Below are 288,358 nucleotides of genomic sequence, written 5' to 3' on the forward strand. Positions count from 1 at the left end.
CTCACACTTAACCATTTCTCCTTCACATTTGCATCACACTCCACCTTACATTACTCACTTAATCACCCATCACACACAGGAGCAAGCTGTCTACAATCACCTGCCGCATTAATGCAGTACCATCCCTGCTAACTTGATTAGCCCTATCATAACTCCGCACAAGTGGATGAACAGAACCATGCAGTACTGAACTCAACTGATCAATCCTGGGCTCTTGCTTGCTGGATGAAACACACTCCCAAAATGTATCCACATCTACCCACCTAGACTCACACTGATGATTAGGACTCAGCTACATCCAGCCTGCAGGCATCAACACCACAAGATATCTGCCTTTTTCTCTTTCCCAATAACAGCCCTTCCTCATCCCTTTTTATGCAAAACCAAACACTGCAGACTGCTAAATGGTAGAAATGTGCTATAAAAAATACATTTTAAAATACATAACATTATTTGTAATGAAGCTTTGGGCTGCATCCAGCATGACAAATGACAGAATATAATATCGCCACACTGGGAGGTGAACATAAATTGGCCTTATTTGCATTATGATTGTGTACCTCACTAGGGAGTAAGAGCTGCAGATAATACCTTAGCATGAGTTTAACTGATTTAAATTGTATTCATTTCCAGTAGGCCCTAACAAGCTTTGGCTGACTTCTGCAACCACTCCTTTGCCACTGAAGTCTTCCCATCCCCCCTGAAGCACTCCCTTGTGCACCCTCTTCTTAAGAACCCCTCTGCTGATCCCTCCTGTCCGGATAACTATCACCTAATCTCCATCACTCCCTTCCTTGGCAAGCTCCTGGAGAAACTGGCCATCTCCCAGCTTAATCTTCACACTGAATCTGTCTGTTGTCTTCATGACCATGAGTCTAGCTTCAGAGCTGCCAGAAGCACGGCAACTGCTCTCCTGAACATCCGTGAAGACCTGCTCTCCAACCTTGACTCCAACACCCCCTGTGACCTCATCTTGCTTGATCTCTCTTCTGCCTTTGACAGTGTCAACCATGCCATCCTGCTAAAGTGTCACTGTGATAACCTAGGTATCACCAGTCAGGCATGGCGTAGCTGACTTCCTTCCTCTCTGACCGACCCTCCCAGGTCCAACTTGGGTCCTTCCTCTCTGCTATCTTTTTCTCTACCTGTGGTGTCCCCCAGGGGTCTAACCTCTCACCCTGGCTGTTCAACCAATACCTGTCTCTCCTTGCCCACTGCATCGCCACTCTCTGCCCCAACTTTCAGTGCTAGGCGGATGACACTCAGCTCATTTTCAGGCTACCTTCAGCCACCTCTTCCCCCTCCCTCATCTCTGACTGTCTGTCTGCTATCCAGGCACGGTGTGCATTCAATGACCTCTGCCTTAATGCCAGTAAGACTGAGATTCTCCTCATCAACACACCCACTCCCTCCTTTCCGGTAGCTCTCTGGCCGGTCTCTCTTGGCCCTCTTCCTGCTCCCACCTGCAATGCTAAAAATCTGGAGGTCATCTTCGACTCCACACTCTCCTTCTCCCCTCACATCTCTGACATGTCTAAGAAGTCACACTATCAGCTGCACCCCCTCAGAGGTATTCTTCCTTTCCTCTCCTTCCCCCAGAAGCTCACTGTCTCCAGATCTCTGGTTCTCTCTAGGCTGGACTATTGCAACAGCCTCTTTCTAAATCTGCCTGCTTCTACACTACACCCTCTGCAACTCATCCAGAACAGGACTGCAAGACTTGTCCTTGGCCTCAAGCCCAGGGATCGTATCTCTCCAGGACTAAAATCTCTGCACTGGCTCCCTGTGGCTGCGAGGATTAAGTTCAAAACCCTCTGCATCGTCCACAAGGCCTTCTGGGGCCTGGGGCCTAAATACCTTCAAATAAATTCCCTCTCGAGCTCTTCGCTCATCTGCATCCCACTCCCCCAGGGTCATTCGCTTCTACAAGCAATAAGTTGGTGGTAGATCTCTCTCTTCGGCTGGGGCCTCCCTCTGGAACAGCCTCCCCACCCCCTTGAAACTTGAGGAGAACCATCTTCGGTTCCGGAGGCACCTAAAAACCTTCCTCTTTTCTTCTGATTTCTCTCCCCTTCTCCCCTGCTGAAGTCCTGGCCGACAATGAGACTGCACGGGTTACCTGGCCACCCATCTGAACTCAGGCCCTAGTCCTGCCAGTTGCATGCTTGCGCTGCCTCCCTGGCAACCCCTCCACCTGGGGACTGTTTCTGTATCCCTCAGTCCCCTAACCAGCACTTATGCCTGCACTTGCCACCAGCTGGTTGTTCTTATTTATTTTATGTGATTATTTATTATCCCATGTACTGCACTTCCCCCCGCACTTTTCTTTTCCCCCTTCCCTTGCACTTGCGTGATCTGAATGACACCTGGCCTAGTAGGATCGCTGTCTGCCTTCCCTCTGTTCCCACTCCCTTGCCTTGTCGTGCCTAGAAACACTTGTGTATAGGTGCATTATAAATGTCATATCATATCATATCATGTTATATCATTAGCACCCTGCTTTGGGGATCCAGCCAATTAGGTGACTAGGAACGCGGCTGAAACCGGCGATCTCAGCCCACGTTCCAAGACGCCTAATGGGCGGTTCTTTTAACTGGCTGCCATCTTAACTCCCACACTACGTTCCCTTTTTTAAAAAATTTAAATAAATCCATTCTCCCCACTTACATCTTCGCGGTGGAGGCTACTGCCGTAGCTGCTGCCGCCACAGCTGCTGCTGCTCCTTTCACACTGCCCGTGACCGCCTCCATTGAAAGGTAAAAGGAGCTCCATACAGAGCCCAGACATCCCATTACATGGCGGTTATCTTGAAACAGTCTTTTCTTTCCATGAATGGAACGCCACAAGGCAACCCATTCACTGGAAGAAAATACTTTTAATTAAACCCGTTGCAGGCCATGGGACTGGTGCTAGTGGCGTTAAGCACCCGTTCCAATGGCTGAAACGGGTGCTACTGTTCCGGGGCCCTTGTCAAAAGCCTTTGGTTCGCTTGGGCCCTTAACCTAGGCCACTGGGCTGCTACCACCCGTTCCAGCCTTTGGAACGGTTGCTCAACGCCACATCATATAAAAGATAGATTAGTTGAAATCTGGTCTAGTAGTCATTACACACATTAATAATTTGATTTCTTGTCTAATGATTTCACACAGTCAATTGTTTTGAATATTTTGTCGCTGATGAAAATTTCCTTGGGGATGGAGTCACAATTCAGAAATAGGGATTTCATGCATGTGGTAGGTAGGTATGTAGAATCCTTGTAAAGCGCAATAAATCACCTCAGACGAGGCATCAATGAGCTGGAACCAGATATCAGTTGTGGGCCACCAATTAAAAGTCAAACACTGGGGAACAGCAGGGTACATAGTGAATCCCTTGCACTTTCAATGATTCACATCATTCTGCAGAATGAGCCTGCAGGTGTTATCAGTGCCAATCACTGCAGTTGAACAATACACATATGCTGCCCACCTGTCCCATTTCCAGGGGTACTAGTGTATGGCATTTAGGGATTTCCAATTCTGACATCTCTGGAATGTCTCCTATCTGAGGGTACCCTGCATAAAGATACTGACACTCCCTTGGTCCATATAGCATGTACTATAAATAGACTATTAATAATAAGAGCTTGGAAGGCACCAGAATCATTACCAATGGACCCATGCTTCCAAGAGCTGTTTTCATAGGAAAGACTGTGCGGGGTCAAACTCTGCTTAGTGTGACCAGATGGTTAGATATGAAAATGTACTGCTATAAGGCAGCAGCTGAGTCTTGAAAATTAGGGGGTGCATTTTGGACCTTGAATCATTTATTACTGTTATTAATTTCATTTATTTCATAATTTTAAATCACCAACTACAAGCAATGTTCTGCAGGACATCCTTCGTTTCCAAGCCTTACCGGTTTTACTCCCCTCTAAACAGCAACAAACCTTACATAATCACAAGACAAATAAATAATGCTACTGGTCCTTATCTTGTATTTTTTTTATTTAGCCCTGTACAAAGATCATTGTGATCTGAAGACAACAACTCACATTTCCATATTTAATGGACTTTCATCATTGCATTACATTTTCCTGTAAAATAACAGATGAGTGGGCCTTCGTACATAACAATCACATGGAGAACAAAAAGGTATTGTAGTCATACTTTGGCCATGTTGGTTTCAGCATTTTAGCGTACTCGCTCCGAATTCCATTCCATTGGCTCATTTGGTAGTTACATTAATCGAGCTGAAAATGGATCCCTCTGTACATGTGGCCTATGGCACGCGTCAACCTGGTAACACCTTTTGAAATCCAATCAATGTGTTTGTCAAGCATGGCTTCAAATGTTTTTTCAAAGACTTGGAAGAAATGTGCATGAGTTGCAGGTATGAGTTCAGTGGTACCCAAGCATAGAATAAGTATGGAAACTGATTGCTACAGGCAAAACAAAATAACTTGTTTTGGTCTAATACAGAAGTTATAACTGATGTCTTTGGTATACAATGTTACTGTACAATGCTTAAAAATATTTTTACACAAGGACAATGACATTTAGGTTCACTTGAACGATGGAAGCTGAAAGTCACATAATTTACAATAGATTTTAAATAAAGTACATTAAAGATTATGAAGATTTACAAACATTTATTTGAGGGAATTGTTCCAATTTCTAGAGATGGTCGTATGTCCCTGAACTAAATTCCACTAACTTGAAGACATGCTACAGAAAACACATATATTTGGCTTCTTCATTCTGGATATATATTACACGAAAATGAAACCAATGAATAATAAATTAGCATCATATTTCTCTACAGTTCAAACTATGATATACAATAAAAAATAAACTATTCCATAAACGGCAATCCTTACGAAAAATGAAGGGATTTTATACAGTTTCTACAAATGATTGTACAGCCAAATAATGTATAAGTGAAATTTATTTTTCTGATTTTAGAGTCTCACGACATAATTAAGTAGTAGTAAAAAAAAGTTACCAATCAGAAAAAAAGGGAAATTAAGGAAATCATTGCTTTGCAATTTCTATTGTCACAGTTCTTTCCCACAGGATGCAATGAATGTAAACACTATGATATATCTGAATTTAAAGTAATAACACTTTATTTAAAAAAGAAAAATACTAATCCGCCCTTGCACAGTTAACATTCTGAAGAATATGGTAAGGTGAGACTTCCATAACTGTGGCATGAAATGTTTTAATACTGATACCCTTGTGTTCTCATAGAGATGTCCCTGCTTCAATATTTGTTCTGCCACAGTCTTTACTCTACATTGTCTTGACAGCAGCACCTCTCGTCTTTCCTTCTTTCATTTAAAAAAAAAACTGATTAGCATTCTGCTGATTGACAGTCATGGCATGCACATCTCTGTTTTCCATCTGTGCACAATTTTCACGATATCCATTATTTCAATTTAGAGGGATTTGTAGGGGTATTTGCCTACTCGCCCCACTAATCTTGCTTGGTCGGCATAGTTCGGCAACTTATCGAAAATCCAGTAGGAATGTTATAGCTTTAATGTTTGGATAACCTAGAAAGCTATATCGTGGCTGGTTGTGTGAGGGGCAGTGAGGGTGGTGGGTCTCTTGCAGAGTTTTGATATAGAATTCTGCATACATATTTAAGCAGCTTCCGTGGGAAGCAACTGGGATGCAGGATGCTTTGTTAAATTGTTGCTTTTTTGTACTCAAAGAATTGGTAGCAATCTTTAGTTCAATGCTGTGAAAATTATACTGAATTTTCGTTCGTTTCTTACTGTTTTTTAGCAAAGATGTCAACTTGATGACATTTGTTTAATAAATTCTAAAGAGCAATATGGAGGACATTCTGTATTTTAAATGTCCATTGTGAAGTTCTCTGTTTTATTGTTATCAATACCAGCTATTTGACTATCAAAACTAGCATAATATAGTGGAATAGATTTGCTTTTAGGAGCACTCCACTTCTTTGAAAGAGAAAAATGTGGTCTTATAATCGAATGTCCTTACATGTGTACTCATTTTGACTGTCGAAGCCATGATATTGATGCCAAATAAGAGACACACAATTAATATTTTGAGAAGGACACAGCGACAAGCAACGTTTATGTCAAACACAAGGAGCCTTTATACATAGGTATGCTACGTTGTTATGCATAGGTATGCTACATTGTTATGCATAAAGGTTATTCCCAATGCATACATCACTTTTGAATACAAATATTTGCAACCTATTCATGCTCAATTTAAATCTAATGAAAATAATCTTTAGTTGTAATTTCCATGACTATATGGCTGGTGCAAGAGTCACATTAGAATACAATGGTTTCTGTGGATCCTGAGAGGAGGTCTGTGATAAGGATCATACTCTTCAAATTGTACACAATAATGATAATGTCAGGCCATGAACGTAACCAAAATTACCAAAAGCAACATAAAGGCATTTCATCGGTTACAACACCGATGGGCGCGCATGAGACAAAGACTTACAAAACAATGTAGGATTTTAAATTGTGAACGGGAACACATTGTGGCCGACTCCAAGCAACCGCTAGACATCCCTGAAAAAAGTACCACACCAGCCAGTAGAGTATTTTCTGTGTTGTTGGAAGGATATCACAGGCAATGATGGCAGTGTGGTTGTGTCCACGTTGTGTTGCTGTGCAGAGGAGGATTATTTTAGTGCACTCGCGTATTCTCCGTGCGATTCGCTTTACAGCACTCATTGGCTCATTGTTTCATTCCTTCCTAGTGGCGGTTCCACCACTTCCTATATGAGAACCCTTCCATTCTCTGACACGTCCAGGCAGTATCCAACCAAAAACTAAGTTCATTCTAGTCAAAAGTCCCAGACACAATCCTTTGGGGCCATGCAGCACTTACTTCACAGTTTGTTGTACAAATACCCTGATATGTCACTTATTTGCTATTAAGGATTTGAATACCATACCATTTGCCGTGTCTTACAACCAGTTTGCCTTTAGTGACGGCTTTGCTCAAATCAGTCCAGAGTATTTTTCTCGAGAAAGCACCGGCTCTAGCTAAGCTCGCTTGGCGTGGAGCATTTCGATGAGGAGATTGTTGCACGGCACATCTCCGTTCAGGTGCTTGTAGTAGAGGTACTCTTCGGCTTGCATGCTGATGCCCCGAATCTCCGGTAGCCGGAGGAGAAGCTGCCCAAACTTGTCTGTCTGCTGTGGATAGTGGCACAGGGTAAAGTCCAGCAAAGCAGAGTTCACTTGTTCATGGACGCCTTCCACCAGCTGGAAGTTCTCCAGGTTTTTGACATCTGCATGGGAAGAAACAAGAAGGAAAACAGTTCAATTGCATTTTAATTGCTGTTTACTGAAGCAGTCTGTCGCAACAGGGATGTCTTCCTCTCCAGACAAAAGGGTACTTAGCATGCTGCTGAATATGCAGTACCCGCATCGCCAGGTTTCATGGGAACATCATCACGTAAGGGCTTAGGCGCTCAGCGTATCGCAGACATTTTTGCATACACCTCAGGTCAATTACACACCAATGCATTTCGAGCAAGGTCAACTCTCTTCGTATTGTGGAAAGGGGCAGGAAGTCGTGTCCTCAAAGAAAGGCCTGCAATACAGCAAATGAGTCCCTTGGGGCAGACCTCTCTTTAACCCGTATATTACACAATTCATATCACTCTGTATTCATTTTTGTGACCCAAGGTGAAACCTGTGTCCAGGGTATGATGTAGTTAATTCTAATAAAAAGTGACAGGTTTCTTGTTTCTGTTTGACATTTTCTAAATGATTCGGGGAGCCCTTGACCAGTCCGCCCCATGCTAATGAGCCATCTGTTACACTCTAGTGACTGCCAAAATAATCTTCTCAACTAGAAATGGTGGCAAATATATATTTCACTAACTAATGATCTCCATCTAATAAAGGCCATGTCCTGTGGATAGATGGCAATGTAGGAGATGTCAGGTGCCCTTTAACCTGCATCTGATTTCTGAATATTTCATTACATCGCCTTCAGAGTAAAATTGTTAGGGCGACGGAGTGTACATAATATCCTGCGTTTTTTTTCTTCATGCTCGTTCTTATATCATCGACACTGGTACAACTGTTCAATAACACATGGCATTAGAATATGTCTTCATAATACAAAATACAAGAAAACATGTTTATGATTAAATACACATTTTTGAAAAACGTTTATTCATTTTAAAAACGGAATTTACCAAGGGCCACATTACAAAAACTTTGCCTCTGTGCTAGAGCAATTTTGCATGAGGTTAGCATTAAGCCGAAAGTTGCCCCGGTGCAAAACACAGTGGGCCTGATTTACGAACATGTTTTAGCATGGGAACGTCCCATTGAAAACTGTTCTGTATATCAGGCCCTTTGTATCTGCGAAATTTCAATTTCTTTCACTAAACCAGGGAACATTGTTCACTTGTCCTAGTCCCACTCCTTTGCCTTAATACAAAGATGCATTGAAAAAAATATGGTTTTGCAATAGTGCTAATTGCCCTTGTATTGAGGTGTATGTAACGTGGCATTAAGCTTTTTGCACTAGACCATGGTTTGCCCTAGTAATAAATGCATGTGCATGGCTGTAACGCTTCTGTAATATCACCCACGGTGTCTATGCATTTTGGACCGAAGCAAAAGTCCTTATTAGCACTAGGGCAAAGTTTCCCCGGATGCAAAAATGCATGGGAAGCATGTAGCATATATGTTTTGCCATACTACTATCACCATGCACGATTGCACTCGTTGGAATTTCTGTGCGGCATTGTTCTGGGTCTGCTGAACATAATGACATTTAAGAGGATGTTTGATGTGAAAACCTTCATTGGTTCCATGGAACTCTCCCATTGGTGTTTCAACCTGCCCGCTTAAGTGTTTCCATGCCAATTTCCATATTGCCATTTTGATACTGCCCCAGTTAATTACATATTGCCATGGCGGTAGAGACAGTGGCAAAACATGCAGTGCCACTTTCAAATTGCGGCAAACACATGTGCATGCCTCAAAAGCGTCATCCAGTAGGCCTGCGGGCTCTGGCGCGCTAGAAATAAACAAATAAAAAGAAGCAACTGTCATGATCGTTTCTAGGTGGCATTCTGAAATGATGCTATTTTGTAAAGTGCCGTGCCAGTCTTATCCCATGCCAGATTCACATCACCTTCAGAAAATTGCTACTTCAATTTCAACAGTGTCATGTCGTGTTCGTGCCATTTAAGCATACGGTTAGGCGATATTTAGCATTGCCTTGAAAAGTACTATGATAGTTTTACATTGCCTCCATAAAACTGTCATGTCAGTTTCAAATGTATCATGCCAGTGTTGAACTAGTTAATTTCATTGGAATGACAATTTTTAAACTGACCCAAGGTGATGCTCATGCCCCCATTGCAGAGGTCATTTCTACAGTAAACCACCAGTAGTGTACCAGGCAAGCTCAAGCAGAAGGGATGTGACCTAGCAGTTCGTGCTGGATTGCTCCTTTTGGGGGGTTGGGGGGTGGGGGTGGGAAGCCTGGTTTGCATATAGTCTTTCCCCTTCTGTAATGGCTTGGTAGTAGGCTGAAGAATGATGGTTTCGGGGTTGCCCAGAGCAATGCCAGATTTTAGGATTAATTCCAAACCTTCAGGCCATCCCCTCTTTTTTTGCACAGGTAAGCTCATGGTCATGTACGTGTTCACATCGGTTCCAGAAAATGAACACACCAGTTTTAGGTCAGTTACTGCACTGACATACTGGTGTGGTCCCAATTAAGCATAGTTTTCACATTACTCCAGTACGTGACTGGGGCTTTAGAACATTGCATGCTAGTGTTTCCCGTTAGCATATGTTCATGCCACCTTTTACAAGACCCACAACATTTCTTTATGTGTTTCTCATGATTCTAAGGAAAGGACTATGCCACTTCCTGATTGGCGCCAGAAAATTGCCCCCACCGACTTTGACTTGTTCCCACTTTCCTGTTGCCTTTAACATTACCCCATGCCACGTCACGTTTCTCTGGGAACATTGTCAGATTGCACTTAATCATTTCCCCTCGAATTGCCCTGTCCTGCTTTCACATTGCTCTCGGGAAATTGCCACATGCCACTTTGCAGTGACCCCAACAGAACTGCCCCAGACTTTCACATTGCTTTCAGAATAACTGCGTGATACTTTCAGGGTGCCTTCAGCATTGACCCGCCATCCCTTTTGCATTGTACCCGAATTGCCCTAAGCTACAGAGAAAGCACTAAATTAGGATTGTTTTTTTTTACATCAACTTCGTATGCTATGCGACCTGGTTAAGTGATCCCCTGTTTAAGGTGGTGTCGTAACTGTGAGGGACGGAGGTCAAGACCCCACCTCCAAATTGTAGACAGTATTGTTGTCCTCAAATTAAATTGTGCCACAGCCAAGATGTGTGAAAAAGACACAAAGTGTTTAATTATATAATTCTCATGTATTAGATCTCTCAAGCAAGGTGCCCTTAGGTTACACGTGTTTCGGCAACATGAGTGCCTTTCTCAAATCTGGGCATTCCGTAAAACAAACACTTCAATTTCGTATTGACTTGTAGTCAGTCCCCTTGTGTGGTTTAGTATGGAAATAATAATTGGGTTGAATCCCATCTATTCTATAGTTTTCACGATCATCGCTCGAAGTTGGCTCTCCGAATTGTACAATTCGGAGAGCCAACGCTGCGCGATACTAAACCACACAAGGGGACGGACTACAAGTCAATACGAAATTGAAGTTTTGGTTTTATGGAATGCCCTGATTTGTGACAGGCGCACGTGTTGCCGAATCATGTGTAATATAAGGGCACCTTGCTTGATCTAAGGGCACCTTGCTTGAGAGATCTAATACATGAGAATTATATAATTAAAAACGTTGTGTCTTTTTCACACATCTTGGCTGTGGCGCAATGTAATGTGAGGACAACAATGCTGTTTTCATAGAAAGCAGAATTGCATAACGTCTATCTGCATAATGCGCATCGTGAATTCTGGATGCAGAGATATATAACAGGCTAATGACACGGAATGAATGTGCATGCCCATGGCTCCCCGGATTTTACAGAAGAGCAACAACTCAGTGACAAAGCACACTGGTCCATAAACGCACATTATTACCATACTTACACATCTGGGGCCAAGGTAAAAACGCCCTGTGCTTCTGAGCCTCCATCTGTAGCGAGTGGGAGAGCGCGCAAACAGGCTCAGACCAGTAACACGAACACAACTGGGAATGTGTTGGTATCCCCGACTGACAGTTTTCTGAGTTTCAACACAATGGCCTCACTATAAGGTTGGCGGAACGGGTTTACCGGCACCGGTAAAGGTGCCAGTAAACCCGTTCCGCCCTATTACGAGGTCTCCTCGCGGGACCCGCAATAGGCGCCTGCAAAAACCAGGCGTCCTTACCGGGTCCCGCGAGGGGACCAGGGAGCTAACAACGGGCCCATCATTAACGGGCCCGTTGTTAGCTCCATCCCCATTCCCATTGAGCCCTATGGGGGCTCCAATGGGAATGGGGATGGACCGGGTCCGGGTTCCTCGGACGGGGAATTACCCGGTCCACCAAGGTTGCGATGGCCCGGTAATTCCTCATTCGAGGAACCCGGGCCCGGATTGCGGTATGGAGGCAGCCATGGCGCTGATAACACCATGGCTACCTCCATACTCGTAATGAGGCCCAATGTTTCTAATTTTCAGTATCACTCACTTGAGTGCCAGGGGAGAGGCGGCAGGTTCGGAATTGGTGTGCTTTCCTAAAATGTTACCTCTTGTGCAAAGAACTCATTTTATTGGTGGTTCATTGCGTTATTGAAACCATAAACGGCAGCTAACGGTTAATGGGTTCAGCTCTCTACACAAACGAGAGACACTTAGCCCGCGGGGGGCGCGTGGCAGAAAAAGCAGGAGCCAGACCCCCCACCGTAATTTCTAACTGCGCCAGAAAGAATAACACGTGAGTGCCAGCCTCTTATCAGCTATTCAACGTCAGCCACTCGGGGACTAATTAACAACTTTTTACATGAAACAACCTCTCCATGAGATCAGAGTGGGACGCGTACATTTCTCTAGCCTCATTGATGAGGAGACCCCGAGGTCTTTTTGAATATATTATTTTCTTCATGAGACGCGGCAATATCTTTGCTGTCATACGCCGGAGTTCTTGCTCTCTCTGCGTAACCTCTGAAGATGAAGGCGGGAAGACTCGATTCACTAATGAGCGCTTGAGCACCGTCTGCAGGCGACGTGGCTCTGATTGCACAGCTTTAAAAAATGAAGGTGCCTGGAAAACTGGCTGTCCATGAGAAAGCTCTAGTTTGGGGTTTCCCACTCAAAAGTATGTTTGTAAATCCGGCCCTCACGGGCCCGACTCATGGAATATTTGCCCGGTTCAAAGTGAGGTTGCACTGCTGAAAAGTGGCTTTGCACTGCCGACACAAACCCTGATTTAACGGGAACCTTCAAAGTGTATTTCTGTCGTGCAAAGTCCGGGCAAAGTCATTTTGTACTGCAAAAATAATTATGCGCTGACTTTGCCTGGACTTTGCACTGCAAACAAAAAAACACTTTGCACAGTTCCATGAATCAGGGTTTGTGTCGGCAGTGCAAAGACGCTTTTCAGCAGTCCAAAGTCACTTTGAACTGGGCAAATATTCCATGAATCGGGCCGACTTTGCCCAGACTTTGCACTGCAAAAAAACACTTTGCACAGTTCCATGAATCAGGGTTTGTGTCGGCAGTGCAAAGACGCTTTTCAGCAGTCCAAAGTCACTTTGAACTGGGCAAATATTCCATGAATCGGGCCGACTTTGCCCAGACTTTGCACTGCAAAAATACACTTTGCACAATTCCATGAATCAGGGTTTTTGTCGACAGTGCATAGTCACTTTTCAGGAGTGCAAAGTCACTTTGAACCGGGCAAATATTCCATGAATCGGGCCGACTTTGCCCGGACTTTGAACTGCAAAAATATACTTTGCACAGTTCCATGAATCAGGGTTTGTGTCGGCAGTGCAAAGTCACTTTTCAGCAGTGGAAAGTAATTTTGAACCAGGCAAATATTCCATGAATCGTGTCCTAAATGTCTTCGATGCCCAGAACTCATGTCCGGGCAGTACTGATGGGGTTGGGCTAAGTGTCACGAATGCTCTGTCTAGCCCACCTGCAGAACGTGCTACCAGATAGAATACACTGTGACACATGCTGCCAATGAATGACCTGCACGTCTGTCATTTAGATTTCAAAATCGACTCATTTCAAGTTACTGACTTACTTGGGGGCTATTTTAAAATGGAGTTGGCACTCCTGAGCAATCTGGGATGTGTAGCAGTGTTGACCCTGCGCGCTTTCGGCGTGAATTCCTAAGTGTCATAACATTTCCTGTAGTGTCCTCACTGCAACCAAACAGGATATATCAGAATGTGCTGCACTGGTACCCAAGAATAACACGAAAAATGTGTTCTTTTGTATTAGGTTATCCTGCTCACTTCCAGAGAATGCATTCAGCTTTACAAGTATTGCGTTAGAGGAGGTTAAGTGTAAACTGACAAAATGGCGTTAGTGGTGTATTGGCAACCGCACACACTTTACTGTTTGAAAGTCAGTGGTAAAAAGAAATTAACACATTTCTATTCGACTATATAATGACCGTGTGTATTTCTAAAAGGATAGGCATGGCAGTGGGGTGATCTCATATGCATCTTTTAAAGGCATCGTAACAGATCACGTGTGCAGTGGTAGAGGGTTTGGAGGGTGGTCCAAATCCTGCAAATGTTAAGTTGTTCCTCTGGGATTCATTGCCTATGAGATGAAGTGGGGGGAAATTGAAGACACATAATGATCAGGAGACTGGGATCTGATTTTCGAGAATCCATTAGTCAAATATTATCCTACTCCCTGGTGAAATTAGGATGAAGAACAAACAAAACAATGGGTAGTGTCTTGGCCTATACCTGATGTACAGGCCAAAGTAAGGCCTGGTGATGTTTGGATGTTTTTAGAAATATCTATAGGTATCCTACCACTGGAAACCTGGGTCTTCAAACAGAGATCTGCAACCAGATGTTTTGGACTACAACTCCCATGATCCTTCACTGTTGACTATGTTGGCTAGTGCTGATAGGAGTTGCAGCCTTAAACGTCTGGAGGGCCAAATGCCACAGAACTATGACCTAAATGAATGTGGGTATGACAATGATGTCTCTTTTCATAATAATACCAACACAAATTGTTATTGAAAGCCCAGAGTTGGCCTCAGTACATGTATCTCAATTTCTGCTTCACTGGAAATAGAAACATACTTTGTGAGCCTCCCTTATTTCTTGGCAATAACCATAAACAGTAGGGTGCTAACTCTAATGTGTGAAACCTGGCCCTTGGAACACAATGGGCCTCATTAGGACCCAGGCGGTAAGGGGTTTACGGCGGCGTAAACATCGCCGACCCTTACCGCCTGATTCCGAGGTCCCTTAAGCCATGGCGGATTTAGCACCTGCTTTTAGCAGGTGTTAAAATCCATGGCGCTAAGGGACCATGTTGTTAATTACGCCACCGTAATTTACGGTGGCGTAATTAACGCCTTCCGCACTCCCATTATGCCCTATGGGGCAAAAATGGGAATGGGGAAGGGTAAATGGGGATTGGGGACTTACCGCCCCGCCAACCTCGGAATGGGGCGGTAAGTCCGCCAACCACCATGGCGTAAACGTAGTTTTACGCCATGGTGGTAAAGGTACGACCCAGGCGGTAACTTACCGCCTGGGTCGTAATGAGGCCCAATGTATGCTGCAGATTTCATATGTGGGTTGTTATTGGGTTTGGAACAATCTAGAACGTATTATTGAGAACTGTAGAATATGTGTTGCACTAACTAAAATTGTGTAGGAGATGGAGTGGGATTTTGATGTAAAAGTGATATGATTTGAAATAAAACAGATTAGAAATTATGAGTACAATATAGGGGATATGTGAGGCATAGAAATCAGGGCCTTAGAATAAACATGATTGTACCCTAGTGAGTCGTTTGCAACCTTGGGCTCTCAAGATGTTCTTTGACTCTAACTCCGATTATCCGCAGAAAGCAATGATAAGGGATCATGGGACTTGTAGTTCAAAATATCTTGGAAGTTGTAGGCCACCTTAGAAGATATGATGAAATGCCTTCTTAAATGCCATGGAAGTTAAAGAGCAGAGAGCGATCATCCGACAAGACCCGTTTTCAGGATGAAATGCATTTTGGATTATGTGTTTTGTAGATTTTAACTATGTTAATGTCTGCTCTTATTCTGGGGTTGTTCGCAGATAAAACGTGAGGCTTTTGTGTTTTCATTTCTCTTAAAGCTACATTTAGACAGAAGATACATCTGGGGGAGTTACACACTTGCAAGGAGAGATCATTGGGATTGAATGAAATGAAAGGACTATTAGTCGCTTGGATGATGCATTTAGGAGATTAGACTCGTTCATGAATTTTATTTCTTATAAGGATGAATATGTATATCAAATAGTATCCCAAAGCCCCAAAATATTCTAAATTCAGCAATCTATGGAGCAAGTAATACAACAAATGGGGCATCAGAGATGTGAGGAGAAAAGCAAAGTGTGGAGTCGAAGATGACCCTGACATTCTTGGCCTCACAGGTGGGAGCAGGAAGAGGGCCAAGGGAGACCCACAAGAGAGTGACAGGAAAGGAGGGTGCAGGTGTGCCAATGAGGAGTATCTCTGTTACTGGCATTAAGGCAGAGATCGTTGGTGGCACAGCACTCCTGGATAGCAGACAGACAGTCAGAGATGAGAGAAGGAGAAGAGGGGGCAGAGGTGAGCGTGAAAATTAGCTGAGTGTCATACACATAGCACTGAAAGTTGGAGCAGAGAGCGGCAATGCGGTGGGCAAGAGGTGCCAGGCATTGGTTGAACACCCAGGGAGAGAGGTTAGACCCCTAGGAAACACCACAGGTCGAGAGTGAAATAGAGGAAAGGAAGGATCCAAGTTGGACCTGGGAGGGTCGATCAGAGAGGAACGAGGTCAGCCAGGCCAGGGCCTGATCGGTGACACCCAGGTCATCACGGAGACGATTGAGCAGGATGGCATATACAACTACATCGAAATGTTTTTGCATTACAAATAAGGGAAGTAATCCTCACAATTCTCCTGTTCTTTGCAGTACGCAATCTGGAGCACATGAAAAGCATTTTCAAAGATTACTTAAGCAATAAACCCTGACGGGCAGGGTATTTACCGGGCCAGAATGCCCGGACCAGTTAGAAAACCAAGCAAAGCAACAGCTTTATCCTTAGACTGGGCATCACCTGCCTGGTAAAGCACCCCACCCCAAAGGGTTTATTGCTTTTAATATCCTGACATGTTTACTGGGATGCTAAAAGGTGTTGTTTTTTTACTTGATTAATGGCACGGATGGATTAGGAAGGGAACTACGCATAGACCCTTCTCCCTTTCCATGGTGCAATTGCAGCACTGTAGAAGAGCTGGGAACACTGAGTGTTCCCAGTGCTGACCAACGACAAGGGAGTGGGGGTGAGGTGGGGATGGGGGTGTGTGAGGGATGTGTAAATTATGGTTGGCAGTGGGGGGCAGAGGGGAAAGGGAGAGTGGGGGCATGGGTGCACTTGCTTTAATTTCTGGCGGGGAAGATGGCGGACTCCCTCTTCTGAGGAGTCTCGAAGAAGCTGTTTTACCATGAGGTAAAGACTCTGTTCCATGCCTCCTGATTGGCTGGGAGGCTGTCTTCTCCCCTGCCTGCCCCGCAGGGCGCTAACTCATTGAAATTGACATACAACCTATTCTTCATTCGCACAACCATTGCCTATGGAAGTGGAAAGCTTGGTATAGGTGTTGAATCGGGGGAGATGTCAGATGGCAGAGCGGGTCAGAACATGAGGCTGGGCCAAGCTTCACGGCTCTTTTAGCCTATAGCTTTGTGTCATAATGTCAGAAGCCATTTAGGAAGAGGTGCACAGCCATGGTGGGAAACCTTCCAGTAGTCGCTTTGCCAGCCGTGCATGGAAAAAGGACTCTTCCTGCAGGGGAGGAATTGGGCCCCAACCTTTGTCCTGTCCAGTTCCCCATTAGAAATTCGGTCCGTTGGGTTCAATGGGGGTGTTTATCAGAGGATCTGTAGCATGCTAGCCTAGTGGATTTTTCTTGTGCTCAAAGAGGGGATGCTTTAGGAAACTCACACGTTATATGTCCTGCCCACAATTAGAGCAGCCCAGGCCCCACATGTGGCAAGCCTGCCATACTATCCAAATGAGTATATATGCCTTGTGATATGCAGACATGTTGCTGTTAGGGTGAGTGTTGTGACAACTGAAATGCGCAGAGAGCCCAGCCTGCATTATGCACACAAAAGAATGTCATTCTTGAATCAGTGTCACAGACATACTTCAACTATGCAATTCTGAGGGTATTTGTTATGTTCCCAAAATACTCCTTGCTTTTATGTAAATTGTCAAGATTTCTGATGGGGCTACCCAGCTGCGCATGATCAGGGTCCTCAGCTTGGCGCCTCCATGTCCTGCTCCACCCCATAACCCCCACGAAAGGAGGGGGGGGTGCCATAGTAAACTGTCCATTTCCAGCATTTGCGACACGCATAAATCATACTTTCACATACAGTGTGGGAGATATCTGAATATTATAATGGGAAGATAACAGGTGGGTATATGGAATTTGAGCAAAAGTGAACTACGGAAGTATACTTGTAGGTGCCGCCAATTTCCTAGACTCCCACGTCCCAAAAAAATCTCTTTCTTCACAATTTACCCAGAGCAAATGCTAAAAGCACACCACTTTCATCAAGGGAAAGAAGGGAAGGTATCAAACATCCGGTACGTGCATTTCGTTCTATGATGAATAACAGTTTGGCTTCCGCCTGGAACTTGTATGGGTTTTGCAGCGTTTCGATCTGTGTAAAACTCTGACATGAAGCCGTGCGGTAAGGTAACAAGCCTACACTATGAATAAACCAGCATTGTCGTATGAAAGAGAATTAAACGAGATCCAAGGGGGATATATTAGGCCAAATGCGAGCCCCAGAATCTGAGTTTAGCCCGCGCAAGGCGTCTACTTTGCCCCAGGATAAATTCAGCTTTCCAGCTAATCGAGTGAAGAAAAGCGCCCGAGGTATGATCAAATTTACACGAGAACTCAGTCGAACAGTTCTTGTTTTAAATATTAGCTCTGAGGCATTTGGGTGGTCTTTCTTCGCAGGCAAGTATATATGCATTTAATTATTTGAAAACGCTATTTAAATATTGGTTAAGTCAATTAAAGTATTCTGCTTCAAGTTTAACTACAAAAACAAAAGTGCCATTAGTCAATAGTGCCTGGGAACGTTATATATCATGCTGCTTATACCTAGCTGCACACGACCAATATGCAATAATAAGGCACCCAGGGAGTGTAGGCTTTTTCTCATTAATACACAGAGGTCGTCGCGCTTTAGAAGGCACCCAGGGAGTGTAGGCTTTATCTCATTAATGCACAGTGGTCGTTGTGCTTTAGAAGGTGCCCACGGAGTGTAGGCTTTATCTCATTAATACATAGAGGGTGTCGTGCTTTAGAAGGCATCCGGGAAGTGTAGGCTTTATCTCATTAATCCACAGAGTTCGTCGTGCTTTAGAAGACGCCCAGGGAGTGTAGGCTTTATCTCATTAATCCACAGAGTTTGTTGTGCTTTAGAAGGTGCCCAGGAAGTGTAGGCTTTATCTCATTAATGCACAGTGGTCGTCATGCTTTAGAAGGTGCCCACGGAGTGTAGGCTTTATCTCAATAATACACAGAGGTCGTCGTGCTTTAGAAGGCACCCAGGGAGTGTAGGCTTTATCTCATTAATTCACAGAGTTTGTTGTGCTTTAGAAGGCGCCCAGGAAGTGTAGGCTTTATCTCATTAATGCACAGTGGTCGTCATGCTTTAGAAGGCACCCAGGGAGTGTAGGCTTTATCTCATTAATGCACAGTGGTCGTCGTGCTTTAGAAGGTGCCCACGGAGTGTAGGCTTTATCTCATTAATGCACAGTGGTCGTCGTGCTTTAGAAGTCACCCAGGGAGTGTAGGCTTTATCTCATTAATTCACAGAGTTTGTTGTGCTTTAGAAGGCACCCAGGAAGTGTAGGCTTTATCTCATTAATGCACAGTGGTCTTCATGCTTTAGAAGGCACCCAGGGAGTGTAGGCTTTATCTCATTAATCCACAGTGGTCGTCGTGCTTTAGAAGGTGCCCACGGAGTGTAGGCTTTATCTCATTAATGCACAGTGTTCGTCATGCTTTAGAAGGTGCCCAAGGAGTGTAGGCTTTATCTCATTAATACATATAGGTTGTCGTGCTTTAGAAGGCACCAGGGAATTGTAGGCTTTATCTCATTAATACACAGAGGTCGTCGTGTTTTAGAAGGCATCCAGGAAGTGTAGGTTTTATCTCATTAATGCACAGTGGTCGTCATGCTTTAGAAGGTGCCCACGGAGTGTAGGCCTTATCTCATTAATGCACAGAGGTTGTTGTGTGTGTTTAATCTTAATTTAGCTTCCATTCATAGCATGCCGACCTTATCAATAATTTAAGGTCATGGGCCATGAAAACGTTATCTGGAAATAAGTCAACACACTGCCCCATCTTCGTGGAATTAGCCTTTCATTCCGAAAAGGTGACCCACCAGGGTGTTCGATATATGTTACCAGCTTCCTTGTGTTCCCATTTTAATCTAGCGGGATATTAAAGTCGAAAGCACCAATAACCACTGGAAATAGTCAGCGGTCACTCTTTGTAAAACAAAATGTACCCCTGACAACAGTGCGATATGATCTGTTCTCTCCATGGATGTCTCATAGGTGGTGAGAGCGCCCTGTGAAGTTCAGCTGGAGCTCTGATCTGTGTTCATCCAGGAGGGCAGGCGTTACAGGTTCGAAATCTGACTGGGCTGACTCAGCCTTTCATCATTTCGAGGTGTGCTGAAAAGGTTTTACTGTAAAATACCTATACATATTTTAGGGAATGTTTGTCAAAGAAGAGAGGTGCCCAGCATTAACGATTGGGCAGTAAAGACCAAAATCAGCTAACACCGCTATTTCCACAATCCAGCTGTCAATAACGAGAAATTCCCCAGCTATTACTCTACAGCCACACCTACTTTTTACGAAAGAACACAGAAGAGTGGGACGTATTTAGAAAAGAGAGCTAACCAATTACATAGGCATACCCTCCACAATATTGCCCAGCCTCTCTGTTGAGGCATATTCTAATTATATTGCGGGATGGGAGCGGGTGTGGCAAAATGTGATGGGAGGTTTGTGAGTGTTGTGCATACTAATGTCAAAACAGGTGTATGCCACCAAATGGGTAGTAGGTTGAAACCACTAAACTCATGTCAGCCGTCTTTCACTGTGTTTGTTACCCCACCGCATCTAGGTCATCTTCAAATATGCTGCACACAACAAGGCTGTACACAAAAATACTCCCTGCCCCCCCCATCTACTTGGCAGGGGTGATTATCATCTATGATGGCCAGTGGAGCAGCCAAAGCCAAAACAGAGCCAGACTCCAAACTAAGAACTTCAAAAGGCAAGCAGACATAGTCAGGCCTTCCACAACTACTTTGGAAAAACCTCTCTCCAGGCAAATTAAATGAAAGTTAGGCTAAAGATTACCACCCCCTCCACCAATGAGCGTCGACCAGGGGTGTTGTTAGGTCTGGAAAAGATCTGGGGCTATGCTAATGTCGGGATTGTCAGGACTCGGGGATAGCTAGCATTTTGGTTGTAGCTCCTGAGATTCTGTTTGGGGCTACAACCAAAAGACATGGGGCTATGGCCCCCTAGAATTCCCCCAGCAACGCCTCTGGCGTCGACCCAGCACTCCCTCCCACCCTCTCCAAAACAAGTTTCATAGTTCCAGTCGCTGCATCCTATTGTACAATGCACCATATACAAATACCAAAAAAGAGAAGAAAACACTCCGACCAATCAAAAGCAGGGCTCGGGATTCAAACCTCTGTAAGGAGTGTGAAAAGACACACACAAAATATAAAGCCAGCTTATGCTCAGCCAGTGAAAATCTCTTAGCTTTTCTATAGAAAGGATGGCGAGTAGCATCCAAAATTAGATTGGGCCGTGGAAGCCTATGTTTTCATTTTGCAAAATAAGTTTTTCGTATAGAATTCGAGTTCTAAAGGTATGCTCTTTGTTGAGCCAAATGGGAAGGACACTACATCCTTGAAAGCTTCTGCAGCTAAGCACAAACATGGGGTTCTGTAATTATCAAACTATTTCATTGATGCATTTCATTAAGCCAATGTTTGAACTGGAAAGTCAGGGTGATCTTATGGGCCTAATTCACAGAATGTTTAGTGCACAGAAAAGTGACATTGCATTGCAAAAGTACACTTTGCACCGGGCCTAATTCACAGAGCGGAGGAAAGTGACTTGGCACTACAAAAATACACTTTGCACCGGGCCTAATTCACAGAGCGGAGGAAAGTGACTTTGCACTACAAAAGTACTCTTTGCACCAGGCCAAGTGGCCCAATTCACCAAAAATGCATCATGTCACTTTGCTCTGCGCTAAACGTTCTGTGTATTAGACCCCGTGAATTGCTTTGGCGGAATGTCCTGCAGTTCCTGCAACTTTGGGTTGGCTAGGCAAATATGTTTCGAAAGAGCCAATGGGCCTGAGTCACAAAGCGTTTTTCAACAATGTTTTCCCATTGAAAAACACTTTGTTGTGAATCTGGTCCAACATGATTAGTCTTCTCCAGAAGGAGGCATGGTTTCAGACCGAACTAGCAGAACACAACCCACGCCTTCCTCAGCTACATAGTTACATCATTAATGCTTCCGGGAGGACAGATAGGCATTTAAGTGCTGGCCTCAGACGTGCAATCCCGGCCGGGCTGAATCGGCCCTTCATCCTTGCACTTTTAAGCGCTGCGGTAACATGAACAACTGGACTGCAGTGCTCAAAAGTCGGAGGAATTCAGTTGGAAGTGCTAGGTAAAAAGAAAACATGTTAAATTAATGGACCTCAGGAAAGGTGATAGTCAACTTCATTTCTGCCACATTGGGTGTTGAAAAGAGGTTTTGGTGAGATTTTATGATGACCACTTTGCATTTTTTAATTATGTGTAGTTGACCTTTCACACACAATTATCTCTTAAAAAGACATAGGCCCTCATTACGACCTTGGCGGAGGACCATGGCGCTATTAGCACCATGGTCCATGGCGCTAAATTGCCAACTCCGCCATGGTGGTTGGCGGACTTACCGCCCCATTCCGACCTTGGCGGGGCGGTAAGTCCCCAATCCCCATTTACCCTTCCCCATTCCCATTTTTGCCCCATAGGGCATAATGGGAGTGGGGAAGGCGTTAATTACGCCACCGTAAATTACGGTGGCGTAATTAACAACAAGGTCCCTTAGCTCCATGGATTTTAACACCTGCTTAAAGCAGGTGTTAAATCCGCCATGGCGCTAAGGGAACTCGTACTCAGGCGGTAAGGGTCGGCGATGTTTACGCCGGCGTAAACCCCTTACCGCCTGGGTCGTAATGAGGGCCATAGGCTGTTTTGAAACATCACATGTAATCAGTGCAGAAGGTTCACAATTGATGAAATAGAAGGACTGCACCCAGGAGCAAATCGATTTCCTTTCCACGTCCACTAAAGTGAGGAATATTGTTATTTTTCTAACCCAAGACTAAGATGGTTCGTACCGTAAGAACACATTGTAAATACTATTGAAATTGAGCCTTCACTGTGAGAGGAATGGCCACTATATCATTCAGGAAAAGGACAGTGGTACCACATTCTATAAGTTCAGAAGGCACTGCCCTCTGGAGCAGCTTACCAATTTACTTAATGTATGAAGAAAACCATCCGAAAATCAGAAACATGCTTAAAACCCAGTCCAGTGGACTTTCTCTTCGGACTCTGGAAGTGCAGACCTCAGGCCTTCAGTGTTCTGTAGTGCTCTGCCGATCTTAGTCACTTTCCCCCTTGGACACCCTTGGCTTGCTTGCACAGGCTTTAGACCTATTCTCTGTTCACGGGTCTATTGTCACAAGCTGGTGTAATGCTGCACTTGCCTGCTACTGCTGGCACTTAGACATGTTCTCTATGCTCTTCAACCCTTCTTCCTGGGCCATACACTTCTTTGGTTTTAATACCCCAATGGCTGTGAATGTCCTGTTTTATGTTGCTGCTTGCCCTTGTCTTTGTTTCCCCTCCCTTATCCACTCTGGGTGCTAGAAAGCAGTCTGTGTAATGTGGCTGACATCATATCAATCTACAATAAATGAAAACATAAATACAATATAGAGGATGGCTGAACTAAGGTAGTCAACAAGTATGTTAACTTGTACGTACTATGCCTTGGCAAAGGGTGGAACTTCTAGATTTGAAAAAAAAAACATATGTTAGTGCATAACTGAAATTATGGTTATGTAGGCTCTAAATCCCCCACCCCCACAAGAAATCACCTGTTGTTGGTCGAGTGCTCTTGATGGTCAAGAGACCTAAATTGTATCCCTGACTTTCTCTTTGGTAACTCATGTCAAGCTCCAGGCTCATTCATTAAAGATGTGAAAGGTACAGTAGGGTACAAACAGACAAACACCATTCAGAACAACAAGAGATGTTTTCTCACACATTAACTGCCTCACACTGTTTGTTAAGTCTTTTTCAAAGAAATTGTATTGAAATAAATTGTTTTCAAAAGAAAAAATGTTGTGGTGCCCTGTAGTTTACACGTGTTTCAGCTTCACATGAGCCTTTTTCCAAATAAAATATGTTCAAGTCACATATTCTGGTCACTAATCCTGGTAACTTAATTTCTTGTGGAGAAATGATTTCCCCATTTTCTTGATGAAAAATCATGGGTTAAATCCCACCTGACAAGAGCTATAGTTTGGATCTCCGCGCGTTGGCTGTGCAATTTCGGACAGTATATTACATACCGGAAATGACCACACCAAGTTAAAATAACAATGTAAGCTTTTTTTAAAATAATTTTTATACCAAATGGATCAAGCCAACTTAAATGTTTAAAAAGGAAGCCCAAAAACACATATTTTAAATGTTTTTAACAAAAACCTGATGGGATCTCCAATGTTATCCAATGAAAAATGTGAAAACATGAGAAAAAATGACCTCCTTCTCCTGATCTTGTTCTAAGACAAAACAAATAATAATAATAAGTGACTCGTGAGAACCCATGGTTGGACAAGCACCAACTTTTTCATGTTGGAAAATGTTACCCTCTGACCTGGTCATTTTTATGGAGCACAAGCTTCATGGGTGGTCTCTGCAAGCTCCCAGGGCTCCACAGCCCCGCATAGACCTCTGACATATCTCACAGTCAGCACTTCTCATTGCCACCACAAAATCTCCAAACGGCCAACATCTGTTTCCAGACATTGGTAGAGATACACCGTTCTGAGGCATGCTGGGAAACCTGAGGTTGGTCCTCTGCATGTTCCTTTGCAAATGTTTCACACCTGACAATCGTAAAGTCAACCATTAGAGTTGTGCTTTGCTCACAGAGGGCACTTACACGCTCTGATTCAGGATTTAGATCTTCCAGGCGACCTCTTACTGGGCCTGGATCTCTCTGTCACATGAAACCTCCAGATCCATTAGATTCAGGTCTTGGCGAAACAGTTCCACAGACAAATCTGATAGCCATGACCTATCCCACTGTTTTCAGGTATAAGTTGGGTCATTGAATTCTTCAACTCCGGTAACCACTCCAGTGTGCCATTCTGATGCCAGTAACAGTCGTTATAAGGATCAGCAGATTCCAGTCAAATCTCTTTAAAAACATAAACGTTTTTCTTCTGGGTAAGCTGACGCAGGCCAGGGTTTTCATGCAGTCCAGAATCCAGGAATTGTCACAGTTAAGGCAAGCCCAGAACAGGTGTTGTACCATTGTTGCACACCTCCTAAGGCAAGAGACACTGACAACTCCTGACTAACCATGGATGCATTTCTACCCCCTCTTCTCTCAACAGTGACCTACTTTCCAATAGTTGCAAGTCAAAGTTTTGTGCCCACCCCTAAACCAAAATGGAGGAGGCATTCCGTCTGTAAAAATCCCATTGCACCAAACTTTCTAAGGGGGGAGATATCTGTCACTGGTTCTGTTTGCCGCCATGCAGTGAAGCTTTGGATGGACCATATTAACCTTCGCAGGTCCATCTCCTCTTTCGCAAGGGCAATTTCTCAGCAATTTATCATGAAAGGTGTGAAACTGCTGTCATTTCCGTTCCCCCAGAACCAATGGTCTTATGCAATTTTACAATCCAAATCGCATAAGCCTTATGACAACTCAATGTATGCCATGAGGAATTCTTATTTGAATGGTTTAAGTCCAATTGCTAACTTTGGGTCTATAGATATTAAGGTCCCAGAGACTTTTCGTGTGTGGTTTATAAAGAATACCTGTCAGAGACATTGAGCCAGAAATACGTGATCCATTCCTACATGACAATTGGCATATAGGTCCCTACTTGTCAAGCCCGGAAATGTCCCATTAAAGGTTCCATGGCTTAAACTCGCTGAAATCAATGCTCTGCATTTATCGCACAGGCTTTAATCATGCTTGCTTTTCCTCCGCTGTGCTCCCTTACCTGTTTGTATCCCTCCCGTCTGCCTCTCGGCACCCGCTTTTAAAGGGGGGATGCCCCCCAGCGGGGCCCTTCCCCTCCTCCCCCCAGTTTGACTTACTTGAATGCTGTTCGGATGTTCTCAGGCCGTCTTCTGCTCCCTGTGCCTTACGTCCCCACCGCTGCCTGTCCATCCCCTGTCCCTTTCCAGCACTCTTCCCACCACCTTCCTGACCAATGTGTCCCGCAACATTATTCACGGCACAGTCACAAACTTGAATGGCAATGCTGCATAGGTAAAACGCCTGCACTGTAAATGACAGGGCAGCTAAAACATGCCACTCCTTTAAATAACTGAGACTTAAGGTACACATTAAAGAGGGACCTTGCAGTCAGGACCCAACAGTAGATGGGATTGGTGTGATTGAAGCAAGGATGGTCAGTTTAGCAAAACAGAGGGAACTGATTCCAGCCTTTTCTAGGCATCAGACTCCCAGTTAAATTCAAAATGAGTGCAGTGATCAGCTATGAGAAAGTGAAAAGCACTGGTAAACACACAATTAAGGAGATATACCCTCTCACACCATTGCCTTGCATTCATGAGACACTTGCTCTTGTGAAAGCCATCAATGATAACGTCGTGTCTGTCATTACACCAGACGCCCGCATTTGTTATGCTATTATGACAAGAGATGGGCAAAAAGGCTGTGGTGGAAGTGGATAAGGTAGACTTCAACTTTAAGAAACAAGCATTGACAATGCCAACAGTTTAAGGGAAGGTGTTTGAACTGCAACATGTGATACAAGTGCCATGGGCAAACCTATACTTTCGAAGAGGCGTCCAAATATGTACGAGACAGAACACCTTACGATATATTTCAATTGTTAATTTAATAAAGAAATGACACAAAATCCCATGACTGAGTGACATGACAAAAATCATTCAGGTGCCTAAGTGGACCCACCTTTCAAAAACAAAACACAGATGGCCCAAGGAGAAAACAAATGTGCACTGATTTTCGCAGGAGGCCATTATATCCAAGTCCTTATCAATGCCTCTTTGACATAAATCTAATGAATTATTCATCCAGTGGCCCTGGGAGGTACATTTTGAATGAAAATAACAGTAAATCCATCGGAGGAATTTGTCTTTCACGCGCCAGTTAGCATAGAGAATCCCAGCGCACGCAGCTGAGTGGCTGAATTATACCTTACCTGCATAATTTTTAAAACACATGGCCTGATTTCCAAAAGTGTTTTAAAATAGGAAAATCCTGTTGAAAAATGTTTGGTAAATCAGACCGATACTGTCACACATTACTATGCAATTATGTTGTGAAGTATTCAATCAATTTAATGGAAACCATCTTCACACATTCTTTTTTCAGGAGTCTTTGTTTAGGATACTTAAGAAGTGTTTTTAGATTCCAGGCAAAGCAAGCGATGGCATTACAGTACAAGCGAGCAAACACAATGTTACTAGTCATTAGGAAACCATCTACTACACAAAATACACAAATCCCCAAAAAATATATGTAGAGCCACTTCAGCACATGAACAGGGTATTTCACCATAAAAGCAGGGCGTGGATTGAGCCATGTTTCTTGGGCAGGAGCCATTTTTCAGGGGTGGATGCCAAGAGAATTTTTAAAACTGCAACATTAATTTATTTTTAAAAATGTCATGCAATATTGTCACCTAAAATATCCGTCAATACGTCCTAGGGCCTGATTCATAGAAGTGTTTTATAACGGCGCAATCCCATTAGAAAACGTTTTGTGAATCAGACCTGTTGGGCCCGATTCACGGAATATTTCCCCGGTTCAAAGTGACTTTGCACTGCTGAAAAGTGTATTTTTGCAGTGCAAAGCTTGGGCTAAGTCAGCGCATAGTCATGTTTGCAGTACAAAATGCTTTGCACGGACTTTGCACTGCAAAAATACACTTTGCACAGTTCCATGAATCAGGATTTGCGTCGGCAGTGCAAAGTCACTTTTCAGCAGAGCAAATTCACTTTGAACCGGGAAAATATTCCATGAATCGGGCCCTTTATATCATCAGAAAAATAGAAACAACCCAAAAAAAGAGGAAAATATGATCATTTATTTAACAAAATGGTTCATGCCCCTGGACTTAGCAATCACATTTAAAAGGTGTCTGCAAGAGAGTGCTTGAGGTGATGTGCACAGCTTCTCCTTAGATATTGTGCCTTCATCTGACTTTCACATGGACCGGCTCCACAGTGGTTGCTGCTGTAGAATCATAACGCATGAATGTCCTTTCCGCAAAAGGTTTAATCAATGGTGGTTGATGCAGCAAATTCAGAAAGCGCGTGGTGTTCTACAGTGCAGGATCGAGCTCAAAATAGATCACACACAAAAACTGTTACATGTTGCCACATGGTCATGACATTCGTGATTCCATGGACACGTCATGTTCTTAATTACTATAACATTCATCCATCCATCCATCCATCCATCCATGATTTTCCCAACCAACTATCTAGAGTAGGGGTCAAAGACCCTGGCCTCCCTAGCAAGCATAGTGTGAGGAAGGAGAGTGTGATTGAGAATGTGCATGGGCAAAGCTAGATCTTTGGTGCATGGACGAATGAAGATTGACCCCTAGCCCATAATCCATCAAGGGGGCATCAGTGCTGTTCATTACACCATCCTTCACATCCTGTGATTATGATTCCCGCCTGTGCCTACTTTCTTGCAGCTCCCCATCCTCAGCACCTTCCTCTCGTCCTTCCACTCCTCTCAGTTTAAGAGAGAAAGCATCAGCAGCTTTCTGAGAGGTACATCCTGTCAGGGCGAAGGGGCAGTGTGGCTCCCCCTCTTCATCCACTGCTCATGACCATTGAGTGGAATACGCTGATGCTCGGCTGGTCTGCACCATCAAAACCTGTAGTCAAGGCTAGACACTTCCTGTTTAGGGTTGCTTCACTGCATGTGATCGTTACCAGTCTCCCGTCCCCATCTTCCCATGGGGTGTCTTGATACAATCATGCATTATTAGCATACTTGAAGTAACCTGATACTTTCTGTAGCACCAGCCACTAAAGCCATCATTGCAAACAAATGGCTGGTTGCTAGTCCCTCATATCGACATAGCCCATGTTCTCTTGCAGAACGATAGTCCACTGAGTACGGTGCTTCCTGCTAAAATGTGTTTCTACACTCCTGGTGAAATGTTAAAATCCAGGAGAGTCCTTCCAGTTATGCATGGTGGGTGATAAATTGGGTACCAATGAAATACCTAACATCAGCAACAGTAATCTTTACATTTACATAGCCCATGCTCCCTGTCTATGTACATAGTCTGACTCAGGAAGAAGTGTTGGAGAGACAATATCAAACCATGACCTAGTGGCAGAACCATTATATTATTATTTGAATTGTTCTTTTATAATGTGCTTAATACCAACAAGTGGTTTCTAGTCACGGGGTTGGGATTCAAACTTGTGTTGTGCTACATTGTCTTGCTTCCAAAACAAACTTGTTACCCCAGAGCTATTCTTCCTCCCCATTTCATCAGTGGGTGTTCAAGTATTATGTTCCTGGGGCAATGCTTCTGAGCAACGAGGTGTTCAGTCTGGTGTGGGAGAAGGGGTGAAATGCTCTCCTGACAGAGCTCCCAGCTGTTCACTTGACTCCCCTAAAAGCAATCCACCACACTGCAGCATGCCTTATTACAGGAGCAAGGAAATATGACCAAATTACCCCCATCCATCGCAAACTACATCGGCTTCCACTCCAAGTCAGGATACTGTTCAAGACTGCATGTATCATTTACAAAGTAGTCACGAGTAGCACACCAGCGTACCTGGTGGCTATGCTCCACATATCTGGTGGCACACACTCCGCTCACAGCAAATCAACCAACCAACTTGTCCGCAAAGAGAGGACCCGCAAACAATCCTTCTCTTGTCATGCACCCACCCTCTGGAACTCGATCCCGCTGTCGGATCGGAATGCCCACACAATTCTCCAGTTTCACAAATCTCTCAAAAATGGCTCTTTCAACAACACCTGACCAAGGATTAATTCCAATGGACGCACATACCGACGCACAAACCGCACAGTACTGCACTACTGTTAAAAGATGTCAGCCCAAATGCCGGCTACATACATTCTGTACAACGCTCTACTGCTTACAAACTAGGTCTGCACTTTAAAAAATAAATGAATACGTTAAGAAATAGGGTTTGAAAAGTGGGTTGCAGTCTCCTACTGCACGATCTTCCGGTGGCATACAAGTCCTCTCTGTGTTCGTTGGTGCACCTGTAGAATGTTCATGCAGGCTATAAGATCTACCCAGGAGCTCAAGAGCTCTCCCTGCTTGTCCCCCTCCATGACAGCGCTTTCCAGGCAGATTCTACAGACCACATGCTCTTACTCTGACTACCTCCCCAGGACACGCTCCAGGAAGCTGAAAGTCTGCACTGCGCGCCATAAACTCCCCAAAGCGATAGGGGCTCCAGGAGACAGACCACTCCTGCATGCAATCAATATATATATATACAACAAAAAATGAAACATACGTTTTCAAAGCACAAGCAAGACTGCTATTTTAGATTTGAAAGAGCCAACAGCTCCCTGCATAATTAATGCTTTGAGGACGAAACGCTCATTTCAAGGACACCATTTCAACGAAAAATATAAATCAGAAATGATATAAATTCTCACTTGTGTATCCATTTTCCTGGTTGTGACAGTTCACATCTGACATGCGCAGGCGACATCCATTACTGGAGGACGTAAGCTCAGACGTCATGCCTCTGTGAATCAGGGGTGCTCTCACAATAGTATGTGGCATGCCCCTGCTTGCGCCCGTTCTGTGGCAAACTGAATCCAGACAACATGGCAGCCACAGCATAATTTGTGCTGCCACCACGCACACCATGCATGTGAATTGTTTTTATGGAATCACTCCAGGTGCGCTGCCTCTGCTTTCGCAACTGTGTGCTCACTCTGCCCATACCAGTTCTATAACACTTTTACTGAGTTGACTATTTATTTATTTATTTTGTTTATTATATAACGCATCTAACCCCAAGGCATCTGGGCACATGGGATCAACCGGCCTGTTTTTGCACACATACTTTGTTTTTACTGTAAATCATTGTTTAATAGAATCTGTCGAATCTGGGGAATTACGTTATCACTTGTAACGCAGACAACATCTTCATTGCCACTGCGGACCAGCCATTGCGCCTGACTCACAATTGATTTTTAGCAAGGTGCAATCCCATTGGAAAACGCTTTGCACATCAGGCCTATTGCATCAAGTCAGTGAATCTTAGCAGTGGTACTCCAGAATTGCTTTTAGTTATGATCACTGGAAAGTAATTGGTTCTTAAAAATATGTTCCATCGACTGAATATTATCAGAAAAATCAGGTGACACGACCCTCAAGCCAAGATCTAGCAATACAACAAATTCTACTCTTGCCCTCCCCTCTGGAAAATATTTGCCAGGGTCCAAGCCTAATAACCTTGCCTTAAAGAGAGAGATTTTCAGAAATCAGAAAAGGTTTCCACAACCCCCTATAATTATTGGAATGACGATTTAACTGTGACCATTACTAAAAAGGCAAGACACCAGCTGAGACGGGATCCCAGAAAATCCATTATCTAGCGCTGAAACAGGACATCCTGCTTAGCTATGTCAGAAATCCTGGAAAAACAATCCTACAGATGCAGACATCTTTCACTCAAACTGGGAAAACAGCCGTCGGTTGTGCGCCGTGCGGGCCCTCGCTAGTTAAGAGCTTGGTGATATCGTGAAACGGCGCGGCTCTTTACTTCCCGTGCCCAGTAATGAAAGTTCTCTATTGATTTTCTTGTGGCTGCTTGTAACTGTTATAGTTGATGCATCAATAGAAAAGCAAAGCACAATGTTTCATGGGCGGCAGGAAGGCACGCAGCACGCACGGCCCCGACAGTAAATCATAGCATAATCTCAGAAATTGATAGATGGATCCTGCTAACTTGAAACCCATGGCTTCCTCTGGAAGGACTACCCTATAATTGTCCAATACATTTTCACAGACTGACTGCCTGTGATAGTGCAAAAGGATACAGTACAAATGCTTCCGCGTTTAACAAATGCTCTTTTCCCTGCACCGACCGCTTGGTGAGCAGAAGCTACTGCTAGTGCTCTGGGCCTCCTGCCTTTCCAATAAGGACAGGTGGGTTGAAAAGTAGGGCAACCAATGCTAAAATATGGTCACCGCTGACATGAACGTTACAATCTCTTGCACATTACCACTAAAATATATATAATGATTCGAAATTGACTAGAAGAGGGACAGGGAGCCTGGTTAAGTTCAAAGTCCCCGTTCTAGGTGAAGAGCATTCGAAATCAAATGTATCAGCCAATAATAAACTATAAACAAAAAAATCAGAAGTTGATAAGGGTAAGGTCGCTCAGGACTCAATCTTGTCTCAGTAGCAGAAATTTCCCATTATGGTGGTGTGACAGATGCATTTAGTTGAAGAAATGCAGGACAAATCACAGTTTACATGTTTGCATATGAATTGTGATCTCTCAAAAGAAATGGTATGTGGTCATCATAAAGCGGTCCATTGAAAACAGAAAGTAAAAAAACAAAAAAGAAATAGTAACCCCACATGTTTTCTTTCCTCAGCGCACCACAAATCCATGAGCAGGCCCTTTGTGAGACTTGCGCGTTTGGCTGCCCCGGGACACAAGAACACTGTGCATATCTTGCAATTGAGAGACTTGTACTGCGGTCTTTCAGAATCAGGCCCAGAATCTTTGACATTGCTGCTTCAATAAAAAAGATAGACCGGGCCGAGATCTGCCCATAAGATTTAAACAAAGACTGAAATCTTGTGGAGAAATTATTTTCTTTCCTACTTTTAGACGAAACAAGGGTGGCCCTCATTAGGGGTAGGCAAAATCTAAGGCAAAGAGGAAGGTGGGGATGCTTTCCCTTCCAGATCTGCTCACCACTTCAAAGATTGTAAATCTTCCTAAAGAAATCCTCCTGAGAGGTTCATGAACATTTATGGCCAATCAAGAATCCGGGCTGTTCAGTATGTTGGGATTGGCTGGGATTTCTGGCATAATTGTGTGATGGGCCTACCTCTGACTTCTCTGAATGGATGGATTTTGTACAACCAGAAAAGAGATGAGATCATCTGTTGTGAATGCTGTACAGCTGAAATAAATTGTGAACAGTCCGGCCAGACTGCCATTTGCTTCTGTGGGAGACTTGGTAGGCTTTTCAACCATGCCTGCATTCATTTAGGTAATAATATAAGGCACCACCCAGCCAGCAAGCAGAATCTGTGTATTAGACTAAGCACCATTTGCTATCTTTTGTGACTTTTCCATGTCACCAAAGCCTATCTACAGTGTATGGCAATACATTCCCAGCTCAGGAACCGCATGTACCATGAGGTGTTCGTCCAGCCAAAATCACCGATTTGCGTCAGGTAATTCAAAATCACTCATTTAGGCCACTGTGAGTGTACAAAAGACTGACTTTCTTGTTGGAGTCCAACAGGTCTCCAATAAATGGGCATCTCTCATCCATTAATCCTTTTCTGCTTTATTCAACCAAAAAATAACTCTTGTACATGGTTCTTCCTTACCACATTTGCTGGTAACCCGGACTCAGATTGGCAAAGTCTCCCTTCTGGCTATTTTGCCTGGCTTTTTAGAGAGGAAGACACTTTTGTGCGTGGTTTGCAAACCATGGAATCTATTGCACATTGGCTTCTGCCAGACTCCCAACAACCATTTGCTTTCAGAGAAATCTAAAACAGTTCATCTCCTAGACCCTTCTTTTCTGACCTTGAATTCTTAACACTCTTCATATCTCCATCGTCAAGCTGCCCAATAGAAATGTGGGTCTAAACCAGGCTTTTCTTGACTTTATGATTTTAAGATTCGATTGGAACATGGCGTAAAAGAGTCTACGGGTGCGATTCATGGATTGTTTTTGCACGGTTTAAATTGACTTTGCACGGCAGAAAAGTGGCTTTGCACTGCTGACACACACTCTGATTCACGGAACTGTGCAAAGTGTATTTTAGCAGTGCAAAGGCAGTAAAAACTCATGTGTGCAGTACAAAATGACTTTGCACTGCAAAAATACACGTTGCACAGTTGCATGAATAAGGGCTTGTGCCGGCAGTGCAAAGTCACTGAACAGTGGAAAGAATTCCATGATTCGGGCAATATGTATGGTTTGTCCCAAGTCATACAGTGATGCGCAAACATCAGCAATCAATGCTATTCACATTCACATACTTCAGTACATCTTTCAAATGGCAACACACATTACCTGATGAAACTGACAGATTTATTTTTAAGAGATTAAGCACATTAGTTTACCAGAACTGGGCAAGATTAGGTGTGATCTGCTCTGTGATTCATATTCTAATAATTTCCTTCTCGAATACGTTCCATCTAATTTGCTGATTCCACCCAAATTCTCGCAAGAATACAGATTTGATCTCCTTTTGAAGAATATTGAACTAAGCCATGTTAATTATTTTAAATGACTAAGTGGGAGTATGCAAAGGGCTATCATCCCCCTTGTCAGAGGGTGGACATGGCCGATAGCGACCCACAGTCATCGCTGAGGTCTAGGCTCGGGCTAACGGGCCATTACCGGCCATGTCCGCCCCCCAGTGGTGGGTGATTGTCATATTCTCCTGAGTAGCTGTCCATCCACATAACCTCTGATCAGTTTATCACTGGTGTTCTGAAACCCATAGCATATATATGAGAAGTTGGTTTCAGAGACCTGAACCTTCAGACTAGTCTCTGAAGTAGAAATTGGAGAGCAGAACACTTGTCTTACTGTAAGGTAGTCCGGCAAATGGTGAAACGGGGCAATGTGCCATCTCTTAAATACTACAGCCGAGTTGGAGCCAGAAACCTTATGTTCAAGATCTCTGCAAATATGTCTACCGATGGAACTCGGGAACCTCCTTTCGACACAATTGCAGACTTCATTGAGCTGGAAGTACCGTGTCTTCCCGTACATTCATTACAATTGTCAAGGAACCTGCAAGCGCTGGCTTAACTAACGCTGATTCCAACCATTCATCCCAGTGCCCTGACTATCATGCGGTAGATACCACTGACTTTGGTCAAATCACAGTCGAGTTAACCAAATAATCGCAACAATATCACAACAACTTATCTTTACACTAGGCAGAAAGGGTTGCAAAAGAATGAATGCTGTTTTCTTAATTGAACATGCAGTGGCAATATTCGTGAATAAACGACCTTCGTTCACTTTGACGTGGATGTCTGAGTATTTTTACTTTATGATGCTCTAAATATCAGTTTGTTAAAATTGGGTAGCTAAAATGCCGGCCTACCTGTGCAGGTTGTGGGTAGATTTCTGTGGTGGACACATTCCTCAACTATGCTGTCACGACGTGATAGACTGAGAGACACACGACACAATTAGAAGGGAGGAGGAACTTGTGACACAACTGACATGATAGAGTCACAGAGCTTTCCTCAGCTGGGCCTTGGATTAAACCCACTTTAAGTCTAATATGAACAAATGCATCGCCTTTGCAGGAACACGAAATGAGGAGATGCCAACCTCGCTATACATAGGGCCACCATAACTACCCAGGGGGCAAGCCATTTGTGGGTACACTTAAAGTAAAGCCGCATGATGATTAGGGTGCAGTACTGCATCTGTTCGTTTGAGGGGTCACACTGGGTGCAGACTACTTTGCAGTTCAGCACTGCATGTGTGTTTTTATATGTTGCGTTGTGGAGCCGACATCTTTAACAAAAGCAACACATGATGACATATGACAGAGCAGCTACAAGTACGTGGTGGCATTGAACCATTATGAATATACAAAAGCTCCAATGACTGTGTCCGTGCGAAAGATTGAAAGATTAGCAACTGCCGCGTAACCCATCGTCTGACATCATTCATTGCAGATGTTGCCGACGACTCGTCCACAGCTTGATGTGTGAACACCATGATTGGGATATCAATGCAAGAAGGCATTTGGCAAACCCAGCGTGAAAGGAACAGACTAGAACTTAACACTTCTTCCAATGCTAGCCTGCAGTCTGTGTCCCTCAATAACCCAATACAAAATGTCCGGCGTGTCAGATTGTTAGATCTTGAGATGTTGATAGGTATGACAACATGTCTATTACCTCATGGCCGTAGGCTGGGAGTCAGATCCAGTAACTCACTCTGGGCTAGTAATATAATGCCCTGATAAAAGTACAGCCATAGAAACTAGGGTCACCGGAGTGCGTTTATCCTTTTTGGCATAGACAATTGAGTATTATATTTTAATAAACCTAGCACCTGGTAAAACATTTCTCCAGCAATAAGCCTTTCAAGGTTTTCTTTTCTTGGTTCACAAAAATAGAACTAGACATACAACCCTATAATCCTGACCTGAAGAGAAGGGCTGGGTAGGATTTTGAACTCTGATCCAGCTGGGAGGTGATCATAATATTATTAACATCCGAAATGTTCACCAACATTTCTGCAAAATGGCTTAACTTTTTAGAGTCGGCGAAGAGAACAGACCCGTTTTTTTCTTTTATCGCTGTAGCTATCAGATGAAACAAAGGAGGGAAGAGGCAGCCATCTCCTTCTGCTATGCTTGCTAATTTACCAGCACCTCTGCAGCACCAAGCTCTGTCTCTACCTCATTTTCTGTTCACGGGCCTACGAACTAAGCGACACAAACTGCTGCAACATTTGTTGTTGTGTTTATGTCTCAAAGGAACTGTGTTTCACCAAGACGCGCTGTGGAAAGGGCATAGTGGAGTGGGGTGCACCCCCATCACAGGGTGGTCCAAATCCCCATGATCCAGTAGTTCATACATTAAGCAAGATAGTGGTGAAGGTACGAGAAACAGTACAAGTGGAAAGAACAACACGTACATTCATTGTCATTAATTACACTATTTACGTCTTTATAGAGAAATAAAAACCAGAGATGGAGCTGGGTGAGACTCATGGGGGTGGAGACAGCAATGTGAGATTTTGGAAGTCCATCCCTCAGAGAAAAGGTGGTTCTTAAGATTGTTCCTGAATCCAACCACAGGTGAAATGCCCTTAATTTCTCTGGGAAGACAATGCAAGTGATAGGGCACCATGAGGGTGAAGGTACAAAGGCGAGAGGAAGCAGCGCATGGTGGATGCGGGGCGTTTAGGTTGAGGGGAGCTTGGGAGTGCAGAGTGCAAGGAATGAGTGGCAAGTTCTATATTCAGCCTGGGGAGGGGATGGCCATTAATAGGTCTCTACATAGGAAGAGGAGATTGATGGGGGGCAGGTTATCATTGATAGGCAGTGCATGTGAAGGTGATGCACAGGGGCAGTGCAGGATCATGGAAGGTTGCAGAGGGAATTGCTAGAAAATATCAATGCCCTGCTGAAAAGAGCAAGTTCATCAAGATGGGGGTCTAATCAGGATGCTGAAGCAGTAATCCAGAAGTAATCCAGCCTGCTGAAGACCAGGGAAGCTCTGAGTAGAGTGGAAGGTGGGATGGGGTTGAGTTTCATGTTACCGTAGTCCAGCCTCTGTATCTTCTCCGGCGCCTCCAGGTTCTTCAGAATTGAGCCGCTCATCTTGTTACTTCTACTCTGCGTTGTGCCCACATCTCCCCTGTTCTCCATCTCCTTCATTGGTTGCCGGTTAAAACACACGTTTTGCTTAAGGCTGCTTGCCTTGCTCAACGGGCTTTCTTCGGTGTGCGGGCTGAGTACCTGCAGGCTAAATTTCAACCACATGTCCCGGGTTGTGCCTTGAATGCAGGTCCCCAGGGTTATGCTTTGTCGGACTAGGGATCATGCTTTTCCGGTGGCAGCTGTTATTCTTTGGAATGCGGTTCCTTGTGCCATACGCTCTTTACCTATCCATCTGACATTTCGCTGTGCCCTTAAATTGTACCTATTCTAATTTCCATGTTCCTGGCCTTGTTGTCTGGTAGCGCCATGGTACCCCTGTGGTGAACGTGCGCTTTATAAATTAAAATAACATAACATAACGTGTTCAGGAGATTCCCGGTGGCAGCTCTAGCAGCGGAGGTGACGAAGTACTGAACTTTTAAATACATGCTAAAAAGAACTCTACAATTACAAACCTCTGTGCTTGGGGTAAAGCAACAAGGTGGAAGGATTTAAGAAAGAGGAGAATGGGTGTGAATTTAGAGTGCGGGGGTGCATGTACGTTTTAGGAGAACAGAGCGTCAGGCAATGCAATGCCTTCCAGCGATGGATAGCAGATTCCCAATTTGTATTGTGAGAGGTTTGCTCAGCACATGGGCATTGCTAACACCACCACTAGCTCGGAAATAGTGGCAGCCTTTTCTCTGTGTATCGAGAACCCTCTGGAATTCCCACTCTCTGCCACACATGTGCATCCACACAAGTCAATCCCCAGGAGGCCACACTTTCAAGAAGCCAGGTCCGAGTGGCTGCTGCTATGAACCCAGGCTTTACATCTGCTGTCTGTGTCACTGTGAGGGGGATCTGGCTGTACAGGAAATGCGACTGATGGAGGCAAGTTCTCCAGCAGAATGTTCTGGGTTGTCCTTGGCAGCCCATTATTTATATTAGATGGGTGCTCCAGTTTCCAGTCTGGCTGTGGTGTGGTGTTACAGATACACAAGGAAACACTGCCTCCAACGGTCTATAATGTTAAGCTAAAATGTGTCCGTTTCAAAGGTTTGCCTTCATTAATTCCGATTTTCACTTGGACTCTCCTTTTCAAGTAGACCACAAACTGGTTGCAGAGGCTAATTCATCAGTTCAGGAAATTGAAGCATGGGTTAACCTAATGATTTCAGTGTTGGTGGATCTGTATACGAGTCTCTGGTACAAATTCCACTCTGACAAAGGTGTTGTCTATTGGCCTTTTCGGTAGAAGATGTTATTACCCAAACCAATGGTAACATTTTGTCAACTTCAGGTGTCTAAAAGGCAGAACTGACCAAGCCTGGATTCAAATGTGTTACTTACACGACAGACACACATTTCTGTAACAGACAATTTAGCCCACTAGGCCATCTGAGCAAGGAAAAAGACAACATACAAGTAAGAGACAGCAACATCAAGAAGATACACAATGGCCACGTTTATAGCACACACACGAACCTGAATTGTGGCATTGCACGTTCACTATTAGAAGTGATTATTATCCAAATCATTGGTACCCATTTTATTGATTTCCCAAACAATAAAAGCGGGAGATGTTGCTGTCTGCTTTTTGCACCCCTGTTCTGAAAGCTACCAGGCAGAGCTCTTTAAACATGTACATTAAATATTCGATCTATCTTCCAAAGCAAATGCCAGCTGGCCAAAAAATATAACAACAAGACGCTAGATACAATTACCATTTAGGCAACTCCCACGAGAGACTATATGGTGTATGGCTTATGGGAACCTCACATAATTAATATTGTCATCAACCAACTCAAGAATACTGTTTTTATGAACTTTGAAAATATGAAATACAGAGTTATACTGCCTGAATTTGAACCTTTAACATTTAGGGCATGCACAAGCCAGAGTAGCAAGTTTATCAGAAACGTAGCCCAACGACACTAACTTAAAGAGGGTGCACTGAAATGACTATTCTACTGTACTGACAATTTATATAGAGCACAATACAAGCTGAACTCTCATAAGTACTTTTAAAATTATGTTTATAATAACTCAGCTTAATGGTATTTATTTTAACCACCTCAGGAGAATGAAATGCTGAATTGTTCCCAAAAGGACTGAACATGAGAGCTGCAGGTTGCGGGTAGATGCACTTAGCAGTTCCACTAATGAAAATCATAAACCCCAAAACAGTAGGTTTTGTTGGGAAAGAGTTCACATAACTTTTGCATTTATTTTACAACCAAGTCCAACGATCTTAAAAGCAGCCATAACAGTGAGCCACCAATCCCAAATCTTGTAATACTTCTAAATGCATTAAAAACATTAAAACCCATATTTACCTTCTTTCTTTATTAGCTGTAGATAGCATAACAATTTGTTAAACTCATGTTATATGATGTGCTTTATCCAACAAGGCTACAAAGGCTAGTTCTCCACCCACACCACTGTGATTAAAAGTAACACCTATTGAATGCCCATACGATTGAAAACCATAAATAGGTAATTTGTTAGATTCCTCAAGTATAAAATTAAAAGGCCACATTCATTCTGGTACAAAATGGCTGTATCTTGAAAAGATGCAACACTGAAAGATACCAAGATTAGCCATCAACTCTAGGGTGTAGCCAAGAGGTGGGGGGTCCCAATTTACACAATGTAAAGGACTACCCAGCAGTTGCAAATGAGAACTTCAATCCAACAATGTTTCTACTACACTTTTAGTAACTAATCATCTTTCCAAATCTCAAAAGTGCAGGATTTCCCAGCTCTTTAAGCATGCAGATGCGCCTAAACGACATGGCAAGAGAGACGGTAGTCAACAACTGGGTAACTGTGTTTCTTGTAAATTACATGCAAATAATAACCCACACTGACATGTTCTCAAAACATATTTTGTAATTGACTTATAGACATTAAACATAAATGCTAAATTTGGTTTCACTTTTCGAAAAAGATGTGCTTCTAGCGTGTTAGTTTCTGTAACCGCACCAGTGAAGAAACAGCAGGATGACTGCCCATTTGCAATTTCTGACCCTGCTCTACGCAGTGTCTGTGCTTTCAAAATAAATGTAACATCACTCAAATCAAGCACCATCACTGCAGATTTTTTTTTTCTGTCACAGAGAGTCCATTTCATTTTCTGACAGAAAACGGGTTAGAGATTTTTGGTCTTTATAAAAAAGACATCCAACAGTATTTGTCTGGTAATACCTGGCAGTTCAATCGTGTAAGCCCTCTTTCCTTCAACATCAAGCACATTTTAATAAAGTAAACATATATACCAACGATGCTAAAAGATGTTTTTAATTATGATTAATTAAAAATCTTTTGAACAATTCTACAACATAAATAACATTATTCATGTTTATACATACTTAATTATATCAAAATGATGTATAAACATATTATACACTGTTCTCCAACCAATCGGAAAAATAAGAAAAATGTTCCAAAATAAGTTATTCAAATCTTATATGCGGCTCATTGTCTATGCAACTAGAACTTGATTTCCTTTGCGCAGCACGTTTCAGATATAATATCATTCTACATGGGTAAGTCTACATTGCTTTCATAAAATTAAATCCATAAATGTTGTTTCAGCATATTAAAACTAGAATCAAGTAGTTAAAAGACATCAAAAATATACTAACACCTAAGCACATACACAATTTAAAATAATTTTTGATGTGGCCTGACTGCATCTAATCCTTTCCCAAAAACCCATAAGTAAATCATTTAATTATAATACATCTTGCCAAATATGAATTGTTTGATGTAATGTCCCAACAGCTAGCAATAGTGTCAACTATCCTCCTTACCTAACAGTGCTCAGGAACTAATGTTAGAGTTGGAGTTAGGCATTGCACTCTTCCCTCAACAACACCCTGATAAGGTGTTTGGTTGAATACCCGCATGCACTGGCAGGAAATTTAAAAAATGCAACTTATTACAAGTACAATTATCTCCCTATTATTATTGAATGAAACAGATCATTCACCAGTACTTCACTCGTGCATCTCAGTTGCACGAGTCCAAGCTCCACCCTTCTGCTTTTGTCAAGGAAGCAAACTGCTGAATCAGCATTTCACACAGTTCCCCCAATACCAACTTTTCAAAGATGCACGATGCAGCTCATTAGGTGCATGTATCTCATAGTAGGAATGGGCATCAGGGAGGAGATTCAGAATGGGTGTGGGCATTGATGGGTTTTAAGTTGTAGGTGGCCCTCATAGCAGGGTTGCGCCTCATAGCAGTGTAGGACATTGGAGTGTTGATTCACTTGGGAGCAGAGATGGGCCTTTAAAGTGTGGGCTGGTCTTGGGGCTGTATTAAAGGTGGTAATTCAGCACCAGATAGGGGGGCACACCTATCACCTTCAAGAATAAGCAAGGGGGCCCAGGGAACCCACAAGGGAGCCCGGGGAACCCACAAGGGGGGAAACCATGGGTACACAAACAAACTGCAGTCAGACCATGAAAGAAGCCCTCGCAGGGAAATACGGGGGTAGGGATGCCTTATGTGCATTATAAGCCCAGGGAACCTTTGTACACCAAAACAAAATATAGAAAAAATCCTAGATATACAAATTTAGCAGGGATGCCCCCAGGTTGGGCCTTGCATGGAAAGCCTGCTCTGAACACATGATCAACACCCCATGGGCAAGGGAGGAGGGAGCCGTCACAGGCAGACTGAAGCAGCTAAGATAACACTAGGTGATGTAATGCCACGGCGGCAAGCCAATCCTGCAGGCACTCAGGGTAGAGGGGAAGTGGACTTGAGCCAGAGAACCGTTCACATGGCTATGAGTGCCCATCAGCAGGTGGCTATGGGAAGGGGAAGCTGGGAAGAGTGGCACTCCTGGTAGAACCAATCAAACAGTACGTTTCTGTGTTCCTGGGAGATGGCCAGCCTTCTGAGTATCCACTAGAAGGTTTGCAAAGGCCAATATCCAACAGGTGCCGTGTGAATATCTCCCTTCCCACCAGAAGCAGGGTGTCTCATGTTCTTTTCGCAATAGTGCTGACCAATGGCAGTATAATAAAGTTCCAGCGGTCAGCACACATGTTAATTTACTCATTGCAAACTGTTCCTGGGACGGATGAAAATCCATGTGGAGCCACATGGGGAGGCAATGAGTTGGGATGCTGTTGATCTCTTAGCTCCAATCATGCTCTACTAACATTACATTAGCTCTAAGGATATGCCATAGTCTAGTCAATGAACTTCTTTGGAACCAGTGAAAAATTAGGAGAGTTTGAGCTGCAACTGTTTCTATTTCCTTGACTATTGTATTCATAGTATAAAACTAATATTGGCTGTATGCCCAGATGTCAGCTCTAATCAATAAGTTCCAGTCCACGGGTTCTGTTTGATTTGTGCTCGCCCCACTGTAGCATTGCGTCTTGCACGGTGTGCGTTTCTTCTTGATTACGAGTTTTATAGGGTGGGATTGGAGCACCCCTGAATACAGGGTACGGATGGATCTTAAGGTAAGGATGGGGGAACAACCTCAGATCAGGTACTGGGTGCAGGGATGCTGTTGGTACTCTTGTTCAGAGGAGAATTGCCTAGCATTTCGGTGCTGGACTGCCCCAGGGCAGGACAAAGACTGATATGTTTAGGATATTTCTTCTTTGTGAAAGATAGTGAGCTAAAGACTCTGGGTAAGTCTCTCGCAACCAGGACTAATGTCTGCCAGAGGGACTCCCCGGACCCCCCTTGTTAATTTGCATATGCAAGTAACTTTGGGTCTCACCCTAAGTTACTAGGGGAACCAAGACGTGGACCCCTTGCTCACTATTCTTAGAGAGGCACAGCTCCTCCCTACTGATGAGGTCCATCTAGACCGAAACACGTGTCTGGGGATGCTGTTGGTACTCTTGTTCAGAGGAGAATTGCCTAGCATTTTGGTGCTGGACTGCCCCATGGAAGGACAAAGACTGATATGTTTAGGATATTTCTTCTCTGTGAAAGATAGTGAGCTAAAGACTCTGGGTAAGTCTCTCACAACCAGGACTAATGTCTGGCAGATGGACTCCCAGGACCCCCCCTTGTTAATTTGCATATGCAAGTAACTTTGGGTCTCACCCTAAGTTACTAGGGGAATCCAGACGTGGACCCCTTGCTCACTATTCTTAGAGAGGCACAGCTCCTCCCTACTGATGAGGTCCAACCAGACCGAAACACGTGTCTGGGGATGCTGTTGGTACTCTTGTTCAGAGGAGAATTGCCTAGCATTTCGGTGCTGGACTGCCCCAGGGCAGGACAAAGACTGATATGTTTGGGATATTTCTTCTTTGTGAAAGATAGTGAGCTAAAGACTCTGGGTAAGTGTAGAGCGGAGTGCCATGTTGGGGCTCCGGGGAGCTCCGCTAAATAAAGACTTATATATACTTACCGTGTCGGAGGCATCCTTCATATGGCGACGAGGAGCGGAGCTCGCCACGGAGCCGCCAGAGTGGTCCAGTGACACACAAAACGGTGTCGGGACCTCCACAGTGGCAATTCGAACGGCTACGGGAGATCGTGTAGCAGGGAGAGAGGTGTGGGGGGCCGCAAAGGAGCAGTCTCAACAGCAGAGACTTGGCGCTGCAGGGAGACGGTCCCCGCGGCGGCTGCAGAGGGACTGTCTCGGCAGCGACTTTTTGGAGCTGCAGGGAGACGGTCTCCGCGGCGGAGGAGGAGTGGAGCTCTTCATCCTCCCCACTGCACCAGGAGAAGCTGGTTGGTGCTGCGGTTCCCAGTCCCCTGAAGATGAAGAGGTGAGGAGGAAGGACGGAGGGGGAGAGGGGGCTGGGGACAACAGGAGGAAGAGGAGGCACATATAAATACAGTGCCACCTAGTGGAACCATTGGGAACAGGAGGAAGAGGAGGCACATATAAATACAGTGCCACCTAGTGGAACCATTGGGAAAGTGTCAACTGGAAGAAGCATCGAAAAAGGGAACAGATTCAAGGGAAAGCATTTTCTGAGGAAAGCAGTGATATTTACAGGATCTTTGTCATTATCAGAAAAGTGAAGTGCCACCCTTAGATGGAAGCTGCAGAAGGGTTGGTGTCAAGCTAATGACTGTTGGGTCTACAGAGAGCACTTTTGAAGATTTGGACAGTGTAAAGAGAGGAGCTACAGAACCAGTAGACAGAAATACGAGTAGAGACTATAAGTAGTCTGATGAGAATAAATAAGGTGGGGCAAGAGGATACAGCCAGTGTGCAACGGAGTATATAGAGCCCAGTGTTTAATAAATTGACCTATAGAACACAATTATGGCTGCAGCGAGTATGTCACCGCCACCCCCATTCCTGTCAGAACCCGGCACTCCACCAATAAGATGGGACAGGTGGAAAAAGTTGTTTGACACTTACCTGATTGCAATAGGGGGTGATAAGTTTGTGGCGGTGAGAAAAGAAGCTATCCTGCTTCATAATTTAGGAACTGAAGGCAGAAGTGTTTATGATGGATTGCCTGATCTCGTGCAGCAAGGCCAAGGTGAAATCGACCAATATTCAATGGCAGAACAAAAATTGGAGCTCCATTTTGAAGCCAAGAAGAACATAACGTTCAAAAGGCATAGGTTCTTCCAAAGGATACAAGATCCACAGGAACCAGTGGAGAACTTTATTGCGGCACTAAGGTCATTGAGCCATACTTGTGAATTCGGCCTAGTCACAGACTCCCTTATAAGCAATCAATTGGTCAGATGCACGAATAATGTAAAAATACAGGAAAGACTATTATCAAAGGATGCATCACTGGAATCAGCCATTGATACAGCAAGGAGTATGGAACAAACCCATAAGTATATGTCGACCATGAAGGGAGATAAGCGAGAGGGAGAAGTGGCTGCAGTGAAGGGTCTCCGTAAGATTGTTACAAACAAGGAAATAAGATGTTACAAGTGTGGAAGTAACCGTCACATTTCCACAAGTATGTTTTGTCCCGCCAGGAATATCTCGTGTTTGAAGTGCAAGAAGAAGGGCCACTTCGCGAGAGTGTGTCGGGAATCAGGCGTGGTGCAGAACATTGAAGTAGGAGGAAAGGTACCAGAGCAAATAGAAGAACAAGAATTGGAACTGTGCAGCCGGACAAAGCATGTGCTAGAGATTTCTGAGGTGTCAAGCAAAGGAGGTGCACCCACAGATGTATTCATGGTCAATGGGAGAGTGGTGACCATGAAGGTGGACAGTTGCTCACCGTGGACATTAATGTCAAGGGCAACATTTCTAAGTTGCATGCAGGGAGACGTGAAATTGTTGAAAGAACACAACATTGAACCGTATGCATATGGAAACGTGAAGATTGATGTGGTAGGGATGTTCCAGGCCTCCATAAAATATAAGGGAAGGAGCTGTGATGCAGAAGTATATGTGACTCAAGAAGGGTCATCACTCCTGGGGTGGGGTGAGCAATGGAAATAAGGGATCAGAATCCAAGCGAATGCAGAGAGACCTATTGATGTGGCCGAAGTAAAGGACAAGTGGGAGAAGGAGTATCCCATGGTATTTAACGATGAGTTGGGTATGTTGAAAGGATTTGAGCACCAAATTCGGCTGAAGGCAGGCGCAAGCCCAAGGGTGCATAAGTTGAGGCCAGTACCTCATGAGTTGAGTGAGAAACTGAAGGTGGAGGTGGAGTCATTGCTTCAAAGAGGAATAATATAAAGAAGTGAAAGCTCGGAATGGTTGTCGCCGGTGGTGGTGGCTGCAAAGGCGAGTGGAGACATTAGACTTTGTGTAGACCTGAGGGATCTTAACAGAAGCATCCTAGTGGATAGACATCCCCTACCAATAATTGGTGATAAATTGTCTGTATTAAACAACGCCAAAGTATTTTCAGTCATTGACCTTTCTCAGGCGTATCATCAAATTCCATTGAAGGAAGAGTGTCAACATTTAACAGCATTTATAACAATATTTGGAACATATAAGTACTGTAGGATGCCATTTGGACTCGCTTCGGCGGCTGCGGTATTTCAAAGGGTGATGGAGACAGTACTGGATGGTGTAAAAAACATTATTGTGTTCCAAGATGATGTTTTGATATATGCTAGTTCGACTAAGGAACATGATGAAGTGTTGAAACAGGTGTTGATTAGATTGGGTGAGGCAGGGCTAACGGTGAAAAGGAGCAAATGTAAGATTTCAGTGAGTAGCGTGGAGTATCTGGGACATGAAATTGATGAGCAGGGAGTGAGGCCGAAGAAGAATCTAGTGGAAGCATTGAGGGATGCACCGGTGCCAAAGGATAAAGAACAGGTCAAATCATTTTTAGGGTTGGCCGAGTATTATCACAGATTTGTGAAGGATTTTGCCAAAGCATCAACTCCTCTTAGAGGGTTACTTAAGAGAGGTGTGAGATTTGAATGGTCAACAGAATGTGAGGTGGCTTTTGAGTGCATTAAAAAAGCAGTGAGTGAAGCACCATCCATAGGAAGATTTGACCCTAAGGATAGAAGTGTGTTGGTGGTGGATGCGAGTATGTTGGGCTTGGGGGCAACGTTGGTGCAGTATGACAAAGACAATACAGAGAGAGTTACTGCATTTGCATCTAGGGCGCTAAGAGGGGCAGAATGTAAATATTCCGTCATTGAAAGGGAAACATTGGCAATGTTCTGGGCGGTAAATCATTTTAAGTATTTCTTGTGGGGGAGAAGATTCGTGGTCAGGTCAGACCACAAACCCATGGTACAGCTCTTTGAAAGTGGAAGGTGGGCGTTGGGTTCTCCAAGAATAAGCAGGAGGGGTTTAGGACTTCAAAATTTTAACTTTGATGTGAGCTACTTGCCGGGGAAGAGAAATGTGGTGGCGGACTGCCTGTCCAGACTACCAATGGAAAGTAACGGGGCAGAAGGAAAAGAGGTAGAAGAGGAGTCAGTGGTGGCGGAAATACAATTCGCAGTCAGTAGAGAAGAGTGGACACTAGAAGAAGAGTCAGATGAAGACCTCAAACTTATAAAGGAATGGACAGTGAAAGGGTGGCCAGATAAAAAAGTGTTGGATAATAAATTCAATACATGGTGGGAGATAAGAAATGAATTGAATTTGTGTGAAGGCAGATTGAGGAGGGGTAAGTGTCTGGTTCCCCCTCAACCCATTAGATTGGTATTGGTGAGATTGGCACATCAAGGACATCCAGGGGAAGCTGCCATGAAAAGGAAGTTGAGGCAGAATTATTGGTGGCCGGGGATTGACAAAAGTGCTGAAAAGTATGTTAAGGATTGCTGGAGTTGTCAAACAAGTGACAAGTGCAGAGTGGTAAGAGAAGCCCCATTGATACCTAATGTGGTACCAGATCAACCTTGGAGCAAATTAGCAGTGGACATTATGGGTCCAGTGACTGGCTTGGAAGAAGGATATACATTTATATTGGTGGTAGTAGACTTTCATTCTAAATGGTTTGAATGGGAAGCGGTGAAGGAAGTGACGACTAAGGAGTTGATTGGGTTCTTGGAAAAAGTTTTCCTTAAAGAAGGGGTGCCAGAGGAAATCGTGTCTGATAATGGAGTACAATTTGTGTCTGTGGCAATGAGGAGTTTTCTGGCGGGCTACAGCATAAAACACACAAGAACTGCACTGTATAATCCCAAGGCGAACGGTCTAGTGGAGAGAATCAACAGGTATCTAAAAGGGGGCCTACAATTGGCAATGAAGTCAAGACAACCATGGAGGGAGGTGTTGAAGATGTTAACATGGAGTTACGTCACTACGCCACACTCGGTAACTGGTGTATCTCCATTTGTGTCAATGAAAGGTAGGGAACCTGGTACAAGGCTTTGTCCAGGATGGCTGGGGATGGCCAAGGTGGTCAAGGTGGATCGTGATCAGATAATGAGATTAATTAAATTGAATCAGGAAAGAAACAAGGAACTGTTTGATGACAGGATGAGGGTAAAAGAACAAGAGTGGAAGGTTGGGGAGATGGTGTATGTTAAAAATCCCAGGTTGGTGAATAAATGTGTGGAGATAAGTTTTTAGGTCCAAAAAGGATATGTGCGGTTAAAAGCAATGTTGTTGTCTTGGAGGGAGGGGAAGTTTGGTTAAAAGGAAGGTTGGCAAGAGCAAGAATGGAGAAAGAAGTTACAGTGAAGGAAAGAAGAGAGAATGTGGAAAAAGATAAGAAAGAGGAAGAAGAGGTGAAAGAAAGAGTTGGTGAAGAGGAAGGGAAAGGGGGAATGGTGGATAGGGAAGTGGAAAAGAAGGATACAGATGTAAGAGTGAATGAAGAAGGTTTACATAGGCATAGGTCAAAGCCTGTGTGGATGAGAGATTATGAAACGGAAACTTGACAATCTTATTGAAAGAAATTCGATATTTAAATGTTCTAGTTAAGATGTAAATAATTGTATGCATAGCATATCTCTATTTTAGGACTGTTTTGGTTAAGTGAAAAGTAATAGAATCTACTTCAAGTTTTAGTAGAATCAGTTCTCATTATTTATATTTGCATAAGGGGAAAGATGTGTAGAGCTTTGGTTTAGAACGTTGCTCTCGAGCTGGTCTCGCGGACTCTCTATTGTGTCTGGGGGAGCCGCGTGACCAGCGAGAGACGGTTGGAACTAGGAGAGCGGAGTGCCGTGTTGGGGCTCCGGGGAGCTCCGCTAAATAAAGACTTATATATACTTACTGTGTCGGAGGCATCCTTCAGTAAGTCACTCGCAACCAGGACTAATGTCTGGCAGAGGGACTCCCAGGACCCCCCTTGTTAACTGGGTGCAGGGAGGGCATGAACCTCTGAACGGGATGGGTCTTTAGTCAGTATGGACTTCAGAATGGGAATGAGCAGTGGGAGGGGATGGCTCTGTGATAAGGAAGCATAGTTGATTCTTAGTGGGGTGCAGGAACAGGCCTAAAAAGAGTAATTGATAAGCATGACTTTGGCAGTGGAGAGCAGTGAAACAGTTTCTCGCAAGTACAATGTGATAATTGTATTGTAAAACATGGCAGCCCACTATATCCATATAAAGGGATGTAGATAATATCCTTAAACTAAATGGCAGCCTGCAAGGCCATTACAAAAGTTATTCTTGCAGATTAGTTGTGATATCACTACTAATCTGTAATGAGTTGCTAATCTTCAATTGTGACGTCACAATGCCTGCTGCTTCAGCCAACTCAGAGCAGAATTCCAGCTGTCACTGGATCACTACATTAAAGTTGTAATTCGCTTTTACGATTCCTTTCTTCTGAAATATAATTCACTGACACTTTACAGGCATTAAACGTTGAGGACGTGTTTGCAGATATATGTATATTGTTTTCACTGCTACAGTGTAACACATGAGATTGAGTTTCTATCTGCATGCTATTGGTTCTCTTAACATATTTTTAAATGCCGTATATTAAACTGCTTAAAACAGGTTTTACAACACATTGCAGGCTGCATATGTTTTAGCCATGCATATCCTACCTGTGTTCAACACGACAATCTCTGACATTAGAGAAAGCAAGAGAACAACTGCTAGACTCTACGCAAAAAGGATGAACATACTCTTCCTTGGCACTTAAGGGGTTAAATGGGATGATGGCATGGCCACACATTATATAGGAATACAGTACCACATACTGTTTGTTAAATGTAAATTACAACCCACATTGAGTTCCCTGGCCTTTGGTCTTGTTACTCTACTTTGGTCATCAAATTTCTTGGTGTCTTGCACCATCCTATAACATATGGCAGGGGGTACTTTATCACATATATAACGGAGCAGTTGGGATGTCATGACTAGCTGAATATAAGATTGTTCTGAACAGTGCAATGATATTTCCATTGTGCAACGGATGGTATTATATCTCAATTATTCCTTATCAATAATAAGTGTGCTGTGGAGGACCTAGTATTATATTACCAATAAACACAACTCTATGTGATGAGCTGACGAAGAGTGTCGGAGATCAAATAGAATTTGTCTGAGAGTGCGTCACAATCTTTTCAAATCAATGCTGTGGTCGGAATACTAAATACTGTCTACGAAAACACATTTTCCCTTCATCAGTTATAAATTGCTATTGATTCAGTTTAAACCCACACATTAATGGATGTTATATGAAGACAGTGTGAAGTGGTTCCCTCGCTCTGATAGCGACCTCTGCTTGTTTCCGTTCAATTGTTACGCACATCCACTGCATGCGCTAATATGTGCTCCAACCGCGTCGTTTCAGCGTTAACATTGCCCGATACCATGATATGAATGCTTATCAATCCTCTGCCAGCTCCGGAAATGTCATAAACACGGGTACATGCTGTCTGTATTTATTGTGCCAGGAATGCCCAATTGTTCTGCCAATTTACACGGCGCGGAAAGCAGAAAGATTTTGGGTCTGATTCTTAGAGTTATTTTTCCCTATGCTCACAGGAATTTCGTACTAACAGACACACACATTCAGAAGCCATTAAGCACTTGTGCAAAGCTGGATGTGTTTGGTGGGGGGTAGAAAACGGACACGTGTCCTGCATTTTACGCAAAGCTGGTCATGTGTTTGTTTGTAGGGTGTGTAGATGGCGAACACGTGTCCAAATGCATCTCTTATCTACAAACAGGATGTCCAGTCAGGGTTGTCCACCTCCAGCCCTCGAGGGCCGAAACCATGTCGGATTTTCAAGATACTCCTCATTAATATTCATGAGGTACATTTGCATACAATGATTCTAAATGTATTCACATTTTTGCTCATGAATATTAATGAGGGATATCCTGAAAACATGTCAGGATTCCGGCCCTTGAGGCCTGGTGTTGGACTATTCTGCACCTCACTAATGGAAACGGATGCAGGGAAAGGTTTGCGCAACACACTGAAGGATCACCCCGGACATTCCTGAGCATGACTTTGACTCAGACCAGCAGAGGCATGAGTTGCTAAATTCTTAAATATGTATAACCCTTTTCACATTTAGTTTTTCAAATTCTTCAAAAGGAGCAAGTTGAGTCCCCAAGGCGCATCATGCTGATTGGCGCTCCAAGCAGGATAGGGATGAGACGTAGTGACGTCAGTAAGCCACACTCTTCATGCCAATGAAAATCTGTGAGCTATTCATTTTGGCCCAGTGCATCGTGGCTCTGCGAACCTGGCCCTACCAGAACGCACAGGTCGCATCTGTAAATAACACGATCTGGCCATATCTAAGGAGTATAGCGCTTGCTCCTGATGGTGTATCCACGTCTGCCCCTTGCCTGATGCCGGCTGGCGCCAGGTGCCTTGTGACCTTGGCGCGATGGGCAGGAAGTCCTGCAGGCCGGAGCCTGGAATGCAGTCTTCAGGGTTTCAATGCGGTTGGTAACATTTGTTTCAACACCTTTGGAGGAGGTCAAAATAAATATGGTTGCGCTTCAGACATGTGATGCCTCTGCACTGCTCCGCCATTGGACATCACTCCACAAAGATGTCGACATTCGTTGTGAAATCTGCGGCCAGATGTGTCAAACTTGACATGACAAAAGTACAATCCAATTGTTGGGGGTGCCGAAAAACCTCAGCAGCCCCCTTACATTGCAACCTCTCATTCCAAACCTGTTAGCCACCAGGCTAACGTGCTGCAAACATGCCAAACACTCGTGCTGATGCACAAACGTGGAACACGGCACGCTTATGAGTACATTTCTTTACATGTACAGTGTACCCATATATCATTGTGTCTCCTTAGACAGCATATTGTGGTACGTGTTCACTTGTGTGAGTGCAAGTTTAATGCAAGCTATAACCAGTGATACATATCATTTTGATAAATATAGCATCAACACTTTATTGTATAGCTAAAACACTGGCTTCATTCAAATATACATTATGGCACACCTTCCAACATGGGTCTTATTGAACACACAATTCACAAACCTTGAGGCTAGACACCCAAGTCCAGTCCTAGCTGTCAAAGAAATGAGGCATCCTTCGTGCACCACACACCAGCCGAGCAGGCCAAACCACAGCTGTCTCCAGCGGTGACTTTGTGGTCTATGTGAAAGTGAGTCCTTTCTCCGGTTTGTTTAAGTAAGAGCCCATTGTTTGGCATACATAATGAATAAATGTTTACCAGCACTGCAGCTCCATGTTGTCTCGCGTTAAGTGATTTGTTGAATCAATAAAGGCTCGGCAATTATTTGCCCATTGATAAAGCCTTCAATTTTGAAATGAAGTACATTCATCGACATCCTGACATTGATAAGGGAATAGTACCAGTCACTCTCCGCCTGCTCCGCCATTGTTTCTCCACAAACAGACAAGCCACAGAACACGGGGTCAAATGATAGCTAAGTCTTCCCGTCAGCACTGCATTTAACAAGCCGGCCCTGATGGGCCCGTGATCCATCATCCGGGCTGAGCTCTAACGGCAGGGCCTAGAGAGCGGAGGAGTGCACTGCCGAGGCTACGGCTACTTCCGTATTACACGCAAATCTGACGTAACGTGGAAAACTGGGAACGCTCACAGGGCTTCTGCGGCCATGCAGAGAGATGTGTAAAGGGCGTTAAGTGTGAATTATAGAGCGTGTGGTTGAGGGGGAGGGGCCAACTGCGTGTCCAGGAACCTGGGGCCTATTCACAGAGAAAGCAGTATGCCCGTCCTACTGAGAGTATGCACGTAGGATCACCATTTACAACAGAAGCATATGCACTTTGGCCTAAGCCAGAGTGTCGAGGATGTGTGAACTGGTTGAACATGTTTCTGGGATTGCATTTTTGAAGCACTTCTTTCTACACATATCCGGAAGAAAAAAAATGCTTGTTGATTTTTACGGTAGACGATTGGTCTGAGATTTAAAAATGAGAATGCTTTGAGTGGAAATGATAACTCCTATACTTGTGTGAAAAAAGGCAATTGTACAGCCTTGTATCAAATGCTTGAAAATTTAAGACTAGTATTCCATTTTCTAATGAGCTTTTTTACAATTATAAAATAAAGATTTTTGTTTTTAATTTGGCATATCCAAAATCCCTCCAAAAGCATTAGTTTGCGTGTGATATCATGCAGGAACAGTAAAATAAAGTGACAATCATTCTATAGCCCAAACCTCATCTGACATTAAAAGTTGTAAAATGATAATTCAAGGTTTACGCACCTAAACTGAAAAGCACCAAGAACTTGAGACATACGATCTCCCGTAGATCGATTTGTAGTGAACGAAGTTTTCCAACAAGATCCTGCGCGTGGCTCATCAAATTGTTCAGTGTCGCTCCGGCTTGAGACACAACCATTGAGTAATCCACCTGCAGGACAGGGTACAATTCTGTTTAAATACATATGCAACAACGATGCAGTTATTTAAAAAAAAAAGATTTTCCAGAAATGTTCTTCAATAAACTCAACATTGAAAGAGTTGCACCCCTCATACAGATATGAGTGTCCTTCATCAAGTCAACCCATAATACAGTAAGGAGTGGGTCTCATTGCTGGGTTGAGAGAGGAAGGAGGTCAATTGCTCTTGCATAGGCACCATAATGGGCTTTACCACTGGGGTAGCACAGATAGAAGTCCTGCCTGGTGCATACTCTGTGTGTGCAACTTTGAGGAAGAAAGCAGCACCCTGTGAGGTGAGGGGTTCATTTCTGATGAGAAGGACTGAGGTGTATCTCATCACAAGGCAAAAGGAACACACAGGTGCATCTTTAAACAAAGTTCTCCTAAAGGGGACATGCCTATGTTCTGCAGTATCGCTCTCATGTACACAAACAGGATTTTGAGGCTCATGACTAATGATAAAAGGTCTGCTGTGACGTGAGCGATGCTACTGCAAAATGCTTAGGTGTCAAGTAGTACAATTGTGAAATGCTTAGTTGATAGTAGTAAAACTCTGTACACTGCAAACAGTAACCAAATAAATGTGCAAATCGATTTATTGAAACATTAACACACTGTTCTGTGGAACACAACTATAAACTGAAAAATGATGGTGTGACGGTTTTGAGTGAAACATAACCACTGGCATTGCTATGTGCAAACCTCTTAACTTAGGCACTATTCCTCTGCCGGTCATAGCATTACGGAAGGGATAACACCATACATATGCAAATCAGACTTCATCCCACCCAGAAAGCTCCAGTCCAGCTGAACTGTTGGGCCACATCCCATTTGCAGAAGAACACAAGCAACCACAGACATGTTTCAGCTTCATTGAACATCTTCAAGGATGAGGTGCAAAATGGGTTTCCGGGCACAGCAAACTGTAGACCATCATGTGGGCAGCTTAGGCTTGGTCCAATCCCAAAAGGGGAAGTCTAGTCTAAACTAAAAAGTCGCATTCCACCGCATGATACCACAAGGAACCCCAGACACAACATAAACACAATGTAAATGCACAAGGTTTATCAAATCTACCCCTTAGCTAGTAGCATACTCATCTTGTTTTAGTGCAATGTCACATACCTGCTGCCACCTGATCCACTTTATTCCATAAGGCACTACTTGTTTGATTAAGATATCTTACTTGTTCTTCTAAGTGTCAAAAAGTAATTCCATTAATGTTGAGAATTGTGTTAAGTAAAAACTAAATTCCACTGTTCATGTCGAGCATCTCTGAGATCAATGGAGACTGAGCGAGTGGACTGGGACACTTCTGATTGAGCATGGATCTGCCTATCTTCTGGACTGCCTTCTTGATAGACGTGTTAAAGAGCAAGTTGAGAGTCACGTGTGTAAAGCTGAGAGTGTCAAAGGCATAGTGCCATTGACAGGCCTTGTAATAATAACACCTCCTGTGCGACAAAACAAAATTCCTGCACCAGATGGTGCTGCCTATACACAGTAACACATCATTAGTATGCTGAAGCTCTAGAGCTTGGTTCCTCCAGACAAGGGCTGCAAAACTGGGCAGCCACCTCCAGTGCCAATCGTAAAATATTAGTCAGGAAAAGTGATGAGGTATTCAAATTCAAGACTGTGGATCCAAAGTGTTAAACGAATGTCACAGGCCTCCGATGAGCACATTTTAGGTCTCTATATTTCACACAAAAACAGTTTGCTTTCTTTGTACAATTTCAAAGGTACTTGTCTAAATCATAAATAACAGCTACCAAATGTCTGATGGGTGTATTGTAAGCTTTGGAATATAATAGAAAACCCCACATGAAAACTTTTAAGTTCAAATTACTTAATTTTATGGTACTTGTATACCTCCCCTGATGATGAAGAGAATAAAGCTAGCACCATTCTTATTTTTGCATAACATGCTTCTATGAGGTTATGATTTTAAAGATTGTCATGTTGGTTTATTATGTGATTTGTGTACTTTTCAATTCAATTTTACACAACAGGGTATTCCTTTAGTCCTCGAAAGTCAAACACTAACAACTAACTGCACCTTTATATGATAAGTACCCAGAAACAATGTGGTCAAGTGCAGAAATTGCAAATTAGGCCCAAATTGCAGCTTCATCTCTTCACCAACACGTGTTATCCTGGCAACTAATTTAATCTTATAGTGCATACCCTGATATAATTGGCAGTTCCTAAACATTTCAAAATGTTCACTCCCTAAAAGTGTTTTAGTTCTCAATTCATGTTCTTTAAAAAGCTTCACTCATGGTGTAGCTTCACATATAAAAATAGTGACCCCTCATATATTTAATACAACAAAGTCATGAACTGGCTGATAGTAACACCACTTGAAAACCATTGCTCTCTTCTGATCTCAGACTACTTCAGGAGACATGTACCTTTCTGGTAGCTTCTAATCCATAGCCACTATCTATAACGTGGTATGTGTTACTTTCTCATTGCTTCCAATCTGTCTCATGCTTGAGCATTTACATTATGTGAGGCTGCTAATCTGCGTCCCCTGTCTACGCTGGGGCATGTCTAGCTTTTTCATTCGGCTACTGATCTGTTTCCTGGTGATTGTTAAAAGGCCTCTTGTGCTTATGGTAGAACACAAGTGCCCTTGTCGTAGACTGCTATGTTGACCTTGAAATACATCTTGTTTAAAATTATAATTTCTGTAAGACTGAAGAGGGTAAGGGGACTGGAATTGATGGAGTACTGATGCATGTTGTGATTGCTGCTGGGCAGCAGATCAAGTTATGGGTTGTGAATTGTGATCACGATGATGCCCCTGATGTTATGCACACAATGTAAGATTGAAGTGCCAGAAGTTAGAGAGAATAATTGAATAAGTGAAAATAATGTACCTGAATATACACAGGAAATTCCAACAGCAATTGAAACAAAATGAATAAAAAACTCCAGACAGAAATTAATAATAACACATTGTATCTAGAATGCTGAAAGTACTCGCTCCTATGACTAATCTATTCCCATGGAGAAACCAAAATCCCAAAACCTCATGGTTTGCTCTGACAATTTAGCAATATGTGCATTAACAAAATAAATGATAACAACAAAAACTAAAACAAGATAGTGACAATGGTATTTATTAGGACCAGTAGTACCAATAAAAATTGGTTCATGGTACACTGAGACATACTGCCTTTACATGTGGCATTATAAAAAAATAAAAAACTGGAAGTAATCTCAGAGGGTCTGTGTGTAAAATACTACCTAACCTGAAGACAGTAAACGATGGAGAGTCATCTATTCTTATGGAACCACATATGTATTTATGTATGTATGTACGTATGTATGTATGTATGTATGTATGTATGTATGTATGTATTTATTTATATACAGGAGGAACAATGTTCTTTTGCAGTGGTCGAAGTGAGTGGGAGCGGGTTGGGAGCAGTGCTCCTCTACTTGTTTTAATTAAGTTTCACTGTTCCTATTCTTTTATTTTAAAAAGAAACCGTTGCAGAATGGTTTTGTTTTAAAATAAAAGCATAGGAAGAAGTTTAAACTTGCACTTTCAATGCACTGCACTGGGCGTTCCCTTAAACATGTGTTTGAGGGTTTGTATTGTGCATGGGAGAGGGTGTGGTGTTTGTGGGAAGTGGGGGCAGGCCAGTTGGCAACACAATTCCACTACTTCTTTTCATACACTTCGACCACTGCTCTTTTGATCACAAAAGTATGTACAATAGATCCGAAAATAAAATTTGACAGGAAGCAGTGAGCTTCTTACAATGGGGTGACTTTGAGGGGCATTCTGTCCAGCTTGTTGAGGGGAACAAAATGGAACTGTCACCGGGGACAATACATAAGTGGACACACATAGATTAAGGACAACCAACATGAAGACATTTTTAATTGCAGGTAGGCGGTACAGCCAGCTGTGCTCAGGATGTGACCATGATGGGTGAAGTGCTATATTGGAGGCAGAGGGAGTGAGGGGCAGAGGCAGGTTAGAGGTATGGGAACAATGTTAGCTAGTAGACAGATGAGAGGTAGGTTAAGAGGGTAACTTGGAGGTGAGAAGGTCGGCTTTTAGTTTGGTTTTGAACAAATCCATGTGGACTGTTTCTCAGATGTCCAGGGAAAGACAATTCCATGCAAGTGGAGCAAGAAGAGAGAAAGTGCAGAAGCAAGAGGAAGCACAGGGAGAACGAGGGGCCACAATGGTAGTCGAGGAGGCAGACTGGAAATTACAAAAAGGCTTAGAAAGGTGAATAGCATAGGATGCATACAGTGGTGCCTTACTGTGGACAGATTTGTGAACCAGGAGAAGACATTTAAATGTGACCCTGTATTTCATCATCAGCCATCCAGCCTGGTGACGGTACAAGGAAGAAGGTGTGAAGTGAGGGAGTTCAAAGTGCTGGTAGAAAAGTTAATGAACTTGCTGAGAGGACAGAAAGCATAGTCGGGGAGACCAAAGAGGATTCTGGCACAGTAGTCCAGTTTAGAGAAGACGAGAGTGGTTAAGAGATGCTTGGTGGTGTTGAAAGGAAGGAGGTGCCTGATTTTCCTAAAATTTAGGAAGTTGAAGCAAACTGCAGCTCCAGTTTTGGAGATGAAAGTAGGGAAGGCTAGAGAAGGGTCATAGATGATGCTGAGGTTTCTAGTTGAAGAACAGTAGGGATAGTGTCAGGTGGGAACTGGAGAGGCAGTGGAAGAGATGAGAGAGAACCTTTGGCACCCCAGTATGGGAAGACCTATTGAAGTCGGCAGATCAGGGGCATATCTCCTTGCTGGTCATATTGGACCCGTCTGCCGCATTTGATACGGTAGACCACGGGATCCTGTTGAAATGACTAAGGGAAGTACGAAAAGTTTCGGAACAAGCCCTTCAGTGGTTTGAGTCTTTCTTGTTCAAAAGAGAACAAAGGGTCCGGCTTGGAGATTTCTTGTCGCATTCCATCCTACAAAAGTGTGGGGTCCCTCAGGGATCTTCACTCTCACCTTTGCTTTTTAATTTATATATGAAATTGCTTATGGACATACTGAGGAAACATAGCATCAACTTTCATTCGTACACGGATGAAACTCGGGTGTTCCTAAAGGTACAGAGATCTGAAGATACGTTTGCAATAGTGGAACAGTGCCTACGGGAGGTACAGGCCTGGATGTGTGCTAACCAATTGTTGCTGAATGCCAGCGAAACGGAAGTGTCATTATTTGCTTCAAAACATCATCTGCAACAGAATAAACAGATATTGCCACAATGTTTCCTAGGGGTGCAGCTCAATTTTGCAAAGAAAATGTGGACTGCGTGTGGGAAGATAATATGGGTTGTGCAGCACAGATTAGCACAAAGGTGCAGTTAGCATTTGACACACTATGATCACTGAGACACATTTTGCCATTTATTGCAAATGAGGATAGAGCAGTGGTTGTAGGGACACTTGCAAATGCATGACTGGATTACGGTAACGCAATGTTGTCAGGAATACCAGCATTCCAGCTGTGCAGATTGCAGATGGCCCAAAATGCTGTGATTAGGTTATTGTGCTAAGTATCAAAAAGTGTACCTATCACTAATTTGAGAAAATCCTTACACTCGCTAGTGGTGAAAGAGCGAATAGAGTTTAAAACTCTCTGCCTGGTTTTGAAATGTGTAAATAAATTGGCGACAGGTTATCTATATGACAAAATTAAGAGATATACTCCTAGCCGGCAGCTGCGCTCGGGGATAAGAATTTACTCCAAGTTCTGCAGTCAAAATATGTGAGGAAAGGAGAATATAGATTTGGGGTCTATGGACCTAGGCTATGGAATAAGCACCCAGGATATATCAGAGAGGCTAAGGCACTTATGACATTCCGTAAGGCCCTCAAAACCCATTTGTTCTGTTGAGATTTCCCATGGGAAATAGTTATGGGGGCAATTTACTTACTATACTGAAGAAAGACATTCCAAAGGCTAAAGTTTCCATCTGCACCCAAATACGATTCAGTTTGTCCGGTGCATGATACAAATGATTCAAAATTCAAATTCAAATGGAAGTACCTCTGTTTTGGTAGAATTTAACATCACAGAGTTTGAAGCCATCCAATATTTAATGGCAGAGAGACAATTGGAAATTTTGATAGAGAGATCAGAGGAGAGTTCAGGAAAAGAGAAGATCTGGGTGTCATCCATGAAGAGTTGGTACGAGAACTCAAAGGAGAAGATTAGTGCCCATAGAGCAGAAGTGTAGAGTGTAAAGAGGAGTGGACCCAAGACAGAGCCTTGTGGAACGCCAACAGTTAGAGGAGTGAGTTGAGAGGTTTTGTTGCTCCATGAGAATTGGCGAGGTATAAGGTAGGATTCAATCAAGGCAAGGGCTTGATTGTGAATCCCAAAAAGAAAGAGAGTATTAAGGAGATCAGAATGATTGACAGTGTCAAAGGCAGAAAACAGGTCAAGGATAATTAAGATAGAGGATAGGTTTGAGTGCTTAGCAGAGGCAATGAAGTTGAACACATTCATGAGAGCAGTTTCCGTGGAGTGACAGGAACAGAAACCTGCTTTTTGGGGGTCTTGAAGGTTGCAGATGTCTAAGAAATTAGTAAGACAGTTGAATACAACCCATTCAAACACTTTAGAGTACTGCAGAAGGAGCGACCCATGTAAACGTTCAAATCAGTCACTTGCTTTTTTAGGAGAGGGATGACCGTGGCTGTTTTGAAAACAGAGAGACAGCAAGCAGAGTCGGAGGACAGGTTGAAGATTTCAGTGAGGTGAGAGGCCACTATAGGGGCAATAGGCTTGACTAGCTGAGGACCAAGAGGGACTAATGGGGCACAGGAGGGGTTAGCCTTCATCAATAGAGATAGCACTTTGTCAGAATTAGTATGACTAAAGTGGGGGATAGAGGTAGAGGATGGTGATAGAGTAGGCAGAGTGTAAAATGTAGGAGGAGGGAGTGTGAGGAAGGTCAGGAGAGAGTCTTTAATTTTGGAAGGGTTTGCAGCAAAGTATTCTGTGAGGTAATTAGCTGTGAGAGTGGAGTTGATAGTCACAGACTAGGATGAGAGAGGAGTGAGCTTTGGGTGCTCTGTATCAGGCAAGGATGGTTGGAGTGAGAGTCAATGGGGGTTAGGTAGAATTCCCTTTTAACTCTATCAAGCATGGACTTGATAGAGTTGACAGTAGAGGGGTAGAGTTTCAGGTCCTCATGCAAGTGAGTGTGCCCCTATTTGTGCAACAGCCAATTCATGTCTGTTCAGAGAGAGCATATGATTGGGGTGACCCATGGTTGAGGATGCTGAGACTTAGAGGTCAAAGTAAACAGTGGGCAGTGAGAGGAGAATGAGACATATGATGGGGATTGGAAGCTGGAGAAGGCAGTGTTGGTGGAAGATGTCTAAGGTGTGGAGGAGGAGAGTGATAACTGTAGGCCGGAGAGAAAGGGGAGAATGGCAGAAGGTTTACATTCCTTTTAGTACTAGGTGATGCAAGTGGGGAGAAAGATCAGAGGCTGAAAAGGAAATGGCGGTGGAAACAATTGACTGATCAGATATGGATGGTGTGATATTAGTATTAGTGGCTGAGAGAGGTGGGGTTGAATAAGAGATCCAAAGAGTTACCCACTGTGTGGGTAGGTAGGTTATGGATAGAGTGGAGAGTGTGGTCACTAAGAAAAGACTGAAGTTCAGATTTCTGAGAAGTAGTTGGAGAGGGAAGGTTAAAGTCACCTAAGAGAATGAATTGATGTTTAGTGAATAGAGAATCAGGGAGTTGCCCAAGTTCATCCAAGTATGGTCCAGTGGGACCCGCAGGGCGATAGATGGAGATGATGTAAACCGAGTGAGGCAGAGCAATAGTAGAGGTGGTGAATTCAAAAGAGGTAGGAGAGAACATGGCATTGGAGATTTTTGAGGCATTGAGGTGGGAAGAGAGTAGGTGTCTGACGCCTCCACCTCTCCCAGTCAGTTGAAGAGAGCAAACGAAGGATAGTTTGGAGTTGTGTTGTTCTGCCAAAGTGGCATTATCTGATGGAGAAATCCAGGTTTCAGTGATAGCAAGAAGGTCTAGGGGAGGAGCGCTGGAGTGGAAGAAGTTAGTGATCAAGAAAGTTGTGTTGCAGACAGACTAAGCATTTCAGAGTGCATTGTTCAGCAGATACGCTAAGGAATAGTAGAGAAGTTGAGTCTCAGAGGTAGAAAGACGAGGTGGATAGGTGTTGGAGGAAGCATGGCTAGCTTGTCGGCTTTGTTTGTTGGAAAGAGGTGGAAGAGAAATTGAGTAGTGGGAGTTTTGAGTTGTGAGTTTTGTTTAAGGGATAGGAAAGGAGAAAGTTGTAGCGTGAATGGAGAAAGCGTAGGGAGAGGTGAGTAGGAAGAGGAGCAGGAGGGAATGCATTATAGGTTAGTAGCTCAGTGTGGAGAGACTGTACAGTAATTTTCTTTTGAGTTATTTTCAAAAACAAACTGTCCTTCAAGTTATTTTTATTTTTTTACTTTTACTTGCTTAATGTGAGCAGTCAAATCTCTCCTATGCTAATTGTTATTTGTGTTACTTATTGTTTTGTATCTAGTAAGTGTGGACCTCACTTTGGGAAGCAATGGAGTGCTGTACAGGAGTAGGGGTTACAGGCATTCATTTGATCAGTGTTATTCAAACTGTGGGGCTGTCCACCTTGGGGATGAGGGAGGCTCTCAGGTGGCCAAGGGGAGGTGCAAAGGCCTTTTCAGACGGGAAGATGGTAACTGTGTTTAATGGGAAATATAAATAGTTCTGGCATTTAAAGGGGCCAGAGCAAAGCCATTTTGCTAAATGGGAATGGGGGGGAGGGGACTGCATAAAAAAGTTTGGACACCTACATCAAATACACACAATATCCCCAAGAGTGCAAAGGATGCAAGAAAACACAGTTACTCACCCAATATAATAGAGTTTTCCTTTCGTAAAACGTTATTATATATAAGATATAGTGAGTAGTCCCTTCAGTTTGATCAGACATCAACATTGACTATTTGAAAGACTCAAACCATACAGGGCAGGATGTGTTGTCAATTTATTTCTCACCCATTCTTCGTACCATATTTTCACATTTTCATACATTATGCCCGTCTGTAAATATCAGCTAAACACCATTACTGAGCAGCCTTTTCGTGAGTGACAGCTTAATTTACTCAACAACCGCAACAGTGCAGATTAGCCTGCTTCCTTAAAAGCAAATAGTAGCAGAAGGCTACTATTTTGAATGCGGGTCAATTTAGGGGTAAATGGGGACTTCAAATCATATAAATAAGTCAAGATGTTTAGAGCAGTAACAAGAAAATGGCGCCATTCCTACTGAGACTGTACCATAATGGGAAAACCCACGGGGGTTCAGAATCCCACACCCTGTCCCCAACTGGAGAGCTCTTAGGCAACCAGCAACTCTTTCAGGTACATTTAATATTTGCAGCCACAGCAAATTTGTCTGGGAGGCAAGTCCTCATCTGCCACTCACACGGACCAAGCTGTATTAAATTTTTATATTTATTGACATTTCATTACCATAATTGACTGCACTTGGTTCCCAAGTAGAAAGCAGAAGGCTGACTCCTAAGCAGAAGAACGAGTCCCCGGAGTAGGATTTGCAATTAAAAACAAGGCAGAAAGGAAGGTATTTTTTTTTTTGTAAATATGATGAGTTGAATTTTCAGCCTTAACTAGAGAATAGCGGCTGAACACAAGCCCTTCTTTCCGACTGAGATAAAATAAGAGTCTGTGGAACTAAGACCCCCAAAGGTGTCAATCAGTCTTTACAAAGTCGGCTGTGCATAAAACTGCCTTACTGCGCTGCTCCTCAGAATAGACTGGCATGCAAAGCATAGGGACACCGTACATATCCTGCACTACATTTGCAATATCAGAACCATCACATATTAAAGAGCATCTTTATCATCTTTTCATATCTCACAAACAGAGCCACCAGGTGAGCGTCAGCACTGCCCTCTTTGAACGCATATGCTCATGAATGCAATATCACACAGAGCAGCCTGCAATATCTGCATAAAGACCTGTACATACATTCCTTATTACAGGATAGTAGTGCAGGGGTCCAGTGCTAAAAATTAAAGTGGGGGGACTCATCAACAAACGCAATGGGATGTCACGTCGAGAAAAATTAGCATATCAAAGTGAAAAAGGCGTCTGCCAGTAAATTGGCTTTGCATAACCACCCAAATTGAACAGGACGAATGGCATTTGCCTTGCATAAAATCAACACACGCACACAAAACTAAGACAGGATATTTTCTTCTAATAGTGTTTTTGAAAACGTAAAAATGTGTGCATGTTTTAAACTCCAAGAACCAATACAAATGTTTTCCCTGGGAACTACAGTACCGAAATGGGACATTTCACCTTTAGTTGTTTGTTATTTTTGATCAAGTTATATAGTGCAGTGGTGAAGTGTCCGGCCTACAAACCTGACGACTGCTGTTCGATCCGAGGTCGGCTTTAATTCATAAATTCAAAGAGGACATTGAATGTTTCTATTTTAGCTGGGGGGGGCTGAGTCCAAACTCTGAAAAAAGTGGGGGGACTCCGTCCCCCGCGTGTACCCTCCACTTGAGCCCTGTAGTAGTGTCATCACTACTGACCTCTACTAAGAGCGTTATACCACTACTGTAGCTGGAATATGTATTGTATTTGAGATGGAGCGTGACACTGCAAGATGAGTAAGCCATCCTCAGAGCAGAACTCCAGCTGCCTCCGTAACTCTTAATGAAAGCTGCGACAAGCTTTCCAGATGCTTCTGAAATTGCTTCCCGTGCCCCTATTCAGACATGAATTGATGAGGAAATGTGTGTGGTAGAATGTTTATGTTGTGCACTTCTGGAGTCTATCACAAGAGAGCAAGAATCCCTTAATGTATACCACAAAACACATTTAAAATGCACTGTATTAAACCGTTTACACTATTTCTGCTGCATATTACAGGCTGCACTTCATTGCTTTTCCCCGCAAAACAGATCTGCATGCGATTTAAGTATCAACAACTGGAAGATCTCTTGCATTAGAGTACGCAATGGACTGACTAAAAAAGTGGATGCCGGTGCACCATGTAATATAAGACATACAATATCCCCTACAGTACATAACAAGGATATTGCATTGAGTTTTGGGACCTTTTAAAGGAGCTTGGCCTTTAACCCCGTTTACATATTTGGCCAAGAAACCACTCTGTCATTTTCAATAACATTATGAAGTACATTAAGGGGGTATTCTATCCCATATACGATACACATGGCACACAATGCATGGCATCACACTGTGATGGTACTGTTACTTTTACTGTTGCTGTTAAACTGGCATCCTTTCAATGTGAGTAATGTGTTTAAACAATTGTATTTGGTTCAATCACGTGAATGCACAAATGTAAGTTGAACATCATGGTCATGTCCAGGGTCTGTGAAGAACATCCTAGAGTGCAGTCGTTATTCACAAATAGATGCCCTCAGGGATGCGCTCACTCTGAGAAATGCACTTTTCTCTTCATCTGGGCTTCCTTATATTGGTCCTGGGGAGGAAAACGCGCACATCAGACAGTGACCTTTGCATAACACTATGCATGAGCATTTATTTTATTGTTTTCCATTTACACCCATTAAATAGGGATGCACATGTAAATCGTGCGTTGCAGATAATGGGTGCGTTAAGACTGACCTCATAGGTAAAGTAGGAACCAGGCTGTCGGGCATCCTGAATAAGGGCACCTGCTTGCTAAAATGGTGGTCTCAAGATGCTAGGAGCAGCTTGCTCATAGCAACATGTTCCCACTATTTTTATACGAGTCTGGACCAGTGATCTCTAAGCATATAACTTTGAATATTCATACACCTCTTTGCAAATAGGTCACCACGTAAGTAACTGCTCTTTACTGTACATTGTTATCTGGACTTTGCAGGGAGTAGCTGTGAACCAAACTACTCTATGCCATTAATGAGCAGCCTTAAAGTAACAACACGAAACATTCAGAACCTCTATTGTTAACTGCGCTCTACTTCTGCAGAAAATATGATTTTAAAACTGCAGGTTCAAAACACAAATATCTTCTATTAAAATCCTTTTATTTAGTATAAATGGAGTTCAATTGCTATACTTTTCTCTGTAGACTATCAAAATGGTTTCACGAGTATGTAATATACTTCTGTTTGAATACAAACCTATTTTACATACCACCAAAAACAGAGTTAAAAGTTGTGCATCGTCTATCTCGCTTTTCAATATATGTACATATGTTCTGTGGTATTGCTGTAACCTGCCTAATCTTTCAAGTAGTGTTAAGTGGGATTTGTAGCCGTGTGGAGTGAGTGTTCATAGTTTGAGATTAATGGTTTAATTTTTATTAGAACCTGGGGCAGGGGAACCGAACAATCAGGTTGCTCGGATTGCAGGCTGAATCTGACAATCTCAGCCTGTGTTTCCGAGCAACCAGACGGCTGCTCCACCCCCCTGCCATATTCCCCCCACCCTCCCTCCGGTTACCATTTCTTCCCCTCCCCGACACCCTATCCCACTAACCCTAGCGCAGGGTTCTGCAACCTTTGGCTCGCCAGATGTGTTGGACTCCAACTCCCATCAGCCCTAGCCAGCACAGGCAATGCTGAGGGATCATGCGAGTTGTAGTCCAAAACATCTGGAGAGCCGCAGGTTGCAGACCCCTGCCCTAGCGTTTTGGTGGCAGAACTGCTGCGCCAGCCTGAATCCTGGCCCGACGGCTGCCTTGAAAATGGAAGAGGGCTCCACATGGAGCCCCACCTTCCATCTCCATGATGGCCATCTTAAGTCAGTATTTTCCCAATTCATAGAAAATATATTTCTTACCCGGCAAACCCAGGGTGCTACTGGCAATGTGAATGAGTTTTCTGCGCTTCACTGCTCCGTAACAGCATAAGGCCCAGTGTTATGGTGCTCATTTTGCTCAGGCCTAAATCTTGGTCCCTGGGCCTTTGCCGGCCTGTGAAGCCAACCAAACCTGCTAGTATTGCCATAGTGGTATAGAAGGGTGGCTGTACATTTATGTTGTTATTTCTACTGTTTAAAGACTTTTCTTTTTGTTTGAGTAAATGTAATTGTTAAAAAAAATCTATTTTATTTCAGTGTTTTTATATCATATAAGTGTAAGTTGTCTAGGTGTATGGTGCATGAGTGTATTAGTGTATGAGTGTATGGCATATGGTCATATGCCTTTTGTGTATGTTGTATATATGTATCATGTATGGGTGTTTAATGTATGAGTGCTTGGCGTAAGGTTGAATTGCATAGGGTGTATGTTGTGTGACAGTATGGCATATGAGTATTTGATTTGTGTGTTTATGTCTTTTGTGTGTATGTCATGTGTGTATGATGTATAAGTACAAGGCATATGAGTCCATTGTGTTTAACTGTATGGCATATGATTGTATGGTGTATGGTATATGAGTCTATGGTGTATGAGTGTGTGGTACGTGATCGTCTTTGTGGTGTATGTGTGTCTGTTGTATGGTCATGTGGTGCATTATTATTGTTATTATCAGGGTATTTATTGAGTGCAGACCTACTTTTGGAAAGAAACAGAGCACTTTACAAATCTAAGGGGGACGGACAGTGTGAGGGAAGAAGAGATATAAGGCAGCAGGGAGCTAACAACGGGCAGGGTGGCAATTTGGCAGAAAGAGATGTACAAACAAGCAGGGGAGGAAACAGGAGAGAGGAGTGCACCTAGTCACAAGTAGGGTGGGGAGTGGAGGGTGTTGACCTAGCTGCTAGAGAGGAGACATCCCTTGAAGAGGAGCATCTTGTGCTACTTTCTGAAAGGTAAAAGTGAGGAGGTGTGTCTGGTGTTGAGGGGGTCAGGATCTATGTGATCACTGCGTGGCCTGAAATTTCAACTAACAAATTGTTGAATCCATAAACAGAGTGGTGCAGTGATCACATAGATCACTTTTACTCACATCTGCCTTACCTGCTCCCTCTTTGCCCATACTTACTTGTCGCTGGCACAATTTCCTTCTTTCCCGTGCCTCAACTCCCACCTCCCCCTGCAACGCCAGTTCTCATTTCCCAATGTGAATTGGAACTGCCGCCGCAGGGTCCTTCTTTGGGGAGGGGGCTCTTTATCGTCCCTCTTAATCCATGTAATGGAAGCCTGGGACAACCCTGAGACTCCTGAATCCCATTTTATTGAACATGGCGATCAGGGAACAGCCCTGCAGCCCCCACTCCCCTTCTTCAGTTAAGTGGGATTTAATATTTTTGTTACTGCCAGATGCGCAGTAAACATACATTCAGAATTTTCTTCCCGATATTTTCTCAGAATTCCTTGGTACACTGAGAGAGAAGGCATGCCATCTGTTTGTTTCCTTCCTGCATCGTTGGAGTACAAGTCTGCACATGTCCTTACTTCTGAAGATTCTGAGTTTCCCAGTGAGATAGCTTGGGGACTTCAGGGCGACAACCTTGTAGATGATGCAGAAGGATTTGAAGACTATAGGTGCTTTCAGTGGGAGCAGTGCAGTTAAATGAGGGTCGGTGATGTGGTCAAATTTTCACAGTCCTTTGATGAGTTGTGGTGCAGGATGCAAGACACCTCTTAGGGGTGCCAGGGTAGTCATCAGAATGTCTTTCAAAAGGGCATTGCCGCCATCCAGCTGGGAGAGAACCAAAGATTGGACAGCAGATCTACATTGTCTTCTGGGATGCAGAATGTGATTTTCTGGAGAAGTGTGTATGAGTAAATAGCTCATGAGTATGTGGCAAGTCAGTGTATGTCGTATGCGTATTCTGTATGAGTGTACTGCATATGACGTATGAGCTTACAACATATGGGTTTATGTCAATTAGTGTATGGAATATGAGTGTATGATATATGAGTGCATGGGATATAGGTGTATGGTATTTGATTGTATGCCATTTGAGTATGTAGTATATAGCTATGGTGTGTGGCATATGTGTTTATGATGTATGAGTGGCATACAAGTGTTTGGTATGTGAACATGACACTGGGTGGGTGGGTATCTACCTTATGAGTGGTGAGTATATGGTGTATGGGAATATGTCAAGTAAGTGTATATTGTGCGTATGTGGTATAACTGTTTGTTGTGTGGGTCTATGTTGTATGAGTGTATGTCATGCGAGTGTGTGGCTTATAAGTGTGTGGCATGTGATACTGTAGTGTACGAGCATGTGGCATGTGAGAGTGTGGCATAAGAGCCGGTGAAGTAAGAGCATGTGGCAAAATAGTATATGGGGTAAGAGTCTACAATGTAAGAGCACAAGATATAAGAGCATGTATTGGATGTGTACATGATGTTTGTGTACATGTCGGAAGAGTCTGTTCCACAATAGTGCATGGTGTAAGAGCAATGCGGCCTAAGAGCATATTGCATAAGTATGTGTCATAGGAGTGTGTGATGTAACAGCATATAGGAATAAGAGTGGGTGCAGTAAGACCATGTGGAATAAGAGTGTGTGCAGTAAGTGTATGTGGGGTAAGAGTGCATGAAGTAAGAGTGTGTGTCATAAGTAGACCTGGCAAAAGAGTATGTTGTTTAAGAGCATGTGACATAAGTGCATCTGGTGTAGGAGCATGTGGTGTAAGAGTGTGTGGCATAGGATTGTGTGTGTGTGTGTGTGGTGTAAGAGTTTGTGGTGTAAGAAAGTTTGTTTTAAAGTGTGTGACATAAGAGTTTGAGGCATTAGAGTGGATGGTGTAAGAACACGTAGCATAAGTGCATATGGATGAAGAGTGTGTGGCCTACATGTTTGTGTAAGTAAGCATGTGAGTAAGAACATGTGGTTCAAGAGTGTGATGAGAATGTGTCTGGTTTAAGTGTGCATGCAAAAGAGAGTTTTATGAAAGAGTGTGTGACATAACAGTGTGTGATATAAGTGTGTGTAGCATAAAAACACATGGTAGAGAATCATATGGTGTAAGAGTATGTCTCATAAGTGTGTATGGTGTAAGAGTGTGTGGTGCAAGAGTGTGGAGCGAATGGGGTGAAAAGGCTGAGACCTATGTACATGTACAAAATGGGAATCTCTACATAGAATACAGTTCATATATAGAAGATGCACATTCATTAAGTGTATTTGTGAAATACAGATCAATTTTAAAATGGAAATATATCAAATTTGTCCAGCTCAATTGTTTAAATACGAACACCAGACCCTGATAAAATCTAGGTATATGCTAATGATCTTAAAAATCACAGTGGACAATTTTGAGATATTTGGGTTGGAAGAAAATATGTTGTTCTTCCTATGGGAAAACCTCATGTTAAAAGGTGTTCAAAATTAAACTAAAACAACATTTTAAAAAATAGGAAGCTGTTTATTAAACAATCTGAAACTTTCCTATTCGGAGAGAACGCCTCCAATATGTACTGTGGAAATTACTCAGAATGTTCCATTGCAGGGTTCAAAGGGTATTGGGACAATTTCTTTTTTCTGGAACCTCATAGACAATTTGTCTTAAACTTAAACTAGATTATGCATTGTATTCTCCTGAATTAGGTATTCCCTTCAATGCAAAATCTAGGTATCACATGACATAAACATTGGCCATCAATGTCCCCCAATGTATAAAGTCCATCACCATTATCACGGACCATTTTACAAAATGTGCAACGCAAGTTGGAGCTTTCTTTAATAATGTACTTCTTAAGTATAATCTTACATTTAGAAAACATCTCACTAAAGCTAACTTTTTGTTTCATGATTAATAACTAAATGGGTTTCCCGAAAGAAATACAGACTACGCTTCTACACATTCTTTCCGATGTTTATGTATCCCTCGGGAGGAAATAGAGACAATGAAGCCCTCAGACTGATGATTTGGGCTACCAACAATATTCTCTTAAGGGTTCTTGTATCAAGGAACACTTAAAATAAGAGAGGATGTATCTTTTGGCGTGCTATTTTTATCAGTGCAGTTCTGCTCCACTGAACATCAAGCGGCGAGAACCTCCTGGCAAGAAACAAAATGAAAGGTCTCATTATATTATTGAATTTAGGATTTCATTTCTGTTGAAGCTTATTCCCTTTGAGGGTTAGGATTCTTTTTTCAGTTGGAATCACCCTCGGTAGGGATTGCCAGTTCAGCGAAATGAACTCTGATTATTAAAATGTGATGACCTGTGAGTTGTGAGATGTCTGTCATCTTAACTTGATGCACAATAAAATAAGTTAATGAATATGTTCCGGTAGACCGTTCCCCCAGGATGGCACTATATCCATTTTTAATTAGATGTAATATGCAACTAATAAAACTGATAACACATCAAAGTACTACATTTGCATTTTGCAGCTCATTTCCACAATTAGCCATTTTTATGGAGTCAGCAAACACTTCAATGTGATCACTGGAGAAGATGATAATATCACGATAGTGAACTGAGGATTTCATATTAATCATTTGCTTTCTTTAAGACAGTATTCATGACTCCTGAGTTGGGGTTGGAAGGCTTAATAAAAAATGTGTTTATAAAAAAAAAATTAAAAAATAGAGTACCGATATCGCCTCACATTTTCTGAACCATAATGCTCTTATATCAGGCTAGTTATGAAATTAGCAGAAGCCTGCAGTAATGTTTTACAGTTCATTATGATGCCGTATGTGGCCTGTGACTGCTCAGTATAATCTCAGGTCATACTGCCTGGTAACAGATCTGGCCCTTAACCTCACAGCATCACGCGGAACCAGAAGTACAAGTGTACAGAAAAAAAGTTGCGGAACTGTGCTCTCAGCAGGGGAGAGGGTGAGCGGAAGCATAGTGCAACATGTGATAAGGAACTAAGGCTTCTATTGCAACTTTACACTTACACAAGGACATGAATGGAGAGATCCTCTGCATAGAATGGTGACTATAGTCATAAAACGTAGAGGAATGGTAAACAGAAAAGACATTAAAGTAGTGGAACACTACTTCCTACAGTTCCCGCTCACTTTCGATCAATGGTGGGTACAATAATTTAGTTTAGGCAAAATGTTTCAAAGTGCATGCTCTGCAAGGCACGCATGAGCAGTCTGTCTGCATGTTTGGCTGAGTGCTAATCAATGCTCTCAGCATGATGGCATTAATGATTAATGGACACGTTCGTGGGTGGCTCATAGCAGATATTGCTAAACCGGCCACATATATGCCGCATTACCAATGTATGTGTCACTTAAATTGTCATGGATAAGGTACATCATTTGTTGAGAATTACAGTGGTTGATTATCTTGCAATTTCTTAACGGCCGCTCCAGTGAGAGTAGTTAATGACCTGTTGGAATCGTTGTATTGCAAGGGCCCAACATGACCTTGAAAATATTGGCTTCAAGGATTGAGCAGCACAATGTTTACATAAGTCTCAGTCAAATCAGAACTGCTCTTTAGTGGAACATACTCAGGCTGCATCTGTTAAGTTCATGTTCAACAATACCTGTAGGATGGGATATCGCCACCATTGGTGACATGTTGTGACGTGTTGGATTTCCTCTTTCAATACTTACCCCGGACCAAGGGGCAACTGTGAAAAACACCTAATGCTCCGGCTTGTTAGATTGTTTCAGATATAGCTATAGTGGCGCCTCTAGTCAGTATCAGCTAGCACTGTAGAATGTCTACTTTGTTGTTCTAATTTCTTGCACTCCTTACAAGCAGCTGTGCAATGTGCGTGCGCTGAAAGGGCCCTAGTTTGCTCAGCTGTCGCACCCCTCTTACTCGAAATGTAAGCGTGCAGGAAACTGATTAGAAGCCGAGTGGGGTGGGCAGCTTGTCAGCTGTCTTTGCCGGCATCCTGCCCGGGTTTCACTGTGCTCACGCAGAGCCTATTTGCTTTTTTTTGCACCAGTGGGAGGTGGATCATCACAGGGCTTCGGGTTTCACTTCCATGGCATAACAATTATGCAGGTACCTCTCAACAAGGCCTGCTCGGGGGCCTGCGCTTATGCACGTGTTCTGATGTGGGTATGGCAGCACTGAGGATCCAAATGCAGGTGTCGAAGCAGAGATTCATTAACTCCTGTGTAGTCCACTGTGCATGCTGCATGTCTATCATGGGCGCCATCATACGACGTGTGCTGTAAACTCCATTGAAAACACAGTAGTGATACACAATTGGGAGTTGTAACAAAAAAACGCCCAGTTTAGAGAGTTTGCAAATGTTCACATTGAGCCAGAATCCAAATTAAAATTACAGGTCAATGTGAAAGGCACCTGTAGAATTCAGGTGTTGCACAGGATACATGCTCTGTACCTACAGTGTGGGAGTGCATAGGGGTGAGCAGGGACTGGGAAAAGTCTCCTTTCTCTTTCCATTCCGGTAGCCACTAGCTATTAAATCTGCTTTCCTTCACACTGAACTCAAAGGCCCGACTCAGAGCCCCGACCAAGTGAAGCACTCCGCTGAGGAAGCAGGCAGTGGGAAAGACCCCTCGTACTTCACTGTCGTTGGAACAGTGGCCTAGACCTGAATGCTTGAACATTCCCAGTCAGGGCGACGATTCGCATCCGTCCAAGCCATGAAGCAAGATACTGGAAATGACTTACCTCCGGTGGTTATTAGACCTCAAGCACCATTAATTGATAAATAATAAATATGTGCTGTCTTCAAATGTAAATATGTATTTGTAAAATTCCTGGATTTGTAATGTTTTTTTTGTGTAGGTTATTATTAGGCCCTCCGTGTATTATTCCTATGTTTGTTGTTTCCCGCAATGGATGGGAATTCCATTTTTATGTTTACAAAATAAAGTGGCTGTTGATGAATTTTCTTCTCATTATGAACTCCAGTATCTTGGAGTTATAATATGGAGGGTTTTGGTTTTGCCCAACTATATGGGGAGTGGGTGTGTCCCTGTGGTGATTTTACCTTTTATTTTGATAGAGCTCCCCTGTGGCATAAGTAGTTGGTAAGTCTGAGAGAAGAAAAAAAGCATGTGCTATTGGTGAAAGATAAAAAGCGGCAGGTGACGAGAGAAGAAGGACGCCTAGGCTCTTTATTTTAGGCCTGCCCTAGGCCTTCTATGTGCATTTCCCATTTCCATTGGGACCCCTTGTCCCGGGTAAAGTATTGCCCTATATTGCTCGGTGGGAGAGCATCAGTGAATCAACAGAGAAAGTCAAGAAGAAGAGCCTGTCTCTTCGACGGGTGTGTTCGTCCGGTTTGGGGAGAGTGCGACAGACCGGCCTACACCATCGACTGGGAGTTCTGCTGTCAGTTTAAGTGAGATCTCAATGTCCGCTGACAGTGTGGTTCCGTGTACAGCCCCGGCCTGCATCACTGGCCAGGACGACAACAGAATAGGTAGTAAACCCTGGGGGGTTCTCGGATACCCAAGGTGAAGGTTATCGAGGCTGCTGCCGTAATGGGAAGTATGTTTTTCTCCCTCTCTCATTCTCTAAGTTACTTTCTACTTGAAAGTCACAACACGGGAAGGCTCTTCCAAAGTGATGTGGATTTCGATCTAGGTGGTGGGATTTTTCCAGACTGTTCCATATTACCGAGCCACGTTCCATCATACGTGCATGGAAATCATCCAACTCTTTCTGTATCGATTGACTGCTTCCACATATGTGAGGCCGTTTTCAAGCAGTCTGGAGGCACTGATAAATTCACAGATATAGGGGTCTATTCCTAGATGTATATGGCTGAGATGCTTTTGAGATGTGTTTTCTGATATGTTCTCCTCCATGTTATTTTACTTGCACTGTTGCTCTTTAACTTGGATCATACTGTACCTACTCTATTTGCCATGTGCATGATTTTATGACATATGATGTGTTGTACTGATTCACATATAAACGTACAAATGTACGTACATATTATATGAAGAGTAAGGTTGCAGAGTGTGTATACTTTGAAAATAAACATGGGTTGAACAAGAAGAATTGCAAATGCACCATGAAAACAGAAGGACCCTTCTTTCCTTCTTTCTAGGCGGTTTAGAGGAGAATTGTGAAGCAGCCTGGGCACCTTCTTCTATCTTGTTTGGAAGAAAATAAATGCAGGAACCAATCAGATGAAGGGAAGCAGAAGGCAGGTAATAGCCATATTTGACTTTTAACACCACGTGGATGTGACAATGGGAAAGGGGAGACGGTGGGTCCTTCCGGAAGCAACAAATGGCAAAGACACGGACAAAGGGGAGAACACAGATTCCTCCTCTAATAACAACTGCCCATGATCCTAAGAAAGGGTATAATGAAGAATACTGCGGAAACAGCACGTGGATATGACACAGAGAAAGGGTAGAATGCAGGTTCCTCCACTAACATAACCTGCCCATGACCCTGAGAAAGGGTAGAATTAAGAAACCTCCTGTAACAACACCTGGCCATGAACCAGTGAAAGGGTAGAATGCAGGTTCCTCCTCTAAGAACACTTGGCCATGGCCATGGCACTGAGAAAGGGTAGAAGGTGAAGTCCTCCTGTAACAACACCTGGACATGACACTGAGGAAGGGTAAAGGGTGGATTCCTCCGGTAACACTACATAGGCATGACAACGAGGAAGGGTAGAAGGCAGGGTCCTCCTGTAACAACATATGGACATGACAATGAAAAAGGATAGAAGGTAGAGTCCTGTAGCATCCCTAAGACTTGACACTGAGAATTATTAGATGGAAGAATTCTCCTTTAAAAACACAGATACATGATATTGTGAAAGGGTATACAGCAGATTCTTCCCATAGCAGTGCCAGGACCTGACCCCAAAAAAGGACAAAAGGCAGATTCTGCCAGCAGCAACACCTGGACTTGAGTAATTGAAAGGGGAGAAGGTGGGTTCATCCTGAAGCAGTACCTGGACTTGACACTGAAAAGGGGTAGAAGGCTGATTCCTCCACTTCCAACACCTGGTCATGATCCTGAGAAAGGGTAGACTGAAGATCCCTCCTGTAGCAACACCTGGACATGACAATGAGAAAGGATAGAATGAAGACTCTTCCTGTAACAGCACGTGGCCATGAGCCTGAGAAAAGGCAGAATGCAGACTGCTCCTCTAACAACACCTGGCCATGATCCCAAGAAAGGGTAGAATGAGGTTCCCTCCTGCAATAACACCTGAACATGATAATGAGAAAGGGTAGAAGGTGGAGGCCTTCTGTAGCATCCCTTTGACATGAGACTGAGAAAGAATTCATAGCGGAATTATCTTGTAAAAACGCGAGAACAGGATACTGAGGAAGCGTGTAAGGCCGATGATTCTTCCTGAGCAACACATGGACATGACTAAGGGAGAGTGCAGATGATGGGTTCTTCCTGAAGTAATACCTGTACTTGACACTGAAAATTGTAAAAGGCACAATCATTTTCTAACAACACCTGGCCATCATCCTGAGAAAGGCTAGAAGGAGGATCCCCTCTGTAGACTCCCCTAAACATGACACTGATAATGAATGGATGCCAGAATACCCCTGTTAAAACATGAAGACCTGGCATTGAGGCTGATTCCTCCTTTTACAACACGTTTACCTGACGCTGAGAAAGGGAAGAATGCAGACTCCTGCTATAATAACACCTGGACTTCAGACTGATACAAGAAAGAAGGCTGGCTCTGCCTGCAGCTACATATGGACATGACACCGAGAATGTGAAGAAGGCACAATTATACTATAACCAGGGGTCAAATCATGGGGGGGACTCATTAACATACCAATTGTGGTGTAACTAGATATTAGCATATCAAGGAGCCCTCTGAAAAAAGTAAGGGGACTTCTGAAAAAAGTGGTTGTGTACCCTCGACTTGAGCCTTGCCTGTAACAACAACAGAACGTCGACCTTGCTTTTTATTTGGCTCATTATGAAATATCTATTATCAATTCTCTTCATAGCCATTTGGTTAAAGACATTTTACAGATATCTTATATAACTGTTGTTCTACTTTTGAACCCATTTTATATGCAAAACATAAATAAAATAAACTTGGTTTCGCAGCTATGATTGGAATATACTGGAAGAGATGTCTCAATTTGGGGAAGAGAGTTCTTGATGTTGCAAACTGGTAGCCCCAAATTCTATCTTGTGTCTTCTGTTTAGTAACATGAACCGAGTCCAAGGTTTACTCATATATAATCTACTAGAGATGCAACCAGTTCCAAGCTCAAAAAAGATAACACAGTAAAATATATCACTGTTTAAATAAAGTTTGAATAAAGCCACAATTATCAACTAATTCTCTTAAAATGATTAGAGAGAAGAAAACAGTAAAAGGCAACCAAAATAAATGCCCTAATCTGGCCCAGTGACGTTGATGGGATTATAGTTTGCCTGGCACCTGTGGGGAGCAATATTAATCATAGGAACATATCGAAATGTACAGAAGAAAATACCAAATGTACACACTGGAGCAGAATTCTCACCAGCAAGGTGAGTCCAAGGGCTGGGTTCACCTAGGGCTCCACAAAATTGGGCAGCCTTGTAGATTCCTCAGGGTCAGTATGTCCTTTCATGAATGATGCTCACACCAGCATGCACCCTTTTCAGTTCTCTGTGAGGTCCCTCTTTCACTGGAATGGTGAATGAGGATTGGACCTGGCTCGATCCCCTCAGCTGTTTACACTAGACTGTATTACAGTGATTGACTGGAAATCACAAGTTGGTGAAGTAACGTTGTCCTTCATTATTCCTTAAGGGTACTGGCTGTGGTACACTGGTTCTAGCTCTTTTATGTGCTCTTAGCTCTCACTGGATCCACCTTGAGATGAAGCCCCAGGATCCCACACAAAGACAGGAAGGTCAAACTCTATTCCCACCGTATTATACCCAGTGATTAGTTTGGTGGACTTGGTTACTCCAACCTGGGTAACCAATCTAGTGGCCATCAGGGAACAGGCCATTTAGAGTCAGCCACTTTCAGGCTCACCTCTTCTGCTGATGCAGTCAGCAGCCAATCAAGACCCATGGTGACTGGGCAAGGTTGTCTGGCAGTACCAAATCCAAAAACACTACAATAAGCGGGTCAATATCAGCATACGTATAGCCCTCTGATATTAATCTTTCATGGTAGGGATGCAACCAATCTTTATCAGTCCCAGCTAATGTCCTCCTTTCTTTATACAATTCCCTGCTTCAATGCTACAGTATATGCCACAGCCTTATCTCAAAATAAAGAGGTACTGCAGATGCTGAAATGACTCCACCTCATGCATGAGGTTCCCAAGGCCCCATCCCTACCTCATCGCCATCTCACAGGGAGGCGATGCTTGCTCGGCTATTTCAGGTATGACACAGCCTCCCCTGCGGAACACAGAGAAGTACTTCTACTCCCGATCAAAACCCTTCAAGTCCTCCGGTCCTCTTATGAATTCACTGAAGATAAGTTGTGGCATGCCTGGCCCACTAAAGTTATGGAGGACCCATCACGCCAGCGGCTCTAACCAAATCACAGTAAGCAGTGGCTGGCTGAATTTGTTAATAAGAGTTAAATATGTTTACAAATCTATAGTTTCAATTCAAACTGTAAGTAATTTGATTCTGTTATCCACTGCTGCCAACAATGCAAGAAATTGCATCTTTTACAAGAGAGGTTTATTGATGAGTGAAACAAGACCCGAATCTGATCCCTTTTCTTCACTTTCATTGCTTGGTTTGGGCATTCAATTATTTAACAGTTTTCTCCATTGGAGCTTTTGAGCTGGTTGTGTCTCATATCTTCTATCGGTGTTGCACTTGGCCGACCTTACCAGGTGCCCCATCAATAGTCCTCTTCCCCAGAAGGAGAAATTGATTCTGACAGGACTTGGATATGCAACTGAGCAAAGATAGCCTCTGAATTCCTTCCATAGCAAGAAATGGGCATGACACTGAGAAGGAGCAGGAGGCAAACGTGCCCTATCACAACACTCGGGCATGATTCTGAGAAAGATAACATCCACCTTGCTTTTGATTTAGCAAGCGCATAGTACCAATGCTCCATACTGTCTGACTCTTCATGTTGACAGACTTTTGATGTAACTGTATGGCTCATTGTTTTAATAACCATTTTTGTTTTTACCTGTGTAAAATCTGGTTTCTATACCTATGATTCCCCTAGCCTCACTCTGAGTGGAATCTCAGACTAACCTATTACCCCACAAGAGCAACCTTCTTTGACTTCGTAAAAGTAGATCTCCTGCTACTCTAAGACTCTTCGACAACGCGAGAGCTGCCAACTAACCCATTGTTCAGAGGGAAGCAAAATATTAATAATAATAATAATCATCATCATAATAATAATAATAATAGATCTGGCAAAGCAGTTGCATCATTCTCTGTTGTGAATGTTGTATAGCATGCACTGATGATGCCATGGCAGGCCCAACCCTGAGCTGGTGCTAAATATAGATGGCCGGGTTCCCCATGATTTGCATCGGAGCAAATGAGGAGATGCCCGTCAGTAACTTCTGATTTGCACCGACCACTTTGAATCTGATTCGCAAAACCTAAAACTGGAGCAAATCTGGAGACATCTTTAAGATGCATGCATTCAAATGCACTCCACAAAGATCAGTGCTGAGGCATTTCAGGGCCGCTCCAGGCATCTGCAGATTGGCGCCAGTTTTAGATTTTGTGAATTAGATATAAAGTAGCAGGTACAAGCCAGAGATGCGCGCATGCACATGTGATTTGCGCCACTGGACCTCGTTGTGAATCAGGTGCCCGGTTCATTGTGTTTTTGCATATGTGATTTGTAGGCAGACATACAGAGGGCAAACCCATGTGTTTCTTGTCATGAATGGGTTCATAACCCCTAAACAAACATGTTTCTGCACAGTTTTAATACGATGCGCAGAGCTACACAAACCATCTGCTGCTAAAGTAAATTCGAATGACAACAGAACACAATGTCTTTCGCAGAGTAGGAAATGACCTCTGTGTTCAGTCTTTGGCGTGACTTTGTGCTTCAGGAAGTTCAAAAGGGGACTTGGCTGCCCTACACGGCACTGTTCCACAGGTGATATGATGCACTAATCAATTATGGACATGTTGTTTACACGTATGTCTTCGCAGATCTAAAAGTGGCAAACACTACAATACCATCATTATTAAACTGTAAGCTGTGACATGCTGTTTAAAAAAGAAAAAAGCCAAATGTAGTGGATTTGTTGTTTGAGAAAATAATTGATGTTAAAGTTAACTGTAAATTAGATGTGTTTATAGTTAACACGGACACAACCTAAACACCTGCAGGCCTACATAAAGAGGTGTATATAGGGGAGTGAACAATGTTTGTTCAGCACTTCATCAACAACACAGCCATCACAAAGCACTTATCATCTCTTTGGGAAGAAAAGGTAAGCTCACAGATATGTTTCAAAGGCACTTCCCCATTGAAAGAAATGCTTGGTGAATCAGTATCTAAACCAGTAAAACAAAGAAGGCATATTCGATTTTCTTTTCCGTAGTGCCATCATGTGTGACTTTTCTAAAAATCTACTGGGAGCTGTTAGGGATATCTATCTGTTTTCATCAGGAGACGGGGTCTGTCGCTGTGCACAGGAAAGAATCAGCTGTATTTTCTTCAACCACCCTAAGGTACTGTGGGGCGCAAGGTAGAACTTACCTATAGCCGAATAGTCACTCCAGTGTGAATGGACTGCGAGACCAGGCGTTTGGGTGTTCACCCATACCTCTTGCCCAGGCTTAACAGCTTGTGCGCTTTTAGGGAGTCCTTTGCAGTGCCCTTTTTAATTGTAGAGTGGTGTGACAAACCTTGTTAATAGATGGCGCTGGTGATTGGTTTTTGACCAAAGGTTGTAACCATTTATTCTTGTAGTTTGTGGATACTTAAAGTAAAGTAGGACGGACTCCTGACTTATTGTCATCAAGAAGATTTAATGTGGTGGACACATACTTCATGGTTCTGGCAGAAACACGCCAGGTGAAGGTGAAACAAAAAGTTAACGCGCGTTTCGACGGTAGTCTTTATCAAGGCAGCAATGTGGTGGTTGGTCCAGAATAGGAACGGAGCGCCTCGAGAAGCCTCCCAATGATAAAGGGTGGTGGGATGTATAGCCAATCCGAAAAAACTCAGAGGATGCTCCGTGACTCGGAAATCCGACCCATTTCGGATTCCCGAGTCACGGAGCGTCCTCTGACTTTTCTCATTTATCTATCCTTTTTAGGTAGGCGTTGCACCATCCGCCATCAAGGGACAGGCACCCCCGCTAGGGTCAGGGTGTTCTTCCTTAGGGCCAGATAGCACATGTCTTTTCCTATGTGTTGTATTTAATGTCTTGACAGTCATTGGTTTGACTTTAGCATTCAGTTTCTCCCAAAGAACCGTTTATGTTGTGAATTATAACTGTTACTTAACGGTTAGGGAAGGCAGTGTTTTTCTCGTTTCTGTGTTAAATTTGCCCTGTTGTTATTTAAAGTAAAATAGCACCACCAAGCTTAAAACCAACCATTACATGATAAGACTCTTATCCACATAAGGGCCCATACAGGTCCTGGGCTAGCAGTGGTGGGTCTTGGCCTGGTCCTTTGCATCACTGTGGACCTCTATGGTGGGAACTCCTTGCGGGTGAATGCTACTGGTGGCAATCTGAGAGTGGTAGTATAAAGGGTTGTGTGTGACACTTGTGCTTGTGCCGGCAGTGGCATGATGTGTTTTTTTTAGTTTTGCTTTTATGTGGCACTAAAGCACAACCTATAAGCTGAAACTATTGCATTAGATTAGAGTATAGCTAGGGAGGAATGGGACATGAGAAGGGACACAAAGTCTGTAGGTGTTGTTTGGTTATTTAACCACTCATTGACATAGCCATGCTAATTCCTATGGCCATGTCCACCCACTTCCTGTCCCTCCACACCTTGCATCTCTTTGAGCTAACTTTATCAAACCTTAGCATCAAACTTTGAGCTCAAAGTGCCTGCTAGTGTTGTTTCAAAGCAGTCACCTGAGAGTAAATTGCTTAATTGGAGCTGTAAACACGCTAATGGTGTAATAAAAATGTCTTAACCACGTCTGCCTTCAACCACTCGATTTAAAAGCAGCATGCGTGTCTTTCACTGAAGTCCGGTTGAAAACAAACATTGGCAAAGCCAACAGATTTGGCTTGTGTATACGTATTAGGCATTTACCAGGCACTGCTATTATATGTTGAGGCACTTGCGCCATTTTGCAGCTGCTACAATCAATGGCCAGATAATACCACTATGGCGGTGCCTGGCAAATGTGTTTTTCATTCCTACACAAAAGCCAAAACTGTTGGCATTGTCAATGCGTGTCTAAGACTGAGGCCAGCTTCCTTTGATCTGTGCAGGTCTTCTGCAATGTGATCCTTGATAGACAACTGCCCTGGATTTTGTGTCTAGGATTGACCAATGCACAAATCAGCTGTTGACCATGGTGAGCTGGAATAAAAAGTGTCTGAAAAGAGCTTTCAAACTATCAAGCCATCCGGACAAAAATACAAGCAGCAGATTCCACCCACGGATCTTGAACGAAGAGAATTAAGCTGATATCTTAGAGTGGAAGCAGCGCGAGTACTTTTCTTCAGCGTTACAAACTGTTTTCGCACAGCTAAGTGCAAAGATGGTGCCTGCTTTTTACGAGCTAACTCGATTCACCTGCCGAGGAGCAGAGAGTGCGCACAAGCTAGGGGCACGCACTTACAGTTGCCGCACATCACCGCCTTTTCAAGTACTCATATGCTTCTGTTTTTCCAACGGCGTTGCATTCTCTCCCTGCTCTAAATGGCCAATGATACAAGCTCGGTTTCTCGCTTCTCGGCGCTCACCTGTTGCCCAGTAACCAGCAGAATGGAGCCTTCCTTCCCGTGTAACACTTGTCGGTAAACGTGGTCGAGGATTAAGAGCTCACTCCAACAGTTCTGGAGCAGTTTCATTTGGTCGTCAACCTGTAAAAGAAGCACACACGTCAGGCAGGCCGTCATCGCAGGACTCTTTTCAAGTAATCACATTTCATGGGCAGGGCTCGCTGTGCATTGGAATGACATGTGACAGCCAATACACGAAAACGTCATACATTCAATCCTGTTGATTTCAGAAATCTCAGAACTTCTTGATTTCCACCGAGGGGAAGAGACAATATTAATAATAATTTGCATTGTAGATGTAATATCAGGTATTGTATGTAGTGCTTTGAGGCTGTGTCCACCTGCCTGCAAGCACTATAAAACTAGCATTTATGATTACCCAATGTATTGGTACTCAATTTTTCAACATTGGAAAGATGGCGGGCCAGGAGCTAGCTTGCCCCATGTCAGTGGTGTAGCACTTAGTCGGTGTGCTTTCTAACTTGACTTGTCATTCTTACCACACACCATGTGGATGTCATTATTATCTAACACATGTATCTCATTTTATGGACCTTCTGAAATTTTAAGGGTGGGTTGGCTTTGCCAGTTTGCAACCCTGTGACCTGCAGGATCTCTCACGAGACTAAACCACTCATAGCTGGACAGAAAGTTTACTTGCATTTTTATGAATATAGTTTTTAATTTTTAACAAATATGATATTCAGAATGATCAACAATGTACCAATTGAATCCCAAATTGTCAAACTAAGTAGAGCGGCAACATTGATAAGATGGTAGTGTCTTGCAAAGGAGAGAGGACACAAAACATAGGGGAGGGGGAAAGATATCAAGCCTGATTCATAGAATTTTTTGCCCAGTGCAAAGTGACTTTTCACTGGTGCAAAGTCACTTGGCACAGGTCAAACCATTCCATGAATCAGGCCCATAACATTTATTTGCAGTGATAGGTGAATGGAATCAGACACCCCTAGATGAAAAACCTCCAGTATAAGTCTGATTGTGCATATTCCAAGATATGCACTCCATTGCCTGGATCACTGGCTAATTCCAAACCATGACGCTGAAATATGAATCTTTCCCATACAAAGTTCCCAATCAGTCAGTGGAAGGGGCAATGAGGGGGTTTTCAGTCATTTTGGTTGCTGGATCAACACCAGTTGCGCCAGTCTTTTAAATCCTGAATCCTGATTTTGTTGAAATCTTGAATAAAGGCGATGCATGATGTGTGGAATGTAAGTGCATTCTGGCTGACAAAGTGAATATAGTCAACTGCCATAGAGCAACATACAGAACAGTGAAGGAAAGGTTCATAGGATCTGCCGGTTACTTTGGTTTCCAAAGATGTACCCCCATTCCTAGCGAACAAAGAGCATCATCCTTAGGAGCGAATATGACTTTTAAGGACATGCCATCAGTAAAATACCGCGCTCTGAGGCCTCCGAGCATGTGGCACGGTTTACAAAAATGTGAGTGAATAAATAAATAAAAGACACCATACGGCTACTAGGTCTTCTAGTTCCCAACAATGCGCGTCCGAATATCGCCTCTATATTTTTGCAACAAAATGAACAGTACACTTGATTGCCTTTTACTTTTGATAACTTTTTTCCTTTCAGAAACTTTCCCAAGCAAGTCCCGCTCACACGGTGACAAAGCCAGGCTTAATTATGATAGAGAGAGGCCCTACCTTTGGAGCCGGGTTTACTCATCTATCAAAAATGCGCTTGGTGCTATGACTAAAGAGTCCAACTCTGAACACTGGCGGTATTGTCGGAGAATGCATTCTTCCCACACCTCATACCGTTAATCATTGAAAATGGACGCCATTTATAAACGAGAACTCATTTATAAAAAGAGAACTTTGCCGACAGTCAAAATAAAAGAGAAAACATGCTGTTGGTTTTAACAAATAAATAACCGTCTTATCAACCCCCACAAAACTGCTCTTCTTGCCACCACCATTTGTACATTAATTATTAAAGCAGGTTTTCACCTCACAGTTTAGTTCAGACAACCCTGTGTCTTTTTCTTAAAATGATCAGCCCGGCACCGGCTGCGTTACCAACAACAAGTGCACGGCTGCAGACTGCATGTCATTTTCATGTTGACCTCTCTTGCCTCTTGCTTTCATTCTTTGGTAATTTGGGAACTATCATCTGCTTTTGTGAGACCTTTGACTCTCTAACATAGAAGTATATCAGCTTCACACCAAAAGCAACGTGTCCACTTACAACCACAAACGATAGTGTATTGACCAAGAAAGTGAATGTTGCTCCTTACAGTAGGACAACAAAAAGATACAAGTTACACCTAATTTGCCAAATTGGCCAAACTGCACCAAATATTGTTGACCTGACACATTACAGCATTTCTCCAGAGTATTAACTAAAATCCACATGTCCTTTTTCAAATTTGTTTTCTATAACTTGTTTCAATCACATTTTGTTCCATAGTCTACCAATCCCACATATTTACATGCATGCTTTCCAAGTTCACACCTCCCATGCAACACTTAATCCTAGTATGCATGGGTGTATGTTAAGAGTTTCCATGCATGTTTGTAAGACATTTGATGTGTGTGTATATTGATTAAGTTACAGTTGGTGGGCAAGTAGCTATTTCACATCCCACACACAGTCACACACTTGACAAAGTTGAAACACACATAACTTTTGTCAACTAAACTGTTTTTAAAAAAAATCAACTGAAGGAAGGACAAAATACACTCAACATTAACACACTGACAGACACTCACAATTCCCATATATTGCCCCAAGGAATATCCACTTTTGAAATTCTACTACTACTTCACAAATTAATAGGTTTACACACACACACACGTCCATGGCCTTACAACAAACCTGTGTTTTCTCCTCAGGCATATGTTTCTCTGCCAATTGTGTGGCTATAGATTTGAAAGAAGGTTTAACACTTGTCACTCGTATATCCCTGGTATGAAGCTGCCGAGATACTGTCCTATAATAATGGACTTTCTTAGTTTCTAGTGGTTTTCCCAATGTAATGGCGGCCACACAGACAGGGGATGAAGTATATAACATTGTCTGGGTTACTACTGGTATGTTGAGTTATCCTCCACTCTCTTTCTGAAACTATATTGACCGTCAACATGTTGCTGGTAAAACCACACATCACACAATTTCCACAGGGGGGATGACCCACCACAGGAGGGAGACCCCAATGTGTATCGTGTTGGTTGCTTTTGCTTTTGTTTCTTGCAAAGCCTCAGAAATCCCTGACATGTTTTTAAGAGAAGCATTGACCCTGGGGAATGCCTGGCTGATTAAAGGCTTGGGACCAAAACATCTGCATGAAGGGTATGGTTGGGAGTGTTGAAAGGGGTACTGGTACTCGTTTACATCCATGTTCCAAGAATCCTGGGTGGATACAATCAATGAACTTGGGATGATGTGGACATGTGTTCTCTACACAATACTTGTTAATCTGTGCACCTAAATAAAATGTGTATTGTACTGCAAGTTTTTATCAAAAGCGATACAATTGTATTTGCTTTTATAATAATGTTTATTTTTTATTTTTGCATTAGATTATTACTGTGAAAGTCCATCAATTTGGGAAAGTGGGGGTCATTACGAGTGTGGTGGTAGCCATGGAGCAATTAGCTCCATGGCTACCTCCCATACCGTGACCGTGTCCGGTGTGGTGCAATGGGGACTTACCGGTCTAGTCCGACCCTGGCAGGACCGGTAAGTCCCCATTGCACCAACCATTCCCCATTCCCATTTGAGCCCCATAGGGCCCATAGGGCTCAAATGGGAATGGGGAAGGTGCTATTTACGGGCCTGCTAATGGCAGGTCCGTAATTAGCAGCCTGGTCCCCTAATTGGACCCATAAGGGACGTGTGGTCCAACCACACGTCCCTTACGAGTCCTGTTAGGGGACCTCGGAATCGGGCAGTAGGGGATTACCAGCACCGGTCTCCTTACCGGTGCTTGGTAACCCCTACCGCCCGACTCGGAATGACCCCCAGTATCTCAGTAGTTTGATAACAGGAACATACGAGTGACAAGTGTTAAACCTTCTTTTTCGACATTGTAAAATTCCTATTACCAGTGGGTAGGAATGTCTAAATACTCCCTGATTTACTGGTTTTGTCATATATGTATTGGGTGTATGTCCATTTGCAAATCACAAGTAACTTACTCTTGAAGAAGCTACCACCAGGATTGAGCCAAATGTACTGCTAGGAAAAAACTGTGAATCTGCCCCAAAGTCCTGGAAAAGAATTATGCGCACAATGACATGAACAAAGAGTTCTTGGGAGTCTTGCTATGGACCAAATGTCAATGCAATGGGCTAGTACCAGAAGCATTGAGCATGTGCCTCTCGCCATCAGAACAGGCGAGACAACCTGCACCACCCAAATGTTTGGCCTACAACTACCTTGAGCAGTGGAGGGTGACAGTTTTGGATACCCCTGCATTATGGGGTATGGACAGCATTAATTTGTGCATGTGACGTGGAAGTAGAAAGTAGGGGAAACCAAACGGAACAAGATCTCCCTTAGTTGCTCCCCCTTCATAGCCCATATCTTGTAAGTCATGTTTCCATGTGCGGCTCTTCCAAACACAGATTCACTTGTGTTGTAACCAATGGTCACTGGATTAGACAGAAAAGGAGGCTATATGTGCTGCATACCAAACTTGAAAAGAAATGGGAAAAGTCAGAAAACCTAAATGGGAACTTAAAAGCTTTCAGGGGCAACCAATGGAAATGTCATTCAAATATCTCAAATCAAAAGGTCAATGTGTCAGCACACAGCACAAAGTTGGCGGCGTGAGTGATGGGGGTGGGTTTGGAGCGAGAGGGTGGGGCACTAGGTAGGGTCATAGCAGGCAAGAGATGTGCTGAGCAAAGGGGATGGGATGTACCTCCCTTTGTGCCCTGAAAGAACCATATTGAGTACCCAGCGTGCCCTTGTCGGGCCTCCCTGTGCCCCTAAAAAGGGCCTTAGCCCAGATTATCTTCCCTAACCCAATAATACCATCCTTTGCGTGCAATGCTGGGACACTCTCTTTTGCCTTGATTGAAATGTATGGCAAGGTGAGGTGGCTCCATTGAATACCCATTCTATGTACTTAGCTTTACTAGAAAGGTTGGTGTGTTGGAAAGCATCCATTTGCCATGGCCACTTCCCCTCCAGTTTGTGAGGTATTGGGCTGTACTCCTTCAGGAAACACATTCCCTTTGCATGCCTGCGATCACCTTGCAACCAACCCCTTCCCTCAAAATAGATCTCTCTGAGGGGGCAGGGCCACAGTGCTGGCAGCAGCACACCAACTGCCTCCTGCAGAGTCCTATCACCAAACGGTTTGATTCTTGCAAAGCCAGCAGGGTCACCCAAATGTGGGGGACATTGATGGCTGTGATGCAGGTGAGGGCTTTTCGTTTACCCAGATTCGGAATCTGGGTAGACAACTTTTCTTGAATTCCAAATCTGGGGACATCTGTTACCTTAGAGAATACAGATACTGTGAAGTAGAAGGGCAACGGGAGGTTTCATCGCTGTAGATTTGGTCGCAGCCAAATCCATCACATTGTTTTGCCTGCATTTTGCCGCAATTATATGTGGGCGGTGGGTAAGGATAATAACTAAGGTGAGGGGGTAAGGAAGGGCTGCGGGGGTCTCCCCCCACATATATTTGCGGTAATTGGGTGTAAAAGAAAATAAAAGTCATTTTGCTCTCCGCTAAACGTTCTGTGATTTAGGCCCATAGTCTTAACAATGCAGTTTGCAACACATTTTGTACGTAAAAAACCTCCCCTTTTGGTCTTACTCAAACAGTCTGTCACAAAATGATCTAACTGCCATTTGAGACTGGTGATAAGTAAATCATCATGGAAAAGGAGATGTTCCACTGCAACCAAGTTTAATTTAATGGTTTTCCACTGATTAATCTCAAGTTATGTCTTTAAATTGTGTGAAGTACACGTTCCATTCAATATCTCTAATTCTCTAAATTTGTATGCATCTCCTCTATCAAAAAAGCTCAACGTAGCATCTCCATCAAGTTGCTAATCTCCCTCCATAACGATCCCCAAACAACAGCAGCCAGTGTGGGACCCTCATGCCTCATGCCTGACCTGCAGACAGGCTGCAGTCCCATGAATTCTATAACACGTTCATATATAAAAGTAATCAGTCTGCCACCAAACCCACGCCAGTAAAAAACACGATTCCCACCAAGGATGCGTAACAACACCTATAATCGTAGAGGAAAATCCAACAAGGCCTTCTCTGTTACCTGGAGACATAATGTACACATGTAAACAATGATGTCTGTATCTATGAGCTCAGGCAGGCAGGACTGCACCCACTGTGTGAGCCAATGAAATAAACCTGCTCTCAGTATTATTGGGCATTGGGGGGCGTGACTGCTCTCTTTTGATCTACAGCCTTCATGTTGATCTCAGTGCAGAAAACAGACCCTAGTCAAAGGTCCTGCAGGTTCGCACATGGAATGTATCCCACATTGCCCCCTTGCGGTGGGCCAAGGACGCTCCTGCGGCCACCCTCCTCGTTCTCTGTCATAATCAAGACACATGGAGATCCAACCAGCCAGTCTTGCACCCATCACCGCAATCCAAGGATCTTTTACTTTCAAGTATATGGACTGTGTTTGATGTTTTTTTCATGAGTGCAGCCGAAGCATTACACTTACACTCCTTGGGCTCCCTGTGCACTTGAGAATGTTGTTAAAATTCCATTGCACTATACATAATGATGTCTAAAACAAGGGCCCGGCTTCACCACATATCCCAAAATCCCACGATATTTTTTCCAGAAACCTGTGTTACTCAGGTTTCAAATACTGGGCAAGAAGTGTCAGAGAAACAGAAATACCAGATTCTAGCAGGGCAAGGCATTAAAATGTGAAAAGCCCTCCAACATGTACTAAGATACCAACCATGGAAGCACCCCTTCAGAAAGATAGTACCAGCATAACCTTTGAAAGAGACGTTGGAGGGATTAGGGATTGTGTGGTAAACCACCCTGACCACATTCTAAGCACAGGCAATAGACCAACTATGAGGGCTCTGAAACCTAAGGCTCCCCAGATGTTCTGGACTGCAACCCCCGTGATGTCTCACCATTGACTGTGCTAGTTAGGGCTGATGGAAGAAGCAGCCCAAAGCACGAGGGTTGAAGACACCTGCAAGACATGATTGGCAGCCCACATTGCCAACATATCTCCTCCTCTCCCTTCTAAAACTTCTATAACCAACTATTTAAAGACCAGGTCTATATGGCTACCCTGCCTCCATATTCAGTCAAGATGCCTCGCTTAAAGCCCAATTTGCTACCCTTTTTCATTTCTTTGTTTCCCCTATGCCTGCACATTGTCCTCTGAAGTGGCCACAAGACTACACTGAGGTGCTAGACATCACATATAAGTAAACAAGAAGGCATTCTTCGACCAAAGGCCACCTGATCAAATATCTATATTGCTGCTTGTGGCTGCCACCTGACCACCTCACATAACCACCCCATTGACGGCCTAGTCACTCCGTTTACCAGGCCCAGAAATTAATAAACAGTCTCCTCTAGAAAATACACAGGCTTCTGTGACAAATACCCAAGCAGCACCTTTTGATTTGCCCACCATTGTGTGCGCTGCAACTCAGCCAACACCCCAGTCTATGGGTGGTGGACATTAGTGGGTCACTAGGTGGGGCTGTAAAATACTCTTCAGATGGTCTTTCTCCAGTCATTGTGGTCAGACACCCCCAAAACGATGATGCTGTTGACAAGACTACATATTTTTATATTTGACAAATATATAATATATATGAGATAGGGATTCAAGAAAGCAATTCTTCTGAACATGTAATGCACACTGGGCTTGGTGAGCAATCATTTTGTCGAAACACTCATCACAACAGAAAACATTTCTTCAAACCACACATGATATATACCAATTTGGAGGCCTACAGCATTCAGAAGTTAAGATTTGGCTGCCCTGCTTCAGCAAAGCACACCTTCTCATTTCTCGCAATGCGTTCCACGTACAGCTTGCATATCGATTCATCTGTGGCAGGCGTGGATCACAACGGGGCAGGTGGTTTAGGCGATTGTTGTCTGCACCAAACAATACATGATGAGACCCAGCAAATACATAGTTTGGGTCACTCAGCATGGTATCTGGATGTCGTGTCTGCATCCCACTGCTCACTGTAAATAAATCTATCTCTGGTTTATTTTGTAAATTAATGCCTTTCTATAAATAAATCACTGTCTCACTCAGTACATAAACAATGGAACACATTCTGAAAAATAAACCACCTATAAGAAAGAGGACAGGGAGAAACAGCACATATTTAGGTTTCTGGCTGCTTTGCATAAAATCAAAGAGCATTTTGGAATCATAAGAATGGCCACAGATTAATATATTTGACAAACTGATATGTGATAGTGATTCAAGCTTTTCATTTGTCTAAGGATGTAATGCACACTGGGCTCCGTGCTCAATTATTTTGTCATAACACTCATCCTAACAGAAACATATCTGCAAACCACAGAGGAAATGCACTCATTTGGAGGCCTCAGCTCTCAGGTGTGAGGCTTTGGCTGTCCTACTTCAGTAACGAATAATGTATCTAAATGCATTCCTATCTGAGCTTGTATATCGGTTGCTGTGTGCCTGCAATTCCCCACCACCGCGATTTTCCTGGACAGCGCTTTCAGCCGATGAATGGGCATCTATCATCTAAGTTTCAATCTTCTCGGGTTGAAAACCAGTGTGTGGTCTTCCTTTGTTTATGGTCGTTGTGACATCTAATCAAATGATGCTGCAATTACTTAATGTGTACACTAATCTATAATTGACTCGACCAATTACATCACGTACAATAACAATTTGCATTATCTTCTTTTGGGCACCTTTGAAATCTTCCAAACCTGTCACCAATTTGGCCGTGCGGTGCCAAATAGGTGTGGTGTGGTAAACAGCCAACGACCAATCACATTAGAAAATAGGGATCCAGCTGCTCCATCTATATTGTGAATAATCAAACAGGGGTCATGCCAAGCGGAAACAAAAATCAAATGGATGCATGAGTGTTGCAACAGACTTCAAAGGGCCAATGCCCAAACGTACACAAACAAATCAAGTTACAACCCAGAAACAATGTATACAAAGGTTTTTTGTTAAATTTTATTATTTATTCACAAATAGATAAAATGCCATATTAAATGTGTATTTAACCCAGAATACATATTGGGTTTTTGTTAAGAATAAAGTGCATTGTCATTAAGGTGCAAGTAACATCCTAATGGAAACCGCAATGGGGATCCTTAAGGCATATGCACGAGTAAAAAACCAGCCGCCCCAATCAGGTGAAGGGGATCACATGGAAGGAGGCTGGTGTTCACAAGTGCATTGAAGGAAGCTTTTTTACACGAACAAAATTCAATCCACCAAGAAATGTCACAATTCATTCAGGTGGGCAGTTTTATGCAGGGGTAGTGGGCGGGAGATCCAGAGGGTGATCTGACCATTGTGGAGGCCACCTTTGCCCATCTTGCTTGAAGCAGTGATAGTCAGAACGAATTTGGCGATAGGAAAGATCATGAAGGGAGGATTGAGTAGTTTATGCGTTGGAAAGAAATGAGTCCTCGCCTCAGCAAGATGTCAGTTTAAAGTATGAAACGAATGGACAGGCTTTGGTATGACCGGGGCTGTGTCCCAGCTCAGCAAAACAATGCACGGGGCATTGCTTGTAGGGCACCAAGGTTTCTGCATGCGCTTTGACTATGACACCAACACTGAATCTAAGAAATGGGCTGTGCAAACGTCGCAACATCTGGAGTAAGACTAAGGTGGAGACCTAGAACCTGAACATTTGTTACATATATGTTGTGATCTCTAGGGAAAATGAATGTTCTGAAACCATGATAAAAGTACAGAGTACAGAACACATTGTCCATTTCTGTATTGTATGAAGAGCCGTCATCTTTTAATAAAATAATGCATGTTTTCTAACGTACATGGATTATACTCTTACACAAACAGTATAATGTCTGCTTGTTGTGTGACTGCTCTGTTAGTAAATTTTATTACACAGAGGGCCGGCCTTAGGGCAGGGCAGGCCGGGCGACCGCACAGGGCGCCATAGCTCCCCAGGGTGCCATTAGCCACCCAGGGCACCAGCTCGGGGCAGCCTTTCAAGGGCTACCCTGAGCTGATTTGTGGGAGAAGTGTCCTTTTTAAATTAATGCGCTTGCGGGAGCAGGTGCATTTAACAACAACAGGGTGCTAGCACCCTATTCAGATAACGAACTCCCTGCTGCGACACGGGTGTGTGGCAGTTTTCATTAGAATAGGGTGCTGATTCTTGCATCAGCACCCTATTACAGTGATTAACTCCCTGCTCCAGCACGGGAGTGGGGAGATAATAATCTTAATAGGGTGCTGGTCTATTGTTGTTAAAAGCGCCCCCAGGGCCTTATCCCACCCCTGAAAATAAATATTTGGCGCCTCCACCTCCCCCACCTATTGCCCAGGGGTGTGGCGGAGGGGCGCCAAATTGTTCTTTTTCTGCCCAGGGTGCTGCCACCGTTAAGGCCGGCATTGATTACACAGTACTGGAATCAGGATTTCGCCAAGCCTTTGCCTGTCAGTAAATATGAAAATCACAATTTGCGAACCAAAGTGTGAATGCTTATCTTCACAAACCGTAGGCACACAGCTGTGAGCCCGCATCGAAACGGTGACACAATGATGACGGAGGTAAGCAGCGCCAGCGTGTTCTATGACCTGATCAAACACTACAGGATGGCCACTATCCCTGATGCCAATCAGACCGGATGCCCACCACAGGCACGCAGAACCCCGCCGGAAGCAGGATGTGAAAAAAGAAATCCTTCGGACATGACTCACCCGAGCGATTGCTTTGACAGATTTATAAACAGAAGCAGTGGATCAAGAGCAGACGTGAATGCAACTTGCCGTTCGCAGACTTGTACAGTCAGCAACTCTCTATGTTCTTTTCCAAACAGATGCAAACAATGCTATTTCACCTATGATACTGATGACCATGTGTACGTAGAACGCCACAAACAGAATGTCTTTCTAGCAATTCCATAATAGATGCTGTTATCCTACTTAAAGACACTTATTTTAATGACCCCGAAAAGATAAAAGCTTGTGCTGCCTCGGCCGGGATCCTAACCTCTGATCTGCAGTTAGACACAAACTTGAGAGATTGCTATTAGGGGCACCCAAATAGCTGAGTTATCACACAGGCATGCAAAACCACAATGAAATTTGAACATCATATTTATTTTTAAGTGAGAGCACCAATTCTGCTAAGTCAAAAATGAAAGTCATTCTCTCCTTGTACTTTTTAGCCCTGAATAAATGACTGCACTTGCAAAGTGTGGCCAGGTCAGTCATGGACGGTGAATTCAGTGTGACCGATACACTATAATGGGCCAGTCTTAATGTTTGAGTCCACTTTGGTAACTGTGCCCTGCCATTGCTATGTACGTTCAAACAGTCGGTTATTCCCCGGGAATTGGAAATCACACTAGACACTTGCAATTGTATTTCTAACTGATAAACGTGCTTTTATCATTACATTGAAACTGTTTCATCTGTTAGTATTTCAATGATCTGTCTTTGCAAAAAAGCAAATCAAGCTCCAGCAGCTCAACAGATTCTGTTCGCGGAAGTGTGGCTGTGCTGCGTGGTGGACTTAGTGCTTTTTGTGTGAATTAGGCCCATTTATCGCGGCGCATAGAGTACTTTTGCAGTGCAAAGTCCCTTTGCTCCACTCTGTTAATTTGGTCCGGTGCAAAGTGCATTTTGGCAGTGCAAAGTCATTTCTCTCTGCGCTAAACGTTCTGTGAAGTAGGCCCTCAATATCAAGGTGCTTGATTTAAGGTGCTGCGGCCATTCACGCTCTCACTAGGAAACGCCTACTATTTCGCTCCAGAGGTTTACGTCTGAAGCTCAACATCTGTCCAAAATCCAAAGCTAGTGGAACACCACTTAAAAACCAAGGACATGTATCTCCTAAATATGTTCGAAAACCATCACTTTAACATTGCAAAACATCAGCTAAGGAACATTTTTTCGATCTTATAATGGAACACTTATGATCAAGCCAATAAGTCATAAAGCGGGGAGAGGCCAAGTTGCTGCGAGTAAAGGCGATGTTTGGTGAACGACATTAAAGAGCAGAGGTTATTCGTTACATGCCAACAGTCCACGCCCTTGAAATGAATGACAATCCAATATAGGGGTCTCGTGAACATGATACTGCAGATCTCTTCCAATTAGTGTTGGAAACAAAGGCAAACGCCCACTAGAATGGTGCTGGATTTAAGAATGGTCCAAGGTGGCCTGGGGATTGGGCTGCTACACGTGCAGAACCTACATGAAACATCCGCCACGTGATCACCACATGAGTAGTCTGGGGCAGGACGTTCCACCAAGGGGGCAATCTGACTCAAAGGGCCTCATTTCGAATGAATGACGAAAATAATGTGCACCCTCCATTACTGTACATTTTACTTAATTTCTTCATCAATTAATAAAGGCTGATCTGCTGTAAAATGTGCTCTCATAGATAGTGTGCCCAGCATACATTGCTGCATTGTGTCTGCTGAGGGCCAAACTATAAAGCAACAAGTGACCAATGGAAGGAGGGGCGTCCATGTAGATGCCTTTACATCTTATTGTGTCATTAGATTGAATTATGCACCAGTACACGCATTATAGAAACACAGGGATGTCTGGTAGACATTTCGTGTTCTTTGGACAAAACTAATGGTCAGAAGTATGTAGGCAAACCATACCAGTGATTAGTACGTCATCCATTTCTAAAACTCCATATAGGAACGGCTCCCTACACAAAGTTATCAGAAACGCTGAGGAATGTTAGGACCAAGGCTTTGAATACCCATTCATTCAACGTCATGTTCTATTGGCATTATAGTCTTTCTTTTATTTCTGTGCTCGAGTCTTCTTTGGAGACTATTGTCGTATTCCTTTGCCTCAGAATAAGTAATGTGTTCCACATAAGGTCTTCTTCCATTTGCCATCGTAAGGAAAATAGGTCACAGAGACCCATCACTACATTAGTTGTATATCTCAGTGCAGTGGAGACTTTTTCTTCAGCGCCTCATGCTGCCATGGGACATGTGGAGTCCACCTACAAACGGAAGTGCTGATAGAAAACTCAAGGCAGAGACAGCGAAAGTAGACCTGGAGATAAATGAGCTCATGTAAAGACAGATAAAAGTGACAGCCAAGAAGGACTGTGCCACAGAGGTTGAGAGAGTCAAGGAGTGATGGAAAAGTGAAGGATGCATGAGTGAGGCAGAGCTTCTGCTGAATCTGCCCACAAGTCTAAAGCCATATTTGGGTAAAATTCTTCCTCACCCTACTAAGAACTCTTTTTATGATGTTTTGGGTAAATATGAATACATGGCTCTTCATTACATCTTCTTAAATATATATATTTTATATTCACGAAAAGGCTCTCAGAGCCAAAAGTGTTACTACATTTCATTTAACGTCTAAATTAGGAGTTTTGCAAAAGGTCTAAGGGCCTGATTCATGGAATAAACTGTGTGGGGAAAAAGGGGACTTGCGCATGAAATCGCACGCAAATCCCCATTTGTTGAATGTGCAGTACTTGCTTGGAGTTTGCGCAGGCCCAGCATGCCTGTGAGAACCGTCAAGGGCCTTGCACGAGACTCCAAGCAGGTCGTGGGCGAGGCCTGCGCGTGGTTGCTAATACTTGGGTGGAACACGAAAAATGGGGAAGAACTTGCTCAAAAGTGGGCGTGCTGAGGGACGGCCTGCAGGCAGTCCCTCGCACGCCCAAAACAGCGCACGTAAAAGCAAATTCATGGATCTGACCGCGCATCATCCCGCCTGCGAAAAACACACGCCAGTCCTAGAACTCTATGCCAGCTGAAAGCAGGCGTAAGTACTCGGTTGGTGGATGTGCAAATATGGAAGTGCACTTGCAAGTTGGATTGAGGGGTGCGTGTGAGCAGATGGGGTTCTGATCGTACTTTGGGGGTGCATACACAGCGTAGCGGGGTGCTGGAACGGTTTATGGGGTTTGCACGCAGGTTTCACAAGTTATGATAAATGCTGCGCATGTTGTTGGGGTGCCATTGACAGTCACGGGGGACCCAGCACAGGGTCCCCGAGGTGCAGGCCTGCTTGCGGGGGACCCCAGGCACTGATTACAGGGAGCATGTATTTGCATCTGGAGTGTGCGCAAATGTTGCAGTTTCTGTTTGTTTTGTCCCTGCGTGTTGGCGTGTCGTTGGCCGTGACTTGCGCACAGGGGTATAATACGCATAGGATTGCATAAATACGCATCGTGCACAGATTTTTATATGCGTGCTGGCTTGCGCAGATTCGTTTTCGGCACGCATGATTTGCGGGAAAAATTTGCACAATTCCATGAATCGGACCCTAAAACTCTCTGTTAATAGAATGCAATGGAATGCTCTGGTGTGCAAGTAAATGTGTGTTCTGTGTAAGATGGAGCTGTTACTGCTGTCTAAAAGTGGAATTCTGCAAGTTTGGACAGATGTGGCCATTGAGAACAAAGCATGGGCTCCTTGTTTGATTCAGTTTTTCATGTGTGCCCATTTGCCTGTAAATTATCAGAGGATGGAGGCCCATGTGATCATCCAACCATGCTCCCTTTGTGATCTTCCTTTCTGGAAAGCTGTCACCGACCCGGGTCACACATTATCGGAAGATACCAACTATCAGGTTCACATGCCACCTTTCTGTGACATTAAGAGGTATGACATCAAACGGAAAATCTTTGGAAACATCTTTTCAAAGGACACTTTAAGGCACTTGACTCTGATCCTAGAGGAATGGAAGTGCAGGAGCTGTGATTCGGCTGCTACGCCTACAAATTACAACAGCAGGAACTATCTGGGGTCTAACCCCCCCCCCACACTCCAAACACGCTCACAGGGTGGAAGACATTTGTCAGGTAGTGTTTCCCAAAAACAGCAAAACTAAATCAATATATTAGGAATTCTAGATAGTGTCTAAACAAACTCAGGGCCCTTCATAACGTGATTTAAAGTGGTCTTATATAGCGTCTTTCTGTCAATAATGTTGGCCTCGCTCAGCATGGCTCTGTAAGCAAGGCAGGCAGGGTCTATGCACAGGAAGGGGGCGGGAGGGAGGAAGCAAGGAAGGAAGGAAGGGAGGGAGGTAAGGGAAGGGAGGAGGGAACGGAGGAGGAAGGAAGGAAGGAAGGAAGGAAGGAAGGAAGGAAGGAAGGAAGGAAGGAAGGAAGGAAGGAAGGAAGGAAGGAAGGAAGGAAGGAAGGAAGGAAGGAAGGAAGGAAGGAAGGAAGGAAGGAAGGAAGGGAAGGGGGGAGGGAAGGAAGGGAGGAAGGAAGGAAGGAAGGAAGGAAGGAAGGAAGGAAGGAAGGAAGGAAGGAAGGAAGGAAGGAAGGAAGGAAGGAAGGAAGGAAGGAAGGAAGGAAGGAAGGAAGGAAGGAAGGAAGGAAGGAAGGAAGGAAGGAAGGAAGGAAGGAAGGAAGGAAGGAAGGAAGGAAGGAAGGAAGGAAGGAAGGAAGATCTGTGCAACCTGTTAAACAAACACTTTCTTCTGAAGACATATTGTGAAAATTGAGCAATACTTGCACTGCTTCACCGTCCACAAAGTTATACAAATATGTTTGGCTCAAGATGCAAATGTCACAAGCTCTTACAATATAGTCATAGCTAATGGTCAAATTGAATTACAAAAATATAAGTGCAGAGAGATGTCCAGAACAGGGAATTAGCTTTTAAAAAATCAAATATATATATATATATATATATATATATATATATATTACTATGTCCTGCTCTAAGCAACCGGTGAACCACTTATGCCTGGTGTATTCCCTTACACCGCCATCCGAGCTGGCATAACGAACCTCCGAGATTAAGCCATAAAACACATCTCCTTTCAGAAGGGGCGTGACAGCAGATAGATTCCTCAGGGCCCGACATCTATCAATCTCTCTTCACACATGAACCAATCAATTCAGGGAGGGAAGTGCCAATGAGCTATCGGATCGATATGCTCAGGACAGGAGATGGATCTTCTCCCGGGGCGGCTGCATTAACAGACTCATAACAGTGACCTATGCCCCGTGCTGCCGATTACACTTTACCGCAGGCCTCATCTCCGAGCCCAGCCCTGGCTTCTGCTCCCGCCTATGCCGTAATAGGGATGTTATGCCCGGGTGGAGCCTGGCCGCGGCCCGCGAGGGCGGCTAATGAAAGCGCAGCCCGCATCCTTTCCAACCACGGCCGGGCTAATTGTACAGCAGGGACAAAACGAGCAGAATTGACAGGAAAGTTTAGATGGAAGTCCCTGTTTCCACCTAATATGCAATGTTCGGCTTTTATTATCGGTTTGATGTTCAGCACAGTCACGTGTTCACATTTCACGCCTCCGTCCAATTTGCTGCAGTGCTAAGCGCAGTTGGCAGTAAAGGGCATCAGTGGGTGTGTGCTATGTTCTTAGCAAAGGGGAGGGAGGTAGTCTCATGAATGTGACATGCACCTTCCCATCAGCAGAATAGCAATATTCAGCAAATAGCAAGTAAATAAGGACATAAGCATGGACTCTATATATATAAAAAAGAACAGCATGTTCATTGTGTAACATAGCTTTTTCATAAAGACCATATGCATGTTTTAATTATAACACTTTATATCTTCAAATAGGAGCTGATTTGATCGGTCCAAAATAAGGCAAAGTGGTCAAATAGAGACACCCACAGTAGTCTCCAAAAATTGCCCTTGAGCCTAAGCTCTGCTCTGGCTCCCCAAACTGACTTCCCCATCACATTGTTGGGTAGGGTATCACATCGAAAACATGAGTAACAGTACTGCTCTTCGCCAACAGATGTCACCAACAGCCATCTCCAGAATCATGCCATCTGTGACAGTGATTTGCAGTTAGATGGTGTGTTTTCTAACACCGAAGGGAATGGAATATATAATATAGAGAGGACATTGTTTGATGTTTGCAACATACATTATTGGTCTTATCATTAGACCGATTTCATAAAATGAATACGTATGAACCATGCATTTACTTCCAAGGAACCAAGCGATTGGAATTTTCATTGACATATTTTGATTTGATTTCGATTTTATATTTAAATGTGTTTCTTTTAGTTGTTTTTTACTAATTAATATTTAGACACATTTCAAAATAGGTGCTATTTCCTTTCATTGCAGGTATGAAAACTCAACAAGCCCTGTTTTAAAGTGGCCTTCACTGCTTGGTATTCTGTGGCTGCCCTGACCCCAAATAATATTTTATAACTCATCAGGGTACCCCTCGATTTCTTATCCCACTCAAAGCACTGAGTACATTTCTTTCACAAAACAACCCCAACTACTTTGCATGTGCATTTTCTTCCCTCTGGAAGCACTGCCTACAGTCTCTGTGCTGCCTGCTTATGGACAGAAGGGTCAGTTGCCGCATCACTTTCCAAATGCCAAATGCATTGGCTGCCATTGACTCAACAAAGAATTGAGGGAATGGAGTGGTAGACGACCCTGGGCATTTTGAGGATATGTGTGAGTGAACCTCCTTGTTGCTCTCCACATCCCCACGCTATTCCCACCCCCAAAGACATCCAGCACCCTTTCCCCACTGCCCTCCCTCCCTCTCTGCTTACTTGCTGGGCCGGAGTTTTATGCTCCGGTGTTGGTGTTCCTCTCACCTGTGGCCACCATCATGGAAATGGAAAAGGGACTAAGCCCCCTTCCATATGGCGGTGGCCACCTTGTTTTTTTTACAGGAGATTGAGCTTGTGCAATGTACGTGAAGCACATCTCCTGTAAAAAATATATCTGCGACCGCTGGTTACCCGTTATCAGCTATGTACACACCCTGACACAGGGGTGTTTGCTACATTCACAACCTCCTCTCTATGCTACTTCAACTATGTTGTAAATGGGGAGGACATCCCGCAGTCTCAACCTCTTCAGCTGGTAAAAGCAGAATTCACTCATGACCTTTCTACTCTGGACGTCAGCAGCAATGCACTGTCAGGGACATACAGCTTTGTGGCTCTTTACCTGATGTATTTAGAAGTGTTTGTGAGTGACGCTTGAAACCCTATACTTACTATGAACACAGGTTTTAAAGCAACAATGTGGTTTCCTTCATTATTATTCTCTGAAAGCTGTGACCGATATACACTTTAAGGTTACATCAATTTCAGAATATCAAATATATATAACCAATTGTACTCATTTCGTATTGATGCAGTGGAAATAAGGTTTGTGCTGTATAATTCACGGTCACACAGTTAAGTGCCTGCATTAGATATATGTGTACCATTGCAGTAACCGTTTCTAATCCATGCAGGACTGGAAAACCATTTTCTTCCTCGAAAGTGTATCAACTGAGGACACTTGTAACCATAATGTAGCAAGAAGTAATGCATATAAAAGATTCTATCATCATTATTAACTTTTCTAATTATGTAGTTGGCTAAATGTCCATTCATGTGCGCATTTATGAAGGTTAAAGGAGGAGCTTGGAACTCTGTTCTATGTGTCTGTTCACTCTATTATAGTTACCCTCCGACAACCCATTGATGACATCTTATAACCTGAAACCTGTGCCAGGACTTGGTTTGTAATTCGTTTTTTTTTCCAGGCTGTTATTCCAAGAGGTTCTGGTGTGATAACCATGAGTGCTTCTGAGCCGAGCGCAGTCTCCTGACAGAGGACGCATCTTCCCCCCGGATAGCTCCTTCTCTTGTGCACAAGATCTAAAAATCGGTCCTTGAATTGAACATCAGTCAATGGAGCTTGTGTAGTGATGCTGATATATGATCTGCTCATCCAAGCCCCAGAAGCTCACTGTCTCCAAAGCTCTGGTCCTCTCTAGGCTGGACTATTGTAACAGCCTCTTTCTAAATCTTCCTGCCTCTACTCTTCGACTTTACAACTTATCTAGAACAGGACTGCAAGATTTGTCCTTGGCCTCAAGCCCAGGGATCGTATCTCTCCAGCTCTCAAATCTCTTCACTGGCTTGCCGTGGCTGCAAGGTTCAACTTCAAGACCCTCTGCATCATCCACAGGGCTTTCTGGGGCCTGAGACGGCTGTACCTCCAGCTTTCTCTTCCAAAATACCTTCCTTCTCGAGCTCTTTGCTCATCCACCTCCAACTCTCTGCGGGTCAGACGCTTCTCCAAGCAGAGAGTTGGGGCAGATCTATCTATATGTTGTAAACATATATATATTTCAACTACCAACAAAAGAGCAAACACACTTCACTTGCAGGTGGGCACTGCACGGCACAGCACAGCACACAATCAGTAACTGTCAAGGGGCTGCTGCGGTTTGAAGGACTTTTATTATTTATCCATTCGAATAGAAGAAATCAACACTGACATTTCACTGTATTCCACAGCTTAGTCATGGTAATAAGAATGAGAGTAGGACTCACATTTAAATCCTTTTTTTTAAACTCCATTACCCATGATCCTCATAAAGTGCAGTTGTTCTCCCAAGACATGGAAGACAGACTGTTAGTCATAAAGTGGCTGTGCATATTATAAAATAAAGTACAGTAGTGTAATTAACGTGTAAAAAAACAACAATTTTCAGAATAACACAGGTGTCTGTAATGCACGGTTCACATTTCCATTTAATATAGTCATATATTGATATTATTTACAGTTGGATACATAATGCACGGCAAATCCTGTCTTGGTGACATCTTTCATTTATATAATTAGAACATTTTTATATCAAAAAATTAATTTCAGAAAAAGTATACGTATACGGTACACAGCAATTATACAACTGAAGTTGGAGGCATGTGTCATACAATAATTGAAAAACAAATAAAATGGGAGCCTGGGATACAAAATATCAATACATATAAAAAGAACTTTCACTTTCCCTGATCTTATATTTTTTAGAGTTTAATTGAAGGTAATGTCTGGTTCTGCTGTACAGGTGCACGACACATATCTAATGAGAAACAAGCTTGTATATTTCAACCCTGGAGAGAACACCTAGACTTAAATTTAATTTCTGAACACATTCTGTTCAATGCTTCTGTTCACATATTCACCTTTGCTAACCGCAAACATTTACATTGCTGCTTTAAAAAACATGCATTATGTATTACTCTTCGAGGTTATTCCTCGTAAAATATTACTGAGATGAAGAATCTATAGGATTCCACGGGGAATACCTTTCCCAACTCCCAGATGAACTTGATGAGAACTTGGAGCTTGAAGTCTGGGTAATAATGAGAACACGGACAGTTGAATGTTCACACCGCTCTTATCCTTAATTATCCCACTGGAATAAATTATGAAGACTTTCCAGGTAACCGCCCGAGCTCTTTTGATAACATTTATCACTAATAAATTAAAAATGTTTGTAGACTGACAGGCAATGTTTCGGGCTTATGCCAGGAAAGCCAACAACTAATTACGGAAGCATGGCTCGGCTGATCAATTATTCAGACGAACATTAATTGCCCATTATATGCATAAACATGGGGATTGTACCTCCCCAAAGCAACATACGAAAATCACATGAATAAAATTGCTAATTTAAAATTGACAAAAATATCTTTAACAAATAAAATTGCAGCTAGTGACAGCAATGGATAACTGATTGATTTAGGCACATGTTTAAGAGGGTCAGCACTGTTCAATTTGCTTGACTATCTTTAGTGTGAAAAGTGATACAAACGTTTTATATTTCAAATTTACAAAAATGTGATCGAAAATGTGTTAATTAAAAAACTGCGTGTCATATAGGTTGGCATTGACCATATACTGTTTTTATTGCATTGTTTAATTATGTGTAATTGCGATACAGCTAAGTGCTAATCGGGTTCTTTGAGCACCCTGGCCCTCTTCTAGAGCTGTGTTTCATGCTTGTTACAGTAGTTTCTAGCTATGATAAAGTTCCCACAGAGACGGTTCAAGAAGGATGTTGTCTTGTTAGACAAAATGGAATTCAACCACCATCATGGAAGCAAACAATACTGCACATAGAGGCAATTGGTGGCCCTTCTGATGGAAAACTATGCAGCTGCAAAATAATGATTCCTTTGTCCCCCTCTTGCCTAAATTCCTTCAATGTTCCCGTTAGAGGCCTGAATTATTTTAGAGATGTCCTCAACTATTTTCAAGGTAGTGTCTCTATATGTTATGTTGTTAGGTTTTATTTAGCTCACATCTGCAATTTTCATTGGGCCTCATTCCGAGGTTGGAGGTAGTCATGGCGCTATTAGCGGTAATAGCTAATAGCGGTACCGAGTCCGCCCTCGTTCAATGTGGACTTACTGGTCTATTCCGACCTTTGCGGGACCAGTAAGTCCCCATTGAAAAAGCCATTCCCCATTTCCATTTCAGCCCCCATAGGGCTCAATGGGAAGGCGCTAATAACGGTACCGCAAATTGCGCACCGTTATTAGCTCTGAAGTCCCTTAACGGGCCCCGTCCATAACGCCTGGTACAACCAGGCGTTAGGGAAGGGACCCGATAAGGGACCTCGGAATAGGGCGCAAAGGGATTACCGGCACCGATGTCCTTAACGGTGCCCGGTATCCCTTTGCGCCCACCTCGTAATGAGGCACATTGTCTCTATTCCCCCACATATAGCCAAAAAACTGGACATCTTTGGTAGTACATAGATTCCCAGAGGGGAAATCAAATTAAGAAAGGTTCCAAGATATCGACCACATAAGGAGGTTGCTCAGGTTATGTCCAATGTGTGTGGATTTATACCACATGTGGACGTTTTTCAGGATATGCCCCAAGCTTGAAGACATCAACCACATATGAAGGTTTGTCGGGTTATGTCCCATGCTTGTGGATATAAACCACATTAGGAGGTTTCTCAGGTAATGCCCCTCACTAGAGTTTATAAACCACATAGGGAAGTTTTTCAGGGTATGTCTCAAGCTTGTGGAAATCAACTGCATAAGTATGTTTTTCAGGAAAGATGTCAAGCACGTAAGGAGATTTCTCGAGTTATGTACCCCACTTATGGATATAAACCGCTTTATGAGGTTTCTCTGATAATACCCTAGGTTTCTCAGGGTATGTATGAAGCTTGTGACTATCAACCACATAAGGAGGTTTCTCAGGTTATGTCCCATGCCTATGGCTATAAACCACATTAAGAGGTTTCTCAGATAATGCCTCTCACTAGAGGATATAAAACACATACTGAGGCTTGTGAATATCAACTACATAAGCACGTTTTTCAGGATATGCCCCAAGCTTGAAGATATCAACCACATTAGGAGGTTTCTCAGGTTATGTCCCATGCTTATGGATATCAGTCACATTAGAAGGTTTCTCAGAAAATGACCCTCGCTAGAAGATAATAAGCCACGTAGGGAGGTTTCTCAGGGTATGGCTCAAGCTTGTTACTATCAACCACATAAGGACATTTCTCAGGATATGCCCCAAGCATGAGGGTATCAATCCCAAAATAATTTTTCTCAGGTTATCATCATCATATGTCAGTTGTTTAGCCCGTTTCACCATTGGTATGCTGCCAACACACTGTACAATGAACACCCTGGGGCACCAAAGTCCAGATATAGGAAATTGGTCAAAGCGGTATAAAATGCGTATGTGCATTTGAGCCGATACCAAGGTAGGAAGGGGTGGCCAAGTCCCTGCAAGACACCCATGTCAAGATAGCATGTGGATAGTGGATGGGTGCTGAGGGGTTATCTGGAGAGTATGCGAGAGCAGAGCAGTCATTATGTGTGTAGCTAGACCAAATGTTATTGTGGGGATAGTTGCATTAATATTGCAGAGGTGTTGTGCAGTGTGTCTTAGAGTATTGCATGTAGTGAAAGGGTGCTGAAAGGTAGTTGGTAAAGTGTGTGAGTAAGGGAAACATGTGTAAAGCATTATGCCCCATGCTTGTAGATGTAAACCACATAAGGAGGTTTCTCAGGTTATGCCCCTGACTAGAGGATATAAAGCACATAGGGAGGTTTGTCGGGTTATGCCCAAGTTAATGGATATAAAGCACATACAATGTTTCTCAAGTTATGACCCATGCTTATGACTATAACCCCTATAAGGAGGTTTCTCAGGTTATGTTTCATACTTATGGATATTATCCACATAAGGCGAGTTGTCAGGCTATAGCTCACATTTGTGGAATGGCATAGGCCTTGACCTATGAACATGTGAATTATAGAACATTTTAGGAACTACATAAAAACGTGCCCATTTAAAAGATACCTGTGGGACTTGAATTAATTTTGTGGTTGTTCTTTTTGGTTTCTCGTAACATCACTTGCATATGTTATAGGAACAACAGTGCTTTTGTACTTCCACAAACACAAATTATAGAAATTAATTTATAATATTCAGTGACATTTTGCATGTGCTGCTAGAAAATTGCAAAAATGCATTTTACTTGTCTGTGTTTGGTTTGGACAAACCAATACAGTTTAGGGTATTCGACTATCAAAGCATAAATGATGTTCTGTGGTACAGCTGGCTCAGAAGAGGGTCACTCTCTTTGACGTCCAGGGAAAACATTGTGCTGCTCCCTTGGTACCTTATTTTGATATCCATGTAATATCAGATAACCCCCCACACACACACACGTTTGCCAGTATGAGCCAGTTTGCTGGGCTAATGTGGATCAATTTACTGACAAACAGCAGGCATCTATCAAGGTTATCAAAATAGGCGTCTTCTTGTTCCCAAAAAGCGGGTTGGCCTTCCACCAACACCACCTGATTTGGGTGAGGAGCTACCACTGGGTTTTCAGTATCTTTGCTCTGCTTCCACCTGCATCCATTTTATTTTCACTGAACTGAGCAAAATGTCAGGGAAGGGCAGAAGGCATAGCTTGACTACTGCCACCACTTTCTTTGGGGTGGTGTTATTCCCCTTTGCTCCTCCTTCAGAGATGACAGATAAATACTGTTTAGTCAGTAGAGGTAACTTCTTGTACTTCTTGGATGTCTGGTATGTGGGCTACATTGACCCACCCAGCAGAATTCCCATTCATAACCAAGCTGCACTTTTGCAGTCAACAGCAAAATGGCTGCGCAGGCTCCTTGGAGCATCATTGCATCAAGACTGTGTTTTGCAGCAACAAAAGGATGGCTGCACCATCTTGCCAAACCCCTATTGGGTGAGTTGGAACAGGGGGCACACTGAGAAAGGTGCCAGTGTGTTCTTGGGTGCACCCAATAGAAGCGATTCAAAGCAGCGCTGCTCTGCTGCTTGCAAAAAATTCCTATTGAAAAGGGAATATTTTACACTGAAAAGGATGCCGTCCTGACGCTATTTTCAACTATTCCACATCACATTGTTTTTGTCAAACATACTCTGCCATGCCAACCCATATCCACATTTTGCTTCAGCAGAAGAAAGCATGATCTCTGAATGACAGGCTGTGCCAGCCAAATCTGGAAAAAAATCTAAAGAAACTTAATTTTCAGCTGCAGAAAACGCTTGACATCACCCCTTTGGTGTTTGCTGCCCAATATTAAAATTTGTATGATTTCCTTTGAATTTTAAAAATAAATAAATATTGCATTCACACCAACCGGCCTGGTTCCTGGTCCATTGTGACCCGGGGTATTTGAAAAAGGGGTTGTGAAACGGGTTGTGTGCCATCTCAAATTAAATTTGTAGAATATAAAGACAAAGCATTCCAATTGTGCGCTACATACTAGGCTAAGACCAAGGTGTGTCACCCGATTGAAATCCTTAGCAGATAGGAGGAAAGGAGTAGGATTGCTCCTGCCAGCCCTAAACAGGTGGTATGCTATCCAAAGCAGTTAGTTAGTGCCCGTTAGTGCAGGTAAGTTCTTGCATGAGGGTGATTACCACAAATGAGCTGCATTTAGCACAGTGTGACAACTGGACAGGAGCCAGGTGGTAAAGTAGAGAAGTGGTAGAAGCTCTGATTCTACTAGTTTTCCTAAATAGGGGCTTTAGTGCACTGTGCAGCTGTGGGATTAGCCATTTATTTGCCTAGGTGTTCCCAAATTGTGCCATGTCCCACAATCTGTGTCCAAAAAGGCCCCTTTTGGTAATAGTCACTTTGATGTGTAAAGCTATGAATTGTGTTTCATTAAGGTATGTCACACTGTCTAGTCCTTAACTCATTAAACCGGTATGTCACTGGCAGAAACAGTGCAAACTTTATCCACATGCAGAAAACTATATAGCAGAATTTCAAACTTCCCTGACGTATAAGAAATGTACAATATGGGCAGCATTAGAGCAAGTGATGCTCACACACAAAAAAAGATAGAGCCCAGGAATCAGCATTTAAAGATTTGATCAAACATTGGACAGATGCAGCAGCACTGCAAGCCACTACCACACACAAAATGGGCACACTAAAAGGCACTGCATGGGGAACAGCATTGCACGGTTCCAAAACGTATGAGCATTCCTCACAAATACATCACTTACATTTACTACATTTACTACATTAGCAGGATGAGCACAAGCTTCCCCCACAAATAGAACAGGTGCAGTGACAGATGCAGTGACAGTATAGACAGGGCAAGTGCAAGATTTCCTCAAACAGGTACGGCATGGGCACAAATATAGGATGCACAGGGCCAGTACATGCTCCCTCACAAGTAGGTACAGCATGGACAAGGCTAATGTATGGAGCTGTACAAAGAGCACTCAGAAACAGCAAGATCACCTACAGGGTTAGTGAACATTTACCTCACTGCAGGTACAGCAAGGACAGGGCCAATGCAATATACCCTCCCAAACTGGTACAACATGGACAGGGCCTCTGCAAGTCCCTTGCAAACTAGTGCTGGTACAGCATGCACAAGTACAGCATAGGCAGGGCAATGGTCTGAAAGAGCCTGTGCAAACTTCTCTCATCAATGGGTACATGGACAGCACAAACAAGACCAGCCCAAGTGTCCTTCCTACACATACTAATACTGTGACAGCATATGCAAGGCCAATCTAGCTTCTCTTACAATGAGTTGCATGTGCAGCATGGTCAAGCCACTTCAAAACAAGCTTAAACATGGGTAGATGTAAAGCATGAGGTAGCCAGGTGAAGCTCTGCTCATAGACATAGCACAGCACAGGCAGTAGTAGTGCAAGTTCCACAGTTTCAGCTTGGGTGCTTGGGTGCTTGGGTGCTTGGGTGCTGGCTTTATGCAGCCTGCCAGTTGCCATGCATAGGGAGCTCTGTACTTTCAAATGCCCCGCTCCTCCAATCAGCAGCTCTTACCAGAAGCTATCTAATGAAGGGCATGTACAGAAGGCATAATTTGGCAGTTTTCGTTTGCTAGGGAATGGTAGATAATGTGTCTATTAATGAATACATCCATATACAAAGTATGGAATATTGAGAGTATTGTGTGTGTCCAAAATAAAGCCTATGTATTCATCAAATGTGCATGAATAAATATTCTTCAGATTAAGATAAAATGCTCCAACAAATCAACTATGGCACTGAGTACTGAGAGGCAGCCTTTTCAGGATTGCTTAAAAAGTATACCAGTCAATTTGTTCATACGCATTCTATTATGAGATTGTGTGTTAAAGGACATTCTGCTCCTTCTTGCTGAACGTGCATGAGTCCCCTGCTCCCACCCCAAACTCCCTCCTGCTCCCACCTATGCAGTGTCTGCTTCATCTGACTCAGGCTCTGCCCTCAAAAGTTTCCCGAGGGATCTACCATGACTTTGGCCTACCTGTGGTGAGTGACATGGTTCTGACCTCATTGTTTTTTCATAGCTTTTCGCTGCTATGCCTCAGTACTTTTGAGCTAGTAAATGTGTTGTGCAGTCTAAAGTAAGGCATACGTTGGAAGTAGGCCTGCTTCCACTGCCAAGCTAGTAACTCCTAACTCTGTGACCACTGTGGTTCACAGGGGGGCGTTGTGCAACAACTTTACATCAGATTGGTTTAATTCTCTTTTGCTATTCATGATAACAGAGGAGAAAACCTGCTATTTGGTGCCCGCTCCTGGCCAGTGCCCTGGACAGCCACCTACTTTGTCTAGTGCTTGTACCGGCCCTGATAACAGCATACCTATAATCAGGGGATCCCACTGCAGAAGCCAACGCAGGAATTGTGTCTATTTATCCATTAAATGTTGTTGTTTGTTTCCAGAAGACAAATGAAGTCGACAATCTTGAAATTTCATATTGTGGGTACCTGTTTTAGCTTTTTTTCTAAATTCTACTCTAACCTTAGAAGGGGAACTGTGCTATTTGGCAGCTAATAAAAATGACCCTTACAGATTATAATTTTCTGGAGTCGGTTAAAAATGCTGATGACAGACTGTTATACACAAACCCTGTAACTTAGGCCAAGAAATGTGTCACAGTGTTACTTTCTGCGTGTACTCATGCCAAAGCCTTTATGCCAGATTCCTTCTGATGACAGGTACTCCTTGGCTATCCAACAAAGGGTTGGACAGAAGGTCCATAGAACATTTATTTTTATTCAATTTCAAAATCAATTTCGCAGCACCTATAGGTGTATTTGTACAGAGGGAGTTTCCAATGCTGAGGAGGAATGTTGCACACTGAGTACGGGTGCAAAGCTCCTGTGCTAAGATGCTTTTAGCAAAAGAACCCCCCATTGCTCAGTGTTAGGGCGAAGTGAATAAGGTGTGCAAGCAATCTGAAAGCGCAATCTCTTGCTTAAAGATGCCTTGGAACGGTCATTCCCAAAACATCTCCCATGTTCTTGACTCCCCCCAGTCTCACGGGCATTCCATTCATAAGATACATCCATGTTCATTCTTAGCTTTTATTGAAATGTATGGTCGGCCAATACTACGCATAAAGACATACTTTTTTGGGGAAAGCATGAAGCAATAAACACTCTAAATAGAATATGTTCAAATTAGGCATCCAACATTGAGGAGAAAAAGAACAGACACAAGAAGAAGAACTAGAAAACCATCAAATGAAAAGAACCCATCTCTCATCAGTGGTTTCACAGGGGCACTTTACTTCTGTCTGCTAATAAATGAAGTGGTAATGTAGTCTACCACATCTTGTCACAGTACCTTCCTATCCATGGAGGACACTGTCAGGTGTCTTGACCCACGTTTGAACTATTATGCTTCAACATTTGGTGCTGTGGGCTTAGAAAGTCCAGGATGGCTGAGAAGCCCACATTTGCGCCAGAATCCAGGAAAACAGTTTGCGCACACCAAAATGGTTGCCTGACCTGCCACCCACCAGTGCGAGCGTGATGGGCCAGAAGCGCCATGAGTGAAACGTGGTGCCAAAGGAAAAACAGCAGTGCCTGTTAGCTCAAAAAGCGCTTTGAAATCAGATTTGTTTCTCTGAAATGCAGGCTAAAAATGCCTGTTTTAAACATTGCAAGATATTCAAAAATCTCACTGAACACCAGCAGACATTTGGCAGAATGTAGTATTGTATTCATACAAAATCTGGAAAGATAAAGAGCCTAAAACAATGTTTATAACAAAACTGGCTGAGCTGTGGATGTCAGCAGCTTAAGTGAAATGGGATTTAAAACCACTAAAATCGAAATGTTTAAAATAAATGAGTGACCTACTTTTGAGTGTCACATAGGTTGCAACTGTTTAAATGTCATCGTTTTGAACTTAGAATCAGCATTCTAGCTGCATGTGTAAAAATTGTAAGTTTGATTTCAATGAAGAAAACTGGAACAAAAGTGACATTTAGCTGAAGCCTGGCTTGAAGAGATTGAATTCTGCCCGGCAACTACCCCCGACAGGAGTTGAAACTTGCCCAGAAACTGCATTCACAGACCTGGCTGCCTTCTGCTGTTCCCACCAAAAGGAGATTGCACCTCGCTGATTGAATTAGGGGTGGGGTACCTGGGGCTGCAGGAAACAGAACTATGAGCTTTCCTTGGCTCAGGCAAATGCTAATCAAGGGATCATAAATGGCTTCCTCTTGGAAGAAACTGGGAGGAGCAGTGCCTCTGGGAGCAAGCTGAGCTTGGAGGAAGTGGACAAACCAGAAATTCCACCATGTGCTTTGGGAAACCACACCCCTCTGGGCCAGAGCATAATTTTAAAAAGATGGATAATTCATAGTACAAAATTGTCAAAATTATATAATAATCTCATTTATTCTTGTGATTTTTCTGTGCACATTTTAAGAGGTGTTAGGACTCTGTGGTATGTTCTGGGGGGTAGTAGCGGAAAATAGGGTATTACTCCAAATGTCTGTATGTTAAAAATCTGACGCTTTATTGTCTGATGCCCATACTCCTTGTGCATGTTTGTGTAAATTCTGGAAAAGTTTAGAGGTTGTGTTCTGGATGAAAAAGGCAGAATTCTGTCAGAAGTGTGCACAACATCTTACAAAGACAGGGATCTGATGGTTTGGTGCTACAGAAAATATGTTAACTGGACATATAATATTAGAAAAATTGTACATAGATAAATATGTATTTGGATCAAAAATAGATTTGTGTGCAAATTGACAAGGGGAGGATCCTCTGACTCATAAACCTACCTCATCACGATGACACTTCATTTCTTCCCCAATCAGAGGACGGTAGATTCTCTAACCTATCAGGATCCTCAGAGGGTGGGGCATAGAAAGTCACCCTCCCCACCCACTTCCTAAAGACATAAAAGGAGCCACTGGGACCCAGGTAGGGACATTCACTTTCCACTCCAAACTGATTTATTGCGAAGCATTTTGCCAGACCAGACAATATCCAGAAGACTCCAGAACCAGAACTTAGAATCCAGACTTCAAACTTGCAGCAGAGAGGCCTAGTCCAAAAGCTGAATCCTTCTCAGCAGGCCTCAGAATCCAGCCACCTAACCAAACTATTCAACAGCCGGGCAAGCTGTTTGATTCTGGCTAGAACCCTGTGCCAGAACCCAGAAAGCAGTGCTGTATCCAGAACCAGAGACCAGACCCAGACAAGACCGCTGTGACCAGAACCAGTGCCAGAGACTATCCCGTAGCGAGAGAACCGCAGCCAACGTGACCAGATCTTGCACAGCCTATTTCAAATTTATAGTGTGAGTACCCAGCCAGAACTGTTTATAGTCATCTATTAGTTTAAAATAAGCTTATCCCATCCAATTCAACCTGCCTAGAACTGCATTAGAAATCACGTGTTCATTCTGTGACTTTGAACCTGTGAAAGTGTTGTTTGCCATTCTGAATCATTATTTCGTTTCTGAAAATCTACCTCCACAAAATTGTCTGTATCCTTGGAACCGCATATGCTAGGAATGAGACTTAGCTTTCATTCTAAAGCTAGGAATTTAGGCTTTCCAACGAGCCTAAAACCGACTTTCTACTCCGTATAGTTTTTCCATAATCACGCTTGACGCACTTGGAAAAAGTGCCGCGAATTGCAACTAGCTGAATTTCACCACTTGTAAAAAAATAGCTGCTTTTGTTTGCATTGCTGAGATTCATTTTCAACCTGATAATCCCTCATGAATCATTGCTAGTGTAGACCTGAACTAATTCAAAGTAGCTGTCACCTACCCTGAATCTCCTATAGGGAATTAAAATCTGTGTTTAAAAATATACCTGTTGCTCTAAGCTTGCTAAGGGGGAACTGAATTGGTATTACATTTGATGGTATTCCTGAAAATTGTGTGCTCTCCTTCCAGCTCTTTATACTGCATAGGGGGGGGAGTGAATTGCCACAAGGGGAAAAGTGATTATATTCTCTCTTGTTGGAACCATATCAGTTTATTTCTGTGCTGCATTCTTTCCATCATTGTTTTTCCTTGAAACCATAAAAGCATTCTCACCTACCTTATCCTTCCTATACCAACTCCTAAGTGATTACAAAAGTGTGCTAGTGTAATATTATCCATTGTTGATCACTGTCATCTTCATAAGTGTGCGATCAAATATTAATTTATTATAAAAGTTGATATATATATATATATTGTTTAATTTTCAAATAAATCTGTTAATTTGCTAAACAAACCTAATTCTTGGCTCAGTGAGGTCAGGGGGATTCAAAGAGAGGGGCGTTCTACAAGGGTTTATCATCCAGATTATCACTTGTCATAAAAATATATAAATAAGGGCTTCCCTTGGGCATCCCAGACCAGGCATTGACTTAGTTGGAGTGCTGAATTGAAGTCCCTTAACAACACAGGGCCAAGTGCCAGGGCCCTGGCAGTAACACTAAGTACTCAGAGAGAAGTAATGACCGCAAGAAGAGAAACCACATCTGCATGGTCATACACAACAATGAAAGACTAGTTCAGACAAATAATTAGATGTTGCTGTACAGTAGACCGAGAAAATAAATGAGTACAACTTGAAGATAATAACACTACCTCCTATTTTTAAGTCACTCATTAGTGCCAGCATTTCATCAAAGGCCACCTCATAGACCTTTGGGGCTAAGCGCAGACTGTAAAAGGTTAAAACCATTCTTGATGAGGGAACATACATATGCATGGAAAGGGAACTGATTTATTTATTCTGTGGGGACATTTTCTGTGGGTAAGAGGTGTAGCCACACTTCTAATTGCCCACACCCAAATCAGAGTACATAAAGCAAGCTTTCAAAGCTTCCCGGAGAGGGGTTTTAAAATGCCTATTCCTTGGACTATATTGGATGTGCTCCATAAATAATGACATTACAACAAATGAGCGGTGGCTAATTCTTGTTACTGCAAAGCAGGTGTCTTGAACCTTTGGCTCTCCAGATGCTTTGCACTATGACATGCATGATCCCTCACAATTAGCTTTCCTGGATAGGGTGATGGGAGTCATTCAAAACATCATATGGGAAAAAGGTTGATGTTCCCTGCTGCAGAGGCTCTGGGGAATATTATTAGAACGATTATTGGTGGCACCCTGGGCACAAGAAAGCCACTGCAGTGAAATCCTCACCACCAGAGGTACTGGGGCAACCTGTAGATCCTGCCCATGAATCCTAATGCAGTCAGGGAGAGTGCCAGGGACGATGGGTAAGTTGGGAACAAGGAGGATGAGCCCCTCATGCACGGGCGTTTGTCTAAATTCTGGTGCACCGGAAGCCCTTCCCAGGAATCCTGGGATATTCTGGTGCATCTGAAACCCTTCTCAGGAATCCTGGTGTATTCTGGTGCATCAGGAATCCTGGGATATTCTGGTGCATTTGAAACCCTTCTCAGGAATCCTGGGATATTCTGGTGCATCTGAAACCCTTCTCAGGAATCCTGGTGTATTCTGGTGCATCAGGAATCCTGGGATATTCTGGTGCATCTGAAGCCCTTCTCAGGAATCCTGGGATGTCTAGCACCGCTTGGACGAACTTGGTGATGATGTAATCATACTGCATGGTGCCGGAAGCCCCTTCCACTTCATTTAGGGAGGAAACAGTGCCCCAATCAGCTCCTCCATGGTATGTATCCCAGGCTATCTCATTAGGGATATTCCATTGACTGACAGGGGCCAGATTACAGAAGCTTTGCACCGGTGCAAGTGCAAAGGTGCACCATATTAGTACTAATGCACAGTTTTCCCTTCTGCCAAATCATTGGGGGCATTTTCGAAAACATTTGCACCGTGACAAGTGCCATTTTGCATGGTATGAGCACATGCACAAACATTTCCTTAGTGCAAAAACATGCACTGTTAAAGCATTTTTTGCAACAAGACAATGTTTGCTCCAGTGCTAGTACAAAATGGAATTAGCACTAGGGCAAACTTAGTCCTGTTTCAAAAATGCATTGAACGTGCATGTTTTTTTCACTAATCAAATTGTGCGTTTGTGCCTATACCCTGAAAAAATGGCACTTATCACGGTGCAAATGTTTTCCTATATGGCCCCAAAGTCTTTTGAACTATGGTAAACGTTGCCCTGTTGCTAACACGGAGCAACTTGGCACTTGCACAAGTGCAAAGTTTCTGTAGTCTTGCCACAGAAGTTCAAATTCCCCTTTTTATTACTGCTCCATATTTACCGCAAATGAAAAAAAGTGCCTGTTGGCAGCTCATTCTCGTTCACTCTCCTGCCTCTTGCCAGTTCTCCTGCATGCTTGTTTTGCACTAACTGAATGCAGCAGTGAGGCAAAACCACTCATCGAGTGTTTCCCTGCTCTCCATGACAGTTATCTGGCCCTCTACAAAAAAGAAGTGTGACCTCACAAGTTCTTCTACCTTCCCTGCTCTGCCACCACCCTGTTCTTCCCAGGGTGTGATGCATTCCTGTTTGCCCCCTCACTTCAAGCAGTGAGGAGGTGAAACGTGTTACCTTTAAGTCCTCACATTCAATTGACTATTGGAGAATTCTACATGCTGAGTGTATCTCGCACTAATGTATGCCTTTTTCAATGCAGAGAGCCACTTGTTATAGCATTTGGAAAATGCAAACATAAAATGTTATGGTTTGTCATATTCCTCAGAGCCATTACATATATGTTGGATAACCCTCAAAGTCAATTTCAAAGCTTTACTCTAGATGTAGCTGTATCATTGTGTGCTGTTAGCACATGGAGTCGTTATTGACTACGTCTCAGCCAATCAAAATGTTTATAATGTAGTCAATAACTACTGGTATTGACTGCATTCCAGCTATTGTGAATGCAGAAGCTGGCAGGGAAACAACACAATGCACTTCTCTACATTCTTGAAACAGCAATGCAATGTTTAAACTAGATTTCTTTTAGCAAGGCACTCCAACTTAATTTGAGACACTGACGTTAAAGCTAAAACATTTAACAAAGCTTTCATTTTTGGAAAGCAAATGTGTCAATTTTAACAATGCACCTGGTACAAGTTCATGCTGAATTTGTTCTGGTTCAACCAAGTTTGCAATTAAATGCGTACAGGTTATTTAAATATTACGCAATAAAACCATATTTCATTTGCTGACATGCTTTGTTTACTGCACTCACTGTTAAACTAGCATGTGTTATTTCACCACCACAACTCCTAAACCTGTATCACTATTAGCACTGTGCTAATAAGCTTATGGACCTCTGGAGTGGTCATTAACGCATACGATAATGACCATTTACCAACTTCTGGTGATTGTGTACTGGGCACATACACTGCTGCACACAAAGGGCATTCCTACACATTAATAGCGATTCTATTATTAGCGCTGAGACACAAGGCAACCATTCGAAACAACGGCAAGGATGTACTGGTTAATACTCTGAATCTAATGTGCCACCATCTTGCAATTCATATAATTTAAAAATGCTTGGAGAAATCGGAAACTGGGGTAGCAGGCATTTTTAATATGCTTCCGAAACATGGGAAATGAAAGCAAGTTTCAGAACGCGGTGACCTTTGCCTCTGTGCGCATGCGGCGAGCACTGGGATGGGGGGGACACCAGAAATAGATGCGCCCAAGCACCTGCTGATGAACACTGACAAATCCCACTGACACGGCGCTGACCCCCAGCCAGTCCAGATTTAATTAAAGGGGCATAATTAAGTCAGTGGAACAGAACACTAATGAGTGTTTTGATAGGTTAATTACACGTAAGAATACGAAGCAAGAAGACGAACCAAATACATCATTAACATTAACAGTACAGAGGGTCGTATGGAATTAAGTATTCAATTTTCTTAGGCTGAAGAAACACAGGCAGATGCTGTTCAAAGTAGATTTTTTGCATCACTTAGAATAAGCAGCACGTTTGCATTGTTAATCTTAATTTGTGAGCCAATTGTTTTGTGATTGTATAATGGCTGGATGATTTAGGGAGGTGGTGCACAACATACGGATGTTGCCCTTCAGGACATTATGTATGGCCCTCCAAATCACCCGAGTTTAATGATGAGCTGTGTTGCCTGGCCGCAGATCAGTTTCCATCTATGCATCCTGATACGTGCAGCTTGATATCAATGGAAAATATGTTTTAACACAAATTCAAAGTGGTCATGTCATTACAAAGCAACGTATCACACAAGTCACGGTTAAAAGCGCAATAAATATAAATCAGACCTCAAAACGTATGCTCTTTAACTCAAATTTTCACACCAACACCCTGCCCCATCTCATCCCCATAGACACTCCGGACCTAACGCACTGAATACTCAGAGGTTTCTAAGTGCTGACCCGGGGATCGAACCCATGTTGCTTTGTGTCGTCTTGTTTCCAGGGTGAACACGTTGCCCCTGAGCTATCCTCCCGAGACCCTGAGCTATCCTCCCGTGTGAGGCTTTAAGGTTATAAGGAGCTAGTCTATAAAATCAGGGTGCGCCCCGTAGTAAATATAAAGTAAGAGCAATACTTAGGGTTGGGTAGAGCTAGTGATTAAAGTGAGTGGGAGCAGTCGGGAGCGGTGCTCCTCTACTTTTCGAAATTACCTTTTACAGCTCCTATACTTTTATTTTAAAAAAGAAACCGTTCCGGAATGGTTTCGTTTTAAAATAAAAGTGTTGGGAGAAGTTAAAAACTTGCACTTTCAGTGCAATGCACTGAACGTTCCCTTAAACAGCAGGTGCAAGGGTTTGGCTGTGTGTATTGTGTGTGGGAGGGGACGTGGTGATGTGGTTTGTGGGTAGCTGTGGCAAGCCAGCAGGGAACATAGTTCCACTACTTCTTTTCGTACACTTCGACCACTGGGTAGAGCTGGCCCATTCCACCGAACGCGAGGCAGGATTCCCCACAATTCTGCAAATTCTACATTTTTAGCTCAATGTTGTGTCAGAATGAGTGTGACTCCACCTTTCCCCAAATAATGCCTGATGTGTAGAACCACAATATGATATTCTGTGAATGCGCTGTACCACATTGTGGACAGAACCCCCAATTCCATGCTGTCAGAAAAGTGTCTGCAGAAAAGTCTGGTGATCATCTACCCTCCAAATCATAAAGTATGCCAGAGTCTTTCACAGTGAACATGTAGTTTGCATATTTAATGGCCATTCTAAATACCTGGTAGGATTGTACGATTCAGTGAGTCAACGTGTCCAGCCCTAATGCAAAAAAGTTGGCAATTATGGCCATTCCACATCAGGAGGGTATAATCTGCCAAGCCTCAGTGCTGTTGTATGGATTCTTGTCAATGAGGCAGTTTGAGCTCCCCTTGTGAGCAATTAATGCTTCTCATGGCTTATTGAGGGAGGAACTAGTAATTCCACCCCTTACTGAAATCTGGAGTAGATAACAGTGTTTATTTGGTCTCTGTGTTTGTCTTGGGAGCTCCTGCTGGTGGGTTCTCTCCTTTACTACTTGAACAGTGGCATCATTGGCATTCCTATTGGTCCGATACTGGTCCTGCAGTGGTTCCATCTTCTCTGCAGGGGGAAGTGATGCCTGGTCCGGGTTATGTAACTTGGGATGCCCCTCCTTTGATTGGCACGCAAGTGAACCAATTACTGTTGTGTTTTGGTCAGGATTTGAGAATTGAGGCTCAGAGTAGCTTGGCCAGATAGGGTGTGGGTGTTGGGGATTGTAGGCTGGTTGAATCAGGAGTTCTGGTAAAGAGACCAAAAACGATATCCCAGGAGTCGTTTTTCCCTTTCAAAACCCCATTGACTCTCTCCCCTTAATTGGGGCGGGGCCCAGCTTGACAGACATTGGTGCTTTAGTCTATGTGATATGCTAGTGATAGCGCTGCTTTGGGGTGACATGTGTGTGCCTGTAACTAGTATGGCTTTACCGACAAAGTGCCATTCTACTGCCTCTATGTGTCTGCATTCAGTATCGTTAGGGTACTTCTCCAGCTGGGATTTGGAAAGCAAAGCACAACTTTACCTTCTACTTGATTATCCGTAATCTGTTACTCCAGAGCTAGGCTTGCACTTTAATAACATACAATAATAACAATATATAATAACTGTGTATATGTGCTATCGTGCTAACACACAACAGGTCACTAAGTAAAATAAAAGGCCCCTCTCACTGTGCGGTGAATCCACCCATGCAGTATTACAGTATCAGAACAAAGGGTGGATATAACCTTTATATTAGTACCAATCCTACTTCTAGACTAACCTAGTCCCTCATGAAGAACTCTACTGCTCCTGTGTCCAGCTGTCCCTAGGTCACGCTGATGTTCTGTCTGTTTAATAGGGATAGCGGGTTAGCTAGAGAGCAATGTCCCTACCCATACACTCAACTAAAAAAAAAAACGTTAACTAAAAAATCACTTCTGGTCCTCAGACAACAGCGTAATAGAACTGCAACTGTTAAAAGGATACAGTCAGGAAAGGATACCTATTACTTTTTAGTTTGCCTATTTCCTGAGTGTGTATCACATTGTGTATTAAAAGAATATCACTTGACTGTGCCACCTGAATTGTAGCACCCCTTATAGTCTGTCCGTTCTAAACAAAGTATCCCACTTATTTCAAAAGGATATCTGTGATGTGCTCGGCCGACCGGTTTCAGTGATCAAACAAACATTTTGGAGTCACCTTCATCAGGACCTAAAATGAAAATCGACTCCACTTCCTCTCTGTTTATATGGGGGTCTGCAGGAATGTATTAGCTGCCACCCTCTGCTGTCAATGGACCAGACTGTTCACTTTGGCAAGACATGTGTCACATGCTTCAAATTCTAAGTAATTGGTAGGCACTGCCTTTTCTGTCCCAAAGATGGCTGACTTTTCAGAAGCTCCAGCTCTGGATGATTGCTCCTCTAGAATTGTGCCAGGCCAGTGACTTGAATGATGAACCACTGGCAGTGTTGCTCAACCTGAATATGAAACTTGCCTCGCTCAGGCTCCGGATGTTGGCAGGAGAAAGAAGTAGGATTGGTGCTAATATATAGGGTATATCCAGCCATTATTGTGATATGATATTCTATTGTGCCCATTTTCTATATTGTTAGGAAGCCTGTATGTTGTTATTAAAGAAATATGTTTCCCTAATGCGTAACATTTCTATTGAGAGAGTGCTTCATATTTAGAGAGATGGGGAATTTCGGCTGGGCACGTACCAACCCTTTATATATTTCAATTGCAGTTTTAGGCACTAATTAATATTAATTTTAACCATTGTTTATCACTGCCATTAATTATTGCCATCCTATGCTCTCTGAGCTCTAATTATTTATCTCTGGTCCTGTGATGTACCCCTCTACGTTCAGTGTTACATGTTAGCATCATAAAGTCCTCTTTAGCCCATATGGGCGTGGGGGTCATTTCATTATCCCCATCATAAAAAGGGTCTTACATAATGTTAGGTTACTGGGATTGATACCACACTAGGTTGTCATGTACATGGTCTCGAGGCGAAATCGTTTAAAACATTCTCAAGAATCAGGATTGCAAATCTTCACCACTTGTTTTCAGATCCTCAAATGGGATCGTGTTGATCCCATTGTAATAGGATCAGATATTACTGAACGAATTCCCTTTGTCCTTTGGAATTTGAATAATCTGCTATACGTTCTATGGCATATGCCAGTTTCCAGCAGATTTATCAGGAAAAAAGAAAGGAAACACTGTGCAAAGGAGATGGATGCAAATGTGAAGGGAACCACATGCAGTCAAATATCCCTTTGCGTGCCCTGTTAACGCGTTTCTATCATCAAAAGGGCTAGAGAGCATTCTTCAGGAGCTCCAGACGAGTGTCTCTGCAGAGGGGGCTGTCCTCGCGTCTGCTCCCAGCTGGTAGCGTGTCGTTCATAACAGCTCCGTTTCCCTTATCAAAGCAACACGTCGGACAGAAGACCCTTACGCCTGCTAACACCCTCTTCAGCTCCCTCTGCGGAGCTGCAACCCTTCCTTTTCACAGTTCCGTCCGCTTCCTCGCTACAGCGGTGACATCTCCCGAGCTGCTCACCGGACACGGCTTGCACAGGAAAGACGGCGATCGTGGGGAGCTGAGGGCTCTGCACGCGGGCCGAGGAAGCGGGATAACTGTCGACGCTCGGGCGTGGAAAGTCCCAACGCCGTCTCCCCAAAACCACTTATGTGTTGTCCAAATGCCTTTGCAAAGGCCGTGAAAAGTGAATTGCATCGCATTGGTTCGTTTCTGCTTATTGGCCCAACTAACGTTAATAAGGTTCACATCTTAAGTTTTAGTAAGTACACTGCCAATTGAAATGCACGATCATGCAGCAGAAACCGAATAGCCACTTGGCGCTCTCGATGCAAGGGCGGTAGCAGCAACACACACAGGAAGTGGAGTCACTCTGGCTGTGACGCCACACCTACACGCATAGTGGGTAGGCGTGTGGGTGTGGGTGTGACGTCACTAATGGAATGAGACATGTGCAGTAGTCAGAGGCCATCGGCGACTTTGAAGAAGCTCCACTATCAAACAAAACACGACAGCTGCTTCTAAACGCTGCAACACATCCCTTGACTACTTTGAAACCCTGAAAACCGTTCTATTTAAGCATTTGTTTAGAATGATCAACCCACGTTGACCACACTTTAAATATTGTTTCATGCACGACATCTGTTATAGTTATAATTACATTCTGTTATGATAAATTAGCAAATTACACACACATAAACACACGTACACAGAACATACAAACCCATACACAGAACGGGCATTGCACATGCATACGTTCACAACACACACACACACTGCACAGGCATCCAACAACACAGCACACACTGCAAACACAGATAAACACATACAACACATAAAGACAACTCCAAATGTGCCATGCACTTACACACGCTCCATTCACATCTGGAGGTTTGTACTTGCATTCAACACTGAGCATCCCATTATGTGGTTTATATTTGCTTTCTATGGTACATAACTTTGTTTTGTTGGGTTATAAACCTCTCAACTACATGATGCTCACATTTCTCCACAGCAGGCGCTCAACCCACTAAGCTTTGCTACCAACAGTAAACAGAGGAGGCCTAGTTGGGGCAGTAGCTTCAATGCAGTGTTCATGAATGGAGGAAAACCTCATTTCCAGGACGAAATGTACTATACAGACCTGAGTTATTCATGTTGTAATACATGTTATGGGAAAGGTATGTGTTCATTGTTGTAAAATTGAAAAATTTCAAAATGACAATCTTCCAAATAGTGTGTATGATTAATGTATTGATTTCGGTTTCTGGAGGCGATGTGGGCCACTGCTTGAATTCTGTATTATAGGGCAAGGAAAACTGAGTTCTAATCCCCGCCAGAGCTGGTTCAAGCTCAAGACAGAAATATGGAGGCCCCTGATGCAAATGGTAGGTTCAGATTGCCCATTCAAGGAGAACATCCTTACCCCACACTAGGATGGAAAGGTGGTGAGGGGAACTCAGCAAACCTCACTGTATTTGTTGCTATTCCAGCTTCATCATTTGACCACATTATATGATCATACGTGGGTAACTCATTGTACCTCCCTGTGCCTAAATTCCCGCTTGAACCACTATTGAAAACACAAAGAAACAGACTTGCCTCAATCACTAGTCAATCTACAATCTGGATATTTACTTTCAGAGTTGCATGAGGTCACCATCCTCCTTATCAGTATTTTGATTCCAGATGATAGACATACTGACTAAATGCTACCTATTGCATCACCCATAGCAAGATGAAAGGTAGAATAAGCCAGGCTTGGGTTCTAATGTTTTACTGCAGGTTTCACAATGCCCTCTTTAGGGGGCCATAAGCCCAGTGTGATGTAATGCCATCTTAAGTTCATACATGGCATTTGACATGGTCTATGATGTGGGGTACAATATGGGCCATGAACGCCAGAAATAAAGAGACCAGAGTGATTTGTGGTGTCCCATTGAAGTCTAAAGCCAGCACAGAAATGGTGATGTCAGACATGAGGCCTACCGAACTAAAGACAAGCTTAAATCTCAAATGAAGGAGACATATGCTGGGAAGTTCAAAAGTGCAAAGATATGCACAATGCATTTCAGCAAGGAAAGAGAAAGACATGTGGCTGAAAATGCTGTTTTACCAATTCCATGGAATGCTACACTTTCTACTTAAAGAGACAGCTAGCAGCGTTTACATTATCTTCAATGTAATACTAGATTGTAATCCAGAAATCTCAAGTGAAACCAAGGTTCTTGCAATTATAAGAGATAAAAGAACTTCCCTTTTCCTCATCCAAATGACAGTATGCAAAGAGAAGTGCTCATTTGGTTTCAAGGAGACCATGGTGCTCTCATATAACTGCCCTATATATGGAAACTCCAGATGTGATACATATGTCTTTTGCAACTGCGAGATTATAGAAATACATTGCACATGGATAAAAGGCGCGGATGTCTCATAAAATGCTTCATGTAAAATAATTGTGTGTGAGTTTAAAAGCCATTTCTTGCAGAATTGTATATTCAGCTGGTCATTTCTACTGAAATGACACTTAAATCTCAAAGATCTTTCCTCTTCTTGTCCCGGAGAGGGTGGTCTGGTTGTCAACAATCATTCAGGTCCATTGCTAAAAAATACAAGAAATACACTGCCATTGATGGAAACCATGGTGGAAATAGATAGAGCCATGCCTGTTTTTTAGCAGAAGTGAGCTTTAAGTCACAACTCCCATAACACGTGTATTAAAGCTATAGCCAGGACAATTGGGAGGCCAAAAGTATTATAACCAAATCAGCAATCGCTGTGTGCCTTGAATTGTTCTTTTTCTGTATTGGTGAGTGATTTGAAATGAAAAGCTGTGGGAAATTGAGACTGCATATCATACTATTATCTCTGTATTGGTGCCATTAGAGAAGTAATTTTTGTGCCTCTGTTGCCACAGCACTGGTGGCTGATGTTAGTCTGTTTGTCAAATTTGGTCTAAATACATTAATAAATCTATATTCCTACTACGCATCGGCCTGGCTCCAAGTACATGGTGGCACCAGGTATTTGTTGTGATTAGGTGCAAGATGGGCTGGAGGCCTTACCAAATTGAACCATAACAAAATAATAGTGCTTTGTTGTATGCCATCTTGATTGGTGGGGGGGACTCCTTGAGTTGAGTGTGACTGCGTAATAAACCACGACAATGAAACGATATAAGCTGCACTGTATGGGTACAGTGGACGGGGTGCAATGGATATTCAATGTTTTTCATAAATTGTATGAAAAAGGTAAAGTCTTAGGGCTGATAGGATGTTGGTTGGTGTTTGGATGTTTTGAAACAAGAGCAAACAGGTGAACATGAGAACACAGGAATTGAGAGGAGTGACAATTCAATACTTTCTGAGAGGTAGCATGGAGAGATGTGAGCGGGTGAAAGAGCACAATGAAAGAGCAGCGATATTCAGTGGAAAGTAACTGAATACATGTAAAAACAGCACGGGAACAGCAAAACTCCAGACAAGATAGAAAATGTTCCTGACAAGGTAAGCATGATAACAAAGTGTCTGTGCTATGATTTTGTGTTTATATGTGGTGTGGGATATGCATGTTAGCTCATAATTGTGCATGTGTGTGTACACACATGAAGGGCTCTATGTGTGTCTGTATGTATGGAGAGTGTGTTTGTGTTTGGGTGTATGGCTGTATTATGCATGTGCAGTAGTGTGTGTTGAATGGGTGTGTTGCATTTGTGAGTTTTCTTTGTCTATGTCTGTGCAGTTTGTGTGTGTGTTGTGTTCATGTGTCAATGTGCAATGCTTGTGCAGTGTGTGTGTGTGTATGTATGCATGTTTGAGTTCTTATGTGTGTGTATGTGTCTTTGTGTAATGTGTATAGGGGGTGTGTGTGAATGTGGAGGTGTGTCCATGCTCTAATGTCGGCTAGATGTGTATGATTTTGTATGCATGTGTGTCTATGTTTGACTTGTGTGTGATGTGGTACATCGTGTATAGTGGTGTGTGAGATCTGTTTGTCTTGTGTGATTGTGTGTATTTGTTTGTATTTGCATGTGTGAATGTGTCTGCATTTGTTGTTTGTGAAAATATATGAGTTTGTGCATGTATGTGTAAGTGCATGTGCATGTCTTTGCACTTGTTTGTGTGTGTGTGTGTGTGTGTGTGTGTGTGTGTGTAGGGTTTGGGTGCTTTTGTGTTTGGGAAGTGTCTGTTGTAAGTTTTGTGTTACTGTGTGCCTTTGTGTCCTGTGTGATCTCATATGAAATGTGTGCAGTGTAGGCATATGCAACTGTGAGTGTGTATATATATATATGTGTTTGTGTATGGGTGTTTGTGAAAGAGATTTTATGTATGCACATATATGATACATGTGTGCGAATATGTCTGTGTGTGGATTGTGTGCTGTGTGTGTTGTGTGAATGCATGTGATATGTGATGTGTATGTGTAGTTACGTGCATGGGTGACTGTAAATATATGAGTGGAGACATGTGTTGATTTGAATATGTTTGTACATGTGAGAATAAGCATACATATGTCTGATGTGTGTTTATGAGTATGCATGTTTGCTGTGTGTGTGAAACATGTGTGTTGCATGTATGTGAGGAATTAGTTGTGTGTATCAGTGTGGGTGATGTGTGTTTCTATATATATGATATGTGTCAGGGCTCGAAGCTGAGGGGAGCTGAGAGCTATTTAGCTCCTGCTTGTAGCTTAGAAGAGCCTGGTTAGCGTGACGCCAACAGGTACCAGAAGTTACTATTGGTTCCCCAGGTTGACCTAAACAGAACAAACACCTATGTGAATTTAACTCTGTGTGCTCGGGACAATTTATAAACATTAGGATGCATCTATACAACATTTCAAGCATAAGGGGTCATAAATAATGACAAAATTATTTTTGTGCTTTTAATGTGGAAGGTAAATTTGCTGGAATGTCATTTACTTGCTCCTGGCCCCGGCGTGGTAGCTCCCGGTCACTGTTTATTGCTTGATACCCAGGAGCTGCTTTTAGCTCCTGCATATCCAATATTAATTTTGATCCCTGCGTGTGTTGTGTGTGTTTGTATGTGCAGTCTGCATTGTCTATGTGTGAAATGTCTCTTGAGTTTGTGATGGTATGTGAATTTGTGAGTGTGAATGTTCATGAGTGTGTGCAATGTGGGTGGATATATTTAAGTGTTTGTATGTGGGTTTTTCTGGGCGGTATGTGTTTGTAAGGTGTGCACATGATGCCTATGAGATATTTGTGTGTGTATGTGTGTTTGTGTGTGCGTAAGAACCCACCTTTTGTGGCGGCATTGCTATTGACCAACATGCTTTTTCCCTGCTATTCCTGCATTGACCTATGGGGCAACATTTAAAGATCCCACTTCGCATGGTTGACTGTTGAAGAAGAACTGTGGCTCTGATTTTAAATCTTCCTCAGGGCATCATGGTCTCTGTCATCAGGTTTGAGCTGGCGCTCACATCCTTGAAGATAATAGTGGAATGGTGGATCTTGTCTCGCTATAGGAAAACGTTGGCCCCTAATTTGTTTTTCACTGTTTTATCTGTCCTTGCTGACAGGGCTCTTTCCCTATATTAAATAACTGGATTGATCGGTGTCTGAAGCTTTTAGCCACAATGAATTGAACTAAAGAGGAGTTAATAACACATCCACAATATGTTAAAAACCACTTTTGGTCTCTTGATTGCACCATAACAATGGAAAAGAAAAATAGATATACAGTATTCTCCCATTTGTATTATGACACTAAAAAACCGAACCACCTGTCCAACTACTTAAGACTATTCCTGAATAGTCAGCATAGATGTCTCTTTATGAGACTTACGTTGAATTTATGTTCGACAAGGGTAATTATCGGTGCCAGACTTAATCGGGCCACTGCTGACAGATGGTGTTATTTTTTTTAAATGCAGAACGGGTATTTGCGGCACTTGGACACCTATTTATTTATTTTATTTCTTATATCGCACAATCTGCCCATGTGCCTCAGAGCGCACAAGTAACAAAACAAGACAACCAAAAACAGATTTCAGAGCTAAAGAGCAATCAGGGCCAAGAGAAAACATGCCTTAGACAGGGTATCCTAAATATGGCCTAGATTCAAGTTGAACAGGTATGTTTTGACTGCTCTTTTGAATGCTGGCAAGGAATTAGAGACTCTGATAGGTAATGAAAGAGTATTCCATACTTTAGGAGCCTGTACTGGAAAGCTAATGCCTCCAAACTTCTCCAGCTTTAATCGAGGCTGCTTGAATTTATAGTTGTCACGCGAATGGAGAGATTGCAGTGGTTGATAAAGCGTAAGCCATTCTGAAAGATAGACGGGTGATCGAGGTCCAGCATTTTTAAGATAATGCCAAGATCTTGTGCAGAATCCTGTGCTTGACGGGCAGCCAGTGCAGTGTCCTCCTGGAATCAGTAATGCGATCCTGTTTACGGAGACCAAAGACTGGTCACACTGTATTGTTCTGTATGGTCTGGAGAGCTATAAGGTTAGTTTGCATTGTCCCACTCAAAAGACTATTACAATAGTCCAACCTTGAGTTGACTAGGACAGATGCTAAGATAGATCTGTTGTTGAGTGAGATGTAATGTCTGATTTGATGGAGTAGCCTCACCACGTAACCACATGATGAGTGTGTGTGTGACACATGAGTCTTCATGTTAAGTTCTGCATTTAAGTAAATACCTAGGGTTTTGACACAATCTGCAACCCCAATCTGATTATTCGCAATATTGAAATTCTTATGGGATGCATCAAGTTTCTTAAATCTCTGCCTGGCTTTTTGTAGCATGCCCCAGTTTTGTAAGCATGAGGATGAAGTACTTTGCAAAACATGTTTATAGTCCCGACTCTATATACACTATTCACTTTTGGCATAGGGTACTAAATGCTTCTCACATTTCTCTCATCATAGCTGCCATTTTGTATATAGCGGATAAGGAGTAACAAAAAAAATCACACTCTAACTTGTTATCACGCTTGTGACATTTAGGTGACTAAATTGGAAATTACATAAGAACATGATTACTGTTTCATTGTCCACCCATGTTATTGATATGCAGGGCGATATAGCTTACAGTAGTTTTAACAAGATGAAATGCATCCTGATACATTTTTTTTTAGCTTATTAGATAGGTATGACAAGATATTTTGTACATTTTCTTTAGTATGTCATATATGGTCATATCTGATAATTTAAATAATCTAACCTTTTTCTCTTTTTCTGTATAATAGATCCTTTTGATTTCTTTTCTTGATTTTATGATTACTAATTTTGTAAAGGTTAGAAATAAACTACAAACAAAAAAACTCAAAAAACCATGCTGTTTCGTTAATGGACTTTGTTGAATTTTAAAACATAAAGTGAAATGCAATAAAGGTTAGAGAAAAATCCCATGCCGTTTTTCTATGCCGACCTAGCCTGACATAGTAGCACAGGTGACACGTGCAACATTAATATCTCTGATGCTGATTAGACATGAGGCCCATTCCTTGGCAATATCTGCAGAATGGCTGGACCGTCCAGCCAAATGGACCCGGGGCCCATAAAATATCCGAGGATTTACAAAGACTTTTACAGAAGGTGTTGGTGATTGTATGTTACTGTCCATTGGCTGGTCGAGTCTAACCCTAAAGCAAACTCTGCTGTGACTATATTCCATACACCATCAAAGTCATGGCGGGTTTAAACACATTTATGAAAAACGCCTTCTACCTGAAATTGGAGAGTAGAATAGAACATTTCAGCTGTATTATGCAAGCAGTAATTCACACACACACACACACACATCTCAGCAGCAAGTGCCTATTTCACTGAGCTGCCTTACCAGCTACACATTAGTAACGTATGGTATCACGACCTACATGATAAACGGGTAGAAGGTAAACAAGGCATGTAAAATATAGCACCCAGGATCGAAAAGCTGATACGCACCATCCCAACTTCATGTACACAGAAACATTTTCCAAATGTGATAAAACGGCTTCTGGGGCGCCAGGGGTCGTAGTAGAACACATGGGTGACTGATCCTGGACATAGCTCGTTTTTAGGAGCCCCGCCCTCGCCAAGCTAAGCGTGGAGGCCTAACCTTGTCTTTCATAACGCCACTTGCCTCGGTGGCTCAAAAGAACAACTGAAATAGCAGCGCGAGGCCCGCACGCGCGCCTGGCAGCAGAGGCATGCGGGAGGCCGGCCGCCTCAGCCCCATCTTAATGTACGGGGAGCAGGCCCAAGGCAAACTCAGACGCCATATGCAGAGCCCCATCTATCAGAGGCCGAAGGCAGCAACTCCGGAATGTCTCCCCTCAAATGAAATAATATATCTTTGAAAGCCGATGCCCGTTTCAGGCTCGAGCCCCATATATCAAGCCCGAGAGGCTGGTGGATGCGCTCGACGCCATTAACCTTCCACCTGTTTCCCCCTGTCCTTCAAGATGAGACCCTGCCCTTGGTGCCTCTGCTTTCCCCTGTTCATCTCCCGGCCGCCGAGAGGAAATGTAAAGTGGGGGCCCGGCGAAATTATTCAAAGGCAATGGAGCAGGGACGTGGTGACAAATCTCTGCCACGGGCGCGGTGACTTATGCAGGCAGTTTGTCACACATGAGCCGGGCGACCTCTGTGACATAACACCGACAAATACTGCCGGGGATCAGAGATGAGATCCGGGACGCACGCGTCATTATGCAGGGGACCAAGGATGTCCTCTTTTGCAAATAGCCACGTTGCCCTAATACATAATTGGACATTCTCGATTTCGCCCAATTCAGCAACCTCTCTGTTAACCTCTCAACCTCTCCCCGCCCCCACTCCCACTCACAACCTCTCGGCTCCCCGCCGCCTGCCCTGCCAAGCTTCCCTCGGCCTGACTCTGCGATTGGAAATTCCGCTTCCCCTGTAATGGTCTGCAGCTAATGTGGCTGTCAGGAGCCGGGCCAAATAAATCCAGCCGAATGCAGCACAAGCCACTGGAATCAACAGCCCCTTCAAAATACATTTAAGAACCTGCGGTTCCAACTGGAAACCTATATTTTGTATAACTGTAACAGGACATTCTTTGAATCTGTTTCTGAGAGCAACACCGTGGGCATTTTTGAAACTGTAAACGTGTGATTGAACTGTGTACCGTAACCAAATTATTATACTTAAATGAAAGGAGCAGGCCTGTCCGAAAGCCCATCGAATGTTGGCCCGGCTGTATGGTTTTGCATGCTGACAGTGAATAGGGTTTATAGAGATCCCAACCAACCGCTGTCAAATCAGTTTTCCCAGCTGGTAAGGTCATTGGCTGCGGCCTCCCCTGCAGGGGGCACACCGGCAAACTGACCCAGGCCCCGGGCCGCATGAAATGCGGGACGATAGAGGGTCTGGGAGTTTAGGCGCGGGGTGGGGGGAAAACAGCGTGAAAGCGTAGGAAGGGGCGTCCGAACGCCGCCACAACAAACAAAAGCCCAGGAAGGGCAGGAAACGGCACCCGGGAAGGTGCGAATTGTAACAGCAAGAGGTCAGGGGGTAACCCGGCCGCCCCCAGGAAGGAACAAAAGGCTGGGGGGGTATAAGTAAGCCTGGGAAAAGGAGAGGCGGCACAAACCAGGTAAGAGCTCACCTCTCTCGGGTAGGCTCTTGGTACCTGGAGAAGGGAAAGGAAAAACGTTGCCACCCAACCCACCCTACAAGAAAAACGGAATAAGTGGGGGTGCAGGCAGGAGCCAGGACGCCGAGTACTCTCTCGGTACATGGTACAAAAGAAGGAGCAAAGCGGAAGTAAGAACGCCGAGTACTCTTTCGGTACACGGTCCAAGAAAAGAAGGACAGGCAGAAGAAAGGAACGCCGAGTACTCTTTCGGTACACGGTCCAAGAAACGTCATAGGCGGCATGTGCCCAGGAACGAAGGCTCAGGGATAACAAGGACTCAGAAGGAGTCTTGAGCTGCTTCGGAACTGGACACAATGTGCCCAAAAGCATATGGCTATGTAATTATTTTTGTTGTGTTGGATTTTCTGTAAGAAAATAAAATGCCTACGGCCTACAATTTCTCCATACACATAAGTTGTCTGTAATTTATTACTTAGGTAGGGGTCTGGTAAGAGCAGCAAAATGAACCCACACTACTCAGCCTAAAGGCACACGGCAGCCCTGTTGGTATGCAACCTTTGCGTTCACTTATTTTTCTTACATTAAAGCTTGTCTGTGCAGAGCTGACCCATTTTGATGTAATCCTGGGCACGGGACATAGAGCAGCAGTCCGTGCAGCGATGTAGGCCTGTGTGCTTTCATTGCACTTGGCAGCATATACTGGAGTGCAAGCTATCTCCAGCTAATAGGCGCCCAGCCGTACCACGCTGCCGTGCATGGGTTCTGTGCCCACACATGCGCATTCTCAACCAAGGCATCACCACGTCGATATATTTGGAAATGACCACCCCCGTGCCTTTCTTGAGATCTGCAAATTGTGCACATGCAATCCCTGCAGATTCTTGATGATGAGTGACCAGGGTAAAGAAAAACGCACTTTTGATGCTGGTGTAACCTTAACAGAGGTCTCTCCTTCAACCCTGAAGGACCATGAGTTATTGTGGTCCGTTTAAAAGGAAAATGAAAGATATTCCTTTATTTGCTGTACTTTATCCTTAAATTGTTTGCTGATTGCTGCCGTGGATAGCACAGGGGCAATGCGCTGGTCTTGGAAGCAAGAACACGCATAGCGCTTAGTGAACGAACTCCGGTACGGTATTAAGTGCTTAATTAAAAAAAAAAATGCTGCTGGTGAATTGTTTTAGGTATGTCAGTGTTATAATTATATTTTATTATTAATTTCTTTTGTGGGTATGTTCATTGTTTGTATATTTATGCTAGCGCTTTGAAGCTATGCAATTGGAATTTTAGTGCTTTATTAACAATAAAAACAACAAATATAACAGAAGACTTGAAAATGTCCCCGAAAAAAAATATGCATTGCTACCATCTCCGACCCCTGCATAGCACTTCAACAAAGAAAGGCCCTGCTGAATCCATTTAGGCCTGAAGCATTGTGAGTGAGTGAGTACACAACACTCCAGTACAGAATGGGCTTGGCAGATGCTCCTATGTTAATTAAGAGCGGTAGTCCCAGATTGTCTCGTCCCACTATTCTCTGGGGGTGTCACAAGACCCACATTATACTGGTGAGATAGTGCAGCAAGTTAAGCACTCACATCAGAGATCAGTGTTTAGCCTGACAATCGCAGTCTGAAATCTGGACAGGCTCAGCTAAGCCCCCTGTCCTACCACTGTTTATACATTGTGTGGGTGCCATCAAGTTAAGTAAAAGTAACATCTTTTAATATTAACCCTAGAAGCGGAAGCCTATCATCTTGCATCTCAGGGAGATTTGCAGAGCATTCTCAGAGCTATCCATTACCTATCCAATGGGCTAGCCGCAGCCCACCTTGGCGTCTAAGCAGTTCAGCAGATCTCAACACAGAGCTCTCTACCACTATGCTCCTATCTAACAATATAATAAAAGGCCAGATGCATGTCTGTCCCTGTATGTGTGTCCGATGCAGTCTTAGATTCACCAGTTGTCACCACTAGAAGGAGCTGTTGCCTTAGGATATATAGAGTCAATGCCAATTTGCATAGATTCGCCTGTTGCCACCGCTAGAGGGAGCCGTTGCCTTACAATATATAGTGGTCCTACTGTGTTAATGAAAACCAGCATTTTGGCCCGTGTATACAAGCCTGTAAACTAGCAAATGATAAAATGCAAAGTACACAGAAGCGCAGCTTAAAGAATCCAATAGCATCATAAGGTAAAAGGCATTTTTCCCAAATTCCAGCATCCCTTACACACATTGCACACGTTCAAAAAGCCATATATCTATTGCAGAAGTAGACCTAGTTCCCTGTAAACTGAGATTGGCTAACTCTAACAAGCTACAACTCTAAAAAGCCTCTAGGTTCAGCATAATCTAGAAGACTGTTCCAGCAAAACCATTATGATTGGTTCGAGCTTCACAATGTCACCATGAACCTTCACGTATGTATGTGGAGATAATCCTCAGCCCGTCAGGGATCACATGCACCTGTGTGGCCTTCATCATTAAGGCATTATCCTTCCAGCTGGTGGAAGTTGCCATTTCAGCCATGTATATGAATCGTAACCATAACTCTCTCCCACTCTCAAACAATTTCGTTTTGATAAAAGTGGTGCACAGTATCATCCGTGACCACAAACTGTGTTGTTTGAAGAGCATCTGTTTCTGAACCCCACCTCTGGTATCCCAGGTAAGGCATGCATGAGTTGTTAACTCCTCATAAACTACTATTTTGCAAAGGAACTAGGGAATGAGTAATACAGGCAACTCTTGTATTGCAACCCAGGGACATTATATTATCATCAACTTGACTCAATCGCTGATTTGCTTTTTATTGGACTGTTGAAAGCACATAAGGGGAAAAGGGGCAGGAATCTCCAGCTTAAACTGTGGCAGATGGAAGCAAAACTAATATGTCTTCTGAGATGCACCACACGTGGATTAAATTCAGACCATGAGATGCATGTTTTCTCATGAATCCAGTTCACCTATTAATGTTAAATTCTGCGTTTTTTAAATACGTTCTCAGGTGTGTGCATCATTGAGTAAGCCATCTGTCTGATTGTGGCCAGTCATCACCGTGGCGCACCACTGATGCGCGTCCAATCGCCAGCACTTACCATATCTTTTAATAGTGTCATTTGGATATTCTATGTTTACTGTGCAGAAGGAGTCCAAATAAAATTTGCTCGCCATTTGAGTCCCGGTCAACAAATAACTTTCACATGCTGAGAGGTTGATCTATTTGAACCTCACCATGATCTTGTAATGTGTTCCGGCAATCGCCGGTATTTGGAACTTTTTTCGGTGCTGTGTTGACACTAAACGTCATTGCCTGCGACTGCGGTTGCTTTTCTTTCTGCTACTGTCACTTTGTTGACATAATACGTCACTACAGCGACGTAACGTGTCAACGTTTCCGTCGTTGTCACTCCTGTGACGTCTCCGGCGGCATCTTTTATTTCGGAGCGTTCTCAATAACCGAAGGTTGGATTTGTCCTGGTATATTTGAATCTCACTCGATTTGTCGAGTAAGTAATTATCTCTTTGCGAGTATTTGCTTCTTGCTCACCGTAAAACCGCAGTTTCTCACTAACTTTGGTCATCTTTCAGGCTATATATTTTTGCCGGCCAATGTGGCATCTTGTATTTTGTTTTCTTTCACTCGTAATATGTCCTGATTGACAGGAACTACTCAGCATATACAATCGGTGAGTGTTTTTAATTAAAAATCTTTATTATCTGATTTAGGACGCATTGAAGCCTCCGAACTGAGGTCTATTTTACTTATTTTCTTAATAGGATATCGTCATTGAACTGATTATTTGTAGCTTTGTGTTAAGTGATTCTATTGTGTCCTATTACTCTCTGATGGACTCCTTACTATAGGATTTTGTGATTCTATATAACTGGTGTTTCGAGTTGCCTTTTGTCACCAATTAGTGGTTAATGTGTTTATTCCTGTATTCTTTCTTTAAATATCACAATTATTGTTTTAGGGTTATCTAGAATTTTGGTTATCACCTGAACTCTTTTGGTGTCTGGATTCGCATGTGGTTGTGCCACGGGGTGCTGGTCATAACTAGTCTAGAGATGGCAATAGGGTATTAACCTTAACTTGTGTTGATGAATCCTGTTTTGATTATTGTCCATTTTTTCTTTTATTTTTATTGTGTACCTACATTGATCCGCAACTGCTGTACCACACCCCTAACCTGTTTCTTGGTATGTCTTTTATTCTGTAATATCCTTAAAACACCGTTTTGCATTTATTTCAACAACAATTTCTTCACTGTTATTTATTGAATATGTTAATTATCATCTGCTAATGATGTTTGTCATTCAGCCTTGAAGACGACCCAAGTGTCGAAACACATGTCGGCTGTTCTTCAATATATTTTCATTAAAGTACTGTACCCAGATTGTTGATTTTTTGTACTTTAATGGTGTTAAGCGCAATCCTACCCCTCTCAATATACAACTGTTAATTTAGCGCCAGCCTATGTGGATTGGTTGGTGGGTATTGGACTGCTGCTAACACCCTTCCATTGATATTGTGCTTCACGGATTGAGTAGTGATAAATAGCGCATAAGTACCTTGTTTGTGACTCCACACTTTTGGTTAACATTATATTATTATGCCTGGAAGCTCCGATTACTGAGCACAATTTGCACAGCCCTCCCTTATAATGATAATGATGTGTTATTTATATAGTGCCTTAATCCAAAGCGCTTTACAGAGCACATATTAACATACAATATCACCCAACCGAAATTGGTACTCATTTATCGACCTCGGAAGTATGAAAGGCTGAGCTGGCCTTGCCGGGATTCGAACCTGTGATCTGCAGATCATGCTCAGATCACAGCAGCGAGCGCTCAACCAACTGAGCTATCTTACTATTTCCTGTTATTCTTTCTTTAGTTTTCTTTGTATTGTCTCCGAAAACCCATGTTAGTGCACTGTACGATGCACTCTTTTAAAGATGTTTTCAAGTCTGATCCTCTTGGGCACATCCCATGGACTCAGTGGAATGAAATCGATCCTGCAGTGTTGGCACACGCCAGTGCACAGTAGCTAAATCACAGAGAGTTTATAATTTTTGATGTTTTCGTTTTATTACAGTCTAACATAGGGTACGGCATCCTGTGAATCCCCAGATATCTCGGACTACATCTCCTTTCAGCCCTGATCAGCAAAGGAAATGGGGAGGGCTCATGAGAGTTGTAGTCCAACAATCTGGGGAGCCACAAGTTGCAGACCCCTGACTTAACATAATGAGGATTGCATAGTAATACATAGTAGCCAAAATGGTGAAAGATCGTCCTTTGTTGAATGAGATGTTGAGACAGTTAATAGGGCACAGCATGGAATTGGGAAATGATGAAAAGACCCTGGAAAGAGGATTGCTGCTGAGGAAACGCCCTTTGCACAGTGAGGCAGGCTGAAGCTTGTGTTGACATTATCAGGCACAATCATGCAGGTCCACGTGTGTAAAGTACCAGCCTCCCAAGCATGGGGCCTTTGTGATGGTTCTTCTCAAAAGCTTCCATCACTGGAGTGTGAGTCTGGAGGAAAGCACAGGTGGGGCAACACGGTTGGCAAATGTGCTATTTGACTTGTGGCAAACGTCAGCTTTCGTTTGGGTCAATGGGATGCCTCTTGCTACTATTTATGGAGTAAGGAGCACTTGGAAGAGGCATTTCTTTGGAACTCCTATCCACCCGCCGCACTAATACACATATTTACGTATCCCCCTTTGAATTTGAGAAAGGAATATGGTTAGCGGGTTAGGGCGGTGCACCCAGCTCAGCTCCCGAATGCCTGAATCACTCCAATATCAAGGGCAACAGGTTGACATAGAGGTCTCTGTTTGCAACTGTGCCGGGCGATTTCCCTCTCCAGGACACCAGCTCCCCTCCCTGGGCTGGTGGGGTTTGCATATTAGAGGTTCACCATGAAAGGGTTCACCAGGAAAAGCAGCCACAGAGGTATAAGCTCAAGGAGGGGGAGGGAGTGACTAGGTCCATCAAAGCCATTAGTGGGTTAAATGCGAGGGCCAAGGAAGAACTAAAAAGCGTTTAGAGAAGGAGCTGAAGGAAGACTTCCCTGGGGAGTGATGCTGCCAGTGATGCTGAGAAGGGGCATCTGTACACAGCAGAGACAGGGGTTTATGGGGCATTAGCTTAATACTGAAGTGAATGCCGCAAAGGCAGTCTGTTGGCATCCATTACAATACCAGTACACGGATGGAGTAGCATGACATGGAACATCAAAGCAGGGGTGCAATCAGCTAGGGCAGAGTAGCACCCTGTGTCCTGACCCCAATGAAGAGCTCCGTCACTAAAACCAAACATGTAATGTTGCCTTTCACAAAGAGTAGCTGTGTCATTGCATTGCGTCAGTGTGGGCAGTTCAATAAGACATTGCTGAGAACAACTATAGAAGAAGGAAACACCACTTTGAAAAGGCAGATTTATCGTAGGGTTGCTCGAGAGATGCACGTCTGTGTGTGAAAAGAAGGAAACAAAAAACATATAAAGTTTAACTTGGTTTCTAAAAGCACCTTCCCTTATTATTATGTAAAACGCACCCTGTGTTTTATTTTCAAGTTTTATACAGTGTAATTTATTTTGCATTAATTTAGGCATTTGTCAATCCAGTTAAGCCAATTGACTTTACACGTGTTTAAAGCAATGTTGTTCTTCAGGGCTCGTCTAACAATACACCCTGCAATTGAATCTTTTGCATTGTATGCTGAACATATTCTGTCATGAAAAATTCCTTGTGTACACTGATTCTTGTTATTCAAATCGATGATGAGATCATCTCGTTAGAGATGCTTCAAGAGATACTGCTAGAAGAGCCCCGAAGAAGAGTGTTGTTCGAAACACTTGTTGGCTCAATTGGTTTAACTAAATTGACAAACTGCTAAATTAAAGCAAAATAAGTTACGCTGTATGAAACTTGAAAATACACACAGAGCATTTAGTCCATAACAATAAGTGAAGGCGCTTTTAGAAACCAAGTTAAACTTTATATGTTTGCGAGTATTTAAAAGACATACGGGGAGCGTCTTTTGCACTTGGATTCACTGTGACACGCTGCCTAATATCACTAGCTACTAGTGCAAAGATTGTGGTCTTTTCTCCCCCTGATAATTACAAGAAAAAGGACACTTGAGCGTGACTCACAAACAATCTGGTGTGAGTCATAATTTCTGTATGAAAATGAGACTCACAAATGTTGCATGTGTATTTATGACAGGCCAAACAAAATGTATATTGCACTTAGTTCACAAAGTATGGCAACTTATGGCTTTTTTGTGTCGGGTTAACCAGTGCCACCTCCTGTGCCAGAGTCTCTTGCCAGAACATCAGGGTAGACCTAAGCAGAACAAACAAGATATTCGCCCATTTAAAAAAAGATTTTTCTCACACTGAAAATATTTTCCAATGACATATTACAACATGTTCTACACAGAACTCACTCAAGTGTAAGGTAACGGTTTGGTTATCACACTTCTCAGCCCCACATGTTTGTAGGTGTGTACATCTTTGGGGTGATACAATCGTTAGCATCCACACTAGCAGAGTGGCAAACTGCTTGACAGACCCATTCCAGATTATTGACTTCATTGAGGGTATCAGTTAATGTGAGCTATTTGCGCTATTTCATAATGAATATCTTTTTCAGAATGTGCAATGTACACCAATCTTGCTATGCATGCAAAGGCCCGAAACTGTTTTGGGAATCCGTCACTTTTTACCAGGTGTAGGATACTCTTTTGCCCAGAATTGGCTCCAAAGAGTTGAATTGTGTTTGAAATTGATCAACTTTGACAAAGCAACAACACAAACAAGGGGAAAACAGCCATATGTAGAATAGACATATGAATTAAGGAGCCAGTGCTCAAGAGAGTGAATCCTAGAACAGTTGCATGCATCAAATGCATGCTTGCAAGTCCCTGATAAGAAACGTTTAAAAACGTCATAGTTAAGGCTATGGTCTAACCTCGGATGACTGCTTATCTCAAAGAGTCTCTAAGCCTTATTCACAAAGTGCTTTTCAATGGGTGAAAACACTTTGAAAATCAGGCCCCCTGACTTTTAAAAAATGGGAAGAGGGAGTCAAGTCTTCTTGAGAAAACATCATTCTAGAGATCCAAACTTGACAACACTAAATGTGAGTGAAGTACTTGAATCTTCAAAAACATATTAGCAAACTATATTAGACCTGTGATGTTGCTGACAAACTGTACATTTGTTTTAAAAATGTTTGTGGCATGCACTCGTTTCGGATGAGGATGGCACGTCTGACAATAATGTCAGAAATTTGAAAGGGACAATTAGAATATATGCTTCATGGAAGCCTCCTATTCGTTTTTGGGGAACCTGGGGAACCAACTGCAAAAAACATCCCTTTCCACATTTTTTTTTCACATAAAAACATAATTAAAAGATGTGGATATATCAAATGTGGCATGTGCTTTTGGAGCAGGCTAGACATAGGCTTAGCCAAATTTGGTGAATTTAAATGGATGAGATCAAATGCATGTTACAGAGGAAAACATGTTCTCATTTTCCTGAGTTAAGTATGTAATAACTGAGCTCAGATACTAAATAACTGGGAGCAGAGACAGGCCCAAACCAGGACACCACACAAAACGAAGTTGACAGATTAACAGAGTAACCCGAGATAATGTCCACAACCAGCCTCAGTGGCCTAAACTAAAGCCAGTCCATAAAATGGCATGGACCAATGGTGTGAAGTAACATTCTTAAACCACTACCGGAAATACTCAGTACTGAGCAATGAGTCATACAAAAAAGAACACTGTATCTTACATTAACTATGATTTTGCATTTCATCTCTAAGATCTTTGACCCTATAGTCACAAAAACCATGACTCATAGGTCACTGGCAATGCGCCTGTTAAGCATGGCTTACAGTACATTTTCCAGTGTACCCAATGGAAATTGCATGTTGAGTATACCAAAATGGAAAACCTTCCAAAAACAGGGTGACTTTAAAAATAGATCCTTCTGCATACCTGCTACCATATACTCAGCCATTATAAAGCTTAAACAACAAATGCATGGCAATAGGTAATGTGTTTTAGGAGCATTTTCAATTGTAAGGAGACAATAGCATAGCCTGAAACTGAACCAACCATGTTAGACTCTCATTGTATGATCTGGAAGGCTTGCGTTTCACAGGAAAACCAGGGGTTGGATTAGCAGATGTGCGCCACTTGTCAGTGTATGTTTCCCTGCAGGGGCCATATACACCAGTGTTCCTAATGGGACAGAAAACGTTGCTTCTGTAATATCAAATACAAGCTTCCTAAATTAATTCTAAATGGGGAACTCTCTCATTTGCCTGAGGTGTACCCCAAGAACGTCTGGAAATCTCCATTGCCTGTGTGTTTGTGTTGTATCAACAAAGCACACACATGGGCAACCGCGTCCTGGAGGTGCACTGTGCATGATTGCCAAAGGGTGCACTCTACACCGGGGACCGATGGGTTCAAGGCATCCTCATATGGTCCCCCCACTGGAGAGGTGCTTTTACAGACCATGCCCCCTTAAGGACAGGAGCCATGACCCTCCTTTGAAAGGCAGGTTTAACCCTGACATGCCATGCTGCCAATAAAGCACAGGCGCACCACCAATCTTTAAAAGTGTGGTGGTGGTTTTCACGCATGATGGCTATGCTCGTGGAAACATTTTTACAATAAGATTGAAATCTGCTGTATGCCTTGCAAAGGCTGTTTTAACATCGTGAAGCGCAAACCAGGGTTTTGGTAATATGCCCCGGATTTAGTGTAACTCCCTTGGGTCTGATTTATGGAATTTTTAGCGCTGTGCAAAGCACTGCCAACAAACACGCTGATTCACAGAGCAGTGCATAGTGCATGTTTGCAGTGCATAGTGACTTTGCACCAGTGCACCATCTGTGAATCAGGGAGTTTGTTGGCAGTGCAAAGTCACTTTGCACTCACTTTGCACTAGTGCAAAGTCGCTTTGCACTGCGCTATACATTCCACGAATCAGGCCCTCTTGTGCATTGGTACGTGCGTGCTACACCACAATGCATCACGGTAGGCTTTCAATCAAACTTTTTCATTTTAAGCAAGAAAGAACTTCCCATCGCTCGGCATTACTAAGGGGAGATGATAGTTCTGGCAAAAACAGAACTTGTGCATGGCCTTCCAAAGTCAATCTAGAGCCACAACTGTCCAAGCGAGAGGAGCCAATTTCCAATGCCATGGAAAGAATTTTTAGGATATGTTTACAAGATGCAGACTATCATCATTTCTATTTCTGGACACCTTCTTTTGTTCATAGTGGCTAAGAATAGCAGCGTCGCCCAGGCCGCCTTCCAGAATGCTTTATTCATTCATAGTTCCTGTGTTTACAGCAGCCTTACCTCATTTTTCACAAAATGTGCTGAATTCAAAATGGTAATTAGGAACACAAGTTTTAAATAACTTTCCTTGGGAGACCAGAAGGATTTGCTGAAACAAAAGCTAGTGCACTCTGGCCCTGCTTTTTTCATGACCTTTGCTATGGAGTTCAAACGTATTTTTAAAATACAACAGGCCTGTTTTTGAACTGAAGCATTCTATCCCTGATTAACTAAAAATGTCTAACTGTGTTAATATAGCAAAAATCGCCGGGCTCACGGGTTTCATGGGCCGGTAATGACCCAGGGTCCAAGTTATAGCCCTGAGAGTAGTGGGGGCTTAACGCTGGGACACAGTGCCATTACTGGCCAGTGAAGCCTTGGTGCCCAGTGATTATTGCTATTATAGGCCCAGGTTTAAATCCTGGGGTGCTGACAGCAGTTTATTTGTTTGAAAGAAACGGTTACATGCTCGCGGCAACCCGCTATTTCATACAAATACTAACCCTGCAAAGGATGACATGGAAATGAGAGGCTGGGCTCCGTGCAGAGCCCCTCTTCCATTTCCATGGCAGCCTGGCGCCTTGTGATGAGCTGAGCAGCATGGCGGCCCCGTAACTGACTGGTAATTGGGGGGAGCTGTAGTGGGGAACTGTAAGAAAGAGGCAGGGCATGGAAGCTATATGCAGGAGCTTTAATGCAGGGCCCCCGGAGGTCGGACCAACCGCAAATGAGTACAAGGAACGTTCTCTTACGCAGGGCTGGAACTCCTAGCTGGGTTCCACGACTGCGTCACAGGTATACATATACAACATCTCCCTTACTGGGTGAAAAAAAAACAAAGGGGAAGGGAGGGGAAAGGAAGGGAAAGGAAGGGAAGAAGAACATGGTGAAATGGAAAAGGGAGGAACATGAATGACAGATTGCACACAGTAAATGGGCTAGTAGTAGATAAAATCTTGTTGAAATTTCGGATGATTTTCCGATTTCTCCTCGACAGTCTTCCAGTGGAAGTTTCATCCGTGTCTCCTCATATATCATTTTCTTCCAGTTGGCTGTGTTGAAGTGTGTCTCCCTGAGCAAGAGTAGAGTCTTCCCTTGATGAAGTTCCGTATGTTATGTGCTCGGATGTACTGGGTCTGTGAATGTCTGTTGTTATCTTTACAAGATTATCTCCCGACCATTTCTTTCCATCGTCTAATATGAGAGACTCGCCTAGACAACGGATGACTCTTTGTGGGGATTTGAAGTTGGTTTCTCACTTGGTCACCCTTTTAGGCTCTTTGACACAGACCCAGACACCTTCTCGAATTTGTATTCCTTTTACTGCACTTCTTGCGTGATAATATGTTTTTTATTTTTCTTGCTTTTCTCGAACTCTTTTCTGAATCTGCTCCATGTCTAGTGTGGCTTCTCCGCTGTCCATAAAGATCCACGCTGGTCTTAGATGGTTGGTAGCAGCTCTGCCATGCATCATGGTGAATGGCTCGATGTTTGTTGTGGTGTGTGGTGTTGTTCTGTACGCACACAGCGCTTCTTTTAGAGTTTCTTTCCATGGGAAAGTATTAGCGACGGCTAATTGGACTATGCTTTTTATTAGTCTGTTCATTCTCTCCACTAATCCATTAGATATTGGGTGGTACAAAGATGTGGTCACATGTTTGATGGCTCTGTTTCTGAGGAATTCCTGGAATTCAGAAGATATAAACTGAGACCCATTGTCCGAGACTACTTCCTTAGGATCTCCTTCCATGTTGAAGATCTCTGTCAGGAACTCTATGACTTTCCTGGTGGTAACGTTTGTTTCAGCAATTCCCCATTCTGTCCACTTAGAGGTATAGTCTACAATCACTATTATGTAAATTTTTTCAGCTTCAACGTTTTCAAAGGGACCCATTATGTCTATGGCGATTTTGTACCATACATTTTTGGGTGGGTCCACAGGCTGAAGGGGGGTCTTCATCAGGACTTTAGACTTGTCACTCATGGCACAGGCGGAACAGTTTTTAACTACCTCTTCAGCTTCTTTCCACATATTGGGCCACCAATAGCTGCTCCTCACTCTATTTTTTGTTAGGCTTCTACCTAAATGTCCTTCATGGGCCAGTTCAAGCAGATTTTTTCTGAGTGATACAGGTGGAATTAGCCTGTCGCCCCTGAAAATGTGTTTTTCATTCAACGTTATTTCATCTCTGATAGGTATGTATTCTGTTATAGCTTGACTAGGTTCAGTCGTTGGCTATGGCTCTCCTAATTTCTTGTTGCTCCGGATCGGTGCTGGTGGTGCTCATCCAGTCATCTTTGGGAATGGCAGGATTGACAGTGGCTATGATATCTTTATCCGGGCACGTGGTCTCGTCTTCTTGGTTGGTGGACAACCTGAAGAGGCAATCAGCGACTTGATTAGAAGGGCCGGGAGTGTAGCATACTTGGAGATTGTACTGCATGATGTCGAGGAACCAACGCCTAATCCTCGGTGAAATGAGGTGGGGTGTCTTGGACTGAAGGACGTTCACTAAAGGTTTGTGATCTGTTTTGAGTATTACGGGTAAGCCCCATATCAAGTTCCTGAAGTGTTGTAAAATCCACTTAACTCCTAGGGCTTCTCTCTCGATGGTGGAATAATATAGTTCTGCACCTCACAGTACTCTTGAAGCGAAGGCGATGGTCACAATGCCCCTTGACTGCTGTTGTTCAAGGACGCCACCGAGCCCGATCTTGCTGGCATCTACAGAGATGATGGTTTTGGCTTTGCAGTCAAACAACGCTAGGGCAGGAGCTTGATTGATGTTGACCTTGACTTCTTCAAACTCGTTTTTGCATTCAGTCGTCCAGACCATTAGCGTGGTCCAGACCATTAGTGGCCTTTTTCATCAGGTTTCTCATGTGTTTGGTCTTGTTGGCATAAATGCTTATAAATTTGGAATAGTATTCAGTCATGCCAAGGAAACTCCTGAGCTGGTCTTTGTTTTCAGGTTCAGCAATATTTAATATGGTATTCATGAGCTTTTCCTTGGGATTGATTCCCTTGGCATCGATGGAATGACCAAGATATGATACTTGATTGCATTTTATATTGCACTTCTCCAATTTAAGGGTGAGTCCGCTTTTCTGGATCACTTGTAGAACACCCATGAGTTTTGCGTCGTGTTCATCTTCAGTACCGGCGGATATGAGGATGTCGTCCTGAAAACAATGTACGCCTTCAAGATGGTCAATGCTGTGAAGAGCGTTTTTATATGATGTTGCCATGACTGAAAAAAAGGTAAATTCTGTGGGCCATATTCAGAAGAATACTTCGAATGCACGCTTGTCGCGTGGGGGCGGGCTGAGAAGTTTTTACAGTGGGGCTGGAAGACGAATGGAGGGGAGTCTGAAAACAGCACGGAAGAGAAGCACGTTTCCAGAATTACGTGGCTAGCACAGAGTGGGCCCTGCCTCGAAATGTGCTAAGTGCACTTTCGATCGTTACATTATTAATGTCCTGGATGTTTCTGATGACAATTCAATTCAAAAGAAAATGCAACTGTTTATATTATGTGTTATCAGTCACATACTACTTTATGTATTGTGCTTAGTAACGTGTATTGCATTCTGAACATAGATAGGCCTAAAGGTGTAAAACAATTGTAAAGGAAAATAGAGTGGAAGAAGTGACAATAAAATATAGCGCTACATGCTGGATTTTTCACACTACGTGCTGTATTTTCGGTCTCATTACTTACTACTTGCTTTACATGAACTCAATATGCTTATTTTGGAAGGAGGAACGGCTCGGTCCTCCCTCCCTGTATTCAAATCTCTTCTAGGAAGTTGCACACGGATCACTTAGGCAAGCGCTTAGCTCACTGAGCTATGTTTGCAGGCTACCGAAGTACTAAAATAATTGCATTTTCTCTTCAACCTGAAAACTCAATATTCAGTGAAGAGTCAAATAGATGGAGGACAGGAAAAAAGTACTTGTTTTTAGTGGTTTAAATGGATGCCATTCAACACGGCGACAGGGGAAAAAGGTTATGCAACAATGTAAGTCTAAGGGCCTGAATCACAAAGCGCCCTAATTCCTCTAAGACGTTGATTACTCCAAAGCTAAACTGTGCGGATTCTTATTGGCAAGATCGTCTTAAAAATAATGTTTCTTACAAATTATGTATGTGTCTGTATTGTAGTGTAAACATAGTTGAAATGTAATTGTTTTTTTAAAGACACTCAGGCTATGCCTTTATTATCCCTTTTAGCGGGAATAATGTGCTTATCAAATGAAAGCAGTAGGAACTCCGTGAAGGCACAGATTAGAAATGTTCTCAGAATACGCGAGAAATATTTGTGTGCCCTTTTCCTATCTTTTATTGGACTGCCACAATATTGTGCTGAGATGGTAGTTCCATGAGGTTTCAAAGTCCCAAAGACCTCTTAATCACATGGTGGTCACAAGGTGAATGAGCCACAAATGAAAACACACACAGGGCTGGGCATCCCTTTTCCTAAATGTCTGTGTTGTAAGGTAAGACTTCATGGAGCCAGCAGGCATGGCCATACAGGCTCCTTTATTCAAGGTGACACAGATAGATGACACAGTTAAGGGGCAGGGCCCCAGAGAAGACCTGAGCCCCCAGGAGGACCCACCGTCACCCACCACCCAGGCTAGCTGGCACCAACTGCCTGAGCTAGAACCCGCATTCACAGGCAAACATTGCAGACCCTCAGGAGCATTCTAATGATGACACCGTCCACTCAAGAAACACAGATCTCAAGATATAACTCACTGGTTAGGCTTCATAACATGATGCAAAGACATGCTACACGTAACCATAAAGCTCACATGTCCACCCCTAAATGCCTATTCATCAAAGCAGAGCAGTTAACAAGCCGTTGTGCCGGATTTGCAGAACCATTTTACAATGGGAGAACCCCATTGAAAAACACTTTGTAAATCAGGCCCGTTGCATTGCATAAGCAGAACTCGAGGACAGAAACACTCATAAAACACAGGCAAATAATGCTCCTTTGTGTCAATGTCCCGTTGACCAATTGGAATATTGTGGAGAAAGAATTACAAGAAGTTAAGGAAAGGATGAATTAACATGTCTTGCTATGTTTTTCCGTGACACATGACTTGGCTTTGGATTTCACAAAGCTAAAACAGGCGGTGAAGATATGTCTCTGAGGGTGGCCAAATGTGTGTGGGCCGCAATGTGAACTGCTCAACCAAAAATCACCAAAAAAGGGACATTGCGTAATCCTTGTTAAGCAATATTTGCTGAGGTGGTGGCCATAACCATAACTAGTATCGGCCCAAGTTATAAATGGAACCCCACCCACCTAGGTACATAAATCCATTGTCACCCTGTGCAAGTGAGCCAAGGTGATGATGGCTTGTTTAAGGGAATTCAGCCTTATGTGCCTACCAGGTGGCAAACTCCCCTAAAACCTACAAAGATGGCTGCAACAGCCATAGAAACAGAATCTCTTTTTGAAGTTCAGGGCCGCCATCCCACCAGACCGTTGGGCTAGTGGTGGACTGGAAGGCCAGACAAGTGGAGGATGGGTGAGTGGGAGTGATTGGGAGTGTTGTAGATGGTGTATAAGGTGATGATGTTGAGGGAAGCATGTGTGGGGGCTCGAGGTGACTGTGTAACAGTATGTGGGCTAGAGCAGATGACAACAAATGGTGACCTCTGATGAGGCACCAGTGCCCTGTGTGGAATATGGGCTTGTGGAATGCGGGTGTTACTTTGTAGTCAAACGCACGTTCCTGGCTTCATGATTGGCTGGTCTCTTTCCGCCGGGTACGAATATGTGTTATTGATGATGATGCAACTATTGGTAAAGAAAAAATAAATTCTTTGTTGAGTATAAAAACGGTTCATATGCCTACCCATGGCAGGAAAATGTAATATGTTCTCTCATTGCCCAGTTACTATATTAAATGGGCGGCACTGGGAAAATGTCCCTCCAATAATTTGTGTGAACAGCATGCATTCCTATGGATGTCTAGGTACATCAGAAATGATGGCACTTTATGCACTTTATGCAGAGTAGAACCAGCAGGAAAAGTCTAATGCACAGACACCCACTCTATATGTGGAGATTGGAATTTACAAACAGAGACAATAAAAACATCCATTTGGCTGCATGTAAATAGAACTTAGATTCTGAGTCGCTTTGCATTCCCATGGGAGAGTCAGCATTGTTGTTACAGACTTGCTTATTTTGCCTCAGAAATACTATAAGCAAAATATCCCAATTGTGCACCATGAACCCTAATGGAAATCCATAAGTGGGCTAGTTTATTTTGGCATTAGAGTAGTCTCATGAGGAGCAGGGCTTTTAGAATGTATCAATCATGAAATCCTCAAGAATAGTGTGAAGGCGGGCTGTTTTACATCTCTGATTTTCCATAAACAACACACATAAATCACACATTTTCCTCATTATCTACTTGCTCTCATTAAGGCGAGTGTATTTTAACCATTGTATTTGCTTCGTGCATAACATATTCTGGACATGTGCCCTCATCACAAATGCATTGTAACAATGGCAGTTATAAGTCTGCAGTGTGCTATGTTCACCCACATTTTTTGTGCAGTACACCCTAAACTCCCACACGTCCTCAACACCCAGAGCCCCTGATGGAAGCCTCAGCCACACCACTTGAAGAGTTAAGCCACTCCCGAAAAATGTTGGTCTAGTTGCACCCCCTGCTTTAAAAGAGTATCAACTCCGCCACACATATGAACTTTAAGATGCCACCTCGCCTGAGAATGGAATTAAACTCACAACCTTCGTCTATATGTACAACTAGCTGCCTAATACTCCGGACACAACATATGAATCCCACCCAGATTGGGGTCTTCATACTGCAGACCTCCTTTGTGCTGCTGTCCTGCTGCTAGTGTCTTCCTTTTCCTGGTGGTCAGATTGCCCCTGGCTCAGCTCCCCATTGGTACCATCTTTTCCATACCCTGCACCGGTCAGCCAGGCCTGGATCAAGGCACAACCACTGTAGAGGTGGGAAGTGCATACTGTGCCTTCTACTTCCCCCAGCTCCTTTCACAGGAAACACTTCATTGATCCCTTTTTGTTGGCGACCCCTTCTTCTCCCCCCACTTCTGGCACTAACTACGTGCCTCTGACATGCGTCCATTTAAACAGCTTTACTGTTGGGTTAACGTGCTACGCTAACTCCCATCACCCCCCTGTCTCTTTAGCCAGAGAATGATCTTAATCCCCTGCTTTATGTGAAGCACCTTGCTGCTGTGTCTGCTCCTTATAAACAGACCACACAAAATGGATGGTGACCATTCCAGACATGTATAATGCAAAAGGAAAAACTGCAAGTATCAGAATTCAGTCAAATTTGACTGGATGGGCTGCACACACACATGCCAGGGGTTTGGTCAAGAGCCCTAATTCTGGTGCTTGTAGTTTTGCTCCTCAATGTCGTCATACATTTGAAACCACAATTACAGAATGGAAAAAAAGCACAGCATCTAGTAAGCTGGCTTTGAAAAACTCACCCATCCCTGTATACAGAAGTGATTTCAAATAAACTCTAGACTGTAAAGCTTTTCACATTACAAGGGCACGCTTGAGCACATCTCAAGCCCATCATGCAGGAACACAATACTTATTTCTAGGAACACACAGTTCCAGGACTAGCTATTACCACACACATGAAGGCTTTTGTTTTACTCCAAGCCACACATCGATTGCACCTACTTTCAATGCTGTTTTATAAGCAAGTACCGACTAAAGATACACATACATACTACCACAATTATTGCCTTTCCCACTCCCCCATTAAAATGTTTCAGCGTCCTCTAATCATTTTCCATTTCTTAACTCGATTTCTTTCACAATGTCTACGTCTCTCTCTCTCTCTCTCTCTCTCTCTCTCTCTCTCTCTCTCTCTCATCTATTACTTAACCTTCAGCAGCCTATGGTCTGGATACAGACTGAGGGATCCCAATAAGCTGAAACCAAGACAAGGCTAGGCATCGTTAGACGGCTACTGTTGTGATGGGTGTAGTATGAATATATTTCAACATCACATAACATGGACAACAAAGATGTTCTGTAGGTACACGTATAAAACCATAGCCCATACTGGTGTGGGAGAGGAAGTTAGTTTGAAAAGCTTTGAAAAATCTAGGTTTTTAGTGTGTCATGGCTCTCCCTTTATCTGCACTGTGAGGTGGGATGTACCTCAGTCCTGAAAGACGTGCTGGAATGGTGCCTTGCTGATTCCCTTGTGCTGTGTGTTTCTTCAATTACCATGGACAGGTGCCACTGTAAGATGCAGGTACCCAAAATTTTACCTGTGGGACAGCACCAGACAAATTGTGCCAATTTTCCCCATGACTTTTGAATCAAAATTGGGAGTGCAAAAGCATTTCTTTTTTAAAAAAACTCACAATTATGAAGGGAGCCTAGTGATTTCATTACATTTCCACTTTGAAAATCACACCAGCCAATGTAGTCACTTGTAATTTCAAGAACACAATTCTAAGAATAAGTGTCAGAAAAGTATTGTGATGCACTTATAATTGGAAGTAAACGTGTACTGTCAATGTATTCAATGTTATAGTTGTTGATATACTTCATATAGGGAATACATTACTGTTTACATCTGCATGGCCAGATTGGTATTCTGATGTGGATTTCCCAATGTTGGATTTCTGTTGATTCTTCGGTTAGCCTGGCAACCAGCCAAACTCATGCTCAACCCAGTAGTACATTGCCAATGGTGTGACTGTAAGGCCCTACAAATTAGCTTGGCCATCTAGAGAAAAACAAATGCTTATCGAGCCGTTACAGAAACTCATTAAAGTTACTTCAATAACACCACCTGTTCAAGGTTCACCCTGACACACCATAGCACAGAAACATATCTGAAATTAAATTAAAAATCATAGCTCTGTTTTCCAAACAACCACGTTTTAAAGAACCAGAATGCACTTAGTGTCACATGTTGACACCAGGTGGGTATTAAAGACCACCACAAGGCCAGTTAATGAAAGATCAAACAAAGTAGCCTCTCCAAGCTGTTTACATGCTTTGCGATGCTAGCACAATGTTATATTACTCAAGGAAATGAAACTCATTTGAATTGGCATTAGAAATATCTTTAAACATGTTCTTTATAACTCTACGACCGTATGACTTAGAACCCAAAGAAAAGGGGTTCTGCAACCACAAAGCTCTCCTCTACAAAATGAGTCTCAGTATATCTGTAGATTTATTATACATTGATATAATATTCAATATGAATGATTATGGAACATTTTATTGAATATGATCATGTTGGTGTCTCATGTTGCTGTCTCTAAATGTGTGAGTATAGTGAGGATGGAGAAATGTGCATGTCATCTATGTTTCATGTTGCTATGATGTGATATAGAAGAAATATGATTTTGATCTTACAATTCCACAAAGTGTACAGTCCCCACCGAGTCACATGCTGCAGACATTTGAACAACCTATCAAAATTGAGGGGTGCATTCTCTGGGAGTATTTGCCTGCTAATATTTGATGCCAGAGTAATATACTGTGGGAATATTACCAATTACATTGATAGAAACACACAAGGGATGGGTAAGGCTAGGGATTTGTAGGCTGCAGAAAAGGAGAACCCATGTTCCAAATGTTCCAAATAGATGAATGCTGATCTTGAATAATATCCGGCAATAAAATGGGCCTTATCCATGAGAAAACCTGAAGCAGGTTTACTCAAGACAGACCTGGCTTCCTAGAGGAGGGAGACAGAGACCAGAAGTGGGCTAACAGAATTTGAGATTATTTAAAAACTCTGAGAGTCCACGCTGGGTCTTTGCCTTAAAGAATTATTCAAAATAGAGCATGAACATTCCCAATGTAATTCGATACAGGTCCTCTAAAAACAATTTTCTGTCAAGGCAAGGCAGTGATTGGACAAGGTAGGTCATTAATTGCCACTATATGAGGGGGCAGGGTGTGTACACATAGAATATCTAAATATTTTAATGTGAAATGCAACAGTGTTTTCTCACTATGCTTAAAGCAAAGTGAAATCTGATCTTTTGCAGAACACACCTGGTGTTCCTGTTTACAGTACACAGGGGCTGATCAACTATCATCAACAGAATTAGAATAGACTAGTGTAGCTTCTTAGTGTGAATTATATCCTGCTTTCACTGTATTTAAAGCAGAGTGAGATTACATTTAAATAAGAAAAAGTAGCATTGTGTCTTTTTCTGTGCTTTGTATGCAGTGTAAAACTGAGCATATTTCCCAGCACTGAGAGTGCAGCATTTTGTAAAGTATAGGTAAATAAACTGAGTCTGACAGATGTTTACAGATAGACCGGTATAGTCAACATATGAGGTTATGAATGAATGTGCATACGTTCGGGCATAATGGATAATTTATAAATTGACAACTGTGAAAGCCATAGATATTTGGAAAGGCAGATTGTGATGATGCAGGGTTTACCCTTTTCATATGAAAGATGCATTTCCAAATGAACAGTACAATTTCACCAATTACTTTATGCTTACATGAGAGGACCCTGAATTAGTTATCCCCAAATCATTCATGATAAATGGGGTGGCGGCACGGTGGGGGGTAGTTGTCCTTTCAGAAAATAAAATCTTGTGTGGATACACAGTGGAAATAGATCAATATTCTGAAATGTCTAAATTGATAGCACAGCCACCACAAGCTCAAGTGTATGTATGTTGGTGCAACCCACTACAGCTTATATTTCTGCTACATGTCTAGAAACCCACACTGCCACATCTACACAGAGGGGGAATTCATTTGAAACATGTTTCACTTTAATGTTGTTTTTCTCTGCAATCTTTCTCTGATACCAATACTTCATTGTGATATTTGATCGATAAAATAGAGGGCCTGATTGCACTGCTCCACCCTGATTCATGGAGCAGTGCAAAGTGTATTTTTGGACTGCAAAGTCACTTTCCAATGCAAAAATAATACACTTTGCAATGCTTCATGAATCAGGGTGTTTGTTGGCAGTGCAAAGTCACTTTGCACTAGGGAAAAGTCACTTTTCATTATGCACAGAATTCCATGAATCAGGAGCATAATGTTTTAAATTGGCATTTTGAAATAAAATATTCGAAAACCATGGCCGATAAGCAGTGATGTCATTATGGTGTCATTATGGATTTTGTTGTTTAGAAATTATATTGTCATATTCCAATTAGATTAAACATATTATTTGATGTATTGTTTGACTGCATGTGTGCACTATACCTAAGTGTGATTTTCACAAGCATGCACACTCTTATTTCTGTAAAGCAGCTACCAATATTTACAGCACATCCTCTACCAGTGCACAGAGCAGGTTCTGAGATCACTGCTACCCATTTCACAGCTGCAGTGGCAGCCAAGTCTCTGCAGCAGACAGATTGCATTTAAGATATGCACATTGGTACCAAAACTATAATAACCACAAGTAGCCATGATGGTGGCAGTATTAACTGTAAGAATAGAGCTATGCCTGGGTTAAGGCATGGTGCATGGCCATCTTTATGATCATTGCAGCCACAATACATTTATATTGCACATGTGTCAGACCTGTTGATCCAGTTCAGCTGTGGAAGGGTTATGTGTATTCTCCCAGACAGGCCAGTCCCGGCTCTACTGGCAAAAATGTAGCCCAATGGGATTCCCTCCCGTTGTTCCTTTGCAAGTTTAAATAACACCCTTCTGCCAGGGACAGCCATTCCACAGGATGCTGCCTGGGAACAGGAATCAAAAAGCACACCCATTCACCAAGAACTATGCCTCAGACCAGGGTGATGCATTTCTAGATCATATTGAGAAGGAAAGATGGTGGGGTTAGTGTAGCCAGAGGGATCTGTATGGTTCAGTGAAGTTGCAAGGAAGTCACAGCTTTGCAGGTGCTCTCTGCAATCTCTGCCCGCCACACCTTCTACAACATTACTCTCATTGCCTGTACCTGGCTTCACCTGATCTCCATGAAAGCTGAAAGTGTTACGCTCAGGGCACGTGCTCGGTGAAGACGCAAAGAAGTCGCAGTTTGGCAGTTCAGCTAAAGAGGCTCCAGGATCCGGGCTTCAGGTGAAGGTACTGGGCCTCATTACGACCCAGGCGGTAAGTTACCGCCTGGGCCGTGACTTTACCACCATGGCGTAAACTACGTTTACGCCATGGTGGTTGGCGGACTTACCGCCCCATTCCGACCTAGGCGGGGCGGTAAGTCCCCAATCCCCATTTACCCTTCCCCATTCCCATTTTTGCCCCATAGGGCATAATGGGAGTGGGGAAGGCGTTAATTACGCCACCGTAAATTACGGTGGCGTAATTAACTCCATGGTCCCTTAGCGCCATGGATTTTAACACCTGCTAAAAGCAGGTGTTAAAAGCACCATGGCGCTAGGGGACCTCGTAATCAGGCGGTAAGGGTCGGCGCTGTTAACGCTGCCGTAAACCCCTTACCGCCTGAGTTGTAATGAGGCCCACTGTCTTTCATTCATTTTCCCCTTTTGTCTAGTGAGCGAACAGAGCTGTGGCCTTGGAAAAGCAGCTTTATACTATGTGACTCTGCTCATTGTTCTTTCCCAGTAATACTTCTGCCATCCCTATTTAGGGAGTTCAGACAAGTGTGGTTTTTAAATCATACCAGGTAAAGCAGTGGTTAAAACGAAATATTACAATCTAAGGAAGACCCAACCATATGGTAACACCTCCAAGTCCTTGATGGTAACTGCCGCCTCTAAAACTCTGCTAAACATTTTGCATATTACCTTGGGAGAAAGGTCGCCTGAATCTTTGTTAATCAATAATCAGTGAAGAAAAATGACCTATTTTTTGTGCCGGAACAAGTGGCTGTTGATCAGCAAGCTTCACTATCTGTATCAGCAGGGGTGGACGCAATGATGGAGGCAGGGTGTGTACCTTAGAGAAAAGAACATTCTCTACCTAGTGGCAATAATTACCTCCTTGACCTTTGCTATTCATTACAGAACCTGATAGCTATTAGGGTGGCTTGCCCCCAAAGTATGTGATGCCCTCAAGAGCAGGCAGGCACTGGTGAAATACTAAAATCTACAACCCACTCTAAGCAGCATCTTTCAACTACACCTGTCCTATATATCCTAATTCAGCGCCTTCTGAGTGCCCAATCTCGATGGTCAGTGATCCAGTCGATTTGGGTTTGAGGATAGCTACACTTCATTCTGTGGTGAGGATTCTGCTGCAATTACGTGGGAGGATACACAAAGCCCAGCATGGGTATGGTGAGATGATGCTTTGAGTTGAGAAATTGATTTGGGATCTTGTCCCCCCTACAATTGCTGCTATCTCTATAGTTCCACAGCCGATTCCTCCGGCAACTGTGTCCATTTTAGAGGAACAGACTGTTCAACACATGGACATAGATGCCTCAGGCCAGAGTGAAGACAGCTCTAATTTGAAAAACAGCTCTGAACTATATCAAACTCTAGCAGAGGTTGGCAAAGCGAAAAAGGATCTGCGAGGTTAAGAGTAAAAATGTTGCATCGGTGTCTCAAGTTTAGCCTTTAAATTCTACTGACATTTCCAAAAAAAGAAGGTAAAGGGGAAATCGATGCAAGTTGCGTGCCTCAAAGTCAAAAGGAACTTGTACAAGTTGGCTTGTAAAGTACAGCGAACCTGTGGTACATGCTAAAAGTACAGTGGAGGTCGCCTCACTCCTTTAGGTCAAGTCTCTTCCTGGCCCCCCTTTGGGAAGTGGGGCCGTGATAAGGAATGGGATAACTCAGGGGACTAAGTGTTTCACTATTGCTCACAAGTCATCTAACAAGTTAAAATGGATAAGCCACTCTGATCTGCTCAAGTTAATACATCACATTTTGCCACTTACGGTTTTGACTTCTGATGACTTTGTCGAGCCTCTGTCTTTGGGTGGGGAGTATAATGTATTGCATATAAGCTGTCACATGGCTGACACAGTCACTCTTATTCGGTCCCAGATAACCTCCCTAAAGTTGGTGGGTTCCGAAATCGGATGACAATTATGAGCTAAACCACGTGCCCTGCTGTACTTGTGCTGAGGGGGCTGCAAGAGAGCAAACTATTAGAAACGCCTCTTAAATACCTCTCCTTCTAGAATTAGTGATACTATTCGAGGGTGGGAATGGTTAATGGGTTTTGTGTCTATCAGACCAACTGTTAAGGCCTGATCCCTACGGTTGATGTCATGGAACACGCGTGGCCATCATCATTTTCTGAGCAAATCTGGCTCTTCAAACGAGCTTCTTTCTAACAACATCTTTATGCTGCAAGAAATGTGGCTGATGTCAGCTTTTTTTTGCCGATGGCTACATGGTGCTCCAGATTCTGGCCTTTTGGAGAACTGCTGATTGGTATAAAGAACATCTGGTCTGCCAGACCAGTTGAATCTGAGAATGAATTTATTCTGGCTATTGATTTTTTGATACTTGCTAATCCCACCAAACGTCCCCTTATCATAACCATCTATGACCCGCCAAACGCCATTTCCAGAGAGGACATTATGGATCAGCTCTCCAACCTATTCATTAAATGGCATGAGGCCAATGGCAGCGACATGGTACTGATGGATGGTGACTTTTATGCAAGATGTATGGATAGAAGTAATGTTGCTGCCTATTCCCATCGCAAGAAGAGAAATAAAACTCCCCATACAACTTCTAATCACCATAGATGCCGTTGGTTGGATTTTGGATTGGGAGTTATCTATGCTGAATGGCAGAACCTCAGGGGATATTCCAAGGGAGGCTACATGGTCTAATGGCAAAACGTATTCTATTCTTGATTATTGGTTTATATCTTAATGTTTGCTGAATGAAGTCTAGGATCTATCTGTGAGCGTTAATTCATGTAGTGATCATGCCAGGGTTTTCCTGACATTCTGCCCTTTTATTGAGTGGACGGCCCCTGTAAACATAGGATATTTAGACATAAAGAAATGTGGGTAACCACATGTCTTCATCTGAGATCAATTCTAACTTTTGGTTGGACACCCGAGTTGAATTTACCACAGAATTGAGCCATTGAACTGGCGATGAATTGGAAAATTGACTTCAACTGCTGTCTGTCAAATTCACCTAAATTCCGGGCTTTTATGTTGCTCCTCAAGTAGATCCCAAAGGTAACTCCTCTGATAAAAGCATTTGGTACGCCAAGAGATGGGAACAAAGTGAAATGCAAAATTCAAAGGGCTGTGTGTAACAAACCTAATCAGATTCTGATGGCCAAAATTATTATTAAGATCAAATCAAGATATAGAAACTAGGTGAAATGGTGGAACTGCTCTGAAATAAATGCTCAATGGCAACAAATGATTAGGATTCTGAAGAGTGGCTCCACCAGATCCATATGGCAGCTCCTTCGAGCAGCAAGGGGCCAGAAGAATTCTCAGGCGATTAATCCTATCTGTGCAGCATGTTGATCAGAATATATTGGTTCCTCCTTTTCTGGTGATTCAGGGTTATCATGTGGGGAAGACACATCTGACATGCATTGGGTGTTGGACTGGGATCAAGATAGCATTCTGATGGCCATTGGAAAGCTAAACCATTTTAAATCCCTGGGCTCCAATGGGCTGGTCAATATCATCCTTAAGAAGGACCCATAAATATGGGCTTCTATTTTGGAGATACTATGTGATAAGGTTTGCCAGTCTCATGCCATCCCAGAGTCTTGGAGCAATGCATTCTTGATCCCAGTCTACAAGAAATGTCTGCATACTTTAGCATCAAATTACCGCCTTCTCTCCATGTTTGATGTGACAGAGAAGATATGTGCTTCATTTGTCCTCTGTTAACTCCAGCAGTGGGTCGTCACCGCCCACATCTTGGACGATTTTCAAACAGGTTTCCATCCAGGATGTTCTACCTCATACAATTTGTGCCTGGTCGATATCTTAATCGGAAGAACCAATGCCAGAGGCGGCACATGCTTCTATGCTACTTACATTGATTTCTAGGCTGCCTTTGACAAAGTGAATCAGCCCTGACTTTGGTATAATCTTGATGGGATGGGCTGCCCATCTTATTTTCTGCAGATTATGATACTTTTACATGCTGGCGCAAAGGTGCAAGTTAGATTGGATGGAGCCGGCCATTCTACTTTTACATGCTGGCACAAAGGTGCAAGTCAGATTGGATGGAGCCGGTCATTTTACGGATTGGATAAATTCCACTATGGGGGTAAAACAGGGATGCCTACTGGCTCCCTGTTATTCAATTTGTACATGGCCGATCTCCTGCAAAGACTGAGAGAAGCTGCCCATTGTCCCGCTTAGTTAGGAAAGGTTTATGTGACTTCCCTTATGTATGCGGATGATTTAGTCATCTTTGATCATGCATATGCAGGCATGCTAAGATCCCTAAAAGCTCAGGGTATATATGCTAGGGAGATCTATCTTGAGATCAACTATGATAAAACTAAAGCAATGCTGTATTCATCCTGTCCAATACAATAGCTGCCTCTAGTTCTGGACCTAAATGTCATAGAATATGTCACGATTTTTGTCTGGGCGCTAGGCTGAATTGTTCTCTATGAAGTCCAGAAAGGCGTTGCTGTTGACAGGGCTGTTCTGCAGCTTTTCAAAGCAGACTGCCGGCTTAGTCTGGCCGGCCCTAGGAAACTCAATATTCAGTGAATTTGCACATGTATTCTTTATGCATAGACTAGGGCCTCATTACACGGTAGGCGGTAAGCGTTTACCGGTACCGGTAAGGGCACTGGTACCGCTAAACCCTTACCGCCTTACTACGAGGTCCCTTTGCGGACCCGACCTTAACGGCTGGTTTTACCAGCCGTTAAGGAACAGGCCCGCAAAGGGACCTTGGTGCTAATACGGTACTGCAATTTGCGGTACCGTCATTAGCGCCTTCCCCATTCCCATTGAGCCCTATGGGGGCAAAAATGTGAATGGGGAAGTGCCTTGGTGAATGGGGAATTACCGCCCCCGCTCACCTTGGAGTAGGGGGATAATTCCACCATCCACCAAGGTGGACACGGTAAAATACCGGCGGCAACCATGGCTCTAATAGCGCCATGGTTACTGCCTACCGTGTAATGAGGCCCTATAACTTGCTCAATGTTTTGGAGCACCGCTTTTGGAAACGATTGTTAAATCTCTCTTAGTCAGTCCCCATGGAAATACTGAGATTAGAATTGGGTTTAACATCTTTGTGGACTCAGGCCCTGAAATGCAGAGGAGGGTTCTAGTTGAAGTTCATAAATAAATCCCCCTAAATGTCCCTCTCTGGGCCTTCTGGCAGGGTGCTATAAAGAGGAATCCAAGACAAAAGGGGTCATCTTTGCACTATTAAATAAAAGCCTATTTGAAGCAATTGACTGGTTACCCAGCTACTTGTAATAGCGAGGAGAGGGAGGATTACTATCAGAGTAAACATTCTTTCAGCAAAATGTTTTTACTTTTGGACTGGAATCTCAATTTTGCATATCTAGTGAAATTAACGTTTTATCAGATGGTGGTGCATATATTTTATGAATGTTTAACTCCACATAAATACCTTATGGAATGCCCGGATCTGGAATCAGAAGGTTATTATTAAGACTAGGCACTAATCAGCTCCAGGGTTTGTCAATTATAGGTCGTAGGCAGGGACTCCCTTTCAAAAACAGGCACTGTAGAATTTGTAAATTGCCACATATATTGGAATCCCCTAGACACGTTATGACAACACTTAAACAGCTGTGTTGGTTTTGTTTAAATTCAGAGTTGGCTCACTTACAGATCGCATTATATCAAATCTGGGAAATAGTGGATAAACATTTGAATTCTGGGTCTGCATAAAATCATAATATGGTGAAGACATGGATTTTATCATTCATTTTTGTTTTGTATAATTTTGTATAAATGAATTACATATTATATATATTTTATTCTGTTTATATTGTCTTTTCTTTTTTGTTTATATTAAGTGAAAAGCTCTTTGTGAGCTAAGCACATTAAAGAAAATAAATAGATAAAATAGTTTTGGGAGGATTCTGCCATCTTGATTCTCTCTGGCTCTCTTTCTCTTTCCTGTCCCCTCCACTTCCTCTGGAGCAAAGCACTTTGGGTGCGACATCATAAGGGCAAAGTCCACACATTTCAAAAGCAGGGATTGGACCCCTAAAGCAGGCTAGCTTTAGTCCTATCACCTGGGGAATTTTGACTATTAAAGACATTGTCTCCATCACTTCTTCTGAAGCAGCTTTGGATCATCACTTGAGAAGATTTCACTCGACCCTGCTGAGAAGGCAGTCCTCTCTAAAGTCATCCAGTTGTGAGGTGAAGGAATGTTTTCCACTGAAGAGACAAGCTCTGCCCTCCAACCATCCCCAGGGATCGTTGGGGTGAACTCTGCTGCTGGTCCAAAAGCCTGTCTCTCTGCCAGTGACCGGGTGGCCTAGGAACTCTCTGGTATTGCAGCTTCCTGTGAGGGGTGTACCAGCCTCCCCATTTTTGGGAGCTCAAGAAAGGGACTGACATTGGCCCTAGAGACCCTGGAGTGAGACTCAGAGCACCTGGAAATCAGAATAGCCAAGGTCTGTATTGTCAATGATGAACCGCTCTGAGCTGTGACTGAAGCATGCTTGACACTGAGCAATCTGGCAGGAACCTTTGATGCTGCCCTTTGGTGTCCATTGTTCTCTGAACCGCCATCTGTTGTTCGACTCTTTTAGCTGCCGCATGGCACCAGCAAAACCATGTTGTTGCCTCGGCACGATCCACATAGTAACACTGACTTGCGTTGCTTGAGCCACCATTCAAAACACCAGCTTCTTCATCCCCACTCATTTAAGTTGATTGGCTCAACCCTAGTGTTCCCCAAACAACCACCTCTCAGCCACTGCATAGAATTCAGTCATGTCCTGGTACCAGCTCACCACCGGCAAACTGTGGCCGTGACTGAATCCCGTGACCACCCGATCTGGACAGCATGAGTAGAGGATTCGAAACCACAGCCACCTTCCATTTGGCCTTGATCGACACCAGCTTGCCGCTGGGTTATCATGACGGCTGCATCCTTGGCCCGAGCTGATACCGTGATCAGAACTGAAAAGCCTGGTTTGAAGCCATTGAACCACCAAGACATTTGCAAATGAACTCTTGGCTGACATCTACCCCCCTCCCCACCCTCCTGCTGCCCCCCAACCATATTTGTGCTAGTCAGGTCAGTTTGAACCTTTTTTTTTGCTCACAAATACATATCCTTTTTCAATAACATTGTTTCTTTTGCATGCCTTCCTTCCCTGATTCATTACCCAGAGTGTTGTATCTTCTATTGTTGCTGATTTTGTGTTCTTTCTTCAGGTGTGGGTTTTGTGTAGTGTTTTTCTAGTTGGTTATTGACCAGGGTGGTCTGATTAAAGTATATATTTGTGTAGAACCTTGTTATGATATTCCATTATTTTGGACTGTTATACTTTGCTGGTTGGGTTGCTACTGACCCACATTCACATCCCTCTTAAAAGTATAGCCTTCCTTTGGCCCACGTTATCGCAAAATGTGAAGGAGGTATATCTCTTGACTGTGCCTGTTTTACCTTTATGATTGTATTGTCTCATGATTTTCAGAAGTGTGAGGGCTAAGTGGGTGTCTTAGCCTCTACTCATCCTTGTACTCCTGCAGGGCAGAAATCAATTTGTCACATCCACTTTGAACAATATAAGCTGACCACTGACCTACACAAACAGGCCCAAAAGAAACTAATGCCCGTATCATGACAATAAGTTAATACAGACGATAATTAAAGGAAAATACTGACTTAGCGATCCAAACATAAAAGGACATGTTTGTCATTCTCTACTAATTTGAAAGGAATCACGTTGCTTTTGAGACCTACAGTTGCCATTAAACCCAACAATAGTTCAATTGAGAGTTACACTCCTCATCACAACAAGCTAGTTCATTTACACTTTCTAATGATCCTAATGAAGATGCTGTATATGGATTAATCCTACTTGAATTCTTCCAAGATTGTCCAGTGAATTTGCGGGTCTCCCTCACATAAAATATGGGTGATCTAACTAGGTTGAGGGATCTCTTAGAGGACCCAAATCGCACCACAAATTCAGTGTAGTATTCTGGAGACCGTCAGTACCATGAAAGAATTAGAAAAAATAGACAAAAACTACTTCTAGCACTGGACAACCATGGTATACATAGTATGTTTCTATTTGAATCATGAGAAAACTCACAATCTAAATAAAACATTATTCCTATCATGGGTAAATCCTGCATAGAAACAGTATTTATTGTGTCTCTTTCTTAAAACCTGTGAGTGCTGGGAAAATATTCCAAACACCTGCAGACTCTGAGCTATAAATAAAAAAAACATGTTTTTAGCACCCGGACTCCCGGCCCTGATTATAGATTTTTTTAAAGCAAACAGGCTTCATTCATGCTATGAATAATTTGTCTCGGAATTCAGTGTGGGGAGGACACATGAAGAAAATACAATAAATAAATAGGACCGTGGCCATTTTGTAGTGCTCGGCATGCCCCATTCTCTCACAGGATCCTTGCAAAGCTCCTTGAGGCAAGTGGGGTGTTATGTTTTAGAATTCAGAATGGGTTGGCAGCCTGCAATCCCTCAAAGAGCTCTCCTTCTCACACATTGTAGGCATAAGCACTAATAGTTGTGTGTAGAATAGTCCAATTCATGTACTAGGACACACATGAATTGGACTATTCATATCCATCGCATATCCATCTTTGAAATTCACCTCTAAGTCATAGTCACACCGCTAAGCACTATGAGTATCCAGCTGTTACATTAAAAGTGTGCATTGGTGCTCCCTTTGAGGTTAATGTCATTGTCTTATACACAGCGTAAAGATGTCAATACATAGGTTTATCAGGCCAAGACGGGCAGCGCCCGAGGATGCAAACCGCAAATCCCAGAGCATCCTGAGATTAGGAGTTTGAAAGATTGATTCGAGCAGGGTTTGTAGTTATTCATCCGAACAATGATTGCTATGAGGTTCTGTCAGATGTTAATATGGTCACAGACATCACAGCAGTTATATTTCAAGCCAGCACAAATGTACAGCTCTGTTAATGATAATGTAAATTCCTTCTAATCCCATGACATGTATGGGGCATTTAATGGCTCATGTGTGCAGTTTCAGTGTGATTGGGTAATTGCGTGCCCTAGAGAACAATATTACCATTTTTGGAAGAAACATCATAGGTTATTTGGGACAAGAGTGATCCGTTATTTGCAAGGCTTGTTTGGTAACTTTATGGTATGGTATGGTACGGTACGGGATGGTTTGGATTCATGGTTTACATAGCCCAAAATCCCCCTGAAAAGGTATCAAAGATCTGACAAGATCCGGAAGCGACTAGCCTACTTCATGACACAGAACCAAAACATATACAAACAATAGGAAGACACAAGCCTACCGACTCCTAATAAAAAGCGGGAAAGATTTAACGAGGGTATACGTGTGTTTTACATGTCTGCCTGAACTCAAGATGATTAGTAATACGGCAGATAGCAGTAAATAAAGAATTCCACAGTCTAGAGGCCTGCACTGAAAAGGAGAGACCACCCCTTTTTTACATACTTACATTTGGGAATGATTAACAGGACAGGGGAGGGTGATCCACACATTCTAACCTGTTTGTGTTGTGTGAGACACCTTTGAAAGAAAGCAGGAGACTGATTATAATAACTCCCAACAGATCATATAATGTCCCACAACGTTCAATGTTTGGGATGGCTTCTTTTTTAATAATGGCATGAAACAAACTTATTGTCTCCTCTATAGGGTAAGCAGAAATATTCTAAGAAAAATATATTTTGTGCTCAGGATTTATCTTTTCAGCTGCAAAACACATACGTGGAGCATAAAATAGAACTAACAGTGTAGTGTTCTTCCAACGATGGAACAACCCCGCATGAGCACACATTCCCAAAATCTGCTTCTGCCTATGCATGGAAAGGAAGCCCTGTGAAGTCCAACAAATCAGCAGTGCACTGACATAGGGACTAGCGACCCAGTGGCAGACACTTAGATTGGACAAATCAAGAGCTCATTTCTTTGGCTGCATGAATAACTACATATACAGATATATATTATAATGCGGCGGTCACCGCACTATATTGGAGTATGAAGATACATAGGAATTACGAAAATGTAATTGCTAACAACTTTTGTCTTGCATCATGGATTTGGCAGAAGACTGGACATTTTGGGAATGATTTGTGAAAAAAATGAAAAAAGATTATTAAGAAAGTTAAGAAACACTGTTTTTGGCCTACACCCATTCATTATCCCATATAGAAAAAGTCTATATTTCTGCGCAGCGCACACAAAAAAAATAAACAGTGGATTGAACGGGGCCAGGTATGAAACAACGTCGTTAAAAAAGTTAGAAAACATATCAATACAAAAAAAGAGGAATTTTACATCTAGAGTGAGGTGGGGGTAATGGGAGTGGCCGACTGATATGGTAATTGGGTTACTTGAAGGAATATGGAAAGTGGACATGGCCGAAAGCCATGGGGAATGGGCCGGAAGTGTCTTAAAATATACAGAGGTCCTGAAGTACATGCGTAGTCTTTCGGTCATGGCCATCAAGTAGATCGAAAGAAAACGCATTTAGGGAATGCGTATAGTGGACATGGACAAAGGCCATGACTAGTGACCTGGTAGTGTTTTAAAACACAGTGGCCGTGATTAGTGGGCCTGAAAGACACGTATAGTTTCTTTTGGCTGTGGCCACCTAGTTGACCCAAGAGAAACATATTGGGGGAACATGTATAGGGGACACGGCCAAAGGCTGTGGCCACAAGGCCATGGCTAGTAGCCTATAAAACAACTATGGTATAAGAAAACCGTTGATATTCACTGAAAAAACATACAGGGTAATTAAGTTAAGCAGATTTAATGAAATAAACCTCTGTAAATTCAGCAGACATGGGAAGTCATGAACAGCTTAACTTAACAAGTTCCAGTTGCAAAGCCCATGAGCACATGCATATTATAAGAGAAGGAAGCCTCAATGGATAGCTCAGCTGCAACGTGCTCACCTTAGAAACAAGACGACGTGCAGCAACACAGGTTCGATCCCCGGGTCTGCGCCTAGAAACCTCTGGGTATTAACTGTGTTATAAATATGCAACTAAGACATATTCCTGTAACAGTGCCTCGATGCACCCGGGCTGTGTGAGCGCTTTCAAAATGCAAATATATATATATTTATTTTAATGACATTATGGGGGACATTAACGGGAGCGCACCACATCTGCTGAATTTCAAGGGTTTTGTTGTGCTAAATCTGCTCAACTTAACTGCACATTAACAACATTTTTTCAGTAAAAATATATGTTGTTGGCTACTAAGAATGTCAGTGATTAGATGCATGTGTTTTATTACCAGGTAGTATTTTCACTTGGTTTATGAACGTTTAGTTTTTGCAAGAAAATAACTTGGAGCTCTGAAATAAGGGTTCGAGTTATGACAGCTGGAGAATAAGAACACTCCAAGGGCCTGCTTCACAATCATGTTTTCAATGGCACTTTCCCATGTTAGAATATCTGTAAATCAGGCCCCAAATATTCAATATATCACAGTGCATAGCTGTCTGTCAGGTACTGATTCTTGCATATTCAAATTTAGCAGACTTCTCAATCAAGATGGTAACTGCTGAAGAGCCATATCCAAAGCCTGAACGGATTCAAAATGTAGTCTTTTTCTTCGCCGACGGTAAATTCAAGTCTCTCCCCTGCGTGGCCTGTGCACACATCGAGGGCCTGATTTATAAAAGCGTATTGCAATGGCACAATCCCATTGAAAAACGGTTTGAAAATCAGGCCACAGACGTCTCAAATTAACATATCATTGGTCCTTACAAAGCATCACCATGAAGCCATTTGATTCAATGGAGCTGCAAACTAAGAACATGTTTGGAGTAAATTCAGCGCGATTCCTGGTCAAACCTCGTAGAAAATTGCAAGACTGTTTGAACACACGAACTAAGTAAATTTGCTCTTGCAAAAAACTTTAGAGCAATGCAGGGTAACTAGGTGCTTCTTCATAGCTTCTCATGGGCACTTTTATCTTAAGAAAGACTGGATTCTCTTTTTCCTCTTTTAGGATTCACTTCGTTTACTGAAGACATCCATCACGTGGGCATTCAAGAAAGCACCTCTGTTTAAATCCACTTTCTATACACGACCATAAAACAAGGAACTATACTGTACTATCTTTCACTAGGCTAGACAAAAGACCCTCTCATTCTATTGGAGGAGGGTTTAAAAATGTTGTGCCACTGCAAAGGAAACATGTGTACACAGTACAGAATATTTGACAGCAGCTAGTTTTAATTAAAGTGAGCCCAGTTGTGTTTTAAAATGGTCAAATTCCTTTCCTCGTGCCTGGTTTGTTCTCTGTTAATTAGAAAAACGTGTGCTGGTGTAGAGTTGCTCCCTCAAAATCACACCTCGGTCATGTGGATGCCGGGGCTGCCCGATAGATTCCCTCACTTGGCACTAGTTTGTCCTCCAGACTAACAAAAGTGATTGCCAGAAAGAAGTGAAGAGATTAGCAATGTTTGAACTTTTCGTAAAGCTTTTGAAACTTTCCTAGGTAACACATGTAAGGTAATTCTTTTGACGATACGCTGAAAATCGCTAGGAACTTGCTGCTCGGGTGAGAGGAGAGAGAACCGAGCACAGCCTCAGGTACCAAACCAAATTCTACACAACCACGCTTCTTTTCCAAGCTGATGTCAGAATTATCAGAAGGGTCTCTCGCTGTTCAGGTCTCTTCATTGATATTAATGGGAATCAACCACTCTGATGACAGTACATTTCCAAATCTGGTGTCTTGCTAGGTCTGGAAGAGATCCGGCGCCAGGCTTATGTTGGGACTGTCGGGGCTCGGGGATAGCTAGCCTTTTGGTTGTAGCCCCAGAGCTTCTATCCGGGGCTAAAACCAAAAGACCCTGTCTATAGACCCCCCAGAACCCCTAGCAATGCCTCTGCTCCAAATCAAGAAACGGCGCGCGTTTTAGGCCGAGCTGTGGTTCCCAAGCCAGAACAGGGCCTTGTGAAACCTGCAAAGAGCCTCAACCATGGTGTCCTTCCAGGAGTCCTTGAATGCAGTAGCTGTGACACGTGCAAGCAAGCTGCCAATGAACACAACCCAGGGCTTGAAAGGAGCCCTACCATGAAGAATATGCTTTAGTTGGGCTGAGTCGCCACTGCGCCTTTAGAAAAAGTGACTATTGAGTCACACCAACGCCCCAGCATCACAGAACAAAGCGCCCCATAAGGAGTCACTGTACCCAGGGCCAGTCTACAAGGTTTCAATTCATGTTTGGTTTAATGTGAGGTGACGTTAAATGCTTTTTTTTCAGTAAAGCCTTTGGGAAATATTACACCTGTGATGTAAATACTTTTTAAATAAATGAATGCAAGCTCTAAAACATGCCCCATTTGCTTCTTCCTGAAGAGGTTATTTTTTTGAAAGGAGCCTAACCCTGGACGCTTTCGTCAAACAGTTATAAGTGTTCTGAAAACTTCCTGCTTTGTGTTTGAAAGCATTGCGAGTACAGTAACGAGCACAAAACAAGCAACTAGCCCAAAATACTTCATGTCTGCGGTGTATTGTCTCCCAGAGTAGCCATTTGGCAAGAGAAAATGCGGGCTTTCACACAGACATCGCAGCTGTGTGATAAGGGCACTCGTGCAGAAGCGCCATTATGTTCTGCAGTAGAGGGAGCAGAAAGCAGAGAAAGGTGTTTGCAGCGAGGGAGCACGCTAAAGGGAACCCTTCCTGGGGACCGATTGCAGAAATTGTGTACTGGTGCAAGTGCAATTTTGTACGATATTAGCAACGGGGCAAACATTGCCCCAATAAAAAAAAAATATTTTTTCAATGCAGTTTTGCATCAGGGCAAAGTCTGCCCTAGTGCTAATATGCAATCATATTAGCACTAGGGCAAACGTTGCCCTTCAGCAAAAAATACAGTGAAAGTGAATGTACGCCCTAGTACTAATACTGTTCAAATGTGCAATTTCTGTACTCTGGCCCCTAGTGTGTAATTGTGTGCAACTGTTTCACACACACAGTTTTGTGGGTAAAATGCTCACCCACTCCAATCTGTCCAAGACAGAGGGGACCGGGTTTACAAGGCGCTTTTCAGTGGGGCTTTCCCACTGTAAAACACTTTTGTAAGTCAAGACGAGGGTGTGTTAGGCAAAGGCCACAGGAGGAGACGGGGATACAGTGGAAAAGATGTTTCAGAAAGCTCTTGATGAAGGTTTAAAAGGGAGAAGGCTTTTCATCGTAGCACAATTCCATTTTGGAAAATCAACATGATAATTGTGGTATATAGCTAGAGACACTGCTGTGTCCTGATACTGGTTGTGAATTCGTTTCGACCGGAGAAAGGTGCACACAAAGACGAGGCATAGTAGACAGATTGAAGTATTGGATCTGTACTAGCAGTGCACAAAGAGGTACTGAGACAACACTGGGACTATACGCTAGGGAAAGTGGCACATATTGCCTCGATGCCCAAGGGCTGTTTGTGCGCTATACAAATGTAAAAATAAATAAATAAAAATAAATATTGATTGGCTTTGACATGACTTAGTCCTGTATCAACTAACACAAAAATCAATGCAAACCACCAGGACATAGCAGTAAAAGAGAAGAAACCATATCTTGGGTCGTTCCATTACCAAGCACTCAGCAAAACGAGACGGAACAGCATAACATGCCAGTAAACGTACCCAGAGGTCAGCTCCAACCTAGCCAGTGCCTATTAAGATAAGTGTTGGCAGAGGTGTAAATATAACTTCCAAGTACACATGCCGCCTGCCCTAGTAGCGTCATAGATGTAGGCCATGTCTGACAGAGTGAAGGTACTAACAAGCTTGAGAGGTCAACAATCCGCACAGCCACTCTAAAAGGAAGGCGGCGATGTAACCAGGAAAGCGGGCAGGGGCGGCGCGACAAAATGGCTTTCTATGGTTTCGGCTTGCTTGATGGAAGGAGATACTGGTGCCCTCGCAGAACCACTTCATAAGCTTCCCCGATCTATGCCACTAGAATGACAGATGTAATGGCACATTCTTTATTTCACTTCTACAATTATCCACAGGTTTTCATTATAAGATTCTAACAACCGTAATGCATATTTGCAAACACTGTGCCCCCCTTAATTCCTCGTCCTTTTTGCATAGACTTGCATAACAGCCTGGCAGTTAAGGGAGGACCACACATAATCTGTTATTTCCTTGGTACCTTCCTCTCACCCAGTGCCGGCCTCAAGGGCAGCAGCGCCCTGGGCGAATTGGCGGCCCCCTGGTTAACCGGGGGGGGGGGCGGAAGGGGGGCAGGGCCATGATGGGCAACTTTTATTTTTTATGATATGAATAGGGTGCGTTAGCACCCTATTGTCATTGAATGTGCCCCCCACTGCCATGAGCGCATTTGATGACAATGGGGTGCTAACAGCACCCATTGAATGCGCCCGCCGTCGTGGGCGCATTTGACAGAAATCCTGCGGCGCCAGCTCGGGGGAGCCCTTGGGGTACTCCCCCGAGCTGGCGTGGTGGGGCTAAGGGAACCCTGGGGGGCGTGACGCCCCGGGCAGTCGCCCGGCTGGCCCCCCCCTAAGCCCGGCACTGCTTTCACCCCATTCGGTCACTTTCGGTTTCCCCATATTCCAATACGGATACACATCTCTGCTTCCCATCGTCCCGCTCGACCTCCTGAGATGGTCTGCATGCATTCCAGCCTGTCTCTTTGACCCATTCCCTTTGTCCAATTGGACCCACCTGACATTCCATGCTGTGTTCCTTACAAAAGAAGAGTGGCTTCCGGAAAAGCCTTCTGTACACGAACACTGCTATTTTCTGCATCTATACTTTTTCTCATTTTTAATTTTTTTTATTTTTTTACATTGGCTCTGTTAAACTGCTTGTAATTAGGAGTTTTTTTCTAATCACTTTGAAATGTCATATCTTGTGGGTGGTGCTTCTGCGATTCAAATCGGAGCAAGCATTTATAGCTTCAATATGTTTTGCGAAACCCATTTATTGTGGTTATAAACTTGCAAACAAAATTTCAAAAGCTCGTTTTTCTACATGACGTTCGCAGGGAGTAGCGCAATCAGCAAGATTATCTGAAGTTTGTTTTATTAACAAGGAAGCTGGATAGCCCAGAGCTAAGGCCCTGTGGCCTTCCTTTCTCTAGCCCGCCCGGCTTCTACTTTGGGATGTCTCCAGTCAGCGTGCACTGAAAGACAGGCACTGTGCATGGAAAAGCAAACACATGCATGAACTGTGTGTGTCTTCGCTTCCCCGCGCAATCAGGAGTGCGTTGGTAATACACAGAGCTCAGTTATACTGCACATCCAGTAATTGCTATACTGGAACTTGGAATGGCGGCCCAGATATTGCAACAGTAAAGCATGCATTTGTAATTAAGGTGAGTGAAAGCATGGACTGCGTGTGCAAACGCACCAACCTATTGCGAACACTAGGATACAGCACAGAGGTTATCACATTCTGGGACTGGAAGGACAATGCATTTACCCCTCTCACCTTTATAACTCAAGACCTCTGTTCCATGGTCTCCCACAGAGAGTGGGTGTGAGGAGAAAGAGCAACACATTTTGGTATGTGTCTGTTTGGGGGCAGGAAATCCCTTTCCATCGCCAATCTGGTGCCAGATAAACCAAATTCTGCCATTGTGCCAAACAAATGCTGCACAGTTGTCCCGGGACTATAGCTCAGTGGCAGCGTGCTCATCTTGGAAGCAAAACAACACGAAGCAACACAGGTTCGAGCCCTGGCTCTGCGGTTAGAAACCTCTGGGTACTTAAGCACGTTATAAATATGCAACTAAGACAACAACACAAGAATAATAATTCTGTAACAGCGCCTGGATGCCCCCAGGCTGTGTGAGCGCTTTAAAAATGCCGATAAATAAATGTCATTCAGCAGCAGTTTTGCTACTTTTATTGTGGGGAAGTGAGCCAATAGGTTTTGACACAATCTGTGTTATCGAAACAAAATGCTCTAGAACAAAAATAAAGTAGACGTTATTTTACTATGTTTGCTGCTTAACAAAGAGAAATACAGTAATTATGTTCCTTTTTACATTGCATAGCAAACATAGAGCAAAAAGAACAGTTTGCTTCATCCTTGCCCCAGTAAAAAAGATGATTTTTGGACAATAAACATTATGACAAAACCTGTTTTCTCCGGTCCACATGACCTAATCCCCAACACAGGTGCTGCAATGGCACAAATGCAAGATAATGTGGCCCCTGAATCTGGTACCATTGTTTGGGCTCCCATTGGCTGACGGCCAATGGAAGCCCAGACGTCACTTGGCAGAAAGGCAACCAAGGTGGCCAATGGCACACATTACTCCAGCGCTGCTCCAGTGAGGATTTAGGGCAGCACCAACACTGTAACTGGTACCACTAGGCCCGTCACAAGCCATGCAGCATTTTCAAGTGAGAAATGCTGGGGCTGTTTGGGGCATCCCAGTACACTCACTGCTGGCTGCTGGGCTGGATTTTCCCTGATCTGGGATCCGACAAAAAATGGATCTCCACAGTGGGCATGGAGAGGGTACACACAACTAAAGAAGTCACCACAGATGTCATTTGGGGGCTCCAGGGGTTGACACTGCGGCCCCTGGCACTACCTCTGAGACCCCTGTAAGAGAAAGCCAAAGTAAAGAGGGCTCAGGCAAGAGCCCAGTTTACATTCAGCTTCAGCAGCACCCACTGCCCCATGTCCTGTGGGAGGGGGTAGGGCTTGGACTTCAAAAAGAAATACTTCTTTTTTTAAATCACGTTTACTTCATAAAGATGTTATTTCCATTGTGGTCTTCCATAATGGAAATAATTTATTTTTTGAAGTCAGATTGACTGTATGTATGTATGTATGTATGTATATTCTGTAATGTGTGTGAAAGAGTGAGTGGATGATGTATGGGTGGCTGTGTGTGCATATGTGCGTGAATGGTAAATGAGTGCACATGTAAATGAACAGGTGAATGGTGTGTGATCTTACTGCCAATGTTTCATTACGCCTAGGCCTACTCTTCCTTGTCCCAATACTTGCCTATGAAGCACCTTTCCTCATACATAAGTACAGGGACGAGGAAGAGGGATGGTGAGGTAATGCTGGGTTGAGGAGCTTATTTCGGGGGATGGAAGAGGAGAGTGGAAGGGAGAGGTGGCATGTGCAGATGGTGGGACATCCATGAAAAAGCAGGCATGATATGTGTTGTTAGTGGCTAGACTGGCATTTTGGTACAGCCAGTCTAGTCATGTCTAACTGTGACATGACATTAGTACTGGACATCTATAACAAAGTAAGCATCATAAGTGTAATTACCTGGCTACATTGGCATTTGGGTGCAGCCAGTGTAGCCTTTTCTTACTGGGGCATTGTATATATTTCTGGGCATCAATGATAAAGTAAGCATGATAAGTGTTACTACTTGGTTAGATTGGTATTTTGGTGCAACCAGTCTAGGTATGCCTTACTGTGGCATGACATTTTTTACGGTGCATTGTCAAGGCTACGGCAAACATGATATGTGTTATTAAATGTCTGGCCTACATTGTGCAGCCAGTTTTGACATGTTTTCATATCTCATTTGTAATAGCAAAGTGGTAAGATGGCTCAGCTGGTTCAGCGCTCGCTGCTTTAATCTATGTGCGATATGCAGGTCACAGGTTCTAAAACAGACAAGGCCAACTCAGCCTTTCATTCTTCCAAGGTTGATAAAGGAGTTCCAACTTCGGCTGGGATGATAAATGTATGTAAATATGGGCTATTTACAGTGCCTTGGCTAAATAACACATTATTATCATCAATCAAAGCAATAATGCTCCTGTGCACTGTTAGGAACTTGAATCTATTGGATTTTAGTATTTTTGGATACTGTATTATCAAAACAATTGGCAATCTAGGGGCTCTACTTAGCATATAATGACAATACCTGACATGCAGCTATAATTGGCATAACATGGAAGTAATTGGCTATGCAATGCTGACGTGGCATATCTATGGCAGTGCCACAGCCTATGGCGATTATATTGGATATAACCCTGCTATATCACGATCCCATGCTTAAAATAGAATGTAAAGGCAGAAGCCTTGTTAAAATGTGGTTATTATCCCAAATATTCTTGTCTGCTTTAATACCTATTTGGTATTTTAGAAGTTGAACGTTTATGTACTTGTTTTAATGCCTGCTAGGCACTTGCGGTGATGTCACTTCTGGTGATGTCATCAGGGTTAAAGAGAAAATGATGCAATCCAGGGCAAAGGTCATGTAACCTCACTTCCTGTGATGCCATCAGGTGTGTGATGTCACAACCGCTGCCCCTGACATTTTGGTGAATCGATATCTCTGGAAAACACCCAAATATGCAGCTCGGGAAAATGATGCTCCCTATTCATCAAAGGTCTCTCATGCTGGGAGAGCTGTTTGGCATTTTTTTTAAATGTTTATTAATGCATTTCTCTAAAGTGCAGACCAGGCCCCATTGGGAGTCAAGAGCTGTACAGCGAGAAACAGCAGTAATATATGATACAGATTTAAACATATTGCATGTTTGAGGGGGCCAAAGCACTCAGTCCCAGACAGCGGAGCAGGCATATTGGACAGATTCCTGAGTACTGCATATGCGCACGCATACATGTTCCAATACTATAGATACAGGTAAGATGTGTCTACTGTTTCTATGTTGGATCAAATACAAGTCACTTGAAGGTGAGACATGAAAGTCTTTATGGAAAGGGAGAAAGGTGATTTATTTTAGAAGAAACTATAATCACGCCTAGCATTTCTTCGATGGGGTTCGGAGAGTGCATGAACATGTGAATTTAATGTGTGGTTCTGCGCTATGCAAATCTCCTCATTCACTTCCTGCTCAAGGTTTGCAAGGCTTGCAAAGCCTGGGGAAGGCCACCCCTTCACGGGGAATGGCATGTCAAGTGGAGGGCAAAGCTATCGCAGATCCCCCCCTCCCCCCCTCCCCCTAGACCCACCTTTAAAATAAGAGCATTTCTTGGTGGAGTAATGATATACGATGTTAAAATCGCCATCATTTAGCTCGTGATAAATATGTGCTCTCAGCTTTAAGAAACAATTCCTTCTTTTTGAAAGTGCAAGTTGTCCTTTCATTGGGACCTCTGGCAGCTAAAGGCGGTCCCTGTCCTAGAGAATCGCTATGAAGGATGCAAAAGGTGTCACGTGGCGCTAGACGAGGCAAATATAATAGATGACTTGAAACCGTTTCTAAGTGATTTCTTCTGTGCAAGGCGTGTTTTAAATAAGATAAGACAGACCATGCAATTCTTGCATAGTCTGCCCACAATAAAAACAGTAAGGCCGCCGCCGGGCGACAACGTCTAAACGCCATCAGTGCCCGTGCGTGCATTATTAGATGCAGGTGATGAATCTGTCAGGGGTGCGACGCAAGCAAGCATGACACGCACTGTAATGTTATGACTTAGCACTGAAACGCGAGCGATATCTTCCAGAGACTCCCCAGGAAACCCCAGGCATGAGTGTTGTCAGCAGCCGGCCTGTTGTGTTCGCACTCACTCCGTGAGAGCCCTAATTGAAAGAACACTGCAAAGGGCTCCTTTCATCGGGTCCGTGCTCTACATTTCCGGCTTTGATAACGAGGCTGGCAAAGTATGGGCTGCTTCAGGGAAATCAGCGCCGTTCGCCTCAGACTTTGCCGCGCTCTGAATCTGTTCCCAAGACTTTCTGCACTGGTGGGAACGAAAAAAACAACGTGCAGGCCAACTGCATTTCGCAAAGAAACACACACACCCTGACTGACACACAGGGCCCGATTCATGGAATTTTGGGTACAATGCAAATTCACTTTTAACTACTGCAAAGTCACTTCGCAATGCCAACACACACACCCTAATTCATGGAACTGTGTAACGTATTATTTTTTCAGTGCGAAGTCATTTTTGCGGTCATTTCTGCAGTACAAAGCGACTTTGCACTGACTTTGCACTGCAACAATACACTTTGCACAGTTCCATGGATCAGGGTGTGTGTTGGCAGTGAAAACCGACATTGCACCATGGAAAAAATTCCAGGAGTCGGGCCCACACCGTTTAAACATACACAATACGCACACAGACACACACGCACACCTGCAGAAGGAATTAAAGCAATGTGGAAAGCACACACAAACATACACATGTTTAGTGTCAACTTTCTAGGGCACGCTCACACACATAGCATCATAGTCATACAATTTTGGAGTACAAATGCATACATGCAATCAAAGACCCAGGGATATAATCAAATATATGTGGATAACACATACATGCACACTTAAACACACATAGAAATAATGATTTGTGGAGATACAGTACAAATAGACACATGCATACAACTACACACACGCACACTCCCTCACACATACACATATAATCAATGATCCATAGACATTTAAAGTAAACAAAATGCTTTATGGGTCAATGTGCATTGTCGACTGTAACCTGCAAATCTCAGTATTAAATCCCAGCAGGACATAGTAAATTATTTTTTTTTTAAATGTTGACAGAATAATCCCTATTGAGTTGGTTAGCAGCAATATCTTTGATTTACAGAGCTAGAAAGAAGTGAAGCTTCATTGCACGCATACACAGAGAGGACACTCCAATTTGTAGGTGCGCTTTGCATTGGCAAATTATTCAAAATCCTTGTTCCCCAAAGTTCATACTTCGGCTGCTGTGCTGATCCACCTTCCTCCCTGTCACCATGTATCCGTACTTTACCACGTGGTAATTCGTGCCTCTTAAATAGGAATATACTGTTTAATTTCTCCCTAACTCATGTTTTAAACTACACACTAAGCTTTTCATGTGCCCATTTTATGGTAATGTTTATAGTCTGCACATTGGCGTTGTCACCCTTTCATGCTTTCTAAAGATTATTAAGGCTTTTTTTTGCCATCCACTATTTTCGTCTTCTGTTCTTATCACCTCCTTACTTTTTTCCCCCGCCTGTTCAAGTGCAGCGTTTATGGTTGTCTAGATTTGTTTACTGTTATCCAGAGGTGGCCAACAAGAGTAGCAAGATAAGTATTGAGTCAGACGTTTAGATATGTGTAACTTAATGAACTATTATTGCTTCTGAAACCAATTGCCCTGGAAGTACTGCACATATAGCCTCATCTAGTCGGACAATACTTGATACTACCATTTCAATCGTTATGCGGTCAATCGAAAAGGCCTCAATTCATATTGTTATGTACAATCTACTACTAGAAAGAAACGTATGTAGAACTTATTTTGAGATCGGCCAGGAGATATTGAGCCCCGAGGACAGATGGGCCTGGATTTTGTCAGGTAAAGAGAAAAAGATGGTTTTTATAATTTTTCATTTTTGAACAAGATCATGGAAACATTCGTCAACGAAGATCTAAAGATAAATGCATAAAGTAAATGTATATGAAAGATGTTCAATAAGATAAAATGAAAAGTTTATTTTTAAACTGAAACATTTTAAATTTAAAAAAAACAATCTACTTGTACATATAGGCTTGTGTGTGTGTTTTTATATGAATATGTGCATTTTTCAGGCGTCTTATATTTGACACCTTTAGTAATTACATACATAATGTTGGTGATATCTATCTATCTATCTATCTATCTATCTATCTATCTATCTATCTATCTATCTATCTATCTGTACATGTGTGCATGTTTATATCCATATTTGCATGTTTTCAGGCATTGAATATTTAACACAGTTATGATTAAATATGTCACTTTTGTGATATCCACATAGGTGCCTGCGTGTCTGTGTGTATGCGTGTATATACATATATATATATATATATATATATATATATTTTTTTTTTTTTACACGTATTGCATTTTTTTAAGGCATTGTGGCTATATATTTCACTCTGGTGATATCTATCTATCTACATATTGACGTGCGCGCGCGCGCGTGTGTGTGTGTGTGTGCGTGTGTGTGTGTGTGTGTGTGTGTGTGTGTGTGTGTGTGTGCATTTGTTTGTGGTCAATTCATGAAAGGGAGCCCATTCAGTAAATCGTGTTGTTTTACCCGTGGTCTCTGAACAAGTACAGCTCCTGGCAGTATTGGGCATAGATTATGCCCTAACGCTTGAATGTTGTCCCATAGGGCATAGTAGGGGAAACATATTTTGTCAAGTGACCATGAATTAACTATGTGTGAGTGGGGGATGTGTGTGCTAGTAATTTGATCATGCAGTCATTAATAAATCCATTCCCTCATTTGAGTGTTAGAGATAAGGGCACCCTTTATAAATTCACACATCACACCATATTGCTAAGATCCTGTGGTTTATGCACTAATTTCTTTGAAATAAAGAAATGCTTGACTGCAAAGTGAGGTGCATAGATTTGCTGCAGATCAGGAGACATTTCATTTAGAAATAAAAATCAAGGTACAGGTTTAAAGAATTGCCACTGGGCAATGAAAATTCTAGAGTATGACTACTCCACGAAAGGTCTTGATGTGTTAAAGTCTTATTATCAGAGCTGGGTTCTCGTGCAGGAGTAGCTGCAATGTAAGCTGATATGTATTGCGTGATACCAAAGTGAAAGAAAGGTGCCTTATATTTCAGACAGTCCTGTGCCTTTTCCAGTGTCAGACACATGAAACCTTTCCAATGTGTCCAAGCAGCATACAGCAAAAAACATTGCCAGGCACATTTCCAAACATGTCCCTCCCCAAGTGGGCGCAGTACAATGTATACGATTCTATCATCTCTACAACTCCTGAAAATGGGTTCATTTGCTCGGTCGGAGGAAAAAGGTCTAATCTTGTGTAGCACTGTCTTAAATTAGTACAAACCCAGTCCATGGATTTGAAATGCGGACAGCTCTTGCGGAATGCTGCAGCGTGACCATAACACAGTCATCAGAGCAGATTGGTATACCTTAGCTCTGACATCCGAAAAGTGCTATATTATCAAAAGATCACTTTTTTGATACCAGAGAGAATCAACTCTATATGCAGATAAAATATACGCGAAATATATTTATATTATATTTATTGTATATTTAAGTTCTGGGAATTGTTGGTCTAGTTGCTTAGTTGTTGACTGAGATAACTTGAGATGTCAATTCGAATCCTGAACTTCACACTAGACATAATTCAGTTAGAATATAACAAAGAGTGTCCTGCCCTGTAAATTTGCAAAATGCACAATTTTTGCATGAATCTGAATCGGGTGTTTTTGTGTGGAACTTTAATTCCAATTACCTTCCTTAGAGTTTTCAATTTCAAGAAGTACACAACACTATGTGATCCGTCATACTTGTTTTTTGTAATTAATGGTACTTTTTCGTGCAGAGTACAATGGGTACAACAACATAAAATGTCAACGTCATACAAAACATCAGTGAAATGCATTTTTGAAACAACAGTAAAAAGTGAAACAAGGATACAATCTTTAAAGCATTACAAATGTTGATACAACTAGACATTTGCACAGTTCATTATGTGTTTTTCTTCAAGAGTCTAAATTGGCCAATCCTGCACGAAAAACTACCTGAAGCATTAACTTTAGAGATGCACTTTCAAAAAAGAAATAAAATAGCTTGAAAAGATCATATGACAGATCACATAGTGTTGTGTACTTCCTCAGATTGAAAACTCTAAGGAAGGTAATTTGAATTAAAGTTCCACACAAAAACACCCAATTCAGAATCATGCAAAAATTATGCATTTTGCAAATTTACAGGGCAGTGCCCTCTTTGTTATATTTTTACAGAAGTACCCTCAGTCCTTGCCACTTTAGGGTTACCCTCCAGTTTTATAATTCAGTAATCAACAACAAGTCCATGTGTTTCAATAGGCTTTGGTTTATATGTCAAAAAGTACACGTTTGTTTTAATGGTCTATGAAGACTGATATTCACGTGTATTATATAGATTACATGCAACAGGTAGCTATGGACTATGGCCGTGGAATGACTTTGATGGGTCTGGTTCATTATTAAACCACGATAAGGGACACAGTGAGGTATTATTTAGGCCTCCTGCTGCGAGAAGTAGCCTTATAAAACTCAACGAACCATGCTACCGTTTACACCCTTGTTATATAATGGCTTTGAAAAATGTATGTATTTCTATAGGTTTCAGACTTGTAATTAAACTGTAACTCATAGGAAAAAAAATGAAATGTACTAATGTCAATACTTTGGAAAAGTCTGCTGATGATAAAGTAACAGAAGCCAGATATAAAAGATATTAAAGATATTCACGTGTTGTTTATAACAAACATGTGTGCTCATTTTCTATTGTCAAATATTTACTTGGATTCGGTGTTCGAAAGAGACCAGTGAATACAGATAATAACCCTACTCTGCAATCATACCACAAACAGTTGTAGTGCTGTAAAAACTCCTCTATGGCGAAAGGTAAAAAGCATTCTTAAGTGTAGACATACAATAATTAGATGTGGGCATGCCCCTCGGTTTCCTTTTATTGTTTTTATTGCCCCAAAATTATATTGCGAGAAAACCTATAGCTCTTGTCTCAAATATGCACTGAAACTTCATTGCATGGGAAACAATTTTCCGCCTATAACAAGCCAATCTAAAGTATGAAATATCTGTACAATCTAGAGTGGGCCATGCACAAAAGTGATACCACCATCATTGAACGATTTAGCCCTGCCTCACGCTCATTAGTGAGAATTAAGATGATGTTATACTGTATTTTGCCATCATTTCCAAAATATTTACAGCAACACTTTTCAACATTAAAATCGTTCATTGTGACGCACGAGATGTCCTCAATATACCGCCTTTCCACATTTGTACATGTGCGATGTTATGATCAATTTTCCATCGTGCATCTCTACCACTAGCACTGACAGGCCTTCTATAAAGGGTGCAAGTAGTTTCATTATCAAGGAAACACATGATTAAGCTGCTCAATAATGTTCTATGGGACTCATAAGCTACTGTTAGTTCAAAAAGACACTGTGCTGTGCAGCACCCAACTACAGATAGTGCTTCTTTTTATAGGAGAAACTTGCATTAATACAGGTGACCGAATTGCACAGCAGACTTTTGTTTATTGCCTTCAACATTCCAACAATCTGTTATCTGCAGGAGGGCCGTAGTATATGAATATTGTCGAAACAATTCTATGTACAAGGCTAGGTTACAACCCTTGGATCCTTAGTTCTCTGACCTAAAGTGTTATGTGACTTGAACATGTATAAATAAAGGACCTACCTTAAGTTCTCTGAAGAAGATGCTGCTGCGGGCCCATTCCACGATGGAGAAAAGTGTCTGGTCTGCCATTTTGCACATGAGTCCAAAGGTATTGAGCTTCTCGTGTTTGTTTCTGTTGGCCTGCTCTTGCTGCAGGTAGGTAAGGATCTTAGCTTGGACTTGAGGCTCGTCTGGTTCGCACTTCAAAAGTTCCAATATCAGGTGTGGGGTGCTCGCCGGGGAGCTAGTCTGATATGAATCCATGTAGGAATAGCCCATTATAGACTCGGGGGAACTAGTGTAGGGGTCGGGGTACTCAGACTTGATTGCACGGCTTTGGAAGTGGCCATAAGTCTGGTAGCCTTGCAGGCTGCCATGGGGTGGCATTGTCATGCTGATCGGTGAGGTCACAAAGAGGCTCCGATCGTAGTCTGTTGGGGGCAAGGCAGGGTGGCTCAGAGGTAGGCCTTTGGAGGCAGAGTGTATGTTCTGTATGGCCGAGGAAATCGTCAAGTCCGTGGGCATTGCCTGTATCACCTGAGTCATGGCTTCCAATTTAAGTCCATTGGCTCGGATGAGGGCTTTCTTTTGCTGTTTCAATGCTCTGTCCCTTTTGTACATTGGTCCAAACTTGTTTCTGCCCCCACGCATTCGATCTGCCCTCACCGCTGTTGAGGAAAATATCAAAGAGGAACTCTGTTACAATTCTACAATTTGAAGTTTCTTTGATGAGATAAGTCCTACGTAAAATTTAAGAAAGTTCTTACCAGACAGAGATGTAAAGAATTTGCAATGGTGAATATTGCAAGAAATAATGCGATTGAGATGTCTATGTGGATAATTAGTCTTTGCATTTTTGTTCTCATAACATAAATATTTTTAAAAAATCTATGGTTAGACTTTTTCATTTAAAGGAAATAAATTCCCCATCATCTTTTTGGAGTAAACTAGCAACACAGTTCTAACAACTATTGCTATGATTTTGGATAAGATCCTGCGCTGGAAGGGTTTAATTTTCTATAAAAGTAACTGTACTCATGTAATGTTATGTACTTATTCGTGAATTGAATGGGGCAGGTTGTAGGCGTCTCTTTCCTGCTTTTCATTACATTTGGCACACATCTATATGTGGTCGAACTGCAATCGCAACAAGTTTCATTCAGAAAGCCACCCGATAATAAATATTTCCTGATTGTTGCACCATTGACTGATATTGCCATTAGAAGTAATCAAAACCAATCCAGTTCCACATCTGCTGTGTGGTCAATTTTAATGATGTTTGTCACAGTAGCCTCGGTAACCGTGTTGCACACCTATCGAGCCAGCGAGTAATTTTACTCAATGCACACCGTGCCCAGTGGCAAGCAGCAGGGAACAGTAGTTGTTACCTGCAAGGCTGCAGAGATTCCTCCTAGAGGACACCCGTGGCTTGTCTCATTTTAGAGAATGGTATAAAAGTCACATTTGATCATGAATCACTGGATCAGGACCAGCCTGGGGTAGCGGAAGTGACATCACATGACCCTTGACCTCTGATGGCATCACAGGGAGTGATGACATGTGACCCTGGACCCAAGTGACATTACAGAAAGTGATGGCACTCCACCTTTCACCCCTTGACAAAAACAGGAAGTGGCATCACAAAGCATTGTTCCTCAGCAAACTAAGAACAATATGGTTACGATATCACTGTAACATGATGTATATTTCATACAAGAATGCATCACCATGTGTAGCTTTAATATCAGTGTGTACAGGCCCATATTAACAAATCACTGTGAAATTAACAAGACGAAAACACAACAACCTGGACTATTGTACATCACTCAGGCTAAACTGTAAACAAACAGACCATCTCGAAGAGGCCTACCTCCCCATAAAAGCAGACATCCAGTGCCTGCCAAGTGTCTGGCCACAGACTGGAAACAGCAACTGAACAACACAAGTCCAACCAGAAAAACAATGGTCCGGAGGGTTGCCCAACGCTGTGCCAGTGGTGATGAATGATTTGAAACCTTCAAGCCATCACCTTTCTTTTTTGCTTAATTGGTAAGCAACCCACAGTTTCTTTTGCTAGATGGGAGATAGTGGGGAAGGATGAGCTGCAGGTCACAGCAATTGCATGTTTTCTTTTTTTAAATGTAAACAGCAGCAGCAGCTCCATGACATCACCACTAGAAAAGGCCTGTTCTATTATTTTCTTTGATCCTTTATATCTTGCTTAATGCCAGCCTCTTCCAACTTCTAAGCACTGGAACTGAACCCATGTTGCACTGAATCCTCTTGTTTCCAAAGCAAGTATGTTGCCCCTGGGCTATCCTTCCAAATATATATATTTTTTTGCTTGAGGAAGCAACAGATGGTTTACTTCGAAGGCGGAGGGCAACTTCATGTACATTATCTCACTGTGCGTCTATCTACAGTGTGCTTGTGATGCCCGAATGGCGGACCTGGGTCAGATCACACAGTTCCCAGGCAGGATTGGTGGCAGAATCCACTGGGGCACGCCCCTCTCATCACAGGCACAGTGGCTCATTGATGTGCAAAGCAGACAACGAGAAACACTGATGAGATTTGCATTCATGCAGTGCTGTCACTGAGTACTGCAGGCTGCTCCCATTCCCAGCTAGCCAGACCTATCCCCCATTCCCTTCCTGTTGCTAGAGCACTGGGTATGAGCTGCACAGACAGCCCCACCTCTGAACCCATTCAGGCATTCTTCACTAATTGGCTGCCAACCTGAAAGTCATGGCGGTTTCATGTTTTTTCCTGCATCCCTGTTATTTCTCCAGCTAACGACATCAAGATTCCGGGTGAAAATATCTGTGGCACGTGTAGCTGCATTTACAACCACCTTTTTCAGGTGCAACACAGACATCTGCTCTTGGCACTTCCTCTTATTCCAGTGGCCCAGGGTCACAAGGACAGGTCTAGGGGTAGCACAGGGGAAGCCAGAAGTAGCAGCTGCTACCCCTAGCTACCCCCAAATGATGTCCCTGATCAGGACAGAACATATCACAGGGGCTTTCACAATTGGATACTTGTGTGTTGCACTGAAAAATACGAACTTCCAGTTCAGACAAGACAGATATCCAGAAGGGTGGGAAGAAACGAGAAGAATGAGAGAGAGCGTGAGATAAACAGAGAAGAGGGAGAGAGAGAGAGAAACAGGTGTGAAACAAAACAGAGACATTTAGAAAGAGGGACAAGAAAAAGGAAGAAAGTAGTGATGTGCAGAAAAAAGACAAATGGTGATGGGAGAAAAAAGATTATTTGTTTGTTTGTTTATTTTATTTATAGAGCGCTCCGGACCCGGGAGTAAAAGGGCGCTTAGGACAGGTTACAAAAAGATAAAGAAAAGAGAGCTAGGAATAGGAGGGACAGAGAGAGCAGGGCAAGAGAGGGGGTAAGAGGGAAGGGAGAGAGACAGAGATAGACAGAGAGAGAGAAGGGTGGGGAGGGAGGAAGGGAGGGAGAGAGACAGGGGTGGATTGTGGCCTCCTCAAAGATGGTTTCATATGCTCAGACCAAAGGCAAATTTACAACTCTTGGAAAAGCGCACGTTCTGCCTTTGTGTAGTCACTGATGATCTGGTGCCAGCCTCGTGGTCTCATTGCAACACTTTAAAGCTCCTAGTCAGAACGTAAATCGAAGATATGATTTTAGATGGACTCCCCTTAAGTGTGTATACTGCAGCAATAATGTGTGCAGCTCAGTGGCATCCAACACTGCGTAAGTGCCAGCGGGAGTGCAGTTTTGCCCAGTCCGTCTCCCCATATGCCTGCTCCCCTGTCAGGCTAGTGACGACAGCAATAAATGGTCCCTGTAAATGGGGTGTGGACTTGTTTGCATTTTTATTCTTCTCAAATGTCCTCTTGAAGAAAACGACCGTTTTCATTCATAAGGCAACCAAGTCCTCCTATCACCCAAATGAACAGCCGCACAACTGAGTTCCACGAAAGGGACGAAAAGGCATTGCTCGTCTACTTTTCTCTCTGTCGATAAGTTTGTCCAACTTGTAGCTGGGAACTTGCACACTGGCATGGGCATATATTGGCATCCACCCTTCACAAAAACAGGGCCTCAAGTCCATTGAACACAACATTGCAAAAACAATGGCACACCATTGTGCTGCAGCTTGTACATGACTCGACCACGCCCACAAGGTGCACAATGGAATGCGCCCACAAAATATGAAAGACATTTGGGAACCTTTCCTCAAATACCTAAATAGCCATCGCTCTTGGTTGTTGAACTTCCTTGGTTTCCTACCTGTGAACGATGCTTAGTAGTCCTCTTTCATTGTTCACCTTGTAGGCGGGGTGTGGTTGACTCATACACACGCGCCATGAGTTGGCCATCTCCTGAGTAGTTAGAACCCCACGAAAGTGAATGATGTTGCCGAATCTAAGGATGCAGTAACGATGACCTATCCTGCTGACGTTCCAGAGTGTCTTCAATGAAGCTCTGTGGGGCATGCATCTGTTGCCATTATGTTTGCAAGGCTCCTGTAAGTGCCAAGGATGAGTATGCGCCTTCTTTTTGCATAGACTTGCATACTAGCCTGGCAGTTAACGGGTTGCGGTAAACTGAATAAGCTGCACAACAATTCAAACAGATTGTGGTGTTCTGGGATCCATTCTACGAGATTCTATGGTCAATGCCCATTCCTGACCCTATGTTCTTTTCCCTTCCAGCTTCCCACCCACGCCAACACCGCTCACCCTCTCCTCCCCCGCCCCGCTTGCAATCTTGCAACTTGCAAGTGACTCTGCTCTGGATGTAGCGCCCTATAAGAATCTGATTGAAGAAATATGTTAGCCCACAATAGCACATGATATTAGACACGTGAGCATTCAAACATAACACAGCGCCTACACACAATACAACACATGCAATTAGTGCTGCGTTGTCAATATCTGATCAAACCTGGGTCATCGTCTGTTACACACCAGTGATAATATGTATCTCTCCAGAGAAATTCAGACCAATAATTATTGATATGAAATCACAGGCCTGATTTATTCTTTGCATGAATAATGGTAAGTCAGCGCATCACTGGCAATAACACGCTCTGCGAGAAGAAATACCTGATTGCATTTTGGACGTGTGAAATAATATTCTCTTGGTGATGTGCTGACTCACAGTTAACATGTATAATTCAGAATCCAATATGCCCACTCGCGCGTATCTTTCTCTGCAGTACACTTGTTTGTCATCAATGCAAAATGATGTGTAATCCCTGCCACGGTGAAAAGAACTATGTCTTTCTGTGCCTTTGGGCGAACCATCGTTTTTAGAATGTGGTTAGTTGCAGGCAACCCATTTTTGTGTTTGGAACGTTTCTGAGACCATCATGGCGTCTAAATGCAGAACGCAGCCTTTGAAGTGGTGCCTGAAAAAGACTTGAAGACAGGTGTGGACTGGAAACCAAAAGAGGCCCTGGAAATAATGTTCAAAGTACTCCCATATTACACATTTCCAGCAAGCCCAAGCCTTTTCCTATGAGAACATTTGGACATGAAATAGGTTACCACACAAAAGAGGGCCATGGTGCAGAGGACTACCATGAAATTTTAGAGTTCCCTATAGACCAGTCCACACCTTCTTTAAGAAATCTGAGCAATGTCCCGAATTCCGTATATGCCGGTCCACACCTGCTTGAAGAAGTCTAAGGTGTTACATCTCGCAATATGTCTGGGCCTTTGCTGTATGCTCTTAAGTCTGAAACCTGCGTCTTTCTAGTGGAGAAGAGCAGCTTCCCCAGAAATGATCCGGGAAATTGTGGGGGTCTGTAGTCTAAAGGTTCCGTGATCCATAATATTTCATGGGTCACTTGGGGGGTGAAACCCCCATCCCCTGTCCCTGAGAGTGCTCCCCATGGTCTTCCTCACTCTACCCAGCCACCTAGCATTCAAAGAAAGTTTTGCACCTTTAATCTTTTGCCATCGTTGTTAAAAGAAAACAGATTTAACGCCCTAATGCAGGGGCACGGCGGGCCCCAATAGGGCACTGCAGAATATTATACGGCCATTGGAGAATGGGAGTAGCCTTCCATCCCTCACAGGACCCTCATTGTCTACCCCTAGGTGACCTCAGCCTGTTCTGGGTGCTTCTCTGTAAAGGTTTGAAAGTTTTGTAAGAGATGAACCACTTGAAATGTGGGTGGTTGGAGTTATACCTTGACTAGTTGGCTGATGCTATTTTGTGGACAGGGTGCAGAGAAAGTCCCTAAAACCTCTGCATGTGTATTCTGTAGAATTGTATTGGGGTGACATAAATAGACCTCACATGCAGACATACTCTGAGGTGCATGCGCATGTTCAGAACCCGCTGGTGCCTAAAAGCATCAGTGTTCCCACAGCATGTCCAGCCAATTACCCCTCAGCAGCCTCCTCTTCTTCTGTAAGGGCCCTGGAAGTGGTCTAAGGGTGGAATTTCTTCCTTCTCCGTCCCCTTCCCTGATGCCTTCCCCGGGGACCTAGGTATCCCCTCCATGGCACACTGCTTCATAGGTGCGCTGCCCTACCCAACGTGCTTCCCTCTGTCCAGCCAATTACCCCTCAGCAGCCTCCTATTCTTCTCTAAGGGTACTGGAAATGGTCCACAGGTGGGGTTTCTTCCTTCTCTGTCACCTTCCCTGAGGCCTTCCCGGGCACGTAGGTATGCCCTGTGTGGCACACTGCCTAATAGGTGCGCTGCCCTACCCAACGTGCTTCCCTCTGTCCAGCCAATTACTCCTCAGCAACCTCCTATTCTTCTCTAAGGGTACTGGAAATGGTCTACGGGTGGGGTTTCTTCCTTCTCCATCCCCTTCCCTAATGCCTTCCCCGGGGACCTAGGTATCCTGTCCATGACACACTGCTTCATAGGTGCGCTGCCCTACCTAACGTGCTTCCCTCTGTCCAGCCAATTACCCCTCAGCAGCCTCCTATTCTTCTCTAAGGGTACTGGAAATGGTCTACGGGTGGGGTTTCTTCCTTCTCTGTCACCTTCCCTGAGGCCTTCCCGGGGACATAGGTATGCCCTGTGTGTCACACTGCCTCATAGGTGCGCTGCCCTACCCAGCGTGCTTCCCTCTGTCCAGCCAATTTCCCCTCAGCAGCCTCCTATTCTTCTCTAAGGGTACTGGAAATGGTCTAAGGGTGGGGTTTCTTCCTTCTCCGTCACCTTCCCTGAGGCCTTCCCGGGGACCTAGGTATCCCCTCCATGGCACACTGCTTCATAGGTGCGCTGCCCTACCCAACGTGCTTCCCTCTGTCCAGCCAATTACCCCTCAGCAGCCTCCTATTCTTCTCTAAGGGTACTGGAAATGGTCTAAGGGTGGGGTTTCTTCCTTCTCCGTCACCTTCCCTGAGGCCTTCCCGGGGACATAGGTATGCCCTGTGTGGCACACTGCTTCATAGGTGCACTGCCCTACCCAACGTGCTTCCCTCTGTCCAGCAAATTACCCCTCAGCAGCCTCCTATTCTACTCTAAGGGTACTGGAAATGGACTAAGGGTGGGGTTTATCCTTCTCCGTCACCTTCTCTGATGCCTTCCGCAGGGACCTAGGTGTGCCCTGTGTGGCACACTGCCTCATAGGTGTGCTGCCATACCCAGCGTGCTTCCCTCTCCTGGTAACTGGAATCTTCTGCGTGTTACCCTTCCCCATATTCACACCCCCTGTGCCTGTTCTGCGAGCTCCAAAGCCCCAGTATCCCACATGCACTGCACGACCCAGTCCCTGACATCCACTGCCCCACAATGACTTTCACTGGGCACTTACATCCTTTTTGATCCCAACATCCTTCACAGCCCTGTAACCCTCCCGCCCTTTCAACAGCCAGCAGTGGGGAGGTGCAGAAGGAACACCTTCCATGGGGGAGCTTCTTGCGTCCATGTGGGCCATGCTCCCTGAGTGTCTCCTGGTAGAATTGGGGATCAAGAGTCAGTCTCATTCATGGGCTCCTTACCCCCACATTCTCTTAGCTCTCTCAAAGAGCTCAGCGGGTGGCTTCCACGAGGCAGGGTCCTGGGTGGGAATAGAGAAATCTTCCTACACATACCCTACTTCCACGGCATGGCGCGCAGCAGCGTCCCCTCCGCGACTATCCGTACCCTGCTAGCCCTAGTCAGCAGTTCCCTCCTACATGTGCTGAAGTGGAAAGATAATGACATGGGGAATGTGTGTCATTGGATTTGAAGGGGCTACATAGGGAGGGGAGAAGCCAACGTAAGGAAGCGCCATCACAGCCTCATTGCATTCGATGGTGTATCTACATGGACATGGCGTGTTGTGAAGAACCACAACATTGTGTTAGCCACGTGTGGCGGCGGAGTCCGCACATACGTCTTACCTTCCAACTTCATTCCAACTGTTAGGCATTTCTGAAAGCGACAGTAAGGGCAGCGTTTCCTCTGCGTCTTGTCGATTGGGCAGCTCTGGTTCTCTATGCACGTGTACCTTTTGTTGTTCTGGACTGTTCTTTTGAAGAATCCCTGGGGGACAAATGGGAGAGGTGCACTCTTAGTTACAATGACAGAGGATGCAGAATGTTGATATCCCTGCGTCCCCCCCCCAACATGCATGCGTTCTGACCCCTTTCATGCAACTATTCAAGCGTTTGGGGGTTTTGACGCCCAGCTGCAGATGACCTGCTTCTTTTGATGCTCACATAAAGCTGATTCTTTCCAGTGATCCCCCAGCCCTGGATTCCACCCTCTCAGTCTCCTAAACTGCACAGCAATCGATGTGTTCAGACCTTCCAATCTCCTTTCACTTGTGGGAACTTACGACACGCGGGGCGGCATTACCTGAAGCCTGGTAGCCAGCACCACACAATCGAAGACCATGCTCTATCCTTGGCATAGTGGCAAACCCGCTCTTAGCACCAATGTGTGCAATCGAGTGGTCCGCACACCTGCCCCTGAAGAAACCATGGATGCACAGGTTTTCTTGCAGGCACCGTACACATTCCATTGAATTATTTTGGCGAAGAATCCTGCACTCTGCATGCGTAGAGTGCTGTGAGCGTGTGTGTGTGCTGTTCAACCACCAGTCTGCCACTTTCACAATGAAAAAGCATGCCATTCCTGACAGCCACGAAAGTCCATGTGATGCCACCTCTGGTGTCATAGGAAAAGGAACTCGCAATGAACATCAGGAGGAAGCAGTACCCCACAAAAACAGACACCGGCGTGTCTCAATTCCACAAGGCGGTTGCTGAACCCAAACCGAAGGGGATCTTTAGTGTTGATTATTAGGAAAGAGCATTCAGCTTGTGAAAGAAGTCCCTTGTTTTAAATGAAAGTATCATTTGAGAAGAAAATGTGTGCTAAACTGCGAGACAATTTTATTTTATGTGAAGACATTTTGAAATGTTGTTTCAATTTCTTGAAAAAAAGTAATCACTTTCATGATGTGTAATTCTATAAACTATTTATTTTACAAATTGTGTTTCTTTCCTGATCCTATTTATGTAAAGCTGCTGGAATCCATTTTTATTTATTGATGTATTCTTCTTATTATTTTTATGAATATTAATATTAATATTATTCTTATTAGTAATAGTAGTAGTAGTAGTAGTGGCAATATCAGCACTAGTAGTAGGATTTAGGTGATTTGACCGAATACATGTTTCGAAAGAGTGAAGTGACCACATTTCTTTTAGGGGCAGATCGCCCGCAGCTCCCCCTCCTTCCCCTACCTTTCTTAATATCCCATAAACGCCCCACATATATTTTATTGAAGAAAAAAAAATTGGTAAAAAAATATAAAACAAAATTTTCGGTCACGTCTTCCTTGAAAACATTGGTGTCGGTCACTTCTACGGAATTGCTAGTAGTAGTAGAAGTGGTACTAATGTTAACACTACTATATATGTAACAATGATAATAATACTAAAATAGCATCATCACGATAATGAATAATAATAATACAGTAGATTGTTTTTGTTGTTGATTACGATATTATCGATAATGAAGACTCCTAGCTTGCAAGTGATAGAACTAAGTAAGAGTATGTTTATAAAAGGCCAAATCGTGTCTCATGTCTTCCGTGGCAACTCATTTCCAGTGTCCTTTCTTATTTTGATTACTTTATATTTTTGGATGAAAGTGGAATTAGGAAATGCCAATATTTGTTGGCTGCTGGTGTGTCAAGTACACACTTGTTATTCTAGGGTGGCTGTTTTAAGGCTAGCCGAAGACCGGCCGGTAGCCCTTGGCATAAAGTCCACAATTACCGTTTAGGGGTGGGTGATATAGACTAGCCGAAGGTAGGTAAGTGGCCACTGTGTCAAGTGCACACTTGTTGTTTTGGGGTGGGTCCTCTAGGCTAGCCGAAGACAGGCCGGTAGCCTGTAGCATCAAGTCCACATTTGCCGTTATGGGGTGGGTGTTGTGGACTAGCCGAAACAGGCCAATGGCTGGTGTGGGGTGGGTGCTCTGGGCTAGCTGAATGAATTCCAGGAGCCGGTGTGTCCAGTCAACGCTTGCCATTTTGGGTTGGGTACTCTAGGCTAGACGAAGCCAGGTCGGTGGTGCTGTACACGTTTGCCCTGCATTTCCCTTTACAGTGATAATGTTGTGAGTCTCATTGGGAGAGGTTGGGGGTGTCTTTGTTGAACATGGGTCCCCAGCTATGCATTATTTGTTTTGGTTATGCCCACCGTATAATGGGGAACAGCTTTGGAGAATGTGGAACGTTGTTGTGCCCCACTGTGACGTCACAAGAGAAGAGAAAATAATTCCACTATTGTGACCTTTAGAAGTCACCACTCGAGCACCTCCTTCGCCAGCAGGGGCTCGCTGCTCCCCACTTTTCTGAACTGGGACCCCCCACGGACCCAATATTTTGTTTGCTTTGTGAGGAATGGAGTAAGTTGTACAGGAGAGCAATTGGGGATGCAAAGGGGGGGGGCGTGAGACTATCTTCAATTGTTTCTCGTGGGAGGGAGTGTGTGTTTGCATGGGTGCGTGCATAGGAGAAAACTCGTGCTTCACCCCCCTTCTCTGTGACGCACATAGGACGTTGGCACCCTCCCCACTGCAGAGAGCGCCTCCGTCACAACTGGAGAACGTGCAGATACGCCAAGTCCCACCACCAGCTCCTTCATAACAAGACATTGATCTTTGAAGCCGTAACTGGCCCATCTCTGGCCATTCATAATTTATCCGCCGTCTTCCCGTGTCGGAGGATTTCCCAGTACACAAGCAGCCTGCGTTCAGCACTCCGCTCAAGTGCTTACCCTTTTAAAAACACTGCGGCGTCTCGGGGCGCGAGGCAGACGTGGAGCATTTTCCTGTAAACCCTGCCGTACGGGGCCGTGTCAGAGGCCCATGGATGAATAAATCATACCGTGGCCCTGTCCTGCAGCTGCGTTTGGCCTACGTGTGTCGAACATCGGTCACCCGCCTTCAGTATGCACTATTTAGGAAGGTAGCGCAGAGGAGCTATGCTTCAACAAGTGCAACCCATCGAGTCCAACACATGCCACGGGCCTGATTTACAGACGCGTTTTTCAATGGGAATGTGCTATTGAAAAACGTGCCTGTAAATCAGGCCCCAAGACTCTTAATATATGTAATAGTTACAACATTAAAAAATAAAGATTCTGTCAGAAACAAAGATTCTGGCAGAAACATCCGTGGTGGCTGCCTGCTCTGTTGCCGACTACATGAGTTGAAAGAGCTGCAGTTTATGTACAATTATCTGCCCTTTAATCTGCTATTAAAATGTGAAATATACACACAGTAGCTTCTGTATTGTTGCTCTGAGTACAGGAATGACCACTTGCCATAATGCTGATCGCTATTATGAATGATGATGTCGTCGGGTGTATTTACTTAGTATGGGATTTTAAGAAAATATGTTGGTCCCTCGTAAAAGGCAGCCGTAAGCAAAGTCTGTGTTTTTCTAGCAATCAGAGGCCCTGCCAGTGTGAAACCACACAGCACAGCTGCACCACTGCCTCTGATCTTCGAATGACTTTATAAATTGGAGGGGAAATGGGTGTCAGGCCACAGTGACCACCTTCAGAGGCCTTTCAAATAGGCGATGGACTATCCAAGAATGCCTGCATTAGGCAGCATTGAGTATTTATCATGGACTTGACTGATTTTGAGAAACAATGGATTCAAAAACGTTTGGACTCACGGCATGTCCCTGAATCGACACTAAGGGTTTGACAATGACATGTGGGAATGCAACCACCCAACCCGGATCTTTCAACTTCATCAAGAGTGATGTGTTGACAACTGAAGGACGTCTCACACTTGCACTGCAGAGTGACACGACGTCAGGGCTCAGTGGTCAGCGGGCCGGACAAGCATGAGGGCATCTCTCCTTGGCAGGAGGAGAATGGACAAGGCCAGGCACTGACGCTGGGCTGCCGCTGACCCAGTCAATGGCCATGATGATGCTGAATGCGCGTCTCGGGATGATGGGGTATTCCAGAAACATCTATTAAGTAGAAGAAAAGGTATAATGAACGACATGTGTGTTATTAATTTTAACAGAAACACCTTTGCTGTTCCGGCTGAAGTAAGCCAGAGTGTGGGCCTGATTCGTGGAACTTTTAGCATGGTGCAAAGTGACTTTGCACTGCCAACAAACACCATGATTCACAAAGTGGTGCAAAGTGTATTCTGGCAGTGCAAAATGACTTTGTACCACTTTTGCACCAGTGAAAAGTCACTTTGCACTGCAAAAACACACTCTGCACCGCTCTGTGGGTGTTTGTTGAAAGGGTGGGAAGGTAGATGGGGGGAGCACTGGTTACCCTGTCCAGCAGGTGGCACCGCATTCTGCCTTCTCTGAACAAGTCCACTATTCGTCAGACATCCAATCCCTCCCCTAAATCCATCCCTGGCCCTCAGCAAGTGGGGCTCTGCTTGGGTGGTCTGGGACTAGGCGGGCTGCAGAGGTCACTGTTGTATCTGTGGCTGTGATACTACATTTTGAGTCATGCACATTAGGGGTCTTGCAGTCATGGGGTATGTTTATTGAGTGAGTAGGGTGAATTCGGGATAAGTAGTTATGCGTGTTGGGATTTTCTTTTCCCTGTGGCTAGCAGGGGTGACATAGTCTAGTATTCGGGACAGGAAAGCCATGGTGATCCCCCCCCCCTCCCAAAAAAAACTCATCAATCTGCGCAATTGACCATGCTTATCTCCCATGTACACTGTGCTGATCTGTTGTGGGATGCCCAACCAGCACCCTGCCAACACATGTAGGCTTTAGTAGCGGCACATGCCAGGCACCCACAAGAGCACCACTAAAAAGATGACGTATGATTAATATTCCCAGCACACAGCCTGCACATGTGGTCCACAGCAGCGGCACATGCCAGGCACCCACCAGAGCACCACTAAAAAGATGACGTATGATTAATATTCCCAGCACCCAGCCTGCACATGTGGTCCACAGCAGCGGCACATGCCAGGCACCCACCAGAGCCCCACTAAAAAGATGATGTATGATTAATATTCCCAGCACCCAGCCAACACATCTAGGCTTTAGTAGCGGCACATGCCAGGCACCCACAAGAGCACCACTAAAAAGATTACGTATGATTAATATTCCCAGCACACAGCCTACACATGTGGTCCACAGCAGCGGCACATGCCAGGCACCCACCAGAGCACCGCTAAAAAGATGACGTATGATTAATATTCCCAGCACACAGCCTACACATGTGGTCCACAGCAGCGGCACATGCCAGGCACCCACCAGAGCACCACTAAAAAGATGACGTATGATTAATATTCCCAGCACACAGCCTACACATGTGGTCCACAGCAGCGGCACATGCCAGACACCCACCAGAGCACCACTAAAAAGATGACGTATGATTAATATTCCCAGCACACAACCTACACATGTGGTCCACAGCAGCGGCACATGCCAGGCACCCACCAGAGCACCACTAAAAAGATGACGTATGATTAATATTCCCAGCACACAGCCTACACATGTGGTCCACAGCAGCGGCACATGCCAGGCACCCACAAGAGCACCGCTAAAAAGATGACGTATGATTAATATTCCCAGCACACAGCGTACACATGTGGTCCACAGCAGCGGCACATGCCAGGCACCCACCAGAGCACCACTAAAAAGATGACGTATGATTAATATTCCCAGCACACAGCCTACACATGTAGGCTTTAGTAGCGGCACATGCCAGGCACCCACAAGAGCACCACTAAAAAGATGACGTATGATTAATATTCCCAGCACACAGCCTACACATGTGGTCCACAGCAGCGGCACATGCCAGGCACCCACCAGAGCACCACTAAAACGATGACGTATGATTAATATTCCCAGCACACAGCCTACACATGTGGTCCACAGCAGCGGCACATGCCAGGCACCCACCAGAGCACCACTAAAAATATGACGTATGATTAATATTCCCAGCACCCAGCCAACACATGTAGGCTTTAGTAGCGGCACATGCCAGGCACCCACCAGAGCACCACTAAAACGATGACGTATGATTAATATTCCCAGCACACAGCCTACACATGTGGTCCACAGCAGCGGCACATGCCAGGCACCCACCAGAGCACCACTAAAACGATGACGTATGATTAATATTCTTAACACCCAGCCGACACCTGTGGTCCACAACAGCGGCAAATGGCAGGCACCCATCTACGTATCCCAAAAAGATATTCAATTATTTCTTTTCCCGTCGCCCAATCTAACACCTAAGGAGATTGGATGGTAACGTTCCCAAATTAAAGCAAACGTGTCAGTGCAACGCCGGAACGAAGAATAACTAAGCGCTGCCAGAAGTTTCAGAATGCTATCCCGTGACTTGATAGTTTAGACACCCACGGCCCGGCTACTTCCTGGGCCAATTGTCCACAATAATAGCCCTATGCCTGTGTGTAGATGGCCGTGCGTGGCTGCTCCTAGCTGGCGCGCGCCTTGCAGAAATGCGCGCGGCGCGTGCGGCGAGCTGCGCACGCATCGCTCCCCCACGCATCGCCTTGACCTCTGGCCTGCGCGTGCGTCGCGTTCGCAATCCGCGGATACACACGTGCGTCGCGCAGCGGCGTGAAATGCACTCGCGGCGCCACGTCAAACCTTGCAGCTCTCGCAGGTCAGGAGCCCGTAGTGGTAGCCGGACACCTTGTCCCCGCACACGGGGCACATCTCCTCCAGGTCTTCGTCGTAGGAGTAGCTCACCATCTTATACTGGGACACTGCGGGGAGACAAGCAGGCGGGCGTTAGTGGCACGTGCGGGCAACACACATCAAACACCTGCCTAGTCAACACAGTAGACGGCACCAAACCCGGCCCCGAGCTTTCCACGGAAAGGATCGGGTTCTCACAAACAATGAACACAATGGGAGGCTGGTAATGCAGATGCTAAGAAAAAAAAGTACTCTTTCCCCCTAAATTACCAAGAATTGCCTTTTGCAAAACCTATGGCGCTGTGCGTGACTGAGCTTAGACTAAGGGGGCGTGGGTCCGCCTCCAGCCAGATGTAAACTGGGGTGGGGACGGGGAAGTAGGGAGAGGAAGCAAAGAACCTACGTAGATGCATGCACAATGTTTTTGTGCCGAACGGATTTTCTTTGCTTCGCTCCCTGAAAGGCCCCTCTTTTAACTAAGGTATGCCATACTAATTGCATGGGCTAAATACTTCAGTGCGTGTTCATAAATATGTTTAATCATCCCACGGCACACGGCAACACCACCCGCGTTCCCTGGCTCACGCGGCCATGGAAAACTAAGTTGGAAAAAATATTCACTTTTAATCGAACGAATTTTCTCAATGGGGGTGAACATGGCGCAAAAGGGGGTTCTGGGGTCCCAGGAGGCCGGAAAGATAGAGGGTGCTTTCTATAAAAGGGGGAGGGGCGGGGCGAGTTTACAATGTCAGCAGTACCTGCTGTGCCCTCACAGAGGTGTCATTTAACTAGCCAGGAAGGGGACAGGTTAACTGTATGTCACCTGTACACGGACTCGCGTTCATCTCGCCGTCCACATGGAAATGCGCATTCTTTTAAATGCTCAATTAAAATAAAATGCCGCAGCTTTCCAACGTCAAATTTGGGGAGACGGAACATGCATGCATTCAGTGGAAGGAGAGCGGCTGCCGCGGGCTTAGTAACGCGGGCCTTTAGCGGGTGAAGGGCGGGAGCCTCTGATCGTGGCCAAAGGGACCGACGCGGCGGATAAGTGGCAATGAAATCCCCCTTGTGGAATCCTGGAACACGCCACAGCGCCGGGGCTCGCCGTCCCACTATCGGGGTCTTTGTGTCGCGCGTTCCGAGTGCGCGCCCACTCCGAGCTCCTCCGATGAGCCGAGGAGCACACGCGGGGCTCGCTAGAAGGAGGCCGCGGGCGCCTTCGCTTCCGCGTGTGCGTGTTATGAAGGCATGCGTGTACGGCAGTCCCACAGATAGCCACTCTGATTTCCGGACATGCACCCCCCGCGTTCATTTTTTGGGGTTACTTGGTTCTGGATTATATAGTCTCCCCGGAGAAGAAAGGGTTAAGAAACTGTTCTTGAGAAGTGCCACGAAGGCGCTGAGATTGTGGCCAAGGCGGGGCGGCATTTGTTACAACACTGACCATGCTGTCAGTGGCCGTGTGATAGATTCTATGCAATGCATATCTTAGATGTAATGTGGATGGATGAGTTTGGATGAGCGCTGGGGTCAGTGTAAGGCATTAAAGGCAACCCTTGGTTTAAGGATGCGGGGATCAAGCGACTCACCCCGGCAGTCGGTCCTGTGCTGTGGCGTGTGTTCGTTAGCTGCGTGGCGCTGGAGCCTGCACTCCAGCTGGGGCGGAGAGCAACGCACCGGGGGCGCCGCCCGGGTGCTGCCCCTGCGAGCCGCGGGGACACGGATGCAGAAGGGCCGTTCTGCGCCCATCGATCTCCTGGCCGGGGGAGGGGCGGGGAATGTGAGGGGGGAGGGGGGCTCTTGGGGATTCCAGCTCAGGGGATAATTGCTGCCTTCCACTGTGGTGTATGATGGTGGGTAGAGAGTGGCACCTGTAAGTGTGCCCTGTGGGCAAAGACCATTTTACGGCGCGAGCCCCCGAGACGTGTGGCTGTTTCACTCCTCGCCTGGGGACACACTTGCACCGCACCTGACCAGTGCTTCCTGGAATGTTTTGCACGGTGCAAAGTGACTCTGCACCGCCAACAAACACCCCGATTCATGGAACAGTGCAAAGCGGATTTCTACAGTGCAAAGTCACTTTACACTGCAAAAAGACACTGTTCCGTGAATCAGGGTATTGTTGGCAGTGCAGAGTCACTTTGCACCAGTAAAAAGTCACTGTGCACCGTGCAAAAAAAATCCACGAATCAAGCCCTTAGTGTCATTTAGAAACAATGACTGCTCCCAGCCTCGGATGCGTCCTCGCGGCTGCAGGTGTGATCTTAAGACAGCGAGTCGGTGGGCCCTGGTAGAGAAGCGCCCAAATCCCTTCACAAGTCGGGGAACATTGCAGACTGTCTCCAAAGAGTGCACACTGTGAACGGGGCGGTTAGAGAACCACGCAGTCGGCACTAGGTCTGCCCAAGAGAGTCCAGCACTTTCCAGTTCACTTCTGAAAGGACTCGGTTCTGCCAATCAAAGGCTTGGGGCAGCCATCGCGCCACCGGTGCGCGTGTCTGATCTGCGCTGGGAGCGGTGCAGGGAGCGCTGCACGCGTACCGTGGGTGGAGCCCCGTCCCTGACTCTGCCGGGACCCGCGTGGGATCCGACAGGTGGCACTGAAACTGCCAAGTCCGGGCTCCCCTGCCTAACGCAGAGTGGTCGCCCTCATCCCCCGAGAAAGCCTCTGCGGGAGTAGAAACGGGGACAACTCCAGAATGAAGTGCAGCGTTTGCGACGGAGCAAGCAGGACGCAACAGCAAGAAACAGGGAGAAATGCATTGATATATGTGTCTGCTTCATGTGTGCCTTTTGGGCACAAATCATCGAAAAGTTAATGTGTAATGAAGCTGAAACTTTGACCTCTGCCTCGGAATTCCGTGTGTGTGTGTGGGAGGGGGTGCGTGCGTGTAGTGAGCTGGAGGGCAGGCAGCATGGCAAGGAATGCGATGCAAGTGGCAGGGAGTGTAACACCACCCAGTTTAGGCAGATCAACGGTGGCACTGGCATCCATACAACAGAAGGAGGGCATTGGCGCGTGTGCCAGTTGCCACAAATAAACGCCGGCCGCGGGCTGCCTCCTTCAGTGAGATATCAATGGGTTCGGGGTTCCTCGAGCAGCTGCCCTTGCAGCCTGCACGTTACCAGGCCAACCAACCACTTAAGGTTCTCGCTCCCTCTGGCTCGCTTTTCTTTCTTTCTTTCTTTCTTTCTTTCTTTCTTTCTTTCTTTCTTTCTTTCTTTCTTTCTTTCTTTCTTTCTTTCTTTCTTTCTTTCTTTCTTTCTTTCTTTCTTTCTTTCTTTCTTTCTTTCCTTCTTTCTTTCTTTCTTTCTTTCTTTCCTGCCTTCCTTCCTTCCTTCTTTTTTTCTTCCTATCCAGGTTAGTGTAGCGACTGCTCGAATCAGACGTGGAAACAGAATCACTTGCAGAGAAAAAAAACAACTTGCACAGGAAGAAAAGACTCGCCCACGATAACACATATAGCAGACGTACGTGTTTTTTTTGGGGGGGAGGCGGTAGGTAGGCCGGGTACAGTTTCGAACCCACCTCTGCAATCGAGAGTTCTCGGCCACTTACTTCTCTGCCCCATCCTACAGGGCGTGGGTCTCTTTGCCGAATTAGAAGCCAGCAGAATTCGCACACTTTGACGAACACGAGCAATACTCAAACCGTACTCACATGCCAGCTGTTCCCGGCGAAGGGGGCCCTGTGGGTGCCATTCCCGGAGTCTGTGCAGCGGGTGACACACTTGGACGGTGCGGTGCACACATGGCGCGCACAGGACGTCTCCGGACCGAGTGACTGCAGTGGGCGGCAGAGTAGTGCTTGCGCCGGTCGAATAACAACGATCGAGGCCTCCACGGGCAAGTATTGCGCCATCAGTAAACGGTCTGTTGTGAGGAAGCGGGAGGGGCGGTGCAGACCTACGATACGCCTTCGTGGCAGAAGGGAACCATGCCGGAGGTGTGTGCCCCTCGCCCATGGGCGCCCTCCGCACCCAGCAGCACAGCGGCAGTGGGTGCCAACACCCTTCAAAGATCCCCCCAGTAAATCAAGCCGTGAACCACTGCAAGGGGCCACCCCCCAAACAGTAATGATGATTTTGATATAAGCCATCGCCCCGTAGAACATATCATCTATCACCCGAGCTTTTTTCTAGTGCTTGTTCTCCTCCAGCGCGTGGCAGCTGCTAGCGGGACGTTTTCTTTTCTTTGTAAGTCCCAGGAATACACGCACACGCTCTGTTATCCTCAATAAGGGCTCATGCACACACAGGCAGGCATTTCCCGGGAAATGATCTTCGAAGTGTGTAATGCAGCCGGCGAAGCGCCGTCTTTCCTACACCCCCGGAAAGCAGGACTTCGCATGCCCATTGCTTTGCCCGGATTACTGCTGCCTTGGCGCCCGCCAGAAACGCGCCGCGGCGCTTAGATAACGCGGCCCGCGAGTCCCCGCGCAGGTCGCATTGTGCAGCCGCCATTAAGTTTTGCGAGCCGTCCAGGAGCTGGAGGGCACAGCCGAGAGCCCGCTGCTCGTCACTCCGAGGCCTGCCCGCCCCCCACCCTGCCATAGATAAACCGGGTGGGCACTGTTGGCATTTAGAGGGGAAGTTAGCAGTTACTCGGACGGTCCGGCGCCGGCTCCCACCCCGTGGCGTGCTGCAAGTTCAGTTACTAAGCAAATGCATTTTAAAAGAGACGATTTTGCAGAATGGCAAGGAATATTTTTTTTTTGGAGGGGACTACTCTCGAGCAGTTAGAGCGTTTATCACGTTTTCACCCTACAACCCGCTCTCAAATTAGCATAAAACGCACCACCCACAAAGCGACAAAGTAAGTAATTTCGCTCTATGCAAGCGGCGGGCCGTTATATGCAAACCGCGCACGAGCCAGAAGCGTCTACCCCACACAACGTGCTGAGGTCTCAGTGAAACTTAGAAAGGGAGCCCCGGGCCACACACGTCTTTTCGAACTGAGACGCAGCGCGCAGGGCTTGGGCGAAGGGTTGCTGCGGGACTTACCTTGCATGCTGCTGTCTGGCACGTGCCCCCCAGGCTGCTCCCCTCGGGCGAGTCCCAGCGATTCCACCTCCAACTTGGGCAGCATCCCGGGTCCGTCCGGGAACGTGGCACCTGCACAGTCACAAGCACAGCCAGTCCTGGCATTACTGACACAGAAAATCAATAGGACGCGCACACACAGCTAGTGAGATAAGAGCCGCGGGAACTGCAGAGCGCCGAGGCATAATGACCAGCCCCAGGACTGGCATTACTCCCAGCGCCCTTAGACATCATCAACACAGCCAGAGCGGGCATTGCTGACAAAGACGCACACGACCCCCCCCCCCGCCCCTCGTCCGATCTAGTGTTACTAAGGTAGCAAGCGCCAACACGGATCAGAGATAACATAATCACGGCCATAGCCGGCATTGCACTCCCAGAACAACAACAACAACTCCACAACGACACCAGTCCAGAACATAATCACAGCCATAGATGGCATTGCACCCCCACAACAGCAGCAACTCCACAACGACACCCGTCCGTAACATATTCACAGCCATAGCCAGTATTACACTCCCAGAACAACAGCAACTCCAGGACACCTGTCCATAACATAATCACAGCCATAGACGGCATTGCACTCCCAGAACAGCAGCAACTCCACAACGGCACCCGTCCATAACACAATCACAGCCATAGACGGCATTGCACTCCCAGAACAGCAGCAACTCCACAACGGCACCCGTCCATAACACAATCACAGCCATAGCCGCATTACACTCCCAGAACGACAGCACACACATTGCACTCCCAGAACAACAACTCCACAACGACACCAGTCCATAACATAATCACAGCCATAGATGGCATTGCACTCCCACAACAGCAGCAACTCCACAGCGACACCCATCCATAACATATTCACAGCCATAGCCAGCATTACACTCCCAGAACAACAGCAAATCCAGGACACCCGTCCATAACATAACCACAGCCATAGCCGGAATTACACTCCCAGAATAACAGCTACTACAGAAAGACACCCGTCCATAACATAATCACAGCCATTGCGGGCATTACACTCCCAGAGCAACAGCAACTCCAGGACACCCGTCCATAACATAATCACAGCCACAGCCGCCATTACACTCCCAGAACAACAGCAACTCCACAAGGACACCCGTCTATAACATAATCACAGCCATAGCCGGCATTACACTCCCAGAATAACAGCAACTCCACAACTACAGCCGCCCATAACATAATCACCGCCATAGCCGACAATACACTCCCAGAATAACAGCAACTCCACAAGGACACCCGTCCATAACATAATCACAGCCATAGCCGGCATTACACTCCCAGAATAACAGCAACTCCACCCGTCCATAACATAATCACAGCCATAGCCACAGGGTGGGCTGATTACATGATAGCGCCCAAAGATGTGAACGGTGCAAAGAGGGGCTTGTGGCACTATAGCACGGTCGTGTGTGAATGACAGGGCACAGGAGAGCGGCATTGTAGTGGCATTACACTCGTGGAAAACAGCAAAATCCACAACGACACCTACCCAGAAAATAATCAAAGTCAAAGTTATCATTATTGACCCAGAAAGGCAAACATTCACTAACAACACTCGGGGGCAATGCCAACACACCCATGGCGGGTCAAACTGGCACAGCATATTCACACTCACTGCCAAGACACTAAGGCAATCGTGTCACTGCAATTCACTTTAGCGCACAGGAACCTCTCTCTCTCTCTCAAACGCACGCACACACACACACACAACACAAAGACACATATTACAGGTGGAAAGCAGCACAGGAAAAAAAAGAAACACCAGAGAGCCCGCTATAGACCAAATGGGCACACCCAGAGCGGGCATAACCGGAGAGAGAAGTGGCCCCGGGACATGTGAAACATCTCACACCAGCTAGAGATACAACCCCTGCCAGAGTTGGCATGAGTGGAGTGGGGGGAGTATCCACTCACCAGTAAATAGTGACCTGGGAACATAACTACAGCCAGAGCGAGCCTTACAGGCGGGACGTGCGTGCAGCACACGCGCCTCTATGTCCATTTCCAAACTGGCTTCGGGTTACAGCGCGCACCGCCCGGCGACCACCACAGCAGTCAATGTGGCCATTGTTGTGAGGGGGAGAGTCACATGGAACGCCAAAGTCTGCCAACCTCCCCTGTCAGACTCACACCCCGAATGGTCCTTAATGCAGCACCCCACTTATCCACCTATGAGAAGCAACACCAAACCCAGGGCAGGCGATGCCTAGACAGTGGAAGGCAGCAGGGACAGCTATGCCATCTCCGGCGGTGCACTACACAGGTGGGCAGCAGCTTTAGAGCACTAGGGCTGGCCTGGCACAGAATCAGCGGGCATGACTGGGAGGGCAACTGAGAGCTGGGAGCACAGTCTAACCATGGCACACGGTGACTCGTAGGGTGGCCGAGGGATGGCATAGGCAAGAGCTGTCAGGCAGACTCGACCCACACCAGCATGACGAGATGTCAGACAGGGCACCGCTGAAGGGACCCGGCACGGAGTCCCACGTGAAAGTACAAGTTCCGAGAGGGGTGGGGGGATTCTCCCCCTGCTGCCCGTGTTACTCACAGGTTCGCCCGCTGTGCCCGCCCGTGGGCGCCCCTGCCTGTCTCCTCCCGGTCTCCCGTGCTTGCCTTCACGCCGCCTCGTTCTCCCCGCTCCGATCTCGCCCCGGCCGCCTGTCCCGCAGCCTCTTGTATTGAAGCAATGCCCTTCCCGGCCGCCTGTCCTCCTTCCTCTCTGAGAGCACAGGGCAGGAGCGCCCGGCCGGGACCATTCCAGCAGCACCGGGGCTCCTGCGCGCCCATTGGCCACCTGCCTGTGACGTCAGTGCCAGGGGGGGCACCACCATCAGCCCCCAGCCAATGATCCCTTGCTTGATCCACACACTCCATCGGCTCTGCCGCTCCGCTCCCATTAATAAGTGAAGGAGGTGTGCCAAAGAAAACAATAACAACAGTGTCGCCCAACTATCGCACGCGAAGACAATAGACACGTGCCCGCCCGTGGGGTTTCACAAGCGGAAGGGGGCCCTGATCTGAACGTATTCCGAGAAAGAGTCGAGCGAGCGTGCTGCTGGGATTCTAGCGCCCACAGATGGGAACGGTACAGCGAGGGGCGTGTAGCACTACAGCAGCCACAGGGGTGAATGTCCCAGGATAGAGGCATTATAGCGCCCACAGACGTGAACGATACAGAGAGGGGTTGTGGCACCACAGCAGCCACAGGGGCGAATGCCTCAGGATAGAAGCATTATAGCGCCCACAGACGTGAACGATACCGAGAGGGGTTGTGGCACCACAGCAGCCACAGGGGCGAATGCCTCAGGATAGAAGCATTATAGCGCCCACAGACGTGATGGGGTGAATGCCTCAGGATAGAGGCATTATAGCGCCCACAGACGTGAACGATACAGAAAGGGGTTGTGGCACCACAGCAGCCACAGGGGCGAATGCCTCAGGATAGAGGCATTATAGCGCCCACATACGTGAACGATACCGAGAGGGGTTGTGACACCACAGCAGCCACAGGGGCGAATGCCCCAGGATAGAGGCATTATAGCGCTCACAGACGTGAACGATACAGAGAGGTGTTGTGGCACCACAGCAGCCACAGGTGTGAATGCCCCAGGATAGAGGCATTATAGCGCCCACGGTACAGCGAAGGGTTTGTGACATCATAGCACCCTCAGAGGTAAATGACAGGGTAGTGCTACAGCAACCTCAACGGTGAAGGGCACAAGGTAGGCTGATGGCATTATAGCGCCCAGCTATGGGAACAGTACTTTGAAGAACGTGTGGAATCATAGAGCCCCCGGAGGTGAATAACACTACGTGGGCTGGTGACATTATAGCGCACAAAGAGGTGAGCGGTATAACGAGGGGCTTGTGGCATTATAGGGCCTCAGATGTGAATGGCACTGCACGCGGTGGTGACATTATTATGCTCGCGGATGTGAACGGTACAGCGAGGGACTTGTGGCACTACGTCGCCCTCAGATGTTAATGACAGGGCACTGGATATAGGCATTCTAGCGCCCACAGATAAGAGCGGTACAGCGAGGCGGGCTGTGGCATCATCGCACCATTTGAGGCGAATGCCACTACAAGGGATGGAGGCATTATAGCGCCCACAGATGTGAACAGTATTGTGGCATTAGACATCCCACAGGGGTGAATGGCACAGCGCAGGGTGGTGGTACAGCACCCTCAGAGGAGAATGATTCTGCCCAGGGTGGCGGTAGTGTACTTTTAGAGGCGAATGACACGGCGCTGTTTGTTTGTACAGCACCCTCAGAGGTGAATGATAACGCAGTGGATTGTGGTACAGCACCCTCAACACGTGAATGATAAAGCAGTGGATTGTGGTGCAGCACCCTCAGAGGTGAATGATAACGCAGTGGATTGTGGTACAGCACCCTGAGAGGTGATTGATAACGCAGTGGATTGTGGTGCAGCACCCCCAACACGTGAATGATAAAGCAGTGGATTGTGGTACAGCACCCTCAGAGGTGAATGATAACGCAGTGGATTGTGGTACAGCACCCTCAGAGGTGAATGATAACGCAGTGGATTGTGGTACAGCACCCTCAGAGGTGAATGATAACGCAGTGGATTGTGGTACAGCACCCTCAGAGGTGAATGATAAAGCAGTGGATTGTGGTACAGCACCCTCAGAGGTGAATGATAACGCAGTGGATTGTGGTACAGCACCCCCAACACGTGAATGATAAAGCAGGAGCTTATTTTACAGAAGCCTCAACGGTGAATGAAAACACCGGGCCTTGTGGTACAGCACCCTCAGGGGGGAATGATACAGCACGTATTGGTAGTACAGCACATTCGAGGGTGAAAGGCACAACACAGGGCCAGAGGCTGGTGGTACAGCAGTCTCAGAGATAAAATAAACAGTGTGGGGTGGCACAGCATTCTTAGAGGTGTATGACATAGCAGGGACCTTTGGTACAGCACCTCAGAGGTGAATGGCAGAGCAGTGGCTGTGGTGCAGCACCCCAGAGTTGAATGGCAGAGCAGTGGCTGTGGTACAGCACCATCAGAGGTGAATGGCAGACCCGTGGCTGTGGTACAGCACCACCAGAGGTGAATGGCAGAGCACTGGCTGTGGAACAGCACCATCAGAGGTGAATGGCAGACCACTGGCTGTTGTACAGCACCATCAGAGGTGAATGGCAGAGCACTGGCTGTGGTACAGCACACCAGAGGTGAATGGCAGAGCACTGGCTGTGGAACAGCACAATCAGAGGTGAATGGCAGACCAGTGGCTGTGGTACAGCACCATCAGAGGTGAATGGCAGAGCACTGGCTGTGGAACAGCACCATCAGAGGTGAATGGCAGACCAGTGGCTGTGGTACAGCACCATCAGAGGTGCATGGCAGACCAGTGGCTGTTGTACAGCACCATCAGAGGTGAATGGCAGAGCACTGGCTGTGGTACAGCACCACCAGAGGTGAATGGCAGAGCACTGGCTGTGGAACAGCACAATCAGAGGTGAATGGCAGACCAGTGGCTGTGGAACAGCACCATCAGAGGTGAATGGCAGAGCACTGGCTGTGGAACAGCACCATCAGAGGTGAATGGCAGACCAGTGGCTGTGGTACAGCACCATCAGAGGTGCATGGCAGACCAGTGGCTGTTGTACAGCACCATCAGAGGTGAATGGCAGAGCACTGGCTGTGGTACAGCACCACCAGAGGTGAATGGCAGAGCACTGGCTGTGGAACAGCACAATCAGAGGTGAATGGCAGACCAGTGGCTGTGGAACAGCACCATCAGAGGTGAATGGCAGAGCACTGGCTGTGGAACAGCACCATCAGAGGTGAATGGCAGACCAGTGGCTGTGATACAGCACCATCAGAGGTGAATGGCAGAGCACTGGCTGTGGTACAGCACCACCAGAGGTGAATGGCAGAGCACTGGCTGTGGAACAGCACAATCAGAGGTGAATGGCAGACCAGTGGCTGTGGAACAGCACCATCAGAGGTGAATGGCAGAGCACTGGCTGTGGAACAGCACCATCAGAGGTGAATGGCAGACCAGTGGCTGTGATACAGCACCATCAGAGGTGAATGGCAGAGCACTGGCTGTTGTACAGCACCATCAGAGGTGCATGGCAGACCAGTGGCTGTGGAACAGCACCATCAGAGGTGAATGGCAGAGCACTGGCTGTTGTACAGCACCATCAGAGGTGCATGGCAGACCAGTGGCTGTGGTACAGCACCACCAGAGTTGGACGACACGACAATATGGCTCCCAGAGAGGGGAACGGCACAGCAGAAGGCTGGCAGCATCATTTATTCCTCAGGGGTGAATGACACAGCTCACAGTGCTGGTACAACACCCTCCAGTGGTGAATGACAGAGTACATGCTGGTGACATCAGGGCCCATGCAGATGTGATCGGACTGTACAGCACGAGGCTTGTGGCATTCCACCTCCCCGATGGATTCAGGATGGGGCTGCAGCGCCCTCAGAGGTGAATAACGCAGTGCTTTCTGGTGGCACATCACACTCAGAGGGAAATGACGCCGTCCCCGCTGAAAGAGAGCATTGTGGTGGTACAGCACACTCAGAGGTGAATGGCACAGTGGGGTTTGGTGGTATTGAGCCCACAGAGGTGAACGGTACAGCGAAAGACTTGTGGCATTATACCTCCCTCAGAGGCGAATGCCAAAGTGCAGAATGGTTGTACTATAGCCATAGTTTTAAGTGGGCCGGGGCTAGCCTGTGCCAACCCCTGGAAAGCTCAGAAATGTATTTCTGAGGCGGGGTGCTGCCAGAGATCACTAATCTCCCCAGGCAATGCCACTACAGGGCACAGCTTTTTTTTCTAAAGCCTGAAGCTCCTGATCATTCGTGGGAGTTTCAGGCTTTAGGAATAAAGGCCTCTGCTTCCAGCGGCCTCATCTTTCAAGCCTTAATGGTGACGCTGCCCCTCCCCAGCCTGGCGAGTGGCAGTGCCACCATTAAGGCTGAAATGCGAGGCACTGTCCCGTGCCAAGCAAGCCTTTAGCAAATACATGCAGAGATCATCACACTCTCCACCAGGGGGGAAAGGGTGCTGATCTCTAAAAAAGGCTGCCTGGTGGGGGTGGCTGTAGCCCATTCAGATGGGCTCGTCAAGGGGGCGTGGCCTAACAAGCCAGCAGGCAACCCCATCATTAGGCCACACCCCATGAAGAGCCCCGGCTCATTTTCTAGTGCCTTTAAAGGCGCTGACTACAGCACGTTTAGTGCTCTACAGCACAGCACGGGCTGGTGGTACAGCACCCTCCTAGATCAATGACACAGCAGGGTTTTCGTGGGCAACATGATTATAGCTCTCACTCCCCAGATGGGGTAACAAGAAATGCAAGGGGAGGGGGCAATGCAGGTCGGGATGGAAGGGATAATGATAGTGTGGGAGGGAACTGAGGGCAGAGTGTAGGCATAAAGGGCAGGACTGAGTAAGAGGGGAAGAAGTGTGCCCCTGGGGCTAGGCAAGTGCTAATGTGAGGTCAGGTGGGCAAGTGCCAGGGGATGCAGGGAGTGCACAGAGTGAGGACCACATGCTAAGTGTGAGGACCAGACTCGGAAGGGATGCACACCCCGCCAGTCTATTCAGTGGAACGGGGCCCGGAAGTACAAGTGCGAGTTAGGGGGGAGGGTCAGGGAGATCTGGGTGCTGAGGAAGACTGGGCTAGGAGGGCTTGGTGCCCTGAAGGTCTCAGACGGGACCAGGCACCCAGTAAGTTTGGCATAGGGGGCATTAGCAAGGGATGGGAGAGGGAAGAATGGAGTAAAAAGGAAGGTCTTGAGAAGCACCTGGAACCTAAGGAGATCCGGCTCATGCCTGAGAGGGGCATGGAGGCCATTCCAGAGGGAGGCTCCTGCCAAAGAGAAAGATTTACCCCCACTCTCTGCTTGGAAAAGCGTCTGATCTGCAGAGAGTTTGAGCTAGAAGACCAAAGGGGTCTAGCAAGGAAGTATTTAGAGAGTTGGATGTAGTGGGGTCCCAGTCCTTAGAAAGCCTTGTGCATGCTGCATAGGGTCTTGAAGTTCAGCCTTGCAAAAACCTGGAGCCAGTGGAGAGATTTTAGGGCTGGAGAGATGTGATCCCTGGGCTTGAGGCCAAGGATAAGTCTTGCAGTCTAATGTACTTGCATAAAAGGATACCAGAGCCAGTGAACAGTAAGTTCAACCACTTTATTGGATCTTCCAAACAAGCGTGTGCTCCCTCCAACATCCATTAACTGCATCCCACTCACTCTACCAACATTCCCTCATGCAACATACATTCCACACCTCATGCACTCATCACTCCACATAACAGCAATGCGGAACACAGGAGACAAGGACCTTACACACACCCCTTTCCCCAGCATGACAAAAACATAAACAGAATGTAATGCAACCAGAACAATATACAGAAATGCGAAGCAAGAGATATGCTCTAAGAGAACCCTCTCATGTTCTAAGCAAACCCTCTCAGTGTTCCTGTGAAACTCAATGGAAGTTCCTTTAGAGACAGTTCATGACATAGTCCTTTGACCACACCGGATGTTTCTTCATTCTTCCTCTCGAACCAATAACTTGGTTATTCACCTCCACACCCTCCTCTTCTCTTGAACTGGTAACCATTTCTTCTGCACTCCTATTCTACTCATAACTAGCACCCACATCAAACAAATTACTTCTATTATGCCCATCCATTCCAAAATCCTATATACCACCTATATCCATCTACTTGCATGATCCATGTTCCAAATTGACCCGTCCTGAATTCTTACTGCATTGTGAAACACTTCCTTTACTCTCACGGCACTGGAATACTTGGACTCTCCCTTCCTCACCAAACTTCCCTTGTTTAACCTGACCAAATCACCAGGTGCCACACATCCCTGCACAGAAACACCAAACACCTCTTCACTCAAGCTTTTACTCATGCCTCCACTTGATTTCCTGCCATTCATCCATACTGGATTCAAAGCAGTATTGGGCCCTCTTCCCCTCATCAACAAAAATTGTGACTTTCCTTAGTCAACTCGAAAAGATGTCCTCATACTCCATAATGTTTCCTCTATCACCACCTCAACAGACATGTTATTTCTGATGGCCTGCTCCGCGGCTTCAACAACTACCCTGGGACATCTCTCCACAAGCCCATTGATTTGTGGGTGATAGTTTGCTGAGAATTTCTAATAGATAGCAACTAACCGGGCATACCTTGCCATCTCGCTACTCCTGAATTGCACACCATTGTCATTAATGGCAGTCTTTCGGAAAACCCTCTCTTCTGACTACATGCTCCAAGAAATGTATGTCATCAGATTCACCAACCTTTGGTACCATTTTAATTTCAAGCCACTTAGAGCTGTAATCCACCATGACAATACAACATCTCTTCTCCCTATCAAGATTGCTATATGTGGTCACAATGTCAATGTCAACTTGTTCCCAAGGCACCTCTGCCCATCGCATAATCACTGGCTCAGAATTATGTAGCTTACAACTTTTGCTAAGTGTTGACTGGGCCAACAAACTCTTAAAAACCTTTAACTTTAAGATCCACACCAGGCCACCCATACTTGGGTCAGACATTCTGTTTGGCACCTCTTGATCCTGGATATCCCTGATGCGCTGTCTCAATTAAACCTTCTTTCCAACTCTGGGGTGGGATCCATTTGTCACCTCTCACCAACAAGTCCTCTTCCATGGAACACTCATCCCTAACTTCCCAAAACAGGACATATGCCTCTTCCTCATGTGCCACAAACTCAGTCAACCTCTCATCGCATACTCCATCACTTTGCAAAGCACCTCATCAGCGTGCAACTCCTGGATCCACGTTCCTCAAGGAATAACTTTAAAAATGAATGCAACAACCTCCAAATCGTCAACTTGAACCTCCTCCACCTTAAGGGGTAACCTGGAGAGAAAATCAGCCACTTTGTTCATATAACCAGGCACGTCATTTACCTCAAAATGGTAATCCTGTAACCTCAAACTTAATCTTGCAGCCTGGGCGTTGCATTGCACATGCCTTGTACTGAGAGAAGCTCAACATGAGGTTTGTGATTGGTGCATAGAGTACATTTCTTGCCCCCACACATACTTTCTGAAGTAATGTATAGCCCAGACACAAGCCAACAACTCCCTTTTGATAAGCAAATACCTACTCTCCACCTACGTCAGAGCCTTGGCTGAATGGCAGATGACCCTCTCATGTCGGTCTTCCATCAGTTGCGACAACACCGCCCCTAAACCCATGCCACTGGTATCTATGGTGAGCTTGGTCTTTCTAACAATTATAAACCCTTACAGGCTTAAAGATTCACACAAACTGTTCTTTCTGCACTCAGCAGATTTCTCAAATTCGGCATTCGGATCAAAATTCACCTCCTTCTTGAGCAATCCTCTCATAGGCTCTGCCAAGCTAGCCAAGTTGCATACAAACTTGTTATAATATTCGCATAGACCTAAAAATGATCTGAGCTCTTCCTTATTCTTGGAATGCGGTTCTCTCTTGATGGCCTTCATAGTGTCAACCTTGGGTTTATAACCTACTCCACTCACCACGTGTCCAAAATTCTCCACCTCATGTTCTTTACCCATTTCAATTTTCAACCCCATCTCAATTAACCTACTCAACACATCATGCAGTCTCTCATCTTGCTCACATTCTCCTTTCCCAAATACAATCATGTTGTGCTGGTAAACTAAGGTCCCCTTTAGACCGTTCAGTACTTGGGTCATTGCCCTCTGAAACACTGCAGCAGCAGATGCTAGTCCAAATGGCAGCCTTCTATAGTGCCTTCTATAGGGGTGCATTCCTAAAGGTGTGATGAAAGCTGTTAAATTCCTGCAATCTTACGTGAGGTTGATCTGGTGGTATGCATTGGACAACTCTAACATAGTAAAAGACCTGCCCACTCAATGCAGTTCAACATTTCTGACATTATGGGAAGTGGATATATGTCTACAAAAATGTTCTTGTTTAAGTCTCTGAGATCCACCCAGATCCTTAACTTTCAATTCTTTTTAACTGCAACCACAATAGGGCTCACCCATTGGGATGACTCAATTCTTTCAACGATCCCTTAATTCTCAAGTCTATTCAACTCTTGCTCCACACTTCCCACTAATGCAAAAGGAATTGGTCTGGCCTTTGCATGAACAACCGCAACTGCTTGAGGCTTTAATATGATCTTATGAACTTATTTTTTTAACAATCCTAACTTCTGATTAAACACGTCATCAGCACTCTTCTTTAAGTTCTTTTCCACTCTAGGTTTGCTGCTCCTCACCACTAACACAGGCTTGTTCTCACAAGGATCCAATCTAATCCTTAACACTGCCTGATCCTTCCAGCCCAGGACATTCACACCATTATTTTCTATGTACATGTGTATCCCCACTTGATGGTCTTTAAATTGCACTATGCTCTTGATCCAACATGTGATACAAATATTTGAACCTTCAAACCCCCCTCTATTCTTAATGCCAGTTTGATGAACTTTGGCTCTCAATCCTTGGTATTTAAGTTTTTCCCATGTCCCAGCTGTTATAATGGTGTATGGAGAGGAACTATCCACCATTACCATCAACTTCCAATTCTCAATCATTATATCACATCTGTGGAATTTTAATTCTCAGTTGACTGGTTCACTTACTACCAATGCACGGTCCTCTTCTGAGCTTGTATCGTCTTGTACCAAAGACACTTTCTTCTTGTTTTTACAGACCACAGCAAAATGTCCCTTCATCCTGAATGTCGCACATGTATGGTTGATAGCAGGACCATTTTTCCACTTGGCATAATGGCCTACTTTGCTACTCCTGAAGTATCTATCTTTTCCCTTGCTTTCATTCCTGAAAAAAGGCTTCTTCATTCCTCTCTTAAACTCCCTGCAATCTTGATCCTTTGACTTCATGCATTTTTCATTTCACATAGCTTCATCACCTTGCACTGTGTCTTTCTTGCTCCTGACTGCACTTACTAGAGGTCGCTCACCGGAATCTTTCGATGCTTGATTTCCCATTTGTGCTTGAATAACCTCCCTTTTCTCATTCTTCATCTCTTTAGATCAAAGATGGGTGCGTTCGACTCTTTTAGCTATGGCCATGGCTTCAGGCAGCGACGGGTTGCCTACAATCCACAATCGATCCTGAATCAAGGGTCCTTAGTGTGGATGATGATTTGATCCCTAATCAGCTCCTCTAATGTAATACCAGCCCCACACTGACCTGTGTGATCCAGCTTCTTGAGGGCCAAAACATAATCTTCCACTGCTTCATCCTCTCTGTGTGACCTCATATAGACATTATACCTGTTGATGGTGACATTTATTTCTGGGGTATAATATTTATTTAGCTGTCTTAATGCCCAATCATGTTCATCAAGATCGCCTGCTTCATCACCAGACAATTCTGGTAAATCTCTGTACTTGACCTGGCCCTCTGGCCAAACACATGCAACAACAGTAATTTCCTTTTCTCTGGAGTTAGTCCTACTTGTTCAATAGTTTGAATGTAATTTTTCCAATACTTTCCATTCTGGCCATAATTTAGTTGGGTGATCAGGATTTGGCAGAAAACTTTCTAGTGGATGTACTGTGATACCTTGCATGTTGATGTGAAGTTGTCCTGTATAAAATGTACTTGGTCCAATTAAAAAACAATTATTCTGTACTGTATATATAATCAAGGTACCACTAATAAGCAGGATCAAAGTGGGTAGGTCTCCTTTTTTTAATATATTTTCTGTACTGTGATGAAGACGAGCGCTGCGAGTACTGAAGATTACCGCCTGGGCCTGAACTTGCCATAGAAGATGGCGGCACGTTGTGTGACAATTGTAGGGTGCTTTACTCTAACCCTCATAGTCACAGCTGCTGCCATTGGGATTTGCGAGCGCGCCGTATACTTCTTTGACAATGACGTTAAGGCTGCGTTACTTGTTACAATTTATTTTCACCTAGCTTGGCCCACCTGTGAACTGCAACCTGAAGCCTGCTGCTGTAATGAGGATCACCCCGGAGAGAGCTGCTGCCGGATACCGTTTCCCAACCTTCACACTGCGTGGGTGCTCTGCTGGTCTATGGAAGCTTGTGCCAAATTATGTACTTGCATAAAAGGATACCAGAGCCAGTGACCAGTAAGTTCAACCACTTTATTGGATCTTCCAAATTACCCTGTGCTCTCCCCAACATCCACTCTCTAACTGCCTCTCACTCACTCTCCCAACATTCCCTCACACACCATACATTCTACACCTCATGCACTCACCACTCCACATAACAGCCACACAGGAGCACAGACATTACACAGTCCTATTCTGGATTAGTTGAAGGTTGAAGGGGGTGAAGGGAGGATAGCGGCAGATTGAGGAAGAGGCTGTTGCAATAGTCCAGCCTAGAGATGACCAGAGGTCTGAAGAAATTTAGTTTCTGGGGAAGGTGAGGAAAGGGAGAATGCCTCTGAGGAGGTGGAGCTGAAGTGGGCCTTTTTTGACAAGGTCCGTAATTTGAGGAGAGAAGGAGAGTGAGGAGTAGAAGATGATCCAAAGTTTTTTAACCTCACTAGAGGGTGAGGATAGTGGACCCATGGAGGGCGGCAAGAGAGTAGGATGGAAGGAGGGAGCAGAGGTCCCATTGAGGTAGATCTCAGTCTGAGTGGCAGTAGGCAGAGATCATTAGCACCATACCATGCCTGAATAGCAGTCAGACAGTCAGGAATGAGGGAGAAGGCAGTGGAGGGAAGCTTGAAGGAGTGATACGTGTCGTCCGCATAACACTGGAAGTGAGGAGAGAAGGTGGAGATCAAGTGGGCAAGGGGACAAGGTAGATGTTGAAGAGCCACAGCGAGAGGATAGAGCCCTGACAGACACTGCAGGTGGAGAGTAATGTGGAGAAGAGGAAAGGGCCCAGTTGAACCTTGGAAGGTCGGGCAGATAGGATGGAGGTCAACCAATCCAAAGCCAGATCCGTGATGCCAAGGGTCTCGCAGAGCAGATTTTTGAGGCTGGCACGATTGACCGTATCAAAGGCAGCGGAAAGATCGAGAAGAACACAGAGATGAGGGGCAGTGCAGGGCAAAGGGATGGACAAAAATCACCACTGAAACATTCTTCAGAGCAGTCCAGTGGATGTAGAAATAAAAACCATATGTCAGCAACTGGATGGTCAAGTGAAATATTCACCAGGACATCCTAGAAAACAAAAGCTGAGGGCAGGATATGCCCAGTGGTGCTTTGCCAGGCTCGAGTAGCTGATGCCAGTGAAACCTCCAATTGACTTCTGAGAAATGGATTCTACTGGACTCACCTGTAGCATATGAGCTTTAATAATAGAATTGTCCTGATCTCATTAAGTTGCCCCTATGCCTTAGATCTACAGAGACCCATCTCGGAGCACCTTGATCCAGGACGAAGCATTTTGAAATAATTACCTAGACGTTCGGGGTCCCTTGCTTTCCGGTGAAAAGCCGGAGACAGCAGAGGCTAATCACCCGAAGAGGGGGGTATTCGCATTGGCTTCTGCTAGTTGCTGACATGTACTCTATGTGACAATCAGTTAAGGTACAAAAGCAAAAGACAACACGCAGGCACCGCTTTTATGAACAGTCACAAAAGAATGACGTTAAATGTTTTGCATTCACACTTTTTTCTTTAAACACCGCGTACCTGTGGCACCTAAGCACTGTTTCCATGCACCTCTAAAATGCATTCAATGAAAGACATTACATTTTACGTATATGTACTTTGGGGAAATGTTGTATTTTTTATCTCATTTTAATAAATGTGTCTTGCTTGGAGTTTCTTTTGAATGACGTGGCGTCCTGGAGGCTTGTTTTACGAAATGCAACATAGGAAGGCAGACACAAACACACCATGGTTTGTCTTGTTGCTGGGAAGTGTTGCATTTAGAGGTGTTATGTGTGGGGGACCTATAAATATTGTCTATAAATATTGTTTACACCGAGGGGGGGTGGCTGGGAAAAGGCTGGCCCATCAGATCATAGCATCCTACGTGGTGAAAAGTGCTTCACTGAGCTAGGGGTGTACCCTCAGTGGGGACTGACAGGGGTGGGCTGGTGCTAGTAGAGCACCCCCAGAGGTAAGTGGTATACACCGCATCTAGTGATATATCACCCTGGGAGGTGAGTGATGCGGTGCACGCTCCCGTTATCATAGCACACCCTGGGGCGAATGCACAGCAAGGGGCTTCTGGCAGGATAGCACCCTTTGAAGAGAATGAAAGCATTGCTGGTGCTACAGCAAGCACCCATTGAGGTGAAGGGCACAGCGCAGAGGGCAAGGCGTCCAGAGATACTAGTGGCAGAGTACATCAGCGAGGAACGCTGCACTCATGAGCTAGGAGTGTACCCTCAGAGGTGATTGGCAGTGATGGTCTGGTGATATTCCAGGACCCTCAAAGGTAAATGGCATACAGCGCATCTGGTGTTACATGCATCACCCTTGGAGGTGAGTGATAGGGTGCACGCTCCTGTTATTACAGCACACCCTGAGGCAAATGCAAACCAAGGGGCTTCTGGCATAACAGTTCCCTATTAATGGTGTTGCAGCAAGCACCCTTAGAGGTGAATGGCACAGTGCAGAGGCAATGGCACACACAGAGGCTAGTAGTAAGTCACTTTCAGATGGGAATGGCACAAGGGGGAGACAACAGTATAGCACCAGCAGGCATGATTGGTGCATTGAGGAGCTAAGGACATACCCTCATGGGTTAATGACTGCGAGGGGCTGGTGGTATGTTAGAACTCTCAAAGGTGGATGACACAGCAGTGTGCTCTCCTTATTAAGGCATACTCAGAAATGAATGCCACACCCACACACGTTAGTGGTATACCAAAGGCAGTGAGCGATGTGCCCATGTGCTAGGAGTATGCCCTCAGTAGCGGATGGCAGTGAGTGACACAGAGGTGAATGACAGTGTTACAGTGTGGGCCTGCTGATATAGCGCACAGAGGTGAATGACAGTGTCACTCTGTAGGCCCAGTGATATAGCGCACAGAGGTGTATGACAGTGTCACAGTGTGGGCATGCTGATATAGTGCACAGAGGTGTATGACAGAGTCACAGTGTGGGCCTGATTCTATAGAGCACAGAGGTGAATGATAGTGACAGTGTGGGCCTGCTGATGTAGCGCACAGAAGTGAATGGCAGTGTCACAGTGTGGGCCTGGTGATATAGCACACAGAGGTGAATGCCAGTGCCACAATGTGGGCCTGCAGATAGAGTGCATATCGGTGAATGACAGTTTCACCGTGTTGGCCTGGTGATCTAGTCCACAGAGACAAATTACAGTGCCACCGTGTGGGCCTGGTGATATAATGTACAGAGGTGAATGACAGTGTCACAGTATGGGCCTGATGATAGAGTGCACAGAGGTGAACGATGGTGACCCAATGTGGGCCTGGTTCTATAGAGCACAGGGGTGAATGATAGTGACAGTGTTGGCCTAGTTCTATAGCACACAGAGGTGAATGATAGTAACCCAATGTGGGCCTGGTTCTATAGAGCACAGTGGTGAATGATAGTGACACAGTGTGGGCCTGGTTCTATAGAGTACAGGGGTGAATGATGGTGACAGTGTGGGCCTGGTTCTGTGGCACACAGAGGTGAATGATAGTGACACAGTGTGGGCCTGGTGATATAGTGCACAGAGGTGAATGATAGTGACACAGTGTGGGCCTGGTGATATAGTGCACAGAGGTGAATGACAGTGATAATGTGAGCCTGGCTCTATAGCGCACAACAGTGAATGATTCACAAAAGAACACGTGACAGGGCACACAGTGAAGAAATGTAAACAGAGGAGCTAGTGGAATGAAACACTCCAGTGAATGATGATATACCCAATGCTTTAAGTGTGGGGCCCTCATTTGGGGACGTGGCTTCCATGATGGGCGTTGCCTGAAAAATACAGAAACCATATTACGGTTTGTGTACTTCAAGATTGCTTGAAAAGTACACAAACCATAGTAAGTTACGCCCACAAATATATAAATGCTTTCACGTAACATATTTATATGTTTATAAAAAATGGCTTGAAAAGTACACAATTCAAGCCATCTTTTATAAAGCTTTGGCGACGAACAAAGACACCTTGGGCTCGGTGATCTGTGCGCTGCAGCGCATACTACATCACCGAGCCATAGGGGTCTTAAGTGCCAGCCAGCCACAGCATTGCTGAGGCTGCAACTTCCAGTTTGAGCGGCGCTGTGGCTGGCTGCCACTTCTGTCAGTCACAGCTTACCTGACTTGAACATGGCGGGCGCATCTCCCATCACGGCTGCAGCAAGATAATGTGTCCCACTGTGGGGTAGTTTGACCGGGGCCCCCCGGCAGGGCCCAGGCTCAGCCCCACTTTTTGGAGACTGCCGGGGCACAGCCCCAGCCCACTTAAAGCACTAGCTATACCAAGGAACTGGTGGCTGCTCTGAATAGCAAACTGATGTGCTGGTTGCCAAAGCTACATGGCAAAGTGAAGAGCAGGTAGTGTGGCACCCAAAGGAGCTAGTGGTACATAAGACGGAGGTGGGTGGTGAAGTGAGGAGCTGGTAAACCATGCCCTGCGGCTGTTCCACCCACAGGTGGGAGTGGTGCACTGGCAGAGGTTGGTCCTTTACCACTCATGGGGTTGAGTTGCTCACCGAGGGCATGAGGAACCGTTATACAACCCTTCGGAGTATAATTGTGTATTTTGGAGTTGTAGAATCATCACCCAGCGTTGAAACAGGAGATAACTGCATAGCACGCACTGGTGAATCTTTTAGAAAAGATCTGGAACATAATAGTAAGTTTCATGTATGGGAATTGTTTTCCCTGCTGGTGTTGCAGTAGTGATCTGCTGTATAGACTATCTAGGTGTTTTCCTGGCACGTGATGTGGTTGTTTTTTTACCCCACCTTCCGGTTATCCTACCTAGAGCAACTTAACTGGGGCAAGTGTTGCTCTGTCACTTGATTGTGCTGTTCCCGTCGGTTCTTGCCTTTGTGTTGTTGCCACTGAAAATAAACATTCAATTTCAAAGAACAGATCTGGGACCTTTAAAAAAATAGCGCCAGTATCAGATTGTTGCTCTGCTTAGATTAATGCTTCGCCCAGCAATACCAGTGGTGGTATTGCAATTATACATTTCCGCAAGCAGTATGACATCACCTGTAGGGTTTTTATGAAAAGCAGGAGAAATGCAGCCAGTGGACAATATATGTGTCTGCCTATCCAGCAAATGCAACAACAAAAAAAGTGCCAGAATAAATACTGCTGTGTGTAATTGCCAATGATGGTACAAATATAGCCATTCATGACATATGCCTGGCACCCAAACAGCACTCGGAAATGAAAGTGCAGTGGACCATCCGTCTCTAGCATCTCACCACAAACGAACTCTCTCCCCAGGGGAACACGCGCACTAGAGGAACACCTAACCTTCAGGAAAGCACTAGCAACATGCCCCTTCAACATACCGAGCTAACTCAACACGCCACACAGACCACTGGCAAACAGGAGAGCCACCAGAGCAGACAGTGACACAATGGACAGCAGCTGCATCGGCAAGCCACCAGTGTGATCCTGAAACAACCACATGCCACGACGATCACCCACGCGGATCAACCTCCCTAGGCCAGCACTAACCCATACCAAAACCCCCACACTCCTCTTAACATAACGCATGCAGACAAACTAAGCTGCATACACAAGACACCTATACCAACACCCACACATTTATTTATTTATTTATTTATTTATTTATTACATTTGTTACACGCCCAGACCCAGAGGTATCACGGCGTAATTACAGACAATGGGTAAATACAATCTTAACATTAGAAACAGTAAAAACAGACAGTTATTAGGATATACAATTATATACATTTGTACACGGTAGATTGGGGGATCTGGTGAGTGGGTAGAGGTCTTGGTTCACATTTTAGAATTGGTTGAATAGCCAGGTTTTCAGTGTTTTTTTTTAAATTTAGGGTAGGACATTTCGTTCTTGATGTTAGTGGGTAGGGCATTCCAGTGCCTGGGCGCTAGTACTTTGAAACTGCTGAAACAAAGACATTAAACAACAAACTCATCACCTCTTCCTGCATATTATACTATCTCAACTCAGACAACGCATCCCCCCGCCAAGGGAAGACAAGGCCTCCCACGTGGACTAATGCACCAGAGAAGGGAACACACTCAGCAGTCAAAACATGCTGTGTGAGCAGCTGGTGGTGACAGCAGTTTGAGGGGAATGACAGAGGGGGATCTATAATGCACTCAGCAGTGAAAGGCAGTGTGAGCAGCTAGAAACACACTCAGCAGTGAAAGGCAGTGTCAGCAGCTGGTGGTTTCAGCACCTTGAGGGCAAAGACAGAATGAGGATCCATAACACACTCAGCAGTGAAAGGCAGTGTGAGCAGCTGGTGGTCACAGAACGTTGAGGTGAATGACAGAGTGAGGATCTATAACACAGCAGTTAAAGGCAGTGTGAGCAGCTGGTGGTCACAGAACGTTGAGGTGAATGACAGAGTGAGGATCTATAACACAGCAGTTAAAGGCAGTGTGAGCAGCTGGTGGTCACAGCACGTTGAGGTGAATGACAGAGTGAGGATCTATAACACAGCAGTAAAAGGCAGTGTGAGCAGCTGAGGTTGCAGCACGTTCAGGTGAATGACATAGCTAGGATCTATTACACACTCAGCAGCCGAAGGCAGTGTGAGCAGCTGGTGGTTACAGCACGTTGAGGTGAATGAAAGAGTGAGGAACTATTACACACTCAGCAGTGAAAGGCAGTGTGAGCAGCTGATGGTTACAGCAGGTTTAGGGGAATGCCAGAGTGAGGATTTATAACACAGCAGTGAAAGGCAGTGTGAGCAGCTGGTTGTTACAGAACTTTGAGGTGAATAACCGAACGAGGATCTATTACACACTCAGTAGTGAAAGGCAGTGTGAGCAGCTGGTGGTTACAGCACTTTGAGGTGAATGACAGTTTGAGGACATATAACTCACTCAGCAGTTGAAGACAGTGTGAGCAGCTGGTGGTTACAGTACTTTGAGGGGAATGACAGAGTGAGGATCTATAACACAGCAGTAAAAGGCAGTGTGAGCAGCTGATGGTTACAGCACGTTGAGGGGAATGACAGAGTAAGGATCTATAACACACACAGCTGTGAAAGGCAGTGTGAGTAGCTGGTGGTTACAGCACGTTGATGGGAATGACAGAGCGAGTATCTATTACACACTCAGCATTGAAAGGCAGTGTGAGCAGTCGAACGTGAAGGGCAAAGTGAGGATCCACGTCGCTCTCTGTAGTGAATCTGTGCAGCTAGTGGTAATGGCACGTACAGGTGTATGGTACAATGCAGTATTTAGCAGTGAAAGGCAGTGTGAGCAGCTAGAAACACACTCTTCAGTGAAAGGCAGTGTGAGTAGAAGGTGGTGACAGCACTTAGAAGTGAAGGGCACAGAAAGAAGCTATGTCACACGCACTAATGAAAGGCAACATTTTCAGCTGGTAGTGACAGCACGTGAAGGCGAATGGCCCATCAGGCAGAACAATCAGCAGTGAAAGGCTATGTGAGCAGCTCGTGGTTACAGCACTCTTGGGAGAATGGCACACAGAGAGGCATAACCCGTTCAGCGAGGAGGGCCAGGGTGGGCAACTGATGGTGATAACACTTTAAGGTGAATGGCAAATGGGGGGGTCCATTCTCGATAGTGAAAGGTAGTGTGAACAGCTGGTGACCGCATGGCTTAGAGGCCTTCCTTTTATATTAAATGATGTACCAATGAATGAGATTTCGTATAAGTTCAAGAAATGGGCGTGCCTAGGCGCATGATGACTCACCTGAACACATAAGAACACGAGTGTGTGTATTGTGTGTGTGCAGTAAATGAAGTGTGCCTTGAAGTGAAGGGCATTGTGAGGCGCTGGTGGTCATCACGACGAGGGCGGAGGGCAGGACCCTCAGAGATGGACCGCGCCGCGAGGGGCCGCTGGATTCCAGCAGGAGGAGCGGGGTGCCAATGCATGCCCACTGTGAAGAATGGCACCCGAGAAGCTTCTGCGTTACCCGCACCCCGAATGGCAGCGTGGGCAGCTGCTCGGGCACCACTCACTCGAGAAAGGCTCAACTAGGAGGGGGTGTGGTCGCACGCTCATGATGGCACAATGCGGGACGAGAGTTGGCAGTGCAAAGTGTAGGGGTGATAGTATCACACGCAATTGCAGACAGCGAGGTGGGGTCGTGGCGGTGCAAAGCGCCAAAGGGCATTACTAGGAGCTGGGCTCACAGAAGAAATCAATGGAGCGGGGAAATGCACACCGGGGAATCGCGGGTGCAGTGTGCGCAGTGTTGGCCATGGCGTCATTACAACACGCGCAGAAGCTGCGCACGGAAGCTGGGCACGGCGTAGGGAAGCGGTGCCAGGAGCCACAGGCGACAGGACTAACACGCTAAAGGCGGGCTTTCAGGACAGTGCTCGGACGGTGGGGAGGGGCATGGCCAAGACTGGCAGCAGCCCACACTCTGCCCTAGAGTGACATCCCTGCAAATGCCCGCTCTGGATCGGTGTCGGGAGGCCAGATTGTCCCTGCGTGTTGTTTTTAGACGCCCCCGTACTTCACGACAAACGCGCTTGCTTCAGACATGCAGCACTGGGAGGGGACATTTTATTTGACCATAGCCTCGTATCGCACTGGTTTTCATGTCGTGTGCGTTATGGTCACTATGTGCGCCTATCCCCGTTTTACACGTGTCCCATACCGAGACACAATTATTCCAATTTCCAGGAAGTGCATTAATGCACGCATTACTTCACTACTTACCTAGCGGGGTTGATTAATGCACCCGCAGGGGAGGCCACACTGCATTCTGTCGGTGACACGTTGTGAACTTCCTTGAAAAGAGCGGGATTCGTTTGGGAGATAGTAGCCGGGATTATTGATGGTGTCCACGTAGCGCAGAAAGAGGCGCAGTGCAGCACCGGCGTAAGATCTCGTTATCCGCACATTTAATAGAGACGCTTTCACATGCCCGCTTCTCCCCGAGAACTCGCGATGTCTAAATGCTCGTTTACTTAGCGACGGGCACGATACCTCTTAGGGGTGGGATTTGGCGGCGGCTAGGGGTGTCACTCAGTCTTAAACGAAATGTCCCAAATGCGGTTCTCCCTGGGACAGGGCGGCGGTGCCACAGCAAGCCCGCGCTCCGCTTGGAATGCGACAATTCCCTTCACGTCTTTCTGCGCGTTCCTTGTCTCCCTATTGACGGGATACCTTCGGTCCCCTGGCGGATAAATTTAGTTTCAGAGCATATATCGTTTTATTGGAAATTCCCGATGACATGTGTAAACGGTATTTTCTGCTAACAATGCTGATTCTTAATTGCACGTTTTCTGAAGGAAAGGAAATGTTTTAGAATTGCGCACCTACGGGAGCACGCAGCATGAAAGGGAAAACCGACGACTTCTCTAAGTGTCTTTACACATCTTCGCGTCAATGGCTCATTCGAAGGCTATTTGCCAATAGAAGCCATAAATGTCTCTCGACGACAAACCAGCTTCATTTCATATTTAATCTCAGGTTTTTAAAATTATTTGAAATCAGCATTTGTAGAATACATATGGAATTGTGTACAGATCACCTATATCCATCCATCCATCCTTCCTTCCTTCCTTCCTTCCTTCCTTCCTTCCTTCCTTCCTTCCTTCCTTCCTTCCTTCCTTCCTTCCTTCCTTCCTTCCTTCCTTCCTTCCTTCCTTCCTTCCTTCCTTCCTTCCTTCCTTCCTTCCTTCCTTCCTTCCTTCCTTCCTCCCTCCCTCCCTCTCTCCCTCTCTTCCCTCCCTCCCTCCCTCCCTCCTTCCTTCCTTCCTTCCTTCCTTCCTTCCTTCCTTCCTTCCTTCCTTCCTTCCTTCCTTCCTTCCTTCCTTCCTTCCTTCCTTCCTTCCTTCCTTCCTTCCTTCCTTCCTTCCTTCCTTCCTTCCTTCCTTCCTTCCTTCCTTCCTTCCTTCCTTCCTTCCTTCCTTCCTTCCTTCCTTCCTTCCTTCCTTCCTTCCTTCCTTCCTTCCTTCCTTCCTTCCTTCCTTCCTTCCTTCCTTCCTTCCTTCCTTCCTTCCTTCCTTCCTCCCTCCCTCCCTCCCTCTCTCCCTCTCTTCCCTCCCTCTCTCCCTCTCTTCCCTCCCTCTTTCTCTTCCTCACCCCCCCTTCAGGGATACTCCGTAGCTCCGTGACCCCGTGGAGCTGGCCTGGGCCACAGTCACTGAAACACGGACCCCCACCGCCACTACGTATGGGAGAAGCGTTAAGCCCGGCAATGCTGGATGTGAAGTGCAGAAGCGAATGCTCGTCAGCAACTCATTGCAACGACTTCGTTCGTGTGGGCGTCCTTTCAGAAAGCAGGCTTGTGTGTACACGATCCCTGTTACTAATATGCGGGAGAGCGAAAGCGCGTTGTGATCCCATTCTGTAATGGTTCATGCGAAATTAGTTTCTGTGCTGGGGATGGTACGTCTTTTCGGGGAAATGTAGGTATTATACTTATGCCACTGGCCTGTTTTTAAGCATTTAACTTACCCAGTATATGCTCTATTCTTCTTTCTGCCTATGGACATGTGCATGCTTATCTGTCATTCATCCATGCATCCACCCACTATATGCCCAGGTGCGTCCGCCCGTCCGTCCATCCATCCATCCATGCACTGACACCATGAAACCCACCCATCCGCCCATCCGTCCATCCGTCCATCGCTCGCCTGGGTCCGTCCATCCATCTGCTCAACCACGACACCCCAGAAGCCTGCCCACCCTTCATCCATCCGCCCGCCCTATTTTGTTTAAGGACGGGCCACCCCAAGGCCCGAATACTGCACTCATTTTGAGCCTGTCATTAGCATTTGTTCACTAAATGATCACCTCCAAAGGAAATGTTTCCATAGTAGGCGTGCCCTTGTTATTTTTGTAGGGCTTTGTACCCTCCCCTCTGTCCCCCCTCTACACACAACTCACTGCGCCCCCGACCCCCCAACCCCCCTTCCCCCGCCGCCCGCACTCTTTATTCCGGTGCAGGACAACAATTTGCGAGATCCTTTCAAAGCAAAAAACACATTTTCACACTAAACAAACAATACAGGGACCCCGGCATTGTGAAGAAAAGTGCGCCGCCTGCCCCCGAACCATAGATTCGAATCTGAGAGAGAGGGGAGCATAGAAATGGCCGGCTCCGCAACCAGGGTGCACATTTCAGTTGGGAGCATTAGGGTAATAATAGCCATGACAGCCTAATCCACCAACCCAGACCCCCTGCGCCGCGCCCTCAGGAAAGTACACCTTTAGCAACCTACCCACCCGGAAGCTTTGCTGCCCCCGTGGCTCTCGCCCACCACCAACATAACACCGGCACTCGTGTCAGCGCAGAGTTTCAAGACAGCAACGTTTCAGCGGGTTTCATTGTACCCTGCCTTTGAACGAAATCGGTAGTGGGAACATTCCTTGCCCCCCCCCTTCACTCTCCCGCGCTCGTTTTTTTCCTTCCACCCAACCACATTCCGTTTCCAATATTTAAAACGTAGAACCCCGGTTTTCTGGTTTCCCCAGTGCTGCAGTTATGCCCAGTCGTTCATTATCTCACTCACACGTATCCCCTCTCTCTGTCTATGTCATGTCGCCGTCCCCTAATCACACTCTCTCATTTTACCACTCCCGCCGCCTATGCGCAATCCTCGCTTCTTCCCCCTTTATCGGCCTCCTTCTCTCTATCTGCTCCCCCTCTCATGCACGCCCCCCTCTCTCGTGCACATTGACCTCCCTACTTTGTGCTCTCTATTGGAACCACGCCCCGTGTTTCCCTCCTCTTCTATCTCCCAGTTTCAGTGTGGCCCCTCTATGCAGCAGATCTCCTGTCCGCCTTTCTAGTTATCTCTTTCTTTCTCTAGCTTTTCTCTCTCCACTTTTCTTTCTCTCCTAATTTCCCCTCTCTTTCACTCTTTAACTTGCTGTTTTTTACCCCTATCTTTTTTCTCCTTCTCTTCTCTTCTCTTCTCTTCTCTTCTCTTCTCTTCTCTTCTCTTCTCTTCTCTTCTCTTCTCTTCTCTTCTCTTCTCTTCTCTTCTCTTCTCTTCTCTTCTCTTCCCTTCTCTTCTCTCTCCCTCCCTCTATTTCTTTCTCGGCCACCCCTGTCCCTTTAATCCTGCCAAACCATTATATGCACATGAAAACCCATCGCCACATAGAAAGACAGCTAATCACAGATAAAGCAATATAGGGGTAACACTGCTGGAAATGTAAATTAATAACTGTGGGTTCACACCAGTGACAGTGGGGGTGAGGGGGGGGGCAGGGTTGTTGGCGAGCATGGGAGATTTTTCTAAACCCCCCACCCCCATAAATAAAAATGTCCATTTCAGTAGATTAATTATTAACACCTGCAAATAACCCAATAGAGGAGTGTTTCCTATAATGTTGCAAGCAAAGCATAAGATGTACAATGCATGCTTGAGTATTTTCTGCAAATCCTAACAAGCATGGATACAGGTCATCTAAACAGACGCTCAAGTGTTATGTTATATGAATTTATTAAGCGCATGGTCACCCAGAGATATCATTGCGCTATGGAAGCAAGGGCAGATTCCCTGATCCCGCAAGCAGCATTTTAGAACAGGCACGTTTTTAAGGCCTTTCTAAATGCCAGGTGGTTGGACAGATTCTTCATTGTACAAGGAAGATAGCTCCATAGCTGGGCTGCAGCCGCCGAAAATGCCCGGCCCCCAATAAAGGTACGCCGGAAAGAGGGACTCATAACAATCCTGCCATAGCTGAATGCAACGATCTAGTGGGGCAGTAACGGGTCAATTTAGCACAGAGATATTCGGCTCCAAGATTGTGCACCATTGCCTCGAATCAAAACTGCATTTTGCAGCTACAAAAATGATGGCTGCACTGTCTTTGCTAAGCACATATAGGGCAAGAGGGAACATGGAACAGCCCAAGAATGGCTGCCAGTGTTTTCCTTATGTGCACCAAAGAAAAGAATTGAAAAGCAGCGCTGTTTTGCTGCTAGCTCAAAATTTCCCTCTTGAAAAAGGAAATATTTTACATTTAAAATGACTGTGCCCTGATGCGCTTTTTCACCGTTTTCAACAGAACACCATTGGTTCCAGTGAGACCCAGCTATGCCCAGCCATATTCAGGTTGTGCTCCAGCAGAAGAAAGCATGTATCACTGAATGACAGGCTGTGTCAGGCAAGATCTGCGAAATAACAAAGAATCTTCACTTCAAGCCGTGCGCAAAATGCTTTACTTTGCAGCAAAATATCATAACTAAATTATTTATTAAAATCTCTCTCTCTCTCTGAGCTCATGTCAGTTTCAAGGAATCTTTATTTGGACAGATGCCTGTGCATTGGAAGCATGACTGGAGCTTTGGAAAGATTCAGAAAATTAATGTGAATAACATAGGCTGACCTATCCGATTCTTAGGGGTAGGTCTAGCTTAGTTCTGCCCAACAATAAATCCTATGACGTCACCCGCCTTATAAAAGGGGGAAGCTCACGGAGACAAGACACACTGTTCTTTCTTTTCTAGCTCCTGTATATCCTGATATTCCATATTCATCTTGCCAGATTCCAGATCCCACTGCCAGGCCAGAGCATAGCTGACCCTATCCAGGCAGGACCACTGATCCAAAAAGAAACCCCACTGAAAATCCCAATAACTCAGGGAGAAAGGGGGAAAAACTGTGGTACCCTTTTTGAGAGTATCCTGTAACCAGACCGGACTTTTGCCCCACTACCTGCATGCCAGCGGTACCCTTGCTATCCAGTGACCGACAAGCCCAGCTGTTTTCTTCTAGGCGAGCCCTGCCGCGTTGGCCAGTGACCAGATATTGCCTTGGTGTCCAGAAACCCAGTTGGTTAACGGGAACCGGTAAGGAGACCTGTGCCGGTAAACCCTTACCACCCTATTCCGAGGTATAGAGGGAGCCGCTAAAGGACAAGGCTGCTAATAACGGGCCCGCTATTTGTGGGCCCGTTATAAGCTCCATCCCCATTCCCATTGAGCCCTATTGGGGCTCGAATAGGAATGGGGAATGGTTCTCGGAATGGGGACTTACCGGGTCCTCCAAGGTTGGAATGATCCGCTAAGTCCCTATTTCGAGAACCCGGACCCGGAATGCGGTAAGGGGGTAGCCATGGTGCTAATAGCACCTTGGCTACCTCCTACCTCATAATGAGGCCCCTTGTCTTTGTTCCACTCTCTAAGTAATCTCATCAATACCTTGATAACTTGCTTAAAACTGTCAGAATTCTCTTTGCATCTGTCCTTGATTTCCTAGTGTTAGCGCTATTCTTCCACTCATTTCCGTCATTTGTAAGTCCTTAGTAATATTTTAATTAAATAAATGAATTCTCCCTAAAAAGAGGCACACTTTGTGAAGGGTTACAACTGCAGAGTAACCTTTCTATTCACGGTTGGCATTTCTCTTTTCTAGCCAGTAAATCTAATTTAAGTGAAACTTGTCCTTTCCTTTCTAAACCGATTTTCTCTGTTAACTGCTTTTATTTTTAAAACCAAATTTACTTTCCCCTTGAGAATCTCACCCTGTCATTAAGTTAGTCACTCTTTCACTTGCATGTTATCCCTGTGATGTGCATCTGTCATCCAGCATAAAAACCCCATTCCAATGCTGCGTGTGATTTTGGCTGCACTGTCTTGTCACTTCAAAGTTGATTTTTGAACTGTATGCCATTGTTAGAACCTTGCCTTGTAGTTGCTAGTGTTCTTACATCCCTGATACTTTTAGAACTCATATTTACCTCATTTATTCACCCGCACATGTGAATAAATTATTTACTAATTCTGAGTGTTATGTATGCAATTGCAAAGACTTTGAATCTGATGTTGCCTCTCATTTCATGGGTGAAGGTCAGATTTCTAATCTCTTTGCTGCCTCGTATACCTGGCTCCTTGCTGCTCCTTTCTATCCACTCAAAATTCAAATTACTAGGGGTTTGAGGGAGCATTGCAGGGGGAAATCTTAACTTGGGTGCTAACTACCCAAACAAAAAAAAATCTCCCATTCATTTGTGCTTTGGAGATTTTATAGTAAAAGGTCAAAGTAAGTGTATTTAATAATTTTACCTTGTAATTGTCACCCCAGTGGTGATTGCGGACCAATAATACATTTGTGGGATTTTCTTTGAAATTAAAATAAATGAATATTGTATTACCGCCCACCGGCCTGGTTCATGCTCCATTGTGACCCGGGTTATTTGTAAAAGGGTGTGTGAGACGGGTTAGATGCCAGCTCAATCCGAATTATAGGAAATAAAGAAAAAGTATTTTAATTGTGCGCTGCCTCCTAGGCTAAGTGCAAGAGTCCTGGTCTGGTGTCTGATCCCCGATTGGAATCCTTAACAAAACACTGAAGCCACTGGACTATGCCTTTAGGCTGAGCCAGATATAATGAGTGCAATAGTCCAAACAGCTCAGCACTAGAGCTGCCACCACAGGCGGCCACAGCATCAGATGAACCAAGGGAAGTACCTTTCTTAATACTCTAAGATGGAAATGTCCTGCCTGACAGACCACTGAAACTTGTGGTCTAGTGGGCAAGTCTCCAAACTTCATCTGATGAGGTGTGGTGGAATTCCAGCTTCACTCTCCGTAGGTAGGAGATGGTGCACCGCCTATCTAATAGGAAAGAAGGAGAAGGTCCTGTCCCTGCATCTACAATGTATACACTTCCAGTATTACTAAACCACTAAAATGGTTCCTAGCTTACAAAGATGTTTTGAGGACACGCAACTTTGAGTCACAAAAAAGGACATTAGAACCTTTTATTCGCCAACAGTTCCCAAAGGTGCACCCTCAAATATTGTCGGATTACAAGATACCTCTCAAAATAGTGGCGTAAATGCAATGGCTGTTCCTCCCGTTGCGCGACTTGAACATGATTTGATTAAACTAACTGTTTGCTATATATCATTGTCCGATAGTACTGTTTTAAGAAGTGGATCTTTGGCATCTGAAGCCTTAGACAATTCTGGGTGACAAACTGGGGATGATGAAGATGTTGCTGTCATAGACTTGAATATATCAAACTTGCATTCTTCAAATCAAACTCTGATGGAAAAATTGGCATTCTCACCAAATGTGTCTTTCTCTTCAAACATATCTGAAATTACACATTGAAACAAAAGTGAAATATCCTCTTTTCTAGCTCCAACTTCCTGTCAGCAAAATGCGAATGGAACGCAACATGTAAACAATGGCGTGTAAAAGCTATTAGCTGTTACTTTCGATGCTATGCAAACTACCATGAACACTATAATTAAGCTATTTGTTACTTTGAATGCAAAATGAACATACAAAGTACTCAATTTGCTTCCATCATAGCATGGCAAACAAAACACAACATACTTCACTCTGAGAGAAGGGTGACATCAGAGAGTTCTTGCAAAAATTCGGCAAACACAAAATATTTAGATAAAGCTACCTCGCCTTTGATAACAAATCCATCGGAATGTCCTGAGACAAATTTAAATGCTAATGAGTTGCAAGTAGGTTCCTCTTTACCATGTTTTCCAAATATCATTACTAACATAGCCTCTACAATCTTGTCTGTTGATGTGCCACTTGACAAAAACTGTATGGAAATAAAAGCTAATCCAACAAACATAAAAAACACATACACAATCTTTTCAAAAACAAGGAATGTGGAAAAAAAGAGTAGTTCTGCAAAAGGCACTAGCAAAATGGAAAAGAAAACTAAAAATATTAAAGGGGTAAACAATCGATGACAGCTGCCTCTAAAATATTTATTAAAACTCTGAAGGTTCCGGCTACTAATTGTTAAATAGCGTCCTCAGCAGTTTCCAAAAAATATATGTTGCTAGCTCAAGCTCGAAAATCAAAATCAAGCGCTTTACGAAATTTGGAACAATCCTTATGAGCCTTTAGATGATTTATTTAAAGCCATCCAACATCATAAGAGCTTGTCTAAATCAAAGCCGAATGGCCCTGTTGCTAGCCTTCCCCCTGGCCCACCACATCCTCTTCTGCAATGGGATGAACAAAAGGAAAAAGAGATACAACGCAAAGAGATTAGGAGAGAAGTTGATGCGTATATGTCCCAATTTTCAAATACGAGAGATCTGAAGGCCCCTGTGCCTCCTTATCAACCTTCATATGTTGATAAAATGAAAGTGGGAAATGGGCTCATACCCTCTTCTGAAACACTACAACAGACCTCCACAGTAGTGAACGAAATGTGCAACTCTGCAAAAAATCCTTCTTGTAGCAAAACTTACTCTGATCTAAATCTGTCTAATAGAACCTCTGAAAATAACAACTTTGGACTGAGTAAATCTGCATCTCATTCTGAGTGCTCTGGTGCAGACATAGCCCGCATTTTACAGGCCTTATTGCCAAAAAATCCTGGGAAAGTGAGTGAGAAATCGCCATCCATAAATATTGTCAAAGCTTCACCTTTGTTAAAGGTGCAAAACCAAGTAAATTTGAACTATAAAAATATGTCATCCTTGATCCTTGGTTGCCGGCCAGATCCTTATCCTCAATATGATCTAAATCGGCATAGCATTATGGAATTATTCTCAGATGTTCCATTGCTTGATGATATTAACAGCTCGGATATCGAACAGGTAGAGTTCATAAACAAAAAGTTCTTAGGTACGGTAAGATTATGGTTCTGCTAAAGAGTTGTGAGAAATCTCATATGGCAATCTAAAGGAAAGTTATTTAATATGGGTTTTGTCTGGCTAGCTGGTCCTTTGGAAATTCCGGATGAGGTTACCATCCATAAATAGGTGGGCAAAAAAACGGTTTCATGGTCCCTAAATAACAGTGAACAGGAAATATTGGGTCGGATAAACCCTGCTTGTTCCTGTAACTGTGCGGGGACCAGAAGTAAACTAGAGCATGAAGAAACAAACGCAGTGATCTCTTTAGTATCATGGAACACGTGTAGCTTCCAACATCTAATTAAACACAAAAAATGTGATTTAACTACATTTAACATAGTTATGCTGCAAGAGACCTGGATCACTGATTCTCTTCTGCGGAAGGATCATGAATTACATCTAACCCCTGCTAATAAGGGAATTAGAGGCCGCCCTAGGTCTGGTCTCATTACAAGTTCAAAGAACAGTACAAATATCTCCGTAGTTTATACATCTTCACCTAACCCTTATTCACAACTGACAATCATCTCCATTTCTACTACCTTATATGCTGTAGTCAACATATACTGGAATACAAAAGGGATTGAAAATCAGAAATTCATCAATGATGTTTCAATGATGCTAGATTATATTGCCATTGCTCCGGAGATTGTTCATACGGTAGTAGCTGGAGATATAAATTTACATTGTTTTGACCACAATAAGCCATACGAGCAGATAAGACAGTTTCCTTGGGAACACTTGATGAAATCGCTAGGTTTACAGATGTTAAATGGTACTGGCATTTATGATTGCCCCCCACAAGCGACATGGTCACAAAGAGGTTTAGAAGGTACAATTGATTTGTTTGTTTGTTTGTTTGTTTTTATTATTTGTAATGCGCACCTAACCCAGGGGTAGCAGGGTGCAAGAGCAACAAGAGGGTTGTATAGCTGAGGTTACATATGGCAAAATGGATGGAGTCCAGCTATGGTTACAGTACTGGACACATCAGCATCATTGATAACAGATACAATAAATCATATTTACAGAAAGTATAATGTACAAAATTTACAAGTTGTAGCTAAACATATAGGGTAGGTGAGAGGGGCAGGTACATTAGTTGTCGTGTTCCTTCATCCAGTGGATAAGATTGGATCTAAATTGCATGTAAGGAAGGTCTTACCTTAGGGATGGCGGTAGAGAGTTCCAGTGTTGTGCTGCTTTGATAGGAAAGCTACTCCCCCGGTCATAGTGAGTTTGAATCTTGGCACCAATAGGAGGTTTGAATTGACCTTTCTGGAGGGGCGGCAGGAAACTTGTCTGGTAAATCGTTTGACATGTAAAGCGGGGCAGAATGGTGGAGACATTTGAGGATCAACGAGACAGATTTAAGGAAGATCTTGTCTGTGGTGGAGAGCCAGTTGACAGATCTTCTCGTATCTGAAATGTGGGCTTTGTTCGGGAGACTAAGGGCTGCTCTTAAGGCATTATTTTGCAAGATTTGAATCTTGTTTGTGATGTATTTGTTGCTGCCTACGTGTAGGGCATTACAATAGTCCAACTTGGACAGGATCAAAGCTCTGGATAAGGTGATGCAATTATTGGAGGAGAGGAAATTTTTGGCTACTGTAATGAGTTTGCAAGTATAGGATGTGGCGGAAGCCATAGCGTTAACTTGTTTTTTGAATGTTAGTGTAGAGTCTAAATGGAAGCCAAGGGTTTTAACCTCCTTAGCCACGGCAATGCAATTGTTGTCAATTTCGAACGACGAGTAGTTCTGGCCAAGTTTGTTAAAGTTAGCTGTTGTGCCCAAGATGAGGAGTTCCGTTTTGTCATCATTCAGGCATAGACCGTGGGAGGCCATCCATGCCTGGATGATGAGGTACACTCTGTTTACAAAGACCAAATCCTTGTCATAATCCCCCGTCAATGGGATGAGGATCTGGGTATCATCAGCATAGTTTGTGTAGGTAACACCCATACCATCAAGATCATTGAAAAGAGGCTTTGTAAATATATTGTACAAAGTGGGCGAGACGCAGGAGCCCTGTGGCACACCGCAAGTTATAGGTATTGGGTCCGCAGTTGCTAATGGGGAGAAGACTCACATTGTTCTGTTGTTGAGAAAGGACTGAATCCAGTCGATTGCCTCTTGGGAGAAGTGGGCTGCCGTCTCTAAGTGCTTGCAGAGGATCTCATGGTCGACCAAATCGAATGCTGCTGAGAGATCAAGGAGCATCAGTAGTGCCGTCTTGCCCTCGTCTCTCAGCTTGTCTATTTGTGTCTTAAGGTCTACAAGTGCAGTCTCGGTTCCATGTTGGGGTCTGAAACCTGACTGTCGGACTCCTAGGAGGTTGTTGCATTCAAGGTAGTGTTGGATTTGTAGGTACGCTATTTTATCATAGATTTTAATTAGGAATGGCACTGTGGTGAAAGGACGGTAGTTGGTAGGGATGGAGGAATCAAAAGTTTGTTTTTTGAGGAGTGGGAGGACCCGTGACTGTTTCAAGTTATTGGGTATGACGCCTGAGGTGAAGGATGCATTTATAAGTTTGGTAATGAAAGGGGAAAGTTCACGAGCTGCATCTTTTATGAGTTGCGCTGGGCATAAGTCACCATGGCAGTTTGAAGGCTTAAGCGTAAGGATGACTTTTTCAACCTCTTTGGTGGATACTTTGTGAAAGTTAAAATGAGGGATGGCTGCAAACGGTGGAGTCAAAATTGGTAGCAGTGCTGTTGCATTAATGTTACTAGATTTCGAGGTGGTAAGAGGAGTGTATTTTTTGTTATTGATCTTAGTTTGTAATGTTGTAATTTTATTGGCCAGAGCATTTTGCATGCCCATGCACCAGTTTCTGTCCTTGAGGCAGGAGTCTGGGGTTTGGATAGGGGTTTCTTCCTCTTTCAGAATAGCAAAAAGCTCTTTGGTATTAGACTTGGCTTGGGAGATGCGGAGGTTGTAGGAAGTTTGTTTAGCAAGGATCATTTCTTTTTTATAGAGGGTGGCTTGTTTACTCAAGTTATTCTTGTTGGTCTCAGTTGGATCTAGTCTCCATATGTTTTTGCAACAGGTTTTCTCTAGTCTAATTGCTTTTAGCTGTGGAGTGAACCAGGTATTCACATGTTTGCAAGGTTTGCTCGTTCTCATTTTTAATGGTGCTATGACATCAAGGGATAATAACATCACTTTGTTGTACGTATCTACCATAGTAAAGGGATCAGTGTGGTCTGGGATGGAGTTGAGTGTGGTACATGTGGACAGTGGGTTACTTTCTAAAGTCAAATTGTTTCAAATTGAAAGAACAGCTTGCATTGACCATAAAATGCAATGGCCCTCATTACGACCCTGGCGTTGGACCATGGTGCTATTAGCACCATGGTCCATGCCGGTCTCCGCCATGGTGGATGGCGGAATTACCGCCCCATCTCAAGGTTGGCGGGGGCGGTAATTCCCCATTCACCATTTGCCCTTCCCCATTCCCATTTTGCCCCATAGGGCATAATGGGAATGGGGAAGGCGATAATTACGGCACCGCTAATAGCGGTTGCCGTAATTATCGCCAAGGTCCCTTTGCGGCACCCACTTTAACGGCTGGTCTACACCAGCCGTTAAGTACGGGTCCCGCAAAGGGACCTTGTAATCAGGCGGAAATGGTTTCACGGCGCCGCCGCCTTTTACGGCGCCGTTAAACCATTACCACCTGGGTCGTAATGAGGGCCAATGTGTGCACTGGGCTTCTACCCCATGACATTTGAAGCCTAGTAGACAAAAATGTTGGGAACAATATTTGCTAACAATAGCGTTAATCGAGTGAGGTGGACAGAAAAAAACAATACTGTAACTGGCTTGTTTGTTAAATGGTATTTTTGCCCACTCCAAATCTGATCAGGCCACAAGTTCATCCATTTATTATGATGTTATACAAAAATGTAGCTCTTGTTATGTTATGTTACTTTGCATTTATATAGCGCCTTATGTACCATTGGTATGATCTCAAGGCACTGGTAGGTTGAACGCCCTCAGGAACCGAAGTTCAAGTCAGTAGAGAGAGAGAGATGATGAGAGTCATAAGGTGCGTGTGAGCACCGGATATGTGTGCAGCAGGTGTGGCATTCGTGTGATAGCTGCTTCTTAGCGGTAGGAGTGGTGGTTGGGAGATCAAGAGTATGCGTTAGTTCTGGCAGGTTGTTATCCAGACCAATTCTGGCTGCGTTAGGCCTGAGGAGAACGCCTAGGCTGGAGGGTGTGTAACCAGCTGTGTTTAGTTAGGATGATGGGGAGTATGAGGCAAGTGATGGTATGAGAACAGCTATACCGAATGGTGTCATAGTATTGTTGTGTTCTAGTTGAGTGGTGGTGTAAAGAAGAGAGTAAGCGTGGAGATGTGATATGGTGGCTTACCTTAGGTGCTTGAGATCGAGCAACCTCCAATAGTTCCATGCACTTCAAACCGTTCAATGCACTCCAAACTATTCCTCGCACTCCAAACCGTTCCACGCTCTCCAAACCGTTCCATGCACTCCTAAACGTTCCACGCACTCCAAAATATTCCATGCACACCAAACCGTTCCATGCACTCCAAACCATTCCACGCACTCTAAACTGTTCCATGAACTCCAAACCATTCCATGCACTCCAACCGTTCCATGCACTCCAACCGTTCCTTGCACTCCAACCATTTTATGCACTCCAACCGTTTTATGCACTCCAACCGTTATATGCACTTCAGATCGTTCCATGCACTCTAATCATTTTTTTGTACAGTGTCCATTCCATGCCCTCTATCTCTTCCGTGCATTCCATCCGTTGCATGTAATCGCTCAGTTCTATGCACACTATCAGTTCAATCAGTTCTATGTATTCCTTCTGCTCAGTGCACTTCTTCCGATCTATGCATGTTATCCCTTTATCATCTGGTCTGCCCATTTCATTCGTTCTTCCCACGTTATCTGTTTTCATGCATCATCCATCCACGTACTTGACCCGTTCCATCCACCCTGTTTCACCCGTTCCATCCACCTGTTTCACCCATTCCATCCACCTGTTTCATCGTTCCATCCACCTACTTCATCCGTTCCTCCACCTACTTCATCTGTTCCTCCACCTACTTCATCTGTTTGTCCACCAACCGCTCCACACTCTACACCCGCTTCATGCTCTACACCCGCTCCACGCTCTACACCCGCTCCGCACTCTACACCCGCTCCACACCTTACATCCACTCGACACCTTACATCCACTCCACACCTTACATCCACTCTACACTCTACATCTGCCACACCCTACATCCGCTCAACACCCTACATCCGCTCTACGCTCTCATCGCTCTACGCTCTCATCCGCTCTACGCACTTCATCCGCTCCACCGACATTCATCCGATCCACGACATTCATCCGATCCACCGATTTCAACCGATCCACCAATTTCATCCCCTCCACCGATTTCATCTGCTCCACCGTCATCGTCTGCTCCACTCACTTCATCCATTCATCTTGCATTATCGGTTCAACCCATGTCATTTGTCGCACGCACTCGATCCGTCCCATGTACTCCATCTGTCCCATGCACTACACCCGTCTCATGCACTTGAATCGTCTATTCTATTTGTTCCATTTATACCATGCACTTTTACCTTCCATGCCATCTATCCGTTTCATGCACACTACCTATTCCGTGCACTCTGTGTACTCATCCGTATCATGTATTCATCTTTTCCATCCTCTCCACTTTATTCCTCTCATCCCTTTGTTTCTCTCGTCATTACATTTATTTCATCCATTTAATTAATTTCAATCACTTTACTGCTTTCATACAATTTATTCTTTTTATCCACTTCACTGCTTTGATCCACTTTACTCATTCTATTCTGTTTGTCCTTTTTAGTTTACATTAGAGGATAGTAGTTTTCAATTTCTCGCTTGGATTTTGATGTTGGATTGGTATTTATGTTATTGTTATTTAAGATCTAGTAGTTTGGACTAATTGAATTGCTGTTATCCACTTTATTCCTCTTGTCCACTTTGTTCCTCTTATCCATTATATTTATTTCATCCATTTAATTAATTTCAACCACTTTACTGCTCCTATACAACTTATTCTTTTTATCCACTTCATTGCTATGATCCTTTTTACTCATTCTATTTTGTTTGTCCTTTTTAGTTTACCTTAGAGGTTATTCGTTTTCGATTTCTCGCTCGGATCATGATGCTGGATTGTTATTTATGATCTAGCAGTTTGGGCTAATGTCATTGAGTTGCTGTTATCCAGTTTGAGTTAGGGGTCGGTTTTAGGGGAAGAGCCATGTTTTCAGTAATTTGCGGAAAGACATGATGTCCTCGGTGAGTCTGATGTGGGGTGGGAGTGCGTTCCACAGCGTGGGGGCCAAGGCTGAGAATGATGCTCCACCTAACCTGACTGAGTTTGTTTGTGGTATGGCTAGGAGGCCGGCTGAGCTTGATCTTAGAGTATGTGCAGGTTGATAGGGTTTTAGTTTGTCTTGAAGATAATGAGGTCCATTTTATGCAATGCTCAGTGAGAAATGCATAGGGTTTTGAAGGTCACCCTTCGGGCAACCGGAAGCCAGTGCAGAGGTTTGAGGGCTGGGGATATGTGGTCTCTTGGGCCAAGCGCTAGTAGCAGTTTGGCTGCGGCGTTTTGTGCTCTTTGTAGTTTAGTCAGTTGGAATGCGTGGACTCTGAGGTAGAGGGGGTTAGCATAGTCCAGTCTTGATATAGCAATTGATTGGACCACAGAGAGTATGTTGGGAAAGGAGAGGTATGGAAAAATGCACCTAAGAGTTTTAAGGTGGTAGTGGCAGGACTTTCAGATGTTGTTGACTTGGCGCAAGAGGGTTAGGTCTGAGTCTAGGGTGCATCCAAGGTTTTTTTACTGAATTAGAGGGTGTCAGTGAGTTTCCCATGACAGATGGCCAGGGTAGTGGGTGTGGAAGAAGTTTGGTGTTGCCACATACCATGATTTAGGTTTCGGAGGGGGTTAGCAAGAGGTGGTTTGTGGTCATCCAGAGATCTATGTCGAGGAGTCAGGAAGCGAGGTCAGGTCGGCAGTTGGGTTTTGAGTTCAGGAGTTTTAGAATTAGTTGAGTGTCATCAGCGTAGTTGTAGCACAGGATGTTGTGCGAACTAATTATTCGTGGGAGGGTGGCTATGTAGAGGTTAAACAGGAGGGCTGATAAGCATTCTCCTTGTGGAACTCCAGTGTCGACTGGTCGGGCTTGTGAGGAATAGGTGGAGAGTAGGGTTATTTGGTTCCTATTATTGAGGAAGGATGCTATCCATTTGAGAGCGGTTCCATAAATTCCTAGGGAGTGGAGGCAGTCAAGGAGGACTGAGTGGTTGGTTCTGTCGAAGGCGGTGGATAGGTCAAGAAGGATTAATGCAGCACATCTTGCAGAATCTGCCGTGTTCTTAAGGTCATCCCAGATTGAGGTTAGGGTGGTTTCCGTTCCGTGTCAGGCTCTGAAACCTGATTGAGCGGGGTCTAGGAGATTGTTGGCTTCGACAAAGGCATTTAGTTGGGAGTAGGCAGTTCAGTCAATGAGTTTGGCAAGGAACCTGGTGTTTGAGATGGGGCGTTAGTTTTTGGGCTCAAGAGGGTCGAGGGATAGTTTTTTTATAAGAGGTTTGACATGAACTGTTCTGAATGCGTCGGGAAAAATTCCCGAGGAAAGGGAGTAATTTATGATGGTTCTTGCGTGTTCTCCTGTGCAGGTAGATGCAAACATTTCTTTGAGGGTTGTGGCTGGGCAAGGGTCCAGCGGAGAGCCGGATGGGTTGTTGGCAGAGAGAAGTTTGGGAAATAGGTCAGTTGATATTGGACAGAAGGAGTCGAATGTTGGTTTTGTAGTGGTCGCATGCGGTGGGATTGCCGGTACCGAGGGCGGATTGCCTGCTGGGTGTATGAGAGCATACTTTGTTGGTTAGAGCATTTGTTCTTTAGATGGCTATGGTGTAAAAGTGGAGAGAAAGAGGGTCGCACAGCGATTGTGAGGGGGTTGGGAGGGTAGTGGTGCAATGGTTTGGTGAATTTGGTGATGATTTTGAGACATTCTTTGCTGGGGTTTTTACAGTTTAGGATTCGGGAGTTGTAATGGGCTTTTTCTGCTTTCAACCTTGTACTGACGAAGGTGCCCGGCCAAGGTGGATCTGCTCAGGGGTGTTTTGTCCTTCCGCCATTTGCGTTCTAGGGATTTATATAGTTGTTTAGTGCTCTTCAATTCAGGTGTGAACAATCTAGGGAAAAGACCACGGCGGGCTGATGGTTTGCAAGAGCGTGTGAGCCGCATTAGTGAGGTGTTGAGCCATGAGTCAAAGGCGTCAGAGGTTAGTTGTTCATTAAGTAGGCAGGTAGGGGAAGGAGACTGAAGGAGTGCGTCAGCTAGGTTAGGAAGAATTATTAGTTTCTTCCAGCTTTTGCGTAGATTCGGAGGTTCAGGTTCAGGTAAGGGGAGCGGGTTGGGTGAGTGAATGGCGAAAGAAACAATGAAGTCATTGGACCAGATGATAGGGGGGGGGGTTTAGATGTATCAGGTTGTGGGAGCTGAAGATGGCATCAAGTGTGTGTCCTTTATAGTGAGTCAGGCCGTTTATGTGGGGTTGGAGGTTAATTGCGTCTAGGCCGTCAACCAGAGAGTGGGTCATAGGTTTGGTGGGAATGTCAAGCCATATGTTGAAATCTCCTAACAGGGTGAGGTTGGGATGGTTAGTTGGAGGTTGGCAATAGAGTAGCAGAGGTTGTTTGAGAATTGTCTATCGTAGCCAGGGGGTCTGTAGGTTAATAGGAAGCTGTGGGAGAACGAATGGAGAAGGGATAGTTTAACGAGGCATGATTTGCAGGAAGGAATGGAAAGTTGGTTGTCGATGATTGAGGCGTGGAAGTGAGACTTGAAGGCCATTGCTATTCCTCCTCCTCTAGAGGGACGGTTCAGTGGGATGAGGGAGTAGTCAGGGGGGAAGGCTTAATTGGCGATAGGGACGAAGTCATCAGAGAACCAGGTTTCGGTAATGAAGACCAGGTCTTGTTTGTCAGAGGCGAGGAGGTCAAAGATGCTGTGTCTGTTTTTTACTATGGATCGGGCATTAAAAAGGATGCAATTCACTTCGGTAGAGGAGGATGATGGAGTGGCAGAGATGGGGTTGGGGAGAGAGGGGGGAAACTGGAGAGCGAGAGGGGTGGGGTGGATGGTGATCGATGGGAAGAGTAGCAAGCAGAATATTTGGTGGGTTTCGGGGTGGAGGGGATGGACGCGTGTGCTGGGATGATTGTGTTTGGCACGGGGGATTTGATGGTGGGGTGTGGGGGGTTATGAGTTTCAGTTGTGGAAGGTGAGAAATTGAGGGAGAGGGTTTTCAGGCAGGGTGAGGCATGGGTGGAGGGTGGAGATTGGGAGGATGAGGTGGTGGGTCGAGACAGGAGAGGTGATGCGTACTGAGAGATTGAGGGGGACCAGGTACATTTTCTTTTCAGTGTCTTTGTTGCGATTGGTGTGTGAGAGAGGGTAGGGGGGTCAGAGGGGGAAAGGGACAAGGCTTCTGTTCTTGCTAGGGTGAGGCGTGCAGTTTTTATGGAGGGGAAGGCGTGTGGTCGGAGGGGGATGATGGTGGGAGTTGATGAGGAAAGCGGGGGGTGAAAGGTTGTTGGGTCAGGTGTGCCCGGGAGGGTAGTGAGGGGAGTGGGTATGATCATGGGAGGCTGATGGGTGGAGGTGATGGGAGAAGCAGTGGTCTTTGGGTGTTTGGCTCGCCAAACAAAACAGAAAGCTATCATTCATAGGACTCATGCATTTGACATAGTAGTCAAGAATAGGAAAGCAATTTTCCATCAGGAAAAACGCGAGGCAGAAAAGCTTCCAATAAGTGTGTGCTATAAAATCATAACACACATAAAGACGGCCTATGAAAACTGGACTCACGCATATCATGCACAGCTGTTTCAAGCTGATGGGGAAAAGATGTCAGAAATGCTGCGAGATAAGAACACAGCTCGCATGTGGCAAACGATTAACAATCTGACTTCTTCCTCCCAAGTGTCAACAAAGGTTCAGAATGTACCTGAAGCGGTTTGGGTGAATTACTTTGGTAAGATCTATGCTCGCCCAGTCGTAACATGTGCGTCCCAAGTAGACAGTGGGTCTGATCGATTTCACCTCAATATAGATAAATCTGATATAATGCATTTCATTAATGCAGCTAGTCAGTCCAAAGCGCCAAGTCCTGATGACCTGTCAAACAAAATCTTCAAACAACATCCAGAACTTTGGACTAATATTCTTTTTTCCATATTTCAACAAATTAACCATTTGCAGACCATTCCATCATCCTGTAAAGATTCTATAATTGTTCCCCTTTTTAAAAAAGGGGATCATTGTAAACCAGAAAGCTACAGACCCATTGCTCTGTTGTATGCTCCGGGGAAAATGTAATCCCGTATTGTGTTGCAAGAACTAAATGTGTGGATGAACACTAACATTTTAAGATATCCCTTCTAGACAGAATTTGTTGCCGGTCTTGGGACTGCGCCAAATATGATAACTCTCAATATGCTGAAGTCTAAATATATCAATCGTAATCAAGCCTGATATATATGGATTTTGTGGACTTTCATTGTGCTTTCGACTCGATCGATCGCCAGTTGCTTTTTTACAAACTGAAGCAGTACAGCTGTCCTCCCTCTCTTTTGACAATAATCAAAAAACTACACTTGGACACTACTATCTAAATAAGGCTATCTTTGGAAGGGCTTCTGTCCTCTCGAATTAAGACAGAAAGAGGTGTGAAGCAGGGGTGCATCCTGGCCTCGACCTTATTCAATTTATTTATTTTGGGTTTGGGAGCCGCCTTTGTTGACATCTTGACAGATGCCCCCAAGCTATGTTCCCAAAAAATTATTTGGATATTATATGCCGATGAGTTGGTGCTTCTTTCCCAAACTCCCCAAGGCTTGCAAAATCTGCTTGATCATCTGTTGTAGACAATTTTAAATATCTAGGCCTGACGTTTGCATGATGCTCTAGTGATTCTATCCATTCTCTGATTCTTGATGCCAAAATTCAAACTCTAGCCTCACAAGCTACCATACTGATGCGTAAGTATGGTAAATTCACCACTAATCATATAATGACTTTTTATTCTACAAAAAGTGAGTCCAATAATCACATATGGCTCTGAGACACTATTGCCTAAACCAAGAAATTACTGGGACCAATACGAAGGAAGATTTGTGAAATCAGTCTTCAAACATCCGAGATGAGCCCCAATATAGCTCTTACGATATGAATTGGGTGCTATCTCGATATATTGCCAAGTATCCTGGAAGATGTGTGGCTTCTTTAGAAAATGTTTGATAGGAGCCTCAGCTAAAAATATATTGAATTCTATAGCACATTATCTTCTAGCTTCGTCAGACAAATGTCCCTATACTTGGTATAAGTGCGTCTTGGCCTCTTGAAATGACACCAATGTAACGTTAGAACTTTTGATCTTAAATCCAGCAAAAGTTAAGCTAGCTCTCTACCGTCAGGATTGGATTAACACTCAAAACCAATGTAAAAAGTATGTAGATTATTCTGTCTTATTATTTGGTCATAAATCTTTGGGGTCCATGGAAAAGTATCTTCAAAGATGTCCATTGAGCCATGTTAGAACCCAATTGCTGAGAATACATCTGAATTCGTATCCCACTAATGAAATTCTTGCTAGACGGGGGATTGTGTCAAAAAATCAAAGCTGGTGTCGCTATTGTAATAACAACATGCAGAAAGAATCCTTAGCTCATTTAGTAGTTGGCTGTCCTGTGCTAACTACTCTATGGTAAAAATATTTTAACTCATTACACCTCTTCTGTTATTGTTCGGAAGAGGAAATTTGGAGTCGACTATTGATCCCCTGTATAACATCAATACAAATTGTTGGGTTCAATTTATGTCTGTGATTTTCCCAAAACCAAACTAGCATTTTATGGAAATTGAATGTATTTTATTGTAACTATTGAACAATTTTGCAATTGTATGTAAATTTGAAAGGTTGAAGTATTCAGTCAAACAAACAAAATATATCGTTCCAGGGGAGGGGCAGGATGCTCCAATCTCCAGGAGGAGGCTTTTCATTGAACTTCAAAGGACTGGCCATTTGCTCACACTTGGGAAGCAAGAAAAAAAACTGACCTGTGATTTTTGGACTTAATTGTCTTATTTTGCCACAGAACTACATGAGATTTAACTTGGCGGCAAGAATAAGTAAACAAGTGAAAAGTACATACACACAAATTTGAACTTATGCTAGGCATGTGAAGACTTGGTAGGATTTCTTACTGTGTAAGAAACAAAAGTTATGCAAAAAGACTAATTGCGCAGAAACTATTAATGCTGCAAGTCTAATATTGTGTACCCATGGTCTAGGGGTGATCGCACATATATGTACCAAATTAGGAAATGTTAGACCGAACCTGTAGGATTAAAAATTGGAAAAGTCAACAGAAAGGGAACACCAGGTCTCACCGACTTGGGAGTTGGAGGTAAACGTGACCCACAAAATATTTAATGTATGTGTCTGATTTTATTAGAGAGCATAATTATATAAATATGTATTTGTGGGGAAGTTACATTTTGGTCCAAATAACTGTGGGAGGTTCCCAAGTCGCATCATAAAATATGACAACCCTTTCTGTCATCCTAACAGCAAAAAGCAAGGCGGGAACTGTGCCCTTGACCACCAATCATAGCCTTGTGGGTGTGGGTTGTAAGTCTGCCCCTTCCATAAACTGAGTGATGTCATTTGGCAGGATAAATAAGGGAACCTCACAACACACACACACACACACACACACTGATTCCTGACTCCATCCTGATTTCCGTGTGGCGCTCTGTTCCTGAATTCTTCATCTTGCTACTGATTCCAGATTTCTTTACCAAGCCAAGGCCTCAGCATTTGCTGAGCTCTTTTTCAGCTAGGCCCAAATCCTGAAACCATCCCAAAACTTAAGAGAAATAATTCTGATCTAGTCTGGCTTGCTACTACTAATGCTTGCCTGCTGAAACTCACCATCCCACTGATCTACAATGTCCAGCAGTCCAATCTGAAGTGCCGTCCAATTGACCAGAACCGCCCAGCTGACCTATCCCACCAGGAGTGCCCTGCTGTCTGTAGACCAGATCCGTGATGACCAGAGCCCTTGACGGTCCAATCTTAAATTAAAGTGGACTGTAAGTATCAATAGGAAGCATAGTAAACCATAGAATATATTGCCTTGTCCTATCCCAATCTATAACCTATCCCATCTTTAACTTAAGAACATATCATATTGTCATAACCATTCTTGCCACCCTCGTTGTAATTCTTAGTGTTCGTGCTGATTTTCTCTCATTTTTGTTGTACTAGACCATAAGCCATTAGTGATTTGGATTCAATAAAGTGATTCCCATAAAGAATTCGGATATCCACCATGTGAAGGGTTACGGTGGCCAAGTGACTGTGGAGATTCATGGGTGGCATTCTTCTTTTTCTTAGCCATTAATCTCGTTTAAGTAAAGTCAACCTGTCATTGTAAAACTGAATTTCTGCTTTTCTCTGTTCTATTTTTTCTCAAACCGCCTCTCATTCAAACTTGCATAACTTCCTCAATTTTATAGCTAAAGACTTAATTTCAACTCTTACTGAAAACTAAGACCCTTGGCTACATCCCTATCACAAAACCCCCAACACCCTGACCCATTATTCTTAAAAATTGCATAGGGAAAATTAGGCGGGAATTCACATTTGTGCAAAAGTTTTACACATGTGATTTCCAATTCAAAGTATTTCCAAACTTCCATTCTGATCCAAAGTGTGTACTGTTGCTCATATTATAGCTTATGTTTGTTAGGCTCTTTTTCATGTTGCTCCCATAGAGATTCCTTATCAATTTAAGGATTTTTGCACACTTTTCATTGTTTTGCTCAGCCATTTTCAAATGTCGTTTTAAAATTTCCAAAATGTTTTTCTCTCTTGTTTGGGGATGTACGATTGTATTCAAATCTTGTACACTGTTCTATATTCTTGAATACCTGCTGCTTACATTCATCTGTGTACAAAATTTGTGAGTGGAGAAATTTGCAGGGGGAAATATTAACTTAAGTGCTATCTTTTCAACAAGCCAAAACTGTTCTTTTCCCTGTGTTTGATATTCTGTGTTGCAATAAGTGAATTTAACTGCCTTACCTACTTTCTGATTTGTATTGCCAACACATTGGTGATTGTTGCCCCATATATATTAAAATATATGTTTGATTTGAATTTTAAATACATGAATACATATTACCTTTACCAACCAGCCTGATTCCTGTTCCATTGTGATCTGGGGGTATTTTGAGAAGGGGTGTGATATGAGTGGTATATCACTCAGAATATTGAACATATAGACACAATAAATAAGCATTTCATTTGTGCATTGCATGCTAGGCTGAGACCCGGGTGTATTGCCTGACTGAAATCCTTAACAGTTGTTTTCATGTTTTCTTGTTACCCTGTTTCTCTAGACGATGCTTGTCTCACGACCGGTGTGGCTGGATGCTGAGAGGACCTTTCCTCGAACCCTCTATGCTTGAAGGAACGAGGAAGAACGAGGCAGAACAAGGAAGAGCTGTGGAGGTCCGAGATCCAAGATGCCGATCCTTGTGGAGATCAGAGAATAGTGTGCCAGGCTGCTGATTGTGGCGCAAGGGTGCGGGCTATTGCTGTTTCTTTGTCCTTTTTCTGCTCCTCGCCGCTGGTGCCAAAACAGTGGTCGCAGCTGTATTACAGGCTGCAAATGGGCCGTGAGGGGCTAGGCAAGGTAAGGTGAACTGCGCTAACTTGGCTAATTTAGCTAACTTGGTGAGTGCCATTAATGTACCAGTTCTATTCAGCCCATCATTGTGCTGCTGGTTGGAGGAGGCACCATTTGTTCTGTAAGCATTGCACTAATAGTACCACTGGGTAACATTGCTTGAGGGGTTTGCCCATTGTACGGGCCTGTAGTGGGAGTGCAATATTCTTCTCAACTGAAGACCGAGTGCACTGCCTGCCACCACTCGCCATTTGTTGACACTTGCTTATATTACAGGAAGCTTTTTGCGCTCAGCAACACACACTGACTACACATTGTGGTCTGCTGTAGTGTGGGTGAGGTGACTGTGGGTTTAGAACCTTTGAGTCTCCCATTTGAGACCGATATTTGACTCTGAGTTGGCCATTGGGCTTGCAAACTGAAATGGCACATTTGTACATATTAAAATTAGCAATGCCCAAAACGTCAGTAAATTTCCAACTAAAACCTACAAAATCTCTGTTTACGAGATTCAATTTAAAACACACAGCAAAGCAGACTCACTTGAATGTGAGTGTCGAAGTGCATAAAAAAACATATGACATTCACCAATAGATGCGTGACAAGAACAACAGCCCACAGAGAGCTGAGTAAGAAGTAGCATTTGTGCAACACAATCCAAAGATTCCCTCAGAGCTAGCAGATTGTCAAGTGGATAACTGATATCCTTTACAGAGATTTCAGACTCGGCACTGATTGAGATGTCTACTTGATTTGAAGGGACAAACAAAGATGAGAATACACTGAAAAGCAACTACCTCAAGCCCCTCTCAAACAACAAATCTTGCAATAAGAAGAAGGTAATAAAGATTCAATCAAAATTTCCATCGACACTGACTCACCGCCTGCCTCTTTAGTGTCAAGCAAGAACAGTGTGAAAGGCGGATGAACTGGCAAATTGATCACCTCCCGTGAACCAATTATAGAAATAAGGGCATTGATACACCCTCCACAGACTGATTTGACCCTGCATTCTCAAGTGACCAATGATGAAGAGAAAGGCTCTGACCATGAAGAAAAAGCAGTTGAAGAAACAGCCCCAGAAGAAATTCCCCCAAATATGACTGAAAGAACACAACTGATGTAGTTACTAGAAACAAAATCAATGGTAGCACGAATGAAGCTCGAGGGCAGGAGAGCTTCCATCAACCAATTTAGGAACCTATCGGTCTCTCCAATATTATATCCCGTTTCCCCTGATTCTCTTTCCAACTCCTCTATCTCTTTTATACAACCAACACAGAGGTGTTCATTTGGAATAACAAATTTGAACCATCATATTGTTGAATCAGTACTGGCCACAATGAATACATCACTCCTAACATTAACAAAGTTATATGATCTTCTCAATTAGAAAATAGTGGCACAGTCTAACCTTACGAAGCAGCATTGTCCAAATTGTATCAATTAGGGACAAAGCTTATTAAAAAAATAACTGCAACTATCAGAAAACTATCTACCACATCCCACGGCTAGACAACAAAGAGAAACCAGTGAACACTCAATAATCTTGGTTTCCCATGGGAAAGAAGAGAGCTCACTAAAGACTAAAGGAAAAGAGACCCTGAATGTGGATAATTCAAAGCTGCATGAATTGAAGAGGACAGAAGATCATCTGAATTTGGATATTTTGCATTCTTCAGAAGTAACTTCAGAAGCATATCAGGGAGGAGATCCTACCTTTGCAATCTTCAACTCCAAGAAAAGAGGTTGTCCAGCAAAAGTCCAAAAGAAATCTAAAAATGTAAAGGGGGGAGTACTACAAAAGGGCTGAATTCTAAAAAATCTCTCAGAGACATTGAAACCTCTCTAATAGAACGGACAGCAATGCCTTCGAGTAAGAGTTTGAGAAAAAAAGAGAAAGAAAGCATCCCTGGGAGAAAGATCAATTAAGGAATTTGGGAGAAAAGAAAAAGCCCAAAATGCTTCCAATCTCCTGGCCAATTCATTGAGTGGTGATCTACTGAATATGTTCACCTATTCAGTGGATTCAGTACCTGAGATTTTGACACAGAAATCCTCCCCGCTCACTGCTCCACACCTGGAAAGTATTTATCCAAATTTCCTTCCTATGGAGGTTATGAAAAGAATTTAGTACGACCGTCAAAAACTTTTATCTCACACCAAGATTTTCTACTGTGCCCATCACAACTTTGGAAGAAAGAAGAACAAGACCGTCTGAAGTGCATTTGACTCCCACACCAAAATCTACCGAAAGTATTAAACCCCTTGATTATTTAAGATAAACTGAAGCTGGAGCAGAAACTGATGGGAGCTGTCTTCTTTTAGAATGGCTCAGTACCATAGAATCAAGAGATATTGGTCAGGTCGAATTTGTAAATGATGTCGTATTAGACATAGCTTTTATACATATTTTGTCCACTTTGATAAGACAGACAGCCATGGAAGTAGGTCCTCACTTCCGTGAATTGGGCTATGTCATATTTGTCATTACAGACTGGGAAAAACAACAAGTAAACCCCCCCTCCCAGTGGGAGTAAAGAGATACCAGCAGATCCAACCAGTTTCCCCCATTACGAATAACATGTCATCAAAGTAACACTGATCACGCTAGACTGACTGAATTGCCCTATGCAAGTAAAACACAGACGGAACAAAAAAAATTGGTCTTGGCTTCCAAATGCTTTAATGGTTACTCAGAAGAGCCACTAGCTTGTGGAGGGTGGGGTGTATCGCAAATTCAAATGTGAAGTTGGAACACCAGAGGGTTCAAACATCTTCTTCAAGAATGGAAAACTCCTCTTAGTTTGCTGGAAATCTTCTGTTACAAGAAACGTGGTTATTTCCTGTCGTATTGGATGGATACACGCTGGTCCAGACAAACGCCAGTAGAGTTATAACAGACAGACCTATGGATGGTGTCATCACAGGATGTAAAAACGGAATAGCTATATTTTTGACACCCTGGCAATCCCCTAGTGGATCGATCCAATTCACCAAATTGTCATGGCCATCTGATATACCACGGACAAAAAAGGTGATGTGGTTAATAAAAGTATACTGGAATCCACAAGCAATAACCACATAAGTTATTAGACATATGCACTTTGGATCCTCAAATTATCGGAGTTGGAATCATTGGATAATTGAACATACTGTGCTTTAACAATCAAAGCTTTAATAAAAAGCAAGACAAAAAGCTTGGATAAATCTAATGGAGCACAGGGGACTCCTAATGGTGAATGGTATACTCAGAAGGGACATACCGCAGCGCCCCACCTGGACAAGGGGTCTATCAATGTTCACGTTAGACTACGTTTTTGTGTCTACAGAACTGTATAGATGGATTCAAGATTTGACAATAACTACTCAAACATACAGTGACCACAGACTAGTCTTGACAGTTTGGAACCTGCCAATTCGCTCTCCAATCAAAGAGTTTTATAAAGGAGAGCTAACTATGACACAGAGACAACACCATTTTGCATGGTTTATGGAATCCTTAGCCAAATTAAAAATGGCACTGAAGGTGAATAATCAACATATTCAAAACTACCCCGCTGTTTTGAATCAATTTGTGAGAAAACATGACGGAATTCGCCCAAGATGGCAGCGCATGCACATCTTTGATAGGGACATCCAAGCAAAAAAGAGAGAAGTCAGAAGAGAAATCAGAAAATTGAATGAAGAACCAACAATGGACACCTACAACAAATTCAAGCATCTGAAGCAAACCCAAAAAAAGTCTTAAAAGTCATCATGCCATCATGATGCAAAGAGATGCAGAGGCCATGTTGAAAGCACTGGTCACTAAGAAAAGGACATCAATATGGTCCTTACTACAGGGTAACCATTCAGGGCACCAAGCTCCTGTCCAAACAAATGCAGTCACCAGTGATAAAAGTGTACCAAAAAAGTAGTGGAACACGGACTCTGGCGGGGGACAGAGTAGAAGGGAAAGGAGCAACGTGCAACACATTTTTCAAGGGTTGCAGTCATGCTGGTTGACAGCCAATTGAGTTGAAATTGATTTTAGTTTACCCGTAACTGATATCCGGTGGAAAAATGGAGAACAATTCTGAGAATGGGGAAAATGGTTACAAATTATAGTGGAGCTGTTAACAGTAAAAAATAAAAGAAGTGGAATACCGCTCCCGACCGTTCCCGCTCACTTCAACCACTGGCAGTCACAGAAGAAAAATGGACAATGCATTTTCAAACCCAGTTCTCTGTAGGAGAAAGGGACACAGGGAAAAAGGCTGAAGTCAAGAGTACTCACTGAAATTTGAATTTTGACAGAGAAGATCATAGGATGATTATATTCAAATCAAATCATTCTAGTGCTCCAGGCCCTGACGGCCTGTCTAATAGAATGCTAAAGAACTTTCCAGAAGAATGGGCAAATAAATTAATTACCATGTTTGAACAAGTCGTAAGGACACAAAAAATCCCCTGCTCATGGAAGAAATCGGTAATTGTACCAATTTAAAAAAATAAGGAATTTGCTCGGACTCAGAAAATTACCGGCCCATAGCACTTCTGGATGTCGCATATAAGATCTTTTTGAAGTTTGTCATAAAACAGAAAAAAGTGGGTATCCTTTGCGAGCCTATGCACATTCAAAATGGTATTTCTCACAAATTCCCAACCTTATAATGATTGTGAGGGACACTTTTGTTGATGTTTATACAGTGTTATGTTTTAATTAAAATAAATCCACATTCAACATAAAAAAGAGAATGGCCCTCATTACAACGCTTGCGCTAAACCATGGCGCTATTAGCACCATGGTTGGTGCCAGTGTTGTAACAAGTCCGCCATGGTGGAATGGGGAAATACCGCCCCATTCCAAGGTTGGCGGGGCGGTATTTCCCCATTTCACCATGGCCCTTCCCCATTCCCATCTTCGCCCCATAGTGCTCAATGGGACTGGGGAAGGCGCTAAGTACGGTACCGCAAATTGCGGTACCGTAATTAGCACCGAGGTCCCTTTGCGGCACCCTACTTTAACGGCTGGTAAAACCAGCCGTTAAGGTCGGGTCCCACAAAGGGACCTCGTAATCAGGCATTAAGGGTTTAACGGCACCGACACCTTTTACGGCGCCGTTAAACCCTTAACGCCAGGGTCGTATTGACCCCCAATATCTTCGCTTAGTTTCATTCATTATTAAGCTTGTGCCCTTAGTGACTTTTGGGTGAGTTTGTGTCATTCTTAAATAAACTTGCGCCAACATTTCTCCGCACGTGCTAATGTTTCACCCTTCCTTGGGCTTTGTCATGGCATTTGATACATTGTTTTGTAATGCTACCTCCCATCAAGAGTGAATTGCAGTTACATTTGGCCCAAAATCCCCAATCCCAAACATGGTCCCAGCAGCGACCAACTTCCATCATGTATATTTCTTTTGTCCCTGTTCTCTTACAACTCCTCTGGGCCCATCTCCCCAATTGCAACACATTTGCCCCGGATAACATAGAATTGTCGGGCCTAATTGCAGTCCAATAATCTATTTTGAAATCAAAGTGAGGTCTGATTCGAATTGAACTGTTGGTTACTGGAGCACTTTTCATCTGGATGCCCAGGATGCCACAGGCTGTACTATGATCCCAGAAATCTACCCTGATGAAAGCATGCACATTCTCCCCCAGGTAATAAAGTCTGGTGCAGTTTGGGATACTCTACCTAGATACCACAAAACAGCCATGCACAGTGTGTAACCAGTGCAGTCATTTATTTAACAGCACCTCCCTGGTTTCTTGTTGATTGCTGGACATTTTGTAAATTTGATGCAAATACACCAAGCCTTTCCATGGTCCGTGCCCAGGATGTATTCTATGGGCCCTGGGATGAGTGACATACATTTAATTGTTTTGTGTCACAGGTTCAGCTCTAACCCGTGGCTTGTTGGTTAATGATTTGGTTCTGGGAGCCTGGGTTATTTCCCTACACATAGGCTGCTCGGACCTTTGTGCCTCTTTACTAGATGTTAGTAAGGTCAACCCAGGGAACACAGTGTTCTGTGGTTCCACAGCCTGCTTAGTTATATCTCCAACAGGCATTTTTACAAATCTGTTATTTCAACTACTAGCATGTTGGTGTGCAGGGAACTCCATATCTTAAGCCATGAAGGTGAACTAGTTTCCACAAAACGAAAATGCTGTTTCTGTTTTGATACTAGACATCTCAGTCAGTAGTGTTAAAGATTATGATCTATCATTGTGCCATATTATTATTGTTATTGAAATTTGACATATAACAGGATTCATGGGAAAAGAGTTTTGAAAGCTTGGAGATAAAGTGCAGCAGAGCAAACGTTTTGAAGTACAACAAGAAAGGCAAAATTGAGCAACTACAGGATGAGCTGAAAACACAACAGAAAGCCAGTGCAGAGGGAGAGATAGAGTTTTCTGCACTGCATAATGCATGCACTGAGGGTGCAGACACTGTAAGTCGCCTGCCGTCCCAATTGAATAACCAGACTGGTCATAATTGAGGTTTATTAGATGACATTGTGGCCCTCAAGCAACAAATCAAGATATTGCAAAGGGAAAAAAGTCAGTCCATCATTACAGAGATGGACTCACAAAAGCAGTATGATGAAATCCAGCAGAATGTAAATATTCTGAAACAACAGAATTTACAACTGGTCAAAGACAAAGATGCATTCTGGTTGATAGTGGATGCAGAAAAGGAACAGTCAGGTTCTGTGGAACTGACCAGAATTAGAGAAGAAAGGAGTGAGCTAGTAGAGCGTGTGAGACAAATAGAAGCAGAACTGCCAGAGGCAGCGAATTGTAGGGATGAGCAGGTGACTGAGATTAGTCTCTTGAAGGAACAGCACCTTGAACATGTACACAGCATACACGGCTCACAGAGGGAGAATTAAACACTTTAACATGAGGTGCAGCAAACAAAAGATCAGTTGGTAGCTCAGAGCAGGCTGCTTGAGTCTAATCAGGCCGTAGTGTCACAATAAAAAAGCCAACTCTCTGAATACCAACAGGAAATAAGGAAAGAGAGACACAGGTGAGAGAGTTTCGCAAAGCAAATTGAAAATTATAAACAGGCTCTGAGGCACCCTGACCAATCATGATATAGGACAAGGCCCATTGATCAAGGTGAGACACACCTCCATTCAGGGTCCTCGGGCCAGTCATTTGCAACCTCCTATGTACAAATGGGAACTGACCTCATGCATACAACCTATAAAGAACAGGGTAACATGAGCCAGTTAAATTTGCCCAGGCCTAGCTCAACTGATTCAGAAGGCCAGTCCTTGTTTGATCCTGATGAATATTCACCTCTACCATACAGAAGGGAAGGGGGCAGGCCAGCGTGTCCTGGGAGACTAAAAGGGATTCTGTAAGTACTTCAGACCATGAAAACTACTATGATGAGAAAGTCAGGAAGTTAGATTGGCTGAAGATGAGACTACGAAGAGACCACCTCACCCGCTTCACTGAAGGAGAAAAGCCAGACCCTCAGCCTAGGAGGGGCATTCTAAGAATCACTGTACATTCAGGGGAATGGGGAGAATTCCCCAGACTCGCTGGAAGGAGGGATGATGAAACTTTGTTCTATACTGGGCCTAAAAGTAACTGCAGGGAAAGTGACCCTGAGAGTTCACTGCAGTCCAGGGTATTACCCAATTTGATTGAATATTATTGATCGAATGGTACATTTGACCAAATTCGGCCAGTACCATTCGATCGATTTGACTCAAACAAGTTGGGTAAAAAATACTGAACATGGGAAGCGGGGGTTGCAGCAGTGTCCCCTGCTCCCCTTATTTGGATTTTTTGGCCTTGGGGGTCTGTGGGGGGTGTCCCTGGCTTCCTGAATATTGGAGATGGGGGATGGAAAAAAAAGAAAGAAAAGGAGACCCTGCGGCGTCAGATCGGAACTGCGTTAGAGGGGTGGAACTGACCCTGCAGTGTCAGGAGAGGCAGCGGACAGAGAAAAGGTAAGTGTGGGGATGTGGGGTTTATTGGGGGTTGGGGGACATAGAATTGGAAAGTTTGGCCACAGTAAAATTGTATTTGTGGCAAAAAAGACTACAGTCAATTCCGCTGAATACAATTCTGCCACAGTCACACAACCCAGGTCCGCGGTCTAGGCTAGAGGAGTCCAGATCCTATGAACATGGGAGATGTTACCGATCTCACGGACACAGGGAACACCTAAAGGACAGGAATGGAGTACAATTAGTAGCTCTGAGTAAGAAAATGAATGGACTCAGGTGCATAGGAAGAAAAAGACAGGGAAACAGAGCAAGGGTTTTGTGAAAGACCCAATAAGCCAAATCAAGGCTATAAAGGGCTTCCTGACCCCATACCAGAAGAACTCCAAGTATTCGGTATGGGAGCCGGACTGGAGGACCAGGATCATTATGAATGGTCCACCGATAAAACAGCCATTTGAAAACATTTCTTCTCACACAGAAACCCACAAGAGGCCCATAAGGCTGCACATAATTTGCAATGTGTGGAGGATCAGGTGCCTAGAGAGTTTAGGCAGGAATTAAAGCCTCCATTTTCTCAGACTTCCTGGCTCGTGAACACATGTAGTAGGGAGTTTGTGACAACCTATTTCCATGCGCTCCCCAAATATATAAAAACTCAGCTGGTATATGATTTCCATGAACACAGGACACTTGATTGGGTAATTGAACAAGCCACCACAGTCTATGAGGTCTAGAAGTTCACTGAGAATAAAAACTCCCTCCAAACCCCTAAACCATCAAACATACCTCGCTGCTGCGAAGGTGAGAACTATAACTCCTTTGGACATAGAGATGGGGGGCCTTAAAGAAACCCTCCTGTCAAAAAGCAAAATGGAAGGCAGAAGGAACCCCCCACCACAGACAATCAAATGGTAGTCAGGCAGGGGCCCAGAACAATGATCTGTCTGACCATGCCACCTATGTAAGCCCTAGGTAAAAGGGTACCATTCCAACCCTCAGGTATGTATACACTCCCCCTGTCTGGGGGGAACAATCTGGTAAGTACTGCACCAGGAAAATTCCCTCCAAACTTCCCTCAGTAGAGAAGGATCCCTCCATATTCAACCACAACATTTTTTCCAGGTACCCCTGAACCAGAACTTCCAAAAAAATCCTCCTCTTTTGATTCCAGGGCAATAGATCCCTGAACATGGGAGAAGGGAGATTCAGGATTGAAAATTATGGGGGAAGTTTCCAATACCCTAGTTGCTCCGGGAGAAGGGGTTTCCCTTCTCGGGAGCAGCAGAGGTATGACCGAGACCTCCCTACGACCCAGAAAAAGTCTTCAGCTTCATCGAAAGGTCCAGTAACTGACCGATGATCTGGGTGCAGGCTGAGGGCTCAGTCCAACCCTCAACCTAACCCTGCTTCCCAGTATTACTCAACAACCAGTGTTGATGGCTCGGGTCAGAAATTATGGGAGAAAACGTCTGACAAACCACAGGTTCTTGAGGAGGGGGCCCTGGTGAAGGGGAGATGCCAATCCCTAGAGGAAGCTTCCTTTCACACCCAGACAGAACCCCTAGAATCCTCTTAGTCTGAAAGTGACTCTTCTACCCCTGGAAATGTTAGAACCCAAAGAGCAAAGGGTAAGTAGGAGAGGCAAAAGAAGAACCCACTTTGTGGAGGAACTCATGATAAATGATAATTCCCTTTGAGAGAGAAGAGTCCCCAGAGAATTCCAGTAAGCAGACTTTCTCTTTCAGAAACAGGGGGATCCCTTCCAAAGAAAAATGGATCCCGAAAGTCCCAGAGTGGGACAGGGTAAGTATGGAGACTGGCCAAGATCAAGACATTCTTCAAACCCAAAAAATGCGAGCCAAACAAGGCATAAACTGAGGTGTCCTTCCCTCAAATAGGTTCTGAGAACTGCCTCCAGGTAAAGGGGGACAGAAAAGAATTGGGGAAGAAAGAGAATTCCCCATATATGCATATTGTTAGTTGTAAAACTTTCCATCCTGATTCCCAAACTCTGACATGAAAAATTGTCCAAGATCACACAGTGTCAGAGTTGAAAATTAAGAAAATGACCATCAGGCTGGCAAATAACTAACAATTTCTTTGCTCCCTGCCGGAGAAAGAAGGGTGATTTTATGCAGCAGTCAAGGTGCAGGGTCAGTGTGAGTTATCAGCTCTGGTGGACACTGGGTCCCAAGCCACCCTTCTGTCCAAAAACACCTTTGACCAACTAAACTCAGGACGGGGCGAGGGCCACCAAATTCCACTTACACCACTTCCTGGACAACTACAAAATTTAGACGGGAATGACATTTTTGTCGAAGGGACTGTTGATCTGGAAAATAAAAGTTGGCCAACATTGATTAAAACATCCAGTGATAGTCGTGACTCGGGAGGGCACACCTTGATTACTGGGGAACAATCTCCCAAGGAGGTTATCACCTCTGATTGACTGTGTAAACAAGGTCCTCTGGACCCAGATTAACTGGCCTATATAATTATATATGAGTTCCAATTATGTAAGTATGAATGGTACCTGTCATTTAATCGAATGACGGTCTGAGAAAGTAGAATTCCATTTCAAGACTAACCAGGTCCCCGACATCACTGTCATCTCTGTAGGAGAACAAACTGGTGATGAGAACCCTTCTCCATTCTTGAAAACCAACCTTCCTCTCAGTTTTAAGTGGCAATCCACACTGGAAGGGAACGCTCTAAAACTTTACTCCAGTTCAACATCAGAAACATTGAAAACAGACAGTGAAGAACCCGCACAAAATTCTGAAGGACATAAAAAAAAAGGCAAACAGTTGTTTTTCCCCATTCAGATAAATGAGCGGGAGGAGCCTCTGCTCGCCAGAGTATGCCTGAATAATGAAAGGAGCTTCATCAGCAAGGATTATTCAGGAAACTCCTAAAAGATCAGACCATTCCCACATTTAAATTGCTTGACAAATGGGAAGTAAGTCTGGAAACTGTATAAAATGTTCATTGGCAACAAAAGCCTAGAGCAGAATTGTTGGGTCATGAGAGATGTCCCTTCCGCCTTTTATTTAGGTTGTGACATTCTCAACCGATTTGCAATCAATTTGGACCTAAATAATAATAAAGCCTGGTCCCGACTGGGGGGGGGAGGGGTTTAAATCCATTGGCTTTTAAAACAGGGAAAAAGCATTCCAGTCAATTTCTGCCTTATGCGGTTGAAGCTCACGTGCGAGAAGTGGTTACCATCCCCAGACAGGGGCGACAATTCATTATTGCCCATAAAGGTAAGCAGGGGCAGAATCTCAAACATCAGGCAGCCTATATACTTTTGAATTCCCATCTCCAACAACAAGTGTTGTTTTTAAATCTGACACCTCTAATAGACATAGAACACAGCACTATTCGAATATTCGAATATTGGTGGATAACAGCGACCTTCGAAGTATCACTTTGGGCTCAGAAACCTGTATTAGAATGGTGGTTGATGCCCAATATTATTTGATTGATTTAGGTAATGAAATCATGGGACCAATCCCTAAAAACACTTTCGACATCAACAACGGGATTCCTTCAGAAAAGAATTTTACTAGGCATGGGGGGAATTTGTTGGTGTACTCTTCCTGTCCCTAATGGGTGGAAGAGGTGATGTGTGCCATTTCCTGTCCCTAATGGGTGGAAGAGGTGATGTGTGCCATCAAGAGGTAAGAAGTAGTATTCAGAGTCAAGGACCACTAGCTCAAATCCCTGGAACCCCGAGATGACTCCAGTATTTGTGAAACAATACTGGTTATCTCTCGAATTCATGGAGCCACTCACAGAGATTATTAAGAAGTTAGAATCCCATGGGATAAATAGGCTGAATCCCAGTAACTTAAACAACCCGATACTGGGGATACTCAAACCAAACAGCCAATGCAGACTATATGGAGACCTGAGAGAGTAGAGCAAACGGGTCCACATGTCAATATGACCACTTCCCTTCTTTGATCATAGGCTGGCACAGATCCAAGGGTCAAAGGTGTACATCGCAATTGACCTGACCTGACCAATGGCTACTGGACAGTACTCGTGAGTAGGGAAGACCAGTAGCAGCTTGCCTTTACCTTGCGAGTTGGCAGCAGTATACGTGGATGCGAACCACCTTTGGATACATCAACTCTGGCAATTAGTTCAACATCTTTCTACTTAACGCCATACCCGACTTCGGTGAGAGGGGAAACCTGGCCTATGTAGATGATGTTCTGATCAAGAGCTCAACTGTGGAGGAAAATATTACAGAAGCCCACTATGTTCTAACCAGTTGCAGAAAGCTGGAGCAAAATTGCACTTTAAGAAGGCACAGTGGTGTAAAACCTGAGTTAACTGCTTAGGGTATGAGATCAACCTTGATGGTCTGAATCCCCAGATGAAGAAGGTGGAAGACTTAATGACCCTACTACTCTGCAACAATTAAGAAGCCTTCTTGGACTCACTAATTATAGTGAAAACTTAATGGAAGACTACACAGAGGTCACTTGACCTTTGGTCCATCTATTAAAGGCTGGAGGTAAGTTAGAGTGGCCTTCAGATCATGCTGAGGCAGTTAAACAACTTAAAAGAAGCCTTTCCCACGCTCCTTGTTTGGCTTACCCAATAAAGAACAAGGAGTTCTTCTTGGAGCTAGGGTTCTCTGATTCTTGCCTAACAGCAGTGTTCTACCAAAATCATGACCATGTCAACAAAGTAATCTCATCTGCAAGACTTAGTCCTTTGTGGAGGAAAACTGCAATGACTGCGAGAAGGCAGTCATGGCAATGTTGTGAGCGATGAAAAACTACTGCTCATTCATCTAGGGGGAGCACATAAAAAAAACTTCTACTAATTGGATCACTAATTGGATCACCTGTTACCCTCAGGAATTTGACAACATTCCAATCCAAGTATTGCAAGCTGTTAAGACCTTGGGGGTCTACCTGGACTCCGACATCTCTGAACAGGCACAGGTGAATGGCATATGAAAGAGATCAAATGGGCTTCTTAAAGAAAGGATAGCCAAAAGATCACTTTGAAGAAGGGATGGCTTCAGTGCCTACCCCTTGCATTATTTGCACTCAGAAATCCGCCTGGCTCAGATTACTTGACTCCTCATGAGTTGGTGACTGCACGCCGCATGAGAGTACCTCTTGTTCCTCCCACTCAATTAGAAACTGATGCCCACAGTGTAGCAAAAACATTAGGTGATTAGATGAATGATTATTTAACAAATATGAACGCTAGTGTTTCTTTTATTCTCAATAGATCAAAAATCAGAGGCAAGAGTCCAAGAAGATTGATCAAGACAGCCAAACAGTTGATGTTAGTGACTTACTGAAACATTCTAGCTTGTATCCAGGGGACCAGTTACTCATAAAAAGCTTTGTGCGCACTTGGAACAAGCCCCGCTTTGAAGGACTGTACCCAACCGAGGGGGTCACCCCCCCTGCAGTTAAACTTGTAGGAAGAAGAGCCTGGCTACATCTGAATGACATAAAGCTATATAAAGGAGAGACACTCAAGCAAGAGAAGAAGCCACACAGATAATGACGAGACCGGCTACCAAGAGACTAAATAAGACTTACAGAAATAAAGACACTTTGAACATTTAAAAAAAACTCCCAAGCCTAAGGAAAACGAGCAAAGAACTTTTACAGCAGTTTCAGAACTATTTTTCATAGGCACAGAAACACTGAGTTGGTGATCAAATATAAAGAAGAAGAGCACATGACATTTTATGTTATCCATAACAATAACGTTGCAAACATTTTTGCATGCTGTTTTCACTAATATATTACAGTATTTTCCAACTTTAATTTTAATAAGACAACATGTTGATGTTATAACATTCTTTGAAAATCCAAAAAACAGTCCTATTATTTTCAGGATCATTGTTGCTATCATTCTAAAAATTCTGGTATAAAAAAGTGTGATTAATAAAAGTGATAATATTACACATTAAATTAAAATAATTGAGTTTTCCACTGTATACAAGAATCCCTGCAAGCAAGAACATCAATTCATTTCTTTGGAATAATTCTTGTAACTTCATTGAATGTCTGCATACTCCACTGAATATAGAAGAACTATAAGTGAAATCCGACCAGAGCAAATTGACGTCATGAGGATAAGACACTAGGATGCACTGTAATGATATGAAAATACTTAAAGCATGATGATGGAACTGAAGTAACAAGAGAAACATGTATGCAGAGACGAAGAAATCATATACTCTAAGAAGATAAGTGAGAAGATAATTATCAAATGTATATACACAGAAACGTAAGGTAGATGAGATATATATAAGCTTGCTGCAGGAGAAAATATAACCCGGATAAAGTGTACAAGATGGAAAGATGGACGTTGGTTTCATATAACAGTAAGCTAAGAAGCCTTGAATGGAGAGACTATAGAATTGCAGAGCTGACAGGTGCTGGAAAACCGGTTGTGCGAGGAACAAAGAACATTTGTTTGTCCTGGGATCAAAGATGCCACATCAAGAAGCAACTGCAAGGCAAGAGGGGATGTAAAAGACAATGAGCTACATATATAAAATGTCAAAATGGACAAAATCATGGTCCCCTCCAATGTGGTGCAAGAATTGAAAAAACAAGGCCTATTCATTAAGCTCCTGAAGTGGGAGAATGGGAAAACAAGCTCCCCCCAATCTCATCAAGACCATGGCCTAGAGGATCACGGCCCAAGCACCCCCCAAGGGATGAGTTTGTCTATCTACCAGATGACAAAATACCCTGGTTCAGGAACATAAGGTTATGCCCACCAGCCTGTCCGAATCAAGCTGACACCTGCGGCATGGAAGAGCTCGACTAAGACAATAGCCACAAGTATCCACATTGTTAGAGATGCCCTAACGACCTAGCCAACTGCCAAGAACACATGTGCCACCATGCACACTGGTCACTCACACACCAACCTACACGAATAACATATTCAGTGCTATGACGTAGGTGTCTGACACACCCACTGACGTGCATCGTTGTTATTTTTCACATAGGCCTTTTGAATAGTAATGCAGACACGCAAGACGACTGATGACCTTTTGTATATGCTTGCTGATGCTCCTCCCACCACTCGCCCTGTGACGACACCATCATGTATACCTAGCACTGCTTGTGACACCCTGTCAACCCACGATCTCCATACAAAGGATTATGTGCCGCCACCCATGAACTAGGCTCGAGTAGGCCACAAGCAAGAGCCTTGCCATGAAAATCCTCTCAGAGCAAGAGTACAAGTGCTGATCATGTAGAACGAGCCCCAGCGAGAGCTCACAGCCAAGGCCACGATGTTGCAACTCGCATGCTACCAGCCCAGCGCCAAGGTTACACCTGTAAAAAAGGCCAAGCCCACAGAAACTAAATACAAATCTAATGTGCACAATTGTGCTCCAGCTACGGTCTCTCCACACGTGACCAAGCCGATCTGACAAGGTGCCAGACCCACGAGACAGAAAGTCGCCTTGGTCCCACGTCTGGGACACAGGTCGCAACAACGAAGCGACAAGATGGACACCTACGGCGATGGGAACGACCCACTCACAAGCCTATGAGCAGACCTGTAAGTTGCCTGCACAAACACATAGTTGCACATTGTTGCTAATGACAGGTACACCGCAAGCTGGGAACGACAATGGTCCCAGGCTTGGGGGCTCGCAGGAGGACCAATCAGAACACAGGGGGACTCATCACTGACGTCAGTAGTATTAGCCAATCAACAGGGGTCCCCTTGTAGCAATTTTCAAGTATCTAATAGCAGGGACAGCCCAGGTATACCACCTGACTCATCCTTAACCACTAACATCCTTCTCCATATGTACCCTATACTAACCCTACCACTCGGGTAACCAATCCGGAATGGCAATAGGTTTTTGGTAACTTTCCCAGGTGACGCAGATAGCGCGTCATACTGCTGTAAAAAGGGCCTGCGAGCCCCACTAAGAGTGAGAGTCTGGATGGACGCGTACGATCCGAGACCCATCCCTGCCGTTATTATAATAAACAGCAGAATCACCTTGCTCCTTGTGTGTGTCTCATACTCCTTTTGGGAAATATGGGAGGAGTTGGGGCCTCCCAACCCAGAGGTCTGCAGACGGCTCTGCCGGCCCTGGGATAATCACCCCAACACTCCAATGGAAGATAGCGATGTACCTACACTTCCTTAAAAGTCCTGAAGAATAGAATATTCAGCAAGGTCAACTACAGAGAAGAAGCCTTGGCATAGGGCCTAACTGATGAGAGATGGTAGGCTAATTGACCAAAGTGGGCAGCGGTCTGATTTTGTTCCCTGCATTCGAGGTTAGTTTGGTCACGTGCTGCTAACAACCCGAATGCCCAAGGTTAGGAGAGAATGCCAACCAGTCGTAAGGGCCTATGAAGCAGTGTGCCACACATTGTTACAAGGCCCAATCCATTGCTGTTATTCTGCTATTAATCTGTATTATACATAGTAAAAGGTACTTCAAGGTACCACTTGTGTACAGGCGTGTTATAAATGCCATATCATATCATATGCTTACCTGATAGGGAACAGGCAATTATGTTATTAACACGTAAATAAAATATAAGTATAGCTGTTCCCTTAACCAATCCCTCCTTTCAATAGGTTTTACTGTTTGCCATGTTGGATGACATCATAGCTGACATACATTGAGGTATACAGCCTTTGTATAATCAAAATGTAGTCCAGAATGTGTCAGCTGCTATCTGTTTGTTCACCAGGTTTCCCTACTTTATTTGAGCTGATAATAAAAGTAGTACTTTACCATATTCTTTGAATCTGTCCAGTTATTTGGGTCTGAGAACATTTATTGGTAATTCCATCTGGCACTTGGAACACCACAGGTGTTACTGCACAGTATTTGTATTGGTGTGACCATAGGAAAATGTGTGTGGATTAGCCACATCGATTTTCCTGTGGTTGGTCTATCATCATTCCTTTTAATTAACCATCTCAAAAAGCCCAGGCGAGTGCATGCCCATCAATCAGATGGTCGAATTCCTCACATGCCCCCCAGCCTCAACGTGTGAACCACCACCCTACTGAGGTCCGGTTAGTCATCTAGGGAAAAGTGATGGCATAGGCCATCTGCATTTACCTGCTGGGAGCCTGGCTTGTGCTGGATGGCCCTATTTCTCCCTGTAGGAATATGGCCCAATGCAAAAGCTCAGGGTTCTCCCCTGGCATGGCCATTAACCATCTAAGAGGGCGTGGTCTGTTTGGATAGTGAAGTGCAACCCAAAGATGTAGGGTTTCAGCTTCTTCACTGTCCACACAGTCGTGCATACTTATTTTTGAATGATGGCCCAGTTTATTTCCCTTTTTGTCAATCACCTGCTAATGTAGGTGACAGGTTGCTCTACCCCTTTAGAGCTCAGCTGTGCTAGCACTGCTACAACCCAAAATCAAAGGCGTATGTCTGGATAATTAACTCATGACCATAGTCTGGCACTTTCAGAACTGGGGCCCTGCACAAAACATCCTTCAAATCCTGAAAGGAGGTTTGGCAGGCGGAGGTCAAAGTTACCTGCTTTGGCATATTCTTTGAAGTTTATGATTCAAGGGCATATTAATGTTCCCATACCCCTTGATGAACAACGACCAGTAGTCCCCGGTGAGACCTAGAAAGGTTCTCTCCTGTGTCTGGGTGGTGAGGATGCCTCAATCCTTCACAGCCTGTACTTTAGGTTCCAGAAGTCATTTCTTACCTCCACCTAACAGTTGGTCTAGGTGGCCTTGATAGTCAGACCTGAAAAGTGGCAGGGCCATTCTTCAATCCAAAGGGCATCACAGTGAACTGATAATGTTCTTCTGGAATGGAATTTTTTGAATGTCTCTATTGCCTGAAATGCCAGTACCCTGCCATGAGGTCAAAAGTACTCATGAACTTTGCAGCACCAAGCTTGTCAATGAGCTCATCTGCCCGAGCATCTGTCTTTGTGACAGAATTTATCCCCTTGTAGTCCACACAAAAGCAGACTTCAGTCTTCCCACAATGGTCCTTTTAGGGACCAGTATCACTGGGCTATCCCAGGGGCTGTGGGCTGGCTCTATCACTCGAAGGCACAACATCTTGGAAACATCCTCCTTGAGGGTGTCCCTGACCTTATCGGGCATCCAGTGAAGCCTGCTCTTCACCGGTTTACTGTCTCCCGTGTCCACGTCATGGGTGCACCAATCTGCACAATCTGGAGCCAGCGTAAACAGACGGTAAACTGTCCCATGAAACTGTGACAGTCTGTCAGGTCCGCTGAAAGGTGGACACTTTCAACAGACCCATCTGTGGCTTCAGTGTGCAGTGGGTCTGGAAGGGGATAAGTCTCCTCCTCAGTCCATCCGTCATTCATGCCATGCCAATCAACTGATGGAAAAGTAATAAATCAGACAAAAAAGCGCTAGAACTGGAGAAAATGTTGAAAAGTCACCAGGTTATAGTACACAATACAGAACCTACGCATAATAAAGGTCACATATTAGATTGGATTGGTAGCAGAAACATACAAATCGGTAATATTAAGAACATCCCTTGCATCTGGTCCGACCACTTCTTTATGACACGTGTAGTTAAACTCCCTGCTATACCACGCAGAGTACATGAGCCCCCACGTATAGTCAAATCTCGAAATTTTAAGGGTGTTACTGCCCCGATTCTGGCCAACTGTATGCAATCGCTGATGGCCATGACCAATGACCTTGACGGCCCTGAAGCTCTGATAGGTATGTATAATGACGAGATTATTAAAATGCTTGCCGAATACGCTCCCATAAAAGACAAAGCTGTTAGAGACCTACCTAATTGCCATAAATGGTTTTCTCCAATATTGGTCGAGCTTAGGACAAAAAAAAGACAAGCTGAACTTGCCTGGCGGAAGGATGGCTCTACAGAGAATCTGTTTGCCTGGAAATCCAAAGAAAAGGTATATAAGATGAAAGTTGCTGAGGCAAAAAAAAACATTTTAAAATGATCAAATTAATTCAGCAGGGGATCAGATGAAGGAACTCTTTCGCCTTTTTAGATGATGGGAAAAACCTGCTGCCTCCAGTCCCTCTATTAAACCTACACCCACAGCCAATGACTGTAACCGAGTATAGAGGGCATTTGCCAATAAACTACAGAAAGCTCAAGACAAAATCAAGAAGGAGGCTCTGGTACCCTCCGCAACAGTATTGATCACTAATCAACCTCCAATCGAGACATCAGAAACTGATAACAACCCCCTAATAGAACCATTGAATTGGAAGACTGTAATTCCTACTCAAATGGAGCAGCCTACCGGGTTCAGGTTCAGGGAATCCACCACAATGGACATGCTCAACATACTTAAAACCATGCGCCCCACCAGCTGCCCTGGAGACTTGCTCCTGTCCAAGTATATCTTGGAGCACAAGGAGATGTTTGCCCCTTTCTTATGTAGATTTGTGAACTCATCCTTTCGAACAGGTGTTATTCCCCAGCCATCAAGAGCTTGGTAGTCACACAGTTGCTAAATAAGGCAGGTTTGTAACCTACTGGTGCAGCAAATTTAAGGCCGATCACTAATACCTTATTTTTTCTTAAACTTGTTGATAAAGTAGCTACTACTCAATTGCAATCTGATGTCCAGGCAGCTGGCATACTACATGCAAAACAGTCAGGATTCAGGAGTTATCATGGCACAAAAAGTGCACTCCTGGACCTACAGACATATATGCTCTCCAAGCTGGAGCACAGCAAGTCGGGGCTGCTGATGTTGTTAGATCTGTCGGCAGCCTTCGACTTGCTAGATCACAAAATTTTACTTGCCCGGATGTTAACCGTTCGATGCCTTTCCGGAGAGGCCCTTATTTGGCTTAGATCAATCCTAGAGGGCCGCCAGTCACGTGTACACTGGGGTGACAGTGCGTCTGATTCACAAATCATAACATGCAGAGTGCCACAAGGGGCGTGTCTCTCCCACCTGCTGTTTAATATCTACATCCTTCAACTATGTGGTGACCTAGGACTACTTCAGATATTCTTTTGTAATTATGCTTATGATTTTCAGCTGGTGCTAGTTATTACTGGCGACCATGAGAAGGACCAACAGATGTTGAATTGAGTTTACCACATGATAAAATGTTGGATGTCCACTAACTGGCTTTGTTTGAATGCGCCAAGACTGAATTTATGCTCTTTGGTCCCCGGCAGATACAAACTAAATTGGACCAAAGATATGCCAACTTCATAATAGATGGCAGCCAAATCAAGGTAGCTCAGAAGGTGAAGACGCTGGGCACATACATGGAAGCAAACTTAGATTGCGAAGCCCATGTATCTGCTATTACTATAAGTACTAACTACCACCTTAAAGTACTTAGGCAGGTAGCACCACTGATTTCAGTGGAAAATCGTACTAAACTTGTGAGAGCTGTGATCCTCCCACATATCGATTACTGTAATGGACTCTTAGGAGGTGCAAATAAGGCCGAAAACCAACAGCTGCAAAAAATTCAAAATTCAGCCATACGCATCATCTTTCAGATGAAAAGATCAGAGCCTACGACCACAGCTAGGAAAAAGTTACACTGGCTTCCAGTGACAGCTAGAATTCAGTTTACATTGTTAGCCACATGCCATAAATGTATTTTTGGTAATTCCCCAGCATACCTGAAGGATAAGGTTAAACTCTATCAACCTCAGAAAAACCTGTGATCAGCTAAAGGCTTTCTACTGGAATCACATCGGGTAATTATAACAGAGGCCTTGGACGCACTTTCCATGTTCAAGGGGCCAAAGCATGGAATGCCTTGCCCCTACAACTACGGAAAATGGAGAATCATCTTACCTTCCGTAAACAACTGAAAACGATTCTCTTTAATTAGCAAACTGTTTAAATTCATCTTCTCTCCTCCTCTATCTCTCAGCGCCTGGATGCCTACGGGCTTTGGCGTGGTACAAGCTCAATAACATAACATAACAACATGACCAAGTCATTCCAGCTATAATGGGGTTTTAACCGGTTGACATGAAAGACCCTGCAGTTCTCTTTAGGTCTTTTCATGTCAATGAGATAATTTACCTCACTGAATTTTTCAAGCACACAGTAAGGCACAGTCCACTTGTTCTGAAGGGCACTGGGTTTGACAGGTTCCATATTCCACACACACTCGCTTGAAGAATAAACTGTCACTGTGGCCTTCTGTTCGTGCCATTGCTTTATCAGCTACAGAATGGCCTTTAGATTCTTTGTTGACTGTTCCATTTACTTTGTGGACTTTTGCAATCTAGATCTAATGCCAAGTACATAGTCCCCCACATCTTGTGTGGGGAATGAGGGTTTTCCTTCCCATCCCTCTCTCACTAGAAGGGACCTTGGTTATTTTTCCAGACAAATTTTATTGTTTTTTCCAAGAGAAATGTAACACCATTAGAAACAATATGTTGGTTAATCAAGCAAATACAAATGCAGATATAAATATCTTTCACCCTACTTTCTCACCTAGCTGTTGGCCTAGTTTTTCTTTCTCTGTGGTTGGGGATGAGGACATTATCAAATATCTAGAAGAATTAAAACCTATGAATTTCAAACACGATCCAATCCCAGCGTATTTGGTCCAACAGCATGCTTTGGTAGTTAGTACAAATATGGCCTCTTTTATAAATGCCTCACTATCCCAAGGCTGTGTCCACCTAGAGCTAAAAAAAAGCCTTTCTAACTCCATTGTTGAAGAAGCCGACATTGGACCATAAGGTCATCGCTAACAATCGTCCCATAGCGGGCCTATTATGGCATGTCAAAATTCTAGAAAAAGTGGTGACAAGGCAACTTCAGACACATATAGACAAATATAAGATCCTCGACTGTTTTCAGTCGGGATTCAGACCGGCTCATGGAACAGAGACCGCCCTGGTGACAGTCTTGGATGATCTGCTGGGGGCCACCGATGAAGGCACTGTCAGCATGCTTATTATGCTGGACCTGTCAGCGGCCTTTGATAAAGTGGACTTTGATATCCTCAACACCAGACTGTCATCAGTGGCACGTATTTCGGTAGAGGCTATGAGATGGTATGTGTCTTTTCTATCTGACTGCACCCAAAAGGTAAAGATGGGCGATTGCCTCTCCCGTTCAGTGCCTGTCGTGTGTGGGATACCCCAGGGGTCCTTGCTCTCGCCCTTATTGTTTAACATATATATTTGAATCCATTTAAACATTTTGGTGGAATTTGGGTTGTCATACCAATCTTATGCGGATGACACCCAGATGTATGTCCGACTAAATCAACTTTTAGAGGTAATAAATATGGGGTTGTACTGTGCAGAAAAAATTCAAGAATGGATGCTGGAGAACAAACTCCAGCTGAACCCAGCAAAGACAGAGGTCATAGTACTGGGTGCTAGGAGGTTGGTGCGGGACATGGTGCATACTACTCTGTGCCCCTCTCATTTTGGTGCCCTGACAAAGTATGTGGACACGGTGAAAAACCTTGACTGTATCTTGCAGTCCATACAGCAATGCACAGATCAGTCAGATGGTAAAATCAGTCTATTTTCTGCTGAGGATTTTAAAACTAGTACTTCCACTAATTGGAGTGAAGGACCGGCCGACCGTGGTTGGAATACTAACCAATGTTAGGTTGGACTACTGCAATGCACTCCTGATGAGGGGCCAAATATTCCAGGTCCAGATGCTTCAAGTAGCTCCGAATTCTGTCATCAGGCAGATTTTTCACTTTAGGACACACTGGTTGCCAGTGTCTCAGAGCAATCTCTTCAAGGTGTTCTGTCTAATGTTCAGGTGCATTCATGGGCTGGCACCGGCTTATCTAAGTGCACAAATTCAGCTATACTGTCCTCTGATACAACTGTGCTCTTTGCATCAGCATCTCCTACAGATCCCAAGGGTCAGAACGAAAACTCGGGGTGAGCGAATGTTGTCTGTTTTTGGTCCTCGAATGTGGAATGAGCTTCCGTTAAAACTTCGACTTCGCATGTCTTTGACAATCTTTAGAAAAAAACTGAAAACCCATCTGTTCGCATTCGTTAGACTTCACTGCAGGCTGAACTCCGCAACACTGCTATGGATTATGTAAGAAATATCTCTGCACCTAGATTCCTTCGTGCTTGGCCCCTTCTGGGTATGCGCGGTACAAATTTACAAACCAAATCAAATCAAATCATACAGGATGTCCAAAGAAAAGCTCAAAGGGGCTAAACCCTGCTCCATTCTGTAGAACCTCCCTGTAGGCGAACAGTAGGCATGTCAGGAGAATATTCCATGTTCTGCTCATGTGCTCTTCCAAGCCACCTGTCATGCCTTTCAGGATCTTGTTGCACCACTCAACAAGCCTGTTCATTTGTGGATAGAAGGATGTGGAGAACCGGAAGGTGACTCCACACTCTTCCCACATACCCTTCATATATGCTTATATGAAGTTTGTTCCCCTGTCAGGAACAACTTCCTTGGGGAAACCAACATGGGAGAATATCCCAACCAGAGCCTTTGCACCAACACAGGCTTTGCAACAATACAGGCTGTGATGCTCCTCAGAGGGACAGCCTAAGGGTACCTAGTGGTGTGGTCTACCACCAAGATGTATCTGTTCCCTGAGCTTGTTTGGGGATCCAAAGGACCCACAATGTCCATTCATATTCTCTTGAAAGGCCACCCAACCACAGGTAGTGGAATTAAAGGGGCCTTTGTGGCACCGCCTGACTTGCCAGAAGCCTGACATATCAGGCAGGACTGAACAAATTCCTTGACTTTTACACCAAACTTTTAAACTAGTTAAAGAGCGCAGAGAACCAGTCTGATGTCTTAGTCACTCCCAAGGGACCTGCTAAAGGAATTTGGTGAGCCAAATCCAAAAAGGAACTTTCTGAGGCATTTGGGAATAACCAACCTCCTGATGCCCTCACCCTCATAGTCTTTTGGCTTACTTTAGAGCATGCCATCCTCCCAGTCCTCTTTAAAGAGCCCGGTGGCCTCATCCTTAGCCTGCTCCTCCACTTGCTCCTGCAGGCCCACTAGAGTTGGGCACTCTTCATAGGGTTTGAAGACATCAATTTGATTTGGGACTCCAACTGATACAAAATCATCCAGCTTGGGCAGGCCCTTCAGATTTGAACTCACCTGGTTCTCCACCTCAGGTCCTGTGCTGCACCAGGCCATTCTAAAGTCACTGTTTCCCCTGCTAACAAAGTAGGGTCCTCAGTGGCTACTGGCTCCTCTCCCGCAGGGGTTGGTGACTCTGCAGTTTGTGGAACTGGACCAGGAGCTATCGGCCACTCCAGTCACTTGCACAAGCCCTCTGGAAGGACTCCAGGCCCTAAGGCTCTGAGAATCTTCAATCTGGCGGCCTCTTTGGTCCTTGATCTGTTAGCAGCAGTGACTATCTTGGGGTCAGGAAGATCATTACCCAACAGACATGGGACAGGGATTGACTTTTTCACTGCTACACTGTGGGGGTAAAAGTAAGATTAGTACTGGGTAGTGGGACAATGCAAAGAGGAAGTGTGAGTAGGTAACAGTGGGGTACTATGTTGAGGAAGAGTGAGTTGGTAGTAGTGGGGTACAGTGGCAAGGAATAGTGACATGTGCGATTGCAGACTGTGATGAGGAAGAGTGAAGTGGGGTAGTTGGGGACTGGGAGGAGGAAGAGTGAGGTAGGGTAGTGGGGGATGTTGATGAAGAAAAGTGAGGTGAGATAATAGGGGACTGTGATGAGGAAGAAGGTCATCAGGGTAGTCACAGACTGTGTTGAGAAATCGTGAGATGGATTAATAGGGGACTGTGAGGAGTAAGAGGGAGGTAGTGGTAGTGGCACTGTGATGAGGAATTATGAGGTACTGTGGCTATGAAGAGTGAGGTGAGATTACTGGGGAACTGTGACGATGAAGGGGGAGGGGTTAGTGGGGGACTCTGTGGTGGAAGAGTGAGTTGAGACTATTAGGGGACTGTGAGAAGGAAGAGGGAGGTGAGGTAGTGTGGACTGTGATAAGAAAGAGTGAGTAATTGTAACAAGGAATTGTGAGATGGGATAGTAGGGGACTGTGATGGGGAAGAGTGAGGTGGTATAGTGGGTGACTAAGATGAGGAGGATTGAGGTGGATTAGGTGGGGACTATCATGATGAAGAGTGAGGTAGGAATAGTGGGGAACAGTGATGAGGAAGAGGTATGTGGGGTAAGAACAAGATTATTATTGGGTAATGGGACAAGGAAGAGTGTTGTGGGGTAATGGAAAGATGTCTATTGGGTACTGGACGAGAAAGAGGTATGTGGGGTTAAAGGTCAGATTTCAATTGGGAGCTGGGACGAGGAAGAGGGATGTTGGGGTAATGACATGGATTACTATTGGGTATTGAGACAAGGTACTAGGAGTTTGATGGTAAAGGTAGGATTACTAATTAGATACTGGGTCAAGGAAGAGGGATGCGTGCGTCGTGGTGGAATTTGATGAGGAAGAGTGATCTTGGGTAGTTGGAGAATTTGATGAGGAAGAATGAGTTGATGGTAGTGGGGTACTGTGACTAGGAGGAGTGATATGGTGGTATTGTGGGAGTGTGAAGAGGATAGAGAGTTGGTGGTGATGGGGGACTGTGATATAGGCAAGTGGGTTGGTGGTAGTGGGGTACAGTGACAAGGAAGAGTGACCTGTGTGTAGTGGGGTACTCTGTTAAGGAGAGTCAGGTCTGTGATGTGTAGACTGGATGAGGTGGGTGGGGTAATTGGGAACTGTTACAAGGAAGAGTGATGTGGTGGTAGTGGGGGACTGTGATGAGTAAGAGTGAGTTGGTGGCAGTGGTGTACTGTTATGAGGATATGGTGGTAGCGGGAGACTATGAAGAGGAAGAGTGTGTAGATGACAGCGGGATTCTGTTTAGTGTTAGGGGGTACTGTGATGATGAAGAGTGTTGTGGTGGTAGTGGGGACTGTGATTAGGAAGAGTGAAGTGGTGGTAGTGCAAGATGGTGACTAGGAAGATTGAAGTAGGGTAGTGGGGGACTGTGATGATGACAAGTGAGTTGCTGGTAGTAGGGAGCTGTGACAAGGAAGATAGACATGGAGGTAGTGGGGGACTGTAACAAGAAATAGTGACATGTTGGTAATTGGAACTGAGATGGGAAAGAGTAGTTGGTGGTAGTGGGGTACTATGAAGAGGAATGGTGGTAATGGGGGACTATGACAGAACGAGTGAGGTGGTTGTAGTGAAGTATTGTGACAGGGAAGAGTGAGTTGGTGGTGGTGGAACATTGTGACAAAGAAGAGTGAGTTGGTGGTCGTGGGGTACTGTGATGAGGAAGAATGAGTTGGTGGCAGTGGTGTACTGTGACAAGGAAGAGTGACATGGTGGTATTTGGGGTTATGATAAGTAAGAGTGAGGTGGTGGTAGTGGGAGACTGCGATAAGGAAGAGTGGCATGATGGCAATGGGGGCTGAAAATAGAAAGAGTGAATTGGTGGTACTGTGGTAGTGGGAAAAGGAAGAGTGAGATAGTGGTAATGGTGGACTATTACAAAAAAGAGTGAGGTGGTTGTAATGGAGTACTGTGATGAGGAAGCGTGATATGGTGCTAGTGGGATAATGTAATGAGGAAGAGTGAGGTGGTGGTCTTGGGGACTGTAATGAGGAAAAGTGAGGTGCTGTTAGTGCGGGACTGAGACAAGGAATAGTGAGGTGTGGGTAGTGGGATACTGTGAGGAGGAAGAGTGATGTGATGGAAGAGGACGTTAGTACTTGTGGAGTACTGTGGTGAGGTAGAGTGATGTGGTGGTAGTGGGGGACTGTGGCAAGGAAGAGTGTGATGGTAGTAATGGGATACTGTGATGATGAAGAGTGAGTTGGTGGTAGTGTTGTACTGTAATGAGGTAGAGTGACTTAATGGTAGTGGGCTACTGTGATGAGGAAGGGTAATGTGGTGATAGTGGGAGGTTGTGAAAAGGAAAAGTTAGTTTGTCATGGTGGGGTACTGTGATGAGGAAGAGTGATGTGGTAGAAGTGGGGGACTGTGACAAGGAAGAGTGGGGTGGTGGCAGTGGGGTACTGTGACAAGGAAGAGTGAGTTTGTGTGTGACAGAGTGTGTTGATGCCCAGGATTTTTAAATGTGTTATTATCTAATTCAATGATGATGGTAATACCATCTCTGAAAGCGTAATCTGTTGATCAGATTCTCCTTATGTATTTATTTATTTATTTATTTATTTATTTATTTGCTTACTTACTTATTTATTTATTGGTTATTTGTAAGGAAGCCAGAAGCATAGTTTATACCTTTTCCTGATTAATCAGTATTCTGTTCTGCAGCGCCTCCTCTAACAGTGTAGCAGAGCAGGTTCAGAGGTCACCGGTGCCCCTAAAACAGCTTCAGGGGGGAGCTGCATTTAAGATATGCACCCCTGTACCACAATTCTGATGATTATAAGTAGCCCATGCTGATGGCAGGGTGAACTTTAACTATAAGCCATGCGTGAGTTAGGGCATGGCGAATGCTACTGCTCAAAATCATTGCAACCAACTCATATTGATCTTACACATGTGTCAGCCCTGCAGGCCCAATTCAGCTGTGGGTGGGTTACGTGTGCTCTCCCTAGACACGCTGGACATTGCCCTACTGATAGGAATGCAGCCTGCGGGGATTGCCTCTCTTTCTACCTTTGGTAGGGCAGGTAACACCCTTTCCCAGTGACATCCTCTCCACAGGCAGCTGGCCTCAGAAAAGGAATAAAAGGACACCCATTCACTAAAGGCTTGGTCTCACACCATGGCACTGCACATCTAAAGGTCTTTGATCCTAATGTGAAGGGAAGGAGCAGGGTTAGTGTAGACACAGAGAGCGTGGTACAGTGGTGGGAGGTTTCCACATTGTTGTTTCTCTCCCCTTCCTTCCTGTCCCCTCCACTTCCTCTAGCAGAAAGCACTTTGGGATGTGATGTCAGAAGGGCAGCGTCCATTTCTTTCAAGAACACTGCATGGGCACCTAAAGGAGGCTGATTCTCAGAGTGTTTTCCAATTGGACTGCAACCTTATAAAATAAAATGCTTCTGTGAATCAGGTCTTTAGAGTACAGATTCACCAGAGTCTATTCCCGATCAATCGCTCCCAGAACATTCTTGAGAATTCTCTTACATTTATGCACAGAGGCTACAAGCAACTCGTAGTGAAGTTGGCCATGACACAATATTCCCTCCTTCAGAATCTGGGTGCCAGCAGACTGTTCATTACACACCCTTCCATTTAATTGTCTTCTGTGTTTAAACTTAAGCGTATTTTATGAGATGCATTTGTCTTTCCAATAACAGGAGAAGGGACGCACCAATTAAAGTGATTCAATAGGCATGAGATTAAATTCACTTAACAAATATTGTGCAAGTAAACACTGTAGCAAGTTAAATAGGCCCCTTAAAAAGAATGCTTGAAGTCCCCTTAAAAGCCTTGTGAATTTAGTTCCCCATATTTCAATGCCATAAGTGATTAGTGGTGTAATTGTACCCTTATATACAGTAATTAAGGATGAGATAGAGTACCCACTATGAACTGAGGTGAAATTTGTAATCATCCCCGTGTTGGTCTGGCCATTATGTCAATCTTATCCATTTGGGGTGTCCACTTTAGATGCTCATTTCAATTTCATTATCATTTTAGGGCAGTTTCCAAAAACAAATCTAGATCTGCAAAATGGTGGATTTTAAGATATAAAAATTCTTGGCACCAGAAATGAATTATGGAAGATATAATTAACTTTTTGTGTGTAGGGTCCACCCGCTGTACAAAAAATAAAAAGAAATGCTGGATGGATTTATGACAAACCAACAAAGGATTTCCTTGGAGAGCTTTGTGCCCGACTTGTTTCTTATTTGATGCAAATGCTTCCAGCGATTTGGTCTGTGCGTTGGCCCTAAAGGAAAATGAATGGAAATGTGAAAAACTCACCCTCATGAGATTTTCCATTTCTGAGGGGCAAATAAATAAAAGCTCTTAGGCATAGAATTTTTGCAATTCCTATGGATGACAGGTATCACCTTAACTATAGTGAGACTAGGTCACTTTATAATATATAACAGACAAACAGATAAGCAGATGGACGAATGGCTAGAATGATAGTTATAACTAAGCGAGTAATGGCAGAATGCCGGGGGGTGTTATCGTGCGCATTGGGCAGGCAGGTATGCAGCCAATCCATGCTTTCGGGCAGCATGATGTGATCAAGTACCACCGGCTGCACTGGAAGTTGAGTGGAGAGCCTTGCTGGGTTGGGGTGCATACAGAAACTGGGGGATTTAAAAATGGGATGGCGTAGAACACTCTCCCTCTTTATTCATGCCACGCTCTCCCACCTAGTAGGATTGCGCTGGATCACTGCTGTTTTTTCATGTCTCCTAGTCACTGCCCAGTTCACCTCCTTGGAACTGATCTCTGCTTGCTGCCTCACTGCACTAGGTGGGTCATTGCTGTGGGTTGGAGGTTTCTTCTCAGAGAGTGGAGGAATAGATGGTTGTAGGCCCGTGAGGGCATGTAAATTAGCTGGAGGTCAAAGCTAGTAGGATGAATCAGGGTGGATACCTGTCTCAGGCCCAGGATCTTGTTCAAAAACCCAAAAATGAGCTGAAAACACAACAGCAAGCCAGTGAAGAGAGAGAGAGAGAGAGAGAGAGAGACAGAGAGAGTGAGAGAGAGAGAGAGATGGAGTTTGCTGCACTGCATAATGCATGCACTGAGGGTGCAGATACTGTAAGCCACCTTCAAGACCAATTGAATAATCAGACTATTCATAATAGAGGGTTGTTAGATGAAATTATGGCTCTCAAAGAGCAAATGAGGGAATTGGAAACGGAAAATAATCAGTCTATCATTAAATAGATGGACTCACCAAAACAGTTTGATGAAATGCACCAATGTTTAAGTACTCTGAAACAACAGAGGACACAGCTGATTCAGGAAAAAGACCTCTTGAATCAGCATACCAGCATCCTATTACAGAGGATAAATAAGTTGGAAATGGATGTAGAAAAGGAACAGTTAGGTTCTCAGGAACTGAGCAAAATTAGAGAAGAAAGGAATGAGCTAGAAAGGCATGCAAGACAAATAGAAGCTGGGCTATCAGAGGCAGCAAATTGTAGGGATGAGAAAGAGAAAGAGATTAGTCTCCTGAAGGAAAAACATCTTGAATATGCACTCAGCATACAAGGTTCACATAGGGAGAATAAATCACTCCAGCATGATGTGCAGCAAACAAATGATCAGTTGGCAGCTTAGAGCAGGGTGCATGTGATTAATCAGGCCTTAGTGTCAGAATTAAAAAGCCAGCTCTCTAAATACCAACAGGAAATAAGGACAACGAGAAGCAGGGGTGAGAATTGAGAATTACAAAGAGGATCTGAGGCATCTTTACCAATCAGAATATGGGACAAATATCACTGATCAAGGTGAGATTCACATCCTATCAGGGGCCTCAGGCCCTGACAACTTCCCTGCTATAAATGGGAACTGGCCTTGTGTATGCCACTGACAAAGAAAAGGGAAACATGAGACAGTTGGACTAATCTTTGTCTCAGAGAAAAATTGTGTAACCATAGATCATGCTACCATACTACCTAGGATTGATTACTGTAATGCTGTTCTAGGGGGTGCCAGCAAAGGATCCATCCATAAGCTACAAGTAGTACAAAATTATGAAATTCTCATGGCAAACCACTTTCCCCACAAAGTTCACATCTCAGAAACCAGGAAAGAGCTACATTGGTTGCCACTGGCTGCCAGAGTGAATTTTCAGATGGTCACCCTAATACACACATGTATATGCAGCAATGCTCCTGCATACGTTGGGCACACACTTGGTGCATTTTTTGCCAACAGAAAATGTATCACCACCGCACCGCCAATACAGATACTTTGGAGCGGCCATCTCATCATCCCATTTGTGATCACATTACCAACTAAAGCTACCAACCAGCCCCTCAAACTCCCAACCACCACAAAAAGAAACTGGAAAGCCGCCAAAGCAAGCAACCTAATAGAACAACTGCAGCTGACAAAACCTTCCACGAGCGAACTGGAGAAGGCAGACCTAGACAAAAAAACAGGCCCACTACATAAATGGATTGCTGATACAATCGAAAACATTGCACCGGAAAAACCATTTACCGCCTCAAGAAAAAGAGCACTGGCAAAATGGTTCACCCCACTACTAAGCACAAGAAGGTGGAACTAGAATGGAGGAAAGAATATGACCGAGGTGAGAAAACTCAGTTCCAGGAACAAATCCGATCATACAAGAAGGAAGTTCAAAAAGCAAAGAAAAGGCGCTATGATGACAGAATCACCAAAGCCACCAACACACAAAAAGAAATGTTCAACATCATGAACAAAATGATAAACCAGGTTGCGACAACACTCCAATAGCTTCACAAAAACTATGCAGCAACCTAGCAGACCATTTCAAAAATAAAATAATCAACATCTGACAAATCATACAAAACAGACCGACCAATCCTAACACAAAACCAACTGGATTCAATGAAGAGCCAGAGCACACACTCCAATACTTCCCACAAATATCAGTGGAGACTTTCGTCAAGCTGGTAAAAAACAGCAAGAAAGCAGGTTCGCCCATGGATCCCTGCCCTCCAGACATCTACAAATCAATCCTCACACAAGGAGTGCCATCAGAGTATTACAGAAGTCTCATGAATCTGTCGCTCACCACAGGGACCGTGCCACGATCCTTCAAATCATTGTATATTAAACCACTAATCAAGAACACAAGTGGTGATGTGGAAGACCTCTCCAACTACAGACCTATTTCAAACATCCCTTACCCAGAAAAACTCCTAAAAACCTATGTATACAAACTAACCGAAGAGCATGTAGAAAAACACCAGTTGCTGGACCAAGCACAAGTCGGCTTCAGACCTGCAAGAGGAACAGAATTGGCACTCCTATCCATCTGGGATGACCTAAAGACAAACGCTGACTCCAACACAACCTCACCCCTTATTCTGCTCCACCTCTCAGCAGCATTCAACAAAGTAAGCCATGACACCATCATCAAGAGATTACAAGCACTAGGTATTAACTAACTTAGCATTACTCTAGATAAAATCATTCCTAGCAAACAGAACAGAAACTGTCTGGATAAAGCCCTTCAAATCTGATCCACGAGTTTACGACTGCAGAGTACCACAAGGATCCTCACTATAACCACTGTATTTCAACATCTACCAGACTCTGCTAATCAAGATCTTCAAAAAATACAATCTTATGTGCTACAACTACGCAGATGACACTTAAATCATCTACAGAATCGAAGATGCACAAGAAGAACACTCAACTCTAGGAGAATGTCTCAAAGAAATATATGACTGGATGAACGCCAACAACGTAAAAATCCACCCAGGAAAGATGGAAATCATGATTATAACCAAAAACCAAGAGTACAACACCTACATGCCATGGCCGATAGAATTGGGAACCACGCACACACCATCAAGCGTAGTCAAAAACCTGGGAGTCCTATTGAACAATGCACTAACGTTGGAACCAGAAGTAAATGCAATAATTAAGAAATAATTCTCCCTCCTTAACTGAACCAAAAGAATCCTACCATTCCTGTCCTTCACCCACAAAACACTGACAATCATCGCCCTCATTATGTCAAGAATCGACTACACCAACAGCCTCTACCTCGGAATGCTGGAACACCTCCTGAAGAAACTACAACACATCCAAAATGCTGCGGCTAGAATCCTCCTCAAACTATCTAGAAGGGATCACATCGCACCAGTGCTAGAAATGCTACATTAGCTTCCAATCAAGCAACATATCACGTTCAAAACAATGTGCATAACATACAGGGCAATTAGCGGACAGGGAGCAGAATTCCTACAAAAGAAAATTACCATCAACAAGCCGAGACTCCTGAGATCAAGCAATGAAACCCGCCTGGAACCTAAACCATACACCAGAGAAAAACTTGGGGGCTCCCCTTTCTCCCACCTGGTGGCAAAAACCTGAAAACCTCCAGAAAAAAATAAGAAACACGAAACACCACCTAAAATTCAGAAAACTGCTAAAACCCTGGCTCTTCAACAACTCGCAACCAGACGGAAACAACTGAAACAATAAAACCGGAGACTGGAAAGTAGGGGCTGGAATGAGCAAAAACAAAGATAGAATTGTAGAGACTAACTAATGCAACATATAGACAGAGTGATGAGAGACAGCCTGGTCATGCTGAAACTAGATCACTGTATGGAAGAACCCTTGTCTAAATTTTGAAAGACACACAATATGAGTGTACGTTTCTCCAGACAACAATGCTAATAACCAACCCTACTAAAACCTCACCCTCCTCACACACCTTTCAAGCCCTAACTAAACACGACCATACCTCTTAAACCACAGCAACTCGCACACACTTCACCACACAGCAACAACACGCCGCCCAGAGCCTTACACAACAGCACACGATGGACTCCGACCGGATAGCACAACAAAAAGGTCAGCGAACGGTGTTAACCGAACTGAAGCTACCAACAGCACATCACATCTCCCTTGCTCTTTCGCCAAACTTTGTCCTACTAAAATTCCCTGACCTACCTGTCTTTCTTTCAGATCCACCAGAGCGCCAGGGTACAACTACGGTGGTGATAGTGCACAGTATAAATATTCTTTATCATTAACATTAACATACCTCAGGGACAGATTGGTTAGGTATGAGCCCAATATAGTCCTAAGGTCTAGTGATACAAAATCTCCTTTCTTGTCCCAGAATAAGACGGGCCAATGGAAATGGCAGATCCTTCCCGGTGCTAGCAACGTCTGGTTGGAATTCCCTGGCATTGAATTTATGCCAGGAAAGCATTCTGCCATCTTTTTGGAAGCTTATGAAAACGTTCCTTTTCAAATATTTCCTTCCTTTGAGGATCTTCCTGTCCTGTTTGATATTTATGTCCTAGGTGTCTGTGTGCACCCTAATGCCTGTGGGCTATGGCACGTAATACACAAATAACTAAATAAATACATGTAGGGTGCTCGTAGTCAGCCCCCGCGCCCAACACATTGTACTTAGGTTTGATTAGACACAATGTGCAGTGAATTTTGCAGTGTGTTGTTTGTATAGCATGCACGTTTCAATAGGAAATCAATATATATAATTGCCAAAGTATGTGGTACTTTTGCTTTTTGTAATAAATCCAGCCATGTATTGATCAAATAAAATTGTATTATTCTGTTCTTGTGGGCCCTGCCCCTTGAACTACTAAGAACCAGAAAGACATATATGGAAAGGGACCGACAGACTGACATAGATAAAAAGGCTGAGAGAGGAAGGCAAAAAGAGGTAGGCAGATAGTTGACTAGATAGATAGCAATAGCTAGACAAACAAGAAGAAATATACCTCTATATATGCGTACTCTGTTCTTTCATTGAAGTAAATTACTTCTTGTTCATTTTCTTCATTGCAACTACCCTGCAGGGATTAAATAGGTAAGTATATGCTGAGGGTTAGGAGGGCTTTGGAGGGTGGAATAATGTAAGGGGGGACATATGTAGGGGTCAGGGAGGTGACCCCTCTTATTAAAAGGGAAAACAAAGAAAATGCCACAAGGTCATAGATGCTTGTCCAAGAAGTGGTTAACTGTGCACCCACTAGGAGTCTCCAGACCTTTGTCTTCAGAGCATTGGAGAAGGGATGTAGGCAGATCAGACTTGAGACAAACATGGGAGAGTTATACAATCCAGAGGGAAATAGAGGAATGATTGGAGGGATACAGAAGGAATCCATGCAAAAAGATAAAGGTACACAGCGGATCAGGATAATGGCTAACTCATAATGCTGCTGAGAGTAGCATAGAGCCCAGGGGTGCAGTTTCTAGTGCTTTCAAAGGTTCTGGCATGAGTTAGTGAATTGCTGCATGGAGGTCTTGAATTGTGCTCCATCCTACCCTTTAAGTATGGCGGCTTGTATGTCTGTTAGGTGTTATAGGAATCTGGCAAACCAAAATGGAAAACAAAGCAATCGATCAGCAAGCTCTCAGAAGTGACAGAGTCCAGAGTACACTGTGTGCAAGGTGAATGGGGTCGACACATTGTGGGGGTGCAATAGGGCATGTAGACTGTCCCCCAGAGACCCATGCCTGCATGGCAAGGTGCTGGAGCCCGGGTGTCATAGGCATGCCATGTTGGAAATTACTACGAAATGCAGGTTTATCTCAAAGTGGCGCCGCGTTACCCACGCATCGCTTTAACTTACGGTTGCCTAGGCGACCGCTCATACACGCCGTTCTGCTTTCCAGAACGGGCTCCATTAACGCAGAAGGACTGTCCTGTTCCGTGTACACGGAGGTAAGCCAACAAGTGCTACAAGCTCCATTCTGTCCACACTTAAGCCTCATTGCCTCACTCACCGTGATCCATATCTCCCTTTCAGATCACGCTATTTCTGCTTTACCACAGGCCTCAGTTTACACGCCACAACGTTGTCCCCTGGAGCTTTGCAGCTACACGTTTGTTCTCTCTCTCACGCAACACCATTAAGGTAACATGGAACTATCCCATCTCCATTGTTTTTTTGCACCTTTTTAGTACCATTTCACTTATTCCTGTTTATTTTCTTTTTTCTATATTTCGCTCGCACCATGGAACTTTTCCCTGACTGGTATGTGTTAAACATTTGATATTTTTTTTCATGTCATTATATTTTTTTCGCTGCATTGTGTGTGGATTGTATGTATAATTGTAATCAGACTTGCCCTGAAGAAGGAAATTCCGAAATGCATTGGCCCTAGTCTATTGTGCATATGTGTTGCGGTTCACTCTCCTCTCACTAAGAAAGTATTAGTGACAGCCGCATTTATTTTTTGGATAAACTAAAATTCTGGGTAAACCCACGGATGACTTATTGTATTCATTCTTTTGAGCACTGATATACCTATGGATATAACGAAACCTCTTGAACTATATAACTTCACGCCCGATTCTGGGCTTTTGTGTGAGCGGCTGTGTGACCTAGTAGTTATACTCGGGCTCCTGCTTGTTGTTAGAATTACCTATAAAGCCACAGTCTAGGACTGAATGCGTCCAGTGCAAAGCTTTACCATCTCGTGGTTCTCCGGGAGCTGTGCCCAGTGGTTTATAAAGTGAATACTGATCACATTGCAGGGGAGTGTCCTTACAGAAAGAAATGGAGTAGAGACCACATGGGTTATATTACTAATAGGTACCCGTGTAGGCTGTGCTGAGTAGCAGACTCGAAAGCCTCCTAGATTTCATCACACAGTCCTATGTGATGTCATCAATATAATCTTGTGAGTGGTAAATTGGGTCTTCTTCATTTGGTCGTAGCATTTTGTTATTTTTCTTTTCTTGGCCACCCTTTGCAAATGAATAGGTCGACCCAATTTACCACTCAAAGGGTTGTATTGATGAAATTCCCATATAACCATCACAGAAAGGGATGTAATCAGTGAATCTTTAGGACACTTTAGGAGACATAGCTGTCTGAGGCCCATCAACATATCTACTTAACAATACAAAGTTGGGCATTTGTACAGTGCTAACATTCCAAATACGGGATATTAGCCTAGCTGCTACACACATAACAAAGGTAGTATAATGGATGGATACAGGTTGCCAAATAAACACATATACTTGATCCTATATTTAGAGTTATCAAATGATGCAAGTGTGCAATGAAGATTACATGAACGTACAGACTGGTGTGACCCTGAAAAGACGCACAACATACTTAAAACATCCCTAAAGACGTAAGAACTGAGATGAACTATTACAGATAAAAATAAACACAATAACGATTCATTTCTGTTTCAAAACATCTTCCCAGAGCGATACATGATGTTCACAGGAGCCCTCCATTTTGGCTGGACTGGACACTGCCCCTTCCTGAAATGAAGGCCTATGTCCACTGATGACCCTCTTCGGCACGACGCTTCACGCCTTCAGCCCAGAGCACCTATGTTTGTATTGCATGCATGTTAAATAATGAATGTACTGTATCTGCACTTGCCCTTTTTTCCTGCACGCCCCTACTTTTTACATCTCTGATCCCCATGTTCTCACTCTTCTCAGTCTCCCTCCCTAAATTCGTGTGTGCTATGAAGCACCTCTGCAGCTAAAGGTTTCTTACATAGCAGCAATACATACATGAATACATACATGCAAACATTGCCATCAAAATCTCACGTACTGCAGCCGGTAGGTAACATGTGAAGAAATACCTTCTGAAGGAAACATTATGTTAAAATACCTTAGAAGAAACACCTGCTCAAACACGAACTTTCAGAAAGAAGATTAAACGAAATTAAGAGAAGGGGAAGCAGTGGACATAGGGGAATATGGAGCCCCCTTTCCCTATGTAAAGGACACAGAGGAAAAACAAAGTAGAAAATATTGGCTAATGCATGAATAGAACACGTACAATAAGGAATAAAGTAGAAGGCGTTAAAGAGGAAACCAAAAGCAGGAACACCGATAGGCAAAGTAAGCAAAGAAGGTAAACAGGTGAAAAAATAGAAGGAAAACAAGGGAAAGTGAATGCATTTAGCGCAAAAACGATATTAATAAAAAGGACATTATTCAGAAGGTTGTTTTGCAAAAGGCATTTTTAAGATTTATATTTTCAAATGTCCCCATTGCCAAGTTTTGTCAAGACCTCATTCTTTTGACAGGAGTTACAATCACATGCCCGCGTACCCACAGCATTGACAATGCCTGCTGATGCCTGGGGGCAAGTGTTCATGTCTGCAGTTACACCTCCACGATGAGCACTGTAAGACCAGGTTGCCAGACTGCTCCATGTAACTAAGGACATCCTAGTCTAGCCCTGGGCTCTGTTTTACTTTAGTATTATATCAGCACATTTTAATCAGCTGAGTGACCAAAAATACAACTCCCATAATGAAATTGATGGAGAAATGAAAGCATAGGATTGAGACACATATGGGCCTCATTACGACTCAGGCGGTAAGGGGTTTACGGCGGCGTAAACAGCGCCGTCCCTTAGCGCCATGGAGGTTTTAACACCTGCTTTTAGCAGGTGTTAAAATCCATGGCGCTAAGGGACCTTGATGTTAATTACGCCACCGTAATTTACGGTGGCGTAATTAACGCCTTCCCCACTCCCATTATGCCCTATGGGGCAAAAATGGGAATGGGGAAGGGTAAATGGCGATTGGGGACTTACCGCCCCGCCAACCTCGGAATGGGGCGGTAAGTCCGCCAACCACCATGGCGTAAACTACGTTTACGCCATGGTGGTAAAGGTACGACCCAGGCGGTAACTTACCGCCTGGGTCGTAATGAGGCCCATAGTCCCCAGTGCCTTGCGTTATTTTGCAATCTTATTACAAGGGCACCTCCCGCTTCCCTTAGCTCCGAGATCATGCATTCCACATCATTATATGCTGTGTGCTATTTTACAACTCACAACATTATTTCATGCGAAAGGACACACTCAGCACTGCACTGAATATTTCCTATGCATAGCACAACTAAATCTCCTCACCGCCAATCATCAAAAGTAAACACAGATAATGGGCCTCATTACGACCTTGCCGGTATCCTGGCAGTGTTTCCGGCAGTCGGTCTGGCAACATTACCGCTGGATTATGAGTCCCGGAGTGATGGTGTAAATCCCCATTCATGGAGTCCATTGGGACTCCATGGGGGGATTTGCCATCATTACCGGTCCAGCAATACCGGTGCCAGTAATTACAGCGTTTCTTTGCCGGTAAGGCACCTGCCTTACCTCCAGCTTTTAGCTTTTAGCTGGAGGTAACTCAGGTGCCCCACCGGTAAACCTGTAGTCGGCCGATCCAGTAAAGTGCCGGAATACGTTAATACCGGCACTTTAATACCAGACCGGCTGACTTATAATGAAGCTCAAGCTCCTCAATAACAAACACATACTGTCAAATGCATTGCTTTGAATGGCCCATAAGGCAACACACTAACATAACAATCAGGCTGCAAGAGGGAGATAAAATCCCAAAAGACATAAAATACCAATGTTAATGTGCCAAGGAGACTGTTTTTTCCACAAAGCAAAAAACAAGTTTTCAAAGTCATGTAGAGGCTGCAATATCATAAATGCTAAACAAAATTCACAATGTAACTCACCCTTAATTACTGAGTTAGTTTGTGATTATAGAACAGTTACAGGGATACATCGTAGCAGAAGTGAGTGTACTCCTTTGGAGATAACTTGAACTACTTGTGTGTTGATGGATTAAGGTTCCATGAATGTTCAAACTTTTCTGAAATGTGTCTGAGATCATTTGAGGTTTACCCATGCGGGCCCTACTATCGAAGGCAGGTTTCGGCCATCCTCCAAATAGCCCTAAAGCAAGCATGATCTGCTGCTCTGACACAGACTGGAAGGCTTCTGCAGGGCAGTACTGCGTGTTAAACTCTTTTCTATCTGTTTTCGATCTCAAGCACACTTGAGCTAGAAATAGAAATATGTTTTTTCAATTTTGGAAGAGCTTTGGGTGGTGGTGGAAGCCATAGGCTGTTTTAAGCTAACAATGGACATATTGGTTCTTTGGAGGAGTGAGCTTTGCCAGCTTCATCCTTCCGAATGTGACCCATGAAAATGAGTGGGGAAACCGAAATTCAAAGCAGCAACCAGTAAATATGTTGCTATGTGAAGCAAATGCTCAGCGTTGAAGGAAAATAATACATCATTTTGGAGTTTTGTCACATGACTATGAGGATGCACCTCTTTGTATTCCCCCCATGCCCCCCCCCACCCGATCAGCTTGGTAGGGCTCATGAAAGGAACATTTATGCATAATTGTCAAGCCATTTTGCAAAAAGTCTACTACTTTCTAAACAGAAACAAACCTAACATCAGTCTTTTGCTTCCTTTATTTATTAACAACCCTTGACAGACTAGACAAATGGAAAGTTGTGCTGCAATTTGCATCTCTATTCCTCATCCACTTTCCACACCCCCCTTCCTCATCTATCATTAAATATTAATTCAGATCCTACCTCGACCAGTCGACATCTTGCTCCAAGATCTCTCCTTCACTTGCTCACTTCATTGAACTCACCTTTACTGAATTCTACTCTGCACTGTCTTCCCCTTTAATGACCATTACCCTCCATACTCCTTCACCCCCTCACACCCACATTCTAAACCCGAAATCTCCCCTACCCACCACCAGCAGCTTAAGTTGCTGGAACAAAGACTGAACTCCAGCTCTTTTCACTGCTTATAAGGACTCTCTCATATCCTTGACCACAGCTTGCTCATCACAGCCCGATAATCATTGGGAAAGTCTTGTTTACTCTCTCTACTCATACCCTCACAAAACACCCATAACCCTACATATCATGCTTCCTGCCAAGCACAGCTCCATTTCATCCTCTACGACCACCAATGACATTTTGTTCTGTGTCACTAAAGTCTCCAAAATATGATATGGGATAACTATTAGTCCACCCATCTATCTCTCCCATCCACTATCTGTACCCTCCTCCCATCTACCCCACACTGACCTCTCTATCTGACTTCTCCCACAGACCCACACTTATCTTTCACTCTGCAACCCATCCTGCACTCAACTGGACACCTTATCAGCCCTCACCTTTGCTCTTCGCTCCACCTTATCAATCTATCTCTCTCAAGTGGCATCTTCACAACCTGTTGAAAAAAAGACACAGTCATATCTTTCCTAAAGAAACTAAGTGCTGCTCACAGAATTCCCTCTTTCAGCAGACCTGTGTCTCTCCTTCCATACTAGTCTAAAATGTTGACCATCCCTCCATTCCTCAGACTCTTTTCCTCCTTGGCTTCAAGGACACTGTACTCCTTTGGCTTTAACCTTCACCTCTTTACTGATGATACTCAGATATTCTTATCCTTCCCCTCCTGCTCTCCCTGCAATCTTTGAAGGCATAACCAACTGCCTAACCACCACCTGCCAATGGATGGTTATTTGGTGCCTTGTGGTAAAGGTTTTAAAGCCAGTCATATTTCTCCCAGCCTCCAAAGCCAACCCCATTCTCACCTTTTCCATCCTGTCCCTCACCACCCCGACCTCAACACAACGACTCCATCATGGCTGGATACCTGAAACTCTACCATTGGTCTACCATGGTCACTGCCACTGCAGGAATCTTCAACTTGCTAAGCATTCAAAATATCTGCGTACATCTCTCTTACCACTCAACTAAAGTCATTGTGCCTCATTACGACCCAGGTGGTAGGGGTTTAACAGCGCCAGTAGAGCTGCTGGCGCCATTAACCCTCTACGGCCTCATTACGAGGTCTGCTCGCGGGTCTTGGTAAGGACGTCTGGTAAAACCAGGCTTCCTTAGCGGGACCCGCTAGCAGACCAGGATGCTAACAACGGGCCTGTCATTAACGGGCCCGTTGTTAGCATCCGCCCCATTCCCATTGAGCCCTATGGGAATGGGGATGTACCGGGTCCGGGTCCCGGGAAAGGGAATTACCGGGCCCTCCAAGGTCAGAATAGCCCGGTAATTCCCCATTCCAGGAACCCAGACCCGGTACCCGGTACCACTCTACTCTTTTGATTCCCTCAACAAGATAATTAACTTTGTGACATGCACCATTTTCAAGTTATACAGATGCCCTCCCCCCACACCTCTACCTACCATCTACCTACAATTACCACTCTGGATGGCTTTTCATGCATAATCACGCTCCTCTTTAAATTCCAGTTTCTCATTTCTAAATATATCCATGGTCTTACACCCAGGGATTGAAGTGAGCGGGAACGGTCGAGAACGGTGTACCACTACTTTTATTTGTATCTGTTTACCATTCCTCTATGTTTTACGACCATATTCACCATTCTATATAGAGGATTGGTCCATTCATATCCCTGCGAAATTATAAGGTTCTAATAGGAGCCTTAGTTACTAGTCACTTAGACTATTGCAATGCCCCAGGTGCAACACATTGTCACATGATGCACTATGCTTCCTCCTACGCTCTTCCCTGCCGAGACCACCGTTCCACTTCTTTGTTCGGTACACTTCTACCACTGCTTGCACCCCCCCGCTCCCTCTTTAAATGCACTTCTCTGTACTCTCCCTCTCAAACACTACAGTGCTCCTGTCTTCACAATATATCAGTTCCCTGACCCCCTCATGCCTCCTCCCACTTCCAGTCCTTCTCCATACTTGCCTTACTCCCTGGAATGTTATCGCTGTGCCCATCAAAGTCTTCTCTTCAGTGGAACTCTTTAAAAAAACAAGGCTCATGCATGCTGCCCTCAGGACTACTCTATTCCATTTGTATACATCTACATGGTGCCCTCAGGCTCCACATCGTTATGCCCTTCATTCCCTGTCCCTGTCTCTCTATATGTTTCTGCTTTTACCCCTTCACCACCTGGTATACAGTATCCAATCCAGCAATGCTCTAATGTAAAGGTGCCTTACCCTAGCACTGCCACTGCTCTCTGTTAATGAGTACTTCATTTATGTTAAAAAAAAAGTCATATAGGCCCTCATTATAAGTGAGCAGGTCTGGAAATAGAGGTGCCGGTAACAACGCTACCAGTGCCTTTTTGGTACCAGCTCACTTCGAGTGTGCCGGTAGGGACTGTGAACTACTGGCAGGCCTGAAATGCCAGTAGTCCTGGCCCCTACTGGCAGGTTTTTCACGAAAGCACCGGCACCGTTAATAACGTTATAATGTTAATGTCTCATTTCACTACTTACATTAATACTAAAACTAAATTTATAGGCATGGGCTTACTTTAAAAAAATGCCATGAATGTGAGTTGTCCAGCACAACCATATAGCCCACAGGCACTTTTAAGACGTCAATCCTTTCTGCACACCCTTATGACTTGTTCAGACATGCAGAAAACAGCCATGCATTTTGCACACTCATTCCACACCAATCCTACCCAATTGCCCCCAGCCCTCTTCTCACCTAGGAGTCCTCTGCGGGTCAGATCCCCATGCCACCCAGGCTATACGTTTACCCTTTGGGTACCCATACACCCCCTACAGACGCCTGCGATGTGCCCTCTCAATGAACTGCTCATGCAGTCGCCTCCTACCTGGATAGCTCCCAATGGCCAACAGATGCGCCTTTCTTATAACTCGTTGCATATCGCGTTATACTTTGCAGTGGATCTAGAGAGTGCTGTTGGATGACACTGGGGCAGTGGCGCTATCATGACTTGCTGAGTGCACATTTGGGAAAGGGAACGGAAGTGATAATGTCCTGTGGGGGCGGGGGAGGGAGTTCAAGTTGTTTTCCTCAACTGGTGGAAGCCTGGTCTTTTGCAGTTTTTTTTTTTTACATTACAAATGCAATGTTGCTATACTAGCAAATAGGTGCACTGCTTTCCACCAGTTCACCCCGATGTACTCTCAACGTTACATTTTATGGGAATACTGACAGACACATAGACACGTTAATTGACTCATCCTTGCGAGACAGCTATGAAGGTTGGCAGATCGACTGAGAGACAGATGGTGGAATTCATGGGCGACTATAAATACAGAGAAGACAATTTTACAGACAGACAGCTAT

General features: G+C 44.2%; 1 protein-coding gene across 1 annotated transcript; it reads right to left on the reverse strand.

Moving 5' to 3' along the window:
- Positions 1-3,978: 3,978 nt before the first annotated feature.
- NR5A2 (nuclear receptor subfamily 5 group A member 2) lies at positions 3,979-202,105 on the reverse strand. Its single transcript, XM_069641231.1, has 8 exons — positions 201,936-202,105; positions 199,322-199,432; positions 194,265-194,383; positions 187,522-187,663; positions 179,204-179,850; positions 82,168-82,287; positions 53,287-53,434; positions 3,979-7,272 (listed from the first exon to the last, which is right to left on the reverse strand). The coding sequence occupies exons 2-8, from the start codon at positions 199,404-199,406 to the stop codon at positions 7,025-7,027; spliced, it is 1,509 nt and encodes a 502-aa protein (XP_069497332.1). The 5' UTR covers positions 199,407-199,432; positions 201,936-202,105; the 3' UTR covers positions 3,979-7,024.
- Positions 202,106-288,358: the final 86,253 nt, after the last annotated feature.

This window comes from Ambystoma mexicanum, chromosome 1q (assembly GCF_040938575.1).
Source record: "Ambystoma mexicanum isolate Mex_15411 chromosome 1q, UKY_AmexF1_1, whole genome shotgun sequence".
Lineage (NCBI taxonomy): Eukaryota > Metazoa > Chordata > Amphibia > Caudata > Ambystomatidae > Ambystoma > Ambystoma mexicanum.

Coding starts and splice junctions, on each gene's coding strand:
- NR5A2 (XM_069641231.1), bottom strand. CDS start 199,406: ATGCTGCCCAAGTTGGAGGTGGAATCGCTGGGACTCGCCCGAGGGGAG. Junction 187,664..194,264: donor TGACCTGCGAGAGCTGCAAG/GTTTGACGTGGC, acceptor TTTGTCCCCCAG/GGATTCTTCAAAAGAACAGT. Junction 179,851..187,521: donor AGTTGGAATGAAGTTGGAAG/GTAAGACGTATG, acceptor TTTCCTCAACAG/CGGTGAGGGCAGATCGAATG.